This window comes from Falco biarmicus, chromosome 11 (genome assembly GCF_023638135.1).
Source record: "Falco biarmicus isolate bFalBia1 chromosome 11, bFalBia1.pri, whole genome shotgun sequence".
Lineage (NCBI taxonomy): Eukaryota > Metazoa > Chordata > Aves > Falconiformes > Falconidae > Falco > Falco biarmicus.
The window spans coordinates 29,088,214-29,376,571 of NC_079298.1; the positions used below are offsets into that span (position 1 = coordinate 29,088,214).

Here is a 288,358-nt window from a genome sequence, read left to right on the forward strand (position 1 = left end):
TGGCATACTCTCTGCCCTGGCTGCACAACCAGCACTGCAGCATGTGGCCAGGGCCAGTGGGGCCTCCTCTAAGCCCAAATGGGGCAGAGCATCTGCCACCCAAGCTCGCAGGGAGGCCTCTCGGGTGGTGGAAGATGCTACGGCCGGCAGGAGGGCTTGGGGGTCTGGGCAGCTCCAGCTGGGTCTGGCCAGTGAGGCCAAGGGCAGGAGCCATGCCTGAGGGCACCCAGGAGCATCCCTCCGAGGCACGGGCTGCCCATGGCAAGGGTCCCCCTGGGACCAGGATGTGGACCTGGATCCAGGAAATCTGACCTGCGCACAGGGAAGGGAGATGCTTGGGAGAGCTGGCACAGCACTGGACTCCCCCGTACCTGGGCACATCGCTGTGGGGGAGGCCAGGGCAGCCAGCCCTGCGCGCCCCAGCAGCCCCCAACAGCAGCTTCCAGGTGCTGGGCTGGTATCGTACCACCCTGGACTGGGGACTGAATCAAAAAAATCCTTAAATAGGTGACAGCAGGAAAGCAGACGCAGCCCATGTCATGGGGCCGTTTAAGGCAGGAGACAGTCTCTGGGCATGAAAAAATTCAGCAGCTGGAGCTGTGCCAACCTCCCCCCTGAAAAACATTCCTGCGGAGGGAGGGTTCAGCTCCAGGGTCAAAGGGGAAGGCTGGGGGGTGGCTCGGCAGAGAAACGAAGCCCAAGCACCCAGAGCTGTGCTCACAGGCAGCCCTGTCTGTGCCACAGCCCCAGCCCCAGGGAGGGACCCAGTTCCGCCACAGCAACCTGGGGGACACAGCACAACCCTAGCAGGCACCACTCGCCACAGAGAGATGGCAAGAAGGACGGAGCCCACACGGTGAGGCAGGCTGCAAAGCTGCCGGTGCCATTATGGCCTTGGTAGCTGGGGCAGGCCTGTCCCCCGTGGGGTGACGCAGGTGGATGCAGGGGAAGAGCCCCAGCTGAGGGACATGGAGAAGTGCAGGATCTGCCCTCACCCAAGCAGCCTCAGGCAAGCTCAAACCCTAAGCAGGGCGTGCTGTTTAGTTATTTTGAAGCCTCCTTCTGCAGCGCAAGTGATGGTCCCACCTTGAGGAGAGGCAGACAAACCTGGAGGCAGCCCTGAGCCAGCAGTGAGAGGTGCAGTGCCCTCGATACTTTGATAGTCAAATATCTCCAGTGGAGGTCTAGATCAGTCACAGCTACTTCAGACCCAGCCTGTCACCTTTCCCAGTCTTCCTTCCAAACAGCTTTAGCAATTCAAACATCAGAGCCCAGCAGACACTAAACAAATTCGCGGGGGGGGATGTCTCTTTGCAAAGGGCAGGGGACAGCCAAGCCAACAGGTCCTCAGCGTACACAGGTTGTAGTGTCACGGCATCCAGCTCCTCATTCCTGCATTTCAGCAGAGGGTCTCAAAGCACTTGCCATCTTATAGCCTCTCCAGAGGCCAGTGGCACTTGGGGACACCTAATCATGAGATGAGGGAGGTTTTACTGCATGGAATCCAGAGTGGGAATCAAGATGCTCACAAAGGGCTTTTGCATCCTTGACCTTAGCTACTGCTCACCCCTTCCAGGAGGGCCTTGCTGGCCACGTGGCCCCAGGAGGGCTGAGGGGTGACTCCACGGGCACACGTTCCCATCTGACTGGCAGGGATGGGTGGTGACGTGGTGGGTCCCGTGGCAGGTCCCGCTAGGACTGTGGTGCAGGCAGGTGAGTCATTCCCCTGCAGGCAAAGTCTGGGCCACCCAGGCAGGGCTGAGCTGCCCTTTGGACTGCAGGTGGTGTGTTCACACGGTGGCACAGCACACACTGTCCCCTCCCACGGGGACGCGGTGCCAGCACAGCAGTGGCAGTTGTTTTGTGCTGGAGCCTGGTGGGGTCTCCAGGGCACCAAGTGGGTGCCAGACCCTGTGGGCCTCAGCACTGGGTGGGCGCTGCCAAGGGTGCAGAGCCCTTGGGTGCAGAGCACCAGGGTGATCCCCTTGTCAGGTGGCTGTGGTGGCATCTCCCAGAGGTACTTTGCTATGCTGCTGCTATGGCTGGCATCGCCTGGCATGGCTCAGGGATGCTGCAAGTCACCAACCAGCAGCAGCAGCCCACCTCTCCCTGCTTCTGAGGGGGATTTTGGTGGCTCACGGCAGAGAACCAAAGGGTACCAGGGTTTCCAGATGGACCTGACCACATGGGAGCTGCATCATGCCCCAGCCCAGCCCACTGTTCCCAGTCCCCAGAGCACCAGAGCTGTGCACAAGAGCCCAAGGCCAAGTCAAACCAAACCTTCTGTAACCCACCTGCAGCGAGAGTGCAGCATTGCCCTGCCCGTGCCCATGGGAGGTGGTGTCCCTCCGCCGTGGTGGCTGTGGCACTTCTCAGGGGAGCAGGAGGGACACGCTGCCCTCCATGCTTTTCTCTTACACGCCCCAGCTTTACTCTGCGGCTCTGGGAGAACAACATTTCCTTCAAAATCTCCAGTTCCCAGGCCCTGGGCTTCAAGGCAATGCCAGCAATCACAGGAGCTGGCAGCACTCCCTGTCCCTGTGGGCACCAGCTTGTGTGCACGGAGACACAGGCACGGCTCTGTGCTAAGTGTGGGGATGGGGGCTTTTAGGTAGAGCAGCTAGAACCGAGCCCAGCTCCATCCTCGGCTTGGAGGCTGCCAGCTTCACCCCTTGGCATGGGTGAATGCACGGGGCGAGCAGCCGCTCCTGCCCTGTGGAGCAAGTGCAATGATACGGGGCTGGGAGGTGGCACTTTTTAGATGTCACCGCGGGGCAGCTCAGCCCGAGGTCCCCCCCTAAGGCACATTTGGCAATGCGGGGGTTACCTGCTGCTCTGCATGATCTGCACACGGTGGGGTCCTGCTTGCGAGCCCCCCCCCAGCAGCAGGCACTGGCCAGCTCCTGCCCTGTGAAGGGAAACGTGTGTGAGGCCTGTGGGGGGAAAACAACCGTCAGCTCCTTCGCCTGCTCCCGCCGTGGCAGGACGGCCACAGACGCCCCTTCCCGAAGCACAAACAGGGCAGTGTTCGGGGCTGCTCTGCCCTGGGCCGAGGCCCCTCGGGTGAGGCCAAAGTAAGCATCCCCGCCACAGCCGGCACCTCTGGGGCTGGGAAGGCTCCAACCTGAGCACAAACATGCACACACTTGGGGAAAACACCTCTTCCCTCTGCGACACCTCCCCTCGTCCCTTTTTGTTCCCTGGCCTGCTGGCTGCACACCAGCTCAGTGCCTTTGGTGAGGGGGTGGGCAGCACAGGAGGTGGGTGCCCCTGCACCTCTCGGCCCCTGCTCAGCCACAACTTCTCCTCTTCCTCCTCCTGCCTCTGCTTCTTGAGGGTGCTGGCAGGCGCAGGGAGCAGGGCAGGGCTGAGCTGCAGGGGAAAGGCACCTGTGCTCGGAGCATCACACCCACATTCCCGACACGGGCGCTGGAACCTGGTTTGGCCAGAACAGCAGGACGGCTGGGCCTGGGCAGGGCATGCTCACTGCGGTCCCTCGCCGAGCGAGGCTGGACACGCACGCGGACGTCCAAGCACAGACAGGACCAGACCAAATCCCATGGACCAGCTGCATCCTTCCTGATGGCTGCTGAAGGATGGCGCACTGGGGCTGCAGGAGGGTCCCCTGGGAGACCCCTTTGTCACCATGCGTGGGCACAGCTGCTGCCAGCACCGTGGCAGGACCTGCCAGCCCAGCGCGGGCGCAGCCCACCCTCCCACCGTGACAGCGGCACCGCTGTGGCAGCAGCGCCTCCGGAGAAGCCTGAGCATGGGATAAAGGCTGCAGCACCCGGGGCCTGGCACGGAACCATTGAGGTTGGAAAAGACCTTTAAGATCATCAGGTCCAACCATTAGCCCAGCACTGCCACAGCCACCACTAACCATGTCCCCAAGCACAAAATTTTTAAACGCCCCCAGGGACGGTGATTCCACCCCCTCCCTGGGCAGCCTGTCCCAGTGCCTGACCGCCCTTTCCATTAAGAGTTTTTTCCTACGCTCCCATCTAAACCTCCCCTGGTGCAAATCGAGGCTGTTTCCTCCTGCCCTGTCGCTTGTTACCTGGGAGCAGAGACCGACCCCCCCCTGCCTACAGCCCCTGTCAGGGAGTTTTAGGGAGCGATCAGGCCCCCCCGAGCCCCCTCCTCTCCAGGCTGAACCCCCCCAGCCGCCCCTCCCCAGCCTGGTGCCACAGCCCCTGCCCGCCCCAGCCCCTCCGTGCCCCCCTGCCGTGAGGGGCCGGGGCTGAGCGCAGGCACCGCGGCCGGAGCCGCAGGCAGCGAGGAGCTGCCCCCCGCCCCCCCACACCCCCCGAGCCGCCTGCGGGGAGCGGCGGGGCCAGGGGCGGGCAGCCGGGGGGAGCTAACGGCACAGCGGGACCCCCCGCCGCGCTCCCTCCGGCCGGCAGGTGGCGCCCCTGAGCGCCCGGCGTCCCTTGCGGCGCGGCGGGGCCCGGCGGCGGGGCCGGGGCTGCCCCTCGGCCGGCGCGATGGAGCCGGGCGGCGGGCGGCGGTGGCAGAAGGTGCTGTACGAGCGGCAGCCCTTCCCCGATAACTACGTGGATCAGCGGTTCCTGGAGGAGCTGCGGAAGAACGTGCACGCCCGCCGCTACCGGTACCGGGCCGTCGTCTTCCAGTCGGGAGCGGTGGTGCAGCAGCTGTGCAGCGTCTGCGTCTTCGTGCTGACCTGGTGGTACATGGCCGCCGGGGCGCTGAGCCCGCAGGGGCTGTTCGCGGCGGCCCTGGCCTCCTCCCTGCTGGGCTACATCCTGTTCGACGCGGTGGACGGCGGGGCCGGGCGCTGGGCCAGCGGGCGGACGCGGTGGGCTGACCTGAAGAGCACGCTGGTGTTCGCCGCCTTCACCTACGGCTTCTCGCCGGTGCTGAAGACGCTGACGGAGTCCATCAGCACGGACACCATCTACGCCATGTCGGCTCTCATGCTCCTCGGCCACCTCATCTTCTTTGACTACGGCGCCAACGCCGCCATCGTCTCCAGCACGCTGTCCCTCAACATGGCCATCTTCGCCTCGGTGTGCCTGGCCTCCCGCCTGCCTCGCTCCCTCCACGCCTTCGTGATGGTCACCTTCGCCATGCAGATCTTCGCCCTCTGGCCCATGCTGCAGAAGAAGCTGAAAGCCCAGACGCCCCGCTGCTACGTGGGGGTGACGGTGCTCTTTGCGCTGGCGGCGCTGGCAGGGCTGGCCACCGTCTCCAGCGTGGGGGCCGTGCTCTTCGCCTCGCTGCTGCTCGCCATCTCCTGCCTCTGCCCTTACTGCCTCATCCGCCTTCAGCTGCTCAAGGACAACATCCACGGGCCGTGGGATGAGGCTGAGATCAAGGAGGACCTCTCCAGGTTCCTCATGTAGGCCTGGCTGATGGGACCCTCACTGCTGTGAGCAGCGCAGAGGTCCTTGCTGAGGGACAGCCCGGGGGCGGGGGAGAACACCCGGCCCAATAAAGCCTCTGGCACAGCAACAAGGGCCACGTTTGCCTTACCCTCAGCATCTGTTTCCAGACGCGACCTGCTTGGTTTTGGTGAAGGAAGGACCTGAACCCCGTGGAGTGGCCAGCCTGTGCCACAGCTGGGGGAGCAAGCAAGTGGGTCAGGGTGTTCTCCAGGCATGCAGACCCCTACCCACACTTGGGGGAGGGGGCACAGGCTGTGTGCGCATCCCCTGAGCGGAAACACCACTCGGAAACGCACATCTGGCTCAGATGTGCCCCACAGCATGCCCATGGAGGTCCTCAGCGCTAAGGGACTTCAGTGTGTGCGATGGGGACTGACCGCTTCCCTGGGAGGCCTGGAGGGGAAGGGGACTGGGTGAGGGTCGCTGTGGGCAGGGTGGAGGGTGCTGCTGGACCTGCAGGGCCAAACATGAGGGCACCTGGGAAGGCGCAGTGCAGAGCCCTGCTCACCTGCACCCCTCCGGCTGCTGATACCAGAATAGCCTCATGACGCTGCCAGACTCTGCGTTACCCTTACCCTCAGTCCTTTAGGAGGGGGTGGTGAGGGAGCCAGACCCCCTCCTCCCCTCTCTGAACCCCTCCCAGAGGTGGGTCTGGCCTTGCCACGGGGTGAGGAGCTCAGCACAGGCACCCGTGGGTGCACCCACCGGCTGGGGAGATGCCAGGCTGCTGGGATAGTGGCAGGGCCTGGGTCCTGTCTGGCACCACACACAACAGAGGGTGCTGCCGGCAAAGAGGTCCTGGTCAAGACGAGCCAGCCCCGGTGCCGGTGCCAGGAGGGCTTCCCCAGCTCTTCCCCCTTCTCTGCTCCCATCTGGGACCATCCTGCAGCAGCCCAGCCCTGCTCCGGCCACCCCGGGGAGCAGAGCCTGCTGGAGCTGGCACCACAGAAGGGCAGGGATGCACAATCCTGTGCCAGCCCCACCTCACAGGGATGCATTCGGCATTACCTGGGGTTTTATGAAACTTCCCTCTTTTGGAAACCCGATGCTGCAGAAGTGCAGTTTTCTGCTTGATTTAGCTCATCCCTTTGAGCGGCGGCATCTCACCGCAGCGAGCGGGCGCTTGCCACGCACACCTTGGGCTTTCTCGGAAATGAGCAGCCCCCAGAGGAGTCCCCAACACCTCCAGTGCTTTGTTATGGCTCTTGCCAAGTGTTAAATGTTGCTGTTGTCGTCATGGTGATGACTACATCTCATTTTGGTTTTAATTAAAACCTGTGGAAGTGTAGAGCTCATGCTCTGGTCTCGCAGGGAGCACAGAGTAGCCAGATGCTCAGTCAAGATGACATTTTTTTAGTTCTTTGGAAAGAAGGCTTTTTTTCACAGGGAGGTTTCCCAGAAAGCTGCTCAGCAGCCAGGATGTCCCAACTCGTGCTGGGCTAATGACACTGAAACGCTGCCATCCAAAGCCGATTCACGGAGCCTGTCGGCAGGGCAAGGTTTGAATGTAAATCAAAAGTAAATAAAATCTAGCCTGCCTGGCGCCCGTTGCTAATGTCTGTCACAGTGGAGGCTACAATAAAACAGAGTTTCTGCTGCACCCTTTCCCCCAAGGAGAAATATTTCCCCAAAAAAAGTCTACCCAAATTCAGACTCTCAAAACCAGCTCTGGGTTAGGAAAAGTGCAAACGTCAACTACCCAGACATTCCAGGTGGAGACAGGCACCGGCTGCCACTGGCGCCTCAGCCCCCACTGGAATCCAGTGGATCACTTGTGCAGATCCCTGGGCTTGGATGGGTGCAGCAGGCCCCACCGACCCAGCTGCAGGCAGGATGCGGGATGTATCCCATCCGCCCGCCCGCAGCTCCAGGTCCCTCCGCTCCACCCAGCTCCTTCCCTTCGCCTGTTCCTCAGCCTCCATCCCTACCCAGAGATCCCCCGGGGAAAGGCTCAGTCCTCCGCTTAGCCTGCCTGCACCGATATCCTGCTCTCCCTAGCCTGGGACGTGAAAATATAAAGCCCAGTCCACGGCGTGGATGCATAAAGGAACTCTGAAGAAGGGGAAAACGCAAGAGAAAGACGGGGAGAGGAGAGGAGGAGACAAAGGCCAGGCAGAGCTGCCCTAGGACTTCTCTGCCCTTCTCCTGAGGGCACACGCTCCTGAAGTTAAGATGCTGAATAAATGGTCATTATGAGTATGTCTTCGTGCCTGAGGTCAGAGTACCCTCTACAGAACAAAACTTACCGTAACTGTGCCCAGCTGAGCAGAAGAGCTGGATGCCCAGGAGCATTTGCTACCCAAGTGTATCGTCCTGCGGCTTCCCTGGTGGAGCACACGCCGAGACCACAGACCCCGGTTGGTCCTTCTCAGCTCGTGCGCAATCAGATCCTCAGCAACCAGCTTGGAAGAGTTAAATGTTATTTTGCATTTTTTTCCAAGTCCACTGAGATCGAGTACTTTAATGGGACATTTTCTTTTGATTTGAAGCTGGCCAAATGCAAGTAATTGTATCCCAGCTAGGGATAAGCCTTGCTCCTGGGGGAGCGGCTGACACGTGCCGTCTGGAATCTCCATCTACAGCCTCTGCTGCAGGGAAAGGCAAGTGTCAGCCACCCACCCCATGCTGTTGGGGCCCACATCCCGCCCCACGTGGGAGAGTGGATCTGGGAATCCTGGGCAGAGTGAAGCTTCAGTCTTTGAGGGTAAGATCTTTATATCTCTTCAATTCCCACATTAATCACTTAAACTTTTCTCAGCTTTATGATGTGAGAGGCAACAGCAACAACACAAATGATCAGGAAATCAAAACAGGATTTGAAAAGCAGCCCAGGGATGCAGAATGCCACCAGCTGGTGCAGCACCCTTAGCCTTATCTGCTGAGCCACAGAACGTATGCCATTGCAGGGTAGAAATAGCACAGACAAGCTTAAACAGCCTCTTCAAAAAGTCATCCCGTGAGCTGATGCTAAAGAACGTGCCAAGGTTTCCCAGCACACCAATACCTTTGTCTTTCTACTTAGGAATTTTTAGGAATAGCTACAAGAAAACTGTGAAGTTCAGAATCCTATTTCCAGCAATATTTTTTATCAAATACTTCAGAAGAAGGTAAAGATCTCTGCAAAAGACTTAACACCCTGAAATGCTCCAAGAAAGAAGTTTGTGCCTTACAGCCTCATGGATGGAGGTCAGCTAGCAGCTAGAGCAGCAGCAGCTCCTGGTTGGGGTGCTGTAGGTAAGGCCATAGCAACTAAAACTTAATTTGTTGTGGGTTCATCTGTTGGTACCATGCTGTATCCCAGAGGGAAGCAGCGAGAGCTTCGCCCAGTGTGGAACAGTTTTTTGAACAATGTAGAAAAGTAGCAGCTTGTGAAATTCAGCCTGTTCCCATTCCCTCTTACCTGAGAGGTGAAGCATGGCCAGGATCTCCCCAAGAGCCTGCTGGGTGCAAACACCGTCCCTTCTGTAGTAGTCCTGAGACCACACAATTCCTGAACTCTGCTGAGGTTGGTTTTTTTTTTTTGCCTGGTACCTGACGGCGACGAGTTCCACAAATGAAAGACACAGCCAGTCTGAGCTCCTCTCCTCATCCCCCACCCTTGGGACAGTTGTGTTCATGGGACTGCTACGGACTGCATTTCTCCCTCTTCCCAGGGTGCTGGTAAGCACCTTCCCCATCACTGTACTCCTTCCAGCTCCAGCAATTCCTAGCATTTCAGCATCCCAGCACATGCATTTCAAAGGTCTAGCAGGAATGATTATTTACCTCCCTCTCCCAAGAATTGCTGTACTTGGGGTTCCCCCCCCCTTTTTGCTAATACCACTGCCATTTTTTCTGTTGTACTCTACCCAAAAACTAAGTGAGAAAAAAAAAAAGAAAAATCTGTGTAAGTCTATAGCTCTCTGGGCTTGTACCCCCTTCTAATTTGAGCGAGCTTAGTGCCTGGCATTTACCAGCAGCTCCCTGGTATATGACAGGTCAGCAGGGATCTAAATCAGTTGGAGGAATTGCCCAAATTCAGCACAGCTGTGTCAGACCTGGCTTGGACCAGAGCACAGCCTGTGTGTTGTCAGGCCCCTTCCTCATGCAGAACACTGATCTCCTCCGCTCTCCTGCCCCCATCCCCTGAGCAGCACTGCTGCAGCTCCCTCTCACCGTGAACCTCCTACTACAAAGAAACGTCTCGTTTGTGCTCCTGGAACACCAGGCTGGAGTCCTGCTGCTGTGTTGTGCCTCTGGTCTGTAACTGTGCAATGCCGTCTGATGCAGCCGTGTGGTTTGTGAGATACCCCTTCTTGGTTTTTGTATGAGGAAAAAAAAAAAAAGTCAATAAAAGTCATCAGTTTCCCATTTTTTTTAAACTTGCTCTTTGTATACTTCTCTGGCACCCAAAACAAGCACAGCTTCTAAATGTTAAACCCCAGATTTTGCCTCTCCTGTAAGGACAGACACATTCGGAATCCCAGAGGTAGCTACTTCCAGCTATTTCAGCTCAGATGCTCCAAAGAGGTCAGCTCGCAAGGAATTCAGAGGTTTAGCTTGAAAAAAAATGGTCAGAGCAGCTGTGATTTATTTATAATCGTGCAGATTCATCAGTCTAGAGACTGCTACAATCTTCTCTGACCTTCTGCTCAGCCAGGTGCTGCCTGCTGGGTGTTACAGACATATTTTAGGACTCTTGTTGTTAAAGGGGCTGGCTATTCTATCTGCTAACGCTAAGCCAGAGGCATTGATGTGGAGCAATCCTGGTGGTTAACGAATTCGGAAGCCATGGTAGAATCCTAGCAGAACGTCCCTCCCTCCACCACACCGGAGGATGGGAGTGTCCACAGAGCCCAGGCAATTTCTCACATGGGGTATGAATGGCTCCATTTGGGAACGAGTGGGTAGACCCTTCAATAGGAAACCAGCACAAGTTCCTTTTTGTAGTCAGAATTTTTATTTTTTTTATATCCAGGTTTATTATTAACATCTGAAAATAAAATCTTTCATTTACAAATAGGCTAGTGCAAATTAAAGATAATTTTGGACAAAAAAACCCCCAACAACAAAAAAAACAACCCAAAAAAAAGAGAGCTTGCATGTAACAAAAAAGAAATGCGTGTGTTAGGATGATCTTCCTGGAACAGCTGGCGGACGTCGCCTAGAAAAAAGACAAAAAATAACCCAAAATTCACAGGGAGAGGGGGAAAAGAGATTTAAAACAAAAGGTCAAGACACAGTAAAACAACTCATACACAAAATTATCTTAATAAAATAGGTTAAGAGAAAAAGGCACAGAACATGCACATTAAGGAAAAGGGCAAGAGCAAGATTAGAATCAGCTGGCTATCAGCACAGCCTCAGCTTTCATCCTCACCGCTTCCCATCTGACTTGCTGGCGCCAGAGAACTAGGACAATCACATCACAAGCGTGGAGGTCGCTGGTCATGGGCTTTCTAATTGTCTTGCAGCAAATAATATCCTCTGGAAGAGCTTTTCTGCATGGCCAACCTTAAAATTTGCACCACTATCTGCTTCAAACACTGTTGTTGGAGTAGATCTTTTTTAAGTGAGATTCTGATGAAATTGGGAAGGCTCAAAGAAGATGGGCCATGGGCTGGACTGGGGCGTTGGGAGGGACGTTTCTGGGAAGGGTTAAAAGCATGGGCGAGGGCAGTGCAATGAATCTACTGCCAGCCTGAATAGGAGAGACCCTTGGCAGCCGATGGCCCCGTGCAGTGGTTAGAGAAGAGCGGATACTCCTCCTGCCACCCAGCACAGAGCACTCGTGTCGCCCACCAACATGCCAGGAACCAAATTCATAGAGGGGTATGTGACATACTCCAGCCAGACGGGATGGGACACGTGTTCACCACAGGGGAGTGCACAGGCTGCCTCAGCCACAGCCATTGAAAAGCATAAAAAAAAAAATTAAAAATCTCAAAACACTACAGCAAGCAAGTGAATACAATGGGGGTGTTGCTGCCTTGCTCATCCCACCCTTTGCTCCCCCCTTTCCCAAAACCTAAGGACCAACGTAGTGACTGTCGGGCTCAGTGAGAAACGTCCTCTCCCATAGGAAGCGGCTGCACGGCTTGTGCCATACAGACCGTCCCCTCCCAGCACAGATTCCAGTTACTTGGCTCATACGGATCTGGAGGAGGAACTGAGCAATCACGACACCTACACATTCGTACACAAGCACTTGAAGGGAGAAATCCCTTCCACACATAACGCATACACGTGCACATTTTTGCTCCAGCTCCTGCTCTGGAGGACGCTGGCCTTTCTGCTCAGCTCTGAATCTCCCCAAAACATGCTTTCCCCAGCGATGAAATGAATACCAGGTACTGCTTGAAAATCATTCATCCATTTCCCAGCAAAACATCTCTGCGGCACTCCAAGCCCCGTGCAGGGCAGCAGGCTGAATGCCTCCCATGGGTTCCATCTCCCCCATCTCCCCCTTTAATGGCATCTCCAGTGATCTCAATGCAAGGCGCATCTCCAATAAATCCTCACTGCAGTCCCAACAGGGGCGGAGTGTGGCATGCTGAGCTGGTGCTGCGAGAGACAGAAGACCACTCATGCACATCCAGAAAGTAATAATAAAAAGCCCGTCAAGAGTTACAGTTTATTTCAGGTTCAGAAATGCAGCATAACATTTTTACAGCAGGTGTAATGTGATGCTCAGTAACAACCATGGTTTCAGGAATTGACTTGCTGTGCTCAAAGGTCAACACCAGGAACCATTTACAGATATGAAACCAAAGGCAGATGTTCTGGCTCACATGAAGTAGAGCATTAAACATACAGAGCAAAATTCAGAAAGAAATTAAGCATTTGCTTCTTACAAGAAGAAGTCATCATTTACGCCATCCTGGAAAAGTAAAGAGACAGGCAGTAAAGCAAACAGTCGGCAAGACGGGACAAATCATAGATCAAGCAAGAGTGGAGGACTGTCTGGACGGGAGGAGCCATCGGTATCAGCTCGCCTGCAGACAAAGCAAGAGGAGAGACAGGCAGAGTGACATTCATTTACACAGGGAGCTGCTCTGCTAGAGCCCGGGAAGGCGGCTCTGCCACGGCGAGGGGGACGGTGCCACCAGCGCACCAGGAGGCTGGGTGCCACCCCGGCACGCCAGGGCAAGAGCGCTGCTTCCAGTTCAGGAGGTTTGGACTATTTTAAGACAGAAAGACAGAACTAGCCAGTAATCTCAGTATGCAGTATACATGTTGTTTAGTGTAGCTGTCTGCGAGAGAGAGTATAGTATTTTCTATGTTATAACACGAGATGCCATAACTTATAATGTATCTCCTTTAACATAATAAATAATCTACTTTTATGAGGCTTATTCAGAAAGTGCAACAAGATCAGCAATAAAATAAACACACATTAACTATGTACACGAGCCTTTTCATTGAACATACAATCTTTTCAATCCTGACACCAGATCCCTTGAGATTAAAGGCCGAGAGCTATTTACGGCATGTGCAGGCTCCTCAGCTGTTCGCCAGCCACCACGAGGTGAGGTGGAACATGTTCTCCAGGCGGAGGCTCAGCCTTAGCCTAAATGCAATACTAGATGAGCACCCTCCTGAAACTTAGCTACGTACATCACCCAGCTCATTATGCACCTCACGTAAGATCAGAAACCCTGCTGTTGCTTAGTGGGAGTCTCCACTGCTTCCCAGCAATCTTCTGGGCTTTGCCAGAGGGAGTGGATGAAAGGAAAGGAGAACAAGCTGTGCTCTCCGATCCGGGAGGTCAGGCTGGGCTCAGCCTCCGTGAGGGTGTCTGCAGAGGGGGCAGCGGCCAGTCCCTCCAGCAGATGCGTGGGGTGCTCGTCCTGCTGTCCTTCAGGCATGGAGCGAGTTGTGGCCAAGGCAGCTCCTCCGAGAACAAGGGACGGGAGAGCCACGACTCGGCAGCACCAGGAGCGAGCGGGACGGACCAACCTGCTCCAGGCATTGCAGGGCAGGAGGAAAGGAGCCGAGCTTGGGAGAACACTGCTCGCTCAAGGGGGGGGGGGGCGGGCAGTTTCTTGGGAAGCACTTAGCATTTTTCCTAGAAACAACAATTTGATTTAGTTTGTTTTGAAAAGCATATATGCAAGAAGTCAGGGGTAAAATCATCAAACCCTGGATCTGTGCTTAAGGTTAATTATTAACCTGCACATCTAGAAGCGCTGTGTTTAGGGTACAGGGCCAGGTCCAGATGCGATGTGCAGGGGGATGCAGGGGAGGGAGGGTGGTGCAGCTGTGTCCCACCACCTCCCCATCGAGCGCAGATCCAGACAGTGCTGACAATGGGGCCGCAGGTGCCTTGCTGCCGCCTCCTCTTTTGGGTAAATCCACCCCTGAGATCTTCATTTACAATCCAGGATTACTGCTGACAAACACCATTTCTTGGGGGACAGAGTTAAGGACAGCGCTGAATCATGCTACCTACCTCCTTATGCTCGACAGAAACAATCATTAAAGGAAATTAAGGAGTCTCAAGTACAGAGGATTTAAAAACATGTTTTTATGCCAGGACCTATGTCATCTAATTGAGGCTCCTGACTTACTGGCATTACCGCCCTCGTCCCTCACGCAGCCACACAGCTCTGAATCACCTTCTGGAGGTGCTGCCTCTTTCTGCTGGACAAAGGGGTCCTCGGATGACAAAGGCGAGTGCTTGGGGTACGGTGGGATAAACGCAGACCACGGCCTTGCAACGTCACTGAATGAGCATCAAAATCTGGGGTTGAAGTGACCGTCTGTGGCTAAGGCACTAAGCCCGGCTTTCCGTCAGCAGGCAGCTGCCTGTCAGCAGCAGGGTTCTGATAAACTCTGTACAGCTTTGCCAGCTAGGCAACAGCAGGGACTACCATAGCCATTTACAAAAATGCATCTAATAGATGCATTGCATGTTACAGCAGAGTGCAACACAGCAGAAGACTGTGTAGAACACAAGAAAAACCATCAAAATATGTCTTTTTCTTTTGTTTTTTTGGTAGTAAAAATCAGTATGACTGTGGTTGGGTTTGCAACCTTTTTTTTTTACTTTTTTCTCCTTGCAAGCTGATTCTGTGCATTTGGTGTTGGAGATCTGGGCCTGTTCTCCCAACACTTAAGCAGTCTTCTGAGATCACCACGATGCCGGTGCTCTGACAAACTCCATCTCCACTGTGCCTCAGATGTTGACCTCTAGGCTCCCCAGGCGTGTATCACAAGTATAAGGTTGACAGGAAATTAAAGTTAAGCTAATGTACAAATCATGATGCTTTCCCAAGCTCGTCTCTCTTATGCAAGCTGAAACACGATTTGCTTCAGTGGTGAGCACAACTAATCAGCAGCCTGGGAATACTTAATAGGCTAAATCCCCATTTGTTGTGGCTCTTTGATTGGATTCTTCCTAACCATGGGGTTACAGCATACTAGAGCCTCACATGCAGTCTTAATCAATAAATTTATTAGACTGATTATGCTGAGGGTCTTTGAAACCACCCATTGCTTTGTCTAGGGATCTATAACCGTAATCATACTAACAGCAGTTCATATTTTCTGAAGAAACAGGGCCAAATTCATCTCTAGTTTAATTCTGTCAACTCAGTGAGTTTTAAGCTATAGGGGTGACACTGATCCTAAGCGTTTAAAGTGAAGCAATGCAGTTAAGACAGAAGGTTTTTATAACGCATTAATATATAATGTGCAAAACAAGAGGCAGAGAGGACCTCTGCAAGTGAGCATCTGCTAAAATAACCCACTGCCAGGATGCGCAGCTGAGCGCTTCTCAGTGCCAGCTGCATAAAGCGACTCTGATCTGAGGTATGCAGGACTCCCAAGTGATGGAAAGAGAGAATCTTTATATAAAAGGGGCCCAGCAGAACTTTATCAACTGGCGTGAGCACACACCTCGCATCCAAACCAGACCCTTCCCTTGGAGAGCTCAGATGCAAACCTCGGCCACAGCTCCATGAATTGGCTCACACAGTGGGCAGCAGAGCGGTAGCCCATTTACAACTCTGCATATACCTATATCTGTACCTATAGCTATACCTCCTGTTTCACAAAATGGCCAAAAGCAACACCCACTTCTCTGGATCCTGCCACACGGTACATTTATACGTCTTACAAGCACTCACAGAATCCCCAAGGCTTCCCACGAGTGGGAGCACGAACGGGAGCAAGCACTAGCAGAGGACAAGGCGAGCTGGCACACGCTGCTCTGCCGTGCAGCGGCTCTTCAAACCTCTGCCCTTCGACATCCTCGCGGCAGGGTGAGACGGCTCCACACTGAGCCCTGCAAGCAGGGGCACCGCAGCCTGGTCCTCACCCGCCACCCAGGCAAATTCGCGTGTCAGCTGCCGACGTGGAAATAAAGCAGAACATGCATTGTCCCATACACACCCTTTTTGTTTAACAGCATTCCTTCAAAACTAGACTTCGGATAAGAAGAAATTATGGGAGAAGCAGCCATCCAGCAAGCTTCTTGCAAGAGAGACATGGAAGCGTGGGGCTTTCAGAAGAGCTTGGTAAGAAACCACATTGCTTTTCTTTGCCCGGTTGAGCCATTAAAAGAGAAAATGGGCATAAGTGTGTAATTCCAAATAATAGAAAACCTGGAAGGTACAAATAAAAGCGAGATTCCTTTCAGATAAGAGGGGGAAAAGAGGCAGACCAAAGCAACACGTGCACAACTGCACAGCAAGGCAAGCGTTCCATCCACTGCACAGGGCTGTCAGCACAGCTGCCTGGGTGAAGACGTGTCAGTAAGTTAGCTAACATCAGCTACTGCAAAAGGAAAAGTCAAGGCAGCACACACCTTCCCCAAACATTTAAGACCTCATATACAATGCAGAATGGACAGAGAGTATATCAGTAAAATTGTTACTTGCCTATAGATGTCCATACATGCGACTATACATTGGTTATTGCAACAGTTATCAAGCAATTTTTTTCCACGTATTTGGTTAACAACGAACGACATGCCAGAAGCTTCTTTTAGTCTAACATGGATGAATCTAACGGACGAATTACAGTGGGCCGAGTAGGTGAAGGGGGTGGTCTTCGACTGGAGAGAAAGAGAGAAGAAACAATAAGCACAAACACTGAGAACAAACTTGGCACCTTTTGCTGTCACTACGTGAACATGCACATGCTCCTAAACACAACCACTTTATTTCCACGTACGCTGAAGCACGACAGTCCTAAGCATCCACTATAAGAAAGCAATGGCTTTGCCTCATGCCTACCATGCCTTAGCCCTCTCGTGCATCACACAGCTCTTCTCTCTGGCCAGCAGCCTGGGTATTCCCCAAACACAGTCACCTCCTTGTCTCAGAAACCATCAGGGGAGGATCATTCCTGCTTTCGCAGGGGTCAGCCCCAGCCCAGAGAGCCACCGAGCAGGCTGACAGGCAGGTTTCCCAGTGGCTAGTTGGATGCAGGAAGACAGCTTGCAGCAACTTCAGCTGCTCTTTGCAGAAGCAGAAAAACCTGATGCAGTTTGGCCAACCGCAGCCACACCAATGTGCCCCAACAGAGGCACAAACTTCAAACTTTATGTCAGTTACGAAAATGCTGTCTGCGGCTATGCCTTCTGGAGTCATTCATTTACCACTAATGCATTCTGCTATTAACTTCAGTAACTGCTAAGGCAGTCCCAGATTTTTTGGGAAGGCTTATGGGTCTTTATTCCCCTGTTTCAAACGGCTGATTCAGCACAGGCTCCTGCGTACTGCCAGCCCCCGCGTTTCATCTGATCAGAGGAGCAGTGCAACGGGTAGCAGCAACCCCATCCTCCTGCACGTCCAGGCTGAGCAGGGACAGTTCCGCCTGAGACCTTTCCCTCCCTCGCTTCGTCCCAGGACGGCACACCGACTCTGACAGAGCTGTAGACAGATTCTCTCCAGTAGCTACGTAATCGCCTTTCACATTTCTGTGTGCATTTAGGGTACGTGGGTTCTGTCAGTGCCGTGCAGAAGTAGCTCCCATCAGCTTACTTAAACAAACCATTCTTGTTTTGTTAACGCTCCATTCCGCCTGGGCTAAAGCACCCCACCGCTGAGCAAAGCCTGTGCAGAACTTGCGATGACAATACCTGTCTGGCCTCCAGCCCCCCGCTAGCTCAGACGGTGCTGCCTGGCGCTGTTTTGTGCTGTATAAATACACCGCAGAGCCTGTTTCTCACAGCCAGCCTGCCCCTTAGCTAGCGATGCAGCACCCTCCAGCAGGGTTTTGTTGCTGCAGTGATTCCTACCCATCTCTCGCACAGTGTTTTTGCTCCCCGTTTTCTTTAAAGCTCTCTCTTTACTCCTTAACCCAGCCCAGATCACCACAAGAGCGCAGGGATGCTCCGGGATCCGAGTGTGGTGGGGAGCTGGGGGCCCTTCAGCACCCACTTAGCTTCAGCTTCATTAACAGCCAGGACAAATTGCACAGCCCCCTCTAATGCCACCCTCCACCTGCAAAAGTAGGACAGATCCTGTCTGTGAAGAAGATTACAAAGGCAACTGTCTCATTCTGTTAAAGCTAAACACCAGATGAAAAGAATGTAACAATGTGTTAATCTTCTTTGAACTGGAAATAATATATGAGACAAATATACACTTGACAAAAAAAAAAAAAAAAAGGTCTTGCTTGGCTCAAACTGTATCTGGTAGGACAGTATTCTCTTTTGGTGAAGAAACGAGTATTTTAATCCCTAACATGCAACAAATACAAAATATGCCAACTGAAGCGATCAAGTAAATCAACAAGCTAAAAAAAAATAGGCAAAGTATAATTTCTTCATGGTGTATTTTTCTTACAGAAAAAATGTTACTGTGTTAACTATTGTTTCTTGTGTTGCTCCAGTGTAGGTCTTCTGGACCCATTTCCAAAATTTGTAGTTTCATGAAGAACCACTTCTAAGGCTCTGCATTTCTGCTGGGTTGCATTAAATTATTCCTTTGTTGAAATGCCTCACATTGCATTGTTTAGCGCTTACTGAAAACATTGTATCATGTGTATACAATTTACAAACAAGGGAAAATGCATACAGCTGTCTTCATATCAAATTTAAAAGATACAAGCCCAAGCATGCATTTTAATACCAGGTTGAACGCAGCACACTGGATTCAAATAATGTAATTTAGCCACATTGCTATTTAGCCCAGCAGAATCAGAAACTGCAGAGCTCAGCGGGAGGATTTCCTGGACATAATCAGTCAAACCAAACCTGAACCAAGATGAGGTCTGAGCCCCGTTCCCTCCTCGGAGCAGAGCTGGTGTCGCACTCTGACCATTATTTTGAATTTTCGCTCCAGCCCAGCCCAGAGCTGAGCAGCAGAAGCCCCCAGCAGACTGGTTCCCACTGCAGCACACGGCTCCAAGGGGACACCAGTGCTCCCAGGGGAGCCCTCTCCGAGAGGCAGCCGCTGCCACGGCGAGGACCCTGCTGCCTCTCCCCTGTCGCACACCCTCAGCGAGGGGACCCCCAGCCCATGCTCTCCATCCCCTTCACGCCAGAAATGCCTCCTGGTGGAGATGCACGTGTGTATCTGGGATGCTCTGCAGATACGCACTTGTGTGTGTCTTCCCAACGGGTGCAGGCAGGGATGTACACGAGGGGTGGGCAGACCTCTCCTTGGCTCCAGCCCTCTCCTCTGCCCCCCCGAGGGGTGCTGCCCGGCTCCCCTGCGGTCGCTCAGGGCTTCCTTCCTGCTCCTTAACCCAGCACACCAGGACTAGGGTGGGGGGACCCCCACCTGGAGATCAGAGGTGCCTTCCAGAGGAGCAGCAGATGCTCGGGAAAAGGCAGCGCTTGGGAAAAGACGTGCAAAAGCGCCGTTCGCCTCCAGCCCTGCCCTGACAGCCCCCCTGGGCCGCCTCCGTTCCCTGTGCCGGTAACGCGGGGAGGGGGGCCGTGCTCGAGCACAGCGCGGGGGTCCAGCTCGGGGGAGAGCCCTCACCCTCACAAGCCCCCCATCAACTGGTACAAGCCCAGGCTCAAGTTCAAGTGAAGGGAAGGACAAGCTCAGATGTCACCTGTCACATTTCCCTGTCAAGGTGATAAGTCATTCCGTGACCATTTTTACACTGGCAGTTGTATTCAGACCTTCCCCCCCCTTATAGGAATCTCAAGCCCAGAGCCAGCAGAAGCCAAGCTGCTCGCCTCCCACCCCTCCTTACGCCCGGAGCCGTGCTGGGAGCACAGGCGCAGCACCACGGAGGGGTGCGGGAGCCTGAGCACCCAACCCAGCACCCCGAGAGCACCCAGCCGGCAGCCCGCACTGCCCCGCTCCTTGCAGATCTGCTGCCGCTGTGTCCCCTCTGTCCCGGGCACCTCCAAAAGGCGCAGGTCTGCGGGAAGTCTAGCATGATTTCGGCACCCACCGCTTTCTGAGAAAAAGAGAAAGACGTAACGGAGCGGTGCCCCAGCCCCCGCCAGCGGGTGATTCGGGGGGCCGGGGCCGGCGGAGCGGCAGGGGGAGCTCCAGCCTGCCTCTGGACACCGGCGAGGGAAACTGGAGCAAAGCCCACCTCCCCCAGACCCCTCGTCCGCTCGAGCTGCCACGGCAGTGAGGAAATATGTGACTAAGGCCAACTAAATGTTTAGTCTGTGGCCAACAGATGATAGCGGTAAGAGACAGCGTGGACGGCGTTTTCTGCGCGTTATCGGTCCAACTCGGACAGCCCGGCGGTGCGCTGGGGGTGCTGAGCTGTTCCCAGGCCCCCAGAGGCGGCTCGCGGTTCACAGAAAGCTCCTTAGAAAAATGTCACTGTTGCAGGCATCCCAGTTTGGTTATCGTCTCCGACATATCAGCTGGGTTTTCCGAGTTTCGGGGCCAGGTTGCACTGCCTGGCCCCTTTAATGGGCTGCTCGGTCTGCTGTGTGTGTGTGGGTTTAGTGTGGTTTGGGGGTTTTTTTTGGGTTTGTTTGCTTTTTTTTTTTTAAAAAAAAAAAAAAAAAGGGGAAACAGTGTTTGTAAAAGTTAGTGCTAAAGGGGCAGGGGATCATAGGTCCCCAGGGTTGAGTAAACGAGTCTGCAGAAAGAATCAGTTCTTCTAACTAGCTCACATTAAGCAGACATAAAGAATTTACCAATGAAAACTGTGGACTAAGTATGTATTTAATAACTCCCTGATGTTGCTGCAGAGACTCCCCCTTTGAAGAGCTCAGTGGGGTTTTGAACGGAGGGTAACTCTTACCCCGGTGCAAAACCTTTTTGTAAAAACGGAAAAGTATTACATTTCTTTTTAACCTAAGCAGCACCTCCCGTTTTCCCAGTTTTAAAAGAACTCCTAAAAGCTTCAACTAGGCAAATGCAGAGTTTTTGCCTCTAAGAAAAGAAACTAAATAAAGCAAGTCTAGACTTAAAATTCGATCAGAAACATATGGGAGCTCTTCCAGCATTTGCCTTTTGAGAAGTGCTATCGCTCCCCACGCCGAGGCCACAAAGTGTGCTGTCAGGAAGGCATGGCTGCAATTACTGCGGGGGCCCCGCGCAGAGATGGCTTCTCTCCTCAGAGCACAGCTAACTTACTTCTAAAGAAAAGGCTTTCATTTCCACTTACATTTTACATTCTCGTTCGCTTGTGACCACCAGAGAACACTTGTGGAAGGCATACACGTAACTAGATTTTACGATACATCCTATAGATCTGAAACTGTAAACAAAAGTCCATTATTCTCTCCCTTTACCATGGTCTTGGTTTCCCTATAACACTGCCCCATCGGAGTTTCCTGATACGTGACATTGTCTTTGCAGAATTTAATGAGCAAATATTAAAAGAAAATCTCTAAGCGGCTTTTAAGTCTGACCACAGGCAAATTTTATTTTAGGGGTCAACACCAATCTGCCTGTCAGGCATACAATAAGAGGATAAAACAGTGACTGACTTCGGGTGAGGAATAAATGGAGTTTCTCATTCAGGTGACAATTTAGAGAGACTAAGTCGCTTGTTATTGGGATCGTTATAATGCCTTGACTAATTTTATTTTTATACAGTTTTCCCTGTTTCGGTAAGATCCTGAGACACACATACAACTTAGCCACTGCTTTTCCTGGTTCTTGTATCAACCTATCTAACTTCTGTATGGTACCCTCCCACCTCCATCAGCCTCTGGATTTGGAAAAAATCCAAACCAGAAGCGAAACTACACTAACCGTCGTCGTTGAAGAATAGAGGCAAGATGTGGCCTGATCAGTCTATGGTCCATGCACACACTGAAACCTCCTTCTGGCCCACAGCAGATGCAGCATGGCTACAGCAGTCTCCCGGACATCACCGCAGGGGAAAGCACCGTGAATGGAAGGGGGAAAACCAAGAGGAGAAAAGGCACATGGTACTAGTGACAGAGGTTGTAAGAAAGTAGGAAAAGCAGAAAAAGGATGATGACATTAAGAGGAGTAAAGCAGGAATCGTGGACAAGAATCAGGAGGAGACGATGGTTATGACAGAAATGAGGAACAGCACTCAGCAGTGATGGAAGGAAAGAGTAGTTGGGGAATATCTGCATGAGATGGTCCCTCATCCCCGTGTAACGGCCCAAGAGAGTAAAAAGTTCTCAATTTGTTTCTGCACTGGAAGATGCCACTTTTCCAGCCACGACATGTCACTGGTAAGCATGCCCACAGGGCTGCTGTTGGTGGGCAGGTCAGGAGGGGAAGCACTGAAGCAGCCAGCACGGCGTTCGAGGACGCCTGCCGCTTCTGAAGCGGCCCCTCAGCTGAACAGGTATGTGTGGGGCTCCCTGCTACACACCTCAGCTACGTGCACAGCTCAGCCTCACTCCTCCAGGGGACCCAGCAGCGCAACCTTCTGTTAGTGGAACAATTTTTGTGTGAAGTGGAAGCAAGTTAAAGTTGTTAGATTGTGCTGTTTTATTGGATACCTATTTCTTTTAGGTGAAAGAAAGAAAAAAAGAAAGAGTGCATGGGAAGAATGTATCCTTCCACTAGCCACCATTACACTGCAGCAAAATAAATGTCCATTAATTCAAATGCTAGCACTGTTCCATAGCATTAGGGTTACTGAGGTTCCACTGTGCACAATTTAACTTAACACAGATACCCCTTCCAGAGGCCAAGAGGTCCAAAATATGATGCTCCACTAGATTAATTTATCATTTGCAACTCAAGCTACATTTTATATGTGACCATCATAAATTAACATATATCACACATGCATACAAATATGTTTGTATGTTTATGTGGGTGCTGCATTTTCAAATTAGTCATTTCAGGGAATTAATGTGTCATATGGAAAACTCAGCTTGAATAAACAAAAAAATATAATTCAATGGAGCAACCAAGAAGGATTATTATTCTTAACAAACTGTGTGTTCTTGTTTGCCCTTTAGCAGGGAACATGTCCAGTAAACAAGCGTGCAACACACTAGTGGAGGACTGTCCCAGCCTTTCAGAAATTCCAGGTCAGGATGGTCCAGAGGATCACAACTGCCTGTGGAAGAAGACAGGAGCACTGTGATACATTCCATATGCTGGTCTACCTTCCTCTGGATGATAACTGAAGGGCCACAAAAGCAGCAGGAGGAACATCTCATCTTTGCCTAGAAGCTCAAGTCTGGTGTACTGGTCTGTGCTTAGCCATACTGTTCAGCATCCGCGTGCACGAGCCATGTACTCGCTCTTTGAACACCGCACCTGCTTCTGCCCACTCTGTTCTTCCGACTCGCCTTTGACCTTCCTCTGTCTTTTTGCCTCTCTCCTCTTTACTCACCTTGGTGCAAGAAAGGCAGCAAACATCCTGCTGTCACCTCCCGCTGCAGCTGCACCTCTTCTTGTCCCTGGGGACAACTAACGTGATTATCAGTGTCAATGTCATTAACGTAGCCATTGAGTGCCCTCATTCACTACCGGTCCGATACAGCCTGCCAGGCGCAGGAGTTTGAAGGGGAGCCTTTTAAGATGCCTGCAGGTTCAGGAAGTGCAAATCCTCACTGCTCTCTGTATTTACTGTCATATGTTTTAATTTCTAGCATAAGACAGGCTACAAATGCACTGCTATTCTGCCCACTCTTTCGGACAAGGCAAGAAATTTCCTGCTAAACACCTTTGCTCCAATCCTGCATAGCCTTCATGGCAGCTGTCATTAAATTACTCTGTTATGAGATGAAATAATTGCTGGGACAAAATACATCTTCAGGTTCCTGTATTTCTGGCAAACAACATTTGCTATTGTTTGACTCTACTTTCCTTTTTCAAGTTGAGAGACGCTAAAAATAAACCCCACTTCCTTCTACTAACAGTATCTTGAGACAGAAAAGGCTAAGGAAGCACAAAAAAAAAGAAAAAAAAAAAAAAGCTTCTGCTGAAAATACTGGAATACATTACTTACTCCTTCAGTCTACCAGCTGACACTCCCAAAGCAGGCTGCCACTGTGTTTGAGGACTGCACTCGCAACCCCATCTTTATCCCAGAATTACTTCTTTCAACTCTTTGCAGGTTCCTTCTTTTTCTGTCTTCCTCCCTCTTGCATCATTTTGACTCACCCTTCCTCATCACATGGGACTGGCCTCCAGTAAGAGTAACGAAGAGCCACTTCCCAGCTTGACCCTCTTTGTTGAACTTGGAAAGTAACTGGCAACAGTCCCGATTAAACGGATCTCTCCTAGTTCACCTCATTTTAAAAACATTTTTTTGTTGTTGAATAAGGCAGGAACAAGTAGCTCAGGAACCATACTAAAGATGATCAAAACTACCTGATACACAATAAATATGATCAAACCTAAACTCCACGTAGAACAAGTGACTCTTCAGAGATATTTGTTCAACTGTCATAGGGTATTTCCCACCAGAAAATTCTCAGACTGCTGAAGATATGGAGAACCTCCCTCTGGCTGATGGAGGTGCTGATGGGAGTCTGAGTCCGTGGCAGTGGATACAATACCTAGGCTGCAACATCTGACACCCCATGAGCTTTGTGTTACTTGATCTTCGTGTTACTTGATTTTCAAGACCTGGAGGAGAGGTACATGAGGGAGGGCAGCGAACAAAATCCTATTGCTAGCCTAGAAGGAAGCCACCCCTCCAGGGGCAGCAGGCAGGGAAGATCGGTATTGCAGAATTATAATGAAACCGCAAGAATTGCTGTGGTATTTTGCATGCTTTCGACACCTGCTCTGACTTCCCTTCTGGCCAATCCCTCCAACATTTATCTTTATTCAGAATGTTGCTTCTTTCATGGCTTTGGAAGCTGCAGGATGACCGATGGCCACAGGTAAGATGACCGGTATTCCTCAACTGCTTTTGCACATGGCACTATGGCTACTAAGTATGGCAGTATGGCTACTACACTGCTACCTAAGTGGTGTGGCTGGTGTTTCTAATGGTTGTCATAGCCACTGACACCAGGCTGCTGTTAAGAAAGATTGCCAAATACTGCATGTAATGGTTTGAAAACTGTCTTAAAGAAAACAGAAACGCAAGGAGCAGGAGACAGTTTCACAAAGGTGGCAGAGAAGGGGTAAGTTGGAAAGAAACCCAGATGAGATGGTGAGAAGGAAAGGAGGGAATACGAGGAGAAGGGAGACAAATGTACCAGGCAGGAAACCAAGCGAAGGGAGAAGGTGAAAGAGGAAGCAAACAGGCTGGTCAGGACAGCGACAGCGCGGAAAGGGCTGAAAAAAGGAAAACCAAAATAGTGATAAAAGAGCCAGTGGAGGAGTGGGAAAAGCAGAGCTCCTTTCTAAGAGATAAGGAAAAATAAATGGAGTCTCCTGCCTGAAGCAGCCAGCAGCGAGAGGAATGTATTACTGGGCGCGCATTTCAGCAAGAAATGTCAATCAGACTGGTAACAAATGACACAGGGGTGCCTTCCCCCAGGGCAGCAATCACAGGAAGAATAACCAAGGTTCTCATAGGTCTGGTGATTTTGGGGTCCTTGGACAGGCAGAATTGGAAACATACTGTCGAGGGAAGAGCTGTCTCTCCGCCTGAGATGGGCTCTGGCTTCGCATCACCCGTGTAGCCATGTATTCTTTTGATCACAGGCATGAAATGCAGAATCAAATTGTTATTCTTCGCTTTTCTTTTTCCCCTGAAATTCGGCAGGATTTTGAAACCCCTCCATATAGCACTCTTGTCTCTTGGCTTGCACGAAACACTCCTAATTGCTGATTATACTTGTTGAAAATAACCTTCACTGAAGATCCATTCCAAGAGGACAAACGGATGCTACTGCCAGCCGGAGCTGTGCTCTTCCACTTGCCTGTTCAGACTGAGATCACCCAACTCACCACATAAATGCTTTAAGATGGGCACTCATTCATCCTACCAGGAGAGTTTGATGCAATGGGTGTTTGATTATTATTCAGATTCCATTTAAAAATACACTAGTAAGCTTTTAAGGCTGCAAGGTCAAAGGTTCAGCAGAGAGGCTGAGGCAGGATAACCCTCCTGGCCTTACATGCCTGTGCACTACGACAGGTTTCAATCAGAGGTTCATGTGCAATTTTTGCAAGGGATCCCCTTGTCGTTCAAGGCGCAGGGTTAGCCACTACATTAAATCTTTCCAAATAACCTTAATCTAAGTAAGAAAACTTACTTAATGGTTGATATTTGGCAATCAAAGAGCTGAGTACAGAGCCTGCGGACCGGGAAACCGTCAGGCAGCGATGCTTTCTGCAGCACTTCTGACTTGGGCTGGAAATTTCTAACTGTAATTACTGTCAAGTATAAATACTTTTTTGTGTCGGGTTAGCAGAAATACGTAATGGTGGCTTACAACATAGATTAGTTACAAACACAACAGGTCATATAATTAGCCTCAGTGGCACAATAAAACGTAGCTGCATAGCAGCCATCATGCCTTCCATGCTGGCTGGCAGAGGGTTGAAGTAAATTGTCGGGGGAGGATGGGACTGTTCACAAACAGCACAGCTTGATTTCTCCTCCTGTGGCATGCTTCATGCGTAAAGGCCACCCTCAGCCCCCCAGGGACTGAGCACCAGCGTGCCTGAGGGTGACACACATGCTCAAGGGCATTTGTGTTCCTGCCTGCTTGAGTGGATGGTCCAGCCCTTCATGACCCCAGGGTTCCACATCGAGTGGGGCCACGTATGTGTTCATGGCAAAGCAAGTAAATCTCCAGCACTTCACTGCAAAAGCCTCTGTGAATCCACAGTAGCACTGCGGAGCAGGGACACGGAGGGAAAAGGGGAGCACCATCCCACCCCACTAACACCAGGGGCAATGCTGCCAGGAGAAAAACATTTCCAGCTCAACTGTTTGTGTGACAAAGCTGTGATTGCCATTCAGGACATTTAAAAGCCATAAATCAAAGCATCTCCAGTAGAACAAGAGCTGATCGAGATCAAGCGTTCCAAACACACACCATGGTAAGCTGAAGTGGCTCTAGTGCCTGCCTAAAGCCATCTTACCAAAGCCAGCACACAGCTGCATTTTCTTTCAAAATACTACTGCAGCCTTTTAAGAGAGAGGGGGAAAAAATCTAAATTCTGGCAGCGGGGAATATTTCACAAATCATATATGCTTTGGCATCCAGCCCTTCAAGCCAGGGGCCTTTCCTCACAGGCTTTGCTGGGAGAGATCCACCCACCTCAAGTGGGATTAATTAAAAGAGGCATGTATCATGCAAATAGTTTCTGTTTCCTTATAGAAATATTCAGAGCACATAACCCAAACCAGCTTTAGAATCAGAGCGAAGCAAGGAAGAAAATTATTTCCTGCTCCCCTCGCCCTTTTCCTTTCCCTGTACAGTAAAGCAAGGACCACTGAGAAAATGCTGAGAGCTCACTATGTCTGCACAACTCCTTTGATTAAACGCTAATGACGTGGAGGGAAAAGAAGGATTTTTTTCAAGGCAGGGGCTGTATCTCACTATAAGGTACCCAGTTCTCCAAACCAAACGTGTGGTCAGCCGCTCGTTGGAAAAGGACAGTCCAAGTCTCACCCCTGAAAATGATAATTTTCTCTTAAGGCAGGACAGGAGAAAACAGAAAGCTTGTGCTTCTTCACCGCGTCAGGGTTTTCAGCTCCATGTGACGCTGATGGGGCCACAAGTAAAAGCTCCTTCAGACAGCTAGATGAACTTTAAAAACACAACTTTCCTCTCAGGGAGCTACACTATTGCCCTAGATAGGAGAGATCCTGACACCTCAAGGAATCGTCGTGGAAAATGCTGGTGGGGCAGTCAGAGCGCAGAGCCCCAGCTCAAAAATAAGTCACAGAGAAAGCTCAAGTTTCCACAAGAACTCTTCCTCAAAACTATTTTGTTTTCCCTTTTAATATCTCAGACCTATTTTCTGAGTCAATTTCCTATGATCCTGCAAAGGCTGTTATTAAAACCAGACCGAGCGTAGCAGAAATTCCAGGGCTCAAAAGCAACGTTTAATAGGCGCAGGAGCTGGCCGCACCGTCCCCCTCAGGTGATTTTCCCTGCAGCCCCTTCCCTGGGATTTCCTCTCTCAGAGTTTAGTCAGCAGGAGAAACCTGAAGTTTCAGCAAAACGGCAAACCCTTCCTTCATTCTTAAGCAGCTGAGATTTTTTTTTTTTTTTAATGTCTGAGGCTTTCATAGCTCTAAAAAAAAGATAACTAGGATCCAGTCCAGAAGATGTGTATTGCAGATATTTTTTCCACAAAAATGTCAGGCACTCATACGTTCAATTATATACCCAGCTACAGCATTTTAAAACCACTGACCTCCTTTTATCAGCCACCGCTTTGCCTGCCACCAGTGGCAGTCCCAAACCGAGCTGCTCACCGGCTGCTTCCCCAAGTGTCTTTTTTGTGTTAGAAAACTCCTTTCTGGTCTCTATCCCACCTACCACTTACTTCAGCATCAAAAAGATTATCGTCAGCCACGCTCTGGGCAAGCCATCCCAGGACAGCAGCGCTCATGCACAGTCACAGCCAGACAGGACAGATGGAGGGGACATGCTCATGGCAAGCCGAGACGCCAGGGAGCTATGGTTCTCTCCAGCAGTACAACTGACAAAACGCTGGACCTCATTTCTGCATGTAGTATGTGATTTATCCCCTGATGGCACAGGGGACACACTGGGTCCAGTGCCCTTCAGCTCAGTGCTGGGCTCTCCCAGTGAGGGGATGCTGCTAGGACCCCCGCCCTTAGCACCAAGCCTGCTACCCAGAAAGGCAATGCTGGGTTTCCCCCCCACATGGCAAGCTACGGGACAGCCATGAAGGTGAACGAGAGCATTGTGTGGTTGGGCACTGATGTGATAATGCCCTTTTCACACCAAATATATAAAAATACTTCATTCCTTTGATAGGCCTCATTTATTTATTCTTCTTACTATAAAGGGTCAGTGCGTTAGAAACGCTGAGCCTCAAACTGAAGTTACTGACAACTACAACAGATCTCATCTATTTAAAAGACAGGTTTTCTCCAAAAATTCTCTTCTCGATTACTGTATGTAAAATTGAAAATGTGCACATTTGCTTTTCGTTTCTAATTAACTGTTTTTTTGTTGAGGTTTTTTTTTGCAAACTGTGACTAATTTGAATGTAACAGTTAATTTATTAAAAATGGAGAAACCTCTTTGCTCCAACATTGCCTAATCAGCCCATGCCTCTCAGAATTTAGGAAGTTATCGAAGACCTCAGAAAAAGAGGCTTTCATATATATGTATCTAAATATATCTATCAGTGGTTATGTGTATTATGTCATTGTGAAAGTACATATTTAGGACATCTCATTCATATAACTTACAAAAAAAGCAGTTAATGCCACACAGAATTATTAAATATGGAAAGCTACTTTAGAAAGTACTGATAAATGGAAAGCCCTGGGAAGGAAGGGAAACAACGTGGCAATGAAAATCCTGTTCCTTAACTAATTGTTTTGTACTATATGATCTACACTGTTAGCCAGCTATGGACTATTTTCAACTGGCTGTAAATTACTTGCCTTGTGGAATAAGAACCAGACTCCTATCAGTTTGCTCCACTGGTTCTACAAGGATCGCTCTTGTTCTCTCCCAGAAAAGCCATAACTTCTTCTGGTGAGGACTCAGAAGTGAGTCGGTGTGCCCCTGCCCATCTTCTGACAGGAGACAGGTGACTTCAGCACACAAGCAGAACAGGGGTTCTTAATGTAAAAAAATCTAGTGTCTTCAGACTGACCAGAATTATTATTTTTTTCCCCCCAGGAAAAAACTTATCTTTTCAAAAAGTCATATTTGTGCTAAAAAATGGTTCCTTAAAATGCCTCTGACCCTCTGCAGGGGATGCCCGGCTTTGCTTTGTTACAAGACATCCTCATCAACAGCGCCTGGCCTTCCAACACCATGCAGAATGTGTCCGTTATGCTCGAGGGAGAGAACCATGCCCGGCACCAGGAAGATGAGACACCTTACCTTGGGACACTGGGAGGAGCCCGGGTCGGCCGGGAGGGAACCTGGGGGGGTCCCCCAAGGGCTTCACCACCACTGGGAAAGGGCGGCAGTGGTCCTGGGCGGAACGGGACCGGGGGAGCCCCCGACTGAGGGCCTGGAGATGGGATTGCAGGAGCGGGTCCTCGGCCAGATAAAGGTCTGGTCGGGGGGTTGTTTAATGTAGGTCTCCTCTGCGCTGACGGACTCGGAGGGGGTGACCTAGTGAAGTATCAGAGATTTAAGAAGTTCAGTAAGGTGGGTTTTGTGGTTTTGGGGTTGGTTTTTTTTTTATTTAAAATAAATTATTTTTTAAACAAAATTAAAAACCTTTGTTATGCCTATGACAATTGTTTTTTCTCGGCATTTCCCTTTGCTGTCAGTGCCAGAGTGTCACACACATTTAAATGTCACCCGTTTCCCACAGACAGCATGCTTTGCAATAGTCAGAAATAAACATACAAGCAAAAAGGTAAACATGATGGATTTTAATATTAGAGTTCTAATAACGTTCTGTTAAGTGGATTTTCTAGGACACGGAGCCCGAGATACTGCATTACTATAACAGCTTGCCAGAAGAGGCTTTGTGGGTGCGTAATTGGGGCAACAGAAGCAGCTGCCATCTGAAGCATCAGGCAAGCGGTAAATCCACTGGATGGTCTTCTACAAGGCAAATACTCCGCATGGTGCTCACATACGTATCCACAGAACATGCATGTGTGGGAAAATGTTTTGATTTCCTTTACGAATGTCATTAAAGACCTGGAGGAGCATCTGCCCAAAAAGACAGGCGGGGGGAGCCAGTGATGCTGGCAATGTCTGTCTGTCCTAAATTTTGCTGCAATATGCTGGCAATGTCTGCCCATCCTAAATTTCGTTGCAATATGGATTTGAGGATCCTTACCTGCGGGCATGCTGAAGCCAAGAGTCATCTACAGGCGGGGGTGCGGGGGTTGAGACGGTGCTGGTGCTAATGTCGCCGATGATCGCTAGGGCTTCCTTTAGGGCTTGGTACATGCGGAGCATTTCATCTCGCCTCTGCGCCTGTTCAGCTGACTCCTCCATCAGAGTATTTTGGTCCTCGGAAGAGTACAAGTGAGCCAGGAGCTCTGCGTTGATAAATTCTTTTACCTGTTTCATCAGACAAAAAATCCAAACACACCACACACCAAACAAATAAACAAAAACCCCTACTGAAAATGCACTACTGAACAAATACAGCATAAGATCCATGGAACCAGGAGATAGCTCGATTTCATCAGTTTCTCCTGCCACCTTACATCAGTTCTGCCGGTCACGCAGTTTGTGTTCGGTCAGATCAGGGACTACAAAGTGCTGACCCCTGGGCTGACGGTGCAGCAGCCTGAGGTCTAGCTGTGCGGCCCAAGGAAAGGCTGGCACATGCGGCTGGGCAGAGCGGCTGGAAAAGGACAGGCTGGACCTTTTGGTAGCTGCCCGCACACAGATGGGCTTCACACGATTACGAAGCCATGTTCCAAGACAAGGATTCACATGCCAGGCTGAGATGGGTTTGTGTGGTCGCTCCACTGTGGCCTTTTTGTGGTCTGGCTTTGAAACACTGGGTAAGGTTGGATAACTCTGGGCTACGTCTCTGAGGTGACACCTACGTTTACAGCTGATTTCAAACAGGCTTCCCAACAGCTCCCAGGAGCCAGCTGGAATTTTGGTCCCATTCTAAACGGCTGATGGAGAGGTAAATGGCAGCCATGAGCCATACCATCAGACACTAAGTTCCCCTGGGAACTGGAATTTTCAGGTTTTATAACATCTCTGTCAATTATTTCCTTAGCAACCCTTTACCGTACTGTAGATGGTGTTTTTCATCTTCAACAATTTTCTCAGATTCTAAATACCCCATCCACATGCATTAGAAAGAAGTCTCCAAGCAATCTAATATACTGCATTGATTTCCAGCTACGCCAGCCCTGGTGATGGAAACCTGAGCCACATTAACAGAGAGAAAAAGCCACAGGTACTCTGATTAAACAAGACTGTGGTAAACAGACCAACTGCTGACCTACTAAATCCTTGCAGCTGAGACTTTCGTTGCTGTTCTGATGTCCCTCTCATCTGGCTTTTTGCTCTACAAAGCTTTTTTGAGCTGGAGATACTGACGGCGATACATTCCCGAGATTCTGATTACACAAACCTGAGCTCCCTTTGCCCAGGGGCTTGTGCTGGTTTAGTAACGTTGATTTAAATCCTGACAGGTAGGCTAAAGCGATGTTTGTGTTCAGACAAGGTCAGTAAGAGCAAGCAAACTGCACAGGCATGGGACCCTTTATGGTCACCTAGCAATGAGAAAAGGCACCCAGGACAGACCTTGCAGGGAAACAAAACCATATTGCCTGGGCTTGGCTGTCATTTCCCATTCACGTATGACAGGAGATGCACAAATTCTTAGCAAAGCCTGCAAAAATTTTCCATGAGTCTCATGCTGTTTTCCAGTAGATGGTACTGATCAAGAGCCAGAGTACACTACTTTCCCCATGACTGCCAAAAACTCCACATTAAAAACAGATATCACAGTTAAACAGCATCACATTCTACTCAATGAAATGAATGTTTTAATGGCATCACTTCAAAAAAAGAAGAAGTCGTCGTCCTAAAATTAGATTAAGGCCAGAGCTGATTGTAAAAGCATTGTTAAACCACAAATATCTGTTTGAAAAAAATCAGCCTGTGACAATTATCATGAGAGATCCCTGTTTGCCACTAGCAGGAGACTCGAGTAACTCCCTGAACCCTTCTGGAAGGGAAGGACGGTTTTTGGATCAACCTCCTGCCATCGGGCACACCATACTAGACAGAGGAAGACCTTCCATAACAGCCACTTTCTCCAGCTTGGAAAAGAAAGGGAAAGTGACACTCACACCTTTGTTCCTTTCTAGAAAACAGAAAGACTCCCAGGAATGTTTGAAAACATTTTCCTTCACAGACATCAGACCTGCAGTCAAAGCTGAGCCACGGCAAGCATCCAAAATGCCAACGCCACAACGCCTGCCCCGTCACTCCAAAGTGGGGTACGATGGGCTTGCGAGCCCACCCATCAGCGGGCAGCCCACGACAGCCAGCATGGCCTCCAATGCACACACAAACCATTCCTTAATGCTGTTTGCTACGAACAACTGCTTTGGAGTTTTTCTGCTCAGCTGAGCCTAGTATCAGCACTGCTTACAGAGGATACGCTGTCTACCGTAAGACCACCCCTCATGTATAATCTGCGACAGCCCGGCACGAGGAAATACAAATTCTGAAGTGCGTGTTTTGTTTGTGCATGTTTGAGTTGCTAATGGTAATTCAATGCAGTTCTGTGTGGTAAATGTATTTTCTTTTAAGGTAATCAGCATCCACCCTGAGGGAGGAATGAGGGACGCATCTGGAATGCAATGATCCAGGCTTAGGCCTCAGAATGTGCTCAGGGACAGCATCTAATTATTCCTTATACACTGAGTTTGAATCCAATACTTCCCTCGAATTGTAAGTGCTCACTTACAGGCCCACAAAGTGGAAAAGAAGTTCTAGGACTTGGGAGGTCACAATTGTCATGGAAACAAACTCCTTGAGATCCATTTGTTTCCAGAGTTTTGGAGGCCACATGATGGTGCAGCAGAAAGTACAGAATATACTCATTAAGGCGGAGAGGGGGTGCTTTCCCTGAACTCCTGGTGGATGGGTTGGACCTCTGAAGGCTCCAAGGAACACAGACACACAACTGAACAGAACCCATCGTCCCTCACGGCTCCACCACTTTCCAGGCCTCTGCACAACCTTTTGGCATGGCTCAGCAGTCTCCATTTAAGCATTTCTCTCTCTTTTCAATAGCGCCGTTTTAAAAATATATTGGTATTTTAGCTGTTGTTCTTACTGTGGCAACTTACTGCCTGTGCTGCATGGAAACAAGTGCATTAATGCTTCTAGGCTCAGTCTTCACGGTCCTTTAAGGTATTTTGATTCTTTACCACAAATTTACATTCTAGGATCGAGGTGTAGGTCTTGGCTCACTTGCAAGCCCAAGCACGGCTAAGGGCTAGGAGGTCACCTGAAAGGCAGATGATGTTTTCAGTGTGTCAGTTCTGTGTGCCACGGTCAGCCAGCACGGCAGACCTTACCAATGTAACTAACGGTCGATGGGATTGAAAGTACAAAATCATATAGTATTCTGCTTCTGAGTAAAGCACACACTTCAGAGACCCTTAAACTATTCCATATGAGGAGGTGAGTGGCAGAAGTTTAATGTAAACTTTCAAAAGGTACTGCTCACCAAGCTGCCATACATGAAATGAGAGCTAAACCCCAGCCCTTTCAAAAGTCAAGGCAGCAAGTTGCTAGCTGTGATGTGGGAAGAGCAGAGGACATGCCCACCCTGTAAAGTCTAGAGCGTGGCTTATTTCAGGAAAAAAAGGGCAGTTGCATTGATCCCATGCTCTTTTGTAAAATCTCACCCAAGGCTACAGCATCATTTGGAGCCTGACTCCCCTAAACCTAAAGTTAACGCGATATCTCTTGCCCTGATGCAGAAATTCTGCTGGTATTATAGGTACCAGGAATTGCATTGAGGTTTCCCGTCTGACCACCTAACTCGTAAGTGCAACACAACTCTCCAAGGCTAATGAAATCCACCAGACAAAGGCTAGAGGTGGCTCTGAGTCAAAAGTGAATGCTACCTTCTAACTGGATTTGCCTTATAGCAATCGTATTTGGAAAGACTAGTTAGTTTGATGCCCTCACAGAAAAGGTGCTGCTGCCCATAACCAACGGGAGCTGTGCTCTCCGTTATTAATTTACGTGGCAGCAGTGGCACTAATATTTAAGCTCAGTTTTCAACCAGGCACGTTCAGAACTCTGCCAGGAAGCAAAGCCTGAGGTCCTAGCGCAGTGGAAAAACAATGGTATCTCAAAGCCATTTCTTTAACCAAATAATCTTCAGATCAAAGACACACACACATGAAATCAACTAACCACATCTGCTTATCTAAACAACAGTATCCAAGGCTCCTAGATTTATTCCTTGAAAATGTTAACCTGCAAATAGAGAGAAACCCGAATAAAATAAGAACTGCTTTAAGAAACCATGACAGAGGGCTACAGATTGAAAAATGAATGAAGCACAACTTTGCTCTGCTGCCCTCACAAACTGGCTAGATGGAGCCCCCACCTCCCTTCTCCTGTTATACCAAAAGTAAGGGTGGGGGGCAGGAAATAAATAAAAAGGTTTACCATTAAATCACTCTGATTAAGATGTAAATTAATTCAATCTTTAGCATTTTGGAATAAGCACTTAAGTCAGTATGCCAGCCTTTGAGAAGGTTGCAGAACCTCCTACTACTATGGAAGATTGGAATATTTTGTCTAAGAGCGTGCCATGTATGGGAGCGTGTTCTTCTCTTCAGTACGTGCTGCTGTTCTTATATTCAAGAAGTGTGTTTGAGGGTAAGAGATTTGACAGACACATTAAAATAATTCAGAACCCTGGCTGCTACTTACATTATTGATCATCAGATGCATGATTGTTTTTGGTATCAAATCTCGGATACACTTGTTGATAATAGACATGTAGGAGTCCACAAGATTTCGAATTGTCTCCACCTGTCTTTCCAGCTGGGGGTCCATTGAAAAGTTGTCTGCTTGGCCATTCTCATCGTTTTCAGTCTACACAGAAGAAAAAACAAGAAAAGTCAGTCTTTCAGGCTGCAGTAAACTCGAATTACAGTGGGGAAAACCCTTGGACTTAAACTGTAGTAATCCAGCAATGTAACTCATACAAAGAATGTCTGGAGGTTAAAATATGAACTACTGGCCTGTTCAACATCGGTGCTTAGTGTCATGAAATTTGGACCTTTTAAGGTTAATGCAGTACGAGTTGCAAGACCTTTCTCACAAAGTCCGTTATATATTTCCACAGAAGTCTGTAATTTTAAATTAAAGAAACTTTTCAGACAGAGATGTGTGGTAGTAAACGAAACCCCAAGAAATTATCTCCGATCACTTACTGCAGTACTTATTATCAAATCTCTTACCCTTCTGATTCAGCCAGGTTGACCCAAGTGAGAAAGCAGCACCACGAGTCTGGATTTTGAATTTTACCCTCCTACATGTAAAAAATTTCCTTTTTATTTAAGGCTGACTCAGTTGCAACAAATCCTACAGTTCAGCCTCCAACTTCTTAGATGTGAATAGCACCTATATAAACAACGGATTTATGAAGGATAACAGCAGAAGCATCATTGGTTCCAGTGCTTAAGGCTCAACATAACATAGGCTGGATTATATATTAGAGGTCTCTTTTTCATTGCACAGAAAAAAACCTTCCTTGTATGTAAACAGCTGACCTAATTAAAAAAAAATACCAGGAACTTTAACTGGAAGCTAAAAGGTATGTACTTTGCTTCGGTTTGGCCTGTATAAATATAAGAAAACCTAAAAAAAGAATAGTAGACTTTTGGTGAAAATCAAAGTGCTTGCTGAGGCTCAAAGATGCCAGAAGAACGGAATTTCAACCTGGGAAGTACAAAGTCCTTTCCCCAGACTGCAGCATACAATATTTCTCCTTGAAAATGACCACCAAAGCCGTATTAGCATGAGCTACAAAATCTAAACCTGTTCTGTTGGTACCTAGAAGCATAACACACTCCATGCACAGCACAGTGTTTAGCTAAAATTTGCACATCACTAGTGCTTTACGATTCCCGGAGCAGTTGAAATTAGTAGCTAACCCATTAATGAAAGACCATGAGAGCTAGATATGCAAACGTGTCACCAAAGAGGCTTCTCCCTGCGTGGAATGCATCCTTGCTGGGCCAGAAAGAGATCTGAATTCCATCTCCCAAGGTGGGCTTCTGCCCATGCAGCATTGGCAGGTAGACTGCTTCGGATTTACGCCTCGTAAACTACGGCATGGTCAGCCCAGCCTAAATGAAATGGCGATGGTTGTGATTTGTTAAGAAATAAGTTCCCATATAGCATTTACAAAAAAAACCTAGGCGTTTGTAACAGAAGTTTCAAAAGTTCAGATGGTTTTTCATCACAGACAAATTACTGAAAAAACAGCTAATCTGTAAAAATAATTTGCAGTGCTTCCTAAAAACCTTGGGACTGTGGAGGATACTGAAAGAAGTCTTGATGAAAATAGTGTTTTCAATTCTGTAACACCAGTAGACACACTACCCTATAAACCTTAATCATTTTGCTCATAAACTGCGCATGCCAAAAAGTCACAGCACGCAGATTATTTTCCTTAGCCTCCATGTCTGAAAAGAAACTAACTGTAATTTTCCCTGTGAAACAGCAAATAAATGGAAAATCATACATCTAGCATATATCCACAGATTTTAGCCAAGTAACTGCAAACCAAAAAAATGCTCCCTTTGCAGCTCCCCTTGCTTTTGACTTCTATTCTCTTCCTTTCCTTCTTTGCTGTCTATATAAAGTGCAGTTTGTCAATGTTATTTATTTTTTTTTCTCTCTCTCTCCCCCCCCCCCCCATTTAAATTACAGATGGCAGTAAGATTCTTAGCTGGCTAAGCAGCAAAGTGACAGATGTTTATCATTATCCTCATCAGGAGAATGTAAAGTAAAAATAGTAATTTGTCTCTGATCTTTAAGGCAAAGGGTAATAGTCTCTTGTTTGAAATTGTAACAGAGCTGACTTCATACTGTTGATTTATTTTCTCTGAAATCAAAAAAGATCAATCTTTCATGAGTTTACAGTAATTTATTATGAAAGCTTCTGGCCATAGTATTCTTAATGATCTGATGTCTCAACTGAAGGCTTTTCATGCCAGAAACCATCTTGTTTGCATCGCATCATGCACATGGCAATCTGCTCCTAACAGATCTCCGTGCCCTCCAGCACCTACAAGCACCATCAGGCTTTCCTCTGTAAGCCCCCTTTGCCATGGGCATCTGAGAGCAGCACCTGAAAGTAGGGCTGCCTGGGAAAGCCGGGCATCGCAGCAAGGCAGAGGTTACTCAGACCCTATTCCAGCCCCGTGTCATGCCGGCAGAACGGCTGGTTTGCTCACCGAGCACCACGGTGGCTCCAGCTTGGACGCCAGCCAGCCCCCAGCCTGAGTCCCTGCCACCCAGCGCTCTAGAAAGGCTCTGGCGAGTCTGTTGCAATGAACAAACCCAAAGCAGAACACGTAAGAAACCCCTCTCTGACCGCTGTCGAACAGAACGTCCATGCTGAACAGAAAAGGAGAACGAAGAAAGTGGAAACAGGTTTCTGCACCTCCTTTCCCAACAGCCAAGGCAGCCACAGTCCCCTTCCAGGGCTCCTCATCCTCCAGCCAGAGCTTGCTACTTCCAATAGCAAGTGTTAAGTGACAGCACATGAACTGGGCTAAGTATTCGTTCAGTTGGCTCTTGCTTAATACTGCTATTAATTGTTGACAGGGACGGAATATTATTACTTCAAACACACACAACTGCAGCTACTTGAGGGACTTTCGTAAGCCCCCAACAAAGAAACCATGGAAGAACCTAGAGCACTAAAAACCAGGTAAAGAAAATCAGATTCCTCTTGGAAAACTCAAATTCAGAATATCTGATGAAAATACACTAAAGCTACAGAAAAGCAATAAGTGAAAAAACCAGGGATGATAGGAAGGTAACACGGAAGCGGGGATGTTCCTTCCGTTTATACACACATACACATGGCCACAGAGGTCAGGTCCTTCCCTTCTACTTTCTCTGTGCTTTAGAAGAATGCAAATAATACCCATTTCTTGCGCTCTGCAGGGGTCTCGCCTGTCCTTGGTAAGCTGCTTTGTGATCCCTGCGTGGGAAGGTGCTAGCGAAACACCGAGTATGCATCATCGCTCCCCTTCTGCCTTCCCTGCCTTTCGGTACCTTCCGCACACAAATGTATTAAGGATTAACTAAAGTGTCAGACAAGGGAAGACTAAAGAACTGCATGCCAAATCCAAACCACTTAAGTTTGTGGGAATTTTACTGCTGGCTGCAGTGGGAACACGATTTCACCCTACGCATGCATTTCTACCGGAAAAGTTATTGGTCTTCTGAAGACTGTAAACCCTCTGCTGCTACAGGATGGATTTAGTGTAGTACAAACGGAGGGAGGCACGAGGAATTGTGTGCAATCCAGGAAAAAAAAAAAAAAAAAAAAAAAAAGAAGAAAAAAAAAGGAATATTACCTCCAAATATCAGGGTAATAATTTTCCTGATTGTGGGAACTATAAGCATGTTGAAGAGTGTCCAATAAAAAAAATAAGGAAAAGTGGTTCCTTTTGAAATTCACAGCAACACTGGGTAACATACTGAAAACAGTTCTGAGCCGGCCACACAGAGAGCGCAATACTTCTAATTTCCATGATTTCATTACATTCAGGGCAGCTGCCAGCATATTTAAGAATGTCTTGTATAACATTCCTGATGTCAGTTCCAAGAAGGAGCATTTGTCTAGCATTTTCATTAAAGCAGTGTATCAACCAATTTTCGGTAATCAAAAAGGCATTCTGTTAAAAAATGACTGGGAGGAAGCAAGCTGGAAGGTGACTGACGAAAGGGTAAAAGTCAAAGCAGCAGTGAAGCGATACTCTATGTGCTAAGAAGTCAGTCCATGGCTGCAGAAAGAAACAAATCATTTAAAAGCTGCTTACGGATCTTTAATTTACAGATGTGAGCTCATAACAGCCACCACAACCTGAAAATTAATTATTCCCTCCAGATCATGTTTACATTTTAATTCACAGCTGCTGAAGATATAATCTATTTTATTCCTTCCTGTCCAAGTCAGGCTTTTCTCTGATGCACCAATGCTCAGCACATTGTGGTTGTCCTGAACCCCCCTGCTTTTCCCTAAATCTTGTTCTTGATATTCCCTCTTCCCTGCAGTTTGATGTGGGATATGTAATTTTGCTAAGACACTCTCAGCCATACACAGCGTGCCTGTTGCCAGAGGACTGCTGAAACCACGCGATGGCTTCACACAGCGAGGTTTTCTTACTGGAAAGGAACCACAAGTAAATGACAATACATTACTTTTGTGTATTTACAACAAAGCAAGCAGCAGAAAAAGAACATTTCCCGGGTAGCTTGGAAGCTGTCCTTTTCCCTCACAGAGGATGACTTTGCCACTCTCTTCCATGCTTTCAGCATCTCCTGACTTTGTACTGCTGTTGCCTTTCCCGAGCCACCCACAGGCTGCCCCTTGCAGCTACTACGCTTGCAGCAGCAGCCTCGAACCGCTCTAAGCAGAGGCTGTGACCTGGCTTTCCCCTACGCGATCCCTCTCGCTTCGTAACAACCTGGAAGAAAGACACAGCCTCGCTCAAATGAATGCAAAAGTATTTAACTCTGGATTAGCTTAAACAATTGCCTGCTCAGATTTTTCTCTGTGGTTACGGACACGGGACGGTACAAACCATTAGCTAAAACAGTCTACAGAATCCACACACTGCTCCCCAGATATTTACACAGCTTTAATGAGCCCAAACGTTCAAAATCCATGTCAGGCTCTTGCTGTCTTCTTCAATCAAGGAGCTGGTTTGGAACTATGCAACTGCAAGGCACGATGCATTACCAGAGCTCCAACACATTGGGAGTTACTTTTGTCTTACGGTTCTTAAAAGGTTGACAACTAATCAAGCCAAATCAATGCAACCTTCTTTCAGAGCAGGGATTCCGATCTTACGGGTAAGGTATTAACATTAGAAGCCACATATTCCAGACTTCAGTAAAGCTTTGTGACACAATCTCAAGTGACATTGTCATTAAGGGAAGTGTGCCCTCCCTGCCGTCACTGGTTGGATCCTCATTTCCATAGAAAAGCTGTCCATGGCTCACTGTCCAACTGGAAAACTCTTATCAAGGGGACTTTCATATGGGCTGTATTTTTTAACATGTTTATTAGCGCCTTAATGCTCAGGATGGTGGATTACAGCCTGCGATTATTACATTTACAGATGAGGAGAAACTGGAAGGGGATGTGACTACATTAGATGACAGGACCAGGATTCACAATAATCTGGAAAAACTGTTTAAAAATCTAGATGAAATTCATTATGAATATAAAATATTTGACTCAGGCAGGAATAAATCAGTTATAAAGGTACAGCATGAGCACGGCCACCGAAGGAGCGGTTTGGCAGAACAGGAACTTGCCTGCAGTGCCTACAAACACAATATGAGCCAACAATGCCTTGCCAGTAGGAAACCAGTACAAGAACCGTGCACCCAGTTCTGGTTATCACACTACCAGAGATTTGTGGCACATTTTGAGAGTGTTCAGAGGAAACAGTTGCAGATGATGTTCAGGGCTCTGTAAAATATTATCTGAAAGGAAAAGCTAAGATCAGTTGGGACTGATGAGTTCAAAAGAAACCACCTGTGACAGGGGAGAGATGAGTGTCTTTGCAGCTAAGAAAAGATGTCAAACGAATATCTGGGAAGTGCCATATGGCAAGAACAGTGAAGCACAGAAATAGATGAACTAGGAAAGGTGCAGAATCGCCTCCAGAGATTAGACCAACATCCCTCAGAAATGGCTATGTACAGAGAACCTGTCTTGAGGCAGGGGAAAGGACCAGACAACCCCTTGCAGCCCTCCCATCCAGTGGGTGATGCTAGGTGCAAAGCAGCCTGAAATTATGAAAAATTTGCAGAAAACTGCAACAAGAAAAGGCATTTCTGAAAATAATAATAATAAAAAGACAGTATCTTCTACTTTTCTTTTTGTTCTATGCAAAAATTAAGTAAAAAATAAAACACTGCTGTGAATAGCCATCTCCCCTCAAAGAATCTGTACTCCAATTTCACCATGTGCTGCCATGTACATCTCTCACACAAAGGACTTTTACATAACCCTCCCTGCGCTGCACGTTTTGATTCAGGGCCAACAGCTGCTCCATGCCTTTCAGAACAGACTGCTGGACAAGCAAAAGCAGAAAGAGGCTGGCATAAGGAAAACAGCACCTTTGTTTATAAAACAAATACTACTTTGGAATTTGCAAACTTTTCAGTCAAAGAATTTCCTTGTCATAACAACACGTGAAGTGCCCCATACTTATAAGAGCACATTAGAAAAAAAAATAATCTAGGATATGACATACTATTGGCGTGATATTTGCCATTATTGCAGCATAAGAGGAGGTCAATGGATATTGGGAAGCCTCAAATAGTGGTGAGTTACCCTGGAATCCAAGTCATGATGGTGAAGATTCAAAGTGTGAGGATTAGCCCTGATGATGTTCAGGTCAGAACTTCTTGTGCGTTTATTACGAAATGCATGAAACACGATCCGAGAGACAACAGCCTGAGCCAGCAGTCGGCATTAACGGCGAAGGGAACAGGCTCATTTGCTGTGAGAGGAGGTAATGGGTGGGTGGAGGCATCGACCCGACGGCCAAGGATTAAAGCTACTGCCTGCGGTATGCAGCTCCCCAAAGGAAAACAAGAAGAAGGTTTGGAGCTTCTACCAAAGACAATGAAACTGGAAAGCAGGAGAATTAGTCGTCCACGATGCTGATCAGAGAAGTATTAAAGAGTCATCGCACACTGAAGTAACACCTTGTCTTTCATCTCTGTTATTCACCTTCTTACCGAAACCATTTTTTGAAGAATTGTTGGCAGAACTGATCACTAGTGAAGACTTTTACTTAGCAGTAACCACGCAGGAGAGGGTCATTAAAAAAATTGTCCTTATTCCGGCAACAGTGCACAAGGCTTGGCTGAAGGATCCCTTTAGGGACACGGAATTGTCCTATTTTATGACATTAAAATGGGGCAAGGAAGTGCTGAGTGCACGGGCAGTGGCCTGGTGAAGGCAAATCTCAGAAAACACCTTATGTTTTTTTACATGTCTATGTGTGTGATAGGAGTTACACATTTTTCACAGAACCTGATCATTTTAGAGGTAGGCACCCAGGAGAAAGAATAAAAATTGCAATTCTGTTTTTTCTAGATCCTGTACTGAACTCCTCCTATGCCATGGTCCCCCTTCACCTCTTCCAGCTGAGATGGTAACTTCTGAGTACTTACCAGCCTGGTTCAAGGAGCTGTGAGTATGGGAGGAGCAGGGCAGTGTGTGCACGTGTGCCTGTGGGGAGGAACTGGCGCGGAGGCGGCTGCGCAGTGGGGGAGCTCTGTGCAGCGTCCAGTGCTGGGGCGCTGTAAATTACAGCCCTGTCTTTTATTTTTAGTTGATCTAATGCAATGTGTCACCTATAACTGCACTCTTTTCCATAATTAATGACGTCTAGGAAAATATTCTGAAATTCTCCTCTGATAAGCACCCAGACAAACTTGATGTTTCCTCTCCGAGACGCATAAGAGGACGTTAAACTGTTTTCACCCCCACATCCCTCGAGCCATGAGAAGTACCAGATCCGTCTCTGCTGGGCCAGACTAAGCCCTGGTTCACCACAAACTCAGTGCAGGACCGACAAATGATCGCCACAGTAAATGATGCAAATAAGAAATGTCAGCATGTTCCAAAATTCCTCACTTAATCTTATTGCCAGTTGTATAGTCTGGATAATCAGTAAATAAATCCCTCTAACTTTGCTCAAATCCTTAGGGGCCGAATACACAGAGAGCACTTTCTAATTCATTCTCATTAACCTTCCCAGCTCTAAACAAAGTAATTTCCTACTTTTCTTAGCATCTGATTTTTCCACTGGCCTCTGCAACACCTGATTTAGCAGCAGTGATTTCTCACTTGTGATTTCTGTTTCGAACTGGCATTGTTCTTTCTCCTCACACATATGCTCGCTGGAACAGCACGAATCAGCAAGATTTAAAACCTCCCATTCTCAAGTTTGAAGCCCCTAAAGGGAAATTGCAGTTGTGATGCCAAGGAACACAGTCGTACGTTATTTGACTTTTCCTCGGCCAGGCTGACAGCAGAGGGGGAGGGAGGAAGGAAGGAAAGGGGAAGGCAGAAGAAGATGGCATTTTAATAGCACCCACACTGATTTTACACAGTTGGAACCCTGTGCTCCGAAGCAGCATCGTTTCCTCTCCCTTTTGCCTCGCATTCAGTCAACGCTGCTGAGCCAGGCTCTATGGGAAGGATTCTCAATCTTTTTCTCCCAGTGTGGACTGCATCTCAGTACAGAAATCTGTCTTGTGGACACCTCCCCCCGCAGGCTAGCTGGCCAGCCCACCCTTTATCCCCACTTTTGACCGACCATTACCCACTCAAGTCTGGCCCAGACCACCCCACCCGCATCCCAGATGTGACTAAATGAGCCAACATTCCTGCCAGGACAAGATGGAATATCCCCCCACCTTTTGCCCCCGTTTCATAGTCTCCATAGCACCTACCCGCAGCCATTGCTGACCTGAAAAAAACATTAGTAACAGGAATGTATTTAATCCAATTTAGCAAGTGGACATACAAGAACCACCAGCATCTTATGGAGGACTAATTTGCCTTGCCCAGGTGTTAGTCATATGCCAAACATATCTTGGCTTGAGTTCTTGTCAAAACATTTCAGTTGATTATTCAGGTCCTAAGACTCAGAGCTCTTGTGCACTTTCATGGGCTTTCCCTAAGGCCTCCGGCAGGCAGTGACAGTGGTCTACAAATTCTGGCAGGAATCTGTACCCCAGTGAAGTGTCAATGATCACCACCATCCATGCTCCCCATTCAAGAACTCCTTCAACTCTGCAAGGAAAAATTTGAGCTGCAACATTCCTGTAGCAGAAAAGACTCCAAACAGATCAGAAGAGGAATTTGAAAACACAGAGCTTTACTGAAGTATAACAACTATTGATAAACAAAAGAAAATCACCCATCCAGGAGCATTTTGGATTCATGCCCCAAGAACAGAAATTGAAAATTATTGGGTAAAATTATTTTCAGGGAAAGAAATGAGTTGTGAGCAACTATGCTGCTCATAACTCCGAACCAAATGAAATGAAATGTGATGCTGCTTTATGACATGGCTTCCATTTTGTATAACTATGCCAAAACCCTTCTAAGTATTCTACAAAACCAGTAGAAAATGAAAGCTTTTTGGTTTTTCCCCTCCCTAAAAGAAAATTGTATTGAAGAGACAGGGAGATTCTGTTAAGTTAATACACGTGTCTGTAAGCAAACAACGTAAACACTTCATGTTATAAGACCACACGCTTGTTGGCACAAACCAAGACGGAACTATAAAGTTTAAACCTTAAGTCACGCTGAGCTCCTCCTCTGGGGGCAGTTAAAGGACATCGCCGACAGGCACCCTACCCGGGGTGCACGCAGACTCAGTACGGAGGTTACCCCAGCAGTTAAGGTCACCCAGCTTTATTGTTGCCACAAACATCCCCAACCCCACACTTCAGCCAGGAATTTTTGCAAGTTAACTTTTTTAATGACCTATGGTGTTTTCAGTGCAAAGGATTGATTCCCTGCCCCGTCACCGGTCAGCAGCAAAAGGTAAAGTCTCAAAACTCATTTGATATCTTTCATTCTTCAGCTCTTGCACAGCAACAAACGACCCAGGAACCCTGTCCCTGTGGCAGCACAATGAAAACGCAAACTCCTTCCAGGCAAGGAACAGGAGCTCACGCACACACTGCCAGGGATTAGAACTGGTTTTAGACAGAGAAAAAACCTGCCACACCATTCGAGCTAGCTCCTCTCTTCTTAGAGGCTTTGTGCCTGCTGAGCAAACCCGGGTCGTACGAGCGGTAGTTTAACGGTATCATCCCACCGACTGAACGTCTCTCAGTGGAGTTACAGATATAAAAGTTTCACTCTTCTTCCCCTACGGTTCTACTTTCAAATGTTTTCTGTAATAAAATTACTGTGAGACAGCTAAATCCAAGGGCGGGCATGGAACTTGAACCCATGGCCCTCTGGCTGAGAGGTGAGACTATTCCTAGCTGAGCCAAAGTGACACATACATAATATGCTTTCAAGGTTTTTAGAGAGCTCTGTCATGATTTAAAAACACTAAGTCTTTGTGGTACAAACCACAGCACAGGAAAGAGCTGGGGCTCCCTTTTTACTGCTAATTTTAGCTGATGAATTGTTTATAATCTCCTGCAAAATACATAAAGCCTTATTCTGCCTTAAGCTGAGAGAGAACAGCCTTTCAAAAACTGATTCTTAATTATAGCATTCCCCTGCTAGATGGGATGGAGGCAGGTTCCAAAATTGTGTCAGAGTATATGAAGTGATAAAATGAGGATGGGTGAGCTATTTTTAAACACACTCAAAGACTTTGAGGTCAAAATCCCTGAATTTATAGCCTTGTGGCCATATTAAGACTCATGGATTATTAAGACCCGCATGGCAAGATTCAAATACCATTTCATTTGAGACACACTCTGGCTTCAGACCACGTGTTCCCTCCCAGTCTGCCTGCCAAACTGGGCCCCCCAGGGAGCCACCTTTACGCACAGATTATAGCCCTACCGTGGACAGGCATGTGGGAGACAAAGGGGATGAGATGCTTCCATCGCAGCCTGTTCCCTCTTCCTCTCTCTTCCCAAGACATTTTGCAAGTGAGGGCCCTGCCTTTCCAGATGGGCAGGAAGCAAGAGGGTTAGAGACAGAGGTCGAGGAGTCTTAGGCAAAAGCACATAATTGCTTTTGACCCTGCCCAGTCTGGAAAGCTAACCCAGCCTCAGGCCCTGGCAATATCCCCTCCCCTCAGTTGTGTTTCCCCACTTGAAACGGGCAGCTGGGCACTTGCTGCGGGGCTGGGATAGAGAGCTGCTGCCCAGCAGTGTCCAGCCTGGTCTGGACCAAAGGGATGCTGCCCTCTCCTGCACGGCTCCTTCCCCACCGCAGGGAGAGAGGGTCTACAGCTCCTGAAACGCGGCTTTCCAAAATCCACATTTGTAACAAAACCGTTGTTCTGCTCATGGAAACAAACCACCTAGAGCCATCACCTGGGGGGAGAACTGGTGCTGCCTCTGCCCCGACGGGCTTCCCAGCGCTGCCGAGGAACGCTCTGCTCTCAGTTTCGGCAGCACTTGGCTGTGGAAAAGCTGTTGCCCTCTAGACACGTACTGGTTTCTTTCCAGTAATGATCAACATACACAATTTTTTTTTGAAAAAGGAAAAAAAAGCTACCGAGTGAGGAGAAACCAAGGGGATGGACTTTCCCTACCTTATATTGAACTGCAAATAGTTTTCAGACCTTTTTCCCTGTCCTTTTAGACAGTTTACAAAAGCTTTAGGTGTACCTTCCTCCGGAGGCCAAAACGGTGGCAGCAACAGCTTTAGGGCTCTGAGGACACTACAAAACTATCTGCACCATTGACGTCGTACATTCTGTGACTGAGGTATGGTTTTATGGGAAGCCACTGCACAGAGATGAGCTATTTCAGAAAAGACCAGGCAGTGTTTAGAAACATCAGAGGAAGACAAAAGGCTCTAAAGCTGTTTTCAGGTGAGTGGATTCATTTGTCCAACTTCTACAATTGCATTTACTGAAGCATCACCTAAACTTGTCACTTTTTCCATTTGGATTCCCAGGCAGTGATGTGTAACATGAAGTACTAATAAAGTGTGTATGGCCAAAGTAAAGGCAAAATATTAAGTCATTAACTTTAAGTAAAAAGTAAAAGTATGAGTCAAAATAAAACTCAAACCTTTTCTTGATCACTTATGGATTTATAAAGCAATAAAACCACCATAAAGCGGTAAAATGCACAAAACAAAAGCCTTGAAATAAAAAACGTTTTAGTACAAAAAAGGCCTAGCGAGCAGTTAAAAAAAAATAGTCCAGCATTCTTGGTTCTGTTAGTAATTAATGTTTGTACACTCACGGTTCGATCCAAAGGAGTTACTGGAATAGGTTCTGTATTACACCTACCAGGAGACTATGATGCGCTTACTGGCATTAGAGGGTCTCCCACTCAGAGCGATGCTGAATGGATCCTTGTTCCTTCCACAGGTATGTTGCAAGTACGCTATATTTTTACAAACCCATGGTATTGCATCACCCTATAAGCGTTAGACTAATTCTTTCAAAACTTCCCTGCCTCAATCTGAAAATCTTTACTGTTACAATAGCAACGTGGTGCATTCAGAGGCACTTCCCCTCCCTGAGGTCAAGAGATGTCATTCCTGTGTGGCTACAGACACCCACTACTTCCGAATTGTTCCTTTCAGGAATTAGGTCTTATCCATCTCCAGCTGCAGGCACCAGGAATCTTCCTCCCAACATCCACCGGCATTTCCTCAGACTACAACAGCCACTTCCTTACATTTCAGGAGTAGCAAACCCACTTTTAGAGCTTTTCCTACAGGTGCCCTTCACGAGTGTGATTTTTCAGGCACACAGAATTCCTGAACTCCACTCTGCACCACAAATCATCTTCCAGCTACATCCTGTACTCTGCATCCCGCTCCGCTCCCATTGAAGCCCCTGGCAAAATTCCCACCCAGTTTAATAGTCCTGTCCTACTCCCCTCAGTTCCTTTTAATTCCGAGGTTAATTTCTTTTCTCCAAGTATAAACAGAAACCAGCAGGTAAAAAAGTTTTGTCTAATGTGGCACTAAGGCTGTGGAATTTACTCCCATGTGAGAATGGCACAATAAAGTCATTTGTTTAAAAGTAAATTGAAAACATTCCAGTCCTCTCAGGCTTACGACTATTAGCTTTAGTTTCTGCACAGTGCTGTAGAATGTCTGGCATCAAAGACACTGTACATTGCACTGAACTTGCATTGGACACTGTTAGTGGCCCATTAATCACAGCGAACAAAGATCCCATGCAAACACAAGAAAGTACTGATTTTTCACGCGTTCAGCAAGGACTAGGAAAGGTTAACACCGCAGTTTTCTGGATACTACACATTTTGAGCCATGAAGTGTTGACAAGACATCAGAGAGGGTGCAGATTTTTCAATTGATAATTACATATTGCACATTAAACAATTCTTACCGGTGCCTAATACTCTCTAGAATCAGACAGAAGCATACCTCAGCCTACAGCAGCACAATTTAAATTCAGAAGCCTACGAATGCATGTACTTCTTTACACCCACGCACAGATACCGTGTGTGTGTGCAGGGGCAACGACTGTTGGCAAAAAAAAAATAATCTACGATGCAAACCATGGCTCGCATGAGCCAGGAATGACCACGGCTGGAGAAAGCGAAGGCTCATGCAAAACCCACAGGGACAGATCAGCTAGCCTGAGGGTTCAGTTCCCATTCCTCTTCCAACGCTTCCCAACATGCAGTCACATTGGGAAGCGTTGGAAGAGGAATGGGAACTGAACCAGTATAAAAATGAAAAGACCTGAAAAGGAAAACCCGTCAGCAGCCAGGCAAGCAGCAAAGGAGGCACAGAGGAAAGACCATGGTCTGGGACTGCAGGCTGTATTCCAGGGTGCAATTTACTGATAATGTCAAAGGAGACAAGGCGGTGTCACAGGAACGGGAATTACTGCTTCCTTCCAGCCCTTCATGGCTGTCCTGGGCGGTTTCTCGTCATCCAGACCAGAGCGGGGGAAAACCTGAGTCACCAGCCCTATTTGACAGGATGATTTCCATCGGGTTCCTCAGAGCAAAGTATTTTGGCTACCAAGCTTTCACAGACAACAGTTCTTGCACTGACTGTCTCAGGTGAAACAAAACTCACTGTATCACTACCATTCCTTCCTAACCAGCACAGGAGATGCAAAGGGAAGCAGCGAGGGAATAAATCACAACCCTCAAAAAAGTAAAGGACATTGCGTGGAATTTCCTAAAGGTATCATTGCTATAAACCCATATCCCATCATCAGCTCCCAGCACCCCAACAGCTGCTGCTGCTGCCCACGTGCGGGCACAGAGGCACGGCAGGGACCAGCGGGGTACCTGGATCTGGGGAACAGCCAGCGCAGCGCCCGCACTCCACAGCGTGGGAAGAAAAGCAATGCAAATACAGCATTGTGAGCTGAACCATGACTGTATGCAAGGCTTTTGAACATGTCTGTAAAGAAAGACTTTAATTTAAAAAAAAAAAAACAAACCAGAAAGAAAGATGACAGAGCATGCCAGACTCAGTAAGCTAACTGATTTTACAGTTAAGGGAAACTTGACAGATCTTTGGTTCAGCAAAGTGATACCCTTAGGAGACTGGCAATTAAGTTTATAAAGATGACTATTAATGAAACAATGGTACAGTAAAAAATACTGTCTAACACATAAATAAATGACAACATGGGAAAAAGAATCAGTAGCCTTGAAAGATTTCACCATCAAAGTGTCCGATGGATTTGTCTTACTGAAATAAAATAGTCTGAACTTGCCAGTTAAATTTGTTTCCGCCCATAATGCAAAATCCTGAGGTACTGTCAGCACAGCAGGGGACTGAGCAGTGTCCTGGAAGACACGGGTAACTTCAGGGATTGGAAAAACAGAAGCAGGATATAATAACAGTTATATGCTGATTGACAGAGTAATGACAGCTGCTGTTCTGGACTGGGAGCCCATCAGCTGGCGATAACAAAGGAAAAGAAAGCCCAAACACCTCTAACTAAGCATTGGATAATTCTGAGATGCTGGTATAACGTGGCCATCAAAAGACCAAAGGCATTGGTAGTCTCCATTATGAGCACTGCAGGTCCAGTGGAGGGAACACCATCTTGTACAGTACTGGTGGGATCTGGTTGGGATGACCGATGGCGCAGGCTGCGTGCCTGCCTTCACATACATTCCCCTTGTTTCCAGGGTTGCTGCGCTATTTCCTTAAGAGGCAAATGAACCTGCACAGCCAGAACAAAAGGATTTTATCACAATAGCACTGAAACTGCTTTCCAGCTTCCACAGGGTTTGAGAGCCCTAGACAGTTAAAACTGAAATAGCTCTGCAGCTTTTGTGGGCTATATGGCTCTCTTCGTGTTCCATATGTTCCATCTTATATTGACTATACGGCTCTCTTGATGTTCTCTCTCATGCATGTTCCAGAGGTCTGTGCAGAGCAATTTAGGGAGCCTGGTCAGACTAGAGTAGGGACACGGTGTAAAGAAACAATTCCTGCCCTTCCAAGCATGATTTTCCCATTCCTGACCTCCAGACTGGAGGATCAGTCACGTGAATCATCACCTCCTATGGGCTTGTACATAGGAAAGAAAACCTTTATTGGAGACCCTAAAATTAACATTTAAAATTATAAAAGCAAGTTGGACTGGACTGTCAGTACCAAGTACAATACCTGAGATAATCCTCGTGTCAGTGACAAGTCTCATCAAACAGAACGTTGCTTTAGAATTACTGGAGGATCAAATGACACATTTGAGGATCTGCTACTCCAGCTACATCTCCGTATCTGTTCAGTGAAAAATTTTGGGGTGTTTATCAGAAAGGAAATGGTAGAAGAGGGTGAGAGGGAGGTGAACTCTTTAAAATATAATTTATTTTCTGGCTATCTTCCTTTCACAAGACAAAAAACAACCAAAAAAAAAGAGTTGAGTTTAAATTACAGGCATGAAGACAAGCTCTCTCAGCCCCAGAAATTCATCCTACATATTGATTAATAGTCAAACTACTAGAGCTTTAGCATGAAAAATGAGCTAGGCTCCAACTGAAGATTGCCTGTAGCTAATGATGCAGTGGAATGAACATTTTCATTCCAGCTAAACCATTCCTCTTCCTGTAAAAATAAAGAAATCCAACCCTGGATTATGAAAATGACTCAAAGAGCTCTGCATACTTCTTGGCTTAAAATAATGCCATGCATTTTAACAAATCTGTATATACAGAAGATGTTACCTGTGAAGTTAAACATACATAGAATTACATATGTGTACATGCAGAGTATAAATAGCCAAAGTGAGGTCAGGGAGCGGAAGGGAAGGTGCTGACCATAACCTAGAATTTCACACATACAAGGACATTACAGAGTTACTAGATTTTAACCTAGTCTCTGTCTCAGGCTAAAAAAAAAATAAAATGCAATGAAAAAAAACCCCAAACTCAAACCACCACAAGGAAGCGCAGCAGGCTGTAGAGCATCTGCCTGCAAGGTTGGCTGACACAGGCAGGACTTGCCCAGAGATCTCCCTGAGGCTCAGCCCCTGGCGCCATCACTTGGGCTTGCAACCAAAAGCAGTGGAAGGAGGTAGTTAAAAGTGACTCTGCACCACTCCACCGGCAAAAGGCAACTCCACTGCAGCCACCGAAAGAGGGTAGGAAAGGATTCAGGGGTCCGTAAGAGAAGGCATGTGCCTTTCCAGCTTTAGTGATCTCCATTATGGAAACACAGCACTTAACAGCTTTTAACCTTTATGCCGCTGAAGTCAAATATCAACTTTTTATTTCAGCACATAAAATGCAAACTCCAGTTTGGCTCTCATCAACGACACGTTCTCCCTAAGCCGCCAGTAAGGTGCAGAGCTGAAAAAGCACCACAAGGTAGAAAGCCCAGAGTGGAATCCCACAGCGACACAGCGAGTGCCACCAGCGCTTCTGCCAGCTGGACCAGCCGTTGTCAGGACTATGGAATTCGGAGGGTGCAGGGGAAGGCCACCAGGTTCAAACCACCCTGTTGGCTGCAGGAACAACTATTAAAAGAAATTAAGAGAAAAGTCAGGCCCCAGAAGGAGCAGAAGACACCGTGTTCCAACTCTAACCAGCTGAAGGAAAGTTTATATAAAAACAATCACTTGGTTAGTGACTCATGAGGAAAGAATCCCTAAGCTTTCTTCAGGGAAACCCCAGTAAATAACATGTCTAAAAAAACATGAAGATGGTGTTGTCTGTTCCGTTACAATACTCAGTCCACATGATAAAACCTTTGGCAGCAGAACAACCTACTGAGCACAGTTCTTTTCGGGAAACCCAAAAACCGGTAAGAAGTGCTGTGGCTGCTCGCAAAGTCTGCCTCATAGTCTGACTCTTGCATGACATGTCCAGTGCAAACTGGGAAGACACGCGAACAGAATCCTTTTTTTTACGGCATTGCAGAGTGCTTCTCTGTTGACTACCTGCAGTCGTAGTCTCAAGGTAGATAAATGCCTGGATGTCAAGACATTTTGCATCTTTTATAACTAAATGCTACGGATGCAAATATCCTGCTGTACTACACCCAAAGAAATGGAACAAAAAACTCGCTGCACGCACAGCCTCTCTGGAATATGTTACCAGACACACAGCAGGCTGTGCAAGAAATAGTACTGTCCAAAGAAGGGGTGGATATAACTTGCAATGTATAACTTCTTTAGCTATGAGGGTCAGGGTTTGGGTTTTTTTTCTTTTCTTTTTTTTTTTTTATTTAATTAGCATAACATTTTGGAAGCATGTTGTGTGTTTCTAAGCTTATCTTCCAGCAAAGAGACTTTAAACGCAATAAAGTAAGTTCATAAAAAAATAAGAGAAATTGGTTTCCAAACAAACGACCAGATCTGAACACCGTGATGCCTGAGCTTGGACTGACTAAAATACTCTGCTGTGGGAGATTCCAGGTAAAAATATTAACAAAAGCATTCTGTGTCAAGCAGAGCTTACGTTCTGTAGCAAAACCACCTCGTTTTTTGCAGATGTCCAGGAGGGCAGAGTGGAAATGTGGTAGCAACTTCTTAGTGATGCTACCTCACGCTCTAATGAATTTTTTAGCTTGTTAAGTGTGAATGCAGACATTTTAATTTGCACAGGAAACCTCCCTTGCCCAACGTTACTCCTTTTCATACCGAACATAATGTGTTTTAGTTTATGCTGCTCCCCCTATTTTAAGCTGCTGTAGATCCATAGCAGACTCCAGAAATTCTCCAGGATATAGCCAGAAACTTGTCAAGGAAAAAAACTGAAGGTTGAAAGCATTGAAGAGTGATTCCCAAGGGACTGTGGAGTTACCATAGTAAAGTAGTGTTTTTACCAAAATGCTTGGCAACAAAAGCATCATTGATATTTGAACTGTGATTTTCCATTGTCAGTTGGGGATTGAATTTGGAAGGAATGGGGTATTTGTGACAATCTTTCAGGTATTTGTGACTGTCTGTAAACTCTGGTAAACAGCTTAATGCTCTTCTATATATGATGAAATATATTTTTTAGAAAAGCTATGAAAGAGTAGAATAAAGGCCACCAATACTGAAGAAGCAAGAGCTCCTCAGAAAAAAACGCAGCTGCAAGTAAGATGTAAGTAACTGCTTTAAAACAGGAGCATCTTTCAGGTCAGGCAAACCATTCCAACATCCGAAATGGAAGATTCAACTAGAAAGAGCACAGACAGGAATGACTTTGCCTGAAAACCCAGCAACGTATGAAAGAGGAACAGGTCACACTGAGAAGTGCTGCATCCTTTTATCTTTCATGGAGTGGCAACGTGCCTGAGCCTTACAGAGAAAAGATGTGTGTCTAAGTACTCTATTGCAAATTTGAGTTGCTTTGCTTTACTGTCAGGTTGCTCACCTGCTACCTACCAAACAGTTACCAAGGAATCTGGCACTGAGGACAGATGAGCTTCTGCTTCCATCGACCCACTGTCTACGAAGGGAGAGTGAAGCAGACCACAGTCAAGAGATCCAGACTTGGAAGGAATAATCACAGACCATTCTAGACACAGATCTCTAAAAATACATGCAATTCCCCAGCAGGATGCCATCAGAAAAGATCTGAGGTTTGATGGGAAAATGTTGATACTTGTATACACTAAGGGAAACCCATGCAGCGTACCCAGAGCAAAGACACCAGGGTTCTTTGAAACACATACACACACACTCACTGTCTTGGGTAAAATCCTCTGAAACAAAAGGATGAGAACTTCATAGGCCTGCTTACATCCAGGCGAGTTCACAAGAATTACTGATTTTAAATCACTTGAACAACCAACCCAACAAAACCACTTGAGCAAATTTCCAATCATACTCTAAGCTGAGATGCTTCCAAGCGGGTAAGCATGGACACTCAAATGAGCTAGTGTCAAATTTTAGAGATGAATTGAAGACAGTCTGGTAAAGAAACAGAACAGGAGGATTAATCACCATTTGTTCTTAAAAGACAGGCAGAAAGAAATCACCGTGTGCTCGAAAGATGTTGGAGCGAGGTATTTTTAAAGAAGGGAAGATGAAGATGTCTCTCCAAACCCGCTCCAAACCACTCGTAATGCTGCCTTCTCAGACTTGAGGGGGAGAACTCCTGTGAAAGAAATCATGCTCCTTCTTTACAGAAATCATTACTAACAAAATAACCCCAAATCCCACATCCTCTGCTAGTCAGAGCAGTGACAAACAGGTAGCTTGCCTTCAGACCCTCTGTTTCCAGAAGCACTCAGTGGCTAGTGACAAGCCTTTAACAAAAAACACAGACAGGACACTGTTCCATAATTATCCATCGGTTCTCTCATGTCGTTCTTTGATAGTAAGGAACCATCTTTTTACTCAAAATTTGTAAAATGGGATCCTGGTCCACAACTGCAGCTTCTAGACAAATAGTATCTATTCACAGTATTAAAACCAGCTGCTGGAAAGGCATCATGCTGTGGCTGACAAAAGAAACTGTACAAATAAGATGGAACTAAATAAAAGAAAGACGACATGGGGCAGAAATCACAGCCCCAGTCAGTCAATGCCAGGACTGGTTCTACGAAAGGAGAACTTCATTTTAGCAGAAGACTAATCAGACTACAGAAAGCATGGAAAAAAACAACAGTCCCCTAAAAACATACACCACTAAGGACAACACACCCACTCACAGCGGGTGAAATTCCAGCTCCCTGGAAGTTGATGCCATTGACTTCACCGTGCCCATCTTCCAGTCCTTCCACAACCTGGACTGGTTGCAGTCAAACCATTTCTGAGCCTACGCATTCACTTCCCAGGTTAAGAGGTATCTCCTGCTGAGCAGTACAGAACAAAGAGCACACATAGAGAGCTGATGTTTTCGAACTACTGAAGACAGGTGAAGGTCAAGATTCCTAAATGAGCCTTGATTTTCACCATTTCAAGGGCAACACGGACGGTGTTCAGAACTGCAGGCAATGCTGTATTTTGTTCTCACTGTCTCCCTTAGGTGTAACATTTCAATCAGCAGTGAGCCCTTAACCAGAAGCCATTGCTCTGTAAGTAAAGAAGTCCTACAAATGAGGGTAAGAATTTACCTTTGCATAGGGCATCGGTTACTTGTACGTACACACAGAGCTATATATTGGCCTGCTTATAAATACACCAAATCTGGTTCATGCACAATGCCACAGCTCCGGGCACCAACACATTTGAGGCTGCCTGCTGGCGGTGTCGGCCGTAGAGCCAACATTACCGACACCGAAGCCTTCAGCTGAGGAACGCCAAGGAGCTATGCCCACCGAGCTCCACCGAGCTCCTCGCTGCGCAGAGCTGGCACGAACGCGCCACATCTCCTGAGCGGTGGCAGCCCCAGCTTGGGTTGCCGGTGATATGGAAGAGATGGAGCTATCTGAGGATGCCTGACTGTATGCAGCTGCCAGAGTGAATAGAAAATAAAAGGCTGGGCTCTGCCATTCTGTTCACTGCCCTCGCAGCAGGGATAAGGACAGTCTTGCTCACAGTGCTTCTGGGAATTTGCTAATGGAATCAGCCAAATCCTATTTAATAACTATAACTTAGCATTATGGTACAGCGGTTGTTTCCAGACTGTGGTCCTAGGCAACTACAGACTTACTCCTACACAGCGCTTGCTGAACACAGCTAGGGACAACGGGCCTGCGACTGGAAAGGCTTCTAGTCGTTACACAGGGGTTCCCACTTCCACTGGAAAATACCTCAGTCTGCAAATCAAGCAGAGCTTTAAACCACGGAAGTACAACTGAATGCCAAATTACGTAGGCATAGGACTAATTTTTTCTCATCGACTTCATCTCCCACGCTCTGGGTTACTTTCTTTAGCCGACATCCCTGAACGCCCTTGGGTATCCCGCCACGGGTACAGAAACCCCGGCTGTCCAACAGGTCCAGACAATACTGTGCAACAAATGTAACCAGAAAGTTTGAGTATCTGCTGTTTAAGGGGTCTGATATGGGCCTGACGCTTGGTGTAACAGCTCACGGTAACTTCTTTTTCACCAGCCACACAGCTTACACCTGCCCGAATTATTTAACATATATCATTTGAACTTACTGGCACATTCAATGACACCTAATTCTCTCTTTAAGTTACAAATAACTTGATTATAAAAGCAGCAAAGCAGAGGCTGAGTTTAAAAGAGAAAGAATGTGAAGGAAACAGAGTAAGACCACTTGTTTCTCAGCTGCAGGAACAGGGTGTTCAGGAACAAGGGTATGAAAGTCACCAAAGAATTGCACTGATCAAACACCCTGAAATGTCCATAGCCAGCTCTTCCTAGTGGGAAATCCCAGTTCTCCAGAATCCATGCACTCAATATATCAAGTGTCGTACAACACAACAAAGAGAGGAGGACAGGGAAGGCATCAGTCCACCAAGGCCACAGTGGAGCTGGGAAACAGGCAGGACAGGAGCTGAGGGGTGACCATGGAACAGGAGCACGTGGTGTCACGACAGGAGAGTTACACGAGCAGAGAACGCAGCTCCAGAATGGAGGATTTTACACAGAACATGGGACTTGAGTCTGACCGGGCATATGGAAAGTAATTATAAACCTATCACACGCACACACCACCCCCCCCAAAAAAAGACAGGTAGGAAAGGCTAGAGAAATCCATGATGAAATACGTATCAGACTAGATATTGTATATCTTAGTTTTTGTCCAAAACAGAGTCAGGAAAAACAGCACTCGGCTGTAGAGAGCTTTATAGCAAGTGCTGGAGGCCACGATGCCTGTGAAAGACCTTGAAGGCTAAAGAAGAAAGTAAGTAAGATAAGGTTGGCTGAACGCCCAGAAGAAAAATGGGATATGAAGCAAAGCTGGAGCGGATGAGCAATGCCACGTCTCGGTGGCCGGCTGAGAACACGAAACTCACAGAGATAAGAAAGAAGAGAGAAAAAAAAATGCAAGAAGTTCGGTGTGTTTGTAGATTAGTAATTAACCAATTATATGTAGCCAAGAAGCATGTGAACAGTATTGATTAACCAATGATATTTTAGTATGTTGCGCGTGAACAGCAAACGAGAATATATAAGCATGGGTTTTGGACTAATAAAAGGTCTTCTGGTCAGATTCAGGAGTCCATGTCTTCATCTCCTCACTCAGCTTCTCCTGATCATCTTGTTTTCCCTTGTAAATGAGAGAAAAGAAGTATCTGGCCGCTCACCAGCTGCCCTCCACCCTCGTGTCCAATGACTACATTTCCTGTCACACTGTAAATGCTATGGAAGGGTGAGCCTGGTGACATTTTTGGCAGGAAAAAAAATCCTTCAAATTTTTATTTACTCCCAATTACTACTTGGGAGTAGGTTTTTGTGCATTTACTGACTTGGAAGACAAGAAGGATATTTTAGGATTGTCCCAAAGCCTTGGGATACTTATGAGCCAGCTTCCCCTTCTGTTTGGTCCCCACCATGGGTGACCCCACAGCGTCGCGCTCAAGGGGCAATCAGACCCTCCTGACGGCAGCTATTACAAGACCTGGGACACAGGGACTCCAGCTGCAGGTACCAGCCTTGGGTCCAAGGGACCTCTGTGGCAGCAGTTGGTGCAGCACCATCCAGAAGCACCTTCCTCCCCATCGGCCAGCCCTTGGCGCTAATGGACCACGGCTGGGAAAGCATCCTTAGAGGCTGGCTGCCTCCACCGCCTTCCCGCGGGCAAACCTCACTGGATGTCCAGAACAGGGCTGACACTCACACTCCATGATCTGAAACTTCACCACCAGAGAGATTTCACCTTTCTGTAGAGCTTCAAGGAAATCCTTCACCAGAGTGGAAGTGGTGCAAAAATTAGCTGCACCATAAAGAATGAAGAATTTAAAAATATTTTCAATATGCAGATGCCTTGCCAAAAGCAACGTAAAGAGCCCACCATGAATACATTACAGAAATAAAAAAAAATGTTTGCTCGTTTCTAAATTTCCTGGAGCTTGTTTAATGTCAGCAGTCCCATTTAACAGCAGAAATGTAAAACCCTGTGACAGCTATTGAACCCCCGACCCCTGATAGGCAGTTACCAGCTTCGCTGGGACTGGTTTTGAAATCATTCAGTCTGTTAGCCTGCATCTTGTTACAGTCAGTGCAACTGATGCAATACTATGAATCTCTTTCCCCCCCGCCTCTGCATTTTTAACTCTCTCATGCCAGCAATTCTTTTTACTTTTACAAGAATACAAGCCAGGGTTGCTCCGTTTCTCCAGGAACATTTGGGGAGCGAGGCTACACCTAGTCCTTGCTTGAACTCACAAATATTCAGGAGAACAAGACGATAGTTTTTATCTGATATGTGTTTTCACATGCTTGAAACAGTGAGGCAGCAAGAAAGGGACTGAAAAGCAGCCTGCCATTTCCTTTCCTCCCTGGATTTTGGATTGCTTCTGACCCAGCATGTGTGCGCATGCACGCTCACTCACTGGGTCTGCTCTTTTACACCGTGACTTCATTGTAAAATTCAATTCATCTGTTCCAAGCAATGACTGAAACACTGTCTATAAAATTATGGCATTTTTCCACATTTAAAAAAAAATTAAAAAAAAATATGTAACACTTCGTTTAAAAGTTATTTTTAAACCTAGTTGGCCCAAAGCCAATTTTTGTCATAACTGAAGTGGATTCTTCTTTTCCTAGAATTCAATGCCTTCCTTTTCTAAAATACATTAGTTAAAAAAAGGACAAAGAAAAAAAAAAAGAAAAATGAAAAAAAAAGTTAAAGCAGTGAATGCACAATGTACACTTCTGTCTATACCGTTTCACCCTCTGACATATCAGCACAGTTTGCTTCTCAAAATGCTACTATGCAACAAACCCAAGCAAGTCTTTACTTTCTAGTTTAGCAACTTAACTCAAAGATGGACTCTAGCAATCCCAGAGCAGAACCACTTTCAGTTTGAACCTGGCTGGGGCACTCACAGAGCATCAGCCCAGCGGGTAACTGGCTGAGTCAGAGTTTGTGTCTGGGAGGTAACTGAAGACCCTTCAGAAACATGGCCGAAATTGAAAAAGAAAGCATCTCGGAGCCTTATTACAATGCAAGGATCCATATGGCTTCTGGCACTATAGCTGCATTTACATGTCAGTAGGCAAGCGTGAAATAGATGAACTGAGAGAGCTGTTGTCATATGCATCAGTAGAATGAGTATCCTGACTTTACTAAGTTCCCGTTTTCCAGGGCTGTCTCAAGAGGCAGTAGGACATCTGGTCTTCTTAATGAAGTAGCTGATCTGGAATCTGCATTTTACTAAACCTCACTCAAAAAGAAAAGAAAAGAGAAGAAAAAAATACTTGAATCTAAGCAATTAATATGTCACCAAGAAGTATTTTAAGGAATAACAGGCAAACTGACCTGGCAGGGAGAGTATTTTCCTTCTCCTTTCAAAGGGAATTCTGTTTTTCCCAAGAGAAAATTAAAACTAAATTACACTAACTGACTTTATATTCAGTGAATGCTCACATGTGCAGTTATTATCTGCACTGTGACAACTCCACTGACTGAGATGCGAATATACGATTTATATACTTCTTTTGTAGAGGGTATCAGCAAGCACAGCAATGCAAAATAAGTAGAAGAACTTTGCAGTTACTTTAACCACAAAAAGTAATTGAATCAGATTTTTATTTCCCAAGTTGCATTTTCTCAAGTCTGAGCTCAGCATTAAAGTGTTTAGTCATTCCAATTAAGCAGAAATGATTGGCTAACTCGGGGATTAAGGATAACAAGGTAAAGGTGAATTTTTTATATTCAAAAAAGTGTCACTTTGGGGTTTGGGGGCTTTTTTGTTGTTGTTTTACTGCTTGAGTGCCTAGGGATTGGGAAGCAAAATTTCGTAAAGACACAGCACCTGTCTAATCTTCTAACAATGCCAGAAGCGTACTGAGGATGGATATCATGAGAATGTTACAGGTTTTGCTGCCGTTTTCAAACAGCTGGCTCTGGAGGGGTGTTTAGGGGGATTTTTTTGTTTATTTTTTACATGAGGGTGATGAAGATGCACAGGGGAGGAAACAAATTCACAATGGTGGATTAAACCAGCCAGAAGCATTCAGGTCCTCTGCCTCTGGTACCCAGAGTGAAACTACAACGCCCTGCACAATAACCCCGCTCCTCTGCACACGGCTGTGGTGGGGAGTGCACTTTTAGTATTAGCAAGACGTGGCTTGCCAACATGTGCTGGCTGAGGTGGGTCTCCATTACCTCATTCTAAACGACCCTTTCACAGGTTTGATCCAACAAAGCTTGAGAAGATGTATTTATCTTTAACCATGAGAGAAATCTCACTTACGTTAATGACTGTGCAACAATAAAAAGTAAAAATAAAAATGATTAGTAGTCTGATGATGATTATAAACCCTCTTTACTTCCCTTCCCCGCCCCCCCTCCTTTTTTTTTTTTAGGAACTCATTACTCCAATGTTTATTTTTACTTTTGTAAATCTAAGAGTGAAAAGCTAAAGGCCAAGGTATAAAAGCAGCCACGATCTGAACGGGCGGGTGGGTTTGGGTTCCTTACACATGTACAAATTACATGATCCACAGTATGAATACTGCACCAGGTAGCCCTGCTAGGAGGGTTACAGCTCTGCTTGCAAGCCAGCAAATCTCTACCAGAACAGTAAGGCAGCACTTAAGTCAGTAAGTAAGCAGCTTTGAGAAACCATCATCCTCCTCAATCCCCCATTCCTCTCTTCCCCCAACCCTTTCTCAAAAACTCCCTTATCATCTCTCAGGTTTACCCATTTCATTTTCCATGCCACTAGGTGCAGAATCTCAAGATGTTTGTCAGGTTTGAGCCCCTGCAGGCAGCTGCAGGTTGATTCTGTCTGTCTAATTGGGATGATGGAACCTCCAGACTCCAGCATGAATGACCTGTGTGAAAGAGAAGGGGGGACACACACAACACAGGGAAGGATACAAGAATCCCTGGAAGGAACTGGGCTCAAGAGAAAGATCAGGATGTTTTTCTGGAGGTTTCTTCTGGAGTTACCTTCTGGCCAACAGCCTAGGCCAGAGGGAGAACGTTTCTGAACCTATAGCAAGGACTGCCCCTTGCTCAGGGTGAAAGGAGAGCTAAGAGCTCCACCAGCTCTCACAGGTTCCTCCTGTGCTTGCCTATGGGTATCCCACCCCATGCTAGCAACTGACTCCGTGTCAGGTGCTGCTGGTCCCGATGTCCCTGGGGTGCCCTGTAGGTCAGGTCTCTGGAGAGCAAAGCTGGTCCATGCACCTCCTGACCTCCAGACCTGTTTCTGCCCGCCCCAAGAGCCTTCTTGGTGCCCCGTCCACCCCCATTTCCCTTGGCAGAGCATCTAAGTTTCTGGAGATCAGACCAGCATCCACTGCAGCAGCAAAGCCTTATGTCAGCGTATCGTAAAGAAACATCATAAACATTAACTTGACCATTTAGTGTACGCAGTTAACATTTACATTTCATACCACCTCCGGTGTAAAGTCCCTCTCCCCATGCCATCAGTACACCACTTCTCTCAACTCCTCTACACCCAACACCCACAACAAACCCTTTCCTCAGGCAGGCCAACAAAACAGAAGATTTTTGGCGCTTCTGAGCCCAGCTACTATGTAGACAGAAATGATCAAAACCCGGTTAAAAATACAAAAAATTAAAAGCAGACAAAATTCCCCAACCTTCAGATGATTTAAAACCCACCTGGGTCTTTCCCAAACACCCCAGAAATGCTTCGAGCTCACGAAGAGATGCTACAGGCGCTATTTCAGGGGCTACTTTCAACATTTGCTGTGAAGCATCTTTTGATGCTCTCGATACATCTTTCTAAGGGTTAATGTGCCAAAACAGGAAGGGGGGGGAGCGGGGGGGGAGGAGCACAAAAGCTGTATAAATTCTTTCCGTGGTATGACAGTCTCTCTCTGCATCATATTCCAAAGTGCGAGATGTGCAATTTCCATTCTTAAGCTCAGTAAAAACAGCATTAAAAAAGTCCCAACCCTGGGAACCGCTCGATTATTAGTTTATCAGATCAACATCAGCCAAACTGTCTTTTTATGTGCTGCTTACTTTCGAAAAAAACCCCAAACCCTACCATGCATATTTCAGTTCTCCCTCTCCACACCCCACACCCTTCTGCTGCTGTCCAGCTGGAACACATCAAGGGTCTAGAAGCCAAGTCAAATGTTGACCCCACCCTCCTCCATCCATTTTAAGGCACCTTCAAAGCCAGTACACTGATCTACTTCAGCTTAGCCAACAACGCCAGCAAATCTGTTATTTAAGACTTTAGTGCTGGGTTTTTATAACTGCCCATTAATACAAGCTTTGATGTATGGTCAAAAAATCCAGCTGTAATGAGTTTCATCAGACTGTAGTAACCTTTCCTCAGAAGGTCTTTATTACTATACCTTCATAATCTTTGGTCCCAATCCTGTTTTATAGTATCATTCTTGCCGAACCGCCTTAAAAAAACAACACTCAGCAACATGTAACACATCTCCTTCCCCAAAATTAAAACAAAGAACCACTAAGTGCTTTCTAGAAGACACTTTTGCACCCACATTTTTAATAGGAGTCTGCTGTTAAGAGTATGCAGGCAAGAGCTCCGTGAACCAAAAGAGAAAGCAATTTTCCTGACAAAACCCTTGAGACAGGACACAAAAGAATTTTGTAAAAGGACAAACAACTTACTCTGTTGTTCCCCTTTGCAGGATGCAGCAAGGAGGGAAGAGGGAAAAAGAAAGGAAATATTAGATACATTGATTTTTACATGCGTTCAGTCTAAGTCATGCAGTTCTGGAAACGGCTCAAACCAAATGAGGAACTGACTCAAAGAACATTCACTGAACCCTTGAGTTAGGCAGCTTCCAGAGGAGCACAGGACATTCACAAAGAATTTAAAAAGTTCAGCAAAGCTGTAAATTCATGCTGGTTTACAAATTTTTCCTCTCTACGCAAACATTCTGATTCCGCTTTTGTGTCTTTCAGTGGAAATCAGGAGCAGCTCCTGGGAAGTCAGTGGACACTAACAGAAGGGAGAAGAAAAGGAGGCCTGAAAGGATCTAGGGATGGGATGGGACAGGAGCCAGAGGGATTTTCATGTGTTGGTAATGCTGAACTTCCAGTACACAAAGCAACCCCCCGAACGTGTCTGCTTCCCCTTGCATGGCAGCCGCTCCCTGCGACGTGCCAACAAACGGAAAGTTTCACGACCCAATGCTTTTTTAAAAACAAATATTGAACTTCTAGATTAGCAAGACAAACAAGGAGGAGATGGCGTTAGAGGAGAGGGGGGACAGGAACGGACGGTGCTAGCAAGGTGAAGTGCGCAGAGCAAGTTACGACAAACATCTGTGCTATTATTTTATTATTTTTTTTTTTTAATCGCCAGTTTTGCCATAAGCTGGCATCAACGGTGTTTGTTATACAGTGGGAAGTCAGTCAAAATAAACACCAGCCTACAGTTGAGAAATACAGTCTGGAAAGGTGAGTCACAAAGTTGTAGTCATTTTTTAAAAAAGGAGGTTTTTGGATGCATCGGTCCAGCAACCCAGCAGTAAAGTCAGCTGGTAAATGGATATCGCATTTCAAAGTGAATTGGCCACAGTATGATTTATATCAAGCAAGCTGACTTGCATATGGGTTGGAAAAATAAAAACACTGATTCATTGCTATCCGGGTGGCTGTCAAAGCCCACGTCCTGACAAAAGCAAATCTCCTGGGGGAAGGAGGTGACTTGGCAAACTGCAAAAGCACTCGGGGGCTCATAGAGCAACACTGAGGGGTGATTAAAGGTAATTAACAAAGGAGCGACTATAGGAACGTGAGTGCACATCCCCATCTGCAGAGGGCCGGGGAAGGCAGGCAGAGTGAAGTGAGGAAATGGAGGAATGGGGTGACATCTGGCCTTTGATCTTTAATATATTAATTATACTTGTTTAGGCAAGAAGAAAATTTAAGAATCGACCACCTTGGACTTAGCTTAGGGGATTAAATTAGTCATAGAGACTTCATATTAGCGGGAGTAAGTACTGAGCCTCATTACCGCTGTAATCACACCATTTTAAGTAGCAACACTGAAAAAACACCAACCCCCAAATTAGTATTCTTAGCTGAGCCATTTACCCCTGCTGAGAATTCAGAACAAATCCGTCTCATTCGGGGACAAATTCCTGCTTTTCCTGCAGAAGGAACCCAGCTAGGGGCAACCGCGCTGGGTCTCAGAGCAGTGCCCGTGCAGGCGAGCAGCGGAGCGGGCGCGAAAGCAGAGGGCTCAGCTTCCAAACGCCGGGCTGTGCACGCTGCGCTGGCAGTTACAGAAAGCAGGCCAGCTCCCCCACTGCCGTGCTCCAGGTTTACAGCGCTATTAATCTATTTTTCATTTCTAAGCAGCAGTTTTTCTACTTCTGGTGCCAAAGCCTTGGATACTCAGAGTTACCAGCTGTGACTCGCGCATGAAGAAGAGGGAGGAGGTCAGTCTGGGAAGGGGCTAGGGCACCTCTCTGCCTTTTTAACTCCGGGATTGCAAAGCTGTGGGGAAGCACTGAAGTAAACACAAGTTGCTGCCATTTCCTGGCAGTCTCTCTTACATAAAAACACATAAAACCACCGTCTCCAAATCTTTGAAAGAGAATAAAAGACTGGAAGGTGTGTGTGTGTGCGTGTGTGTCTCAAACTGTTTTATACTGTCAGAGGAAGATGTGAAAGTGAGGAGTACACACAGGATTTTAATGAAATGTTGCTGATTTCTATTTTGGTCCCACTGGAGCTTCTAAGGTACCCTGGGTCTTGGAGCTTTTGCTCTGCAAAATTCAAAACTTTAATGGCAGACTTGCAGTCCACATTTGGACCTCTAGTCCTGCAGGAACAAAGTGCTTTGCAAGGCTCAAGTAGCATCAAGCATCTCTCTTGAACAGCTTGAGGGACTGCTGGGTGAATTTCAAGCTACAGGAGTTTGGAACAATAATATTCACTCTTTTTGTAACGTAAAGATAATTCCAGCTCAAAGGAGAACTGAATTTTGACTCCTTTCCACTTCTGCCTTCCAAGGAAGTCTCTCATCTTCTAAGACTCCTTTGACAGACCAAGTTTAAACAGGAACAAGAATTCTTTGTAAACATATTTTAAATACAAAATATTTTGAGGGGGAAGGGAGAGACAGGAAGAGAGAAGTTTAGAAATCCAACTAGTCTGTCTTGTTTAAAGATAGAGTAACAGATATATGAATACAATAAACAAGTCACAGAAAACAAGATTAAACCAGAGGCAGCAACAGGCTTTTTTGACATCATTTTTAAAACCTGAGCAAGAAAAAAACCCAAACAACAGTATTTTGTCCCTAGTACTGAATTAATTAGGTAGCCTCTTGTAACTAACCCTTGTAAAATGACTTCTGATGGTCCCAGATAAGAACTGATCTACTGAAAAGTCACCAATTTATTTTTTTTTTTAAAATTCTCAGATCCCTGGTGGGTCTCCTGCTAAAGTTGTATTTGAACTGTTCTTTAATCATTATCAGCATCCCTGTTTATTCCTATGATAATTGGAAAATCCAGCAGTTCAAGGATTCTCTGATTTATCCTTCGATGGTAGCTTTGAAACTTGGTTTGCAGAGAGAAAGCTGAGGATTGTTTGCATAAATAGCAGCCAGAGGAGATGCAGAATTATACTGGAAGCCATGGAGGTATCATAGGTATAGGGGAGATACAAGGAAGAGAAAGATGAAGAGATAGAAGACAGCACAAGACCCTGGCCTCAGGGGACCTGGCCTTGCCATGCAAAACAAGCAGGAAGAAGCACCAATTACATCAAAATCAAAGCATCATTTCTCAGAACGAATCTTCCACTGAAGGAATGTAGCGGACCAGCAGACTTAGTGAAGGAAGGTGAACCATGCATCACAGAAACATTCAAAAGCTCAAACAACAGGTATTTTTGCTAGTCAGCCTTCTCTCTGGATACATCGCCTCAAACCTTCGCTTGATATTAAATACCAAAATAACTAAGTGCAAAAATATGAAATGGTAGTTGGGCATACTCCATTTCCTGACTTTCTGTCACTTCTGTTAAATTAATAGAGGCTTTTTTTACTGTATCCTGTTCAATTTGCTCCACATGATGATTAGCTGAGTAAAACTGCCTTTGGAAAGGTTTAGCACGTGTTTCATACACAAAAAACCATGCAATGAATCAGTAAAATAAATATACATGATTGCCTGGAATGCTTCTGTCAGTTTTGTAATGCAGAGCTTGAGGGAATAAACACTTCAAAGCACATCTTTACCTTAGAAGACATTTACAGAAACAACGAAGCTCAGGAAACCCCAAATTCCTCAATGCTTTTTACTACATAGATGCAGTGAAAAACATTTTGGAAGGTTTGCTTTGTGGGTTGCTTTGTTTTGTTTTTAATATATTGAGGTTTGACACACAAACTGATGTTAAAATATTGCATTAGGAATATTTCAAAGTTGCCACAGAAGAGTACAGTGAAAAGGCTACCATCCCCTGAGATACCTGCAGGTATCATGTTTTCCCAGATGACAGGATTGGTTTTTTCTGACTTAAAAGAGAGCGGCTACTGGAGAACTAGTGAGCTGTTTAACTTACTGAGGATTTATCAGGATAGACACCAGCTCGTAGCAGAGATGCCTTCCAGCTATCCACCTCCTCTTGGGAATCACAGGCTAGCTCAAGGAAACGGTAATCCTTGTAAACATTCCTACAACAAAGAACACCACATTGTAAAACCAGCATTTTACTACTCTTGTATCATGCACACAGCATTTTAAATTAAAAATCCTTTGGGATCAGAAATTACTTGGTAATTGTTTTGGAAAACAGAGTTTATGGGACAGGTGCTTGTTTAATAATTACATGGAGTACTTAAAAATATCCTAGAATGCTACAGCACAGCTCTAGAAATAATAATCATCTGAAAGCACCGTGAAACTACTTAAAATCAATTTTCCAGCTTTTGCCAAAATGGAGCACTTTTATGGAAAACAAAAAGGCTGCTGTGATGCAGAGAACAAACACGTAAGACGTGCCAACAAAACCGCGTGTCTTGTCACCGATTGCTGCTGTAACCAGTAAATATCAAAATAATTAATGGTGCAACTTTTCCCCGTGTTGAGTCCTTTCAGTGTGTTATACACCATTTGTAGCTTTCAGACATCATCAGTAAAAGGGGAAAGAAAACAATCATATTCAGGTATTTTAAAGAAACAAACCAAACCTCTGATGTCTGCTGTCATAGTAAGAAAATCGAGGCACGTTTAATTAACACCTCTTGCAGGTAATTCACATAATTAGATAAATATAGGGAATCACTTAATGGAAGAAAAAAGAAAGGAGGAAAAATACGTATGTAGGAAGGTGGTACTTGTAAATTCTCCAATAAACAGAACAGATTTTCCCCTTATGGTTTAGCCATTAGTTTCCACATTCAAATCCTATATACAGACCAGATCGCTGTAAATTTGTCAGCCAACAGCCTTTTGAGGAAAGGCTACAAGCTTAGCTCACCAAGGTTCAGAAACCACATTTTGCTAGATCTTACCAGTTGCACAAGAATCCATCTTCCATCGCAACCAGACTGTTTGCTTTCCTTAGCAAGCTATGGAGAAGGGGAAATGGGGGTGGGGTGATGGAGATCAGTTCACTTTCAAGGACAGCAATGACAAGAGGTCCTTCGGGTTCATCGTGCAACTACAGAGGTCATTTCTGCCACATGTTTTGAGGGAAAAAAAAAAAAATCCCACACCACAACCACTGAATATGCTACAGAACCAGGAATTAAAGCTATTATTATCACTGCCTAGATCAACTTCTTTAGCATTCAAGGACTGGTGGGATTTCACCATCACACTGCCGGAATGCAATGGACTTGATGCAATTCCCACTCCCAGCAACGTCCCCAGACAGCTCCAAGCCTTGCTTTAGAGGGGTAGTCTCAGGAACCAGATAAAAAAACAGTTAGAAAAGTTGTAACTGAACAGGAAGGGTTCCCACCTGACCACCAAGCAGCCGTGACACCTAACCATCACGTTATCAGCTCAGCACCGGGCTTGCACTACAGTCCTTGCAAGTATCTGGATCGAAGATGCCCCCAGCGCGTGGTTTGGTGCGGCTGCAGGCAGCACACCTGCGTGCCCCCCCGAGAGCCCCCCCGCAAAGGGACAGAGACACTCCAGGCTCAGGTCCCATAGTTCAGGCAAAGCCACTGACAGTACGAATGATTGAAAGCTCTACAGATGTTTTTATTGATTAGGAATTTAACATGAAACCTTTTTCTTCCGACTCCAAATATACTAATCCCACTTTAAGGCATGTAATACCCTGGATGACCTCCTCAGATGCCGTTGTCTGAAACTGACGACGAAACACTTGAATTTTATTCAATTGGCAATATTGTGGATCTCTGAGTGAACATTTACTGAACCAAACAAAGAACTCAATAAAAATAAAGAGAGAAGCAAAATGAAGTGGCCGGGGGTGGTGGTGTGTGTCTGTGGAAACGAAGAAAAAAAAAAAGCTTTAATTTATTGTTAGGAGAAACTTTTACTGAGATAAGATTTTTGGCTAAGTTAACTAAGCAGCTATAACTTTGAAGAAATAGGAAGCTGAAACGGTAAAAGGGTCCTCTCAGAAAAGATGACTAAAAATAACAATAGAGCAAATAAAGGCTGTAAAACATAGTGATAAGGAAGTTCCAAAAATACTTATCTGCAAGAGCAAAACAACATGACACCAGCTTGTGAAAACATTTTTTCAGGACTGTCATGTTATGTATTAAACTTCTTGGCATTTTGTGACTTGCTACACAAAACATAGCTGGACAAGAAGGGATTTTAGCTGACCACTTCACACACATGGGAGCTGGCAGTCCCGCATTACTGTCTCTGTACCAAGACTTTCTCTAGGTCTAGGGACACCTTATGGCCAAGCAGCTGATGGCCCCAGCTCTCCAAGGCCCCTCTCCCTCCAGTATCGGAGAGCTCCACCATTTTAGTCTAGCTAATCTTACTCCACCACCACCAAAGACACAAGTTTCTGGATAAGTAAGGATCTGAAGGATGTACACACTGAGCCAGAACTCCCAGGAAGCTTACAGCAGGGTAGGGAAAGGGATGCTTGCCTCCCAAACCAGCCTTCTTGCTACTAGACTTCCTTTGCCTTCCTTTCTTCCAGAAAGGCTGACAGGCACGGGAACTAATCAAAGGAAAAAGAGCCAAAGTAACTTCTGAAAAGAGTGTGTCCTTTTCCTGTTACTAGTGGAATCTGACAAAAACACACTAGCATGTTTTACTCATTAGAAATCCACTGGCGTCTCATGGAAAGCCGTAAAGACATTCTTGAAAACAATTCAGATCTTTTGTTTTGTTCTCATCTTCCACTTTTTAAAATTGCTGAAGACACCAGCACAGAAACAGTTACTACTCAATCCTCACCTACTTACTCCATATGGAATACAGTGAGGTCATGTTCTCATTGTCATCTCTATAGCGGCTCAATGGGATGCCATACATCAAAGGGAATGATATAACACAGTGTACCAAGAAGGAAAAAAGATGAACTCTCAATGATACAAATCCTGTTGATATTCAGGCATCTTTAAGTCTAAGGGACTGTAGAAACAAAACAGATACAACAAATGAGAACATGCCTCAAAGTACAATTTATTTGCAACATTTCCCTTGAATATTCAATATTTTTAAAATGTTAACACATAAACGGGGAAGCTGTGGAAAGCTACATGCATATACCACATCTACCTAATGCTGCATCCTCCTGTAGGGTCTTATCATTGTGATTTAATATCCTGCGCAGTCCACGAAAATTTATCTATAGTGGCATTACCGGAAATTATCATGCTACTACTATCTTTCCAGAGTGGAAAATACCATTCGTTATCTGCAGGTTTTATTATACTCTAGATAAATAAACCTCAACAACTGCATTCCAGAAAAAAACAGAACATAATTACTTATGGAGAGGAAGAGACAACTGGACTAAAAGCATTGTTTCTGATCCCCGAGGCGTCCCACACACAGGACATACCTTCTTGAGGCCAACCCCACCACCTGAGAGCCCAGCAGACACCCAGCTCTAACTCTGCTCACCCTACAGCTTCTTCACTCCATTACTACCTTTGCTTCCAGCACACTGGATTCCTTTCCCCCACATATTTCAGGGCGAAAAGTCAACTCCCTAAGGCAGAAATTACCTTTACATTGTCCATAGGCATTTCTTTAACCCCTCCCATCACAGAAGAATTCTAACATGAAAATGGTGGAATTGAGTAAGTTTTTGAACACTGAATTTCAAAATTCAAAACTTTTGAATAAAAATATTTGAAAGTGTACAAAAGGAAATGAAGAAGTGTCAGCTAAGGTGGAAGACTAAGCCCAGCTGCGAGTTCCTGGCATTCCCGTCCTACTAGTCCTGAAGCCTGGGCTGCCAGCATTGCACAGAGAAGGCTCGATTGCCCATAAACCAGCAGAACTATACAAGCCCAGACCAACAGGTGAATAGCACACGATGGAAAATCACAAAGAAAGAACTTTCTAGTAGCCTCCTACAGCAAAGGCAATACCAGTGGGGTCCCCTCTACAGCAGCTGCACATCAAACTGTTTGCTGTCTGAGCAAACTCAGCTGCTAGACCTCGAGAAATATAGTACCTCTTGCAATAGCTTAATACTAAGATAAGGTTAAAATATTTATCTCCAACAAACCTGGAAAAATATTAAGGACAACCACTGCAGACACATTACAAACCCAGCTAATAAACATGTGTATATATTATCATATTAACCACACGCACAGACAGCTTTTAGATTGAGTTGGATCTGGAACATTTCAGTAGACAGAGATGTGTCGTATATGCATGTAATAATTTTTTTTATATATATAGAACGAAAATACAAACCAAGATTAAATGAAGATACGCTTATTCTTGCCAGCGTGGGAGGAGACAGAACAGCAATTACAGAGCAAGAATATTAAGTGAAATTTTAATTGTGCCTATGAGACACTTTAATCCTCCAAGGAACATAAAGCCACATTTAACTTGAGCAGTCGCGCTAAAACAATCAAAGCTACTCACAGACTGAAAGATAAAGGAATATCTTCATTCACAGGGATTTCAAACTGTGCTTATCATCTCAAGTGACTTTTTGGTAAATGTCTGGTCTTTTTATTAGGATGCAAGCAGAATTAAAATGAGCTTTAGAAATCTAGAACCAAATGCACATCGGCCCAATTTTATGCCTTGAAAACCACAAAAGATTCAATTCTTAGATGTTTCTCGTTTGATTGAAATTGAAATCATACAGAATATGGGTTTCATAAATAGTCACCTAAAACAAAAAAGGGAGAAAATAACCGAATCCAGATACTCCAAATATATATGCACAATCGGGAGAGAGAATCTTGGGCAAAACCCTGCTGTATTTTCTCTACTTATTCAACGAGTAACGCAACTGCACAGACTCTGCTTATTCAACCTTAGTCTTGGTCTACAGTTTATAGACACCTGTAATTCCACAACGGCTGGTTTGAACATATGCACTATTTTTCATAGAAGAGAGCTCTCATAGAAGCTCTGCAAATCATGTATTTTAAAGAAACAATAATGACCATCTGCTCCGAGTTAACAGCAATGACTAACATTTTCTATCAAGGCTTGCCATTTCAGATCAGTCCAATGTGAATGCTAATTAAAATTAATTACACGTGTCTCTGAAGATTTTTTTCTTAATATCCAGAAACGCCAAAGAGACAACCTCTGAGACAATGGCACAAAATAACAGCACTTCAGGGTTTTACCACCTAACTCAGCTAAGTGGTCTCCCAGAAATACAAGGATATTTTCCAGTTCACACACGCAACCCCCCCCCAATTTTAAGGTGAAGACGAGCAGGAGATATACTGATCGGTATATAGTTGAGCCTGGACCATGAAGTATCTACCCATATGTAATGCAGAACAGAAACGCAGCCAAAACTAACATGGCACAGGCCAAAATCTGCAGTAGTAACAGTAACTGGCACTAAAATATTCCATAACTCCCCAGAGAAGAAGGTTTGATGCTTTTGACGGTGAGGGATGGCAGCCCGTTCTGGAATCTGCCTTGGGGCCACCCAGAGGCAAAAGCTGCTCCCAGCTGTCAGTCCCAGGGAGCTGGGGGGAGCCCGGCTCCTGCTGCAGCCCGGTGAGCGGGGGGGGACGGCAGGACCCCCGCCGCGCTGGGACACGGCGAGCGCGCAGGGTGAAGCTGCCTGCGAGCTGCGGCGAGTCTGCCAGCCGTGACACAGCCCACGCTGCCAACAGCCGTGCCCTGGTCAGTGTCACTGGTGTTTCACAGCCCACACGATCCCCCCAGGGAATTTTCTTCAAGCCCAGTGTAACTATGACATTTAAAGCATGGATTTGGCACTGCTGGTTCCCTTCCCTGAGAACCCCCTTTTTGCCTGGCAATACCAGTTTTAACCCTCAATAGCTACACCACCTATCCACCATACTATGTTTTCTTTCTCATACAAAGAATTTTTGTCAATGATGACAATAAGGAAATATTCCAGAAAAACACCCCCACCTTTTAACCTTTTTTGTTTTTACCTTCCCCTCCCCTCTTTTTTTTTTAATGGAATGGACTCGGGGATAAAGGCTAGTTATTCCTTAGGCTTGTATATTTTTCCTATTTTTAAATATTGTACTCACCAGCATCTTAAAAGTTTATTTACAAATGTTAGCAGCTTTTTTTCTGGGTTAAATTTGTGGGTTTTTTTTTTTAATTAAATAGACTCTCGTTCTTCCATTTCTAACAGAGAGGGCTCTGAATAGCTTACAGTCCAGCTCTTCCTGGAGTTTAGCTTTCTGAGTAATTCAAAAACATACATCTCATCTTAGGCTTTCTCCTTTAGCCTGGCTTCCATCCAACACCTCCTCTGACCCGGTCTCCTTTCACTAGTTCCCTTTATTTTGGCTCTTGCCCAATTTCCCTTATATATGGATAGCAGTTAACCAGTTGCTGTCCATAAGAAGAAATTCAGTACTTAAAGCTCTAGTGCATTCGGAGTCCCAGAGAAGACTCGTGCTCCATCCTTTTCTAGAGCAACACTCAGCCAACAACATGGACCTAAAATAAACAGCCATACCTTTTGCTTAGGAGACACAGGGTACTTTCCTGGGTCCTACCAGACAACACGGTTTCTCATACAATACGATTCCTGACAGTCAGAGCGTACTCCAGAGTCAGTAGCTAAAATTCATCATCTGGCAGTTCTATTTCCAGCCCTATTGTATGCCCTCAAAACTTCCTTTTGATCACACTCTTCTTGACATTCATCTGTTTCTCAGATTAAGGAGCTGTTTCTACAATAAGCCTGCCCCAGACAGTCAACTCTGATGCAGCGGTAGTGGGTTCTGCTGCTCTGCATCATGATTATGGGGAGCATCTAGCTCTCAGGAACCTGTTCTTGTGAAGGCACAGAGGAACAGTCCCGTGCTTTCTCTCTGCTCCCCCAGGATGCTGCTCACATCCCGCTATCACGCAGAAACATAGAGGGGAGGAAAGCAGCACCATCATTCGGTTTCATCCAGATCCTGGTTGGGCAGGAAAGTAAAAGACGGGGAGATTTGGTGGGATGTTCCTCCACAAGGAAAGGGAAATTTCACACATCAGTTCTGCTTCTTTGGCTCCCAGGCGTAAGTGTGAAGAGGAACATAGCTTCTGTCCTGGGACTGTTGCATAGATCCTAAAGGAAGGCACGCTGAAGGCTACAGTTCTCGGCCCAGGCTACAGTACTTGGCTAGAAGAAAAAACACCCATCAGTGAATATTTTTACAGGAAATATGTGGGGAATAGGCAAATTGTTTGGGATGAAATCCTAGAAGGAAAGTCAGCTTTCTGGGATGGGCAACAAAGGACTGCCAGGTAACTCTTCCTCTTTGTACAGCTGTTACTCCCAGTGCTGGTAAGAAAAGCCTGGAAATTCACCAGTTCAACAAATGCTTCAGCCTACTACCATTTTATAACCCCCAAAATCTTTAGCTAGTAGAACCTTTTCTCCCACAAAACAGAAAGAAATCATCTCTCCAGAGTTGGAAAAGAGGTAGAAAGGAAGCTTTTTCTCTGCTTGTAGAAAAAAAAAAAAAAGTTTTTACTCATTATTTCTCCTTTACTTAAAGGAGAAGAAGTATTTAGATGGCATTGTAATACAGTAATACAATTTATTGATAAATAAATCAGGAAAAAAGTGCAACTACTCTACTGCAAAGGCAAAGGATTACTTTAGAACAGCACAGAATCTAGTAAAATAGTGACATGTGCACCCTGTAGTCAACTGGGCAAGATCATGAGAAACGATGACTGCTTGTGCTTCTTCATTAGCGAGAGATGGGACTGCTGCATCCTAGAGGAAGGCACAGTGAAGGCTACAGTACTTAGCTAAAAGAAAGAGCACCCATCAGTGAATATTTTTTACAGGAAATACATGGGGAATAGGGAAAGTGTTTGGGATGAAATCCTAGAAGGAAAGTCAACTTTCTGGGACAGGCAGAATTTGCTGTTTGTTCTTGAACTCCACACAAGAGTCTTACACGTTCATCGATGAGGACGTCACCGGTTAAGCTACTGCATGTAAGCAGAAGCGCTGACAAAATCCTCTCTCCTCCATTCTTAGCTCTGCCTAAGAAAGTCTGTCAGTGGCTACATCTACACAACTTCACATTATGTTCCACAGCAGTACTGCAAACGTTAGGTTTTCTCCCTACAGTATAATTACTTTCACACACTTTTAATATATTTGATCTCTTTTCCAATCGAATAGACTTGCCAGCAGTTTATTGTGGAGGAGAAAAGGATGGTTAACACAGAATAGCATCATTTTCTTGACAGCTTTAGGTTTAAACACATACTGCTTGACCCCACAGCACAACTTCAGCTGCTTAAAGGAAGACTCATGTAGATGGACAGGGCCAAAAATGATCTGGGAGTCAAAGGGCACTTGCTCTTGTATACTCTGTTTTAATATCTAGTACTGCTAAGGTAAGTAAACTAGAGGAGTCCATCTCCAAAGGTCTTTCATGGTGTCTATAAAGTAGATTGGCCCACTCAAAAACTTTAAATAAATTAGTTTGCTGAAAAACAAAACTCACCCTCCCCTTCTTTAAGCAGTACTGTATCTATTTCACACAAAGACTTTTTCTCTCCCCCCCCCCCCTTTTCTTTTTATTTATTTTAATTAGAAACTAACAGGAAAATAATTTAATTATTTCACAACGTAGCCTTTTCATAAACATGCAATTATGTTCATTTCATGAGAATTTATCTTCACTGTGAAATCAATCGTCACAGTCTCCATTTACTATACATTACCAAGTCACATTTGATTCCTGTCGGAGAACTGTTGACTTCTGCAGTAAATCAAAATGACAGATACTGCTTGTTCCCTTCCCCATCTATCCCCAAGCTTCAGCTAACTCAAAATGGTTTTTCCTTCTATGCAGTGAAATGAGCGTTTTCCTGGTAACTATATTTCAGAACTGGAAAGGTTTTCATAAATGGAAAAAATGCAGTGCATAATCCAGGAAACTATTGAAATGTACAGTATCAGAAACATATGGCTGCAGCAAATACCTATGCAGTGAGGGGCTGGGAATGAAAAGGAGAACAAGCTTATTAAGATTCGTGTCCTAAAGGGACTTTACTTGAAAATTAAAATACTTTAATTGAACATTAAGAAAGTTTGCAGAGTCAATAATAAAAAAAAAAGCTTCAGATTTTGGGGGGGGGAAGAGAAGAGACACAGAATAATCTCCATGCTATCATGGAAGCTGGAACAGATGATTTTGCCTTTGTTCTTTAATGATCTACATCTTACACAGCAAAATGGTTCCATAACCAGAACCCTCAGTGGGCAAACTCAGAGAAAGCCGATTTCTTTCTCAATTGCTAAGTTGTTTTTTTTTAATCAAAAAAAAACCAACCACCACCCCCCAAAAAACCCCACCCAAAACCACTATAGCCAGAAACTAAGTTAATTTTTACATGAATTTTGAAAAGCAAGCCACATTCACACCCCCCACTAGAAACCAGAAATCAAGGGATTAGCATCAAGTAAAACACCACAGAGACTCCTTATATCAACAAATCTTTACCGATCCCCGGGTTCAGTTTCCCCAACAATGTGGGACAGGGAACATGGTCCTCAGTTGAGGGCCAGATCACTTTACTCAAGCTGCACTAACCCTGCTTCTGCTGATGCAATCTATGAATTTAGGGGACAGTGAGAAGCGATACTAAACTTCTTTTTATCAAGTTTGCACCAGCAGGCAGATTTTTAGAAATATAAAACAATCAGCTGCTTTACAGTAACAGAGGAATCGCTGTCGTAATCAGAATTCAATAAATATTTCTTCAAAACCAACTTCTGCCTCCTTTCAAGCTGGAGGACTGTCTCCACAAACAGCCTCTCCCAAGGCAAAGTTATTTTGTCATCTTATCACTATGCTGTCGTGTCTTAACATGCCCATATAGATATAAGGATGTTTTTAGAGCAGCTTGCAGATGCTGGAGGGTCTACTCGCGGCCGAAATGGGCAGGGTTATTACAGACACGGCAAATATTTTAGACATCCGATTTTGAAATTGTGGCTGTCCAGTGTGTACGAAGATCCAGTGAAAACATGAATGTTGCAGCTATGTAACACCCAAAGAAACCCCAAACTTGCCAGTGGAAACGTATGCTTCTCTTGGATTTTCACAGCATTTTATCGATTAATATTAAAAGATGATGAAAATAATCAAAGCCATTAGCCAAAACAAAGGAAAAACAATGAGCTAAAATTAACAGATATCTCATGGAAGGAACTTAATATGTACAGCTGATACCAAGCCACCAGGACAAAGTTATCCTTCTTGACTGATGTTTGTGCAATGTTGGGACGATTCACACATATCCATAGCAGAATAATCAGAATTACATTAATTTCCAGCATCTGAAAAGCGTTTATGTTTTTAAAAACATGAACAGTTTTTCAAAGCTTTTTTCTGTGCTCCAGAAATGCAAGTGGTCAAGTGTTTGAAATCTTATTCCCAGCAAGTATGTGCGTGACATACTTTCAAAGGGCATCTCCTGGCAGACCACATCCACATGTAGGCTAGCTGAGATGTCAGCAGATGTAGGCAAAGCCTTCATGGGGTAGTTCAGAGCAAGAGTCACATTGCGTCCTCACGCTTCTGGGGCCAGCAGAAACCTGACAGTCCAGAAATCCTGTGGTTTGCTTTTGCTTTGTGGGAGGGAGGGGCATTCCTTGCTTCTGAAAGGCCTATTTCTGGCCAGTTCAGGAGCAATAACAGCTGGCTGTGCAGGGAACCACATCCAGCCCTCACCATCTCCAGCAACATCCGAATGTATTGCCAGGATTTGGCAAGGCAAAGGGGAGCAGGTGTGAAGGGAATTAACAGAAAAAAAAAAGCAGAAAACAAGGATATCTATCCATGCTACCACTACAATTAAATTTACTTGTTTTCCTGAAAAAGAACTTACAGAAATTGCACCTGACCCGCTGAAATGCAATTCCACTGAGACAGCTGCAAATGCAACTCTCCAGTAAGGAAAAAAATAAAATTTACAGGTCACTTGCATGTCTTTCGGTGTTGTCATGTTTCCTTGAGTTATTTGTGCACAGTCATCTGAACCGGCTGTGCATCAGGAGTAGGCTTCCATAAAGCACCCACACCACTTCAATCAGAGGATGGAGTCCGAAAGGAAAAGTATGAGGCAAACACTACAAAGCAAAGACCCTATTAACTAGGGAAGCAGAGGAATCCCATTTGCTCTCCATTCAGCAGTATTTAAACCCAAATAAACGATAGAATGACTCCCAAGATTATAAACAGACAAGATTTTCCACCAGAGAAAGTGAAAATCAACAACGCTTTTGTGATTTACACCAGCTGAATCTGGTCACAAGGTACAGAAGTCATGAATGTTTTGGTAAGCCTAGGTGATTGCCAAACAAAACAAAAATAGGATCATGAGATGATTATTCAGCCATACAGAAGAGCTAGATGACTAACCGTTGAGCTGTTTCACCCCGTGAGTGGCTAGGAGGACACTTAACCTTTCATCCCACAATTATGCAACAGTAAAGGAGCAGATAAATCAAGAGTATCAAGACCTTTGTTCACTCAACCTAGTGGAAAGACCAGGACTGCACTCCCAGTTATTAAAATGCTCAGCTAAATACAGTTTCATAGAAGTATCTGCAGAATAGCACATTTTCTTACCTCTGCTCCGTGTTAAACAATGCAAAGATATGTTTGCTAGACATGAAGCTCTTCTCAACATCTCGCACTTTCAAGTTGTCCAAAGGAAGCATATACTTCTTCTCTTTTTCCTGGGGGGGGAGGGGAAGAAAGAAAAAAAAAATTAAACCAATACTATGTGAGGTTTCCAAGAAGCCTGGTCTCGCAAGCTCTATTTAGTTGGTAATGCCTTTAATACATTTATTATCATAAAGGAAATATCCAAAATTGAAATGTCTGCTTATCTTTTATAGACATGCCTGCAAGAGAAATGAAATCTCACTTCTAGTTCTTTGTCACTGATCCTTTTAAAACAAACAAAAAAATGTTTTCCTAACAAAAAAATTCCATTTCAAATACATAAGCATCTACATTTACTATTCTTTATTCCTTTGAATTCTAAAAAGAAAAGGATCAGACTTAACTAAAATGAAAGTGCCTAATCAATATAGAACTCTTATACCATGTCCATAGCAACCAGAGTAACCTGGGACATAAAATTAATCTCTATCTAGAATTACTATTATTAATTATTTTGGGATGGCATTCAATGATCCCAGGGATAAATTTTCATTCCTTCAGGGGAATACAAAAATCACACAAATCAATCAAAATCATACCACCACTGAAGTTTTACATATACCATATACAAATAAAACTAATCTAATGAGCTGGCTTCTCCAAACAGCACGAATTATCTATTCACCCTTACTGTAGCCAACTCCTTTTGCGCTGTCATCACAACTCTCGCTTACAGCACAACCACTATGATTTCACCTTTTCTAGGTTTCATGCTTCCTGTGACTCCACATTAAGGACTAGTAATGCTCCCAAGCTACCTTATGAAGTCAGAACAAAAAAGCCCTGACATTATTAGCTCTTCCCTGCGTTTAACTTCCTTGAAGTCCTTGTACCGATGGATAAACCAGGGCAAACCTCTCCATTTTGCTTTGCAAATACACCCGGACGCTAAGCAGAAGCGATCCAAAGACAAGTGGGGCAACACTTGCACCCTCACACCCCCATTCTCTTTCTGCCCATCACAATAAAATTGCTGACAAGGGCACTAAACGGCACAGAGTTTAACAGCTTTCAAAGGCCGTTAAGGTACTGTGAAGTCCAGTGCCATCACCATGGCAGCAATGGAGTGGGGAGAGGATTTATGCCCTGGAATTTGCACAGCAGACACCAAATGGGGTTCTTGTGAACCTGGCTACCCAATGGCTCTGTGGGAGTTCAACAAATCACCAGTGTTGGAAAGCTTTGGAGTCCCTCATGGTCCCTTACCTGCCAACATGAAGCAAGACTGAGTAGGCTCTGCCTAGCCATCGCCAGAACTGGGTGTAAAGGTCTAGCACCCATTGCACTCACTGTCAGCTGGGACACCAAGTACAGTGGTCGTGCCAGTAAGAAATATGAATGAGATCACAGTTTAACGTATGCCATAAAACAGGGCAAAAGGAGAAACCAAACAAGGAGTCACTTTCCTCAATATGTATCTCCCAGAAGAAATAGGCAGAAGTACCTTCCACCGCCGAGAACTGGCAGCAGCCCCAGCGAGGCTGAGATGTGCATCCCGCGAGGGCAGATGCAGCGCGACTTGGCCAAGCCTCAGCTGATTGCAAAACTAAACTGGATGAGAACGTACCTAAGAGCGAAACTAGAAAAACAGAGTGACTTGTCCAACAATGGCTCACTTTCCTAGACAGCTTCACAACAGGACTCTGTTGAGGAAAAAACTTATTTCAAAGGCCATTCTGGAAAAGCATGGTTTCTACTGCCTTGTTTTGCTGAATACAAGAGTTATCAAACCCAGTGTGGGAGTATTACATAAAATGAATGCGATGCATTTTCAAACTGCCTCTGGCTTAGCCATCCTAGAAATTCTTACCCACAGAAGCTCGTACACATGTGTAATCTTCACTCTTTCACCTAACAATAATTCTGGTGAAGGAGTCTAGTTCTGCACCAGTCCATAGCTACATATCACAGTTCACATCTATATTCCGCTTTCAGGGAATATACACCCTCCAAACCTTTGCGGCTCCCCCTGAAGGGAGAGCATACTGTCACCTGTTCAGTAAGTAGCACCCCGGAGAGAAATAAAACTAAGCAAAGTAAATTCATAGTTTATCAATTAAAAAATAAATAAGTAGTAGTAAATGAAACTACACAAGGAACTTTTAGATCAGGTATTTGTGTATAAAAATTAGAAGTACCCTGTCCTCCAATACTGATTTTTATTGATCTGATCTGGTTTGATATTATAAACTTAAATGCCAAGTAGTTCTGGTAGCATTTAAAAGGTAACGATGTGTTAGCTTCGCTACTGAGACAAAGTGACACACACCTGAAAAATATCCTAGGCTATAAATTCAGGACAACCCATATTAGACTTTGAATTAAATGCAAATAGTTTTTTTCAGTTGAAAGCTGGACTGCATGGTAATGTAAAATGCTTTGTTTTCCACTTCAAGCATTTAGAGATGGTTTTTTTTAGTATATAACCTAAAACCTTTAGGACAGAAATGTCAATGTTTTTTATTCCATCATAACTCAGAAAAAAACCTAGATAAGCTTCATTTTTAGTTTTACCTTTCGCTATTACAGAATATGCTTATAATGATTTACTATACAATTACCAGAAACGTAAGAAGTTCCTGATGAAGTGTTTGTTCTGACAGACACTATTTACTGACAAACCAAGCAACCACAGAGGAGTAAAAATAAAATTGATGAAAAAAACCAAACTATACCAAGAATCTGATTGTCTAAACAAAAATTCCACAAGCGGGAAAGTTTGAGAAACATTTGATGGCAAACGGTGAGAAAGTGTTTCTTCTGTACCACCGGGAAGAAGGAAATGCCTACCGAAGGCAAGAAGTGGCTGGTATTTGTTTACATGGCCTCCTACCCACATGTGAGACAGAGCAGCTTCCAAGAAAGGGAAATCACGGGGTGCCTATGCTTGAAACTAACAGACAGCATGTCACATACGAGAGACCAGACCTAAATACTGCTTAATTCCAGGAGAAAGGTACTACTGCAACATTAAAGTGTGGCAGCAAAACCCATAGCAAGTGTCCCCCGCCCAAACAAAGAGAGGAGGAAAAAAATAAATGTACAAATGGAGCGTGAGTTAATTCAATAGCAGATGAGCCCAACATCATTTCAGCCTTAGCTCGATTAATATTATGTTATGGCAGAGCAAAAAAAGCCCCGGCCAGGACTATCTGTGACTCTGTGCCTGTTTCCCATCCTGAGAGGCTGGCCGCATGAGAAATAGGGAATGTATGAAGCCTGGGAGGAATGGGGCTAGGCACACTGCTACAAGCGATGACATGCACATAACTGTGGGTCCAGTTTGTCCCCCTCAGCATTTGTTCTTTTTTATTTATAGATTTTTATTTTTATAATGGGGCAGAGGACTTAAGCGTGACACGAGGGGAAAAACCAGCACACGCTGATCTCATGTAAAGGCTTTGCCTCTCTTTTTCCTATACAGAGTAGAGGAGAAGAAGGAAAAAGGGGGAGGTAGCACGGCTCATTCCTGCTTCTGTAACATGAAGAAAAAAAGAAAAAAAAAATATAAAAATCCCCATAATGCACCTTAGAAAAACAAACCAACCTGCTAGCCTAGGGGGGCCTGCCCACTCCTGAGACCGTGTTTCACCACTTGTGGGCATAAGTAGCACTCACATCCTTAATGGACTAGTTCTGCTCTCTGACAGGCGAGCAGGCTGCCAGGAACTGACAGCACAATGTAAATATGCCATATTACAACTGCCCCTTCCTTCTGCAGTGTTTAAATGTACTAAAAATAAATACCGCCAAAGTCCAAAATGGCACAAGGGATGCAAAATATACAACAGCACCTCCCCTTCCCCCAGTGAGGTCTCACTTCCAAGCTCATGAACTTCATTTTTCAGCCAGGGGCAGATAGCATTCCCTGCTTCTGGAACTTTGTAGGCTCCATACAAACAGCAGCAGAAGAAACTTTGGTCACGGTGGCAGCCAACTGGGTTATAAGGGGAATCAGAAGAATTAGAAGGGGAAAAGAAGAATTCTTTTGCTTCAAAGGAAAGAGATGTAATTAATAAACAAATAAATTATTTCAGCTTCTTCCAGTTCTCAAAGGTGATTCTGATTTTTATTTGTCTCTTCCAGATCCCTACGGGGCAACAGAAACACACAGGGCAAACTTTACTCCCTGTATTTTATCCTGAGGACCAGAAGCAGAATTCATGCAGGGCAACTCAAACATTCAAATACATGCTGTCAGATGCTGAAAGGCTGGCCCGAGCCCGGGTACTGGCCATTACATCCTGGGGCATCCAGCGGGTTTGCTCACCACTCTGTAATGCTTTTTAGAACACCAGTCTCTAACTGGGGGGTTGTGACACCAACCAAAACCCATCTATGCCAACTGTGGGGACCGCCAGTTCAAAGAAATCAAACTCCCAACTGGAAACACAAGCCATGCTGGAAAAGCTGGAACAAAGGTTGGTTCAGAGCAGGATTCATTCTGTGCTTCATTTGTACCCAATGTACAGCTCTCAAAGAGTAACTACTGCGCGCTGGGAGCCAAGTGAGGTGTCCATGAAATGCCTCTCACACCAGTGTTAGGTATTAACGACAGAAAACTGTAAACTCCTTTAAAATCTTAAACTGAGGAGGGACAGCTTTGAATGAAAGCTTGGGAACTAGACAAAAACATTGGCATTTCTGCCTCTCAACTAGATTTCCAGACTGACACCACACTATGGTTTTTTCCACATTAGTAACTAATACTTACCTGACGCCCAGGCACCGTGCTAGACCTCGTTTCTGCAAGCAGCTAGTGATGGCAGGGCATCATTAAGGTGTCCTGCAATCATCAAATCACAGGATGGTTTGGGTTGGAAAGGACCTTAAAGATCCCCTAGTTCCAGCCCCCTGCCATGGGCAGGGACACCTCCCACCAGACCAGGCTGCTCCAAGCCCCGTCCAGCTTGGCCTTGAACATTTCCAGGGATGGGACATCCACAGCTGCTCTGGGCAACCAGGGTGCTCAAATGTGTAGGTGGAACACCAAAGCTGAGCAACAATTTGGTAAAGCAGTTAAGCAGCAGAGCAGACAGTAACACCAAGCCGACGATGTTCTACAGCACTGTACTTTTTGTAGATGGCTGGATCATTACCCTCATTTTACAGACAGGAACAGACACAAGAAGCAGTGGCTTGTGAAGCTGCTAAGCCACAGCCATCTATATTAAAGAAAGAAGAAGAAGAAACAAAAAATAGGAAGTATAAGGTGGTGGGCTGAAACTATGCCTGTTTACTCCTGAAAAGGCATGGCTCAGACTCATTGACACCTAGGAGCTGCTCTCACTGCCAGTGCAGAATAACCTAGTCTGTGGCATTTGACGAAAATGCAAACTATTAAGATGGCTCATAGCAACTTTTACAGTATTAAATCAATATTCAAGAGTTAACCATATTCTAAATATACCCAAGAGAATTTTACTGTGTTTCTATTTCAGTTTATTTTTCTCTCTCAGTTTAGAAAGCCACACAGCATCTTCACAATGGTCTCTGCTTTACCACACTTGGCTTTAAAGCATATGCTGAAAAACGAAGCGTGAGATACTTATATATTATTCCAAACTTTTGAAAAAAAACAAAGCAAGTTATTTTATTACAGACAACTTAGCAATGTGGGATTTGAGCCTGAACATGCTCCTGGGTACAGCTGTAGAAAACATAATTCTAAACTATAAAATTAAGAAGGAGCTGCTTTCACAGAAAAACACCACATACAAAAACATTCTAAGATTTTTTACGAAAAGCGTAGCAAAAGAATCCTTAATAAAGTTGAAAATGAGAAGACCATGTTTCTTCTACCTATGCACCTCTCCCTCCAGTTTTATACCATCAACTCCTACACGGCTTTAGCTGTTGATAATAAAGCACCAAAGCCAAGCACTTTTCCAAGAATTTCTTTTCTTCGCCCACTGAACCAGATTCAAACCACCATACATCCTCATTCTTCAAGAAAGCCAGCCATACGGGCATCAAGAAGCGCGCTCATATGTACAAATGATTCCCTATGTGCTCAAGTGAAAATTTTCAGACAAAAACTTTAGGCAAAAAATGAACAGTTATTGTCCTGCTCCCCGAGACCCCTCGCAAGGCAGGTGGATCACACCTCCCCAACGCACTGCCGTTACCCCTCCTGCTCCACTCTCACTGTGCCAGAAGAACTCTGTAGCTGGGCTACACCACAACGGATGTACGTTACCCAGACAGCAATTTTACTACATGTATCTACCTTGCCAGGAATAATTCACCATGACATATTAGAGAGCTGTCACATACAGGCATATACATAATGAAGTATCAACAAAGACACAGAAGAACCATTATGCAACATGTAAGAGAAACAACTCTGGGCAAGTGCTAAAGAATCGAACAAGAGCTGCAAATTGAAAGTCTCAATACCACAATGTGACAATGGCTTAGGGCAATAAGGCAGACTTAGAAGAAAGGAGCACATGGCACAGAGCACAAATAACAGATCTTATATTCCCTCAGTGTTACTTTACCTTCTGCCATGGTGGAGACTGTGAGTTCGCTATACAAATTGAAGCTGAAAATCCCAAGTTTGAAACTGCAGCTGAATAAGATCTGATGATAGAAACAAGCTGCTTCAGGTTTGAGTTATCATCTTTTTATATTTTGCATTTGTAATAGATTTTCTAGGCAGTTACATGCACTCGTGGCACTTCTGATTTTTTCCCAATCTTTTGGTACCTTTTCCCACACCATACTACTAAAAAAAAATTCAAGAGGCCTGTTACATCTCTGATGCTTCTTTTGACTTCAACTATGAGATTAAACCTGATGCTAATGTTAAATCAGTCCTTAGTCTGGTCTTGTCATTCATTGTACAGCGTGTTATTCAGTTCCCACAGTGTTTTTCTTCAATAAGATCCAGTACTATATTTGTTTCTGCACTTTCCTTCTGCCCAAACTTCTTCAGGAATAGAATCACAAGACTCTGTAGCTGAAACACTTCATCCCTTCAAGAAATGGTCGCTAGTGTCTTTCTTGAAAGGAGTTTACTGCCCTGCTACATTTCAAGACTTCATAGAAGGACACAAATATGGGATGTCCCTACATCACTGTTTTGCAGCACAGCTGTCCAACTTTGAGGGTTTATAGGAAGCTGAAGCTGCAGCTTGTGTTCCCACAGCACACCCCAGAGCAGAACCTCACAACCCACCTGCTCAGGGCTGAGCAGCCCTGAACGCCTCCTTCTCCTTGCCCAAAGGAGAGGATGGGCACAGCACACAACAACGAACAACCAGAATCCTTGGGGGGTGCTGTGCTGAGCCGCTAAGCTGGCCCTTGAGTGGGAGCTACAAACCTGCTGCACCAAGCTCATTCCATGGGGCTGCTGCCTGCCCAGCAGCCCCCATGCCATGGTACCCCAATAAACAGCCTTCTCGTTGCCCATCTGTGATTTCCCTCAGTAACGAGGAGTGGCTGAGCAGGCATCCCGTGGTGTTAGTGCAGAGCCTGGATGGCTGGGTTAAAAAAAAAAAAAAATAATTAAAAATTCCAGTTATTTCACTGGTACTCCCTCTGCCTTTAGTTAATCAGGGCATCAAACAGAAGTGTAATCGCTTCTGGAATATATAACAAATTCAACATGATTGAAGGTTGCCCCTCTTCAAGGGAGGCGTTTATTATCACAACTGGAAGGGCTGGTCTTCCACCGATCAGTGCTGTGGGGATGTGCTGTCAGGAAAGGATCAATCCGAGAATGGGTCTGATGAAGAGGAAATCTCTGTTTAGCTCCTGTTAGTTAGGATCTTGAAAGGTCATTTTGAATTTGGGAAATCTTGTCTGGGAAAGAAGCCAGCAATTCCTCTGAACTGAAGTGGTGCTGGCATTTAAAATTGAGAGAAAGCCCCGACTGATGAACTGGTTGACAGTCTGGAAAAATTCTGCTGGATGTGTCTAGTGGCTGCTCTAAAGGTAGAGGGGGGCGAAAAAAGGATCCTTTGACCTTTTTATCCCTTGCGGTGAAGTCTGCTTGCGACAGCCTGTTTTTCTCTAGCGGTGCTCAAGTTTTTACTTTTCACTCTACTGCAGATCATCCAACAATCACAGTGGTGGGGGAGCGACAGCGCAGGATGAAGGTGCAGCATGGCTGTGCTGGCAGAGGGCACAGAGTGACAATGACATACCAGCTCCTGGGAGATCCGACTTTTCAGCTGGGTACAGCTTTCCATTCATGCAGTTTACAATGTTGCTTATTACATATATACGAACGTGTGTATAAAGATACTTTTATATATATGTACACCCACATATGTTTTGGTGGTGGGACTTTTTTTAATTGCATAATTCCTGCAACCTATTCTCTTTGAATAGAAGTGCAGAAGGTGATAGTCTGGGTGGACGAACTTCTCCAGTTCTACTGACCTCTTGCATTAGGAATACTAAGTTAAGATTGAAAAAAAACCATAGTAAGTTTAACTGAATTTTCAGCTTCCTGGTGTCCCTTAATCTGCACATAAAAAGATAGCCTCTTACTTACAAGCCTCCTGAAATTCCTTGGTAGGTATATGAAGAAGATACACCTTGGCTACAGTACCATTGTTTTCTGCTGGAAAGGCATTTCTGAAGACTCTTCTAGCTTTTGAATGCATTTCAGTTTCTATAAAATGAGCCCTAGAAAAGCTCAGACTCAGGAAGCCACCAGATACTTCTCTTTGGGTACCAGCTGAGGTATCTGGAGAGACACTTAGATCCTTTGTGCATGAGCATGCGTGGGTGGAAAAAACATAATCATTCTTGCTAAAATCAAAATTACAAATATGCAACTACATAATTACGTAAAAAACGTCAAGCAGGATTTTCCTGAGGCAACACATCTGTCTCTGCAAGACTCCCGAAGATGCAACAAAATACACGCAGAAATTAGTTCATGGCATTTATGCTGTCCTACTTGCTTGTTATCATTAGAAGCTTTCAGACAGTAATCAATTTCACTGTGGTGGAGATTACTGCAAAATGCATTAAGAGGTTCACGCCTGTGGCAATGGTCACTGAAAATATTTTGGAAAGCATCCCAGAAGTATAAGACTTTTTCCAGACATCCGAGAGAAACTCTGCTATGACAGAGCTTGTGGTGTCAAGACTTCTCCCCCAGCACCCCTCCTTTTTTTTTTTTTTTTTTTTTTCCCAACAGCAGAATTTTTTTGAAAGGTACATTTCAGCTTTTTTTCTTTCTGGGTTTTTTGGGTTTGGTTTTTTTTTTTAGTATTTTTTTTAAGCAAGCCAAGATACTTGGGTCATGGAAAACACTAACTTCTGAGACAACTGTCTGAAGATATCTCCTTCCTTGCTCTACATAATATGTATAAATATACATTGGCTTCTTAATTTCATCAAATAAAAACTGTTGAATTCTAACAAAAGAGTGGAAAACCACCTGCTTACTCTATCATAATAACATTTCTGGGGTTTTGTAACATAAGTAGCCCTGGGGATGCTCCTACATTCAATAAACAAAGAAAATTGAATACACCACAATCATCAAGCTCTATTTCTACTTTATATCAAGAATATTACCTTCAAATGCTAAGTGACATATGCCATCAAATCTTCAAGGGACTGGGTTTTGAAATGTGTTCAGAAATTGACAAAAGCTATCCTACAATAATTATGGTGTTTTGCAGGAAAACCTGCAACCCTGTGCCCTTGGAAATTCATAGTGATGAGATTGAAACCTCCTTAGAAACACTCATCAGGGTGACAGTTTCCATAAAACTTCCCCAGACTGAAAGGCTCCCAAAGCTCACAGCCAAAGCTGCTCTTCAAACTGACCTTTGGCTGCCTCTAGACCATAACCCTCTAAAGACAGAAGTCGCTTCTCAATGTACATCGTCCGCCCCAGTAGGTACTTGAACGCAACGAGGGATTCTAGACTCTGTCATAGCAAGCCCTGAACAATAACTGAACTGGGAAGAAGGAACCTGACCAACACAGGCGTGGGAACACGGAAAAAAAGGTTAGGAGAACATCCAAGACATCATGAAACTATTAGCCTTAAGACCAGTCAAGAGCTACAGGACAGCAGCATAAGATGCAGCATCAAAGCATTCTTTAAAGGTACTGTAATTAAAAAAAGCGACCGCAAGGTGCTAGGCAGTGTTAGTCTACTACTTACTCCTACCACTAGGAGTACGTGTGAAGGAAAGCGTGTGTAGGAGAGCTGCCATACACAGCATTTTTCAATCTGCAGATGCTGCACATTAAATGAAAACTTCCACACGTTGCTCACTCAAAACAGCTCTTTTCTGATAGCTGTGTGTTGGTTTTTCACATGTGAATGCATGTACCATGAAGGGCACGCAACACACGGCCAGCTACTTTGATTGTACCCTCAGCTCCACAGAAAACAGAGGTCCTGTTCCAGGATCACCCTAAGGGAAAAGTACATCAAGCTCAGGGCATACCTCAACAAACACACATCTGAAACAGGGGGACAAGTTCTGCCACCTTGGCCACCTGCTCCCTCTAAACACCACGGCAGATGGTGAAATTGGACAGGTGTTGCAGGAGGTACCACAGTCTGGGGAAGCTCAGAGCAACACCTCTGGAAGGGAAGAGGCATCCTCAAACAGAAATAACCACAACTGTTTGAGCGTCATCACTGCCCTTTTGGGCGATGGCAGAACTTCTTTCGTTTATCACCAGATCACCTTTCTCAGTTCCATACACGCTCACCTTTGTGTCCTTGCCAAATCAGGGTGACAGGGTAACACCCGTACACCAAAGCCTTACAGCTGTCAAGCGCCTGGCACCGAAGGCAGTTCTCCTGCAGACCCAGAGCAGACAAGCCCAGTGACAGATTATCCAAAGCTCTGGTTTTGCAGCCAGCTAGAACAGAGCACAGAGCTAAGACACAGGCTGGTGAAACACTCCACCAGCATCAAGCTAAAGCAAATTTTCAGTCATGTGGAATTAGTTTCACTACACTGGAGGTGACAGCTAGAGGCTTCTGCTAAGAGACAGATCGTGCGGTGCCGCAGCCCAGAGCTTTGAACAAAGCCGTCCCGGCACTGTGCGGGGCGAGGGGCATGGGGGAGCGGGCTGCTGGAGCTGGGACACAACATCTGTGATGCTTCTGGTTGCCAGATACATTTCTACCAAAGCAGCCACAAAGGCTCAGTCAACCAGAGACTCCATCATCATTGCTGTGAGCAGTGAGCATGAAAACTGGGCAATGAAGTTCTCGCTCAAGAGTATCAGCACCTGGGAGAAGGAGGCATTTCCCTTGCTTCTGTATGGTGGATGAGGTCTTCAGTAACCGGCAGATTAAGAATCTTCTGGTAATAGCCTTTTGCTATTGCAAAATATCATCCTTACTAATAATTAAATAATATTTTAATTTTTCTATTTTTCTCTGTATCTCTTCCAGCCTCGACTCACGCCAAACCTTGTCTTTTCTTGCTAAGACATTTTAAAATGCCATTTCTCCTCTGTATAAAATAACATCATCTTTAAAGAATTCCAGTTCTCCCATGCCTGGATTCCTGCAATCAAGTATTATTCTCATTCATACCCAACACCCTTTTTTATTCCATGCTGCTTGCTTAGGGAGGAAAACACAAATTGAATATACCATTGTGTAGACTAGAAGTTGTGTTAAGATAACAAACACCTGCATCCACTTAATCATATCCATTAAGATACTGTCAGTTGGACACCCCAAGAACACAATTAGGGAAGGAGCTCTTTCCCAAGAAAAAACCCCAATTATCCATATGATATAGCAATGATCAAAATAGCTGTGAGAACTAGCATCATTATGCTCTAAAAAACTGCAACATGCAGCTTGGATAGCTATTGTTGGTGAAGTGATTTATGAAAATAAGACTTCAAAGAGTCAATAAACAAGATGTAAATTTTTGCTCCAGCAGAGCTGTCTACACAAGCTTAACCTCAGCCGTTTCAAAGAACCTACGAAACGTACAATGGCGCAGAAAGTCTCCAGGAGTTTCAGAACTATAAACACACCATGACAACGCAAGAGGCAATGACATTATTGCAAACACAAAAAAGACAACGAAAAAGGCATATTGAAATCTCAAAGCTGAAACACATCTGCAAAAATGCTGAACTTTTATAGTATACATTTATATTACAGACAAGAAAGACAACACCTCTGCTTCTCTGGACAAAAGTGAAATATTTATTAGGAAATGGAGCACTTCCTCAAAAATACAGGTCTTCACCAACACTGACTCAAAATACTGTAGAATACCAATACGCTGGCCCTGAACTTGCAGGACACTATTATCTTTGTAAAGAATCACTCCAAAGTTTGCACACTGATCCTACAGAACATTGACATACAGCATGAATTCCCAGACAGTCAGTCAAAGTTCTGGGCAGGAAACCAAATACCATGATTTTTTTTTTTTTTCCTTTCCCTTTAAACACTGTGTCGAAACACTCCTATTACTCATTACTTGTGCTTTGAAAGATATACTCCATTACTCCTTAATGTCATTAACTTTTACAGATACTGCAACCAACAAGGAACTGCTGCTGGAAAAAAATGTATTACAACCATTTTCTAACACCAACATATTGAGATTGTTTTAATGGGAAAGAGGCATGGTGGCAACAAAAATCCAAGTAAAATGATGATAACTAACTTACAAAGATAGGTTACAAACTTGAATTTCAGTAAGGAATCTATAATAGTGAAACAAACTATTAAGTACTAAAACTCCCAAGTTTATAATTTTCCATATATGTATTCATTCTAGGAACAATTCTGAAAACGGAATTCATAGAACTAAGCCTTCCTGTTGTAAACACCATCATTAGTAGCCCATGAGCTAAGTTCACCCATAGTTAATTCTAGTATCAACAGAGATAATCTTTTAACATACTCTAAAGTAATGAAGAACGTTTTAGACAAACATTTTTTCCACTCATTTTGTTTCCAAAAAACAAAAAGACACAAAGCAGGGAGGACAGCTTATTGCAAAGCTGTCCATGCAACAGAATTTTAAAAATAAATACAAAACAAAGAAAATGTTTCAGCTAGTTTCCCCTCCACAAGCCTCAAAAATACTGAAATAAAATGTTCATTAAAAATATTCCAAATCTACCTAAGAGTTATTTAAACATCATATTCAGCAGTTTGATTTTCTGTAATCCATTTTTTACATTTACATCACCCAAACTGAATGTATATTTTAATTACTTCCTCAATTCATTACTTTTGCTGAAATAACATTCTATTCCCCTCTGAGAATATTCCCAAGGTTACAAAAACTAGATAGTCCTTCAGTTGAGATTTGTTTTCAATGTCTAATCATATATTACACTGAAATAGTTTGAAATAATGAGGGGTTTATACTAATACATTACCAAACTATATAATTACTAGTAATTGTCAGGAAAAAGTACATGGCAATAGACAAGGCTAAATGCATGTATATTTGAATAAAATACATTACAGAACTATTGCCATTTCTCAAAAAAAAAAAAAAAAAAAAAAAAATCCTACCAAACCGAAGTGTTAAAAGCCTGGAAAATTCACAGTTAAAAGAAATTCACATTCCCTGATGGAAACGCAATACCTCAAATACATTTCAATCTGCCCTGATATTGCACTTTAGGAATGGGGAGGTAGAGAACCCAATTCAGACAGGGGAAAAATACACTTCAGCCTGAGAACATAAGACTAAGATTTTAAACTCAAATGCGTTTGGCAGCTGCCCAGGGCCTCCACAGGTGAGCCCCAAGTCCCCTTTTTCTTCTTGCATTCACTTCCATCTCCACATCCAACTCTCACAACTCCTGCTGAGGACATTTGGTGCCAGGAATGTTTTTAAAGACAAGAACTACTGAAACGCAGAGGCCGCAGGTTGTACGCGGTCAAAACCCACTACTTCTGGGGACTTCTGTGGAGAAGGTCACCATTTTTAAAGAGACTGAAACCGTATCTCTCAGTCATACAAATCAGACACTACCGCCATCTCCAAGGGAAGGGAAGATGTGACCGCAGCTGCCTCCAATATTTTCAGCAGGCGCAAACAAAACCCCAGACCCTTTCAGAACACTAGGACACAAGCCTACCTCCAAAAGAAACACAGCATCGAATTTTTCTTATACTCACTGAAAAGGAGGAAAATTTTGTATATAATAACAGGCATATGCCCCTTAATCTAAAATAATTAGACTATTTATATATAAAGAAAATATAAATTATTTATATTTAGATTATTAATCTAATAGCCATTGGATTGTAGATTCTCACAGTATAAACAATACTCGGATCGCTTAGCAAAAAGATTGACTTATGTCAGGTGCTGAGCTTCATAAGAACAGAATTAATTTGAATTAGGCTGTAAGTTCTCCACTTACCCTACAGTCTAAGGAAACCCTCCCCATCCTCACACACACCCATCCACACAGAAACAGCACTGCTTAAAAAGAAAAAAAGCTGTTAATTACAGAATCACAACACATGTTCCCTGTTTATCCAGATCCTAAAGGGGAGGTGGGGGTGTGAGGGCAAAGAATCCAGAGGAGAGGACTTTAAAGCAGTTTAGAGTATCTCAAACATGAAAATGAGAATGTAGAAAGACCTACTGATAAATATAACACATGGTGACCTAGACAAGGGGCTGCAGAGGTGGGAATAATGTTAGGAAAGGGTTATGGAAGCAACTGCTGCACAGGTATGTTGGCAGACAGACTTACTAATGGCATATAAAATAAACATGCGAAGATAGAAATTTTCAATACTGGATCAAAACTATTAATTGATCTAACAAAAGCCTAGTGGAATAATTCAAGGAATTGGGGAAAAGTGACATACAGTCTTATTTAGGAAGTCAGACAGAAAACAGCTGGGAAAGCATCATCTTTCATATCAAAGGCACAGCTATCGGTGTGGGGTTGATACCAAACAGGGAGGGAGATGTTCCGAGCGTTTCCTGGAGGCAACTGAGGAACAAAGAACACATGCATCACTATCACCAGGCCTTTCAGTGATCCTGTAATGATTCACGGTACAGCACCTGATGATAATGAGGTATTTTAACTAAAAGAGAGATGCCGTGGAAAAAGCTGAGCCACTGCTTGGTTGCGGGGGAAAGCTATTAGTAGGCAATGTTGAGAAAGCTCCAGCATTCAACCCTTCTTTCACGTTATTCTTTGCTAAGAAGCAGTAATAGATATTAGGGGGAAAAAATGAAGTTAAAGAAAATGAAGCGCTAGTATAAACTGTTAAGTTCAATAACGTTTCCCCCCCCGCCCCGTTCTTTCAGTTCTCTCAAGTGCCTCAGTAATCAACAGCTTAAAGTCGTAAGAGTAAAAACTCTGCAACGGATGCATGTAAACCTCTTACCTAAATTACCTGAGTGAACAGAAAAGCAAGCCCAACATAAAAAGCGTAAGAGTTCCTTGGAACTCAGCCCTACTCCCACTCCGCTACTGACACTGCAGCTAGCATCTTTGCTGTATGAGATGACACACAACTTTCACCAAAAACACAGCCTCACTCAGAGATTCTCAAATGTTTTCCTGTTTTAAGCGCATTCTCTTTTTCTCCCTGCTCTACTCCAGTGCAGCCAATTTTGCATCCTCTAGCCCTGCACCCGCTAGCTCCTTCTCCCCAAAACTGCTTTTTGGAAGTCCTGGCTCCCATGCCACGTGCCTCAGGAAGGTGCTCGGACTGGTGTGTCAGACGCAGCTTGAGACAGAGGTGTGAGACGAGGGCTCTAACGACAGAACTAAAGTTACTGGGAATGGTGCAACCACTTATCAGCGTGGGGCTGAAAGGCAACAGCACCCCACACTTACCCAGCGTGAGAACTGTGAGTTTACAGAATAAACTGTGAGGACAAACCCAGCCCAGAGAAGAGGGGCAGCTGCTTTCCACAGTGCAATGGCAAGTCCAGCTGAGCAGGAGACTCAATCCATAGAGAGATGCCTTCATCTTCCAGAGAAGAGGTCAACATCTGGTTCTGCTCCAGCAACAAAGGGGTCAAGACTCTGGGAAAGAACACACCACACCTTCCTTTATCCCCTCCTGGCTGGGCACCAGCCTAACCCAGGAGTAGCTACTCCTCTTTTCCATTTGGTAGGGTAGGGTGTTGGTCCATCATCTCAGTGGCTAGTAATTTGCAGAAAAGCATCATTTCACGTGTCTTACATGAAGGCTATAGGAACATGTTCATGTGCACAGCAAAGAAGGTCATTATGGAAATGACAGAGAACTTAGAATTCTAGGTTTCATGTAACTTGTGCCCATGAAGTGTTGGTTAGCCCCAAACTAAGCTTGCTATATAAACTCTCCTTAAACTGTTGAGATGATTTTTTGCATAAGCAGGGCGAAACACAACTGTAAATGTCTGAAGTCCTTGTTCACATTTTGACCTCAGATGCCTAAAGGCACTGGTCCTGCTCCCACAGTGTGGAATGCCCTCCCACAAAGCACCCATGTGGAATCTTCAGAGGCTATTTTTGAAAAGCATAATAAAATGGCATTTCTTCCTAGAGTTTCTGTTGGTAGCAGCACAGCTTATTGACCACCTCTGTGGACGCCTACACTTCCCACAGTTTTTCATACAGATGGGATTTCTTATGTGTAGTTACCCATTACAAAAAACTAACTGAAAATTTATAGTTGTCAACAATAAGACAAAGAAGGAAGCAGGCTTCTCTTTATGTAAGGATGTACCCGTCTTCACAGTGAAAAAAGAAAATATTATTTCCACAAGGTTTACTGCAAATTTATTACAGTAATTAAACTGTCCAGTGAACCTCTGTCTGTATCAACTTATTTCCAGATCCAAAACCAGATGTAAAAAAAATGTTTCGTTTAATTTCATTATTCTAACATGGGTAGAGTACGTAGAAAGAGATATTTTGGCAACTGTTTGCTAATGTGCTTTCCTAACTCTTTAAAGCTGTTCTTGCAAATGCTTTTCCTACAGTATTTACAAGAAAAAGCTAGTGATTAGAAAATGGTTAAAGACCTTGCTCCTCCTGCAGCAGAAAACACTAAATCTCTTTTGCTCAGAAAAGGTTTTTAAACAGGCTTCATTAAACACAGCTTCCTGAGAATCCACTTTCTTGCTGGCCATTACTTCAGCCTTTTTGTATTTCAGCTGTGCAGCAAAGGGTTAGTAAACCCATCCATACTACAACGCCCATTGCCGTACTCCACCCATCAGGGCTTCTAGCGTTACCAAAAATGTGCAGTATTTTTAACCCATTGTCAAGCACTGGCATTTAAATGCTTAGGCAACAATTATTTTATTACTTTACATGTTTCATAAGAGATCTAAACACTCTCTATGAACATTAATTATGAAATTGAAAACTTAAAGGGAAGATGCATGATATTTTATGGGTGAGAGTTTGCAGAGACATTAATTTGACGTTTTCATTCCAAACAAACAAAACCAATACTGCATTCAGCAGCATAAGTTTCTACCTGTTCCTCTAAGCAACCAACTACCATTCTGTAGCTTTAAAATTAATGCTGTATGTTTGTGAATATTGTTTTCTCCAACATACACAGACAAAATCAAACAACTGACTTTTGCATTTCCTCTGTGAAAGCTGACAAACTTTTTTTAAAAATTAAAAAGGTTTATTTAAACAAAAGTTTATTTAAACAAAGCACATACTTAGGCTACGATCTCCACTGATGTCAAGCATCCTTGAGGGTAAGAATTCTGTGATTCCAGGAATCCTTTCCTATGGATGCCCCCAGCTGCGTTAGAAAAGAAAAAAAGGAACCCACGCAAGGAAAATAAAGTTTCATGAAGCCAGGGAGTGAGCCAAATGCTGCCCAGCTGTCTGCTGTGGGGACTGCAGTAGGCCATTAGATTTAGCCCCTCTTCAGCGCCTGGCACTCGCTGCTTTCCCAAACACACTGATCTGGTTTGGGACAGGAATTGTTACTTTTCAAAATGCTGTCAAATACACAATGTCAAAAGTGGAGATTCTTTTTCCTTAGCTTTTTCATTATCGTAAATTTTGTTTAAATCTAACAGATAACAAAATTGCAGACTGAAGTCTGATTTTCCATGGACAGTATCTCCTTAAAGTGACTTTAACAAGATAAATAGTAGAAACAGAAATCAAATCACAGCTTTTAACTTTTCATCTACATTTTAGTAACAAGATTATTCTTTTCTAGCAAAATGTTTAAACCACTACCTTGAGTTTACTTCTCACTTGTTAGCCAGGTAATAAAATCAGAAGGGCACTGCAAAAGTGGGAAACCAGAAGTGGAAATTTTAGATAAACAGATAGCACATTGGATATGTTTAGAAACATGGATTAGCATGTGGGATGCCTCTCGTAAAAGATGATGTATCATGTAAAAGCTACTCGCACCAAAAGTTATAGTCTGCTTTCATTACCTTTATCAATAGCCAAGGACTGACTAGAAGTTATATAAAAACAAATAGCAGAACAGATGCCGGACCCAGTCCTGTAACCTATCTCATCTGCAGAGATTAATCTCACACTATTAAATCTAACAAGAACAATCCTATTTGTACAACCCTTTTTTTCAGACTGGAGTCACCACTGTCTCTTACACTGGTGCTTTTTACCATTCCCATGCCATCTCCAGTCTCTCTGGCTTATTAACTGACTCCACAGATGGGAAAATGGCAAATTTCACTTTAACAGAACACAAGCGTACACCAGTTGATACTTAAATGATTGCTTTCTATTCCTGCTTCAGCGTGTTAGTTTTGCTGAGGCCCCACATTCTAGCGATCAGTAAAATAGATGTGTTCCAGCTAAGGTACCATATGACAACACTTCCCTGGAAATGCTCGTTTACCCCATGGAAACTGTTCCGAATTGGAAAAGAAGGGTCATAGTCCCTTACGCAGGATTCCCAGAAGCCAGGTAGCCAAGTCAAAGCTCTTGCAGACAGACTGTGCGCACACCTGTACCAGCCTCCATCCATGGGGCACACACAGTGCTTCACCCCACACGTGTTCTGCGGTGGGTATCAGAGCGGTGTTCTCAGAGTTACGGGGGGCGAACTGACTGCCCACCCAGCTTTTGACACTTGGACCTAGGGGAGCATCAGTGGGGGCAGTCAGAGCGTCATTGCTATTCCTGCTGAAAATGGCACTGAGCTTCAGAGACATGAGGCTCCAGGAATATGCTCATTCTACTCCAATTTTATATGCCAAGGTGGCCATCATGACAAAAGCGATCAAACTATGGATCGTAACTGATATATATTCGCTTCCTCGAGAAGAGAGGATGTCACCTCCGATGGTGATGACAACCATGAAGACAAGCAGACTGCCAGGAAGACTTGAAACACAACCGAGCTAGGGGATGATTTAATGACTCTATCTGCTGCACGTGCAGATGTTGGTCTGCGCCCTCCCCACTGGCAGAGACAGGACATTAACGCAAAAGAAAGCATTATGGTAATTCTTTCCAAAAAGGTGTGTTCAACCACCAGCCACCCTCATTTGCCATTATAAAGACAGACAGAATGAATTCAAATACCATTTCTTTAAGGATCCAACCTATGAGTAAGATAATATCCAGATAAATGGAGAAGAGGAACAAAGGAGTGCACCTACTATACAATTCCCCAGTGGCAGGTCAACAACAAATCAAAAATAGTGATGACTTTTCTCTACAGACCAAGATAAAACTGCCTTCAAAGCTGCACAGGGAAAAAAAATAAAGCTTCTCCTGGGCAGAACACAGAATCGTTTGTGACAACTAACAGCCTGATGTACTAATCAGTTTTCTGATCTCCTTCCTAATAATTTTTGCTCTGGTACATATGTTGTGCTCTGACTGCCAAAACAATAATTTGGTTGCCTCAGCTAATATAATATAGATTCCAAAAATCAAGTTATTATTTAAAACTACTGGAAGATTTAATAGGCTAGCTCACTCCCCCAGGCAACTAAAATAAGCAATTAAAAAAATGTTTCAGCCAAAAAATGCTATAGTAATTAGGTCTGTTACTTGTGGTTAATAAAGAGAGACAGCTCAGTAGAATGCATCATATTCTGATTACTGGTAAAAATACACTTTCAAACGTGTTGGTCTACAATGCAACGGGCGCAGCAGGTAGGCAGGTCTGAGAAATGCAGATATTGTCAATCTACTGCTACTTAGGACTAGACACAGGAGCGTTATCACCACTTGCATTGCAGGAGCACCTAAAGAATATTTCAAAATGGCACTGTAAAAATACTTACAACATTTCTTGCCCCAAGGGCTAACAATCCTTGTCACCTTGACTAAAAGCTCAGAGGTCACCTGGCAGTCTTCCAGTAACATGCTCTTTCCTCTGATGTTGCAGCTAGACCCTATTTCAAAGGCTGCAAAACCATATCATGGTAAGAAAATGAGGATTATTTACAAACTGATAACTGCTTGCCTCCATGCAGCCTCACTTAAATTAAGTACGAAGTGTCAAGCTGTGCAACTACACAACAAAACTGCATCTGCTCGGAACAAAGTACTCCTTGGGCTAGATAGTTTAATAGGCTTTAAAGTCTGCTGTAAGGAAAGATTCCTCCCTCATCACTATTACTTCAGTTTCTTCTTCCCAGTCTTCAAAACCCACAGACTTCCGATATCCTTTGCTAGACTGGCCGATACTGGGAAAGCGAATACAGCATCACCTGTTTTAAGGCCACAAGAGACAAACCGCGGGAAGCCCTGCCAGGCTGCTTTTTGTCAGCATGGCACCCTTCTGCGCAAGCAACTCGGACGCCGAGCACAAACGCGGGCGCGGGACAGCCCTGTTCCCAGGGGTTTAATCAGGTTATCAGCACAGGTTCCTGTGCAGCTGTGGCAGCAGTGCTTTCGGGTCCACAGCAGCTGTAAGCTGGCTCAGTGGGCAGCACGGTACGATACGGCATGACCCGGCTGCCCTCGCTCCAAGTACAGCAGTCGAACAAACTGTACCCAGGGACAACCTTGAAGTCTCTCCTGGCCACCCAGGAGTATGCCAGCTCTCAGAAACACAGTGGAGCAGGAGAGATGCCTTTTGCACATCCCCTTGTTCTGAAGAACAGCAGCAGCGACTCCAACAACGCTTAAGTACGCTATGAATAACCTTTACAAAATATTCTATAGCCAGGTCAGCTCCCAGGCACAAGAATTCATTTCATTCAGGTCCGTATGGCACACTTAAACCAACTGAGCTTACAGAGACCACGAGATCACTACAGAGCAGGTACGCTGTTGACACAGCTTTGTTAAATAGTTCCACAGCTCAACACTAGAGGCACCAAATCCCACGAGTAAGAACATACAATGGACCTTGGAAAAGCATTCAATAATCGCTGTGGTATGCGCAAACCCATGAGAGGATCCAACAGCACTGCAGAATCTGGGCCGCCTCCAAGCTGTATGCAATAATTATTAACTAGTGCTTTGGGCAGGATCTTGTTTTTTGGACATTGCGACTGAAGTCAGTTCTTTAAGTTACGTGGGACTCGCTACTCTAACCAGGTGGTTGTGATTTGCAGGGTTTTCACAACACTTGCTCCTCTCGTGGCTTTCTCCCCCCACTGCTGAAGGCTGATACCATGTTTTTGTTCTTTTCGGGTTTTTGTTCGTTTTCAGATTGAAGTTTAAAAGTATGCAATAACTTAGCCACTGGTTTTTTTGCCAGATTTCTAATAAAAGCCATCTAAGTATCACAGCCCCAAAAAGACTCAAGGTGATCTGAACCTTGGTCAAAATGAACCAAAAAGAAGTGAAATAATGGTGATGGTAGGTGAAAAATTTACATGACCAACCCCTCCCCCAAGACACATGCTTCTTAGTAAAGAAACACTGAAAAGAGCCTTAAAGAGCTTTTGGGGTCCACTGGACTGGTAAAACACTAGATTTGAAGTTCTCTAGCGGAATGTATGATATACAGGGTGGGGCACACAAACAGATATCCCTTGTGAATAATGTGGTTGGAAGTGATTATATATTCTATTAAATTGAACAGCTGTGGCAAGCACAAAGGATTGGAAAGCAAGCAAACTGGAAAGCAAGCACAGTACCTAGGTGTCATCACAAAAGACAGAAACCTCACCATTTGAATGCTTTAGGGATTTCGCCCAAACTTGTAATGCAACCATCAAACAAGGCCAATTTCATGTTTGGGGGCTTTCTCTGCCAGGTTTTAAGAGATTTTTTCTAAATATCTCCTGCTTTCATAACCTGAAACAGTGAAAAAAAGTCACTCTGGCTTGTAACAGAAGGTATAAAAAGTAGAGGAAAATGCATTTATGTACAGCACTAACTCTGCATTGTGAGCATGAGCACAATTAACAAGAGCTGTTATACAGAGATACCTTAACTTCAGCATTTACAAAAAACCCCACAAATTAGGGATTCCCCCACCCCCAGCCTTTCTTCACCAAACAGTATTCAGCAGCTGAGCTTTCTGGGCTCCGGGAAGGCAAAGCTGGGTAAACTTAGCCAACCACAAGGTTGCAAATGAAGCAGACGTACCATAAAAATTTAGTAATGCTTTTAAACTATTTCTCACCTCAGTGGTTTGATGGTGGTGTGGTACTGTTATACAATATGTGCTGTTGCCAAGGCAACTCGATCTCACCTCGACAGCTGCTGCAACTTCAGTGAATCAACATGACGAGCTGTGGCAAATCTGAATTATTTTTTTTAAAGAGTCTTTCCAACTATAAAGCATTTTCAGATGAACCTGGGGCTTTTTATCCAAGGTCTATCGCTATTTCTCAAAAATATCTTTCACTGTATTCTAGTGGAAACATTGTGACACTAAGTTCAAAACCATATTCTGTTAAATCAGATTTGTGTCTGGCAATTTTATACCTGGTGTAAAAACAGTATCATGCCTCTGTGTTCATTCAGTTTTAAGTGCAAGAATTTTACATCTCTGGCAACAATATCAGCCTGCCTGGACAGTTTAACATGTCCTTTTCCATTGTGGGGGGCGGGGGGGGCGGGGGGGGGGGAACCACCAAAGTCCAACTCCTTGAAGCACAGAAAGCCCAAGTTCTAGCCCATCCCTTCAACAGAAACCAAACAGTAATACTGCTTCAACTCCATTTTAAGCATAGCTAAAACAAAGTTTGAAATCCAAAACAAGATTTTTGTGAAAATTAATCGGCACAGAGTGTTTCTGTGATAAAGGCTGTTGTGGAGGGAGGTGGCTAGAGTCTCGTGGTCCAAACCCCAAAGAATTTTCTTTTTTTATTTTCATGTCCTTGGCTTCAGGGACACTGCTGTGTGAGCAAGGACTAGAAAAAAGAACAGTACGAGTCTTCCTCGCAGTAAGTATCAACTGCAGCTCTTAAGAAGATTCAGTGCTATTTCTTTCTTTTTTCTCAACTTATTTGGGTATAGAACCAAAGTAAACATAAGACAGTAGAGAAAGCCTGTGAGGGTGTTTTGTGAAACTCAGCCAAGATTTCTGCTATTTTAATTTGGGGAGAAAAATAAGTGTTACAAAATGTCTAGGAAAAGTTTGTGCTGAGAAAGCACACAAGTATTTAAAGGTGGGCAATTCAATTGATTAAAAAGGAAGAACAGAAAAAGTGCATGAAAATAATTAGGGGAAAAATAGATTTATCTATTTATTTATTTTTTTAAACCAACAAAGCAGCAAAGCAAAAGTTGACTTTTTTCCAGTCTAGACTTTTCTCCTTCCCTTCCCCTTTTCTTCTTTTCCCATCCCCATTGTAACTGTAGATCTGTCAAAAAGTACACAGCGGTGGCTGAGAGGAGAGGCACTGGCCCTAAGTGCACACACTGCGACAGTCCTCTTTCACTGCGGCCAGCCACTGAACAAAATCTGTGTAAGAGCGTGTTTGTTACCTTCAGTTCTACTCCAATCTGCAAATACAACATGAGGAAGGGACGTTGCTTTTTTTTTCAGCTTATGAAAGTCTCTCTCTATAAAACCTTTCAAGTGTCCCTCTGCCTTTCAACTAGTGTTCACGACAAAAATATCATGATACACAACATACAAGCGCCTGCTGCTACTCATAAAATTTTCAACGCACAACACACACTCATACAATCCTTGTGATTCTCCTCTTCTATCCTGCAGCTCAAATAGGTGTAGCAAAAGCTCCAGCTGTAACACTGAAAGTACAATGAATCTGCTAAATTCAACAATACTAAACGAGTTGAAAAAACCCAAAACAAAATAAATAAAAAAAAAAAAGGAGCAAAGAATGTACTTAATTACCACTAATCTTGCCTATTAGATTTCATTCAGACACCACAACTTCTTTCAAATAACCCTAGTTTATTTTTTAAAAAATTCCTTTCTTCAGACAGGATATGGGGGAGGAGTCAATTGGTGATGTTTTACACATGCACATCTGGATACAGTCCAATTATTCCCCTTATACATTCCTCCAGTTGTTTTCATTTTGCTCCATGCTCTGGCATTCATAAATTTGTGAGATTAATTGTGTGTGAGCGTCTGCAGTCTTGGATCTGGGCACGGGTTTAGCTGCAACACAGCTAGAAGTCAACATTAAAGAGAGCTCCAGTTCAGAAAACACAATTTACATTTATACATCTTTGGTACAGTAAAGATTGAAGCAACCGTCATCCTTACCACATGCATCAAATTGGTAAGATTAATCCAATATCAACTACATTCTATTACTGCAGTTAGTTTGAGCCTCATGGAAAGTTATTCAGTGTGAATTGCAAAGGAAAGATTTTTTTATATATTTTTTTTTATTATTATTATTTTTAGTTTTTAGTTTTTCTGGTTATGATTTCATTTGTCTTTGCGAACGATATACCATTGCAAAGACCAGGAGCATTGTAAAGCCTCAAAGGGGTCCAGATAATCTAGCAGATTATGCCATTCTGGCCACTAACAGGGTCCACAGAGTTGGCAAATCCAGCAGCTTGGGAAATCCCCGTATCAGAGGTATTCCCATGTGAAGCTCAGATTCCTCGCTGCTGTAACTTGCTATTTACAATCCTCAGCAAATGCAGACAGGAAGGTTGTGACTGGGCTTCTGCAGTGCTCTGGCTATTCTGGGCTGCTGGAACAGCCCCCTTTGGGGCCAAAGGCAAGCGAGCTTAAACCAATCACCACAACAGGGAAAGCAAAGGGGCTAAACACCGCTGCTCCTCTCCTAGGGCCAAGACTTCCATTTACTGATGTTTTGTATTTTATGTGCAATTTACTAACCAAAACCACCTGTTTCCTCAAGCTCTCTGCAATTTATTGTTTTGCAAAATCAGTTTCACATTACACTTCTGATCAGTGCAGTTCCACATGAGAGCTACAGAACTGAGGTGATGTATTAAAAAGCGAGGGGTCGAAGGCCAAGAATCTACTCACTGGAGTGCAAGCTTTCTGACCCAAATACAGCACGGGATGCACAAATCCCACTCACACTCCAACAGTGCAGGCAATTCTACCTTGTGATGTAGCTGTCAAGGCAGGGTGACAAGGGAGCTAAACTGTGCCCAGTTCATGAAGCTTTTCCAAAAGCAGTTAGCTGCTGGCAGGAATGGTTGGACACCTATAGGTTGTTTTGGGTTGGCTTGTTTTGTGCAAGATGACTGTTTTATTTTTGAGCAATTACCCATCAGGTTTGATGGGCTATTTAGAGAAGATAAATTGAATGGAAGCCTTCTTGCAATCACCTACTCTTTTCTAAAAATCTTGATGCACTGCAAGATAGTCACTCTGGGCACACCATTTCCAATTTAGCAGATGATAGTAATCTAAAATATTTTAACTCCTTCATATTTCCCACTATTAATTCATCTTGTGCATTAATCTTTCAAGATTGCTTAAATCTGTGCAGTTTGTAGTAGGCTCTTGGTAATATACAGCAGGTAAAAAACTCCAAAAATTCCTCAAACCAGGAGGCCTTTTTTTTTTTTTTCTCCCAACCCATGAAATTCTGCTCCACCTTTCTTCACCCAGCAGGAAAACAGATTGAATTTGGCATTCCTTACGCCCACAATACCTGAATCTGGCAACTAATTGCCACTGCACAGAGACAATTTTTTCGCCCTGCCAGCCACCACCGCCGATCCCTACAACTCCTCTGACAACGATTTCTATTGCAATGCTGACAGTAGAAGGTCCAAACGCACGGAGAGTGGTTACGGTTGCAGCAGGTTAATTACTGGGGCACACATAGCTGATGTCCGCAGCACCGCACTGCTCCCATCTAAAGCAGCTTGTGCTGTGTTACTTGAGAACTGGACCAGCTGCAAAGTTCAGCCCCTCACCCTGAACTTCCACCCTTAGAGTGCATCCAACCTTAACAGTTGCATGAAGTCTTTTAGACTTTTCCTTTTTAAAGTTAGGAAATGGTACCTAAAACCAGCAAATGTTGCAACTTAAATGAAATTCTTTCAACATCAAGTACCTGAGAGTCAGGGAATGTCAGATTTATGGTTGCACATGCAACCTTAATTCCGCTCCACATGTGTATGCATTGTGATTAAGTATCTGATTACGTGATTGTGCACTACTTTTCTCTGGGACTCCTGCCTTGTTCAGTGTGCAGAAAGCACACACGGGAGGAGAGAATTACATTTGCACAAACAACCATAAATCCACTATTTCCTAGCTTCTGAGTACTTGACTTTGCAAACAATGTTCCTTTCATGTAGATTTTTGGTTGCAACATTTGTGCAGCATACACCTAAAGAACATTGCAACTATTTAAATGTCATCTAAGAGCCCATAATCAATTTCTGAAACCTTCTCATTTTATGGATGAAACATTTTCAAAAAAATCTCATTTCATGGTTGCACTATCATGCTTATAAAAGTCATATTTTCCACACAATAGAGGCAGTGTAAAAATTAAAACAAGCTGCACACTGATTGACCAAGTTGTCTGAATTATTCTCTTTCTTCCTAACAATGAACTGTGTTCTCTGAGCTCCAAGTAAACAATTAAGAAGGGTGGGGGTTGGAGGGCAACCTATAGTAAATAGCATTATAATTGCACTCTTACAAAAAATATAAGGGAAACAGTAATACATCAGATAAGCCCCGTTCTCCCTTTAAAGCTACTGGAGATCGTGGTGCTGTCTTAGTAAAGCAGAAGTTCTGAGCTGCAGGAGAGGGCACAAATCTTACCAAACACAACTGGAAAGAAAACCAGAAAGTACCTCTTACAAACTTCCAGAAACATGTCTTCAAAGGCAGTAGCTTTTATACCTATGTTAGACTATCAGAGCATCAGCGGGTTCTACGCAACTCTACGATCAGAAAAGACACAGTGCACAATGCAGTTGCTGGCTCAGCAGGTGGCACTGGATTAATACAGATATGATACTTCTACTCCATAGCCCCCACACAGAGTTCTCAGGCAGCTAAAAGCACAGGTTAGTAAACTGGGGTTCCACTTTGAAAAACCACCATAACAATAGTACTGAAAGGTCCCATATTACCAGGTCTCATTGATTCTACTTTGAGAGCTCATGGAGGAAAACCCTTCCGACTCAGCCGGGGATATCTGCGGCATCTCCAAAAGCCACACACATCCTGCAGTTTCAGGTACTCACCTCAATTCGGCTCGTTCAACTCCTTTAACTGTTAGAACATTTGCACCAGTGCAGAAGCAAACAGAACTTTGCAAACTGCTGTGTCTGTTTTACTCTGTCTTTGCTGTGCAAGCTAGTAGGGCAGTGAGCAGAACAAAGCAGTAAAATTAAAATCCAAACCCCACATAAAGTCAGCACTGAGAAGTATACAAGTAGAGGTGTGATATGTCCCTGAATAACTATCTCCTCTTCTAGTTGCTTTCCATGCCATCCAGCGCTTGCCAGAATTCTTAAACTTTCCCTTTGACATTGGGAAGATGCTGGGACAGAGGCTCTGAAGAAGATACTGCTACAGCAAATTCAAGTTTTTCACTAGATAAATGAAACATTTCAGATAAATTGGGGTTGTCATTTCTATTGAAAACAGGTAAGCAGGTCTCCAATATCGCAATTCATTCAGAAATTTTCATAACGTGGCTTACTGTGGGTCTTAATGGAGATGGAAACCAGAATGCAGCATTTTCAGGTTAAATGTGACTTTATTACAAAAGTGGTATGGAAGCAAGTAGAGATTTCTGTTAATATACATAACCATGCTTTAGCAATGGCCTTGGTATGTAACCTCTATGCTTAAAAGTACAAACAGGGTCATTAATTTTCAGAAATTATAAGAGATTATTATAGAACAGGAAAGCATAATTTTTCCTCACACACACACTAGAGCAACATCTCTGATTCAAACCAAATATTGTGCAGAACAATATTAGCAAACCAGTTTGAATAGCAAGTAATGAATATACAGAAAGAGCTCCTTGAGGCTAACCTTTCATTGCCTAGGAAGAGTGTTCAGGCCATGTCCTTCACACGCTCAAACCAGTTCAAGGTATACATCTTCAGCTACAACAGACACAAAGTGCTGGTTTTGATCATCTGTGTTTCCACACAACATTAAGGCAGAACTAGCGTTCATTACTAAGCAGCCACCTAGCTAAGACTGAAGGATTAACTAAATACCGACACCTGCATTTCTTATTTCAGCTAACAAGGTCTTCAAGCACACCTACTCCAAACTTCGGGTGCCCTTTCAGAGTCTAACACCTGCATGTGTGCCACAAGCCCTAGGAGAACCTAGCTGTTACCAACACGTTTAAATTTTATCATTAAACTTAAAACTGTCACATGAAGATTTCTGGGAGGCTGCCAATACTATTTAGGCTCCTTATGGTCTTCTAACAACATATACTAAGACTTGTAGTGCGACCTGTTCCACATGAGCCAGCTTCCACGATGGAGTATGCTCCCTCTCCAGCTCCTCCTTCCCAAGCTTGCTGTCCCCACTTCTCCAACCTCCTTCCAGCTGACAGTTATTTGCTCAGCACCTTTTCTGCTGTTGTCCTGTACTGTACTTAACATAGGCTTCACTTTCCCTTTCTTCACAAATGTATCCCAAGGCCCACAGGAATAAGAACCCGGAGACTGTCCACAAGATGAGGCTAATTCAATAGTATTTACTCTCATACGACACATTGAACAATTTTAGTTGCCTCCTCTTAGGATCCTCATTTCTTTTGACCTCAAATCAGGTATATCACTATCATTGCAAATCCAGTCACAAATTACCTTGGGGAAGATAGGCCAAATGGGGTAAACGACAGCTATGATTTCCCTAAACAAAGGAGTTAAGATTAATCTCACCAAAGGCCATGAAATATGTTTTTTAGTTTGAATATAGACTCAGTCAAATAAGCATGTTCAGATATGCAAGAAAAAAGAACAAAACTCACAGACAGCAGCAGAGGAACATTAAAAGAATGGACCACCAACATCTTCATAAGCGTAAGGACCAGAGCATGGTGTAAAATACCAGATTCTGCACAGAATATTATGAATTGGGCATGAGTTTAACAGCTTTCCATGTTACCTTCTGATACCATAGAGTAAGGCCTCATTTCTGACGTCCAGGCTCTAGAGAATGTTTTTCCTTAATTACATGCACATACCCTTTGTAAAAGGAATTGACTGTTCATTTTTTTGCCTTTAGCATACATCTTCATTATTTTTTAAAACTGAAATTATGATGGGTGGTGAAGAAAAATGTAACCTCTATGTAAAAAAAAATTCTGTAGGCGATTAGATTGCAGCTGCAATTAGGTGACTAAGCCCGTCATGACATCCACAGGTTCCTCTCCTAGAGGATGTTCTTTCCAAATTCAGCTGTGCACGGTATAGCAAGGTCTCAGATCGTGACAGATTGGCCACAAACTAACACTTTTCCTTCCATATGATCAGTTGAGTGCAAAGCAACAAAACAACAGAAAAATAAAAGGAAAAAATAAAAAGCAGCTCTCCAGCAGAATACTCAAGACCATCCCAAGCAGACACACTACGCAAACCGAACCCCTGAGAGAAACATTCTCTGTTTAGAACAGTCATTCCTTATTGAAAACAATCTCTTGGTAACCCAATCTCCTTTGAGAAAAAAAAAACCCCACACCTTTTTGGCATATTAGTAGTTGTTTGCCCTCAAAATACATAGTTATAGGGATGCATTACTATTTCTGGTTGTGTTTTTATTTCTGTGCACAGTGAATGAACTACTAACCCCACCACATATAGTGCGGAGATAGCTGTGGAGAGAGTAGAAAGAAGCTTGCAAAGAGTAACAGATTTGGGAAGGTTGTCCTTGGGAGCTGGAGTAATACCCCAGGCAAGGCAGCTTTGGTGAAATACAGGTGAAGGATAACTAAAGCAGCAGGAGCTATATGCCACTGCCATTTTGATGTGACTGAAATATACTGGATGTGAAAGAAATGTGCAGAAATGGTAAAGTGGGATGAGACCGGTTCTGGGGAGTAAAGCAACTGGGTGCAGAAAGAATTGCAATATCGTATCTTCTAAGCGGCAGTTATTAGGAGACTGTGGCTTGCAGATAGGACAGTGGAAGAAAGAAACTCATTGTGGGGAGGAACTGAAGGCCCCTGAAGTAAGAGATTGATAAATGGTGATGGTGGTTTGCTGGAGATACCTGTAAGGGAAAGAACTACTTAGACCTGCAGGAAACCACTCCGCAGCTCTTGGGCCAGGAACACCTCTCTGGTTCAGAGCAATGGAGCAGAGTTAGCTTGGCAGAATCAGTTCAAGGGACTGTCTGAGAGTTACCAGAAGTGCCATATTTTCAAAAACACAGACTCAAAAATATGGCCTTCAGGCCACATGACAAAAGAGGCTTCACTGAAGTTCTAAACTGAATCCAATTCATTGAAGTCCAAAGTAGTCTCAGACAAATTTTACAGGTGTAAGGATCCAGAAGCACTGACAGATTACATTCCAAAGCCAAGCTGTATCCCAACATGACTTTCCCGCAAACCTCTTCTCCTAAGACTGAGGCAATCCATTGTCTAAAGAGGTTTTGTCCCCTCCAGCTGTTCAAATGCAGGACTTCTGAGAGTTGTAATGGGGACACTGGAGATTTTGTGGGACAGAATTCAATCTTGGAGCCTATAAAACATAACTGTATACACAATCCATCTCCACTGCATACACAGCTAGCCTACCTTGCATAACTTCAAACATCCCCTACTACCTGGTTTTGTTACAATTTTACTGCAGCTCCAGACAAGTGCTTGGCATGGCATCATAACATGGTCATCTTTTGAAGGCTTTACAGGAAAGAGAAAGAACCCAAAGCAGAAAGAATTTGCTCCAGGTCATACAAGTAGGTGACAGAAACAAAGGCAAAAAAAAAAAAAATCTTGATTCAATTTTCACTCCAATCATACTGCTTATTCCAAACATGTTATCATCAGTAAACTCATTTAATTCCTCTAAACATTTCCAACACTGGTGAATTATGAAGATTCCTTCCCTTCTATCGTTCCTGAGCTAATGCTTTTTCAGCATCTCCTCCTGGGGAAGGAATCACTATCAAAGTGCCTTTAAATCCCCAAGCCTATAATGAAAATTAACAACTTGTGGGGAAAACCCCCCAGCAAAACAGATCCTGCTGATTTCTTCGTTATATGAAGCATTCCACATATATATAACATGTATAGTCTCAGCCTCAGGAGAAGAGGTTCATGCAGCCCTCACATAGGGCTACAGCCTCTCTTGGGAGTACCACCTGCAATCAAAGCTGATTTCTTCATTGATTTTCCAGCTTCCTTTTACGAACAATTTGATTTACAGGGGAGATACAGATGCTGGGAGGCAACTGCAGTTACTGAGTGGGCTGCATAATCCGACTGAGCAGGCTGTATAATCTGTCACATCTGACAGTCTGGTATGGTCATCCCTTTTCAAATAATTAAACACTGTCTTCATACATTGCACTCTCTCTCTCCTATCAATGATCAACTCAAATATTTGTTTCAACTCCTATGTCATGATTCTATCACAATTGCAAGAGATGTGCAGTTTTTCAAAAAGGAAAGCTAATGGTGTAATAAGCAGACAATAAACTGTAGCCATGAAAAGAAATATTCACATTACATGGAGATTTATACAAGCCTGCCGTCTTGAACAGGAAATTTTCTATCAGCCCTCCTAGGAATGAATAAAACTCTAACAGCCCTGGAATTGAATGCACGGTATCTTTAAACATAACTGAGACTTCCAAAATAGCAGCATATTGACTTTACATAATTAAATGCCTGGTGAATCTTCAAAGTGAAGAAGGGAAGGACACCACCAAGAATGTTTTTTTTAAATGCCCATGATTGTTTTTCCTAGTCAAGGCAACAGTCTGTCAATACCTCAGAGTATGCCAAATATGAAGTTTCAAAACAGGGGCTTGAATTATGAACGAAAGCTAAAACAACACCACAAATATTTCTCAACAGGTGGAAAGTATATAAATAAAATTTCAGATAATTCAAATACATTCAAACAGCTAAATTTTCCACAGAAAAACATGTTTCTCTAGCTAAGTAGAAAACTTCAGACCAAAGACAGCATTGTGTTTTATCCAACCTGAAAAACAAAATATTTCCCATCCCTCTGAAATGAAGGAACCCGAAAGCAAACTGCTAAAAACAAAAGAGATTTTGTGAAACGCACAAGCCACATGTTAATATTATTAGTAGAAAATATTTCTGTTACAGTAGGATCTGAATGCCATAACTTAGATTCACATCTTTTACGTGGAGATTTCGATGCACACAGAGATAATCAACATTTTGAAGTGCTTATAGTTTAAAGACACAAGCAGGGAGCATTGAATAGGAATGAGATACTCCAGGCAACCATATTTTATAAGGATTAACATAATTTTTTTAGAGTTCTTTGTTTAATTTGGGGGGGTTGAGGAGTGAAATGTGTTTCTAAATTATTCTGTAGTAATCAAAAGATAATTTTATATGCTTTGTCAATAAGACACAAGGGTATGATAATTACCTCTCCTGTCCACTCAGCACTTAAACATAAATAGAAGTATCCTCCCCCCAGCAATTGCGTGGTTTTCTATAAAGCTTTGGCTACACCAACCCCAAATTACACTGTAGCTACTCTCACAGGGCAGGAATCTGAATGCAATTTAAAAAAAAAATAGGTGAATACAGGAATTAGGTATATCTCATTAACATCTTTTCAAAACGAATGAAGTAGAAACAATTCTCTCCTGTATTTAATGATAAAAAAGCAGAAATTCAAAATTGCATTCCATTGAATCACATTTCAATTTCTTTTCCTGCTTGGAATTCAAATACTCTGAGAGAGCATTTTAGTTGTGCAACACTGACAAAACAGCAGAAACATTCAATAGCTTCCCTGGCTTGCTTTTCAGTTATGCCCTTATGTGCCTTCAGGTCTTCGCTGTTAATTAAGTCAAGCCAGATTTCAACCAACTGCATGACAGCAGCGTCATCAGCACGCAATCTGCTGAGGCTTTCTGAAAGTCCCTCTAATTACTTTTGTGAGTTTAGTGCCCCTTTGTGCAATTCTTCACTGTATAAACTGTACTATCACTTGATCAATGCATTTCTAGCGCTCAGAAACTATTCTAACATTCTCAGCTACAATAGTTACGTTACAATACTGAAAGTTTCTTTAAAGAGATAACAGCAAATGAAACTGCTCCTTCACCTTCCTTAATCTGTGCAGCTGACAAGAGATGCAGAAACACTTTTGAATGTTCCTTGAATGTTCCTTTACGATGGCGGTGTTATTTTTCAAGCAGATTTAGACAACGTTATCCTTGGAAATCTAAGAAAACTGGATCTAGGGATCCATCTCTTTTGCTTAATTTTCACTACTACCCTGACCAAATGAAAGAGATTCCTTACCACGCTGTTTACATGGCTGGGTAGCACGGCTTGAAATCACAGGACAAATGTAGGTGTTTACCATGTGCACACACATACCGCTGAGCACCTGGTCATTATCACCGAAGATCTCCATTTTGTACAGCTTCCAAAACGTCCAAGAGGCAGAAGATCTTCATGACTTCCCTTTCAAGCCAGTTAAGTCCTTCATTCACAGACTGAACTTAAAGTATAACACATCCAATACATTAAAAAGCTCAGCTTTTCTTACAGCACTGTATTCTATTTTATTTGTCCTGCGGCGCTTCTTTTCCCAGGCTCTATGCAAAAAACAAGGGACTACCTCAGCGCTAAAGAGTCTCAGTGAACTTTTAAAAACTGAACTTCTGTTCAAAAGTAGGAAAAAAAAAATCCAAACCCTGAGACTCTGAGTAAATCTACTGGACTGTTTTCAGAGATGGTGAAACTTTCCACAACTCCACACCAGATCAAGGATTTTTTGAACAGTATTAGAAACCACTACATATTTTACTTCTGCATGCAGAGTTCATCAAAACTTTTACACTGGTGCCACTACTAGAATGGTACAGCTGTATTAACTCAGCAACCTTACAGTTCTGTTGATATCGTATCAATTCAATCCACTAAGACTTAAAACAACAGATGTTCCCGCATATTATATACAAATTGTTCTCTTTTCCATAGAATCCTACATGAAATTATACTACCGATCAAATACCTTTTTTCCCCAGTTTAAAATAAAAACAACACAAAAAAACCCTAACCCCACATTGCCTTTTATTTTAAGCTCCATACTATTCATCTAGCAGTTTGTTTCTCTCTCTTCTACTAGCAGAAAATATAATACAGGAAAAGATTTAAATGAAAAACAGATCTGTGTAGTGAATTGCATATGGTTTCCATTTTACTTCATGCAATGTTTCATAGACAGTCAACGAAGATATCCCTCCCACAAATCCGGATCTGAAGTCCACTTTCAGAATCTTGTCAGCACAGGAGTTAGGAGACATCTCTGTGCACGAAAATGCTGCAGTATGTCTGTGTTCTATCTCGTTAGGGTAAATCATTCCTAAAAAGTACCACTGGATCTAGCTAATAAATCAGTATATATAGAATATGCACACTCAAATGATGCTGGCTGTGTCTGTGTGAACCTGCCACAGAGCTGTCTGTTTTCAACCATACCAAGTTTGGTCCACGCCACACAGCTTGCTGCATTTTATGCCTGTTCACAACACACCGAGTTTTCCAGCGCTAACAACTTTATACCTAGTTGACATGCTCCGTGCTATACTAAACCCAGCCAATAAATACCGCTTCTGCCAAGAAGCCTCTATAACTACTACATTCCATCAGCTTTCCTAGCTGATTTAAACAATCGCTTCCAAGGTCTTTCTGACTTTGTTTACATAAAACACATCTTGTGCTCTTGTTCCTCATAGCCTATACTATTTTTTTTTCCTCCTGCATCCTCAGCAGTTCCCAGTGACAGACAAACACCAAAGCAAGCGTGCCATGTTTCTTATCAGACACCACAGGAGGTTTACAAAGCAGCAAGGTCCTTTTTTTACCTAGACACGCTCAGGGGATGCACATGTCAATGGAAGAGAATGATGAGCTGCTGTTTGTCAGATGCATTTGCTGTTTCCATGACTTAACAATTTCTTGGATTTCCTCCCCTTCAGAGATTGGCTTTAAAGGGGAGAATGAGTGGGATACAAAAATGAAACAGAAGAAAATCTGGAGCACCTCCCCTTTTTCCTCTCCAAGGTGAAAGTCCAAGTAGGAGGGGGTGTGCATGGAGAAGAATGCTCTCAAGAAGCATTACTTGGTGAGCACATCAAAATGACACAGCACTGATCCCCATAAATACAAGACACTTAAGTTTTGTTTAGTTGGAAGGTGGAAGCAAAGACTTAATTTAGCAAAACTTAGGAAATCATATATGGTGGTCTTGTCTTTAACAGAATGTGTTGCAAGCATGGAATGAACACATCTTGCCTGACAGACACAGCCTCTGCTTTAAAAGTTGCTCAGTGCCTGTGTACTTACGTGGGCTTGGAAAAATCAAGAGCACAAAGGTTACCTGTTATGCAGGTGTATTTCTGAGGGAGACTTGTGAACTGAGAATTCTTTGCAATGCTAAAAGAAAAAAAGGAAGTTTTGCTGATTCTATGTCTCCTTATATTTGTGCATAAGAAAATGAAAAATGTTACCTAGGGAAAGAAGCAGTCAGTAGAAAACTAAAAATATGAAATATATAAATATATGACATATGTAATTACTTTTTTCTCTGTACATTAATCAACATGGCAAACTATCTGTACAGTATCACGTGTTCTAAAATCTAGTAACGTACCTGGCATCCCCACTAAAGTCTACAGCTCAGTTCAACCTGGCAACGCAAATCTTAGCATCCTTGAGTGCTGATCCTGAGACCTGGCCAGGTCAGGTTGCTGACAAAGCAGCAGACATTCAAGGCTTGGGACACCACCTTCTCATCCCAGAGTCTTCACATTTAATTCACTTCCAAAAAAAAGCCAAACTTGCATGAACAAACTGTTCCATCGGTTATTCCTATCTACTGTCCTATTACCTTTTTTTCAATCTTATTAAGTTTTCAGCTTCCCAAACTCTGAATTTGCTTTCAGAGGATTCTCAGATACCTGACAACTCTCTTCAGTTGGCTAATTTTTAGTGTTGAGTCTACCATCATATATTTTCTTTGTCCAGTGATCTCCACCTTCCAAAACCCATACAGGTCCAGCTGCGGAGGGAAGCTGTGTGATGACCCAGTACATCTCCCTAGTGTTTTTCAGCCAGTCCTGGTCTATGAGGCACACAGTCTGAAAACCTTCTTCATCTGTGCACAAGACACGGGTGTTTGATACTCTGGTTTTGCTAAGGTCATTGAAAATTGGGGTTTGGAACAGAATACAAAAAGCTACACTTGCACACCGTGCTTTGGTTGCAACCTGGATGGTGAGTGCTGTAAGACTCAGTGGTGTTTGGTGATTTTCTCAATGTAACCATCTGACATATGGATAAAACACATTATAGGTCACAAAAAGCTGAAATGATTGAACCCGTGGGATATACAAGTTATACAGAAGACTAACACATCAAGTAACAGTTAAAAGTCTTGGTGAAATATTCCAGAACAGAGCAGAGAAGAAAACTACTGAAAAATAATGTTGTAGTATGAAGTCTTTTTTTGTTTTTTGTTTTTTTTAATACAGACACCAGTTATGTGAGCTTTTTCAGCAGTAATGATGCTCAGCTTCAGTCAGGCTTGTGAAACCTGCTTGGTTGCAGAGATTTTCAGAACCATACTTAGGCATCCATTACGTCTTGTCTTCTACACTCATTTTCCTGGATCTCTCTTGAACTTACCCACTGAACTGCTTTTTCAGGTCTCATCCTACGTGCGTAACATTTGTGAATGATGTTGTAAGCAACATTAATACCCATAAAATATTGGTGCTGCTTCTCCATTTTCTGCATTCCCCATACAACTGCCAACACAAGGCAATATTTTGGTTCAGTGTTCAACCAAAAAATGCTTTTGCAAGACTTTAGGAAAAGACACATTTAATAAACACACCTTGTAGCTGGAATAAAAGATGACAGAAGGTCCATTATGGAATCAAGAGTATAGCTGTCCTAAACTTCAGTCAATCTTCAGAATATACTTAAGATTCACATATTCGATGTACATCTGGGAAGCAACAAAGGACACCCCTGCAGATAGGTGAAACGTGAGCAATGATATGGGCAAGTCGGTCTTGGGTGTTGCGATGTATTATAGTAGCACCCAGAGAGGGCCGGAGGTGAGTGGGTGGGCTGCGGCTGGGTTTGAGTTTGGTTTTGTTTTTAAATCAAGATCAGATCCTCAGGAGGTTAAGTGCCATACATAAAAAACTTCAATAAAGAATTTGCTGTCTTAGGTTGAAGGACTCAGTTGGACAGCAGAGGGGGTAATTCTATACATCCAAGGAAAGGTCTTGCCATCAGCAAAAGGAAGACCTGGAATGAAGCTACGGAGACTGCTGTGAAAGGAACAGATCAACGTGCAGTGAGATGACAGAGCACAGATCAGCACAGCAAGAACATGAAAGGAGAGGGAAGGGTCATGAACGATCCTGTAGAAAAAGATGCTGAAGCAGAAGGAGGGACTTCCGAGAAGGAACACTATTCCTTTTGGGGTCCTACACTGCAGAGGTGAAGTTATTGCTCTGATTTCAGACAATAATGAGGAGAGGGAAGAACCTTTTGACCTCTGAAGAGTGTGAGCCAAGAGGCATCAATTGAGGTGTTTGTCATGACAAACAGTTTTAAAGCGTCCCTGTGATCCACAAGGATAGGGACCTGAAACAACTAACCATTAAAAATCTCTTCATAGTGTCTCCCAAATGGCTTCATCTCTCAAACTATCACAGTAACTTGTTTAGTTTCGCTGGAACTTACATAAACATTTGAAAATGCTTAGTAACTTGAGGAAAGAAAATTCTACCGTGAACATAGCAGGCCTGAACAGAGTATGTTTTACTGAACTACTGGTTAGTAGCTGCACTGAATTTAGACTGTTGGGTGTTGTCAAACACTTAGAAACATCTACCTGACCAACACAATGGCTCACAAGTTTCTAACATGCAACTTGTCTCAACTGTTAAGAGGGCATCAGTGAAGCCACAATAAACGTGTGTTTCTCATATTACGTGCAAAGCAACAGCTAAGGCAAAGCACTAAAACTTTATTTGTAAAGTAATCAGGTGAAGTAAATAACAGACAGAAAATCTGTTAGCACCTCAGCTTTATCAGAATTTTAAACTGATCCATCATACCCTGGTTGTCTGACTAACAACCACCAACACATACTGCCATGGCAGCAGGACACAACCTCTTTTTGGGCCATGGAAGCTCAAGGGACAAGTAAAAAATTCTTATTCTTTTTAATTGGAAGATACAGGGGAGTGATAATGAGCCATTTTGAAACCTCTCTTCCTGGGAGACACTGTTAAAAAGAGCGTCTATAAATATCAGGGATACGGTAATAAAAAATTATTAAATTCTGTTGATTTATTAACTCTTCTGTTTCATACATTTTCAAGAATCAACCTCTCTAAAAAATTAAAATATTTAAGTTATACCGGGGAACATCAGCGTTCACCAGTTCACATGAAAATTTTGCAGAATTCAGATCTCAGGGGACACCTCAAAATCTTTGGGCAATCAAAATGCTTTTAAGTTGGCCCTTAATTCTAATTTAAATGTTTATGACTACATAGCCAAGTCAGATAGTACCAGTAGATGATTAAATCTCCAGAACCTACAGAAAAGGCCGGACAAAATATTACTCACATGACTACTCCTTGGATATCATTTATTGATCTTTGGAAACGTCATTTAGAACTCAGCCATAAAAGAGAACGAATGGTTCTGTTAGGTGGGTACACTCCAAGCATTTCATGGAGCTGGAGCAATGCCGCCCACGGAGGCTCTTTGGCAGTCACCTCTTCTTAGAGCTCACATCTCTGCACAGAGATTACTACACATTTCTATTGTCAGCCTCAGGAAAGTAACTCTCGATTTCACATCCAAGAACCTGGCTCATTATTGTTAAGTCTTTATCAAAAGCAAGTCAACCTCTGAAAAAACTATGTTATGAACAGGACTTTTGGCAAGACAAAGACGACACTTCATGCAGCAGCTAATATAAAGAGAGGATAATAGTTCTGCCAAAGACAATAAATACTAGAAGAAATGGCTTTCAGTTTTAGAGGCCCTGAGCAATATTGCTGGTGTTCATTTTAAGATCTGCTTCTACAACACAATTCCTTTGAGATTATTCTTAAATGTGAAAAGGATGGATGTTTTTGTTTTGGGATCGTTCACAATGTTGGCATTGCAAACCACAGGCTTGAACTGAGGTGAGAGTTAACATCACTTTGCCACTAATTTCTTTCAACTGCATCTTTCTTTTTCTTGATGTCCCTTACCCCCGCTAAAAAAAAATCTCCAGGCATTACTATCGAAAAAATACTCAAGTAATAAATCATGTATTTGCTCTCACGTGACTGGTATTCATTAGAGTCAAAGATCTCCAAGATCTGCCCCCAGGGTGTATTATGTTACTGAAACATAGAAATAGCTGCAACACAAAATTTTGCCAGAAAAAAACCCACAAAAGTAACAACAAACTGTCTCTCAGTTGGGCAGAAGAAAGAATGTTCATAAAAATATGTTTGAGGGGTGAATCAAACCCCAATTCTAATTAGACAAAACCAGCAGCTTAAACCCAACAAGACACAGGATTTTTAACTAGAAACTTCTATGAAGTATATACATTTTTGGTCACCCATGCAGTTCTCTTTTCAAAGAGATTTTTTTTTTCTATAAAGGAATGAAAAAAAAGATCCTAAAAAGCACTGCAAATTTATCCATTGTATATATTTGCTTTGGTTGAGCAATAAACAACATGCCCCTACGCTCACTGAAATGCTTCATCCCCTTTTATCATTCAGTTATTTTGTGTTACTGACTGCTACAATCACTTGGTAGCACAAGTGGTATCTTCTATGAGAGAAGCAGTGAACTTCCAGTGATGCAGTAACCTGACTGAATCATCTGAGTCTGAGTGGGGAAAAAGAACACTTGGTTCAGCTGCACATCTGGGTTTTATAAAGGGTCCAAAAGCTTAACACTAACGTGCTTCAGGGCTAAAAAAAGTCCAAGGAGATCACAGCAGTCGAGAAAGAAGACAGTGTTAATCCAGGGCATATCGTGCTCTTCACCACCACTCTGGAAATTAACTTAGCTCAGCTAATTTTGCATCTCCAGTAATTGTGTGTTGTGTATGAGTAAGCAATGACTAAGGAAATGTCAAAGCTATTCCATATCCTGTTCTTTTCCTGAAGAAAAACATGACAGGCTGAGGATACCTCCCATTAGGCCACAACAATTCAACAAGGCAGCTATGTGTTTTAGCAGGAACGAAATAACCTATATGCAACCTAAACACTGCCAGTCATTATAATCACTTGTTACCGCTGTGCTGAGTTGACATGGCTCCCCCAAAACAATTTACTATCCCAAAATCAGTTCAGATGTTCAAATATGTGCAGCAGCACATACACAAAATTTAAGCTGGAAAATACACAGGGGGCACAAAGTCACCCACATATGAAAATTCCTGCTCTGCAGAACTCTAGTTATTTTCCAGTGTTCCCAATTATGAATTGGTAAACTTTGACCGCTGGCTAGAAAGGCCATAAACATACCGAACAATACAGAACACGAGGTGATGCACACATTACAACCAAGATGAAAATAACCAGGCTGCTAACGAGGCAAGAAGAGTGTCATCGGTACTGAACCTCCTGTTCAGCTCCTCACATCTGCCAGGCCAGAAATCAATACTGGTTACCCATAGATGTCCACCTCAAAGGTGCCAAGTTGTGCCCTGCTCACTGAAGATCAAGGAAACACAAGCTCCAACACTTAGCTGTTAATAATTTCAACTCTGTTAGATGCCCAGGATAGCTGGGCTGCTCCCTTCCAGCTCCACTTTCTCCCTGTTCATGTCTCTCCCACAAACTCAAAGTACGAGGCAAAGCATGTATGCCGAGCAGAAAAGTGGGTTTGGGGAAAGAAAGGCCACAGGGGAGGTGCAGGAGTAAATATACTAAAGCATCCAAGGTTCTATGTCTGATGAGGAGGGAAAGAAGGATGGAGGGGGCAATTACGTCGAAGTGATCAGCACCGGCTGACGACACTCTCGTGTATACTTTGAATCACTGATATTTCTTCTAACATGCTAAATGATAAATTGCTTTGTCCTGAATCCCACTAATACAAACGGAATTTGTAAACGAATGCAGAAGTTTGCTTTGGTGAATTTCCAGCTGTCCTGGTAGGTGAAGGGAAAAGGGCTGGGAACAGGGAACACCGTGGTTAGAGGCTATGGTTCTCACCCATCCGTTGTGTTTTGCTCCCAGGAGCTACACAACCGAGGGGCATTAGGCTGGAACATTATCCAGCACATACAGGGCTGCACTAAAGTAATTTGTAAAAGAACAAATCACTACTGGCAAGGCCAAGCCCAGATTGCTCTGAAAACTGTGCCGCACACAGATGCAGCTCTTAGCAGCCATACAGCCTTCACACAAGGGTCCCTACCAGAAGGGGGTCTCCAGTTAGCACTGATAAACTGCTGCCTGCCTCATCATTTTTTTCAGAGATCATGAATAACATTACAATCAATAGGTAAGGACCATGGTACAAGCTCAAAATGAGTACCACACTTCATAATGTGTTCTCCTAACAGTGGGCACAGCTACTTAGAAGTACAGATCACTCCTAACTGCATTGGCCAGAAGTAACAAAATTGCTAGGAGGCAAACTTTTTTTATTTTTTTAATCAAAATAAAAAATTAATGAGTCATATTGCAGCCGAGTACCAAGAAACAACAGGATTGCAAGACTGCATTAGACCTTGCCCAACCATCAGTGGTATTTGTTGGTTAACAGGAAGGTGACAAACTCTACAGAAGCAAGTATCAGGTACTCTTGCCTCATACATTGATGCTTCCCCCACCCTCACCTCTTCTCTCCCCACGTTATCCTCATCTTCTTCCCTGCATCTGCACCACAAGCATTCTGGGTAAAAGTGAACATAATATCACAGTGTAACTCAGGGGACTTTCTGCAAATGGAGACTATGCCTTTGCATTTGTTCACCCTCGTTGGCATTTAATTTTCCGCTTTGTTTGCTATGCTACAAAATCAGACCCTGGCAGTAACTTTATGTGGGATATTTTGCTATAATGGCAACGCAGCCTACCCATACTGCTCCCCGTGTCCTATGCCTATCTGTTTCTAATCCTTCTAAAAATCATGATTTAGCTTACTGAGTGCTGAAAACAATTAACCTTTACTGCTGGATGTGCAAGGAAACCTAGAACAAATCATGGCAGACAACTTCCTGTTGCAGAATTTAAAAAATAACTATGTTCAGTTGTCTGCTATTATTTCAACTCATTTATAAGCTGCAGGCATCCCGCTTACTGTTCTCTAGTTCCCTGGATCATGACTAGAGCTTTGGAAAACAGAGATACAAAATTTACAATCTCCCAGATACATTCTACAATAACCTTTTTTAACGTAAAAATGCACATTAGCAGCAATTCAGCAGCTTTGCTAGTGTAAATGCAGCCTAGAATGTTCTACAAGCCACCAGAAGCTCCCGTACTAGCCACACGCTTCATGATCCTTTCAAAGATGCCCATCCCGTTCAGTATGAAGAATGGCCTGGCTCTGTGCTGCCGTTTGCCAGGAAAAGAAAACAATCAAGCATAAAGATAGCTATCTTCTGTTCTGGAGGTAGCCCTCCTAAACCAGTGTTAATGAAGAAGCTGGACTTCTCAAAATCTTTAGTTTCCTCTGAGTTAAAAAGCAAAGTATGTTTTAGGCTTGTGGAAAATCATCGAATCGTTGGGCTGAGTTTGTAGGTGTGACAGAGATGTCAGCGTGATGATACACTCATGAAAGTTGATCAGCGCCTTTGGAAGGCACTCAGGATGAGTGCTGGGTAACAACTTGTTACTGATATCGACTCTCGAGTCGAGATCCCCGCACCCGTGAAAGCGGCTCACCATTTCATAAGCTACAGCTAAACCAGTGCCTCGGAAGTTGCCCTGCAGCAGTGTGAAATCCCACAGTATATCTGCGGAGCTATTTAGTGAAAGCCTTTAAGTATTTCAAGTACAGTCCGAACTTTGTACCAGAAGGCATGGAAATGTCGACTGCTTTCAGGGCCTATTCCTTTCCAAATAGAGATCAAGCGGAAAAGAGGGATTGGGTCTAAACGTCTAACACAGATGCATGTAACTAGCTGAGTAGCCCTTTGGAAGGAAAGAAAATGCGCGTAAGAGGTCTGAATAGCTTTGCACTTTATTAGAGGTTCTCCCCGACAAGGTTTTAGCATCTTTCTGGGCACCCAGAAGGACCCAAACCCCCTGCTCTTGTACTCCATTCCTGTGAAGCTCTGCTTGCGCCAGGAAAGAAAACGTACAGGGAACGAATTTCCAGGCCGCAATGTGGTGAGCTATTCTGGTTCTATTTAACCATCTCGGGAAAAATTCACAGGCTACTGCTGCTGCACTCGGCAGCAAGATTCAAACCTCCGCTTCCCTCGGCCCCTCAGCCTGTTTGGCTCATTAACGCATCGCCTCCTGCTCTCCTCAGCCTACCTCCCTTTCTGCTGTATGGGATGAAGATCCCTGGAACCCTGTCTTTTCCTGACAACATAATTTCTTGCTCTTGGTGGCACATGCAGCAATTCATTGCCAATGGTTCCTCACTGGGGAAAATCTGACCCACGATACTGAGGGTCCCACTCACAAAAATTTCTCACTACTCAATCTTTCCAAAAATCATATTCTTCTTCCACAAGACAAGCGCCAAGTAGGAATATAATAAAACCACCAGCTCCTACACATGCGGTAATATGCAGACGAGGAGCCCTCCTGGTTTATCCATGATGTGCTCTACTTTGAGAGCTTCATCTCCAAAAGCTCTTGCCCACCAACTCACCTTCTCTTACATACTGATGCGGTGCTGCTGTTTCTAAGAAAGCCAAGCACCCTGCACATTAAACCTCTTTCTGTAGCTTCTTTAAACCTCTGCCTTCACTAATTAAAAAGGGGCCCCACCATAGCTTGGACACACATTAATCCACTGTGATCCCAATGGTAGAATCAGATGCACAATCTGAAACAGACCCACAGTGCTTGGCCTGCCGCTGCTACAAAGCAGCCTGAAGGTTACTTTTCCTTTTCGTTGACCTGAGACTCCAATTTCAACTTCCCCAGCATCCAAATTTACTGCATTCATTCTTCCTGAAGGGAAGAGTCCTGCAACCTACCCCAAGCATGCCCTCAGGAGATAGGGCTCTCTCAGAATCTGCCATCACCCAGGAAGAACTGAATCACGCAGGAATTATTTAGGACACCAGAGCTCACAGTGCACTTTTACATTTACATACACATTTACGTACATTCCCGTCCAGGAAGTTGGTGGAGATCCACCTTTCAAAATATAATCCTAATACTGACATTTGCCTCAGCTTTCCAGGCAACAATTCCATACAGTGTGTATACAGACCTATATCCGGTCACCTCCTGGTTTGACTTCAGAAGAGCTAACCTGATATGGTAGCTGTTGTTTTAGACCACAGGCTAAGGCAGATTAAAAAAGAAACAAACCACCACCAACCACCAAAACCCAACACTTTGATTCAACAGCACAAGTAACAAAGACAATAAGTTTACAGGAGAATGAGGATAGCTGCCCATGGGGAGAATATCTTAAAATCTACGGTAAAGTCATACTTGGCAAAATTCAATAGATCTGGTAAACATCAAAGATAAAATTCAGCAGAATAATTCCACCAAGGACCATTAAAAGAAAAATGGGACCAGCAGGGTTACCAGTGAAAAACAATGCCAGGCCTAATGGCACTGATCTACCAGAAGCAATTTATTATGACACCAGAAATAGCTATTTTCACAGTGGATGCTTGAAATGAAAACTTTAAAGCTTCTTTAAGTCTCGAGCTATAGCAAAGTATTCAAGCAGCCAGCCAAAATAGCTGAAGGGAAATAGGAAGGCCACATGTGGAACTAATTACTCATGTAGAGGCTATGACAAAGAACATTTCTCCAGACTTTTCATGGGGGCTTCACTTTCAGGAAGTAACTCTAATTACTGTTCAAGTCTCGGCAGCCTGCATGCCGCTGACAGTTCCAAGAAAAAAATGAACCTATTTGCCCTTTTCTTGCTCTGAAATGCCAAAACAGAAAAGCGCAACCAGAGTCATTAAAAAGAAAGAAAATCAGTGCTGGCTTGTTGCGTTAGCTTCCCGGGCAGGCTCCTTTTTTTTCTTTTTCTAAATTTGTTTTTTTCAGTCTTCTCAAAACAGCACATTCTGCGTCGACGTTCACTCGCTCTCCGTTGGCTGCAGCGAAACTGTACATCTTGACTTTTTACAGCTTTTCCATACTGGGGCCCACTTCCTGCCCAGTTGAAGAAAAAAATCTGGCCTGAAGATGAAATGACTGCTTAACATTACACTAAAACATCTGGTACCATTTTATACACAGACCCATGTCTGAGAGCAGGCAATTCTAGCGGTCTCACCAGCGGCACAGTGCATACCCAAACCTCCCCAGGGTGACATCATCCCATATATGGCCTCTCAGGCCCAGCCCTCCCCCTTTTCCTGGTCCTAAATTCATTGCCAGATCCCCCGTCTGCTGCAAATGTGCCACGTCAAGCCTGGAAATCACAGCACTTCAGTGTGTTGCAGTGAGTGCTGCAGAGTGTGAGGGAGAGCCGAGCACAACCCGTCATGCAGGAAGGCAGTTTTTCCCCAAGACTAAAAGAGGATTTAAAATAAATAAATAAGACGCGTCCGGAGATCCTGCTCCGTCGCCCCAGTGTTCAGACTACCTGTTCAGGACAATGCTGTTGTACAGTAGTCTGCACATTGGTTAGACTGGGCAAGGGAAAGCAGCGGCATGGACTATTGGGGACGCAAGTCGCTATTGCCAAGGAGAAGACAAGTCATTGCTCCTTTCAGATCTCATATACAGTATTTTTCTTCGCAGGTTTTGCACACTAGGGAATAAGAAACGCTCAGGGACACTGTGAAAAAGGCGGACTGCAGAATAAAGCGGGGAAGACATTCTGGTAAGGCCTACTTTGGAAGAACACCTGGCCTATGACCTGGCGAACCTAGGTGACTCCCCTCCCCCCTTCCTCCAGTCATCACCGCAAGAAAGATGGAGCTCTGGTGGTTTACTAAAACCTATGCAAGAAATGAGAGAGGTATATTGCCTAGAGGTATACTGCCTAGAGAAGTGTACAAGGGTAGAGTTAAAGCCGGTCCTTCCTTTTTTCCTTCTTTTTTTTTAATTTAAAATAAAGCTCTTTTTTTCCCCCCACAAACTAAAAAGGTAAATTTAAATATTTTTTTTCATTGTAGCAATCAGTATAAATATTTAAGGAATATATGATTTCTTTCTAATGCAGAAAAGGCTTGCTAGAAGTATGTATTCTGAATGTTGTGAATTAGAATCTGAAGATCAATTTTCAGAAATTATTTTCTCTTAAAGTAATAAAATAATAGAAAAGAATGCATGAATATTATTTTAAATTATTGTAAATATATATTATATCACCTTTGGGAGACCTGTACTTAGATTTTTATATGCAGCTGAAGCTTCTTTGCAAGTAACCTATGCTGTGTGTGCTAATGAAAACTGGGAGGGAAACCGTAGGGAAACTGGGACTACTCCATGCTAGCCTTGTGCCGCATAGAATACGGAATCTTTGATTGTCAGGAAAAAATACCTCCAAAAGTTCAGGGTGTGATGGAAAAAAACCCAATAAATAAACAAAACTGAACAGTCAGCTTTCCATCCCAATACCTGGCTGGTCATTGCATAGAAGTGATCAGCAGCAATTGATGACGCTCTCATGTATACTTTGAATTGCTGATATTTCTTCTAACATGCAAAATGATAAGTTACTTTGTCCTGAATCCCACTGATATAAATGGAATTTGTAAACGAATGCAGAAGTTTGCTTTGGTGAATTTCCAGCTGTCCTGGTAGGGAAAAAAAACCCTCAGGCTGAATGAAATCCCCACGGACAAAATAATACAAAAAGTCTGGGCTGCAATTTGATACCAGCCAAACTCAAGAGTCAGCTCCCCTAAAGTTAACACTAGTAACAAACTACTGCAACCAGGAAAAAAAATCCCATCTATATGGTGCTCATTATTGCCAGGAAGGCTTTGAATAGCTATACTATAAAAAGAATTAGCATAAACATGTAGCCATTACTATTAAAACCAGTCAGTTTTGCAGAATGAGTGTTATGTGTTAGACAGCCTTGATGCTGTACAATTTTTTTAAAAAATATGTATATTATTATTATTATTATTACCTTTTTCATTGCTCCTTCATTAATCAATAGAAATCCTACTGGGGAGAGACGGTCGCGTAGCATTAGTGTGGCTGTGCCTACGCTGGCTGTCTTAAAGCCTACAAAGCAAGAACTAGGACTGTCATTTCCCATAGCCTCCCATCAAACGTTATGTATTTGGACTAAAAGAATTCTTTTTTAATGTATATATACACTTACAGGTTACCCACCTTCTTTTTCTTTATTTCACAGAAGACTACCTTTAGGAGTAAATTAGTGGCTTTTAATCCATTATAGTAGGAGTAGGCAGAACTTTTATTCTCGTTCTACTTTAAAGTGGAGTTCAACACACAGTTAAATGTAGTTATTAATAGAATGAAGAGACAGAAAGAAATTAAAGGAATGGAACCAGATTCAAACTTGCATTAATATTTCTCCATCTCTTTTTAAGTATGACTGCTGTTTTAGGCATAGCAAATCTGAAAAGTTTTATGACTTAGATTTTGTTTAAGCGGTAGAAAAATGTTATCAGATCTTGTTAAGAAACTTGTTCAGTTATGCTTTCAAGGGGAATATGAACATTTGCAAACATTTTTCCTATCTAGTGCTGACTTGCAGAGCTACTTTTTTATAATTCTGATCTAGAAATGAAGAAAGGAAGTATTGTTATCCAGCCAATAATAGGCTCTCGGTGAAAATACTGTGGAAGATAGCCTGCACTAACTTTTGCTAAATAAGCAGGGACAATGAAAACATATGGAACTAGTGTTTATCTTATCTTGAGTCCACTATTTGCATTAATCTTTATTTTAAATGACCTTTCTGGATTTAGGAAGTGATTCCCCTCCCATACACCCATGACTCTTCAAAGTTACATTTTTAGACTATAAGACTGAGATCTAGGAGGCCCCCTTGGCATGGGGCTTGGAAAGGAGGCGGGGGGGTTGGGGGGGAGGAGGGAATGCAGTGTGCAAAGCAACAGATATGGAAAGAAAGCCTGTATTGTTAGGAATGAATAAGGAAGTATATCTACTTTGGCTCAGTAATCAAAACATTTTCAAAGTGAATTAAGTGATTCTGTGGTTCTTAAAACAGTGCTGTTTTAGTTGAAACAAGTTCTAGTTGATCATAATCATGCAGAAAAGATTTCTGCAGTTATAAAATGAGGTTTTAAATATGCATGTCAACAAACACAAAATAGCTGTATACTAATATTTCAAGAGGAAAAAAACCAACAAAACACCAGAAAACCCAAACAGTGCTTTTTTTCAATGACTAAAAAAATTAGCAGGATCCAATGCATATACTAAATCAAGGTGAGAGTCCTGTAAAAACAGGACGATACCAATGCTTAAGCTTGTTGTATGAACTAAATGACACAGTTCATACTACCATAAAATACACAAAACCAGGAAAGGCAAATGAAAGCTGGTATGAACATTTAAATAGGCGAGTGTTTCAATATAAGGGATTTTCTTCCATCTTTAAGGAGCACAAGGTTTTTTTTTAGTACACTCAACAAAATTAAATAGTGAAGAGGAAGAAAACATTTCAAACCTTTCCTATATGCTCCTTTAATGTTAAAAAAAAAGGAAAAGAGCAAAGAGCGGTGGGGGAAAGTCACTTAACTTTAGAGGACTAAATATAGAACAAATAAGCATCCAAATGTGAAAAAAAATAGTTACTTTAAAAAAAAACCATGTCATTTGACATTTTCCTGCCTTGTCATTAAGTTGCATGTCGTCTTCTGTATTACCATTACCAGTGCTATTTAACGCATCTGTATTTTCAGAAGACTAAAAAGACACTGCTATACTCTCCACACTTCTTGCCCCCCTTCCTGTGCTATCACCGTGTGTCCACAGACAATTCTGCAGACCACCCAAGTATCACTGCTATATGGAAAATATTTTTATGCAAATACTTGCATAAAAATTCCAAACTTCTAAATAGAATGTTAAATTATTATAATCTTTTAATCAAAATCTGTTAAGCAGACTAGAAATAGAAAACCCCCTAAATCTTACTCTTTTGGGGTTTTTTAAATAGTACATTTTAATTTAAAGCATAACTTTACTTTTACTTGCAAAAGGCTTTTCTTCCTGAACTGTACTTTATTGTAAAATAAAAGAAAAACAAATCACAACCAAAACTCCTAACTGAAATAATATTAAGGGTCAGGTTTAAACCTGCAAAAAGACAGGAAATGCCACAGTTAAAAATGAAACTTTCCTGAATAATACTACTGTACTTCTGTACTGCATTTTACGCTGCATTGCAAAACAGTATCTAAAAATAACAACCTGCCCTTAAACAAAAAGTCCTGATCACAGTTGGAGAGAATACAATTCTCAACTCAATTTCAAAGCTAGCAATATTTGAAGTCAAATCCTCAATATAGGTTTCTGTAAATACAATATTGACAATCCTGAGATTTTTTTTTTCTGTTACGAGTATTCTAAAATATTCTCAAGCCCTTTACCAACTCAATGAATCAACCAGATACAGCACACAAAAATGTTAAGCCCTTTTAGCAAATCAACTACAATTTCAAGGAGTATCAGTTTTTAAATAAGAATCAAGTGGCGATAACTAACTAGTCATTAGCCTCAGTCCAAGATGTAAAGCCCTTTGCTGATTCTTTGATTAATTCTCCTTGTGTACAGTTATTAGAAAGACCGCACAATCCTTCCACTTACAACTTTTACTCCCAGCACAACCTTCCTGATAGCTGTTGATAGAAAACCTACTAATTAAAATGCATACTTTTGTTCTTGCAACCCTTTTATATGATAAGTTGCCAATTAATTTTACTGTACGATTCTTTGCTATTTCAAGAAGGATCCATAATACAGAAATTGAGACCTAATTTTCTCCCAGACTGAAGACCTTTGATTTCTTTAACAACTAAATGCAGCAATTAAATTTGATGAAAGCAATAAAACAATCGGTGTTTTATATCTGTTTTAAAAGTACTTCTAATTTGCCACTTTTGTTTTTTCTTTAAAATTGTCGAACGGGTAGGAAGACATGCCAGCTCAAAGCTTACATTTAAAATTTTACTTAGAGGTACAAAAATTTATGTAATAACATAAAGCCAAAGTAAGACTATTTAACATCTTGGAATTAATTTTCATGTCTGAATTAGCTAGTCATGTTTTGTGCTTGATTCATTTTTTTTCACCTTGCTAGGTTCAAGGAAAATTTTTATTCATATAATTGATAAACTTATTTGGTACACTTCAACTCGCATACTAGCCACCATGTATCTTTATGGCAAAATAATGATTAGATCTAGAACACCTGAATAATTACACGCTAATTTATTATTAGTCTAACTTAAAACCTCAGCACTATCCCCAACTTTTTAGCCTCTTGGTAAATGTGTCCCTTTTCGTTTCCAGGCTGGAACTGAAAAGTGGTTTGCTGCTATTCTGTGTGGGATATGGGTTTGAGAAGGGTTTGAAAGCACAAGTTTGTTGCTTACCTATGGTGGCACTAGCGAGCAACAGTGATTTAAGAACACCGTTAAAAAACAGAATCATTTAATCTGTATATAGAAGTAATACAATTATTCTTTTCCCTTTCAAGCTTCCAGTGTGTTTTATACCTTTTGAAACAACAACCCAGTGATGTTGCAAATGTCATTGTGAAGTTGAATGACAGTCACTGTCTGTATTTTATAAACAGGAAAGTTTAGCAAAGTAGCACATCTTGTGATGTGAAATGATGCTATTTGCACGCTTTTGATCTATAGCATGGTCTATATTTAACTGAAAAAACGAAGTTCTATAATGTTAATTTGTTTTCTTACAAAGGATAGATTTTGAGAGAAAGCTAAATCAAAATAATATGCAAAGTAAAATACTGAAAGAAATACCATACTTGCATAGCTGTCACATATTAGCAAAACTGATCTAAAATGCAACCAGTTTTCTTTCCAGCACGTTTCCTTTAACGGGGTTAATGTGCAAGTGGTTGCCTCCATTTATACAGAAAGATTTTTATTTTTAACATACCAGATTATTGTACTTATCTGCTCCTAGAAAATATGTACTGTATAAACACATCCTTTATCTTGAACTTCAGTATTTCTGTGCTTCCAAGAAGAGTAAAAACATCTGGCTAAATTACTATGTGTGAGTACAATATGCAGGCAAAACCCTGTATGAATTGCATATAAAATAAACCATGGCTTCGTTCCTTTTTGGTTTTCCAAATGTTCAGTGCGACCAGTCTGTTGAAATGGCACCTCTGATACATGTCAGCACAATGATAACTGATGTACCGAAACGCTTCTTTTCTGAATAAAATCAAGTTCTGTTCTTGTTCTATAGCTCCCAATGTTTTAAAGTTTAATTCTATTCTGTGTGTTCCCCCCCAACAAAGTCCCCCAAACCGGAACGGTACAAACTGTTGCACACCAGCGGTGATGGCTCCAAGGGACTGGCTGGACGGAGTTGTCATGTGTCTGCCTGTCTACACTTGCTGTGCAGAACATCCTCTCACCTGTACAGCAGGCACAGACAGGCAGTCGCATGACAACCCAGCCTGAGGGACAGCCGCCAGTGGGAAACCGCTCTGACACACCAGAGCATCTTCACCAACAGCTCCAGCCAAGAGTCACTCTGGATCTCAGACGGCCGGTCAGTAACCAAGCCGCGTACTGCAACCCACCTAGAGTCAACCCAACACTGCCTATAAAATACAATAAAACCCACTGCTGAAATTTTTACTGTGCTTCCTATAGTACTCTTTTCCTAGTTGTTCTCATTAACTCACTAACAATAAGGTTTATTTATACGCAGCTTTGCGGCACCATTGTTTGTTTCGTCCTCCCATTTACTTCTCAGGCATAACTCGAGCAACTTGCATTAGCAGATTATTGTCGGTATAAAAATCACTAACATTCCTGCTAGCCACAGAAGCTGAGAGCAGTTAATTGTGTGGCGAGTTAATTCTGTGAACATACACAATGTCAGACCTTAAAGTAACTTCTCCCCTTTCCAAAACTCTCTCACCTCCTCACTTATTTTCCTATCTCCCTCCCAAATCACACACAATTTTACAATTGGGAATAAACTGTGAAATCATAATACAAGCTGCATCTATTGTTGGATGTTGACAATACTATCTTTTCCTACTGAAACTGAATGGAAATATTTTATTTGGAAATAAGACTAAAGGGAATTTTTCCAATAAATGTAAATTTCGCATTTTCAGAAGTTCTCATCCTAGAGCCCAGTCTGGCATCCTTTGCCCACCAAGCGAAATCTCTGGATGCTTTGGACAGAATAATAAAATCACATTCTCTGACCATGCCCTGTAAATATGCTACACCACTTTACAAATGGCATCCTTTTGTGTACAATAAAGAGCTTTTCGATTCACAAGCTAGGGTGGCGTTCCACATTCCCAAAGTCCATTTTATCCTAGTGAAAGTGTCTAATTCACAAACCTCATATTTGCAGGTTGACTCTCAAATGAATCTCAGCACAAAAGCTTACAACTTTTTGTGCTACTTAACAAATCAGTAACAACTGAGAGTGAAGATGCTCAGCTTGAATCCTTTGTGTGTGCATAGGTATGCCTTGTAATACTTTAGCTAGTATCACACGGAATGCTCTACGAAAGACATCTGTATTTGTGAGATCAATGAACGTGCTAACCTTGCACTTACTCACAACAGCCTCAAGGCGGTAGACAATATTTTCCTTGCTTCATTTTAAGCAACTGGAAAAGCACAAAGTCATGGTACTGGTCATGCAGCAAAGTTATGAACACAAGCAACTGTACACAGGATCAGGAACTAATCCAGTTTAGTATTCACATAACTGACACTGTAACTGCTTTAACCACACTGTTCAAACATCAACTTCATATTTCCATAATTACAAGCCTCAAAAGCATCCTTAGGCACTGATTCCCACCTCATCAGGAATAAAATCCTGTTGCACGTTTGAGCAGCAACAGAATCATGTCAAGAAACCATTTCTTTTGTAGTACTGATCCCATACAACACATTTTGAAAACTTTTGCCAAAGTAACTCGCTTCGAAATGCATTCCACAGTGAATTTTTCACTTCTAAAAGCTGCAGCTCTCAAATAAAGGAAATAATTTACATCCTTCTGATGGCACTAGCAAGCAACCACTTGCATTCAGAGAGTGACTGTCATCTCAGAGTAAATTCCAGAGTACAGAAAATGGGCTCAGCTTACACTAGAGGGGGTGCACAGCCCCAGAGGTCCTAGCAAGCGCTGTAGCTTTGCACAGTATGTTGTGAGAGCCCTCTGGCACACATGCTGCTACAACCTTCCTTTTACTTGGGGACAGAGGCGCAGGGGGCACAAACTCATTGCTGTGGCAAGACAGCAAAGGTGAGACCTGACTTTCTGCATCTTCCCCAGCTGTGATGGAGAGGGTCATGCTACTGTGCAAGGACTGCAGAAGTGACAGGCCCGAGTGGGAGGTGTGGGGGATCTGAACTCCCTGCGACCTCTCAGCCTGCACAGCCGTGCCGAGCCCGGGCACAGTCCGGACACATAAACATGGGTATCACTTCACACATCACTGCAGACTATGTATCTTACCAGGGTGGAAATGCACCAGCGTGCAGCCATTTCAATAATCATCTGAGAACGGGATGTGACAACTACTCAAACAAGCTGAAAGTGAAGAGAACATTTTAAGGAGACGAAATGTAGTTACAAAAATTGGAATTCAGCCAAGAGACCAAATATTTCCTTCTTAATTTTCAAAGCCAGTAGTTCCATTTCTGAAACAAGTCACTTGCCTTCTGACTAACCTAATGGTCAAGCTCTGGCTTTGACCTTGTTCAGAGAGCATCTGAAACAGACCTCACTAATTTTAAGTCGTATTGAGAAAAGCCCAGTAAAGAGAGAGAGAGAGGGAGAGAGTGCAATCCTGCAATCCAACATAACTTTGTGAACTCTTTCCCAGGACAGAATAATCAAACTGTACAGCTAATCTGTACTCAAGGAGGAACTTCTTGAACCAGCAAAGCATGGAATAGTACTACACTATTATCTTCTCTTACCACTCTAAGAAGTTCCTGAGTGATCTCCCATGGTGGCCTGAATGTACTACTTGTATTTTCATGACTCCCAAAACACAACTCTTTGGCAATTAAAAGACACTATTTTAAAGCATGCATACAGCAAACAGACAGTGGCCATTTCCCTCCACATACTATTCTGAGATTCCCAGGTGGCTCCCTTGCAGGCTATCAAAACAAACAATTCATTTTTAAAGTTGCATAGCAGAAGACATTCCATGAGTATTTTCACAAGTTTTTCTATTTCACAAGAAACAAAGATCACACACAAAAAAGCAACACCAAAACTAATGTAAAAATTGCCACAGCACATCTTAGATGCACCTCTAGTTGCCTGAGACAGAACGTAGCAAGGGGTGTTAATCTCACCACATCACTTTTTTAGTTACAGTTACCTATGTCTAACCTAAGACAACAACTTCTAGTAGCTTCAAGGTAGATCATAAAACCCAACAGCTTCAAACTGTCAAATTCATAAAGGCACTTTCGCATTTCTTTTAAATTCATTTTTATGTCACTACAATGAAATACTTCAAATTATACTTCAGTAATCTGAGAATAAAACTTCTGTCTTGACACCTAGTGCTTGGCTCCTCCCCTCTGTCTGACATGCTCTCAATTTTCCTGTTACAGGAAACACATTTGAATCCCTTTAATACTTAAATAAAAGGGCAAGGGGAAAAATCTTCAAGATTCACCTAATTTGTCCCTCGATCTTAAAGTCTATCCCCAAATGGCTCAGGAAAAACCCACGACTGGCCAGCGCAGTTCCCCCCATCAGCAGTATTGCTGAAGTAACTACCTACGATAAGCACCACATTCTGGATTCGCAGGACTCAGCAGAGCTCTGGCTTATTTATGTACATGGAGCTCTCCCCAGTAATTCTAGAAAATCCACTGCAGTAAAACACTAAGTTAAAAAGAGTATGAATTGTCTGCACAGTCCCCACCAACCAACTCCCTGTTTTGTTGGTGGTAAGCCAGTGTTGTGATTATTACTTAGAATAAGAGGGAAAGATTGAGTGATGTTTTAAAGCTCATTTATAACTCTCTTTACTTGTGCCTCTTCCATTCAATAAATTGGTTCACAGACCAAAAAAAAAAAAAAAAAAATTCACTAGATTTTGCTGAAAAGATTTAACTTTTTTAAAAAATCAGAAAATAATAATTGTGGGGTTTTTTAAATGTAGCCCAATTTTTCTACAAAAAACCCCATAAACCTTAAAAAAAAAAAAAAACTACAATGGCTTTACTGTAAAGCTGATAGTTCACATAAAAATCCCACTTTAACCTTCAAAAATTAACAGTGAGACCGCTGGAGTTTTGGATAGAGCGTATCATTACCAGCTCTGCTGAAAAAATAAGTAAACAGAACCAACAAGCAGCCTAACAACATATTGAATAAGATGAGCCACCTGGTCAGCCCATTTACTATAGATATGCTTTTTACAGTTCTCGTATCACTCACCTCAGATTTACTGATCAGCAGCAACATTTCTTACCAAGGTGCATTTTTTGTCAAATTTGAAAATCCACACCAACCAGCTACAGACCTCTGCAGACAGGCTTTTCATCCTCTCAGAATATGAGGCCAGAGCCCAATTGTTATCATTAAAGCAACTGCTGTCGTTACTTTCAGAAGTAAATTTACCTAGACAATTTATGATCAATTTACAGTAGATGTGCAAGAGCAGTCCAAGCAGGTGTAGGACAATAACAACTTTTTTTAGACCAATGTGTGGAAACCACAGGAAGAGAGGAAAAAAATAAAACAAAAAAGAAGCATAAAAACCCCCACACAACACCCTGTATTTATGTTATCAACATTTTAATGGAAGTCTTAAAGGGTCAGCATTCTCCACGAATCAAAACCAGAAAATGTAAAGAACACAGGTAAAACCTTAAAACGTTCTTGCAGTTCAAGTCTCTACAAGCTGATTTAATATTTTAAACTGGTATCAGGAAACTGAATAAATACTGGGGCTTTTCCCCCAGTAGAAAAAAGTTCTTCATTCCTTACCTCATCATCTTTATACCAGGACAAGCTTTCTGCAGTTAGAACGAACCAGTATTCCTTTGATCCTCCTTTCATGATGCCAATATTGTTGATGGTCAGCCAGCCTTTCCGGATGACCTGTGCAGAGGTGCAGTCAGGCACAAGTTTAGTTCATTACTCACTTGATGTAATTCTGTTGCAGCATTCATTCTTTTAAATAAAGACTTGCTAAATAAAACAAGAACAGGTGCATTTTTTCAGTCTCTGGCAAATTCAAGAGGTTTTGCGGGTTCCTATCATTCAAGAAAAAAACAAAAATGTAACAAAGTGAATATAGTGCTTACAGTCAAAAGGTTGGAGAGAGAGAGAGAAGCCTAAGTATTACTGTGTTGTACTTACAGCAAGTATGAGTGCATTAAGGATTGTGTGAACTTGAAGATACTTATTTGTTATATAATAACACATTGTAAAAGTCCATACAACTTACATATGACTATTCTGTTCTAGTCCAATTGTTAAAGTAATTTTAAAGTTGGATATTAGGAAAAGCACCTAGCTTCTGGCAAAGCTAAGTGGCTTCTGGCATGTATGGGGAATTTTCAGAAGAGGTTGAACCAAGCAGCAAAGTGGAGAGCTCCTCTACAGTTAATTTGAAGTTAAGATCGGAAGTAGTAAGGAGAGGTATAGGAGAGCTATTTTCGTCTCGTAAGGTAGAAGAAGAAAAGAAAAGGAAAGAGGGGGAAAAACCCAAACAACTAAGGCAGCAATAAAAATCAGGAGAAAAATGGGAAAAGCAGAACTTTATAAAATAGATACAAGCCGAAGATGAAAGAACAGATGGGACAGCACACCTATAAATACTAAGGCCAGGAGGTTACATTATGCAAAGAGAAAAATGAACAAAGGAAGCTTAAGAGGAATGAGACAACCCAGAGATGAAGGAGAAAAAATGGTCATGAGAACTGGTTTATGGACCATATAGAAACTTTCAATTTTATTGAAACATTTACTGTTTTCCAATACATATCAGAAAGCAAACGTTCCTTCCTATGATGCTCTGAACAAGACAACAGAACTCTCCCAGTCACACAGATGCAGGGAACCTCACCCATTCTGCTTCTCCCCGCAGCAACACCCTTTACATGCCTATGAAGTACCGAGATGGAAAGAAGTGCTCAGAGAAACCCTTCCCTCAACAAGTCCCACAAGCAGGGACTTTGTGAGCAAACACGAGTTTCCTCTTGCTTTTAGAGAAAAATATGAGACTATGACATTCCTCTCATAGGGCTTTACAAGACAAGTAACTCCAATATCAACAAATAACCAGAGAAAAACATTGCTCAATATATATTCTTTGCCATGTAGAAAAGTTTCAGAATCAGAATTCACTCCCATTCAGCAAGCACATTCATGTAAGCTCCTTGAAAAAAAGCTACCAGCTTTGGTATTGCACAGAGCAAGGGACTAAGTGATATTTGATGACCAAACTAATGAAAGAGATCAGAAGTTGCACCTGGAAAACTGCTAAAAGTATTGGTAATGCCCATAATCCAAGCGTATCAATTTCATTTCAAATAAGACAGTGATGTTTTCCCACTCACTACCAACCAGGCCAGCACTGTAAGTAAGAAAACCACTGAAGATGCAAAAAAAAACCTCTACAGGTTTTCAGCATGTAAGGAAATCACTAACAAAGCACTGATTTGGTTTGGAAGACTCAGTAAGCTGAGAGAGAATGAGAAAAAAAAACCTTCGGGACATGATTCCCAGAGAGAGCCTCAAGGGTATAGCATGAGCAGACTGGATGGAATAGCCTGTACCACAAAGGTTTCTGCAGAAGTTGTCATGATTTTTAATATTCACATTCTTGGGGGTGAGATGGGGCATTACTGAGTACAAACTGGAGATGGAATGCTTGTCCAAGTACAAGTTAAGGGAAACATACTGATACCAACTTGATTACGCATCAAATCCTCATTTTATTTTACGATGTTTATTGAAGTAGCTTTTTAACAGGAAACAAGCGCCACGCACATACAGCCAGCATACTGGCCTGCAGGCAGCTGCTACAGAGCAAGCTGTGGAACCAAGCTAATTTCTTCTTTTTTTTTTTTTTTTCTGTGCCGAACACCACAAATGTAAATGAAAGAAATTTTAGGAAGAATCCAGGAAATTAAGGCTCCCCAACCACTTGAACCTAGCTCCACAACAAGGTGAACTATAACTGTACTGCAGACTAAATACCTGGCAGCAAACATGCAAAGATGGTTATTCCCATGTTAGAAAGAAACTGAAATAAGAGGCTATAAGAGAGGCTGCTGTCGGACTATGCTGCCTGCAACTGAAAATGTTGTGGTGCTCCCCATAAAGCACATACCCACAGAGGGGAAGCCCGGGCAGCTGGGCCAGCACTCTGCGGGAAACTGGTTTGGACACACATCTTAGAGAGGGTAAAAGATTTGAAGGCAGATGTCACAGTGGGGATAAAGAGGTTTCTAGAAGCAAACCTGAGTAGTATGTTCAAGAACCTTACAATGAGCATTTAAAGGCACGTAGCACTCCCTCCTTATTCCATTCAGTGCTTTCCTTCATCGCTGCCATAGGCTTTGTGGCATGTTAACAAGACAAATTCTCTCAGTTCAACAAGAATGCATTTGTGGTAGAGGTCTCAGACAGACCAAGTCAAGATTTTAGTATCTAAACTATACAAGCCATTTAAGAACTAATGAAGCTTTTAATAATTCTAAATGTAAGAACTACATTAACTGCATAGCTCCAAAAGACTGCCTTGCTCCGGTCCAACATATGTCCCCATAGATACATAAGCATCGCTGGTGTGGGCAGAAGCAAGCTGACTTGCTAATACAAACATTGGTCACTGTCTTGTAAAGGAAGGAATTTGCCAGTTGTTTCCTCAAAAATCCTATGTGCTGAAGATTAGATCCAGCTGTCATTCCCACACAACACTGCATGAAGAGCAGGGCACCAAGCTATAGCAGTATCTCGGGCACGTACTTTTCATACGCGGATTTCAAGACCTGTTCATCTATATCCCTCTGGGAAAAGAGGGTACTGCATTCTCGAAAACATCCTGGACACTACAACAGATCATAATTATCCAAAATACTTGGAAGCAATTCCACAGGACATCAAGAGAGAGAAGATGAGCTTTGTGTGCTAAGCCTCATATTCTTTTCATTGAACTGTTCCCATTTCCCAGACACATTTTGTCAACTACAAAAAGCTACACTTCCAAAGCACTCAGTGCCAGCGCTGGGGTCAGAGGGGAGTGAGATGTCACCGGAGGATGCTGAGGGAGCTGGCGGAGGAGCTCGCCCAGCCGCTCTCCATCCTTTCCCAGCAGCCCTGGCAAACTGGGAGGTCCCGGCAGGCTGGGGGTCAGGCGGTGTGACACCCGCCTGCAGGAAGGGTGGGAAGGAGGATGAGGGGAGCCGCAGGCGGCCAGCCTGGCCTGGGTGCCGGGGCAGGTTACGGAGCAGATCCCCCGAGTGCCATCACACGGCCGTGCGGGACAGCCGGGGATCGGGCCCAGCCAGGGGGGTGACAAGAGGCAGGTCCTGCCTGGCTGACCTGGTCCCTCCTGTGACAAGGTGCCCTGCCCCGTGGGTGAGGGGGAGGCTGCGGATGGCACCGTCCCCCCCACAGCCCCTCCGGAGGCACCGGCTGCCCCGGGCCGGGTCACTCTGCGGGGCCAAAGCCCGGCCGGGCAGCCGAGCCCGGCGCGGTGCGGGATGGAGCCACGTCCCCTGGCGCGGGCACAGGCCGTGTCCCCGGGGCTCCGTGTGGGGCCGGCCCCGGGTAACGCCGTTACCGACGGTCTGGGCGAGGGGACCGAGCGCTCCCTCCGGGGGTGTGCAGGGGGCACCCAGCTGGGGCAGCGCTGGCCTGCGGGGGCGGGGGGCTCTGCGGGGGGCTGGGCAGGCCGAGGGGCCGAGGCCGGTGGTGTGAGGGTCCCCAGGGCTGAGCGCCGGGCCCTGCCCGCGGGTCACACCAGCCCCTGGCAGCTGCGGGCTGGGGCAGGGGGCTGGGAAGGGCCGGGGGGGCTGGCAGCCGGCTGGGCATGGGCCAGCGGTGTGCCCGGGTGGCCAAGGAGGCCGACAGCACCCTGGCTTGTGTCAGAAACAGCGTGGCCAGCAGGGCTGGGGCAGTGACTGTCCCCTGTGCTGGGCACTGCTGGGGCCGCCCCTGGAGCCCTGGGTTCAGCTTTGGGTCCCTCGGGACACGGAGGGGCTGGAGCGGGTCCAGGGACGGGCAGGGGGAGGGGATGTGTGGGGGATGGGGCACCAGGCTGGGGGGTGGCTGGGGGAGCTGGGGGGGGGTCAGCCTGGAGACGAGGGGGCTCGGGGAGGCCTGATCGCTCCCTACAGCTGCCTGACAGGAGGGTGTAGCCAGGTAAGATCAGTCTCTTCTCCCAGGTAACAAGCAACAGGACAAGAAGAAAACAGGGAAGGTTTAGACTGGATATTAGGAACAAATTCTTTGCTGAAAAGGTGGTCAAGTACCGGAACAGGCAGCCCAGGGAGGGGGTAGAATCACCCTGGGGATGTTTTAAAAAATGCATAGATGCAGTTCTCAGGGACACGGGTTAGTGATGGACTTGGCAGTCCAGGATTAACAGGTCTTTCCAACCTACAAGATTCTATGACTATTGTTTTCACTAGTTCATTTTCTGGTTGGGTTGGATTTAAGAGATCCATTTCAATATTTTCTATCATATTCCTAAATGTCAGTCTCTGCAAACCGGATATTAGTGACATGAGTTATGAACTTCAGGAAGGCGAAAAATATGGGCATTGCCAGAAGCTAGTGAAGATAATATTCTGACCGGTAGCCGGACTCCATGTACAGGATGAACAAGAGATGACACAGTTCCTTCCTTCAGGGTCCTGATACCTAATCTGGGTGTCTGAAAAATGAAACTTAGAGGGTATGAATGAACGTGAACAAGCCAGAAGGAAGTCATTTTCTGATAGTTCAGCTGCACAAACCCCAAATCATAGCTGATGTTCTTATTCTTCGCCACTTCACAGATAAACAGGAAAGCAGAATTTGACACAGTAAGTACATTTTATGTATTGCTGCATGACTTACTCCATTACATCAAATAAGGTATTTGTAAAAGAAATACATTAGACAATCAGAAGGTGTTCTATTTCTTCAAAAGAAGTGTTTGAAAGACGATTTCAGGATCAGTGAGAGATCAGTGAAATGTATTTCTGGGCAGACAGAAATACAGTGTGAAAATCATGAGACTGGCTGCCTTCACGACAATATTTGTGAAGTTATATAATATTTATCAAGTTACCTCAGCAGTATTAAGTTAACATAACTCTCTGTTAAAGTTGAGTTACATAACTCCATTGAAATAATTTTGAACACACAACACCCAGCACTACTCTATCTTCTAATTGCTGTCATAACGACATGTGTTAACAAATAGTAAGCATACTGACAGAATAAAAATTGCAAAATCTAATCTGTGAGGCAACCTTACAAGCTATTGGGTCTTTGGGTTCAGTTATGAAGATTCTTGCACTACGGAGGCTAAAAAGGAACGACAGGTTAGAAGGGAAACCTAATACACTGTTTCACTGCAATTTGCCAAATGTCAGAGCATAAAGTGATCAGATCTGTTCTGATATTGGACACAACCAAGATCTTGTGACATTGCTTCCCCAAAAAATCACTGCACAATATATCACATAACTAAGACACAATAACAGTGGCCTAAGTCCTAAACACATCTAATATAAAGAAAAATTTAGTCTTTACTGAAATAAAGCACTCCGAGTGAAAAATTGAAACATGTTTCCACATGTAGTTAAACAAAGGTTGAGGTGATCAAGTCAATCATGAAGGAATCTTAACCTAAAAAATAAGTATAGTTAATGGCCATTTAGAACAGCAATGCTTCTCTAGTCTTGATAAGGTTCAGCTTGCTAAGTTCTTGATAAGGTTGAATCTTGATAAGATTCAACAGCAGCATGTCTCATTCAAGGATATTTCAAAATTTAGCATTATGTGGTTGTCCACAGGTGCCACCTCTTCTACAGAAACACTGCCATTTCTAACAGCACAGCCTTGTCATGATTTTTCACCACCACCTCACTGACTAGGGCACATGTTTATAGAATTATTTTTTAAGCAAGTAGCTAGAAATGGAAACGTTTTTTTCTGGCTCATGCAAGGTAACAGGATTTAAGTATATCTGAAGAAGCAGCAAAGTATGCTACAAAGGAAGATTAAAAAGAAAAAAGAAATAATGGGTTACTAGGGAAAAAGTTACTTATTAGCACTATAGTTCAGGCCAGCTGATGGGGTCTGAATGCTACTTGTGTCCATAACAAGTGAATCAGATGGCTGGCGTAAGATTGTAGAAGAGGCAGGTCAAACAAAGCCTTCAGACCCAAACCTCCAAATTATTTGGACAGTGACTTGAAACTCATAGTTCAGACTAAGCCCCACCTCTAATTACAGGGGCTACTTCAAGCACCACAGCAGATTTTGCCACAGGAGCAAAACACAAAAGAGAATTTCACGTACATTACATATAATCCTCTATAATTTGAGTACCTTGCATTCTCACACACAGAGTATCAGTTGGGCACATGGAGCAATGACACCTTCATCTTCAAACTTTATCATCAAGGAGAGCTTTCAACACTAAATTTTAGTCACCAAAACAAATCTCAACGCACAAAATACACAACAGTTAAGAGTGGGTCAGCTTTCAGGAACCAGATCTTGCTAGTGTGCTGTGTAAAACCAAGCATTACACTGATTATTTCAAGCAAATTAGAAGACAGACTAACCTGTGGCTTAAAAAGAAACTTTGTGGAGTCAGGTCAAAACCTCAGGCGGTAGCAAAGAAAAGACAAACAAAAAAGGCCAAAGATTAAGCGTGAGAGGATAAATTAGTAGTAGAGGAAAAAGAAGCAAAAACATGTTAAGAGGAATTGGTATTACACTTCTTTCAAAAATGCAATATCATTGCATTCATCTTGCTTCTGAGATACACAGACATAGTTAATAGTTATCTGCATCATTCCAGTTCAAAGCACGCTACAAAAAAGAAAAGCAACAGACTGCAAATGAGCATCCCACTATTTTGGGAAAACTTAATGATCTTCACCTCCCGAGGGATTCAATTCAACTGCTGTTAGAATCAGTGCTGCCTAGACCTTTTTCCTTTATTCAAGGTAAGTTTAGTATAAGTTTGCTTGAAATGATTACTGAAGAATTCGATGGTATGGCAACAAACTGGAAAAATGTATATGTTTTCATCATAGATATTATCAAAGAATGTACATGATACAGAGATTTACTACTTACACCTAACCATCACTGAACCAGGAGTAACTTGTTATAAAATTAACCGCTGTTTAGACAATTAATTCTAATTAGTAATATTAAAGGCATTCACGTATTTATTTACTCATGAGGTGGAAGGGTTAGAAAAAGACTGTCCATGATACATTGATCTTCCTGGTGCTATGAAAAGAATGCTAAAAAGGCTTTAAATTTTCTACCAGAAGTAATTCTTTACATAAACAAAATACCAAGAACAGTACCTGTACCCATAAACAGCATGTTCATTTACGCAAGAGCTAATGCTTCCTTTCGGTTACCAGAAACTTATTTGCCCACCTTTCAAAAAGAGGTTACTATGAATAGAGGCACTCACATCAGATAAAAACTGCTTTCCAGTTATATAATAAAATAAACCAACAGAATAAACCAATTAGTCATTTTAGTTTGAGAAACTCAGTAAATTATAAAAATATTAATTTTACTCAAAGTTTTCTACAACATTTTAAGTTATACTAGTTCATACTTGTAACAGCAGGTTAGTAGCAGTTAAGTGATGAACTGCAATTATACTTTGTTGAGGAAGTGTTACAGACAAGACAGTTTAACATTAAATAGTTTAGTAGCAAGTATTTCACAAACCAATGAGTTAGAGACAAACTTTGCCCTCTGAGAAGCTAAATGAAAAAGCAACAATAAAGCTTACAGAACTTAGCTCGTACAATTTGCCTTGAAGGCGGTAGATTGGTTCCCTGAAATAGCAAATTGCAAAAATGAAGTTTTATTTCAGAAACACTTTCTCATTCTTTTCAACTCCAAACAATTAACTTATAAACATCTCTTTATTATCTTTAAAATAAAAGGTTCAGCAAAGTCCTTTATACCAAAAGTAATTAAGTTTTAACATCTAATTTAAAACGCCAAGCTTTTTCTCCAGTTCTTTAGAGAGAACATTCACTTAATTAAAAAAATCATTCATGTTATCTGTGTATTTTTGAAGAGTCAAATAGTTGGTTGATTTTCCTTTTATGGGACACTCCAAAGTGATGACGGTTGTTGTGTTTGACACATGTTCCAGCACAGCTAGACAAGAAGGAAATCTCTCCTCAGAGGGGAGACACTAGTCTTTGAAGCCATTTCAGTGTTTAGACCTTTCGACTTTTTTCATTTTAGTCCAGACCATATATTACATCAAAAATGCCACTCATGCTGGTCAGGCTGTGGGGGACCATCACATTCAAGAAGTTAATGGATTATTTTAACTAACGCCTCAGAAATAACTAGAAGTTTCTTGGTAGGAGGAAGAGGTTGGATTTCTATCCCCAAAAAGATGACTAAGTTTTCAAAAAATGCTAGAACTCTCACTAACAACAACAGAATTGGAGACTTTCTGAAATGTCAGGTTTATCACCTGAGGGATCTGAACTCAGTGGTCACATTTGAAAACCCTGATCTTTCACCTTCTGAGCTTTATTTGACCAAATTGCACATAAAAACATCGGGAAGACATTCAATACCAGTAATTATTTATGCAAAATTTCATTCTCTTATTTTTACTAGAATTTTTCATTTCCTTGTAAGGTATGCTCTGATTCCATATTTCCTTTCTGTTTAAGACTTTGCAAAACCCTCTAAGTGAGCAGAAGCCCTCAAAGTTGTAGCATTTTCATTGTTTTCATCTCTCATAAAAAAGACGACTGATCCTGTGAAGTACTGAGCACCCCTGGCCCACACAAAAGCAAAGAAAGAAGCAAAGCTCAGGAGCACTTAGCATCTTGCAAAATCAATCCCATATTCTTATGTGTTAAAAATAAACAAGTAGTTTCATTAACGAATCTCAGTGAAAATGCTGATTAGTCTGAGACCATCAACCAGTTATTCTTTGTTTACTTTGAGAGAAGCCTATGGTACATAATCAACATCTTTGTGTCATCAACTGAAAGTTTTCACAAGAGGTAAAGGCAAATCCACTTTTGCTTGCTGAATTGTCCCTTCACTGCTATTAAGCTTTGAACACATAAGAACCAGTAAAACAACTATGACAAAGCACACACAAGCAAGTACTCACCAGCATTTTGGATTCTGAAATTCACAGGTTTGCAGTTAATGACAAAATATACTGATGCATAACATGAAAGATTCAATACATGGGAGGGGGGACACTAACCAGCGGTGCAAGCAGCAGCAGAAATATTAAACAATAAATGATGGTAACAATGAAAGTCAGTTGGCTCTGAAAAATTCAGTAAAACAAGGCAATGATGACACATTTTATGTATGTGTGAAGCAGAAAAGGTAAATGACACTTGAAACAAATAAACGCAGCCAAGAAAACCAAACAGCTTGGATTAACTTGCACATGCCATTATCCATTCTCTGTTAGGTGCCTACCTGATTTCCCACTGCACTTTTGTTAACCTGACTGCTTCTTTGTTGGGCACTAAGGGAAGCAGAGGAAAAGAGTTATACTGAAGAAACTTGAACTAGAGCCAGTTCCGGAGGAATAGATTTTTAGCAGTAATAGTTACTTCTGATTCCAGCACAGAAAGCTAGAGTAACAAAGAAACACAGCAAAATCATTGCATATATGTGCATATTTCAACTACTTTTTCTTCCAGTATAGGAACGCCTGCTTAGGACAGAAGGGACAGCCGATAGCTCCCACTAATCATCTCCTTTGTAACAAAATCCTACTTGGATTGGTAAAGGTTACTAAAAGCACAGAGAAAATACGGCTCATGTGGGTAACGTTGGAAACATTAGCCTCTATAAATATTCAACTGAGACAAAAAGCATGCTTTTTCTGTTATTTAGTGCAGTACAACAAAATCCTCCCCTGCTGGAGGCTCCTTAATAGCTTTGCCTTGACAGTTTGTTTTGGATATTATTCTAATACTTATATGCACTTTGAGGGTGTAAATATAACCAATGGATGAAGCTGTCACAAAGCTGGTTCAAAAAGCTGGAATCACATAAGAATAGAGCTTATTTAAAATCAAACAATATTTAAAATACTTTGCTCAATTCTTGAACTCTAGTAATCCCAGTTCCTGAAAGAAAACACACTCCTTTCTCAAAACCATGCAAGTTTCCATTAATTCTAAAAGCATTTGCATTATGCGGTGGTTTGTAAATGTTAGGCCACAAAATTAAAATATTGCTGGAAAGAGGAAGAAAAGTGTTCAGAGAGCAGGCTTTGGCTACTCAACCACCAGAGTGGCCACTGGTGACAGGAAGGGGTTTTTTGGATCAGACTATACCATTCCACCAGGCATTGATATTAGGTCAGCTACAAACACTACTCTGAAAGAGTAAGAAAGAAAGAAATATGGGCTTGGATCACAGCCTATGGACCAATCCTGCAACTGTTTTGTGCGCAGCTGCTGTTCCAAAGAATTGCTGAATCACCAGACTCAATCCTGTCCCAATCCTGATCCTGCCCTTTGAACCACACTCTGTCAAACCAGCAGTCCACAGGCTGCCTGTGAGAAGATCCACAAGGATGTTTATTCCGTGTGCCTATTCACTGGGCTGAGCTCTCAATCATCCAGATCCTTTTGACCAAATAACACTGTGTCTTTCTGGTGCATTGTCTGACTTGCATAAGCTTTGGTGCATAAATTATGATTACATAACATGCACACAGAAAACACAGCACCAACCCCTTACCAATTCAGATTTGTTGTTCGAGAAACACACATGAGATGGTTTTAGGAAACCTAATTGACATTCTTTTTTGTTTCGTTTGGGGTTTTGGGGGTTTAATTTTATTTTATGACCTTAGGACAGCTAATCAGACCACTAACATCATACTGAGAAACCTATGCCTTTTAGAAATAACCCAACAATTGGTCCTCTATTTATTGTTCTAAATGCAAATTACTCTCTACATAGATTGAAGCATGTAGTTGTGTCTGAGTTACACCAACTAGAAACAAAACCAATCCCAACATTTAACAACTCATTCCACTAAATGCGAAAACATTAACATTCTAAGATTTCACAACTTCATAACTACACAAAGTTGTTCTAAACACTGGCATTCTTAAATCCTTCTCAAGTCAAATCACATCAGCTGTGCCTGCCTTAGGCCCTGCAATGCTGCAAGGTAGTTTGGAGTATCTTGTGCTTTCATTATTATGAACAAGGTTCACAGGACTTGGACTGATAAAACACTGCAGACACGAGACAACTGGCTAGAAGACTCAGCAAAAGAAAGGAAACACTATGGAATCTGGGGAATCTATAGTCCAGGATATTTATATACTACAGAAGCCCATATGCTACCCAAGAATTATTTCATTTTCTGGTTCTAACATAATTGCTATAACAATATGATTATAGTTTAAAATATGTATTTTCTACTTTTAAGCTCATAATATATTTTACAGTTTAAATTGTTCTTAGTTATGCAAGTTTTCTCTTCCAGTTGAGCAGAAGTCAACAAAGATACTCCCCATCAGTTTCAACCTACACAAACACTTGCTTAAACTTATCAGTGAACTTAAGCGAAGAGCTACTTGTTATCTGCTTATACCCTGTGCACAGCAGCTGGGGATTTCTAGATCTCAAGTGGCAAAAGAGGAAGGAGCTTCCCCAAGAAACTGAACTTGGTCATTGCAATTCCTTAGAAAAAGCAGAGCAGCGAGGACCACAGACTTAACTATGGGCCCCAGCAGCAGCATCTATGAGGGGGATTTTTCCAAGGCAAAGACATACTGAAATAGCTCCAGATATACCTGGCACTCCAGAATCAGAGTCTATGAAACATGGAAGGTTCCAACTTGACACAAAGAAAAATATTTTCACAGTGAGGAAAGGCAAGCTGCATAGAGAGGCTGCAGAATCTCCAGTTTTGGAAGTTTTCCAGATCTGATTGCACAAAGCCCTGAGCAACCTGGTCTGACCTCAGCATTGACCCTCCTCTGAGCAGGAGGCTGGACTATGTGACTTCCCAAGGCCACAACACATGCCACGAATATATATGGAGTGTTTTTAGCAGGCTTTTTCCTGTCAGAAAAGGATGAAAAGTAGCAAATAGCAGGCAGGTTGTTATCTTGACCTCTGGAAGGCCAGCTACCATTCCTACAACATCCTGCCATTTGTCAAGAGAACTGATAAAGTTATCTAGGACCTGCAAACAATTCTAGAGAAAGTTGCTCAAACCAAACACATCAACAGTACCCAGCTTTGCCTTCTCCCCTCTCAGCTTACTGAACTCCATGTTTTAAACCTTCAAGGCACGCTGCCAAAGATGTAGACCTTCCTTCACAGCGTGAATAGGCCATAGCATAATACATACTGCGATGCCAAACTCTGTTGCCAGCATCCCACATGGATGAAACCTGTTGGATTCCAAACACTATTATGGCAAATATGGCATGAATATGACTGAAGGAACATTTATTCTTCAAAGAGTGAAGACATGTTTAATGTTTTTACTAGTGTCAAAGTGTTGGTATGAAGTCCCTGAGGCACAAATTGCTGGAAGCCGAGGGAGAACATTCTGGAGAATATTCTCACAGCCTCTTCAATTGAGTGAGGAGAACGTCATACCAGGCCCTGCAGGGCACTCTGCTACTATTATTCTCTACAGCCAAACAGCAGGCACACTCACAATTCAGTGACATCCATTACTCTGAGCAACACTATTTCACATGGAATCACAGCTCCCAAAATATGCGTTAGCAACAATGTGGAAAGACCACCAATACTATACATTTCTGTGGTCCTAAAATGGATACAGTGAAGGCTTCGGCTTGCCAAAGCTGCTTCCTGAGACTATGTGATTCCAGACCAAGGCATAAGCTTCAGCTTCAGTGAAACCAGGCTTGTGAACTGGGATAAAGAATCCCCTAAAAGCAGGACATAGTTCAACACTGTATAATGAGAAAGAACATGCTCCTCTGTGTTTGGGACTTTGCAGCTTGCATCTTCACTGTCACACTTCAGGACTTGTGTTTTGAACTCAGTTGAAAAAAAAAAACCCAAACAACAAATAAAACCCAAACTACCAAGATTGACAGTGTCATTGTATCACAGTTTCTATATACATACTTTGCAAAGCCAATGAAGTCTTCATGGTTGGTGTTGATGTAAGAAACCTGGATATCAATCAGCAGCAGCACCTATTAGGGGAGACAGGAGAGAAAAAAAAGGATGGGTAAGGTCGAGGGAGAGATTGAGGAAAAGGAAGGGAGAAAAGAACAGAACTTTTGAGTCTTCTGCATTATTGAATATTGCTTTCAATCGTTCAAGCCAAAAGCAACAATATTTTCTAAATCCCACCACTTCTGTTTGTGTGCTTGAGACTACAGAACAGCTACTCCCTCTTCCTATTTTTTTCCTGACAGACCTCATTTTTCACTATCTTGGCCCTTGTTCACTTCATCAAGATCAATCACACATGGCCAGAGAGAATTTAATAACATATAACATTGACTCTAGCTCTACATTTTGCAAGTTAAGCAAAATTCTGTCTACTTGTAGCATTCCAGCCAAGCCAGCAAGGAACCTGAACCTTAAATCTAAAATCAGAAGTCATAGGTAAGTTAGCCCTGGCCCAGAAACCATATAGCACAGGTACGAGACAGCCATTCTGGTGTACACATCTGGCCCGAAAGGTGGGTTAGTCAATGAAATAACAGAATGAATGGTTTGTGTACTTACCACTTGCCAGTCCTTCAATAGCCCGGAGACGGAATATGACTTAAACTTGATAATCTAACTTGGCAAAGAACTTGCTAAGGTATTAAAGAAAGCTCATCCCACCCTTAAACAGCTTCTTGAACATGTGTGAGACTGCCCTTTGCCCCCGTCTATTCAGACTTCCAGTTATCAGCAAGAGGCAAGGAAAAAAACTATTGCTCCCAAATGGTAGCATTTAATCTCTTCAAAGTATTTCTGCACAGCTCCTCAAACACAGCATCACTCCCAAAATCTTCACAATTTCCAGAAGATACTAGGTGTCTCACTCAGAGCAAATGATAGTAAGGATTTGGGTCTAGCTCTTACCACTGAATATATCCTCACTAATGTTTTGATTTAGTAACGATAACTGCTAACAGCATAAATAATGATGTGAATATGTGACAATAACCTATTTGACCAATTCTTGGCATTTACAGAAAGCTGGTATTTTATACTTTGTTCTGGGAAGTTGCCAGGTATGTGTACACAATGAAGAATGGGATAATATTTAAAAAAATACTCAATAATTCTAAGTAAATTGTATCTTTTTCCAAATTTTGAAATAACCAAGTGTGCTAACTAGAACTCCCTGCAAGAACAAGCCTAGCAAAATACAGTTTTAAAAAATAACTTTAAAGACTACATTCACAGCACAGATTAAAGGAAAAGAAGCAGAACATGCTGTACAGCTCCCTAGCTCATACAGGGACAGGAATAGAGAGCCAGGAGTCCAAAACAACTTAGGAGCTCTGCCTTCTTCCCCAAATATTCCTACTGTCACACTCTGCACTCTCTAGACAGTAATTCCTGTTTCCACTTCCAGTGGATTTTCTCACATGTAATCTAAGCTTTGAGGTTTCCTAGATTGGGAGTGCTTAGCTGGGTGATAAATGTTCTGAACAAGTTTCTCTGAAATTAATTTAAAAAAAAACAAACAACTTGAAGGAAAGCTCGTCACTCCCACAACAGTCCCATACAATTGCTTGTGGGCCTCACTGCAATTACAACATTGGATGGGTATGCTAAAAAAAAAAAAAAAAAAGGGAAAAAGTAGAAAAAAGGCTGGATATTTCTGTGTGCATTTGTTTAATCATTAATTGATTTCCCACAAACAGCTGTTGTGGTACAGCTAAGAAGATGGCACACTGTGGCACAGGAACAAGCCAACGCTACTTTAAGCCATCAATCCTAATCTTGAAAGACCAGATTAGCATTTTCTGTAACTATTGCAGTCCCTTCTGTCAAAGCTCAGTGGTGGAGGAACAATTTCTTTTCCCCTCTGAAACACGCAGCCTACCAGGGCAAAAAAATAAAAAAAAAAAAAAAAAAAGAAAAAAAGGAAAAAAAGAAGAAAAATCTTTCATTGTCTTACTGTACTTTGTACACAAGAACTTTCCTCCTTCACACACTTCCTCAAACTGTTAGATCTCCTATTCATTCTCACCTGATCCTTGGTCTTCTCTTCTCTTTCACGAATGTAGCCAGCAACAATTCTTTCTGTTTCCTCACACAACCTTGGATATGTTGCTAACTGAAAAGCAAAATTAACAGAAATTTACACCTGCAGGGAGGCTTCAGCAGAATATAAACAGGGGAGCCTCCAGCTTTCTTCTTTGGAAGTAGGTAATTATTATAAATGCTTGGGCTAAACGTTAACTACACTGCAAAGCACATCTTACTTGCTATTAATGGTCATTTTCCAGAGAAACTGGAGAGACTTAAACCCTTGGATGGTTCCTGTGTTTTTGCTCCAAGGAACATTGAGGAAAAGACACTCTGGACATATGAACCACAGTTTATCAGCCTTGGGGTGAGGTTTCTCCATGCCTTTCATAATTCCAGAGTGGTGCTTTAAATAATCTCCAAGTTTCTTGTTCTTTGAAGGCTCCACCTTGTGGCAGTATCTTTACATCTCAGTAACAATACTTAAAACCAGCAAAATACAAAAGTAAATTTGGCCAATAGCGCTTGGAAAAGAATCTGCATAATTCATTCAATTGACATATTTTCCGAACTTTGAAAGAAGTGAAAAACACTGGAAACTCCACTCAAAATATTGCAGTGAGTCCACTTCTCTATGATCTTTGTCAAAAAGACTGTCACCCTTTCCTATTTTAAGAAATAACTCCTTTATCTGCTCATCGGTACAAAAAAATTTGCATTATTTGGAAAAACGCAAAGGATGTGACAGGATATTTTCAACAATGCCAGCATACCTGTGCTTACATCCCAGAACTGCTCCTGTACTTGCTATTATTTGGGTACCCTGCACTCTGAGATGGTGGGAAAGACAGATGAGCAGAAGGTGACTCCATAAAAGTAGCCAGTTAGTTAAGGAGTCTACAAGAGTCAATGGGATCTTCTAGAATACCACAGAGTAATGGGAGAAAAGAGAACTGAAAATCAGCAATTGTTAGTTGTCAATGCTCCAGACAAGCCAGTCACAGTATTTACAGATGACAACTTCCCTACAAAGGAAGGTGAAAAGCATGAGGAAAAAAAAGCTTCATATTAATGTATCTGACATGTTTCCTTAGCCACAGCTGGGGGATGTGAAGTTTGAGGTTTATTCTAAGAGTATATGCCAACCCAAGCACACACTTCAGGAAAACCACTCCCAAATACTCATAGTAATGCTATGTTTAGTTTTGATGAACTTATCTCTTAATTCATTACACTTGCAGGATCTTGATTTTCACATCAGGAAGATCAATGCTCAGCAGTTCTTCCCACTTGAATGTTCAACATTTCTGTGTAGCAAGCTCATCCATCAACACTGACACAAGGATGTACAAATATGAGGGAGATTAAGTCTTCCTACCTTTCCACTTCTAACTTCTCGACAGCTGGAGATCAGACATTTTGGGGTTGTGTATGCAATAAGCAGAAGAAAAGTTGTGGACCTACTACACTGCAAAGAACTGCGGTGCTACCCGGTAAAGTTTCAACATAGAAAAAGCAATTTTCTCTCCTTGATAGGTGCCTCTGAACACATTTAAGGCCTTTACTCTAGAAAAGCTTCACTGTTCCTTCCACTTATTAGCATTAGAAAAGAAAACTTAAAAGTATATTTTTTTTGTTGATTTACACATCCATGGAATTGCTGCCTACATTCCATTTTCAGTACCAATGTCAACATGTTTATGAAAAGAAAACTGGGGGCAACTCTTGACTCCAAAAAACTCCATTCATAAGGTGTATATATATATATATATACACACACACACACACAAAACAAAGGAATAAAATACTCGAACATTTCCAGCATTAAATTGTTTTGCAGAAGTCATAATTACTTTAGAGAGTCTTACTCTGTACATGAAGTGACTAGATCAAAAAACTCTTATAATACTGTAAAATGCAAGACAGGCTTTGTATTATCTATGATACCATTACATTATATTTACATTACCAGATCTATCTGCAAGTTACCTTTTTAGTGCACTTCTTGACAGTATTGATTAATTCTTGCATCACCAGGTCCACACTTTTTAAGCAAGGTCCTTTCAGCTTGACTATTTGTTTTTTAACAATGGCTTCAAATGCCATATCTGGAGTAAACAAACCTGTTCTGTGGACACAGAAGAATATGTAAGACAGTAACAAAAACATTATGCAAGGAAGTTTTTTTGTTTTTTTTACTTGAATTGCTCATATTTTCATTTTCAGAGGCTTAGAGTTGAGTAGTAACAAACCCTACACGGACTTCCACAGAAGTAAATTTGCTCCTTTCTCTAAAAAAAATATGTAATTCTAAGAATATTAAAGTAGAAATATGTCCTACTCCTTGAAGATGACTGCAAGAACTCTAAAGAGTACTGATATAATGCAGTAAAGCCTCTTCAGCAGTGCATCAAACCTTAGCAAAGGAATGAATGGCAGCTGCAGCACTCCATGCACAATCACTTGCATGGCAAACCCGTAAGAATCCTATAGCTGCATTTTTCACTCGCAACAGGAGATGTGCTTCTGTTACATAGGTTCATATACCCTGCAGTGACCAACGGTGAAATTCTCCATATGGGACTGTGAGTAACAGACTCCTCACAAGAACCACTTCTAAACAAATAGACCTTACTTCTCTTTCAAACACTCCTTGCAAAGGTCTATCTTGGTAGATAAATTATATTAAAAAAAAGCAAACTATAAAAACATGCCCAAATCTATCAGTTCACTACTTAAAATTGCTCATCAAGACACTTCAATAAGGCCAGAAAAGTTCACATACTGCACCACAGCTACTACAGTCAACCATTTGAGAATTTACTGTATAAGTAACACAAAGAACATATTCCAAAACACTAAGGACAACAAAGCCAGTAAGCAATGCTTTCAAAAGATATTACATACTCACAAGTGGGTAGGAGGATATGGATGGGGGATCCCTACAAAACAAAACAAAAAAACACCCAAACACAGAAGAACCACCCAAGATTTTTGGAATCTGTTCCACTGTCAAAAGAACAAAAAACGGGTATGCATGCGATAAGGTGTCCCTCCAAAATAAACTGATCATTCCAAAGTGAAATAATTAGGTCATTCCAAACCCCAAATACATCCTCTTCCCAAACCGAATAATATACTGCAGAGATATCCACAAGGTGAAACCTCAGCCAGCTTGCTTGTATATCTGTCATGTCACAAAACGGTTGAGAATAAAGGAGAGTAAGATAGTACAAAAAGTCTGCTACAATACAAGCTGAAAGTCTTTTTCCCATATCAAGACACAAGTTTTCCTTCTAAAACTTATGACTTTTTAGGAATACAAGTTTAACACAACTGCAGACACTACCAGAAAAAAAGTCATTGATTTTCTCTGAAAAATAATTTTCCAGCATTTCCAGGTAAATTAAACCTCTTTGGGCAAACCAACTGTTTGGCCCAAAATAGCGACCTGAAAAACTCTTTCCACGGAAGTGTAAAGGAATGGAAGAAAAAAAAAACAAACCACAATAGTCAGCGGCTGAGAGCAGTGCATTAGTAACATGGTCTAGCAGTCAACAGCCAGCGTCTCCACAGCATAAAAAAAGCACACCAGTCTGTCATGTGACTGGGCTTGAAAACACAGGAACACTTGCCTGATACCATGTATGTTCTTGATGGCATAACTTATTTCTCTCCGCAGTTCCTTCTCATTGAATTCCATCTAAAGGAACAAAAGTATATGAGATCATCTTAGGTGAAGGTTTTAATAAAACACCAAATATTACCTCTCCCAATATAACTGGAAGACAGGCAAATTCAACTGGCAAAATATTCATTTCTAATTACACTAAACAAAGCATAAGTATTTTAGAACACTTCAACACTAAGGATACAGGCAGCAGTAAGGACTGTTTAAAACTGTGTACCCTTCCATTCCACATATACCAACAGCTGGAATGATTTTGTAGAGTCAATAGAGTAAGCCAGAAACAGTATTTGGAAAGTTGCAACTTTTTTGGTTTTTTTAAGCCTGGTTTCCTAAAGTGGTGCAACTTCTGTGATTATGGTCTATTTATCCTCCCCTTCCCATCCTACTGTTTTTCAACCAAATTTAAGAAAGGAGTGACCTCAGTTTTTAATTTATAAAGCTTTTCTTTCATTTTCTTGAAAGCCAGCTGGCTGAACAATAAGTTACGTGTTGTCTCAAATGAAACGGGTCATCACCTAAGCCCAACTGTCATCTGTTTTGTTGGACTGCTGCCACTTGACCCACCTCACTGAACCCTCGGAACCAGCCACAACCCTGAATGGCTCTTACCCAACTGAAAGTTAGGGGATGTCAAGGAAGTTGAACAGGTAGAAACCAAGCTATGGAAAAGTGTAAAAAAAATGGAGACTCGAGATACAGTAAAGTTGATGGTGAGGGAAAGCTGACATCACTGCAGCGACAGAAAAAAAATATCAAAGAACATGTAACATTCATGCACATCTCATGTACTTATTCAGTGGTGTTCCCCAGGGTCAGCACTGGGTCCTGTCTTGTTCAACTTATTTATCAATGACCTGGATGAAGGGGCAGAGGCACCTCAGCCGGGTGTCTGGGGATACGGCACCCGGAGGAGTGGCTGGAGCCCCAGGCGGCTGCGCTGCCGTTCAGCGAGACCAGGGCAGGGTGGAGAGCTGGGCGCAGAGGGACCCAGAGAAGTTCAGCCAAGGCGAGTGTGAGGCCCCGCGCCTGGCGGGGAGCAGCCCCATGCACCGGTACGTTCTGGGGGCTGGCCTGCTGGAAGGCAGCTCTGCGGGGAAGGGCCTGGGAGTGCTGGTGGGCAGCAAGTTGCCCATGGGCCAGCAGTGTGCCTGTGTGGGCCAGCAGGCCTGTGGGATCCTGGGGTGCGTGAGGAGGAGCGTGGCCAGTAGGTCGAGGGAGGTGAGCCTCCCACGCTGCTCTGCCCTGCTGAGGCCGCGCCTGGAGCGCTGTGTGCAGTGCTGGGCTCCCCAGTTCCAGACAGGGAACTGCTGGAGAGGGGCCAGCAAAGGCTACAAAGCTGATGAGGGGAGTGGAGCGTCTTCTGTATGAGGAAAGGCTGGGGGAGCCAGGCCTGTTTAGCCTCAAGAAGAGGAGGCTGAGGGGGGATCTTATCGATATCTACAAAGATCTTAAGAGCGAGTGCCAAGAGGACGAGGCAAGGCTCTGTTCACTGGTGCCCAGCGACAGGACAAGGGGCAATGAGCACAAACTGAGTAAGAGGAATAAGAGGAAGAGCTTCACCTTGAGGGTGACGGAACCCTGGCACTGGCTGCCCAGAGAAGCCATGGGGTCTCCTCTGGAGACGCTCAAACCTGCCTGGACGTGACTCTGTACAACCTGCTGGAGAAGACCCTGCTTTAGTGGGGGGTTGACTAGATGGTCTCCAGAGGTGCCTTCCAACCCTGACCATGCTGTCATTCTGTGAACACAGTGTAGGAAACCAGATTTCATTACCTAACACCCCATTGGGACTGTTACCCAAAGAATGGGTAAGCAAGAAGAGATGCATCAAAAGGAGAAATGTTATCTCAAAACACCAAATTTGCTTCTGCTCCACCTCCCACTATGAAAGCGTAGGGCTGAAAGCTGGCTTTGATTTAATGCACTGAATACACGAAGCAGAAAACGCAGAAAACAGCTATTTTCCATAACTCATTTTAATAGATACTAGCTACTTGAACACAACAACTTAATTCACCAACTGTGGTTTTGCCTGCCCCACCTAACCAGAAGGAAGACGCCATTTGTGACAAAACAATTAAAAAGCATGGAAAATAGTAAGACCTGGAAGTATAATTATATTTTAATTCCTACATTTCAGAATATAGGAATGTGTCAGTATTCAAAATGAAATGAAGCCAGATGTCTCAATTATAACTTCATGTAATTTTTTCCACAGTTAAGAGTATGTTCTTCCAGTCAGACCTTATCTTGGCTTTACTACTATCAGTATGAACATAAGAATACATAAATAAAACACAAAGCACACCAAGAAGATGGATAAATACCTTCACTAGTTCAAAAGGAAAACGTTCATGGAAAATACGATTGATTTTGGCACCTCCTGAAAGTTCTAGTGTATCAACCTGATCTCCTGATCCTTCGATTCTTTTTTCAAAGTCCACTGAAAACTGTTGTACCATCCTAAATTTCAAAAGGGGGGCGGGGGGAGGAAAAAAAACACAAAAAAACACACAAACAACCATTTAAGCATGTCAACTACCAAATCTTATTTCAGTACTATGTGACTACCAGTGCCTATTAAAACATATTTAGAAATTGGTAAGTGACTGTAACAATTCATTCAGTCAAGCTGCCAATCCATAAACCCCATATCTACATACACCCCCCTGCACCCCTACTCTCTCACATGACACAGCTTAGTATGTTATTTTCTCTCTTCATAAATGTATTCTAGAAAAAATACTTTTTTATTAAACTGTATATTAAAGTCAGCTACAAATACAGCAGGGTACCAGGCCACATTCATGTTTATTAATGATCACAAAATTGTAAATGCTACCATTATTCATTACATAAATCTTTAATTTTTTATTTATAGGACAAGAAAAAGTGATAAGTCTTTTTAGCAGGATTGAGCAAATAAAAGTTTAAGTTACGATACTTACTGTACTTTAATAGAAAAGCACATCCATATTTAGATTCTATTCCAGAAGCTGCAGAGATCAATAGGACAGACCACCACAAGGAAAAATCTTCAATCTTATGGCAAAAGGTACCATTTGCAGAGAGTTGACTTCTCCACAATGACCCTTTGATCGTTCTAATATCTTTCCAAAAGATACAGTCCAATAGTATGATGTGAATCAAGGCACTAAGCTGATCCAGTGTTGAAAAATTTGGAAGAGGTTGCTAAGGAACTTACTTTCCTGTGCCAAAAAGCTAGCCCAAGATGCAGTGCACGTCAATGTGGCAGCTGTCAGTACCACAAGCTCCAGCTTGGTTGTGCTTAGACTTCTGCAGCTGGAGCATTTACAAGAACACACAGGAGAATTCCTCCAGTTATGCAAGATTCATGGGTAGCTCCTTTTTTTTTTTTTTTTTTGGGGGGGGGGGGGAGGGGAGGGGAGGAGTTTAAGTATTTGAAATGACAGATTCTGCCAAAAAGTAACATTGCATATATCAACTGTACATAAACCTTAGATGATGGCTAGGTTAACAGAATTATAGAAAGAATCTAAGAGTAGGGCCCCAGACTTAATTTTTGAAGAGGACTGCAGAAACTTAAGATCATCTATGGGGTGAGGTGAGGCAGATTTTTTATTTTTTTCTTACATGCATTATGGAACTTGTTGTCAAGAATCGGAGAAAAGGGTTCTAGTTACATTACTTTCCACACTCCAAAAGACAAAGGGAAAGCAAGAGAATTTTTACTGACAAAAAAAGTCAATTTCTCCTATAGCACTCACTTAGAACAAAGGAATTACAAAAAACTACGCAGAGAAGTAGCAAGTAGGATGACCTAGGCTGAAATGGAATTAAATTCTTTTTCCTTTAGAACATGTTATAATAGTAGAACAAGCACAAGATACCAGCAACACCTAACAATTCATAACACTTCACATGTGTTTCTAGCAGTTAAGTCACGAAATACAGAGTGAAAAAACCCTCCTGTGTTGTACTGTCATGGAAGAGTCAAAGAGGATGTCCCTCTGTTTTTATTTTAACCAAAATATCTTTAGTCAAGTCATGAGGGACAGACTTATGTGTACTCTTTCAGACACAGGTGTTACAAAACCAAGAAATAAATCAGTCTTCAGCTGCCTCAAGAAAGAGTCATTAATTCAGGTGACCATTTTCTCTTCTGAATTCCAGACTTCTAATGAGAGAATGAATCCTGCCCAAAATGTACGTATTTTCACAGTCCAGTGTTATTACCATCTATCCCAGAGAACGAAAAAAGGCTGAAAACCTTTGAAATCAGAGCAGGAATGTGAAAATAGTCATATATGAGAGAAAGTACATTCTACATCTCTCTTTTTCTTCCTTTAGATGCTTCCCCTTCTTTGAAACAAATTTTAATTGCATATTAATAGAAAAAGTGGCTGCAGAGGGCTATAATTAAAAAAAAGGGGGGGGAGGGGGGAAAAGAGAAAGAGAGAGAGAAAATGGTAGACCTTTCAGGTGAAAAGGTACACAATACTGAGTATCACGCATCCCTGGAAACAGACCAAGTGAGGAAGTTGCATGAAGCAAAGCAGCAGATGCTAACTGGGCTTCAACTTGAAATGTCGGCACTGCTCTTTTTCCTTAAAACTAAAATCACTATAAAGAAAGGGCTCTGATTCCACTTTCACTTGATCCAAAGTCCAATAAACAGTCATCTCTGTTCTATCACTTCAAAATAGTGTTATCAAAGTCTCAGACAGACTTATTTTGTGGATGAGACAAACTGGACAGTGACTTCAGCAGTGAAAAAAGCTTTCTACTTTAGGACTTATGACAATAATGTAGCTCCAGAAATCATTGCAATTCCTCTGACAACAACAGTATTCAATCCATGACTCCTTGAGCCCAAAAGGGTCAACATCTGCCATGTCAGTACAGTGGAATAAAAGCCATATCACGACAGTCACCAACAGTAAGTGCCTAGGAGAAAAGAGCAAGTACACAGTAATATTTCTCCAGAATACTCTCTTGGCCTCAACACATTGCTGTTCATGGATTCCATACAGCAGGAATTTGTCTTTGTACATACCAACCTTAAATGTCTTCCCCATCCCAAGAATTTGCCTAGCTACTTTCTGAAAGCACACAAATTTTTAGTATCAGCTCCTGCAGCAAACAGCTTGGTGGCTTCGGTGCACATCACATGAAGGACTACCATCTATGATTAATTTTGATCTTGTGATCCTCACTTCTTTTGGAGAGGCAAGTTTTTGTATTGGAAAAAAAAGCATCCCCTATTCTCCTTTCAGACTCCTCATCTTACACTTCTAACACAATCTCCGTCACTTGCTTGACATCATCTTTTTGGCAAGCTGAAGAATGCATCTATACAGTCAGAAGCAGGTTCCTACCTTGATCATCTATGTTGCCCATCTTTTCCTGCTCTGCTTTCTCTCTTTTCTAGGATTACTAAAATTAATTTAGGGAAAACTCTGCTGAAATTGTGAAGTAAATAAAGTGTTTTGGAACATCAAGCACAGAATTCTTTGGAGTTTGCATATAGAATCCTTAACTGTATCCTAATCTTTAAATTTAAACCAATCAGAAAAAAAAACATCCCAAACCCAACAAACCCAAACAAAGTTGAAAAGCAGACAAAAGACTAGGCACTCACTGCAACAGGGCTTTTGTTTTTCTGGTTGGATCTTCTGGTCTGAAGTTTTTGTATACCTCTACTTCATGTTCTATAGAAAGCAGCTGGCTCTGGAGTTTGCTTCTGAAGGCTGGCAGGGTATCCCGAATATGATTGGTAAGTTGCTAAAAAGCAAATAAAAGTCCTTTTATACTGTTAATAAAGATGAAAGCAGGAGCAAAACCATTTCCTTCTGACTGCCAAGCATATGAAGCCATGACCTGTACTAGATTACCAGTGTAGTTCCTTTTGATCTTTGAAGCAATGGAGACTGTTAAAGAACAATACAATATCCCTTTTGCATACACATCATAAGGAAGCTTGAAAAAATCCTAAGGCATCCTCTCACTCACTGAGCTCTGTTACTACATACTTGTTTGGTTACACAAAAATATTATGCATATTACATATGTAATTTGAAATGACCTCTCATCACCCAGCACTGACACTACCACTCCCTGGTTTTCCTCAGGCTGTTTTCCCCAGTTCTCCATATACTTGTTCAGCATGACAACTCCTCTACCTTACAGCCACAAGGCAATGTGGGACAAGGAAGAGATTCTGAGCATCCACAGCCCCTTGAGAACAGAGATGGAGAGAAGTGTAGACATACAGAGTACCTACTTTGCGCTCTCCGACCATTGGGAAAAAATCTCCTACACATGATTCCTGTTCCCTTGTACAAAGCACACTAAAGGGAAGAGATTTTGCCCTCATATTCACGATTACAGAACTTTGTTTTCTAAACACTCAACTTTTGGCTGAAAAACGTTTTACCACTCAAGACTATCAATTTTTATTTCAAAAAACATACCTAGAAGTACTGGAAAATAAATTGAAGGAGAGTAGAAAAAAGGCTTACCTCACTTTTACATATATATGTTGCAATGTGTTTGGACAGCACTATCAATGTCTTACCTCTGCCATAAATTTCTCATGCCTTGTACCCATTCCTTGATTAAAACCAAAGTGGACTTCTTGCACTATAATGCAAACCCTCTTCCCAACCCCAATCAGACAAGCTATGAATTAAGAACGTTATATACCAAAATATGTAAAATCAAAATAAAAAGTTATTCAGCAGACTGACAGGCACAAATTCAAAAGCTGGCATTTCCCTGGAGCACCACCTTGTGGATGCAGAGAAATTAAAATATTACCTGAAACCACAAACACTTATAGGTCCCTATTTTTAGGGACGAAACTTAAATAGATCTTCCCATATATAACACCCTACACATTGTAATAGCAACAGAAGACCAACAGTTTATACTGAAATAGGTAAATTTACAAAAAAGCTCACCAAAAAAGTTAATAGCACAAAGTGATGCAAGTCAGGACAGAAAGGACTGTCTAAAGGTATATGTCACTAATGCTTCAGTCTCAAAACTAAGACATGTGGATTGAACTTTCAAGATACAAAAAGAGGCAAAACGTCCTGAACAGACAAAATTGCAGGATACAAGTGAGTTCTTGCATCCTGCTGAAGGCTTTGGTTCTGAGGCACAAATAAATGGCATCAGCATTCTTTTTGAGCAAGTCCAGAGCATGCCATAACCCTGCTGTCAAGTTACAGCTGCTAAGTCACTGTGGCAAAAAATCAAACAGGCCAGCCACTCAGTTTCCTACTTTAATCCATAATTTTTCTGCTGTTTCCAGCTGCTGTTCAAAATGGACAAGGCCAGGCTGACCTGGTCTTCGTCTGCTCCAGACCAAAGGCTGCAATTTGACAGTGAACTGGAAAGAACGCTATCGAGTTTGACTTGTAGGAATGCCAAGAACACTGGTCAGCTGACAAAGTTTGTAACAAAAAAAAAAAAAATTATGGCATCACTAGCAATTTTAGAGAGGTAGGCATGACTTGATCTTGTCGTCTTCAAACTTGCTGATGCATCATCATTAGGGTCACATGCTGTTCAAGCTAAGGGATGGCACTATGAAAAGAGTAATACCCAAAGATACAAAATGGTGAAGGGAATTATATACTCCTCCAAGTCTGCTGTAGGCAGTGGCTTCATTAGGACAGTTGGATATGGGTTTCTCCTCCAGGTAACTGGGAAATAGACCTCTACTTCCTGCTGAAGGAAGCTGTGATCTGACATGGTTTGGCATGGACTCACAGAAATAAGCCAAGGGTCTGGTCAAAAATAAAGGTAGTGTGAATGAAGTGTTCCGATTACTGTATTTGTCATTTATATCATTAGAATACAGTACACTTTCTATCAAAAACTACAATAAAGTGTAGATTTTGAGGTTAAAGTACAGACACACAGAGAACACTCTGGATACATGACTTTTTAAAATGTCTTCCCCCCCAGTTTTCAAATTTGAATTCTAAATATCCTGTTAAACTAGAAGAAATGTGATAATTAAGGAACAGGATGGTATACTTCCAGGACTGGAGACAAATCTTATTTTTTACGTTCATATCCAATAGTCAAGAGAACAGGGGAGCGCAGAATTTTCAGTAAAAGTCCGAAACTATATCTCACAGTAAGTTTTCATATGCTACATGTAATATACAGTTTTGTTTATTACGTTGTGAAAATTAAAAAGGTTAAAAGCAGGAAAGAATAAGTGAGGTTCACTGACCAACATTCATGTTAATAAATATTTTATATTGGTCCTATTCCTACCATTATAAAAGCTGCCTTTCACCACAAAGGCTTCATGTTTTACCTGGTTTAGAACTTTCTGGAGATATGGTGTTCCCATCCGATCTGCCATGTGCCTATAAGCTGGGTGGGAAAGAAAGAATTTCCTTTCTGCTAGAAGAGCTGCCTTTATATCCTTCTTTCCATCAATGTCTTTCTGGCTTCTGTTTACAACACCAATATAACCTAAAAACAACACAAAACCAACGGGTAAGTCAATACAGCTATTGCCTGAACTACTGAACTCAGTTCAAACAAAACTTTCCAATTTAGGCATTTCAGATATTGTTTACAAGTAGTCTAATGACATTAGCAGTGTCTAACTGTTCATCCTGTTTATGTATATCAAATATGCTTCCTTTTAAATGACCAGTTCAAATGCATCCAAAACTTTGGTGTACCCCAAAGAAACCACTTTAAAAATAAACAAAGAAAATCAAACCACACACACAAAGATAAATGGTATGATATTAGCAAAATATAGGAAAAATTCTTCTCATTTGCTGGACCAACATACTCCATGGGAAGAGATGGTGGTCTCATCAATGTTATAACTAGAATCAAAATTCTTGATATTGTTAACAGTATGAGCAACCGTGGTAGTAGCTGCCAGATCAACTACATGGAAAATTTCTAGAAGGGGTCAAAACTTGGTTTACAGTGAGACCACCAAAGCTCTGGTACTTGCTTTGGTCATATGCAAAGAAAAAAAAGATTCTTTTATTACAAGAGAAAGAAACCTGGTACAAAAGAGAAAACTGGCTGACATTTCTTGCTTCCTCTGGAATATGTGGTGTATTTTCCAAGTCCAAAGAAAAAATAATTTTACTTGCGGAATATTTTTAGCACAGCCACCTTTTATGTTTGCTGAATAGATAACGATGAAAGCTAGGAATTTATCAAGTCCAGCATAACCTTTGATTCACCTTCAGGACTCCCAAACACCACCCTTATCTCAAAACACCTTCTGGATTGCAAATTATGTAGGCAATTGAACATTCTCACCTCTACGAAGAGGGAGTAGTTTGTTTTCTAGAATTTCTCTTGCATCTGTTCCTTCATCCATCAGATCCAATTTTGTGATCACACCAATGGTCCTAAGGCCTGACCAGGGTGGAAACAGGAGGAAAAAGACAGTGAAAAATCATGTATGTTCAGGAAGAACAACTGCATATTACAATTATACAACAGATATGTGACATTCTCAAAGCTTCCATCACACAATACCAGCTACAACTACAAGTTTTGGTATGTCTGCAAAAGAAGGGGTAATCATTGCCTGTGCGGAAATGTGTTCCTCGAATCTCTTTAACAAGGCTCAGCATTCCTAGGATCTGACCATGTCAAATTTATGATGCATTTTTCCAGAAATCCGACGAGCAGCACAGTCCATTTTGCTAGGTACTTGTCCTGGTTTCAGCTGGGATAGAGCGAGCAGCTGTGCGGTACTTAGTTGCCAGCTGGAGTTAAATCACAACAGTCCTACAAAAATTTCTAGATAGGCATTGCCCCACTTGCTTCTAAGAGACAGTAACAAAATTTTAAAAATACATTTACAGCTTCATTACCTGAATGATACTGAGCTAACAAACAGTTACTCTGATGTCGAAGCCTATACAAGAAAGTGTATACACAGACCTATATTATGAATTATATTTCACACAAGAGTTGGTCTATTACTTCCAATTCTGTTATTACACTTGAGAACAAAATGTGGTTACGTTCAATCATGCTTACCTTGAGGGTCCACTTCCTTAGCTAACTTCAGGGCATCAGAATTGGCCAGATCAGTGTTAGCTGGAGTCACGGCCAGTATCAGACAGTTTTCTCGAGAGATGAACTGCATTATCATGTCTCTGATCTGTTGTTCAATATCTGGAGGCTGATCCCCTACTGGCACTTTAGTGATTCCCGGCAAATCAATAAGGGTTAGGCTTAACACTATATAGAAAACACAGGATCACGAAACTGGTTAGCATGCAAGACACCTAAAGAGATCTACACATCTATGGCTATAGACCAATTTTAGTCACATAAACCCCCACATAATTACCTTCATAGGTACATAAATATTATCAATGGTTCAAACAAAATGCCTGACAATCTGAAAAGTATGCTTTCCCTGTTGGTCTTTCATCTCTGGATTTATTAGCGCTATTTAATGTTTTGAACGTTATAACTGGCATAGAAGAATGATACTTATACTGAATATCCTTGAAGGCTCTTAGAAAAATGAACATGGCTTTCCAAGCTTTTTCTATTAACAGGAGTACAGACAACAGACCATTTCCATTGCATCTTTCAAATCAACCCAAAACAGGCACTTTAATTATCATTTTATTTTTTAAAATAAAGTCCTCTGACCATGCTTTCAACAGTGTCTCTAATTAAGAAATTTAAAAAAAAAATCAATAGCTAGCCTAACTTAATTAGGAAAATTGTTGTTAAGGGGTTTTGCAGTACGTTGCTGTTTTGGTTTTTTGGGTTTGGTTTTTTTTCACTCTGTGACTTTTCTTAAGAAAAGTAAGAAGCGTGAAAAAGTTTATCCATTAAGAAAACCTATTTTGCTCTAGCATGATTTCCCCAGTACAGGCCACAACACCAACTAGAAGCATCCTAGCTCGTTAAACCAGCACTGGGGTAACAGGGTATCCTTTAGACACATGAGAAAAATGAGATTCCTAGAAAGGAAGCACCACAAATATATCTGGGATCTGGCTAATACAGACAAAAATTGCTGAACTAAAAGACTGATCCTACTCAAACAAAGTAAAAGTATTAAATAGGAAATTTTCACTGTCTCCTGGAGTCAGCAAGTTCAACAAAAAAGCTTTGAGGCAGGGCATTTAGTTCAGCTCCTCTCCAGTTGGCTATGTCACATCTGCATAGCAGAGAAGGGCTCAGGGGCATATGTTTAGAGCCAAGGCTGCTCATGGTATATCAAAGGGAGGTTCAGCATCTCTTTAATTACCTCTCCTCTTATTTTAATCTTTCTGTCCTTTGATTCACAATGAAGACATCAGATGAAGTGGTTAGAAAAATAAAGTGCTTCAGCCAAACATACCACTTCTCTCCCCTATCCAAGACAGATTCAATACCAAATATTTTCTCTAGCCTGCCTTCATTAAATTGGGCAGATGGCAACCAGAGGAACTCGCTTTGATCTATACTGGGGGTCTACAACAGAAAGCAGCTTCAAACACCATTATTGTCTAAATATACTTTTAGCAACAGCGAACAATAAATATCCAATAGGGCAGGGAGACATAATGACTTTTTAGATCACTTAATCGGGGAATTCATCTGGAGGGTGGCAAAAGGAAATTTTGCCACTAAGTCTCCCATCTATTATTTGTCTTTACTACTGAGCTACTATCTAATGGTATACATACTGGGGGAGAGATTGGTTTCATCGTGATGCAGAATGAGTATTTTTAAATCAAGAGAATATTAAATGGGACAGAGGCTGCACTCTTCTCAGCTCTACTGGTAACAGCCCTCCACCACAGAGCTTCCTAACACAGGAGAAGTTGAGGACTCTTCCAGATACTTATCTACTTTTGGTTCAACTCAGTCTCAGAAGTTTTTTCATCCCAGAAGACTTCTGATCCAGCAATGACAGCACAGACAAAAGGAGATAGCTAGACAGACAGCTACAGAATACATTACGTGACAGAAATATAAAGTAGAATGATTTTACCTACCATGTGGAGAATATATTCTTAAATTAATAGGAACTGAAGAAATGCCTTTGTTCACTCCTGTTACTCTATCTGTTTCTACTTCAATTTCCTGACGAACTTCATCAAAATCAGTAAATTTCCTCCCTTTGCAGTGTAGAAATTCAGCATACTCTGTGAAAAATATCAATAGCAACTCTGTATTTCACAGGCTTATAGGCGTGGACACCCACTTTCAAGCCCCCAGTATTCTTCAGATGTGTGTGCACAAAAGCATGTCATCATGGATATCAGGAAAGCATTATATATGAGCATATGCTATAGATATGACTGCACAGATGAAAACCAGCCTACGATACGAAAGGGTTAGTTAAGAAGTCAAGTTGACTGGATGTCAACAGTTGGCTTTTATCTTTAGCATGTCATCTTCTGGAACAACCTGAAAGATTCAAATAGATACCGTTCACATTAGTAGAATAAGGAACAGATTGTGAATCAGACTCTCAGTTCTCATCTGATTACATTTGCCTGTAATACATCACTGAATTGAAGAAAATTAATTCAAGTATCACGAAAAATTATTAGCAATTGTTTTCAAAAACAAAGTTATGTGCATTTTTACAAGTTCGTAATGAAAAGAAGATCACTTAAAAACACTGTCATGTTTTTAACACAACTCATTTCCTAAAATCTTCTTGGAGTCTAAATCTGAACCATGCTTAAGAAGTTTGTAAAACCTTCCATAGATATAGTTGTGATTTTGCTGAAGATGGAGAACACAATTAATTCCTAAGTCTTCAATATCGTACAACTTGCCCTCTTACCTTAAAGGGGCATCAACCAGGAATCAGGGATAGATACAGTCTAATTTGTTAGACCTGAACTTGACACTAGGCCGCTGTTTCAACTCTTGAATCCAAATACTGATACTAATTGTAACCTTCTGGATTTCCTGCCCTAGAGGTGCATAACCAAAAGCACACCTCCGGATAGTTTCTTCCTTCAAAACAGAACAGAAACGTTTCTCTCGCATAGCAAGGCTGTAATCCAAAATGACATTAATGGCAATGACAGCTCACCCCCTGTCTGCACAGAGTCTCAGCAGTAAGACCAGAGAAAGGCTGAACAGAGTTGTGTACATTCCAGTTTATTTCATCCTGTGATCAAGGCCTAATCTCAAAATTCCATTTAGATGTTTCTTCCCTAGAAAACATTTATTGGTAAAAAGCTTTCAAACACCAGGGCAACGAGCTTGCTTGGTACTCAAAGAAAGAAAAGCAGCTCAGGAGACCTGATCCAAGAATACAGCTGGGCCTCATGTATCAGTACTAAAGTATGTTTCCCAAAAGTCACTCTATGACTATTGTTGACAGAGCTGTTTAAATAAATAAATAGTCAAAACTACACATGAAACTATGACAATAGTTAAAGCAAACTGAGAGCCAAAAAAGGAGAGCGAGGAGGGGAAAACAACAAATACCAGCCTTTCTATGCTACAACACCAGAATCCCTCCAGATTCAAAGTGCAAGGGACAGGGAAACCCACCTTTGCTAAGACAAAAATAATACATCTCTTATTTCAAACATAAGAGAGCAGCTAACAAAAACCCACCATCTCACTTTTGACAACTTAAAAATGCCAGAGTATCTCATATGCCTTCTAAGCTCTAGCAGCAAAATGACAACAAATGGGGGTTTTGTATGTTCCATTGTCAACTGTTCATTGAAAAAAAACCAAAAACAAGACACCAAGGAATATTCAAATATTTCAAAGTAAAAGTTAAAATGGTGCACAAAAATGGAATATCTCAGTTGCTCTAGCACAATTGAGAATTCACATCTGTAAAATTTGTCATCTTAGATTTGGAAAATAGCTACCTACTGAAAAAAAAAGAGCCAATAAGTAGTTCTTATTTTGTCCCAGTTCTTCATGCACTGCTCCTGGCATAAAATAAAATGTGTTCTTCTTTGTTACTTTTTTTTTTTTTCAGTGGTTCATCAAATTTTCTCAGAAAAATATTTCAAAATTCAATAGTTAATACTTGGTGCCTAGTTGTAACCAGTTGACTGACTCAGCTGATAGTCAAGGAAGCTTTTCTCTTTGTTTCACTTAACACTCAGTAACAGAAAGAGTCCAAATCTGAAATGGCTTCAAGGTAATTTAAATGAAGATGTTCACTCCTTTTTAGCTGTGTTAACATTTATCAGTAGCTCATTCCTCTCCGTGACATCTGTGGTCCCACTAGTTCTGAAGGAATAGACTTTACAACGGGTCATAACCTGTGGTGCCACACACAGCCTACAGAATAAAAATTCAAATGAACAAGCAGCACTTTGTTTGGCTCCTTTCAGCCCAGAGCCTGTTCTTGGCAATGATGCCTTTAGCCAGACTGCATAAGCACAAGTTTTAACGCAATCTTCAGTTTTCAGCTTTCATACACAAAAGAATACTAGGAAAACACTTTTTTTATGCTTTTGTAGGAATGGACATGAAGCCAGACAAGAAAAAGTGATCCTGCCTAATGTCGTGTTTTCAGATATATATTTGCTGTATAAAATTGAAGTTATGTTAAGAGAAAGAACAATTAGATGAAAAACTAAAATATTACCTTTGCATATAGAACACCTTATTTTTTTTGCCCAGACTCATTCAAAGCACCTTGGATAACACAGAATGAAAAAGATCTCTCTTTTTTTTTTTTCCTAATAGCATAATTCTCTTCAGTGCATCCAACCACAAATGTCCTAAGTGATTCTTTATCTCTTCAATTGTGATTATATTAGACAAATCACACAAACAAGTGTTATGGGATACCATTTTGGAAAATGTTCCTCATTTTTCCTGTGAGTTATTTGTCCCTATGGTTTTGTGATTTAGTCTAAGACAATGTTACATGGTTATTAGCAATAAACAGACATTGTTGCTTTCAAACCCTTAAAATTACATACACACTTGAGATTTTTCATAAATTTGTCTCCAAGCTAGAGAGCTGAGTTAGGTACGCCATGTGACGAGACACGGAACATCCCTTAGAAATACAGGAGATAGTTTTTTTTTAAAACATCCTTGATCCACATCAGGCTGAACCCAAGACCTTTCAAAGTCTGACAAAGCCCAGAGGTTTTACCCTATAAAGAATAACCTCTTACTAGAGGTTGAGAATTTACCAAGATGAGAGACCTGAAGTCAGATCTTTGCCCCACCTGATTTCAAGTCGGTCCAAGTCTGTGGTGACATCCAGTCTAGCATACTCAGAAGACTTAAGTCTCCAGCTTGGAGTTTTCCAAAAGGGTAGTTCATTAAATTGCAGGCCTATAGCAAACATTTTATTAAACATATATAGCAAAGGAGGGAAGAATACCTTCTATTACTGCATTTTCTATCTGCCAGTCCCTTGGGGAGATGTCACTCAAGCAACAACAGTGTTATGAGCTTCAATGAATCATGCCACAAAGCCTCAGAATGCTTTCCAAAAGAGTGATTTAAAATCGTGCAAATAAACATCATGAGCTAAAGCACATCACCTTTTCTTTGATGATGGAAGTGAAGGCAGTTAAATAAATCTATTTAGACCTTAGCAAATCATCCAATCATTCTTCACTGAAAAGAGGTTTTTCAATGCTCTAGCTTTGCTAACATGCTGAAGACAAAATATTCAAAAGTCAGGCATTCCACTGTTAACACGTTAAGCCTTGATGGGTTTGAGAGGTGGGTCCATGCGAACCTCATGAAGTTCAACAAGGCCAAGAACAAGGTTCTGCACGTGGGTCAGGGAATCCCAAGCACAAATACAGGCTGGGCAGAGAATGGGTTGAGAGCAGCCCTGAGGAGAAAGTCTTGAAGGTGTTGGTTGATGAGAAGCTCAACATGACCCGGCAACATGCACTCACAGCCCAGAAAATCAACTGTGTCCTGGCCTGCATCACCAGCAGGCGATGGTGCATGGCCAGCAGGTCAAGGCAGGTGATTCTCTCCCTCTACTCTGCTCTCCTGAGCCCCCACCTGGAGCACTGTGCCCAGCTCTGGGGCCTCCAACATAAGGAGGACATGGAGGGCCATGAAGATGTTGAGGGGGCTGGAGCACCTCTCCTATGAAGACAGAGAGTTGGGGTGGTTCAGCCTGGGGAAGAGAACGCTCTGGGGAGATCGTATAGAAGCCTTCCACTACCTAAAGAGGCTGACAGGAAAGCTGGAGAGGGACATTTTACAGGGGCATGTAGCAACAGGACAAGGGGGAGAGGCTTTAAACTGAAAGAGGGTGGATCTACATTAGATATTGGGAAGAAATTCTTTACTGTGAGGGTGGTGAGACACTGTCACAGGTCGCCCTGAGCAGCTGTGGATGCCCCATGCCTGGAAGTGCTCAAGGCCAGGTTGAATGAGGCTTTGAGCAACCTGGTCTAGTGGAAGGTGTCCCTGCCTGTGGCAGGGGGCTGGAACTAGGGGATCTCCGAGGTCCTTTCCAACCCAAACGATTCTGTGATTCTAACCTTCAAGCAGCAAGGCTACAAGAACAGAAATACCCTGGTATTTTTTGAGGGGAAAACACAGAATACCCTGTCAATGCAGAGGATGACAAGAATATCGTAGCAGAAGATTAGAAAAATTGAAAATATGATAGATCTGATGAAAGTAAGTAGCATAAAATACCAGGTCATGCTCTTCAGGACCAATGAAATGGTTAATTACAAGGGTAGACACTCAAACCAAGGGAGGAAAAGTATTCTTTTTGATGCAATAGTCTTTCACATCTTTGAAAATTTTTGTTTGTAGAAGAAATCTATCTTCATTCTTTCAACCACCTTCTATAGATGATGCTTTCTAAACTTCCAATCACTCGCACAGCTATCCTCCAGGCATTTGTCTTAAAAGCTACAGAGGCAGACCTCTCATCAAGATCTTCCTAAGACTGAAAAGAGTGGAAGAACTAATTTTAGGACTGCACATCTGTTGCTGCATCTTGTACAATATTTACCTCTGTATTTTACAACAGCATGACATCAGTGAGTTGTGTTCTATTAAGAGATCCACTGTGAGCACCAGGTCCTCTTCTGAAAACTAGCTATCTAATCAAATACTAGCCTTTCAGTACAGGAACAGCTCTCATCCCAGCTGAACTTCTTCCTGCTTTTGCAGCATTTCTCTTCCTTTGCAAGCAATTTGGATTCCAGTTCTGCCCACCAGTATATTTCATAGTCTCATTTGTATTTGCCAAATATAAACTTAATAAACACACTGTTCTGTCATCCTGTCAGTAATACAAAAAACTGAACATGACCTGGAGGGATGTCACTTCCACACTGTAAACAACTATAACAGCATATTATAAGAGTCCTTTCCAGACCATGTTTCCTGAGATTGTTTACTATACATAAAAAAACCCCAAACATGCAAGACAGTTGAAAAACCCTTACTGTATCCAAGCTAAGACACCTACCCTTTATTTACAAACCTGCTACCCTGTAATAAAAAAGTAAGCTTGATGGGTTTTTTTCACTTGATTGTGTTGGCTGCTATTCATCTCAAGTACCTTTCAGATTATTAGTTAATAACTAATTACAATTTTTTTTTTTTCCTAGAAGTGAACTTTGACTGATTCTTCTGTTGCTTTTCTTTATTATCTTTTTGAAGATGGGCAAATATAGAGCCTTCCAGTCTTTCAGTGAGGGAACTCCATCTTCCCTGATGTCAGTGAGCATCAGCCTCAGAACAACGAAACAAAACCTTCCAGGCAAACCATTTGTAAAAACAAATATTCGTGGCTACAATTCACTTGTCCTAACATGACCTGAAGCCCATACCTGGTTTGAGGGTGCTGATGGGAGAACTGCCTGAGCCCTCAGACCCACGCTGCCAGACCTCAGCAGTCTGTTACTAGTACGCACAGGCAGACAGCAGCAGCAAGGAGGATTTGCAGCCTCTGCAGCCCTACACTAACAGCTTAAATTCAGGTTTGAGACCAGCAGCGTATCAGTCCCGTTAGGGCGATGAGTCTTCCACTGTCTCAGGAAGGAGTCACCAGTCACTACCACCTTCTCCCTGTGGTAATGTCACTTTTTAGCTTTTACGGTATGCACATCCACATTTTTACTGGTCTCTACAGCATCCCTGCTCGTCATCTGAATAAGCAGCTGCCACAGAATGGGATGCAGAAAATGGCAGCCACTGTCCTCCCTTCCTCCCTGCAAAGTGCCCAGTCTGTCCCCTACTACTGGCACTGTGGCACCTTTCTACCTTTCGTCCCTGAAGGCCGCCAAACGCCTTCCTGCTGATGAAGTCTCTAAGATCATTCATGTTAGCTGAAATAATTCTTTTATAAATTTTTCAGTTTTCTGTTAGAGGACTGTTTTTGCCACCAGATGGCAATAAAAGATGGGTATGCCTAAGGAGCAGTCTCACAACAAAAGACACTTGCATTAAAGCTCAGCAACTTCAATAGAAGAAAGCATCTGTAAGACTTCAGGGAAAAAAAATAGTATCAGAATTGTCTTTTAAACCTTATGATGATTTACTCTCCGCTTAATGTTCTAATTAACAGAACTGAAACAAATGTGGGTATTGTACATACGACTCAATCTAAAAATGTCCACCTCAATAATGACTTTCAAAATGTTAATCTGCCATTTCTTTAGTAAAGAAACAACCAAGACCATGAAAAAAATCTCAAGTTCCCCTCCAAAAAGAGTTCTCAAAATGAGGAAGATAACCCTCCTAGAGCCAGGATACTTTAACACGTAAATAATACAATGGGATGTATACAGCAGGCAATGCATTTTTAACACTCAGAAGACCTACAGCAAAGGCTTCACCCAAAACCTAAGTACATTTTTTGTCATCACTGCTGTTCAAAAAACATACTATCCAGTCTCAAGAAATCCAGGTAATTATTTCACTTCCATAGCCAGAAGAAAGCACAGTAAGAGGAATAAGAGATTGCTTAAGGTTATACAGAATGTGTGGCAACAGGGGGAAAAGAAGAAAAAGAAAAAAAAAAAAGAAAGAAAAAAACCCCACTCAGCTCTCAAGACTTTCTCAGGTGTTTCAAGTCATCACCGTCTGTGGGAAAATCACTTGAGGGAGAGGGAAATTAGAGAAAACTGGGGTACTACAGAAGTTGTAGTATTACAGAAACCTTTTTAGGGTTAACTGCAGTTGCCACTTTCAGGATGGTTGGCACCCACCGGATCTACTCCACCAGGGTTCCCTAGGCAACTCAACCTGCCATCCTAGAGGAGCAGTGGAGGCTGCAGCAGAGTGGAAACACCTCAGCCAGGCTCTGCTTGGCTCCCTGCAGGACAGGGAACTTGATGGTACCGTACAGCCAATAAGCTGCATAGCAGCTATCAAACGGGACATACAAGAGATGTCTGTTGCTGAGCCAACAACTATGGCAAAATCATTTTCCTTAGATAAAATGATTATCATGAGCAAGGGTCACCTAAGGAAACTGATCCCACCAAAGTCACCTACCTCCAAGGTATGACCATCCCCTCATTGAGCATGTGCTTTATATTTTTTATTGGCTATATCTTTCAATGAGAAGCAAGAGAATTTTACACCAACGAATATTAAAAGAATCTTGGGCCAGAGCCGCTCGAGCTCCACCTGAGAGTAAAGAAAAGTATAAAAAGTGAATGAATGAGGGGAGAAGTTAGGGAAGATTCCATCGTAACTTCTGGGATCAGTTGACAGGCTGAACCTTCTCCTCCATAGGTACACCTATTGGGTAAGAACTTTGTCTTATGAGTGCTAAATAGCCAACACTAGCTGTTATTAGTGATTGATGTGTTGGTTGTCTATCCCTTCAAGTTTGTTTTTGCAGGCAGTTCCTATCACCAGCAAGCACGAACCTTAATTTGTCACAATTTTATAATAAATAGTGTTATTCCATAAACTGTTAGTGTTAGTCCTTCATGAGCACTAGCAGCCACTGGCAGCAGGTAACACACTCGAATAAAGTGGGCCGACCTGCCGAGGGGTCCCACTGATGCTGTTGGTGTGTTTCTCTGAACACGTCAGTTGAATTGCCCTCTGATCCAGCAGGATCGTTCAGTGAAGGGTCCCTGTAACAGGATGCTGACAGACTGGTCGGGCACAAGGGTCTTAGCTTTCCTGGGGCACTGAGACACAGATCAAACACCTGGGGTTAAGAAAATCTACCCCCACTTTACAAGACACCTTGCCAAAACTTACTCAGCAGAACCATTTAAAAGTATCTATTATCTCCTGCAAAAAGTATTTAATCTTGCTGATGTATCAGATCAAAGAATCCCCACACTAGGAAGTATACTGAAAGTTGTGAAACAAAAACTTAGAATGCTTAAGAAATAGTTTTTAACACAAATTAAGACATACCAACTCAAAGGAAGAAAAACCCACCAGCCCACTAGCCCTCTTTCAAGAAATTATGGTAACACATGACAAATCACTACAGATCAGCATGCTTACTGGCAAAACTTGCAGAGAGAAGTTTAAAAGTTGAAATGGAACTAATGTACCTTACACAGAACTCCATGTTGCTCCAAGACTACTGAACACTAACACAGCCTTAAAAACCTCATCCCAGGTAGCTGTTTGCCAACAATTACATCTTAAAGACACACAGGGAAAAATCCTTATAAAAGCACAACTACAGGCATATGTAATGCATTCCTCCTCCTGAAAAGGAATCCTAAGTAAGAAAGTGAGAGACCAGCTCTCTGCACTCATGGGTAACTACTGAAATACCACAACAGTTTAGCATTTAAAATAAATGCTGTCTGGTGAGAAAGAATGAGCTCCCTGTACCTTATGCTGCAGAAAATACCAAAAGAACTGGCATGCCTTTTGCCCGAATTCAGACATCAGACCCTCACATCAAACATCCAGGAAAAGAGCAGGTGGAATTCTCCCACATACATCCTCTGAATGGCTCAGCTAATTTATCACAGCTGTCTTGCCTGCCTGGTAAAACCTGAAGTTCCCCATCAGATAACCTCCCAGTTAACAGTCCCCTGTTCACACCTGTGCCTTCCAAAAACTCACTGAATTGCATCTTCCCATGCAGGACTATTTTCTCCAAAACCATTCTCTATTCTGAGCTCCTTCAGAGACTAGATATAACAAAGGCACAAAAGTCTTGTTTAGACCTGACACTAGACATTCCTAATGCTGTGGAATTGGCCAGGGCCAAATGCAGTGACCAGAGAGAGTATCAAGCTGCACTTGGATTGCTTAGCATGGTTGATGTCAGACAAAAACTTCTTTTTTTTTCAGTTGTGACTTCTGGATATGAAACAAAGATGCTTTTCCAGAATTTAGGTCTGTTTATTACAGAACAAAGACTGCATGCTTATTTGGTTATATTCAGCAAGACAGTGAATATACCATTTTTCTTCAGTGAAGAGCAGCAACTGAACTGAAAACACACAATGAAGAATAACAATAAAAATTGTGACCCTACCTACAACACTGCCAATGAACCACTTTGGGACAAGTAATGAGTATCAGCCTTTCACTGCAAGAAGAAAGGCACCTTGGAGCCTCAAAATATTTACAAGGTACAGACTTGCACCCCTCCCCCTCCTCTAGCCACTATGTAATTTATTGGATACAGGCCACGTTTACCATTTCATTTGAAACGCAGCTGGGCAGTCTCAAAAGAGATTCAAAGCAGGATAGCCAAGAACAAGTCAGAGTCCTTCAGAGGATGTTATTTTTAACATCCATATTTTGACTCATTCTATGCTACTAGTTTTTTTGCACATTATCAAACTCAGGGAAATAGTCACAGCTACTAAAGACTGATTTGTCAGTTGGCATATTTAATTAAAATCTTTGTCTTTGCCTCCAAGATTTCAGTAAAGTACAGTATTTGCATGGATGTGGAAGTGCAAATGGCGTAAAGCCATTTAGGAATTGTACTGTTCCCATCAAAATATGCTAGTGATTAAAGCAGGTCAACAGGTCACTACAAAATAGCTTTGTACTAATTACACAGGATTTTTTTAAAAAAGGGGAAGTAAACAAAATTCTAAAAAAACCACTCCACACCTCATGAGATACATTTCTTAGTATTGAATATTCACAGGGGTAACAGCTCTTTAGCCAGATGTGTCAGGTCTTTCAGATGTTGGAGGGCCCCTGATAACTCCTCACAATCAAATCCTGCTGCTCCCTTCCATGACATGACATGTCTAAGCCAAATAATGAGTGGTCAAATTTTCCTCTTACTTGGGTGTGCACAAATGCCTCAGCTGCCAATCTTTATCCCTTAGTGCAGAGACTCAAAGGGAAATGAAGCTTTAACCTCCTCTGCCAATCACACTCACATTCCAAAAAGATTTTCAGCCAGTTCCAAAACATTACTAAAATATCTTGCCGTCATCTCTGCACACCTATATAGGAAGTGCCCCCTCCCTCCCAAGGAGTAATATAAGATTAAGAATAGTTACTTTTAAAAGAGTCAAGAAAGATTTTAGGATTAGAGATCAGTTAAGTTTGCTACAGCAGCAAGAACCTGATACAGTCCTCTAATTACTTTCTATAACATTTTAGATAATTATGGACTTGATAAAAATCAGTCCAGTATCTGCTTCCTGTAAAAGAACACTGTGCTTCTCTAAGTAGTTTTCTTTACTTTCTTTTTTTAAAATTAGTTCAGAAAGATAAAGGTGGCTTAAAAGATAAAGTTATTTGGAATTTCACCACCAAAAACAACAACAGTGGAACAAAGTTTAAAGAAAGTAACAAAACAATTAAAGCTTGCATTTTAAAGGTCTTGGCATCTAATCCCAAACAAGAAATACACAGCTTTTCCCAAAGGGAGAAGTATGTCTTGGCATCTAGGAAACATGAAATTAGGCTGAAGCTCAGTTCTCCAGAATTTTTGATGTTGTTGTTGTGCTACTTAAGTTACAAGGAAGAACTGCTCTTGAGCAGACAAGGTACCTATATGAAAACCTAGAAGTCTATCTAAAGCTAGTAATACTATGTGAACATATTAATGGGGAAAATACCAGAAAGACAGAAGCCCTTTCACTGCCCCCTTAACCAAGCGACAATGATGATTTTACAAAATAGGGCAACACAGACCGGTCAGGGTAAGTTTAGGATGCATGTACAGGAATAATTATTAACTACTTGAGGTTAGAGTGTTAAGAGTTTACTTACTAATTCACATGTCCCTGCAGTTTAGTCATTATGTTAGTAATGCCAGCACAGAGCTCAGTTCTTTTCTTTCTTCTGCTCTTACAGGGTGCTGGGAAAATTAGATGAAGATTCTCCATAGCTAGGCCTTATTCACGCATTTCTGCATGCTCTGTCAGAGACTAAAAGCCACATAAGCCGAAATGGCAAAAGCATTCATATCTCCAACTAAAACAAATTTCATCTTTTAATATATGTAAAGCACTACAAGCATATTACACACTTGAAAATCCTAGTTTCTAAGCTGAGCATACCGAAATACTGGATTCCACAGTTTTCCCTTTACCTTCCACAGTATAAACACTACAGAAAAATTCATAGAGGCACTGAAAATATGGATGTGCTTTAAAAGCAGTAACTCAGAAAAAAACCTGAAGCCTAGGCAGACTGGAGTCTACCTGCCTGCTAAACAATGAAAAGACCTTTTAGGGAAAAAAAAATGCACAAAAACTTAATTACTTAATTAAATGCTGTTCTGGATGTTGTTTCATTTCTTTTTACTATTTTAAGTAGAAGTCAATAGTAAAGCAATTTTGTTGCTTACACTGGTTTAAAAGCAACAACAACAACAACACCTGAATGATGGGAAACTGTAGCTGCTTTTATGTATGCTAGGGAACTGAGCTGCACAACAGCAGATTAAGTGCCTCTTGGAAGAGTACGAGTGGTGAATTCTGATGAAAGATCTCAATACGTCAACACAGCTCAGTGGTATACCATACTGTATTCTTATTTTCAACCAGACAAATACACAGAAACCTTGTTATCTCCCAGTCTACCTTCTGTTATCCCCCAGTCTACCTTCTGCTCTACTTAGTGCAGTAAGCCCAACCAAAAAAGACAAGTCATGAAAACAAGCTGCGTGGAATCAAATCTGTGTACACTAGAGCACGAGTTAAAGGTAGAAGTACAGCAATTTCGGTGTATTAACTAATACAACTGTAAAGCTCATCAAGAAATGAATAAATCAAAAGCTAATTTCTAAAACACTTTGTATGTAATAATGTTTCTCCACTTCTTCAAGTTTGATCTTGGGTTAAATTTACTATAGGATTTAGATTTTATGTTTTCCCAGATGGGACAATGAGATTAGTTGGTCCTGAGCATACAGTTTTGAAGCAGTGGGCCTTTGTTCCAGTCAAGCAGTGTGAAAAAAGGTGCAACTAAAGTTTTTCTGGAATTTCTTTTAACTCCTGCTGAAGTACATCAGCACTTTTTCCAGGCATTGAACCAAAAAGAGGAGGAGTTTACCTGTTTTGGCAGTGATGAGTTGCAGGACCAATGGTCGTCTTGTTACAATTCCAGAACCTCGTGGAAGAAAATCCCTAGAAACATTAAAAAAAAAATAATAATTACTGCCCTGAAAGCATTGTCCAGTTATATAAGATAGTGGACTAATTTAGAACCTCTTCTATCCCTTCAGCTGCAATAAAAATGGAAATTTGGTGGGGACAGATTTACATCAAACACTACTATAAAGTAGGGCTGTTAATTTTGGTTCAAGATAGCAGCAAGTCATTAATTAGATAAACACCTTTTAAAACTAAATTACTGTCTCAGGGTATTACCAATTCTTTTTCTTCATGACAATCACACATAACATCTCAAAAGTCACCTTGCATAGTAAGAGTACCTGAAGCCATGCCCACATTTATCAGGCTCTCCAAAATAAACATGTCTGCACCATATACCTTATTTGTAGAGGATATGGACATATGAACACACAGCCTCTCTCATACCACACCAAAGCTCTGGCCAAACCAAATTACCAGGACTCTGCACCTACTCCTTCACACACTTCTGCCAGTTCAAATCCTCAAATAACGTTTCCAGCAACACACGCACCCAGTTTTCGAGTGAAAGCTGAACACTAGAAGTACTCTGGGACAGCAGGAAGGAGTGTCCTTGGACCAGAAAGCAAGCAATGAAGCCAAGACAGCAACTCTGTCATGTCATTATGCATCCCCATGATCCTTTCCATGCCTCCAAAGACAGGGAGACTCCCTACGCAACTGAAACCCTAGAAAAACTTTCAACCAATTGTTAGTTGCAAAACCAGTGATCAGAAACCCAAAGCAAAATAACAGACTTTTTTTTCCAGGGTCTTCCCCAGTTCCCATACCTATTATACTCTTACAAACCTTCACAAGAGGTTCAGTGAGGGGCTGTGAAGGGTGCCTCAGAGGAATAAAATTCAAAAGGTAAATAGTTCCACTATCAGCTTAAGTTCATTGAAATCTCCTCCTTTTTTCCTACCATAGCAGGGATGCTGTATCACTTTCTTGCTTGCCTTAGCAGCATTGCTAACTCACCTCTCCAGCTCAGGTGAAAAGCAATGCAGCAAATGGTTAGAGCATGGATTGTCAGTCAAATCACAGAGCTGATGAGGGTGACCGTATTATCACATGTGCTAGTGCCAGTACAAAGGGTGAGGCAGGAATGTGCAGCATGTTTGTTTGGCAAGGGTAGGGAGAATGACAACACTAAAAGGAAGCAAGATACAGCCCTGTTAGCCCTTTAGTCAGAACTGCTCAGATGGGTCTGCTCAAGCCACTTGAGAAGCCACATCTTACAATGATTATAATCATTGCATATCGTCATACTGACCTTCTGCTACTTAACAGATGCCTGATTTTAGCAGTTCCTTTAAGGCAGCACACAAACCTACAAGGTTTAAAACAAGCCTAGAAGGTACACCTATGAAAACAAAACACACAAATGCTGCATCAAACTTCAGGATATTATTTGTGCAAATCAGAAGATATTAGGTCTTGAGGAGTCACAGGTAAAGAGGCTCAGGAATGCAACAGTGAACGTCTTTCCACAGGCACCAAAAGGTAACAAAGCTTTGGCAGCCTGCAGAAGAGAAGTATGGCAACTCTAGCCATGATGCAAGCTCTGAAGAACTCCTTTTCAAACTAACATGTAAACATAAATAAAAAAAATAAATAAATTTTAAAAAATCACATAAACAAGCAGTTCTAAGGCTTTGAGGAACAAGACTAGCTGTCAGCTGTGCACCACACCACTTTAGAACTTTCCAGCATTTTGACTGAAACAATTTCTAACAAAGTCTTACATTCTCAGTACCTGTTAACATGCGCTTACAGTGTGATTATTCTGCAAAATAAAGATAAAAAGCACACCACAAATGGAGAGGCTGTTTGAACACAAACTAGCTTGTTAAACTTCTATACTGGAACACAGATCTGCAGGCAAAAGCACAAATAATTAGATATTCAAATAATCTCTAAAACAAAGATAATGCAAAAACATCAGGCTACTGATTTAAATTTGCTGTGATGTTTTACAACACTTGAGACAGCAACAGGATACAAGAACTAGCTCAAGGAGATGCCAAAGGCCTTCAAAAAGGTCTATTGTAATTTCAGTACCTATCAATGGAGAGAAACCCGTGTCTCTGTGAAGTACCATCTACTGATATTTTCTCAGGGCGAAGAGGAGAAAATTGTAACAGGAACATACTCATTCCTCTGTATGCACTGAAATGACAGTAACACAGGATGTAGAAAACCCTATTGAGATTATAGTTTCAAGCATTTCATGTCTGATTTAAAAAAAAAAAAAAAAAAAAAAGGCATTTTCCCATCAAGAAGCTAAAAGGAATTGCTATTCAGGACAAACTGATCACACAAAACAAACTAGGGTCCTCTGCCACACCACATGAGGCAGTAAAATCCTTCAGGGAGTCAAAGGCTGGAAAGACTTAATGATTTTCTGTTTCAGACTAAGCACATTGAGCGACAAAGAACACTGCACCAATGCAACTCCTAGTTATACAACACCAGCCTTTCCTCAACAGCAAAATAACAAAGAAATTTAAGACAACCATTTTCCTTCAGAACGACCTCTTAACATTCCCAAAATAGATGGCATTCAATAACACTCTCTAATAATTTGAACTATTGTCAAAAAGCCCATCATCTGTTCAAGCAAGCATCAGCAGAGAGACATTCCTGCTTGGTGAGAGGGTGAGCTGTGTTGATCACATAACCAACTAAACAGTGTGAGCTGAAAAGCGTAATGTTTCTGCTTCAAATGTGAAGTCTGAAGAGGAAAAAAACACTGAGAATGAGGGTAACAAGGGGATCATGGGGACAGTTCAGGAAAAAACTCCCCCCTCCTGCCATTAACTACTGAATGGTTATTTTACCTCTATGAAAGAGACATCGACCTGCCCCCCCCCAGGGATGGAGAAATTTTTTTATTTATTTTTAAACATTTGAAATTTCAGGTTCAGACACAAGGCAATGGCATCTGTGCACCTCAAATTAGATGTTACAAATAAATACATAAACTCTGCTTCTAGAAAAAAGCACTTCTTTGAGCACACACAGAAAAGTCAGTCAAATCTGGGACATAACTTGCACTTTTTTAGGAAAAGCAAAATAGTACCACACTACAATTCTAGCAGCAAAGGAATCAGATTAAATATTGTACAACTGCTTCTGCAGAAATGCCTACTTTGATATCCACAAGACAGGATGCAGGTCTTCTCGCCCCCCCCCCCCCCCCCCCCCCCCCCCCCCCCGCCTTGCTATGGAAAGCATTCTACACAGGGTTTGTCAGTGGCACTGAAAAAAAAAAAACCCAGTGTATTAGGAATGGCCCCACACCCTCATTTTTCCATAAAATGCCTACTTAAATAAAATGTTTCTTAAAGAAGGAAGAAAAAAAGTAATTTCAGCACCAAGAAATATAATAGGACTGAACACAGCCAAGTCACGAGGGCTCCTTCTGACCAAAAGGCTGATGCCCCTCTATGTCAGAGCAGCACGATTCTTTTAAGGACAGGTTTGAGACAGTTGCTTTTCAGCAGCTTTTGGTCAATGTGTACAGATGCATACAGAGACAGCTGGGAGAAAAATTACATCAGAGTTGAAGCAGCTACAAAGAAATCCATCTAGAACAAAACACATGCCTGAGAATTTGTGCACAAGACACTGACACGGGAGATAAAAGACTGTCTTCTGTGGTGAGGGGAGCGAGCCTGTGAGCACCTGCGTGCACGACTGCAAGATCACTTAACAGTAACAAGGAAATCAGAATGAAACACATTGTGCAAGAATAAAGCTAAGAATGAAAGATAACGCTCCTTTAAAAGATATGCATCCTACATTAAGAATCAAACTACTTTTACATGTTTATTCTCAGAGCCTTTTCAGCAAAAGGCACTCTGCTGACAACAGCTATACTAGCTCAGTGCTGTGACATGACAGTTCAGAGACCAGTTGCAAAGCCCGTCCAGTGTTGCCTAGCCAGTACTGAATGTATCACATACAAATAAGATGCACACAGCCAGGTCTGCCAGAACATCACTTCAGTAACTCTTAAATCTTAGAATGCACTCGTCTGTTAGAATACCATTAAATATTTCCAAAAGCAAAATATTTTCAAGGCCAAATAATTTTTAACCCCAAAAGCTATAAAGCTCATGTCTAACTGCATAACAAACTGTACTGTCTTCACTCTCCAATACTGCCTCGTTTCCAATATCAGCAATCTGGACAAGTGTATCTACTGAAACATTTGTTTAATGTGTATAGGTAACAGATATTAGTTTGAATTGGACTTGCTAAACCCCAAGTCTCAAAAACTGGTATCACAGGATGGTGATGCAGGTTCTCAATGGCCATACCATTAGCAGTTCATAACAAGACTACAGGGTTCTGGTCTTTGCTACAGTACATAACTTTATTGTAAGAAAAAAAAAAAGAAATAAAAAGAAAAGAAAGTTCACGTCTCTGTATGTTGTCTTTCCTTTATCATACCCTCTTTGACTGATTTTCAGAAAGCAAACAAGCTGAAAAAGTAATTGGACAATCCATTAATGAGAAGAGTCCCCTGGAAGAGAGATGAACACCCTTCCACATTTCAGAAAGGGCAGAAACCATAGTGAAATGCTGAAAAGCAAACTAGATGTGGGCTCCTTCAGTGAGGTTGTCTCATTATAATGCAGGGCTATACTTACAAAGAAAAGAACACATATCAAACAAAATACAAACATAATATTTCCAAAGGGATTTCCAGGTAGGGCAACAGTTTTCATTGAAGAGCTCTCTAGCACACTAGCACTATTTATTATGTTAAAAAAAAAAAAATAAAAGACAAAACAGAAGAATCCTGAGTTTGTATGAAGGGCGATGATGCCTCATCACTTCAAATTTAATCATGGTTTCAAAACAGTAACTTAAATCTGCTATACTTTGCCAGTATAGTACTGAGAAATATTCTGCACTTTCCTCAGTTATGCAGTCAGTATTACACAGGAGAAATGGTGATTAATTTACATTTATACCAATGTAATTAATTCATATAAAACATAAGAGGAATCCAAGAAATCAAATAATGGAGGAAAATGTCAATGATTACACAGTAACTGCATTAAAGAGCTAAGAACAAGTAAAACAGAGTGATGAATTGTCAGAAAAATCAGAAGTCCCTGGAAAGAAAGACTCCCCATTTTTCACAAAGGATGGAAACCAGACAGGCTCAGTACAAGAGCCGTAATTCTCTCACAGAAGATCACAAACGGCTCACCTACATCTATTTCATTTTGCCAAACAACATTAGTAATGTTACTCATAAAAGTTTTTCCACTAACTCAAAGTTCATCCCAAAACCCTAACCTTTCCTCCAATGCAGAAAGACCACATTCCATGAGCAGCTGAAATGAACACCACTGCTGTCGTAGCATTCCACACAGCTCTCTATTCCCAAGGACTGCAACACAGCTCCAGTTGCAATAGGAAGCAATTATGCCCAAAGCCAACAGTTTTCCCAGGCCTTTTTCCAACACAGTGTTTATTGTTTTATACAACTCCAGTCTGGCACACTAGGAGCACTTGTGGCTCACGGTGGCTGCTGAATGGCCATATCTTGTGTGAAAGAACACACTGATTCACAGTGAACACTTACACATACCTATATAGCCAAGCATCTCCTGGCTCTGTGGCAAATAGTACTACAAAAGGCTTTCATTTTTCTGGCATTTATCATGTTTAGCCTCAAAGTGCTACAAAAAAAACCAAAACACAGAAAAGCATGGTCCAGTGCAAGCCTACGGAGGAGACACATTAATAATTTCTAACTTCTTTCCTCAGGTTCACTTTTTAAAACCCATAAGCCAAAACCAGTGAATTTATAACTAAAGAACACTTAATGCTGAAAGTATGCACACTCATTCTATCTCGCCTGCTCTTGCTTTGGTGCTCACCAACATCACAGAGGACTCAGCAGGAGATCCTTCACACATTTCTGTTTATTACAGAGCAAGGTAAGTCCAAGTGATGGGAAATGTACTTTGCATTTAAGCAGTGGCTTTCTTAGGAATTAAATTTGGAACATTGGGTGAAGTACTTTCTGAGAACAGGCTTGTCATCACTGACACTAGACATGACTATTTATCTTTCCTTAGTGGTTTCAGAAGCATAACTCCTCTACCCTCCAAATGACAGTACAAAGATAACCCCGGGACACATTTTCAAGAAATCTCAAAAGCTTTAAGGCACTACCTCTGTTGTGCTTTGATGTTCTCAACCATGTACCTTTTTTTTTTTTTCTCCAGTAATATAGTAGTATACATCACACTGATATTTGTCTCTATATATTGTTCCTCATTAGCTCAAAGCACAGAGACCAATTCTTATTATCAGTCACCACTTGATCCCTCACCTCCTTGCATTAGTTACAGAAGAGTGTTTTTTGTTTTGCCACAATGTCTGCCAATCAAGAGCGTCTCCCACAGCTTTGTTCAACGGCTGCAAAATCTCAGCCTAAGATAAGGGGGCTTACATGAAGGTGAACAAAATAATTAATCCTCTTTACTGAAGGCCAATGGTACCTATCTTGATTAGGCCTACTAGGCAAGATAAATGCATTAAGAGGCTGTGGACTTTTTAGTGGTCTGAGATGTATTGGCTACTGAAGTTCAACACCAGTTTTGCCAAGGTTTTTTTTGTAAACCACACAGCATAGATGCTGGCATCCTTATCACAACACTTTAGGGTCTAGTTTGAGTTCTCTAATGAAGTTTGGTCTCAGTTTGCAGTAACTATTCTTTCAAGGTAAATCTTCCCTCAACTGAGAGATCATTTTAATTAACCGGCTGAATCAAGATGTAGTCCAATATCCAGGAGCAGGAACTACACATTACAGCCCATGCAGTTTGGCCATGTCTTTAGGAGTGAGAAACTGAGTATCCGGACATCCTAGGGTTGTTAACTATCTCCTCCTTTCAAGCAGGGTGGATAAACTTCACATCTTCGAGAAGCCATTTTCCAACCCAGAGATGTCCTTGATCACCACGGCTTAACTACTGGAACCGAATAGCCAAAGCAGGAACATCCCAATTATCTTATCCATCACTTTCAAGTAAGCACACAAGTTGAATCAATAATAATAATAAAAAAAATAATATTCTTGAAACTCTTGCACAGCACTACAACCTAGCTGCCTAAAAGGTCTCTTTGTGTCTCTCATCCCTCACCCTTTTATGGAGTTGAGACCAACTATACATAAAAACAGAGGAGAACGGTACAAAACAATCCACCCAAGCAGATCTAACCATGGAAATACGATGAGCATTGACTCTAAAGGTGAGAAACAAGGTATTTTTGAAAAGCCCTTGAAGAACTTCAAATAAGATGGCAAGGGATTTCAGTCACGCTAGCTGGGCACTTCCCTACCAGCTAAGTTCAGTGACAGCTTTGGCACCATTAAGGCAAGAAAGCAAAGTTTGAGATTTCCCCTTCATGTAGAAGGTTGGAGACAGAGCAGGCTTAGAAGTCATTGTCTTTATACTTCTCTCAATATATGGAAGATGCTTTCTTTAAGTAGCAGCAGCATTTCTACTCAATAAGCAACCAGAAATCATTACATCTCCCCCATTAAAGTAAACTTTATAGGGCTATGAGAAAATCAGTGCCAAAAATTACTCTAGTCCCAGTGGTGAAGTCTGTTAAAGTCTGTTAAAGACAACTGGAGTCAACAGAATCTCCGAAGTAAGGGACACCCATGTAAGAAGGCACAGACCATTATTAGTACCCCACATCTAACATCATATTTTGATAGCAGTGACAGTATCTCCCATTGCATTCCTGCACAGAAAAAAGGAAGCCTGTTCACGGAAGCAAGGAAAGAAAACGCACTTCCTAGTATTAAAAAAAAATAAAAATCTCTTAGGTGATAAAAACTTTTAAAGTCTCAATAATGTTTATAGGACTGAAAACTTGCCATACACAGCTATGAAAACTTGCCAGGCAAAAACATAAAAGTGGTAAGATGAACGCTGCTCTGTTTGCAGTGATTATGCTCAGGCTGTAGGCTTGCGGTATTAACAGATCGGGAAGTTGCCAATGTGCAGTCTCGTCGGCAAGCCACTGTATGCATGATGCATCTGTCCTCCCTGGCAGGCATCCAAAACTTTGCTGCATCATCCTAATTCCATTTGTGAAAATGCCCTTTTTCCTCTTTCTCTTTTAAGATTGTACAAAAGCTTCTGCTATTTCCTGCCCAATGGTGCTCTCCATCAGTTCCAAGCAGGGGTTGGGAGGGGGGAGCACCACAAAACACAAAAAACCCCCCAACAATTCTCAGAATTTTTGTGTCGAAAAGAATAAAACAGACTTTGCAGGACAACTGTATTCTCCTTAATCAGATACATTTGCCTTTAGGAAAGGACTAATTTGCATAGGATGTTGGTGCATAAAAGCCCATCCATTCTCAGGATGAATACTAATGCATCAAGATTTTGTATCTCAATACAAGAAATAAACAACAAAATTTCTTCACTCACTTTAAATTATTGTCAGTACTCTAAATAGAAGTTGGGGCTTTTTAGTCACATCTGCCAAATACTATTAACAATGTTTCTTTAGAAAAGATTTGAGTAAAACATTTTCCTCCATAATATAATCAGATATAAACAGAAAAAAAAGATAATCTGATTGCAAGGATCAGAAAGAAAACAACATGTCCCCAACACTGCAGGCATAACAGCTAACTACTATACAATTAGTTGCATATAGCAAATAATTCACCTCTGAAGATTCTGTCATGACAAAAATTTTAGATATTGCAAATTTCAGTGCTGCCATCAAACACACAGACAAAATAAGCTCCTGCCCTTCCTCCCAAATCACACTGTCTTGAACTCATATCCATCTACACAGACTACTTAGTGGTACAGCATACAACCACCTACGTCACATCCAAGTCCAAAAAACTTCGCCTCTTCAAAAGCATTGTGAAAATACATTTACCTCTTTTGTGGCGAACAAGGTGTCAAACTGTAAGATCACCTTTCTTGGTACAATATAAGCCATTTCACATTATTTTGCAGAGCTAGAATGTAACTGGATACAATTCTTCTACTCCCTCCAGAATGCATACACAATGGGAACTGCAGTATAAACACAGCCTGAATTTATAGAGAGACAATTACAGAAGGAAGGGAGAAGGGGGATGTTTCCAAAACAAGTGATTCAAGTCTCTCAAACAACTTCTCGTCTCTAGCCATTTCATCCTTTTTTTACCTGGCCATTTATCCTGCTTTGAGCCTGCAGCATGTGCAAACAAATATATTGTCTATGCCAATGTAAAGTCTGTGTAGCCAAATACTGAAATTCGGTATCAGCCACAATCTCCCATCTCTTTGCTCACCAGAAACTGAATTATTACCACAAGAAAAAATGATACTAAAAGTCTGACCAAAACAGTGTTTGATGATGATGCTTCCCCGAACGCTAACAAAGTCATAATGCTGGAGGTCTCAAGCCCAGACTCCTAAGGCTTTCCAGCCTGTTTCCCAGATCTGACATTGGGGATCTTCTGTCAACATTTGTCTAGCACCTGAACAAACTAACAGGTGAGCATGCAAGGGCATAACACTGCCTCTGATGGATTATGCTAAAATTTCTTCAGCAGCTTCCAGCTTGGCTGCCAAACAGATCTGGAACATAGCCCATTTCATCCACTGTCGTGCAGCAGAGGCTAGAGCAGTCTTACAGTTGTTCTCACGCTTGCCACACAGAGCCCTGCCCATTCTCTGCAAGCAAGTTATACACAGACCATATATATATAGCACCCTCTATAGCTAAGCACCACTGAATAAATACGTGTGCATTCTTAGGCATCTGCACTGTACATAGTAAACAAAGTACCAAGTGCTTAAGGTTAATCTAGCTTCAATTGTATCATCTACAAGAGTGGAAACCTAGCTGTCTTACAGCAAATAGTAAATCTCCTGCATATGTGAAGGAAGAAATCATGGTGATTTTGCACAGGAACCAGGATGCAGATATACCATGCCAGGTAATGAATTAAAAGCATAACTTCCACACACAAATTATAAAAGCTGACATTATCACTAGACATTTCAGCTGAAAACCTCTCTTATCTACAGCTAGAGTCTCCTTTGCATCCCAGAGGCTATCACAGACAACAGTACTTGGCAGTACATCAAAGCCCAGCATGCAGTTAAATGGGATTTTGCTCCTCTCTAGTTCAATAATGCTGCCTTGTTCATCTCAATGCAACTTGCCGAAGAAAAAGATGCAAGGTCACAGTTAAATAATGCTCATTTCCTGTTCTCAGCATATTTACACTACAGGCTTTACACTGCAGACACCCAGCATTAAAAGGATTCCCAGTAACTCACTACACATCAGCATGGCAAACAAGGTGAGTGCACAGGCTTCTGTTTACTAGGCCACCTTATTTTGAAATGCACTGTTTTAAAAAACAGAAAAATAGAAAAAAAAGAAAAAAGCAAAAATGGCTTCTGTTCCTTTATGCTTGCAATCTAGGCAGACGTTGTTTAATAAACCCATGAATACATAAAGGAGTATAATCAATTTGCTCACTGATTAACTGATGGATACCACAAACACTCTCTCTCTCAACAACTAAGAAGTTAGAGGCACAAGCTAAACACCAGCAAGGGTCCCTTTTTGGGAAGAAGAAGCATTGTTACGTCTCAGCTGTTGAAAGCAGAATACAATACTCAGTTTTGGTGCCATATATATATCTAAAGCAGCCATTACACAAAGCAGAGAAATGCATAACAAGTTTTACACTACAATCACAGTTATCACACATTGATTTTAAGATTATATGCTAACCTCTTCCTTTAGAAATAGAAGCAACTTAAAAATAAAGGAATAAAAATATAAATTCTACATACAGTTAAGGCAGAGGAAAGAATCGAGGCATATACATGTGGATACAGATGCAGGTAAGGTTTAAAAACCAGTTTGAGGTCATACAGTAAATCGGTGGCAGAAAAGACAACAGCGTCCATACTTCTACTTCACAGCTGTAATCCATAGCAGCATCACTCCCTATGTTTACAGGTGAATGTCCAAACAATCATATTATTAACATCTGTTTATCTGAACTGGAAAGCCTTGTTTGCCATTTCATCTACAGAGAAAATAACATAAGCTTGAAACATTAGCAGGAGCAATGTCCATCAAGAAACAGCAAGACAACAAAGGTGCTTGTTATTTGTTGATTTCAACACTACAAAACCCTGGGTACAGGCTCATCCCTGAGGGCGGCAAGTATGGGGATTTATAACGTTATATAACAGCTTGCAGAGTCAGACAATCTGTTGAATCTTCAGAACTGTCTCTGTATTAAGAATCAGGAAAACTTAGTTAAGAAGTGAATACCTATGGTCTGAAAGAAAAAGAAAAAAACCCACACAAACCTCTCACTAGATGATGATTCACCTTTAAAAACGGTCAGAGATGTGCAGTCACCTTCAGTACCTTGATGGACTGAACTTCCAGTAGCAACTGCCACTGAATTTGTAGCACTGATTCCTCCTAAGGAGCTCAAGACCAGACTGGGATTTTTGAGGGTCACTTTTTGCAGGGCTTTGAGGTTTTTCTTAAGTCTAGGTCTCAGACTTCAAATACTAAACTTGTGTTCACTTAACCACTACAATGCCCTAACTGTACATGGTATGCCAAAGTTATACTAAGACCCAATGCATATGTATTCTCACTGGTACTCTTTACAAAAGTGTTAAAGTGTTACTTATTGATTTAGCATATCTGTAAACTGCTTGATACATTGAACTTAAATGCCAGAATATAGGTCAGGGCTCACAATACTATGCCTCATTACAGAGCAAAGCTTTTCTTAAAACAGAAGAAATCTTTCAGTTGGTAAAATTTAAATACCAGAAATAAGAGACACGGATCCTCAAAGCAGTTTTAGAGGAAAACTTTTACTTTACTTTGGGTGGGGGTAGGGAATAACCAGCATATTTCTTTACGTTTCTGGTTTTAATTACACATTTGCTTTAGTTTGCATATATCAATTCTCAGGAAAATAAACTTAAAATCCACAATAGAGTTACAGTTAAGGGCAGAACTAGGCCATCTATATCCCACCTAAATGGCCACGTTTGTTCTGCACCCTCTAAATGTAAGAATATATTTGGGGAAGAAATGTAAATGAGCTACCGTCTCATCTGCTTCTGCTGCTATTTAATGGAATACATAGAAACAATTCTTGCTTTCAGTGTACCAGAATATTTTGATAACTAGACTAATACACTCAATGCAGCTGTACAATGGCTTAATTAGTCAGGAAAAGGAGTGGCTGATTCTCATTTCCAGAAGATCCTTAAGATTAAAAAAGGAATACAAAGCGCCACATTTCAGTTTGGATCTCCAGCTGCTTAGCTTTTTCATGCCTGTTTCACAAAAGGAGAGAATCTGTAAAAAAGTTTTTCTGCTGATGACTAGTAACTAAAAGAATAAAATTTCTGCACCAATTTTAACTGTATCTCCCTCAGGAAGCACATAACCTAGGTACATGTCTACTTTCTTTGGAGAAATTCTCTGTTTCAACAGCCAGATTTAAAGTCCTTTCTCTTCCCCTAATGACTCAATGCAGTCTTTTCACAACCGCCATCTCAAGCAAAAAAGAATGAGCTGAGTGCACAAGGAATTGTAATTTTGGGGGGTGGGGGGGTGGAGAGAAAAGAAAAAATAGTACATGTGTCATAATAAATAGCTATACAACATGCATCAGCCGTAAGATTATCAAAAGCGTCTCAGATGAAAAAGCTGTATTACAAAACCAGACCTCAGGCTCTTAAAACGAAAGTGCTTGTTTGATGATGACTGACAGGCTTATGAACAAGAGTACACGTCTCTTATAAAACAATTATTTGGCCACATGCAGATTATAGTATATTAAGCTGGGAAGAAAGAGTTTTCAGCTTTGAAATCTAATTATTAATTTCTAGCTATTTGTAAGAATAAGGTTCTGATTCAAATCTGCAGAAAGAGGCCCTGACAAGGTAGGTTGCCATCTGTGCCTTTAGTTATCTTAAAGGCCCATTTGGATATATGAAATAAGAGAAAATGCTTTCTCTCCAAATACAGTTTGCAAGGATTGCTTCCTGCCATTAGTTTTAACTAACCCTATTATTATCAAATGCAAGATGTTTAAAAAGCACAAACAACGTATAAGGTCATGGTCCTATACTCAACTGTAGCGAAGGACTAAGACCAGGCGAAGTGCCTGTCCCCCACTGGCAATCTGTTGGTATTAGATGTTTGACTCCCCTTGGCACTTTTCAGTCTCTCTCCCACCAAACTCTACCAGAAGACTGCACTAGATTCTTTGCTTCAAACACCAGGTCAGTACTTTAAGGGCACATTTACTCTTGTGGCAAAGAGAATCAGGCAGGAAGAGCATTTGCTTTTCAGTCAATACCATTTCCTCAAACAAGTGCCATGAATTCCCGTTAGGAACACATGAAGGTCTAACCCATAAATGGAAATTACTGTTGTCCCCAGGTGCTCTCTGGAATCTCTGTTCCCATCTAAATATAACCAGAATCCTGAGAGGAAACCCTTCAAACACAGACCTTGATGACCAAAAGCAGCAGTCTTCTTACACACAGAGGAGCAGTAAGCGAAGAGCAAACTCTCCAAATACCTTAGCAGGTGCTAACCCAAATAGTAACAGTAACAGCTACATTGGGAGATTTGACACTGCCCAAACTCCAGCCTTGGGAGCCAACCTACAAGGACGTAAGTATTTCTGGACGTCACAAATTCCTGGAGCAAGCAAACACGCAGAATCAATCCTCATGCAACACCAGCTCTAATGCAGATGAAACATGCAATCTAATCCCAATGTACTCACTGACTGATGTGAGTAACTAAGGATGCTGTGTGCACCTAAACAAGCTATCCTGGGGACAGCAATGGATGCGTGTCACTCAGCAGTTTCAGAAATCAGAGGACTTGGATCCCACTTCCAGAACCATCTGCCAGCCCACAGAACTATGCCAGAGCCAGATTCCTCACAACCCTTCTGAAAAACTATGGCAAAGCATAAACTAAATGGTGGGTAACGCAGTATAGCCCAGCATGTTTCCTGGTTGGTTAGGCTCTGTAAGGAAGCTCCTACTCTGATACCACCCACAAGCTAGAAAATAGATTTCCTCTGTCCAAGTGGGAAAAAAAAAGTCATCCTTGCACAACCAAAGACCCCATGGAGGACTGAAACAGGCACAAAGTTTCAAAGGTCTAGTGGCTACAGGCAGCAGAGAACAGCAGTTTGATCCTAGAGTTAACCTTACTAACCTCATTAGAACTCCACTTAACAAATACTCAGGTTGTCAACCAACAGCTGGCTTGTAGCAAGTCCCTGCCCTCCACGTGGAGGATAGCATGCTTCCTCTTACCAATTACAGCTACTCCTGAGGAGATCTTGAATGCCTCTCTGAAGGTCAAGAGTTCAAAATCTACTGATGATAATGACTCATGTGGTAAAAAACAACAGAAACAAAAACACAACAACAAAAAACAAACCACAAGAAAAACCAAACCAAAAAATGTGAGAATTAATGCTCAAACTTCCGAGCAATGCTAGGACTGTTTTATTTTGATGTGAGTTTCAAAGCTGTGTTACTATTAGTTAACGTTCACCCTGTTAATCACACATTATGCAATGTGCCTCTAACAAAAAGAAATGAGTGCAACACATGTCTACAATGAGACATGCTACCTGTATATGCCATATTAAGACAGATATGGATGCAATAAACTTCTTTTTGCACACAGCAGCTTCATCATCCCATAAAACTAGGAATGTCCTATGGCTCACTAAAAAGAGCCACACCATTGTGTCTGCTGATCTGACAAGCAAAATGCTCTTCCAGTCCCATGGATGTTCATTAATCTGGTTCTGAGGGTTCACAATCAAGTTCTCACAGCTTAGCAAGTACACATCTGCTGGCCACACATACTCACTCGGTCTAGAGGAAAGGCATGAGTACAACATAGTTGCTTAAGTCTCATGGAATAGCTTCGAAGTAATGCATTTTAATGTCACATTTGCAATAGGCTCCGAGTTTGCAAGTCAGGAGGTACTACAACTCTGCCAGTGGTGTATCTCAAGAAGTTACTGCATAAAACAACGATGTGGAGCTCCGAGACCAGGTTGAAAGAATTCAAATTACAGATCCGATGCGCCAAAGACACCCTGCTGCCTCGTAGCCATTTGTAAGCTCTTCTCCAAAGAGACTCTCTTGCAGCACCCGCAGGCTGCATGGTGAAGAACTACGTGGATGAAGAAAGTCATCGCCCCTAGCTTTTCTTCATAAGTCTTCCTAGAAAAGTCCACATCTCACTTGTGCAGCAGGTTCCAGCCTCTTGTCCAAATGGGCCAGATTAGCACAAATGGCTCATCTTCACATTTTGCTCTAGCCAGGCACATCGAGGCGGCAGGGGAGGGATCGTGCTGCGCTGAACGGAACAGCTCCGCCTGCAGATCAGATAGGGCCAGCCCGTCTAGCAGAGGAGCGATAAGCATCGGGGAGCAGTAACCTCTTCCACCAGCACAGGTGGATCCAGAGAACACCACCAGCTCACAGCCCACCGCAGTCAGTCCCGAGCCCAGGTGGATGCCACTCCAGACAAGGCTTTGCCACAGGGACCAAAACAGCTTTACTGACAAGAAAAGATGAAGATGTCTTTCCTCCTCAGCACTCATGCTTTGCACAGCTTCATAGACACACCGATTAAAAGGTTACAATAATGCTTTAAAAAGACTCATTTAAAGAAAACTGTAGTAATTTGATGGCCAATAGTGATTTCTGAGGATCTCACTTGCACTTTCTAAACCTGAGAGATCGGCAGTACTGTCAACATCGGCAGTTAGCTACAGTCTTCAAGCAGAAAAGAGGAAGAACTGACATTTCACACAATAAGAGTAAAGTCTGAAGTGGCGATAAGGAACAACAGTATTTTAACACTGCGTATCAAGAGCTATCGCAGACTGACACGCAGCCAGGCTGTGGCAAGACACAGCACTTAATATTACCTTTAACGAAGACCTCCATGTGCGAAAGTTTCCCTGACGGCTGACACACAACAGCACTTTTGTTCCTATGCACGGGCTAAGGACTGCAGCTCCGCTCTGAAACCACCGCCTCCCGCCAGCAGCCCTCACGCTCTCTGCGGCAAAGGCAACAGGAACTTCATGAAACAGCACGTGAAGTTCACATTTACCTCAGGAGATCCCCAAGGACCCAGCCTGCCCGCTCAAAGGACCACAGGAAGGCGTCCCCTTCCTTCTGGCAGGAATTTTTAGAGATGCTAGCACCCACCCGCGCATTAGGACGGCTCGAAGCCCCAGCGGCGATGTGAAACCCCCTGAACCGACGAGCCCCCGGCGCAGTCAGGATTTGGGCCTTTCAGCCCCTTTTTCCCCTCAGACAAGGGGTGACCCCCCAGCCCGGGCACGACGGGGGGGCGGCGGGCTCCCCGCAGCGCGCACAGCAAGGGCGCTGCCGCCGTGCCAGGGCCCGCCTCGCCCCCTCCGGGGGCCGCACAGCCGGGTGTCCCCCCCCGGCCATCCCCGCTGGCAACCGGCCTCCCCCCGCCGCCACGGGGGCGCGCGCGGCGGCCGTTGGAGCTGGGGAGGGGAGGGAGAGCCCGCCGGCGGGAGCGGCGCGCGGGGCGCTGACGGGGCGCCGTGCCCGCCGCCCCTCACCTGGAGACGCAGTTCTCCAGCACGGAGCTCTTGCCGGCGCTCTGCCCGCCCACCACCGCGATCTGCGGCAGGTCGAGCAGGCAGCTCTGCCCCAGCGCTGCGAAGGCGTCCTGCAGCCGGTTGACGAGCGGGATGAGCCCCTCCATCCCGCCACCGCTCCGCCGCTCGCCGCCGCCGCTGACAGGTAACGGCAGCGCACTGCGCATGCGGCCACCCCCCGGCTGGGGGCGGGGCTCCGCGCAGAGGCCACGCCCCCCCGTGCGGCCACTCCCCCACCCCCGGTGCGGGACCGCAGGGCAAAGCCCGCGGCGGGGCTGGGGGTCCTCGCTGCACATGGTGGCGGCGGCCCCATCCGCGGTCCGGCACCGAGCAACAGCTTGCAGGGAGCAGCCGGCTGGGCCCAGGTCCACACATCAGCTCACAAGGCCACCACACTGCCCCTCTCCTCCAGGAGCCCCGACCCCAGCCGGCTGCCCCATCCTGCTAGAGGAAGGGTCCACAGCACCCCCTGTGAGCCCCGGGTGCAGGGCCGTGCCTGGCTGTGCCACCCTCCGGCACCCAGCCGAGGTTTGCCTGTGCTCTTCCACTACGCTCTGGCACCAAACCGGGAACACGGCCAAACCGGGAGCACATGCAGGAGCTGGGTCCCGCTTGCCGGCATGGGACCTGGCAGGCAGCTGGCTTCAGCGCTTCCCAATCTGCCGAGCAGGGTATTTTGGAGCAATCCCAGCGGCTTAATTCCTCCCGCCTCCCACCCGCGATGGGAACAGGAGCAGTGGGAACCACGATCCATCCCTGCAGCACATGAGGGGCCCTGGCAAACGGCACCGACGCTCCGTCGCGGGTGGGAGCGCTGCCAGGCGCAGACACGCGTTCGCCGGAACCGTGTCGGGGCAAGCCGGAGAAGCCGGGTCTGGCAGGGCTGGTGGCAGGTGGGTGGTTCAGGAACAGGCTGGGAAGCGACAACAAGGTCCGAGCTACATCACTGCGGTGAGCTCAATTAAAAATGCATACCGAGGCTGAGCTAAAAGCACAGGCGAACAACAGAGATGAGATTTATCTGTGATTACTGGCAGCAGTCACAACACAATATCTAAAACAGAGGCTTTGGAGTCCTGCAGTGATAAAAGTTATCCTCTGTGTTACAGCAGGCACTGGCCTCGCTCAGCATGAAAAGCAAAACAAAAGGGAACTGCAAACATCCCACGGGCTGACAGATACTAACAATCTGGAGGATTATCAAAACTTCTTGGCCAGAGCTCTCAATAAGTGCAAAAAATCACTCTCTACAACAGCCTGACTGCTAACCCTGGAAACAAACGAACAGTTTGCTCTCACTCTGGCTAAAAAGTTTTTAATTGGCACAACACAGAGACGGCTTCTCCAGCAGTGGTTTTGCCACAGCGGTTAGATCACCTCCCCAGCATCACAGCCTCTGGGAAAAGCCTTCCGATCATTTCTGTCTAGATGGGGCCCAGGGGTTATTGACATAATTATGCCAATTAGCAGCATGATTAGTTTTTTTCTCCACTGCTGAGCGAGCAGGCTATGCCAGGAGGCACTGGAGTAGCTGCCTGGCCTTCCTCCAGTTCATGGGTTCTGCAGAGGCTGGAAGTTGGGAAGAACAGTATCGTGTTCTGGCCAAATCGGGCCTGTCTGAGTGTCAGAGCACTTTGTGGTGCCTCAGTAAAATAATTAATATCAGTAGAAGAGCAGCCTGGCAATAGGATCGCATCTCCACAAGAGACAAATGAAGATTAAAAAAGACACAATGCCTAGGAAGCAAGGCTATGCGCATCCTCAGGGAGATGATAACACAGGGAACTGGCTTTTCCATTAGGTCTTTAAATTACATGTTTGCTTCCACAATTAAAAAAAAATTAAATAAGAAAATGTCTATGATTAGGAAAAGTTTGAGATATTCCCCCACGTCTGGGAAGATTCCAAACCAAACTTTTTTTATCTGCTGAAGCAGAGTTAAAGCTGCAAAGTGACCACACTCACCCTGTGACTCCATCACTTGCAAAAATCACTTTCCCTGCTCCCCTCCCTGAAAAAAGCCACAAGCTGCCAAGTATAGATTTCCCACCTCCTAGAAAAATCACGAAAATTTTCATTATGCATGCCTGTGTTATCACAAGGGTGCTCATTTTTCCAACTTCAAGAGAGCAGTGAAGAAGAGAGGAAGGGCACCGAGCTTCAGGTCTCTGCTTTTTCTGACTTCTCCAGGCAGCTTGTTCCAACCCCCAGCGCGGACCCCAGCCTGCCTTTCTGAATTTGTTGAGATTCAGAGCAGCTAAATTAAAGGAAACATGGGTAGTACTAGTAGACACCATTGAGAAGATTCTTGTAATGAATCAACCTGAAAAAAAAGACCCAAACCAAAGCATCAGAGGGCTGTGCAAGAAACTGTCTTCCTGGGGACCACCAGGTATGATCCCCAGGAGCACAGAGCTGTGTTGCTGTATTTTTACTTTGCCCTCAGTTATGCCCCATGGTATTTATAATTTTCTTTTCGCCATGTGCCAGGCAAGGAGAGAAGACCTCCGCTGACCACCTCTCCCTGGCATGGTGGGAAGGGTGCCCTGCTCCCCAGGGTGGTACGCCAGCCCCACTCACTCCATCAGCATGGTCTGCTCGCTTCCAGATGTCACCAGGTCCAGCACAGCCTGCCTGGGGCCCCCAGCCCTGTCGGAGTCTCCAGTCAATTTCAGATCAGGCGTACAGACAGCAAGTTTGTCCTGCCCTAACTTCCAGAAAAATATATGGCAAAAATAATCTGGCTTCAGCATGCAGCTGTAGCATTTGAGCTCACAAACTTACCCATAGACTCTTCTCCCTAACCAGGCAACGTGACATTAAAACTGAGGACATTTGGATCAGGTCCCCAGGCTGCTTTATAAACACACACCAGTGCGATTCCCTTCATGAAAAATGGGTTATATATAAACTACCAGAAAGGAGATTTGCAAATGCCTGCAGCAAAGAGCAAGGCACGCTCCCCTGCCAGGAGAGCAGGCGGGACCCCGGGGGGGGGAGCAGAGCACAGATGAGAATGCATTCCCCCCCCCAGGAAGCATTTATAAAAAGCAGGCTCCTTCACGCATGATCTTCTCCCCAGGGACCTTCCTCACCTCCTTCTTGCTTCAGTTACAAACCCAGAGCCTTGCAGAGCTTCTCAGGCAGCTGATCAGCACAAAGCAGGAGGTGGGCCAGGAGCCCCGTGCAAGGGAGGGTCCCAGGTTCTCAGCAGCACCTGGCTCTGCAGTGCTGGCAGGAAGATGCTGGTCAGCATCATGGCTGTGTATCTGCCAGGAGGAGAGCTCAGACCTTGAAGCTGCAAAAAAAATAGAATTATAGCCAGTGAAAGAAAGTCAGAGAGGCTGCAGAGCTGTGATTAGAAGTAGTGGTTGCAGCATTTCACCCTGCAAAGAGGAGACGCTTTCTGCCTCTCCCCTGCAGGCCCTGCTGACTCATGGGTCACAGGACAGTGGTACCCCAATCCCTATCCCGTCTGGCATGGTGGCCTGTCTCCCACCCTGTGACCTTCAGCTGCATCCTTTAGTCAGGTGCATGCAGATGCAGCGTCAAAAAAGGCCACCGTGCTGCATTGCAGCCCTCAGAGACGTTTCCCTGCAGCCCTGAGCACCCCAGGAAAGAGCTATATGCCCTTGCTGCAGCCTGGCAGCACGCCTGTTTCCTTGGTCACAAAGCCAGCCAAGTGCTTCCTCAAGGGAAGATTTCATGGATAAAACATTTCCCAGGTGCTTCCACCCTCCAGGACATGGCTGATGCAGCCCTTGCTGTGCTGTGACCCTCCCATGCCCAGGCAGCAGCAGCAGCAGCCCCAGCCAGCAGGGCCAGGCTCACCCCAGCAGGGCTCTTCCCAGCTGGAAGGAATCAGCCTCCCCACTCAGTCCCTGCAGCTTTTATTACCGCAAAAGTCTCTCCCAGATGCTTGGTGTACTTTCAGATGGTGACAGTATGTCCCACATCCACCTCCACCCTCTTCCTAAGACCCTGGCCACTTCCAGTCCTTCTGCAGAGCAAATCTGGGCTGTGGCCCCTCAGGAGGTCATACCGTGCAGGGTATACATGTGGCAGCCCACTGCTGCCTGCCCCCCAGCATCTCCATCCTGCCACCTGCCTGGCTACAGAGTGACCCTGGGCCAGAGAGCCCCCATGGCTGGGCATGACCAGCTGCATCCCTCCCCCCGAGCTCACAAAGCTCAGGGCTGACCCATCAGCTCCCCAGTGCCTCGCTCCCTAGGGCAGCAGCGGGACACAGATGTGATGCTCAGAGAGGGATTCAGGCTGGACCAGACCAAAGGACCCCCAGCTGGCTACAGCCTCAGGCCTGAGCCATGCGATGATCTAGGCAGCTGTCTCTTGTTGTGCTGGGAAATCCAGAAAGGAAAAAAGTCAACATCTGAGAGCCAGCAAAGGTTGCTAAGTGACAGCAGCGCTTGTGTCTATCCCGCCGCTTACAACGTGCCTACGCTGCAAAGGAAGGAAGTGAGGAGTAAGGAATGTAAATATGAGTAGATTGCCAAAACACGCAACAAACACAGTCACTAAACATATACATTAGCTGCAAGTTTTGGCTGCCAGGAGAGAAATATTTACCACAAATCAATTATTCCAGCCTCGGAGCATTTTACCTGCAGAGGAGGATTTCGGGTATTTGCAGCACTCATGAATTTACCAATTTTCCAGCTGAAATATATTTCCAGACTAAACTTGTAGGGCTGTCAGTAGCTACAAGGACAGCTGCAATGTACTGAGATTTCATCCTTATATTCTTTCTAATAGATGGCTTTTGTTTTTCCACCAGGATGTGGCGTTACACAGTGATTAGGAAGCACAACAGAAAGGCAGGACTGGACAAGGGAGGGATGAACGCAGCCTTTGTATGAGCTCCTGGAGAAGAAAGGAGATGGTTTCGGTAAAATAAAGGGCACACACACAAACCTATGTCATTGGAATTATGTTGAGAATTGAAAACTAAGTTAAAAATAGACTAAATGCAGCACTGTTGATCCAGTTGAGAAATTTGCCATCGCTAAGCTGGATGGATAATAGATATCTTTCAAAAAAAAGTGCTCAGCACAGAGAATCTTTAGAGACCAACTGCATGGGGGCAGGCAGACTTCCACCCAGCTTGAGCTCCAGCCTCATCTCTCCCATTGACCAGTGATCACGTGCTGCCCTGAACACACTGCAGCAGATGAGCAGCCGGGCAGCGAGCAGCGCACAGGGTGCATGCACTCACGCTGCCATTCTTTATCTGAGGCAGCGAGCAGGCCAGCCCTGCTCTCCAGCGCCTGGAAACCATCAAAAGCACTTATTTAAAAAAAGCATCTACTCCCTCTGCGTAGAAGCAGGCCAGCCCAGGGAAAAAGTAGGGCACCACTTTGTCCCTCGCCGTGAAGGGGAATAAGGCAGGGAACATCAGAGAAGGGATCTGAACAGAGCAGCTTCTAAAGCAGAACCTGCTGGCAAATTAAAAGTAAAATATAGCCAGGGTTGGTGATCAGAGGGACGTGCTTGCTGCTGGCATGGCTGCCATAGCACCTCCTGGGCACAAACAGCCCCATCTCCCACATCAGCACAGTGGCTGTGGTCCTCACTGGTTCAGGGGGTGAGAGCCCTTGGGGCACCCCTTTTTGCAGCCCCCACAGGGCTGGCAAACTGCAGACCCTCAGGCTCATGCACCCTCTCACTCAGCTTTCCAAACAAAGGAGGATTTCCCGGAGGTGGCGGAGAGCTGGCCCCTGCTGTTGGAGGAAAGGCTGACGACACCAACACCCTGCTGGGACAGGGTGACACAGCTGCAAAGCTGGTGAGGTGGCCCCAGCAGCCATGCCAAGATGTGGCTGCTGTTGCCTCCATGCCAACAGCTAGGTCAGATCCCCCTGGTGCTGCTTCTGGTGTTGTTACCACGCTGGGCTGCAGAAAGGTGGCAGGGGGTTTGCTTTAGGAAGCAGCTGCCAGAAAGATGTCCTTGCTCAGGGTGCCAGTGGCAGAAGGAAGCAGGGAGTGGGGGTGCAGCATCACTGGCAAAGCATCACAGTGCCCAATCATGTTGTCACCTTGATGTCTGCAAGCCAGTCACGTTGGTACCATGTCTCAGACTCATTTTGGTACCAGCTGTTGCAGGGGAGAAAGACAATCCCCCCCCCTCAAACGACTTCTGATGAATACGGGACACCAGCAGGGCAACTGCTCTGTAACCAGGCGGAATACACAGGTCAGCTCTTCAGCAAACCCTCAGAGGGAGGGACCAGGCTGCGACACCCTCAGGAGAGACAGAATGAGACGCTTGGGCAGGAATGGGGTGCTGTGGGAACACCCCGATGGGTATTTTCCCGCTGCCTTTTCATCCTGCAGGAAGGCTCACCTGCACCAGCTGGCTGAGCACATTGGGGTGCCCAGGGGGCCAAGCACAGGGCTTGGCCCCTGCTGGCCCAGGGGGGCAAGGGGGAGAAGGGTTGAGGGCCCAGGGGCTTACAGGTCCCAGGTCTCAGGACCCAGTGGCAATGACTGGAAAGATCCGGAAGAGGGGCAGGCACATGGTGGTGTCAGCTTCAGGAAAGCAAGTGTGGAGCAGGCAGCAAAGTACAAGGGGCAGCTGCTTGTCCCCAGGACGTGCCCTTGAGGAGCAGAGGTGATCATACCTTTCCTAGGGGTGCTGGGCACTCCAGAAATAAGCCTAGCAAAGCACTGCAGGCCTCAGAACAGCCCTGAGCACTTTATTTTCACAGCTCTCAGCCCACACCACACACCCACAGCCAGGCTTGGGGCAGGGCTGGGACTCTGCACAGACACCAGTGATCAGGGATGCTGGAGCTGTGGGGAGAGGCGGCATCAGAAGCAGCTGTGCAGGAGGGGAAGGCGATGGTCAGAGGGATATTTTTCCTACAATGGGAAAGCAATGGCAACAGACCCTAACCCACAGCCCTGCCAGTCCCAAAGCACCTTCCTCCCCTCACTATCCCAGCGCTGCCCCTTGGGCTGCACAGCTCTCCACGGGCCTGGACCCCTTCCCAGGGAGCCACGCCACAGGCCGCGTCCTCCCATGCCAGTTCCATCCTTCAGGCAGACCCAGGCCAGCACCAGCCCCCCCAGGGGTGGCAGTCCCAGCCATGGGCACCCCTCCGCTGCGGGGCCACAGCACCCACATGAGGACCTCTCTCTCATTCAAGTGGCATTGGAGTCCCTCTCAGAGGATCTCGATGGCCTGCAGCATGTCTGCCAGCACATACGAGCTGTCCCAGGGGTGCCCAGTCTGCTGCAGGGCCCCCTCCAGCACCCCAGCACGTGTCCCCAGCTCTTTGGGGTCCCGCCGGCCCTCGGGGCTGGGCTGGCAGAACAGGATCTCGTTGACCTCTCCTTCAATGCGGCGCATGTAGAGCAGTGGGAAGACCTCCTTGAGGGTGGCCAGGACAGACTCCTTCAGCTGGGCGTCACGGCACACCAAGTTGAGCACAAAGACTCCTGCAGCAGGGCAAGAAGGATGGGAATTCAGACCAGACCATGCAGAGCTCCCTGCTCCCCACCTCCCTGTGGGAACACGGCTGAATCTGTGCCACCCTGGTGCAAACATCTCCCCCATGACAGCACAAGGAGTACCGGCATCACCCCGCTGCCCTTGGCCCAGCTCCACGTACCTGCCACCACATGGGTCGTGGGTGGCCACACAATCTGTTCCCGGGTACCACCTACACCCTCTGCCTTCCTGCAGCCTTTCTTGGCCCTCCAGGATGTCTCAAGCCTGCCTGACCCAGCAGTGCCATGGGCCACCCACTCCACCCTGCTCCCTGCTGTCACAACACCCACTGAAACACCAGGATCTGGGACCTGCCAGGAGCGGTGGATGTCACACAGTAATCCTGGCCGTGGCTGCTATGCTCACACAGCATTCCTAGCCGCGGCCGCTGTGCTCCAGGATGAAAAATGGTGGCACAGCCTCCTTACTCAAACCCTGTGCAGGACCAGCCAGGCTGGCTGCAGGGACACGGCCAGATCTCCCCTCCTACCTTCTGGCTTGAGGATGGTTTTAACGTTCTGCAGGAAGGGCTTTTCCACAAAGGCTGGGGGTGGGCAGCTCATCCCCACCGTGAGGTCTTTGCTGTCCACATCGAACATGATGGCATCGCACTGGGCTGGGGCTGCAGGAGGAAGCACAGAGACTTGTTATCCCATGGAACAAGAGACAAGCCACACACATTGGGGAGGCAACAGATGAGGTGGTCAACAGGCTCCCCCTGCCATGTTACGGCTGCTTCTCTCTCCTGGGGTTTCTCTTTCCAAATGAAATCCACAGCAGCAGCCCTTGGCCCTGGGGGAGGCAGCAAACCAGAGGTCCCACACACACACTGGCAAGGACAGGCCTGTGAGCTGCAGAGACCTGGCAAGGCTGGAGCTCGTGACACATAGCAGATGGGTGGGGAGGGGAAGAAGAGCGTGAAAGCAGCCCAGACTGCGGTCCCCAGCGTGTCACCCGCAAGGTTCAGCGGGGTGCTCTGTGAGATGGTACCTTCAGCCGCCAGCTTGGCCACATAGTCCAGGCCATCGGAGATGTGCACCTTCATCCGGTCACCCTCAGAGAAGCCGAACCAGCGCGTGGCCACCTCCAGCATGGAGGGGTCGATCTCCACCACAGCCACACTGGCCTGTGAGAAGTAGTCATGGACAAAGAGGGGCAGGCTGCCCCCACCAAGCCCCACCACCAACACTGCCAGCACGGCTCCTGCAAACAGAGAGCACACAGTGAGCCACCAGAGGCCATGCTTCCACCGCTCGTCCACCCGCTGGCCCCAAACCACTTCAGGAAGGGTACACGGGGCACCTCGGCCAGGAAAGCCTTTCCCCAAGGAGCTGGGACACATGGACCTGCATGTGCCTGCCCCCAGCACAGCCTCCCACTGCTGGCCTTGTCACCTGGGAGTGGGTTGGGGTCCCCCAGCAGGCAGAGCCCCGCAACCATGGCCTTGTGATGCTCGCAGCACAGGTAGCTCTTGTCAATGGCTGCAGGTGGCTCAGGGGGGCTGGGTTTCTTCTTGTCCTTCCTCCGCTTCTTCTGGCCTGAAAAACAGGAGGCATTGGCTGTGGAAGCAAGGTGGGAGACAGGGGTGCTTTCGGGGGACTAGCCACCCCCACCCACAAGGCAAGCAGCAGAGCGTAAAAACACTCCCAGAGCTGCTCCAGGACAAGGCAGGCAGGTCCCAGCAGTCTGCTTATTGTATCTGCTTATTGTATACAATCTGCTTATTGTATCAGTCTCACTCCCTGCCACCCCAAAGGCTCCCTCGGACCCTGCCCCTTCCCGGTTGCCCCACATACCTGGGAGAGGCATGGGGGCCAGGAGCCGAGCCTCCGACTGCACCACGTTCCTGTTGCAGAGGAAGATGAGGCGGCGGAAGTAGCAGGTGCCGTCCCCCTTCACATCCTCCACGACGTACTCCCCACTCAGGGAGCTGGTGTCACGGTGCTGCACCACCCGCACCCCGATGTCCCCTCCCACGGACAGGAAGGGCACCTGCAGCAAGGACAGGGACTGGCATGAGGAAGCAAAGGCTACAGGAACAGACCCTGGCACTCCTGCTGTCCTGCCCATGGCTAAAGAGCCAGGACGAAGTAGACACAGTGCAGGAGCAATGGGATGTGCTGTAGGCAGCCACAGGGGAGCTGGGAACCAGTGTGTGGGACACCAGCTTCCCTCCCATATGCGTGTTGGGGTACAGGAAGCAAACACCCCAAAGACTTCTTGCAAGAGCTTGGGTTTGGAGAGTTGGGGCAAGAAGAAGACAAAGGATGGAAGTTAAAGCCAGTATTAAGGAGAGACTGGATGCTCTCAGGGTTTCAGGATGCCTGGTTTTCCTGGGATGCTGGGTTTTGGAGGGCAAGGATTTCACACCAACTCCTGCCATGCAGGCACCTCAAATCCCGCCTCCAAGCAAAGGCAGCCAGCTGGAGGGAAAACTGAGAGGAGCTACACCTGAGGCCAATCTCCTCCCCACCAAGGCTGTCAGCTCATGCACTGCAGCTTGGTCTCCCTTGGCAAACAGGGATTTGCTGCTGGCAGAGAGCCAGCAAGGCCCTGGTTTTGGGGAAGCCAAGCGAGGGTGCCAGGCGGTGGGGCTCACCTGCTGCCGGGCAGGGAGGCCCGGCGGGGCCAGCTCCATCACCTTCCCTGACAGCTCCTCCTGGATGCCAGCCATACCCTCGTAGTGCTGCTCCCTGTGCAGGGCCACAGTGACCAGGCGCCTGAAGCCCGCGCTGGCCGCCAGCTGCCTCCGCCCTTCCTCTGTCCCAAAGAGCCACTCGGTTTCTCTGCCCTGTGGGACTGCAGAAGAGGCTGCCATCAGCCTGGGCCAGTTCTAGTCCCCAGGCGACTGCCCTCGCCTCCAAGAGAGGGAATGGTAAGACATCACAAGGCAGTACCACTGCATGCCTAGAGCTGTGCTCTGCAACCGTCAGCAGAGCCAGGACCATCCCTGTTTTGGGCAGGCTCATGCAGGAGGCTGGAAAAGCCACGTCTCACAAGAAGGGGGTGTCCAACAGCCTCATGACCCATCTCCAGGCTGTGCTACGCCCCAACTTTGCAGGTCCGCAGGCAGGGAACAATGTTGCTGGCAAAGCCTGACATGACTCTGCAAGGTGCAAGAGCAAAGCACAGCCCCGAGCGGCCTGGCCCTGGAAAGTCAGGATACCCACACAGACCAGCAAAACCTCTCTGGCTGTGACCGCTGCGCTTGGGCTTTACACAGTGATGTGCTATGGCAGCTGTCACCAGCATCAAGGCAGGAATCACTAACTAGGAGACAAGGCAGGCAGTGTCCTTCTGCTGCCAGACGGGCATCCACTCAGCCAGCAAGCTGAGTGCCAGATCTCTGCTTGCACCACCAGGCCAACACACATCCCACCACAAAGCCAGGATTAAAACATCAACTGCACCCTGCACAGGCAGGTTATTCCCCTCTCCAGCCCCAGTTTCAGCAGGGCCAGGACTGCTGGTCATTTTGCAGCTCCTGGCCAGTGCACCATCTCATTGCAGGCATGAGAGGCTGTACTCACTGATGAAGATGGCAAAGTGATTGTCCCGGGATGATTTCACCAAGGGGCTGTCAACCACATGCAGCGTGTAGCGAGGCTTCCCGCTCTCTTTGTCACATAGGTCCAGAGAAACCTGCTCCCCACAGGGAGTTTTGCTCAGCTGGCTGCAGAGCAGGGCGTAATGCTGCCTGTCCTTCACCGCCGCCACCAGCTGCTCCGCGCTCTCCACCCGCATCGGCTTGTCCTGCTCCTCAGGGCAGATCTCCAGGATCTGCAATGCTGAGCCAGGGATCTTCCTGAACTTTGTCATGACGTAGACAAAGACTGGTAGGACAAACTGCTGCTTGTCCCCGGTGCCAGCCACCTGATGGACACGCACAACCCAGTCTTCCTGGGAGAAGTATTCCACTGCTTTCTTCAGCACATGGGCTTGAGCCAAAGAGACGCAGAGGTAGCGCCCTCCTACCTGCAGGACTCGACTGATCTCAGCAAACATCTTGTCCACCTTGGCTAGAGTGGCCTCCTCTTCGTTGATGAGGATGGCATCCAACGTGCCTTTGTCCAGCACCACCTGGAAGTGGGCATCAGGGAAGTCCATCTGAAGCATGTCCATCAGCAGGTAGCGCATCTTCGGCCTCTTGCTCCCGCTCCGCTCTTGCATTTGTCGGATCACTGCATCACTGATGTCGATGTTTACGATGTCCTCGCACATCCCCATGTCATACATCTGCTCGCTCAGCTCCGAGTTCCCACAGCCCACCACCAGAACCTGGGGAGCAGCACAAGAGCAGCGTGATAGGGAGAACACCCTGGAAACATGCCATAAAGTGTTTTACAACTAAATATCAGCCACGGCCACCAGCCCTCTGTGACAACCACACCCACAGCACCCGCAATCCCCCTTCTCCATGGCCCTGAGACAACATTTCCATATGGAAGAGTCACACGGGTGCAGAAGCGACGCATCTGCTGCGCCTCGGAGATGATCTGGGTGCTGGGACCCCCACAGCTCCCCATGCCAGTGCAGCTTCTGGGTCTCTCCTGTTCTCTCACTGTGGCACCCCGGGACGCGGCGGCACCGGGCTCGGCCGATCGACGGGGGCACCAGCGGGGGCTCACCTTGTCACGGGGCCGGACGTACTTCTGCAGGACGGGGCAGAGTTCCGGGAAGGCCCCGTACCACTCGAAGGGGCGCTTCCCCCGCTGCCGGAAGAACCGCTCCCAGTAGCGGGCTGATCCGAACTCCCCGGGGCTCCGGGGCAGCAGCTCCATGGCCGCGCTCGGCGCCGCCGCCGCCACACGTGTCCCGCCTCGCCGCGCTCTGACCGCTTCCGGCTGCGCTGCGCACCCATTGGGCACAGCGGGCCCGCAGCCCATTGGCTGCCTCTCCCCTGGCCGCTTCCCATTGGCTGCCTCTCCCCTGGCCGCTTCCCATTGGCTGCCTCTCCCCTGGCCGCTTCCCATTGGCTAGCCGCTCCAGGCCGCGCCCCCAAGAGCGGGTGGAGCTGGGCCCGCGGGAGGTGGGGGAGGCCCCGGGAGCCGGGGGTGCTGCCACCGCAGGCGTACGTGCAGCCCCAGCACTCGGCGTCGTCGTGGCCTCCCTGCTTTCCCCAGGCACAAAGGGCGGCAGGGAACACCCCGGCCGGAGCCGGGGCACAAGCCACCCCTGCGGCACAAGCGTTGCAGCTTAAATAATCCAGACCTGCTGGGCTCTGTAGCACTTCTGAAGCAACAAAACAGGGCGGGAGGAAAAAGGTACCAGTGGCTTCAAAAAGAACAGCTTTAATGGCAGCCCACAGCGGAGCAGAGCTCTCCCAGGGCTGTGACACGGACAGCGCAGGGTGCCGGCAGCCCGGGGAGGCTAGCTGGGACCAGGGTGGGGGTCTGTCGAGTTGCTCTGGAGAAAGAAGGCAGAGAGCTCACTCAGCGCTCTGTAACGGTGCGAGATGGAGTTCTTCACTGCCTTGGGCAGTTCGGCGTAGCTGGAAGGGAGAGAAACCACAAGCCTCAGCAGTAGAGATGCTACAGCATGCATCCCCCACAGTCACCAAGAGCACCCCTTCTGCTCACCATCACTCAGCTCAACTCCAGCGGGTCATCTGCAGTGACACTGTGGCAAAGCCAACAACCCCCGTCCTGATCCAGGCATTCTCCGTAACCCACCACATTCAGATCCAGGAGGGAGTTTTCTCCCTGCCACCCTCCCTTGTAAGCAGGTTCTCCTCGCCGCACAAACTCTACCCTGGGTTTTCTGATGTAAAGAGCTGTAAATAAGACACTACTTACGTCTGGTTGTAGCCATCTGGCTGAAAGCAGGGATCCCAGCCAAAATCTCGAGGGCCTCTGGGTTCCACTATCAGCCCCTGTCACAAGAAAGCAAAAAAGCCCCGTCAGCCATGTTTTCACAGCACTTCCCTTGCAGTCACATTTCAAACACAGACTGAAGAGCTACATGCAGCCATCCCTCATGCCGCAGTGGCCACCACAGGCTCACTGCACGGTGCTGCCCTCCTGCCCAGCACCTCCCTGGGATGCGACTAAAATTAGCAGCCCCAAACTCAGTGCTCCATCATGCTGCTCTATGTTGACAGCACCTTTACCCCCACACACAATTAACAAAGCTAACAGCTGCACTCAAATATAACCCTGCCAGAGGGAGACATGGGGGCTGAAGAGACCGAGGTAGCACACAGTGTTCAGTGCATGCAGCTGGGCAAAAAGGCTGCAGTGTTCAGCACCAACTGCATCCTCCCTCAGCCTGTTCTCAACACAGAGAAGCTCCAAGGGCATTCAGTGACCCAGGGGCCACTAAAGTTGTGCAAACGCTGTTACAAAAATCACATTACAGCCCTCCTCCCTCAGTGTGTTTCCCAGGCACACCACCTACATGAGTCTGGCCTTTGAACAGCTTCACTGGCTCCTCTGGGTTTCCAGTACTGAATGCAAAGGTACAGAGAGCGTAGGCAGATTTGTCCTCAAACCCAGCCAGCAGCTTGTACAGGCCTGAGCGACACAGAAAGGATCCCAGCATTACTGCCTTTCCCTCGGAGAACAACACACCCACCTAGAGACGGATCGAGGAGTGTTCCACGTTCACATCCACGAGGAAGAGGAAGAACTCCTGAAGGTGGCAAAGCTCAGACACAAGGATGCTCTTGGCTGGGTCCCTCATACGATTGAAGCCAGGGCCTCAGATCCAGCACAGCATGAGCTGCCGGGCCCCGCTATTAACTTGGTAGCAGAAGCAAACAAGTGTGCAGCACCGGAGAGGACTACAGCCCACTCTGAATTAGCATGAATAACGCTCATGCTCATGACACCAGTGTGAGGTTTGCAGTCACACTGTTAATATGCACTCACTGCATGCCAGGGGAGGTGGGCATTGGTGGAGGGGGCGCTTGCACAGAAACCAAAGGGAGCAGCAGGAACAAGAAGTTCCCACAAGCCCTGCCACCAGCCTGCAGAAGCAGGAGTCTGGAAATCTAGGGATGATGCTGAGGCTATCAGGGTAAACAACATCCCATGAAGGGCACAGAACAGGCTCAAGGAGAGAACGCGAAGGGACAGAGCTGGACAGATGGGAAAGGAGCCAGCTATGAAATGGGCAGCACAGTGGGCAAGCACATTCAGCAGAACCCAGCAAAGCAAGGGATCCATTTCATTTGGAAAGGACTGAGTTACATGCAGAGCAGGAACAGGGAGGCAGTACCTTCTGGTTTGAGTTTTTCCAGGAACCATTTTCTGGAGGGGAAGAACAGAGGAAAAATGACATTGTTGCTTACACTTTCACAGTCCTTTGAACCCCTCTTAAATTTGCTGTCAAATCACCTTGTTCTGGACTATTTACCAATAATAACAGACTTAGCTCTTAAACTAAATGGGACACAATGAAAACAGCAGCAGGGTATTTAATTTATCGCAGTACTGATGACTATGTAAATAACCCAGTTCTCACTCATGAGTGCTGACATGCCAAAATACCTTTCTCAACTCAACCTGTGCACATCTTACAGCCAGTTCTAGCACCACCTTCCCCATATAAAGTTTTTATGTCTCTGCTTAGCTCAGCAGAGAGTTTGGAAGAATTAATCACACCAAGTTCATTCCAGGAGCTAAGGCAGTATTTTATTAGAGGAGTTACACTGTAATGTAATAACCTTGTTATCTGCTGGATTAAAGCAGTCCCTATGAGAACCTATAGGACACTGATCCCAGAGTCTTGCTGAAATGCACAGAGCCTGCTGTGCGGCCAGATTCCCGAGCTGGCTACAAGAGCCGGCACTGTAGATCAGGAGACAGCGCCAACAGCTCAGGTCTGTATCTCTCATCCTGCATCGTGATTTACAGCAGGGCTCACAGAGTTAAGTCCAGCCCTTGGGGTACAGGATGAAGCTGAGGACACAGACCGGTAATCACCTCCCTGACCCTATTGCTCCTGGCACGCAGAGAACCCCCGTGAAGCACACCCTGCCAGACTGTGCTCCTAACTCCAGAATACAAAAGGTGAAGCAAGCTCTCTCCTACTTACATGTAGGGTCCTGGAAGCCCCCCAAGGGCATTGAAGCACAAGCAGGTATCCTCTACTATAACAGGTCCCTGAACCTACAGTGAAAGCCCAAGAGATAGAAGCATTAGATCTAGAGGAAGGCCCTGCCTCTAAACCCATTTTCTTGTTCAATCCTATTCTCACATTTCCACAATAACAAGGACGTCACAAAAAATCACCAGCCCTTAGAGCTCTTCACCTCAAAGGCAATCCACACCAGACAGACACAATCAAAACCATGCTTTCCCCAGACAGGCCAGAGTGGCTGAAGAACAGTAGGGGGAAATGTCACATGGAAAAAAACTAGCAGAGCTGAACAACCCCCTGCCCTCCTGAGGGACAGGAATGGCGGGACAAGGAAAAGGAAAGCCTGTGTCCTGAAGGCATGCCTGCATTTCCCTTCAGTCCCAACCCTCACTTGGTTCTTTTAAGACACCCATCCCAGAGATCACTCCAGAAGTTGATCCATCAGAAGCTCCAGCTGACAGAAAACTCTGTGCCTCACAGCTTCCGGGGCTGAACTGAAGGCACTGCCATGTTGTCCTGCTGCTCAAAACCACAGGAGGCCGGAGGAGCAGCAGCAGGACTGCCAAAACACTGTCACCAGCGAGAACTCACCATCACCCAGCGTAGGCCAGAAACGTTACCATGTAATATAGTTTTAGTTTTGCAACTATATTGTTTGTTTCAGTGTATCACTGCAGAGAGACTGCTAACCAATCCTAGTTGTGTAATTTCATGCTAAGAGAGAAAGAGTCATTTAAAACTTATAATCCCCGAGGAGACTGTACAGTAGCTGAGGAGACCATTGTATAGGTAACTAATGAAACAAACTTGGACTCTCCGTATAAGGGAAGTAAATTAAGGTTCAGTGATTGTTCAGCTGTAACAATAGGGTCGACTATTGTTTGAGACCCCTTAGGAGACTGAGAGATACATGTAAGGAGCATGCAGGATGCTTAATTAACATAGTACTGCCTATTGAATAAAGATATACGATTTCCCCAAGAAATGTAATACATAAACATAAGGGTGGACTGTACCATTTTGTTTGAATGAAACATACGGCATGCATGTTTAGGTGGCACATGCACAGGTGCCCATGCATCCAGCACTGCAATAAAGAATGCCTGCTTCTTAATGCTACATTGCTGTTAAGGAGTTTTCTCATTCCCCATTTTGGTGACAGAAACAGCCAGGCAACGGGAGTGCAGCCAGGCCAGGCCAGGCCAGGCCCAGATGTGCCCTTGATTCCCCTCATGGCCCCAGGGACCCCAGCCGCCCCCCACCCCAGGCCAGATGTGCCCCTGACTCCCCTCAAGGCCCCAGGGACCCCAGCTGCCCCCCACCCCAGGCCAGATGTGCCCCTGACTCCCCTCAAGGCCCCAGGGACCCCAGCTGCCCCCCACCCCAGGCCAGATGTACCCCGACACCCCCAGGGTCCCCAGCCGCCCCCCAGGCCAGGCCAACTGTACCCCTGACCGTCCCCCGGGACCCCGTCCCCCCCCGCAGCAAGGGGGAAGGAGAAAGCGAGCGACCTGCCGGGCAGCTTCGCGACACTTCTGCACGGAGATCTCATCCGGCTCCCCCTGGTACTCCGGCACTGGGGACAGAGAGGCCGGCACTGAGGAGGCGACCGGCCCCGCCGCGCCGCCGCGTCCCCCCGGGCCCCGCCGCCAACTCACGGTCCAGCTTCTTCGCCACAAGCGTGTACGGAGAGGAGTCCCCGAGGATCTGCGTGACCTGCGGGGGGAGAAGGGAGGGAAACCCGCCCGTCAGGGCCAGACCCCAGACCCCGGCTTCGGCAGCCGCCGCCAGGCAGCCGCCCCGCTCCCACCTCCTCCAGCTTCTTGGCGTTGCCGGTGACAAACACCACGCTCCGCCGGGCCGGCGCCGCCATCTTGACCCCGCGCCTACGCGCTCAGCCGCCAACCAACGGCGCCCATTCCCTCGGCGCCCGAGGGGGAGGAGCTTCCGGGCCGCCGGGGGCGGGCACTGGGCCCCGCTCGTGCGCGTGCGCGGCTCCGCCCCGCGCAGCCTCGCGAGAGGCGGGCGGAGGGGGGCGCGGGCCGCCATGTTGGCGGGGCGGCTGGCAGGGCTGCCTGTCCCCGTCGGCCGCGTCCCCGCCACGGGCCGACCCCGCACCGCCTCAGGCGGCCCCTGGCACCGCCGGCGGGCCGGGCCCGGCCGCCTCCCTGTTCAGTTCCCCGACGGCTGGCAGCCGCGGGCGGGGGAACCCCCTCCCTGGTTTCCTTGAAGAGAGATCACACGTAGATGGCGGGAAGTGGGCGGCGGGTGGTGCTCCGGGTTCCGCTGCTGCATTCCCTGACCTCTAGCAAGTCTTTGCGCTTTCTGACAGCAGGTTTCCTCTGGAGGAGCGGCCGAGCTCCGTCGAACTGAAGGTAGATGCGGGACCAGCTGGCGGCTGTAGCAAAAACTGGACTGGGGAGCCAAGAGGTGGGCCCTGCTGCCAGTATGGAGCCCGAGGGGAACGGGTCAGGGACGCCCAGTGCTTCACTGCAAAGGAGCAGGGTCCTGGGAGCTCTCCCACCATCGTACCCAGGCCCCCTCCAACCCCCCTAGAAGCTCGTTTTGCAGCGGGCCCCCCCGGGGGGAAGCTTCCCCTCTGGTCTGGCCAGGTCCCAGAGCTGGGAGAGGAGAGTCCTCTCCACCTGGGGCAGAGCCGCAGCCCTCCATCCGGCCCTGCAGCCCCCATGCCCTCAGGCGTGGGGACCCAGGGGTCTCACCACGTGGGTCACACCAGCAAACCTCAGAGGAGGAACCAGCCCTGCAGGAGGAACACACAACTCCAGCCAAAACATGCCGTTCCCTGTAAAAAAGCGATCATGTGGAAAACAGCAGCTAACGAAGTGGTCTGTCTTGCGCACAAAGAGGGAATGAATAAAACAGACCCTATGCTTGGGTGAAGGAATTGTTTTTGCTGTAAAATGTCCTTCATAACATCTTCTAAGTGAAAACTGACCCCAAAGCATGTGGATGCTGGAAAAAACAACCCTTTCCACTCATTACAGTTCTCCCAGCCAGCAGTCCAGGGTGGGACAGTACAGGCTGCAATATAAAGACCATGGTATCTCAAAGGAACATTAGGAGGACTGCTCTGTAACATACCTGAGACCAGACATTTAATGGCCTTTTCAGCCTTGAAAGCTATAAAACTTGCTCAATAAATTGTTACTGTGAAGTTACTGACCAGGACTGTTGATTTGCTGCTGGTGGTGCCTCTCGGAACAACCCCTGGCATTGAGGGATTTGAACCTAAAACTGATTAACACCTAATTCTGGCAACTCAGGGAAGCATACTGAAGGCTTTGGCAGCTTTCCCTGCCCTGCATCTCGAGTACAACTGCCTGCATCCCAGCATCCTGGAACATGCTGCAAAAGGACTCCAGCAAAGCTGTCAGGGAAAGCCAGCTTTCCCAGGGAAGGAGGCTGCTGCCTGTGGTTGGCTGCCAGGGGTGGGCCTGGTCCAGTCCCACTGGTCCCAAAGGATGAGCCTGTGGTAGCAGGCAGGCACAGGACACAAAACAATTCAGGGTCAGGGGTGCTAACCTTGTCACCTTGTTTTATATGCTGCTGGGATGGTGTTAGCAACAGCACTTGGGGTGGTACACCAGTGCCCACACAGAGAGGAGTTCATTGCTACCTGGAAACCCTTCCTAAGGACATGCTGCTGACAGATCTGCTGAACCCAGCAAGGACAGGACTCAGGAGGGTGTAACAGCAGCTTCCAGATTTGGCAGCTATAAGCAGTTCTTTAATACAGTAGGGTTGCTGTGGAGCCTTCATCCTACCAGCACTCATTTCTGAGGCCTTCAGCCCGGCATTAAAGCCAGGCTTTGCCTCTACCAGGCAACTGCGTACCAATTTCTCAGGCTCAGATCCAGTGCCAGCAGGGATTTGAAGTCCTCGTGCACTCCTGCGGCACCCAAGGTTTTGTGGGTGGTGGCAGCAGCAGCAAAGGCAAGACGGGGCTGGGAGAGAAAGCCAGAGGTAGCGGCAGCCCTCTCCAGCAGCAGAGGTAAAGCCTGCCCTAGGCAGGCAGACCAGAGCAGGCACAGCACAGCTGTTACACAGGCTCACAGTGCTGTTAACTCACTTTCCAGCTGGCAGAACAAGTACCCAATAGCTCAGCCAGACCTGCAGTCCCCCTGAAGACAGTGCCTCTGCATCCACCTGCTTGATCCCTGGCAGGTGAAAAAAGGACCAGAGGCACAGGCAAGATGATTTTTGTCCTTTCTGCTGGGTGCATGCTCTTAAAAAACAGGGTATACTTCAGGACAAAACCCCCAGCTTGGCTTTCTGGTTCCCACCTGGAGAGGCCAGGGCCCACAGAGGGGAAAAGCCCTGTTTATATTCCAGCTGGGCAAGCAGGGTTTGTAATCACATCCAACGCTCTAGCCTGCTGTGCTCACTTTTAATCCCCTTCTCTGCATGAGGCAGGACCACCGCTCAGGTGGAAACTGTACAAGGTCCCAGGGGCAGGTTCAGAAGAGGAAGCTGGAATGTGGCACTGGGAATTCTCTGGGGCACTGTTTCCCCCTCTCCAACATTAATTCAGACACAAGCTAAGCAGGACAATGCTGTTCTCATCAGAAGAGACAGCAGAAAGAGAAGCAGGAGAGCCTGATCTCAGCTCAGCTGAAGTCCCAGGCTCAGGGTTGGAAGGAAAAAGGGTCCCAAAAATAAAGGGCAGACAGAAGTGCCACCAACACCTGAGACCAAGGTTGGAGACAGCCAAAACACAGCAATCCCACCCATGGATGGAGGAACTCAGCTCACATTTAATCCAGCATAGGGGCCCCTACACCTCCCCAAGCACCCCAGTGCCTGTGTCTGGGAACAAACCCCACCCCACCAGATCACAGGGAAGCAAAACAGGCTGGCATTCGGGACGGCAACCACCACATCAAGGGGAAAGGCTGTGAATACGAACTGGGCTTGCTCACCATGGCCTGGTTTCAGGAGAGTTGCCGTCTTCCTGCTGTGTCTTATATAGCATCAGGCTAATAGCTGGGCTTTATACACACTTCTTGCTTTTCATTATGAAAACACTGGAATGGCCATTTCCTAGGGACTCCCAGCAGTGGAGAGCCATGAATGTCCTCCAAAACTTTATGAAGACGTGCAGGAACTCCACATGTACAGTCAAAAATAGGTTTACTGGAATGTCTTTAGTCACAGCTGTAAGCAGCAATACTGAAAACACTGAGCTTGTGCATTCCCATGGCAGAACCAGGAAGTCTTCTGGATTGTAAAACCTAATTATTTCTTCCCTCCCCCCCCCTTTTTTTTTTTTTGAACAAGAGAGAAACAACACCCTTGCAGTTCTCCACAGAAGGATCAGTTCCCTGTAACATAATGGCATGTTTCTCTTCAGACATTTTTCCTCTCCTTCACTCTGACAGGAGGACAGAGTCCCCTCTGCCTTCCACAGCAGGGAACTGCTGAAACAGTATTATTATTAATATTGCAACTCAACCATATATACAGATAGACCATAGCAGCAAGTAGACAGCTCCAAACCAGAGACTGAGAATTCCACAAAACAGGCGGTTTGGGAACTGAATCTTCTGTTATAAAAAAGTCTGACAGCAGGAGCAGGTACTCGACCAAAAACAAGGGTCATTTGGCAGTTCTTAAAATGCTCTGTTAGAACTGGCTACTTGCCGCCGCCTCCTCGCTCCTTGGAGAAAAACAACTTCAAAGTTATATACAGATATCTCACTTAAATTACACAGCAGTTTGGTTATCCCAGAGCCAGCTCCACCGAAGCCTCCAGCTGCCTTGTCAGGTGTGGTATTTCAGGACTATGGGTACTGGAAAACACAAAGAAACAAGCTGTCAGCCACACACCTTTGTGTGCAACTCCCATCCCTGCCGGAGTGATCCCCCCACCACCATCTCTGTAGTGACAAACACCAAGCAGCTGCGAGGGAAAGCGTGTTTCTAAGCTCAGGCTAATGCAATCTGCTCCCTGCACACAAGCTAGACAACATTTCCTGCCACCTTCATCTCCTTCCAGCTTCCCAAAATTAAACCAGATGGGATTTTCCATCAGTCTGTCTCTCAAACGCTCCCACCCCGCTGCCAGCTCTGCCTCTCCCACTGCAGGCTGTGTATCAACAGGACAACAGGCCACAAGGGTTTTGCTGGAGTAACAATAACAAGAACAGTTACAGAGCTGCCCCTGGCTACGGTCAGCGGGATGAAAACCCTCCAGACCCGGCCATACAGTAAAGCTGCTTGGATCCCCGGAGCACGCCATTCTGCAGGCAGAGGGCCAAATTACTTCTGCCTGGAAGAAACATGCTCTGGCCATTATTACCTGTTGGTAGGAAAAGCAGTGACATCTCTGCTCTGGGGAGCTCCAGAGACTACGAAGGGCAGAAGGCAGGGGAAGAGACCGACAGCAAAGCCACAACAGCTACTTGCTGAAAATTAAGCAGCCCTGCAGCTTTGGGGAGGAGCATTTGCAGGGAGCAGGCCATTGCAAGACGGTTGCTACATGTGGAGAAGCCTTTGGAAGATGCTGCTCTGGTCTGAAACTCATCCATTTACTCCCACCAGCCTCAACATCAGTCAGTGCCAACCCTGGATCAATACAATGTTGGTAGGGCAATGTTGGCTTTCTTTGACCACAGCCAGCAGGACCTGATTTGAGCCTGCTCCCCTGCGTGCAGGTTTAAGCCTTGCAGAAGAGGAGCGCAGAGTGGTCTACAGGCACCACTTATGGTGGCTTAAGGCAGAACAGGGCCTGATGGGAGTGGCTTGGGTGCTCTCCTCCAGGGACAACAGCACCACAACGTAACTCACAGCGTGGAGTACCACTACTATTTCGGTGCCAGATGTGGCTGGGGTGACCTGGAGCTACTCACCAATGATCACAAGCAGGAGAATGACTGCCACCAGCGCTATGATCGCCTTCATCTGCAAGAGGAGCAAAGACGCACATTACCCAGGGTGATATGTGCAGCTGCTTTGACCTGGAAGGAGGTCATTGCCTTCCAGCATCTTTTCAGCCAGAAAGCAGAGCTTCTCCATCCCCTCCCAGGCGCAGGCAGGTAACCACCCTTCCACAAACCCACCCCTGCCTATTCCTGTTCTGGCTCACCTTGCAGCCTCGCCACCACATCTGTCTCCGAAGCTGCTTGGCTCTGTTGCTAAAAGCTGTTGCATTGTCTGATAAACTTTCTGTTAAAGGAAAGAAAAGAGGCGATTCAGCAGCACACGCAGTCAGAGCATCCACTCATTCTACTAACTCCACTCAGTTTAAAGCAATAAATTCAGCCTTAGGGGAAAAGACCCAACCACAACGTGATTCACCAAAGCCACAGCAGACGCCAACATGACGCCCTTAGCTAGAGCACACACAGACCTGCAGAGTCCCACTGAGCCCCCTTTGTACTGGCTGCCCTCTGAGGACAGGAATTTGCTCTGCAAGCCAGCAGACAGCCGAGGTGCTTGGGGCTGTTGGGAGACAGACCAATCTACCTTCAAGGACCAAGATCTCAGCACCCAAATGTCTCCAAACTAATGCCTCTGCACAGAGCGACAGAAGGCAAAGGTGGAAAGAGGAAAATGTTGGCAGAAAGTCAGATTTGCAGCCCAAGGCTGGGAAACAGCACTCCCAGGAAGGACAGAAATACAAGCCCAGGTCTGTCATTAGGCACTTTCTGAACTGAAACCAGGTAACCCAGCCCAGCAACAGGAAAGAGACATGGGGAACAGGCCAGCAGAGCTGCATTTAGCATCGCACCTGATTTATCCTGCAGGTCATCCAGCCGCTCGCCTCTTTCAATCACCTTCGTGATGTTCTCCTGCATAACATCGATGACTTCGTCCACCTGGTTCTGGACACTAGAGTAGAACAAAGGCAGCATGAGGAGCAGAAGCGAGCACCACCAGCTGTGCATCGCAGCGCTGGCCCTTGCTCATAGCTGGCCGGGCTGGTGGGAGCTGAGAGCTCACCGACAAAAATCATAAGGGGACAACAGCGGAAGAAAGTTGATATGATGCAGAGAAAGCTAGAGGCACGGCATTGCCTGTGGTGGCTCTCTGGTGATCCCAGGAAGGGCGAGGGAACACAAGGAGCTCAAAGAGAGCACTGGGAAGTCAGCAGAAGCGGGGCACTCACCATAATGCTTTTAACACAAAAATGCATGGAGAAAAGGCACTAATTGCCGTTGGTGGGCACCTCTGCTGTAGAAGAGCTCACAAAGGGGGAAAAAATTATATAAAATCTGCACCTTTATCTTTCCAGATTTCACAGAACCTTGCACTGCACCTTTGCTAAATAACTTGGGGTGAAATCAAAGCAAGGTGCGCTCCCCCCCCCCGGGAACAGAGTTGTTAAATGAAACCCACTCTGCCAGGGACATCAAGAGGACAGTAAAGAAATGGCTGATATGAACTAAACCAAGTTATTATAATCCATCTTCTCATAGGTTACGCAACTCTGTGGGTAGGTGCTTCAGTTAACAGTAGCCTAAATCACACCCGCAGGGTTATTATAAATGCATTTATTCACTCCATAAAAAAGCCACATTGGTAAGAGAGAAAAATTCTCCTGGTGGAAAAATACTGCTACGTTCTGGTTTGTATTTTGGAGCTAATACATTTTTCTTTTCCAGGAGATAGAAACAAGAAATTTCTTGGGGCCCGAGGGAGACAATACATTGCTTGAGACATACCGTTCCCAGAAAGTAAATGGCAACAGCAACGTCTTGAAGGCAACGCTACACACAGGGCAACAAAACAGAAATAGCTCCAAGCAGCTCTCTCTGCATAAGTCTTAGGTTTGACAGCTTAAGTTGCCTTGAATAAAAATGTCCAAGCACTGTAAACATACCAAAATGCATCCAGCATTTGCTAAATGTGCAGCTCAAACAGGCCACTTCAGAAGCTCTCCATGTTACCAGAAATGCACACCTCCTATTAACACTGCAGCACTGGTGTCCCCAAGGGGAAGGAGTGCCAACACCTCATCTTTAGCGCCTGCTTAGCACCCACACTGTCCTGCTCCCCAAATTACCCAGTCACATCATCTTCCTCTTTAGCCCCACACAAAACCTTCTCCTCCCCACTCACAGATGCAAAAGCTCAAAGATGTTGTTTGCCAAATTGGGGTTTTCACCAAGGTGGCTCATCAGAGAGCTCTGAAGCAGCACCAGACCCAACTCCACCTCTTCAAGAGCCATCATCCAGCACCTGAGCTCAGAGCGCTTGGTTTGATGAGGACACCACATCCTCCACCATGGCCCAGGAAACCAGGGCCAAGAGAGAGCAACTTGCCCAAGGCCAGTCAATGGGGTGCTGCAGAACCAGGAACAGGGCTTTGCCCTAGACACCATGCCTCTAATTAGAGACATAGGTCCACATTGACCAATTTCTCCTGTCTCCCTACCAGCTACGTGCCTCTCACCAAGTAGACACTTGTGCCGAGACGCACGCATGAGAAGCAGCAGCAACAAGCAGTAGTCGTTGCAATGGAAAAGCACATGCCTTGCTCACATTTACGTGTTACTCCAAAAACGGGCAAGTCATTAAAAGAAAAGGCTTTTTCCCCCAAAAAAAGCTATAGAAAGAGCTCCAGATGTTCGAATATGAAGGTGCTTCCCAGCTTAGCATTTCGGGTCAGGCTCTGTAGCTTCCAGAGCTAAACCAGCCAGGCAATCCCTCTGAAGCCAATTTCTGACTCAATGGCCCTCACATGGCACATGCTGGACTCCAGCAGTGCACGTAAAAACTTGCTTTATTTAGGACGCCACAAGAAAGAAACCTGCCTTCCCTGTGCTGCATGGCAGAGTCTGTAGGAAAAGCATCTCTCTGAACCCACCTACACCATGCAGTGGCAGCTCCTACCTTCCACATCGATGGCAGCCACCTGCCAGGAGTTAATCTGGAGGCAAAAGGTATAGATCCCCAAACACACCTCAGCAGGAACCTGCCCTGTGCCCGCGAGCCTGTTCTGACCTCCCATTCGTTTTACAAGGTACGAGGCAAGTGGCAGAGGTGCCACCCTTGGGAAAGCGCAGCAGGTGGCACTGAGGACGCAGGCAGGCGCTGCCTGGGAAACACCTGCAGCAAAGCATCCACCCCGTGCCGGACACGCGCAGCCCCTTCCTTGGGGCAGTGGGTGAGGCTGTGAGGAGGCAGCATGCCCTGCAAGGGGTTTTCCCTACCTCGGTGCCACAGACAAGTCCCAGCTCAGGGCTGCCAGCAATGCTGCTATCGCTTCGGGCGAGAAAGGAAAAGCAGAAACATCTGCTATCCCAGATGAGCCAACTTGGCAAAAACTCCACGGCCTTAAACATGAGTTTTACAGGCAGAAGACTACATTTACAGTATGTAAATGTTTCTAAAATCATTTACTGGCTTCAAAATAAAGAGATTTCCTCCCACAACAGATTTGTAACCATGCTATCTTGGTACAACCGGCAAGCGGGAGCACACAAGGTTACAACACATCTAGGAATGTGCAGCGCAACGCAGCGCCACCCATACCTGCCAGTACAGGTCAGAGCCTGGGGAGATGCTGCTGCAGTCCCAGGGCATCCCAAAGCGTTTGAGACAAAGTGGGCAGATAAGTAACTTCAGGCTGCTTTGCTGCATACCAGCATTTGGAAGAGACCTATGGAGCACAGACCCCTACTGCCCAAGCTGCATCTCAGCATCCCACCTCTTTTCACTTGAGTGGCCGACAAAACACTGCGTACCTTTGCTACTTGCCCATAGCCTGGGTGCGCTGTTAGCTGCCCCCAAGAGAACAGAACGTTTCACAGACGGAGAATGGAGGCACAGAGAAATCAAGGCTTGAACTCTCACGAATGTTGAGATGTTTAACTCCCATGAAACACAGACACATTTGAGCAACCCGATACCTTTTGGTATCTGATGTAAAAAGAGAACCCTGGGGGAAAAAAAAACAAAACCCAGGAAGAGACCAAGACAGGGAATGAAACTTTGATCTCCACACAGTGCCTTAACCAGACCTTAAGCCAGTCCTTGCTTTCTGCTCTTTCCCCTCCATCACTTCTGCAAGAGATGCCTCTCCAGGAGGGGGCTGAAAGATGCCCAGCCTATGCATCAGCCCTGCAGTTTCAGAACAAATTGAAAAATTCCCACTCATTTGGCACGCTCGAGGTTGGAAACTCAAGTTGTATCAAGAAGAAAATATTTTCTTGTTTTATTTGGCAAGAGAGAATGAATCCTCTAATACGAAGCGTATTTCCTGTTAGGGAGCTATTGGCTTTTGACCCATACATTTCATGTGCTTCACTCCTGCCAGATTTCCAAGAGAAATAAAGTTTAATAAATACCTGCCAGGAAAGGCAACAAGACAAAAACATAAAATATGTCTCCCATGAACCTCCTTCTTACTAATTACTGCAAACATGATGCTTATAACAAGGACAAGCATACACTGTCAAAGCAACAACAAGACACCCAACGGTGCTCAGCTTGGTTTAGAGTCCTCTTTTCTTGTGCTTTGCCAGGTCCAGAGGAATAAGCCTTTCCATTTTGGCCACGCTGGGTTAGCTACCGAAAACTCCCTGGGCTGGTCACGGTGTTGGGCCAACAACACTACTGCATTCTTCAGACGCCGTAAACAGGCCGTGCACGCACCATGGGATGTGCTGCTCAAGGCTGCTGCTTGTCTCCAAGCTGGCTGTTTACAGCCAGCATGACACACTTCTATTTTCCACCCCAATGATATTAATAGTGCTGTGTATTTCTGTGAAAATTACAGCCAAACACCCCTCGTTGTGGCAGTAACCCAGGGAAGAGGGAGCAGGACAGAGCACCAAGCCAGATGGACAGTGCAAAGGCAGGAGGCCAGCACAGCACAGTGCTCCCCGAGGCACGGCTCTCTGCAGAGGGGCTGCCTGGCAGAAAGCCCTGCCATACTCAGCAACGGGGTATCAGCACTGAGCCATGCCACAGATCCCTGGGTTTAAGTTGCTGCTTCATCTCACCTGTGAAGAAGACTGCCTCCCTGAAGAATTTCAATCCTTGAAAGGACTATACCCAACAGTGACACCCGACGACGCAGCCTTGGTGTCACGTTCAAATGAAAGCCTGGACCACAGCTGAGGTCCACTGCACAACCATCCACCGGCTATGAGCAGCCAGGTCCTGGGAAGCTGCTGTCAACTCTTGCTTTCGAACCATTCCCCAAACCCTCCCCTCCTCGGGATGCAGCTGGGGGCCTGCAGCCAGACAGGGCCACCGGGGCCGAGCCCCAGGGCTGCGGATGCTGGCCACCCTCAGCAGCACAATGGGGGAATCACAGGAACCCAGACACTGGCCCCTAGAGAACCACAGCAGCGTGCTCAGCCCCACAGCCAGCACAAGCAGGAACCCGAGTCCAGCAGCACAGCCACCCGAAAGCAGAAACATCAGCATAAAGGAGATCAAGCAGCAGAGAAAAACGGGGTGATTTTGGTAGTTTTTGAAAAGATGACATGTGATGAAAGGCTCCTGTTCTAACTAAAGGAAACCCAGGTGGAAGACCAACAGCCCACCTTCCACCAAAAAGGCGCTAAGAGCTCTCTGATACACATTCAGGACTTCTCACAGAGTCTGGAAGCAAAGGCAGAGAAGAGAGATCGGCTCTCCCTTACCTGTTCTTAGTAATTTGGGGAAAAAGGATAAAAGCCTGTTAAAAGCTACCTTTCAGCCCCAGCCCACCCCAGGGACTGGGAGGTCTCAGAGGGAGCCTAAGGGACCCCATGTGGCCGCTTAATTACCAGAGGAGCATCCACCCCAACCAAGCAGCTCTTGGGACAAAGGAGCCTGAACTTCCAGATCCACCAAAAGGAAACACAGCACGGAGGGGACCGTGACGCTTCCTCCCACCACTGTTGCTGGCTCCAACTCATTTCTTTCCCCTGTGAGGTTTACAGTGCTCCCCACCATCTCCTTCTGCAGCTGAGCCAGCCTCAAGGGTTTCTGCTGCCAAACTCTCCCACCCTGACCCAAGCCCCTTTCACTGCCAAGGACAACTAGGGAAAGTTTCCAGTCTTGCCCCTCACATTCAACATGTTCCACACCTTTGCGCCCATAAACCCATCACTTTTTCCTCTATCCAATCCTCCATCCAGTTTCCCTTTATGCCTATCTTCACACCTCGTTCCTCCAGCCCCATACAGCTACAGCCCCTCTAGCTTTGCCCAGCTATGCCTCAGCTCTCCAAATGCTCAAATTCCTCCTTAAAATGTCTTTTCCTTACAGTGCTTCAGCAGCAACTAAATCCTCCTTTCCTCCTCTGCTGAAACCAGAGCAAACTGCATCATTACCAGACTGCACCAATCCGTCCAGCACAAGAGCTGGGCTGATCAGAAACGTAATAAGCTCCATGATGACTACATAATGTAAGTGCTTATTAAATAAAGCAATCAACATTGATGAGAGCAGAACACACACACCGTTTTATAACAGATGCTCCAGATACTAGATAGATAATAGCCACTTGCTACCCCAAGGGACATACTGCATTCCAGGTCCACTAGACAGGCAATCTCTGGCAACGGGCAAGCCTCACGTGTGCTGGCTGTTACTCACATCAAACCTATGAACCCAGCAGCTCCTGGGGCAATTCTTTCATTTTTCTTCCCTTTCACAGATGCAGTGGTACCCTCTACTGAAGCCTTGGCTTCCTTCTGCCTGGCCAAGACAGTAGGAAGAGAAGGGCTCCCATTTCCCCCTACCATGCAGGGAAGGCAGAAGACACTCTGTAATTCCTTTCCACCAGAGGATGACAAAGGGGTCGACATCACCCCCCTCCACCTTTTTATGGAGGCAGGACCCCACTTATAAAACCAACTCTTGTACTTCTCATTTACTCCAGATCAGTGTGCCACTGCCCTACAAGGGAGGCTTTACCTACACTGGCTTACTCTAAGGACCAGCGCGCCTCTTCCAACAGCATCCTCACACAGAGACCCCCTGAAAACTCAGGGTGCAGTGACTGACCCACTGCCTCTTGTGTAACCCAAGCCCACTTCGCCCCTCAAGGTAATGTGGCAGGCGGGCACACAAGCAAGCACTGCCTAACGCTGATGTTGGCCATGAGTCATCTCCAAGCTGCTCTGGCCTCTTCCTGGCATGAAAAAAATCCCTAATGAAGAGCAACACTCAGGCTGCACACAAGACAATCCAGTCTGAGTAATGCGCGGTCATCAGTCCCCACACAGATCTCGGTTCTGGCTCTGCAGAGGTCAGCAAAGGAAGCAGCACAACACAAACCAGGGTCTGTGAATATCCCCCTCCTTTCCATTAAGTACCCCCATCGCATCCCTCATAGGAAAGGACAGGACAAACTGGAGCCTAGAACAAGCATCATCCAGGAAATGACTCGATGGGAGAAGGATCCAGAGTGTTCACTCCTCCCTTCTTGCCTTAATACTAATCTTCCTCCAGCTGTAATGGTTTCCTGTTTTCCAGCTGCTTTGACCCCACTGAGTCACTGCTCATCTCCAGGTCACCCACATCAGGTTTTTATCTGGAAGAAGAGGAGGCCAGCGGACCAGCTGCTGCCCAAAAAACATGGTCCTGGTGTGTTCCTGACCACTTGCTTTCTTGAAACACAGAGGAGCAAGTTACAGGATGAAGAAGAAAAAAAGCAACAAAACAATAAAAAATGGTGCTGGCAAAGGTTAAAATTCAGGGTTAATGCTCTAGAAAAAGAGCCTCCTAAAAGCATGGAACAGGTCCTCACCAGACTGCAGCAAGGGCTTTACAAACTTCACAAAGCTCCTGTGATACAGTCCTATCCCTTCGCCTCTGTCAATGCACAATTTCTTGATTACTTGAATCAAGTCTGAGATTTCCCTTACCCGTGGGCATGTAGGGTAGGAAACGTCGATTGGAAGAAAGCAAGCAGAAGCAGTTTTCATGTTTAGAACTACACAAAAATACTCTGGTAAGCAAGCAGCAGGAGCTCACCATGCCAGAATAAATTATCTGTATGATACCGAAGAACAACAACTTACTGCCTGATCTTGTCATTCCTGGGTCCAAATCTTGGTCCAGAAGGCCCTCTCCTGCAGGCAGAAGAGAGAGCAATCAGGGCGGAAGATACAACAATAACATGTTTTTAAACCAGACTCAAAAGATATGCAAGAGATGAACCAACGCCTTGCAGACAGAGGTTTGTTCTCATACCTCCCATCAGTCCCTCCCACGTCCTAGGATATGCGGGACACCCCACTCCTATGAAGGTCACACCTATTAAGTCTCAATTCACATTCAATACCAAGGCTCTGGGAGATCACCTCAAAGGAATTAAAGATTTTGATTCCCAAGCCCCCACCTATGTGGCAGGGAGCAGCTTTTGGTATTTGACACCTCCAGTCTCAGAGCTGCAGGCAGTTAAGACATCGCATTCCCTACAGCAGCCATTCAGAAACTCACAAGAAAAAGTCTTCCTCTTCATCCGAATCTTCTTCTAACAGGTTCCTCTGCAAATACAGAAAGAAAACCAAACCACCTCGTCAATAAGCCACCATCACTGCGCACACACGTTTCTAGCCCTTAGGATGCAATTGGCATCTTCTGACTGCAGGTTTCAGGCAAGCCCTCCTTTGGAAGGGATCAACGGTACTTTTTAAGTGTCTGGAGTTGTGCTGTTCCTCTCTGCTTGTGACCAAGGACCAAGCTGGACATCTCTGTGCCACTATTATCACCTCGGTGGCGTTGGCTAACTGTGTAAAGCACAGACTGATGCACAGCTCTGACTTGGGACAACCTGCACCTCTGCTGCTGAGCCGGACTGGTTTTGCATCAACGGCCAGTTGCCAGCGCAGGTTCAGATCCCATTTCTAGGGGTCAGTGCAACTCCCTACGACGCAGAAACAGCTGGTGCCTCAGCATGGTGAGCTCTTCCCAGGAAAGTGGCAGGCAGGGCCCCTACACAGGCCAGCTGTGGAAGGAAGGCCCTTTCTGCTCAGGGGACAATCCCCAGGGCTGCACACTGTCAACAGCAGCTCCTCAAAACCCATCAGCTTTGCCCCTACAGCCACCCTGGGGTATCCCATCCAGTGGCAAGTCAGGTCTGCTCCCCATTTGGAGGATGGGGTTTCTCCAGCCACCTGATGGCAGCAAGAAAAGCCAAGGAAAGACGCTGGGCTCCCTGCACGGCATGTCCGAGGGGGTCGGCCACTCCAAACCCCTGACTCGGGCAAAGGCTACAGCCAGGCTGGAAAGCAGAGTGGTCTGTAGCTCCTCTGCTTCGCGCCAAAGGGCTCCCCTTGGGCGCAGATTTGCTGCTCCACCCCACCATCCAAAGGTGATTTTTAAGAGCAACTTCACAATCCCACTTGATCCTGAACGTTTCAGACAAAGACGTTACTAGAGTTCATTTCTCTTATCAGAGCAGCACAGATTTTTCCAGTTGAGCTGAGGGCTCCCAGTAACATCTACTTACAGTCAAAAATAATCAAGAGGGGGAAACGGCACACTGCAAGTGTGGGCCTAGGAACACATGGGATGGTCCTTACTGTGGTACCAACAGCTGCTGCTTCCCTTATGCATAAATCTGGGCTCCCACTTGCAAGCACAGTGCTCTTATTTTGAAGCTCACCTATGTTGCCATCCTTGTCACATTGGCTCAATCAACTTAAGCAACCAGTGAGACCACACCATAGTTCCAGCCATCACCTCCCTCAAGGGACACCTCAAGGTGAACCGCTTTTGGCAGCATGGGACCCTCGCCTCCCTGACAGCTATTGTGAGCTGCAGCGATCTTTTAGACTATTGACTACACTCGGGTTTAGCACAGCGCGACCTCAGGATAAACACAGCAGGTTAAATCCACTTTGTCCGAAACAGGGAACTGCACCGCTTTGACCCGTATCCAAAGGCTGAAACATCCAGGGACGTTGGTGACAGGAGAAAAATCCACCTGGAAAGAGCAGGGTAACCCCCCGCCGCCCCCACGCCCTTCGGCAAAGCGCCTAACGGGCCTGGCCGAGCCCTGCAGAGGGGCAGGAGGCTGGAGCCCACCGGGACCCTGCGCCCACAGCCTAAAGGGACTGGAAGGGGCTCCCAAAGCGGGCGCAGCTCCCAACGAGGTTTGTTTCCAAACACACGCAGGGGAGAGCCGCACGGGCACCCCGCGCTGCCCCAGTGCCGCTGCCCCACAGCAATGGGGCGGCTGCAGGCCGCGCTGGCCCCTCCGGCGAAGGGGGCTATAGCTTGGCCCGGGCCAGCCCGGTGGCTACCAGCACCGGGGTCCCCACAGCACCTTAAACAGCCACCTGCCGTGGGCACCCACCCGGGGCACCCCCACAGCAGCAGCCCCCCGCTACGGGGCCGCGGGGGGACCTGCACTCACCCGCTCGCTCTTCACCGAGCCCGTGACCTCGTCGTCGTTCAGGTGCCGCTTGAATTTCGGAGGCATGGCGTCTGAGGCGGGAGGAGAGGCCTGCAGGGACGGGCGGGGAACCGGGGGGTCACCGGGCTGCCCGGGGCCGGGGCAGCGCCCGGGGGGTGCCAGGGAGCCCCGCACCGGTGGGCCCGGAGAGTGGGGGGAAAGGAGAAAGCGGCCCTGGGGTGTGGGGATGCGCGGGACCCCGGGGGAGGGGGATGCGAGAGCCCCCCGCGGGGGTGGTGCAACGGGCCCCGGTGCCCGGCACCCGCGCTTTCACCCGGCCCCACCGCCCCGGTGCAGCCCTCCGGTGCCCCAGGGTCGCCGGCAAGCAGAGCCGGTGCCCAAACAGAGACACCCGACCACCACGACAGCACAGGACCCCCTCACCGCCACCCCCGCTGCCGCCGCATCCTCACCGGGCTCCGCTCCGGGCCGGGCCGGCGGGAAATGGCCGGTACGGCGGCAGCGGCAGGTCAGCTGTCCCATCGACCGCCTCGGCACTCCGCCCGCCGCGCCGAGCGCCGAGCGATCGATGGCGGGGAAAGGGGCGGGGCTTGCCCGGGGGCGGGGCTTGCCCGGGGGCGGGGCCCGGAGCGGCGGGACCCGTGGGGGCTGGCCCGGCACCCGGGGCCGGCGGGGGGGCAGCTCCAGCAGCCCGCGAGCACGCTGGCCCGGGACCCGGCGGCTGGCAGCGCTCCCGGCTGGGCCCCGTGCGACACCTCCCTGCCCGCCCGCGGGGGGGTCCTGCCGCCACAGCCCCCGGCATCGCCCCTGGCAGCCGGCCCCGCCACTAAAGCCCCGGCGGCGGCCGCAGGCAGCCGGAGCCCGGCCAGCGGCCCCGGGGGGGCGGGGGGGGGGAGGTTGTGCCGCTGGGCACAAGCCACCGTCGCCACAAGCATCTGGAAGATTCCGGCTCGTCCCCCCCCGTCCCCCCCCGACCCTCTCTCCCCACCGCCCTCCCGCTCTATAAATGCGGGCGGCCGCGGGCGGCGGCAGAGCGGGGGCGCGGCGGGGCCATGCTGGGGGCCTGGCTGCTGCTCGGGGGGGCGCTGGCCCTGGGCTGCCGGGCGCAGGCGGCCGCCCAACGCCGCGCCGATGACGGCTCCGGCCGCTGCACCTACACCTTCACGGTCGCCAGCCCCGTCGAGGCCACCTGCTCCGATGGCGGCGGCGTGTCCGAGCTGCGGGCCGAGCTGGCCGCCCTGGCCGCCCGCCTGAGCCGGCTGGAGAGCCGGGAGCGGGGCACGGGGGGCTCGGGGCCGCGGGGCGCCGAGGCGGGGGGCGGGCGGGACCCCCAGCGGGCCGCCCCGGCCGCCCGCCTGGAGGCCGCCTACAGCGAGCTGCTGCGGGCCAAATCCCGGCTGGAGGAGGAGAAGGGGCGGCTGGAGCGGGAGAAGGAGGAGCTGGGGAGGCGGCTGGAGAGCAGCGCCCAGGAGATCACCCGGCTGCGGGCCGCCCGCTGCCCCCCCGGCGCCGAGGGGCCCGGCCGCGACACCCTGCGCGGCCCCGGCAAGGGTAAGTGCCCCCCGGCGCCCCCGGGCGGGAACCCTCGCGGTGGGCTCAGCCCTACCGGGGAGGGGGGCACAGGCTGCTGCAGCGAGCCCCCTCCCCATCCCTCAGTGGGGGCCGGCAGCCGGAGCCCTCCTCACCCCGCCATGGGAGCGGGGATGCGGGGGGCCACGCTCGTCTGGGGGGGGTAGGAGTGCCCTGAAGGAGCATTAAGCCCCGCGCCAGGGGGGCAACAGCGGCGTGGTGGGGTCCCTGTCGGCAGGTCACAGCGTGCCCCGCCGCAGCGGGAGGGGGCACCGGGCTCCTGCCCGAGGCATTGGCATTTTGGGGGGCAGCAGTGGGGCGTGCAGCCCCCCGAGGGCAGGCGTGGCGGTGAGGGGGGGGCTGGCTCAGCCCCTGCTCACGCCGTGCCTGGCCACGCCGCAGCCCCTCGCTGGGACCCGCAGCCCCTCGCCTACCAGGAGCTGCAGTCGGAGAGGACGGAGGTTCCCGCGTCCCGGCTGCTGGAGGAGACGGCGCTCGGCCGGCCGGGGAGCCAGGACTCGGGTACTGCCACCGGCCCCGTGCCCTGCTGCTCCCCGGTACCGCTTGGCCCTCGCGAGGGGCTCACCGGGCGCCACCGCCGAGCACTAACCCCCCTCTGTCCCCTCCTGTCCCCGAGCAGGCTGTGGCGAGCTGGTGTGGGTGGGGGAGCCCATCATCTTCGGCCGGGCAGATTCCATCGCGGGCAAGTATGGCGTGTGGATGAAGGACCCCGAGCCCGTGCCCCCCTTCACGCGGGAGACCACCTGGCGCGTGGACGCGGTGGGCACGGAGGTGCGCCAGCTCTTCCAGTATGAGGCGGCGGAGCAGCTGGCCCGGGGCTACCCCGCCAAGGTGCACATCCTGCCGCAGCCCCTGGAGAGCACGGGGGCTGTCATCTACCGTGGTGGGCTCTTCTTCCAGCCCCGCCGCTCCCACACCGTGGCCCGCTACGACCTGCGGGGAGAGGCTGTCACGGCCCAGAGGGAGATCCCCGGTGCCGGCTACCACGGGCAGTACCCCTACTCCTGGGGGGGCTACACCGACATCGATCTGGCGGTGGATGAGACGGGGCTCTGGGTGATCTACAGCACCGAGAAGGCCCGGGGGGCCATCGTCCTCTCCAAGCTGGACCCTGAGACGCTGGAGATCCAACAGACCTGGGAGACCAACATCCGCAAGCGAGGGGTGGCCAACTCCTTCGTCATCTGCGGCACCCTCTACACTGTCAGCAGCTACTCGGCACCTAACGCCACCATCAACTTCGCCTACAACACAGCCACCAGCACCAGCCGGGCCCTCAGCATCCCCTTCGAGAACCGCTTCCGTTACCTCAGCATGGTGGATTACAACCCCACTGAGCGACAGCTCTTCGCCTGGGACAGCTTCAACATGGTCACCTACCCTATCCGCCTCTCCCAGGCATGAGCCAGGGCTGGGGATGCGCCGGCTCAGCCCCCCCCACCCCCATGCGTGCCTTGGCACCCCGCTTCGCTCCCCAGCTCCCCCTGGCACAGCCGGGAGTGCCACCTTAGATAGCCCCACGCAATGGTGGGGGCCACATGCTGCCCAGCTGTGCTGCCGTGGGGCCACCAACATCTCCGCTGGCACCTCTGGCAATATCCTGTCGTGCTCAGCGTAGCGGTGAGAAAGGAAGCGCTCCTGCCGAGCGCGGCTGAGCCACTGAGGCACCTCTCCCCAGCCTCAGCAGGGTCGTGGTGGGCTGCAGTGGTAGCCAGCCCTGAGCTGCTCAGCATCCTCGGAGCGCCCAGCCTGGCCACCCTGAGTTCAGAGCAGGGAGGGCTCCAGCACGGTGAAGGCAGGGCAGGGCAGGTGGTGGGGGTGGGGAGAGGCTGTCGGGGAGGGTCCCACCTAAATCCACCCCCAGGACCCCATCAGCAGCAGAAGTTTTGCGGAGACCTCCCCAGTTCGGGCAGGCCTCGTGGCACAGAGCAGCACTTGCCCACCAGCGGCGGCCCCACTGCCGAGCTCCCCTGCTGAGAGCCCACTGGCCCCGCTGCATCCCACTCCGCTGGTGCCCAGGGGCAGCCGGGAGCTCAACTGCCTCCAGAAATCATCCGGCAGGACCAAAAGCAGCAGGGAATATGGACAGTTGTTGCACAAGCCTTGTTTTATTGGGAAAAGAAAAAGAAGCCAAGAAAGCAGTGGTGAGGAGCGCTGGCAGAGCACCCCTCGGCATGCCCAGCCCCTCAGCCACATGCTTCAGCTTCTCGGCCATGCCCGGCCACCGATGCAGCTACGGCCCCGCCTGGCTGGCAGCTCCCTGTGCCAGGCCAAAACCCACCGGTTTTAACTATTTATTGTAGAAAGTTTGTAGGAAGCTTTTTCTTCCCCCTACCTCCCCGGCGTTCGGGGCAGATGAAGCAGCGGCAGCTGCAATCCCCAAAGGATACCCCAATAAACGCTGCTCACCACCGCTGCGGCCGTGCACCTCGTCTTTCCAAGCCCAGGTTTTCCTGGGGATTTGGTGGGCTGGAGCGTGGAGGGGGTGTGAAGCGCTGCTAGTGCTGGTTCCCCCACCTCGATGCACTGACAGGCTGGAGGTGCTGGAGGGCAGCTGTAAAGCTTTGGCTGGGAAAATGCCACGTTTGGGAGGCAGCTGCTGACGGGGCTGACCCCAGGAGCACTTTTATTTAGCGTGAAGGGGGGCTGGGACATACCTGCAACACTGAACTAGAATAAAAGTTAAAGCTTCAGCGCGCTAAACCCTGGAGATTTACTGAATGGGACAGATCGGCATGCTCCAGGTGGCAGGGCTGCAAGGGGGGGGGGGATGGAGGCAGCCCCCTGTTGTTGCCGCAGCACCAGGACGTATGGCCACTTCGGGACGTATGGCCACTCGCTGAGGGGACAGCACCGCTGGGAGCCCGTGCTGGAAGGGCAGGAGGCAAGGGGGTGTCAGGAGGGCGGTGGGTGCTGGCTGCAGGTAGGATGTGCTCCTCCGCAGCCAGTCCAGCGGGGGGGGGGAACCGGGGATGGGCCCTGCCAGACCACCGGGACGGGCTGGGGAGGGTGTGTGATGGGACATGCCCCAGGGGGGACCAACCTGGGGCCACAGGGTGGGGAAGCAGGTGGGACCCCAGCACACCGAGGCAGGAGGCTGAAAGACCCCTTCTCACCCCCCTGCGGGGCTGGGACGATCCCAGAGAGCCAGCACGGACCCTACAGCGCTGTTCCCGTGCAGCGCCCCATGACCCACCCCAAGCCCCCGCTGCACCACCCCCATTTGCACAGAATTAGGGCTCATCCCCCCTTGTCTGCGGGCCTCAGCCCAGGCAGAGCAGTGACGCAACCCCCTGCCACCCGCAGTCAGGGAGCCCCCAGGGCCCCCCGCCACCCCAATGCTGCATCATTGACACTGCAGCAGGTTACGGGCTTCACCTGGATCCCCACGTGGTGCGGGGTGCTGCTCGCGGTGCCCTGGGATGGCACCTTCGCACCTCCCCTGCCCTCCTGCCCGGGGGGTGGCAGCCCCCTGCCCGCTGTGCCAGCCAGCGGGAGCTGGGTGCCCCGCTCCCAGCGTGGGGAGGGGGCACCTGCTGTGACTGACCCCAGCCGCTGCAATTAACTGATGGTGCATCACGGGCGTTCCTGGCCTCGGGGAAGAGGGGTGCACAGCGCTGCTCCCTGGGAAGCAGCATCCCCCCGTCCCGCTGCCAAACCCGCCCGGGCCAGGCAGTTGCCTGCGCCCTGGAGCAGGGGAACGAGGCAAAGGCCAGGGCAAGACAGGCAGCAGATGTGGGGGCGAGGGCAGCGATGGGGTCACCCAAGAGACATCATGTGCCCACTGGGGCCGGGAGGAGCGAGGCAGGCAGCCCCACACGCAGAAAACCTGCTGCCAAGGAGGGGAGAAAGGCATTTCTGTGCCAAAGTGGGGTGGGAGGCGAGGCCGGAGCCTCCCTGGGCCCTGCAGCGCCCCAGAGGCACCAGTTGAGCTCCGGTGTAGAACTGGGCTGGTTTCAAGGGTCCCCAGGGAGCAGCAGCCTCAGCAGCTGCACTGTGAGCAGACACCAAGGGCAGAGCGCCCCCGCCCTTCCCGCTGCCAGCACTGGGGTCTTTTCGGGCTGGGAAGGGCATCACTTAATCAACTAAGAAAATAAATGAAGACGAGCCAACGTACACAGGGTTTCCAGAAAGCTGGGCTGGAGCCGAGCAGCGCTGAACACGCAGCTTTACTTAACAGACTTTGCAAAAACAAGCCCAGTCCTTCCCCTCCCGCAGCCCAGCAAGGGCAGCCCCAGCCCAGGGGGGCTGGATCTGGCCCCAGGCGCGTTTAACCCCCTTCTGGGAAAAGTTACTGTCTTTTTGCAGACTGAACGTTAATAAGAAAGGAATAGGAAAAAAAAAAAAGTTAATTTCCCCAACATAAACAGCTGCCTAATTCATGGGGAGTTCAGCATAATTATTTGTGATGACCGGAGTCCTAGAAAAGAGATTACACACCAAATCCCACTCAAATTAGAAAAGCAAGATCTACTCCAGTGCAAACGGCCAGCAGCAAGTTATCCGGTTAAACGTCAGGAATGATTCAATGAATCGGGGTCAGTGACTGAAAGCTCAGCCTGGCCTCAAAGGCGGCCGGGGTGGTTGGGGCAGCTCGGGAGAGGCACGCACCAACATCAGCTCGTTCGGATGCACAAAACGCCCAAGCATTTGCTTTTCATGAAGTTCCTGCAGAAATATCCTTGTTCTGCTCAGCACAAGAAACAGCCAAAAGCTCGGTACGTTCCCACAGCCGACCGTGGGAAATGCGCCAGAGTTTACTAGTAGCTTTCCTGGAGAATTTGAGATTAATCCTTTCAGCAACATTTCCTTAAAAACAGACCAGTCAGGTGAACGATTGCCCATTTTTAGGGTGTGCCTCCAAGACGAACCAGGCAGAAGACAGCCTCAGAACAAGGGGACATCAGCGTCACTCAGTTACTCTTTCACAGCACATTTATAGATCAATGCCCACGCTCACTCCCTCCCCCCACCTCCATCCTCCTTTCCCTGAGCCTTTCCCCCAGCCATGCTCGTATGGTTCCTGTAAAAAAAAAAAAAAAAAAAAAAAAAAGGTGATTTACCTGTGGCGTTACCTACGCTGAGGTTGCTTCCTCCCATCACTCCATCCATGGATGACGGCACCTTTATTTACTCCTTATTGCTGCAGCTCAACCCCCTACAAGGACCAGCCTGGGCAGGAGAGGGCTCCAGCTCCTCCGGTGCCCCCAGGCCACCCCCACCACACGCGGGGCTGGCAGCACCACCAGTGACCACAGGTACATCTGCACAACTCCCGGTGGCGCTCGCAGAGCCACCCGCCGCGGGCTCTCCTTCCTTGGCACTCCCTGGAGGCACAACACGAGCTGGCACCTTCTCCAGAGGCAGGGATCGCTCCTCAGAGACCAACCACGAGAAGGTTTCTGGTGTTTGTTATGAACCAAGTTCCCTCTGGTGGGCAGCTGACACATCCTGCCTCCTCCTAACCCTGCAGCAGGGATGCCTTCACCCCCACAGCAGAAGGCCTGGAGGCCGCCTCACCCTTCCTTCTGCCCCTGCTTAAGGGCCCGAGTCAGTAATCGGCAATCGCGTAATGTGAACGCGCGGCAGCCAGCGTGCTGCGGGAAGGGAGCGGTTCAGGAGCGGTGCAAGGAGGCAGCCACCCGCGTCCTCGGGGCGGCTCACGCCAGAGCTCAGCTCCTGCAGGAAACATCTTGCTTGTGACAGCCCCTTGCTGTGAGGGTGCTGGCACCTGGAGAGTGGCCGGCTACAACCGTTAGTTTAGCGGCTGCTTAAACTGAGAGGAACGGGCTGGGCTCATCCTGGTCTCCTCTGACGAGCAGCTCTTCGCTAGGCAGCTCACCAGCATCTTGCCAATGCAACCGGCAGGCTCCTTCCAGAGCTCGGTGGAAGCACATCCTGCGAGGCCTTTGCTGCAGAATGACATCGAAAGTGCTGGCGGAAACAAAAAGTTGTTGTTTTCAAACAGTTTTTTTCTTCTGAAGTCTGTTCTCCCCAAGCTGCAATGCACACTCTTCGCTTGGCGCACGACGTTCAGGTGCTCTCCTTGCATCCTGCAGCGCTGTGCTAATCATGAGATTACCCGGATACTTTATTTAGAGAATACTTTATTAGTTTCTGTAATCAAACCCATGTAAATAAGACCGTACATATTTAATACAGTGCGTTACCCCTGTACAAATGGAAAAAAATTAAGTTTAACATTTCTAGACCAATATGGCTGTTAATTTCTGTACAATGCCAACTCACACTACAAGTGGGATACTTTTTTCCAAAGTTGACATCACAGCTAAAGTTTCCAAAAGTTCAAATTATATATATATATTTATATAAAAAGATAACCAATAGCGATTCACTAGGCATCGATAGCAGCAACAGCCTTTCCAGCTTCTGCAGTCATTTGAACAAAATTATACACATTAGACTTTCAACTCTTCCTTCCAAAAAAATGTAAAAAAAAAAAAAAAAATCCCAGAAAAAACCAGCAAATTCTGCTACTGATGTGGTACCTGGTGCTTTTTATTAGCTTTTTCAATCATTGTCTGGAAAAAAACCTCTAGAATAACATTATTAAAAACAGCTCCGGTATAGCACAGTCACTACTACATTTCATAAGCAGGTACAGGATATCTTACATTCACAGAAGTATCATACAGTACTGTCCTACAGCTATAATACTAGAGGATACAATTAAAAAGGCATTTATTTGACTTGATTCTACTTTCCAGCACACTGTGGGCAAGGAGGTGGTGCGACGCAGCTCTGATATAAAGAATGCACCTTTTAGATAAAACTCTCTTTAATCCGGTAAGGTTTCTTTTATTCTCGTGGCACAGTTCTAAGTGCTCGTTGCTGTATACAGACAAACTGGAAACCGTTTCAAGATCACTCGCATCATATCAAGATAGCTGGACAGAGGTGAACAGAACAAATCTGACTATTGATGCAATGAACCTTTCAACTCCAGAGGTGAACGACTGAGGGGGGAGCAGGTGTAGAGAACACAGGTGGCCAAGTAGCATTTTTCATGTGGTGATCTAAATACAGTATATTGTCATCCAAGAAGCAGCAGCCCGCAAAGCACTGCCTTCAGAGGGAAACCCAACATCAGCAGCGTTAACTCTGTGTTACGTTAGGTTAGATGTCACACGGCAATGTCGCCAGCTATACGAATCCCTCAGTTTATTACAAGATAGAAGCTTCTTAAAGTCACTAAAAACTTAACACACATTACTTGGCCCAGCACCATCTTCAGATCTGCATGTTCTCACACTCATGGGTTTATAAAAAGAAAAATAGCAGCTGAAGATCAGAGCCTGAAGAAAATAAAGAGTATTCAATCCTGTCAGCTAGGAACATGCTTCCCCGACCACCTTCTTCCCTGTCTGTTTTGCACTTCGGGAAGCATACAGGTGTGCAAGCCAAAACACGCGCACACGTGTAGAACGTGCACACACCAAAAGCAGCCATCATGCTGTTAAAGAGAAGATACAAGCTCAACAGAGCCTAGAAGCTCAGCTGGATACGCAGCAGTTCGCACCCGTAACCGCTGATCGCTTCTATGTCCCTTTACGCTGTTCAGAGCCCTGCAGGGAAAGACTCGCGTCTCGTCCTTGGGGCTACAAATCCACGCTGCTGTCATCTCACCCACCCTCCCCTCTTCCCCCACCTCCATGGAAACACAGCCTCTTAAGATTTTGTTTCTTCGGTTTTGATTGCCTGAGGTTTGATTGGTCCAGTTCTAACAGGTTTTGCTGCCGCAGCAGGCGCAGGGGTAGGCTTTTCCTCGGCTTTGTCCTGGCAGACTCCTGAAGAGTCAGCAATTGCCTCGGCGGGTTTGCTCCCGTTCTCGTCCACTTTCTGCGCTTTGCCTCCTACGGGTTTGCTCTGCTGCTGCTGTTCAGAAAAGAATCTCTGGGTGGACTGAAGTACCTCTGCTCTCTGCTTTGCCTTAAGAAAGGGAGAAAACATGTTTACTGAAGAGAGGGCATTGAAATAAGAGCAACTTCACAGAAGTATTTCCTAAATGGAAGGGGAAGGACTGACCACAGTGGCCAGAATTTCTTAGAAAGGCAGCGTCCATCCAGTTGCTTCCCAGATGTCACCACATCTGGGCACTTGTCTCCTCAGTAGCAGCTTAACGTCATGCCTAGGCTTTCCTTGCTCTTCCTACTCCTCACCCCAGAAAAGACCACCAGGGACAACAGCTTGAAGCATTATCTAATATTTTTTCATGCCACTATTATTACAGGGCTTAAAAAAAGTATAAACACTGCCTACAGTAGGCTCACACTGAAGCTTTACTCCTCGGCCAAAGTCAGACACGACCAGAAGGCGCAAGTCTGCATGCTGCCCGTGCCCCAACACCACTGTGGGCACCGAGGGCCACGCCAGCGGTCACTTCTCCTGCCACGTGGTCTGGGCTTCTTGAGTGCAGGGGCTGCATCACAGCAGCAGAATCTAGTCTGAGCACCCGAATTTTTTCTCCCTGTTGCTCTGGACACAGACTTCAGAGTCCGCAATGTGGATGCAAGTGAACTGGTTTCGAGGCTGTGTATACGGAAGCTGAAGCTTTGCCTGCTTCCCACTCAAAGCTGGTGCTCATTCCAGGCAGCACAAACTAGTGTCTGGCTTCCCTCAAATCCCTCCTCTGAATTCTATCAGTAACCTTGACTTTGCACCTCTGAAATTCAGCCTTTGTGACTAGATGTTTCAGTTAGTTTTACACCAGACCTTTCATCTGTCAGCAAAACACTGTGCAGACCAGATGCTTCAGACCAAGCACTTGGCTTTCCGGCCCAGACTCAGGCAAAGCAGGAGTTGCATGAAGAGTTCAACCTTTTGGAAGCTGCACGATTAAGCCCGATGCAGTCAAATGCTTTTTTTTTTTTTATAATTAAAAAGGTTTATCTTAATAAAGGAACCCAACTACACTACAGACACCGAGCCTCCATGTATCTCTCAAAGTATTTTATGCTTTTCTATAGAGAACGGGGACACAGACACATACACACCGGGGGGAAAAAAAACAGCAAAAGCCTGGAACAAGAGGTCTTGGCCTTAATACTGCATAGCTGCTTCACATAACTCAGCCAGCAACAGAACAGAAAACAAACCTGTGAGCTCAGGTGTGCAGGACCACAGCAACAGTCTGATTTTACCGGAGCCAGACACCTGAAATCTTCTGCAGATTTCAGCCATCCCCTGAGATTAAGGCTAGATGATTCGATGACAAGTAACCAAGCGTGACAGAATAACTGACATTCTTCCGAACAGCTTTCGCAGGGAGATTCAGAACACCGGGACTGCATGTTAAGTATCTGCTATGACTGGCTAGATTCAAACCATAATACAGGCTCGAGACAATACATAAGCATTACCTATGTAGACATAAGTCTACAGCTAGCTTATGTCGATGGTAGAAAACTAAACGGACCAAGTACCTAGAATTTAAGGGGTAATCAATTCTCCTACAACCAGACATAGCCAGGAAAACACACACTTTCGCTTTTACACCTTAATGCACGGGTTACAGCAAACAGCAGTAGATAAAGGAGCTCCTTAGTACTGTTATTCTTAAAGCAACTTACTCTGCAGAAAACAGGCTGAGCATACACGGGTGTCCCTACACAGATGCCCCATACTGCAGTCCTGCCTTGGTAAGAATAGTTTGCCTCACTCTGAAGGGTCCCAAAGTGCTTCAAAAAATTAGATGAGTCCCATCACCTGCTACTGAAATGCAGCCGCCTCTTCTGTGGAGTGTGCCGTGTTACTGCATTCCACCACAGAGAACAAATGACAGGCATTTCAAACCACTGGGAAATGAATCTCCAGAGTCGGTAAGGAGCGAGGCTGGCTGGAACAGGAGGGTTCATACTGCCACTCAGAGCTGGGAAGGCAGATGTGAAACGACAGCCAACGACCAGGTTTGTAGGCTTCCTCATTCATTCAAAAAATCCAGGCTCTTGAAACCTAGTTATCAGATTGCCTTTGACAGCAGTGGTAGCTTCAGAACTGCTGACCACAAGACCTCTTGAGAAAGGAAGCTCCCTACACATTTTTTTTTTTTAGTTTAAAGTTCCTACTAAAAAAACCCCCAGAGCTTAGAGAAGGTCTACATTCAGCTGTTAAAGGCCTGGCTACCTGCTTTGGGTCCAGAGGCATTTTAATTAAGACATGATTTGTAGACACATTCCTGCCCTACAAGCTGTCAAGACTGAACTGGTGTTAACAGCACTGCTGTTCAAATACTAACCTTCACGTCTCGTTCAGCCTTCATCGCAGCCTGGGCCTGATTGCCTCTGGCTCCAGATACTGATCCACAAAGACCTCTGGCCACAGGCGGTAAATGAGGGTGGCTCATAAGGCCTGTGGTCATCTGAGACGGCATCTGACTATGCAGTACTACTGGCAGCCTCTGAACAGGCGCTGGGAAGGTGTTAGTATATGGGGCTCTTACCAATGGAGGGAGCAGTTTAGGCTGAGAGAGGATCTAAGTGGGGGAAAAAACAACAAAAAGAGACATTTTGCAATTAGAAAAACTGCCAACTAGACTGCACGTTGGCATTCCCTTAAAGGGGAAAAAGTTGCCGCTCTGCTGTCACACTGACGTCAAGAAAATAGGCTTTTATGTTAAGAGAGGCCACGCTTGAACTCTGGAAAAAAACAGCCCTGCAGTGCGTAAGGGAGAAGACCCACGCAAAGCACTGGAGGCATCGCTAGCCAAAGGCAGCCCTGGAAAGGCTAGGTAGCTTCTGCTAGTGGCAATCCAAATGTCAAACCTCAAGTCCTGCAGTCAAACACTCCAAACGCTAGAAGACAGGCAGAAATACCTACATTTTTAGAGAGGCTACATTTCCCTAAGCAGCCTGGCTACATACAGTTGCCCATTACAGGGATGCACCACCCCTGTAAACTGCGCTCCCTGGAATGCCAGAAGCAAATCAAACCCTTTGCCAACAGCCCTGCTTGGTACGGACTGCACGACACTCAGAGGTCCTTTCCAACCTCAACTGCTTCATCAGTCCTTCAGAGCTGCATCTCAGACAAACAACCGCAAATCTGCTGTGTCGTTATAGACGTTTAAAATATGCACTGGGACCCTTGGAGACACAAAGCTTCTCCCTTTCCCCAACCAAATGATCTGTTTTTGCAGGATGACATGCATTACAACTGCATGGGGAAGACAGCAGAACAACTGTCAAGTTCTACATCATTCACAACTTGTGCATGACGTAGTGTGCTCAGAACTCTCAAAATTAAACACGCCACAAAATCTGCATTACTAGTTTAGCAAGATCAGAGAGGATTTTTTTGGCTTTGATCTTGAAATCAGTTTTCTCATGCCATTTCATTTTAAGGATTCTATTTTGTACATCCCCATGACAAAGCCTGAGGAAACAGAGCTGAGTTACAGCCACCAAGTCATACAGAGAAACAGATTTGTTTGCAGGAAGGCACCAGTCACCTACCTGTGGTGCGAACTGTGCAGGAAATGGCTGTGTCATTCTCACAGCAGCAGCCGCTGACTGAAACTGCTTCTGGTAGACGATGCTGTTCATTTTATTGGACTGATTGTTAGGACTTGTAGAACTGGCCCTAAAGAAAAAAACACCAGTTAGAATCACACTGCTTCTCAGTCAAAGGACATTTCTGTCTTTAGTTTGAGCTAGAAATTCAGTGCTCGAGGGGAAAAAATAATCTCTTAGAGGAGCTGGTATCTGATATTCTTCTGTATCTACTACTAGTTTCAAATGTAGACAAACTCAGAACTTAAGAATACAAAGAGAAACCACAATCAGAAATACTTGGGATATGTAAAAATTCCAGTGCAAAGTCTGTATGAAAGAGACATTTCCCAAAAGTATCTGTAACACACTGATGTTAAAAGTGTGTTTTCTTCCCATCCCTGCTTGCTTAGGTTCAGTCCTACCCCTTGACACTGTTTGCTGTCATGTCAAGTTCAGAGCTTGTCACAACAGGCATTAGGCACGTGCAGCAGAAGCTGTCATGTGCAGCTGCTTCCACTCTGACCTGCTGTCAAATGTTTCAAAATGCACTTGAACAGCTTTCAAGAATTCACAGAAAATGCTGTCCCTCTGCTTTATATAGCTAAGAATACGATCTTCCATTAAAACTTTTAAGAGGTGTTGAATCACCATGAATTAAATGAAGCCTGAAAGACTACCTGGGGGAAGCACACCAAACAGCCCTGAGAGAAAGAGAAAAGGGCAAACAGCTTTCTTTAGGAAATGGAGCTTGATTTGCAGACTTCTCATGAAGAGTGTGTGGGTGATACACAACATAAAATGAGCAGCGGGGCACCAGCTGCAAGGAAGCCAGCTAAACTCAATACACACCAACATTTTGTAAGCTTAAAGAAGTCTGTTTAGTTTTCACCCTGAACTCTTGTGATCTAGTATGCTTTTGTCAATCTCCCCAGCACCTCTACACTTAAGAGCAAAAGCTTATGATAAACCCTGCCCTGGCTGCTAGAAAGGACTTCTTGTGTAGAAGAATCTTTAAGATAAGTACCATCAAAGTCAATTGTCCTAAATGCTCACTAGCTTGCAAATTCAAGTTTCTTCCTCCTCACCCCTTCACTTTGTTTCTTAGGTGAAGTACTGGAGGTATGACTCCAGCACTGAGTTCAAGCTGTCATTTCTACTTCCCTAGGAAAGCCTGAACACTGTCAGTCTGCTGCAGTGAAAGCCAGAAAATACGGTCACTATGCACAGAAGCGCAGCTTTCAAGAACAAAACTATCTTGAACCAAAGTTCCATATTCAGGTTCCTTCTGCCCACTAATGACTTCATCCACAAGCAGCCCAACAGATCTACCATGAAGTGCATGTGCATATGAGCCAGATGCTGGTAATTCTGTCAATTAACCAAGCAAACCTGCAAACATCTTACTAATTTCACTTGAGAAGATTATAGGTCTTGCAACAATTTAAAGTTCTCCAATAGAACTGTTGCCACAACTGTGGTGTAAGCCTTTAAGTGTTTTTATTTTGAGCACTGCAATTAAAATAAACTGTCTTGGAGTTTTATCCCAAAGTACTGTGCTTTCCTGGTACAATCCCAGGTCATTTTACATTACTTGCTTAGTTTAATTTAATCAAAAAAATATTTTTAATATTTTAATTTCAAAGCTACGTACTTCTGACCAGCTATAGCAGACCTGATGATGTACTGGAATGCTGCTTTTCATTTAAGATCAAGCATTGTATTTTTATATTAGTAGCCCCCCACCTCACACCTTTCAGAATTGGCTGCTTATGCATGACTAGGTACATTTTCTAGCTCTGATTTCAAGGAATTTTGAGCTTAAGAGAGATTTACCGGAAGGGACTGGAGGTTGGAGTAGTACTTCTACCACTAACTGGTGGTGTTCCCGGTTTAACATCAATGCCGCCTCCAAACGCCTTCAGATCCATTTCCGATATCTGAAAAACACAGCAATTGACATGCTAATTTCAATTCAAAGAGACATTACATTTACTAAGTAACTGTTAGCTTACCTCACATTTTTCTCAATTAAAATAGGTCATTTAAGTGGAGGCGAAAGCCAAATTGCACAACAGCTTCCTATAATTTGTACAACCCCAGCACCACAAGCACCTCTGTGTACAACTTTCCTGCGCTATCTGGCACTTCCAGCAATGCTACTGGCTTTCTAACTTGATAATCCTGCATAATGAAAGGGGATTTGTAACTCATTTCATATATTTGGCCCTAAAAAAAAAAAAAAATATGTTTCAGGGTTGAAATTTCCTTCCTCATCTCAGGTACCACATGAAAATATTTAGATAAAATCCTGAAAAATGCTGAAGAAAAGAATGCCATAAAATAATCCAGTTCTATAAAAAAACCAAAAGCACAGCGAAACCAGCTGTCATTCATGCAAAAAAATCTTCACACTTGGAGCAATGAGTCTTGCATGTTATTTTGCAGATATGCTCAACAGAATAGATTAGTCTCTGGAGCAGTATCTTTCCACACAAGACCATGAAGCATAACAGCCCCAATAAATCAGTTAAAAGCGAGTGGCTGTTTTAAGTTGACTTTCTTCAGCAGGAACATGATGGAACCCTTAACAAAGGGCAGAAAAGCCACTTAAGGCCACCATCCACCCCACCGCAGTTCCTCCTCATTCCTTGCTGAAATGCACAATCGTTCTCCAATGACAACTGTAGCAAGAAATACGCTGCTGCTTGGAAGATGGGCTCATAAAAATTATAAAGGTGAAAAGCTTTGGCCAGATCCTATATAGCTAGAAAACTGCATGGTGCAAGTCACCACATATTCTGGTGGGTGACAGTATGAAAACTTCATCTAGGCGATGTGGAATTGTGGTTGTCACTACTGTCCAAGACATGGAATTAATGCCCAAGAGAAATTTTTCTTATCACAGCTGTAAACCATGGGGACAGCAGGGTCATTTTACAGTCAAAAGCATCCTAAAAGTCTAGGCCACAAGCTGTAAAGATTTCAGGTGCAGCTCCAGAGCTAAATTGTTCCCTGCACTGGGAAAAGACCTTGCTGTATCTGACAGGAAGCTTAGCTGTGTTCACATCCAGTGTTATCACCCACTGCTCACCTGAAAGTATGCTGCAACTGCGTTGTGCTGCACACTATCCGAAAATCCCAGGTGCCTGTAAATCTGTGATTCCATCTAAGACAAGAGACCTTGTGATTGGAAACCAGCTCCACACATCCCCTCATTACCAATTACCACAGCAGCTCCAAATAAAGGAGAGAATTCCCTCCTAGGTATTCAAGTTTTATCTCCTTACTGGAGCTGTCACTCAAGGAGTCTTCTTCAGCTGCAAGACCAGCTTTTTTTTTTAATATACATATATTATTTATATTTTGTTTTTTACACATCAAAGGTCCTGCCTTGCATACAAGGCTATGTTCTCAATATGCACCTTGCTGTGCTATTCAGAAAAGCAGATCCCTGGCAACATTACTGAAGTTTAATTCTGGTTTAAGGTTACAGCAGATATGGTGTCCATTGAAGCTCCTAAAATTCCAGTTAGATCCCATACAACTTGCTCCAGTATGAGATCAGAAACAAAGAAAAAAAAAACCACCAAAAAAAGAATAAACATGCATGACCAGAATTAGAAGCCAGCCCTGACAGAGTAATGTTGTCGGCCTGCTGCTCTAACAATGGCTCTGTACTATTTTTGACATGGATTCTACATGAAACATTCTACTAATCTGCAAAGTCATTATCAATCTAGGTATTCCTACGGTGTAAATGGACTACTATCAAGTTAGCTACAAAAACCTCAGCTAAACCTTCGCAAAATGCACAGACCCAGTCACCGAGGAACTAACCTTGACTGGATTTTACCTTCCCCTCCCTACCTTTTAAAGTGAAGGCAGATTTTTAGATGCAAGAATGCCATGCTGCTTCTACAAAACAGCATACAGCTGCTCTTTGTATTGTTTTGTACCGTACATCTACCAATACTGTTACCTTTCCAGTTGCAGCAATCATGCTGTGTTGAGTTCCTGCTGGGATTAATCCTCTGAAAGGCTGGGTTACTTGTGCAGGTCTGCTTAGGTTTTGAGCCTGCGCTTGTGGTGGTGTGTGCTGTAGTGGTGGTTGTAAAGACTGGGGTAGGGCAATAAGTGGTTGTGCTGTGGATCCAAAGTTGGGCAAAGAAATCTGCGATCCTGGCAAAGGTACTGTCACCTGGAAAAAAGTACAAAATCACCAGTAACATATACACAAGGGCCATTATTTAACTTTCTTTACTAGCTCTGTGATTTCAGCTATGTTGAAGTTAAATGGCTTAATGAGTTCATCCATCTACCCAGAGAGCTGCAAGCAAATAAGTGAATTTGTTGTTTAGTTTGTATTTATCAGTTCTAATGGCACTTGGGTCTTTCCTTTTCAGAAACAAAACTGCATGGTAGCTCCTAACTCTTAACATCCTTCACCATGATTTCATTGTATGAAGTACTAAGTTTAATTAAACTCAGAAAATAGAAGTAGAATGAAATAGCCAGTTGAAAAGGATGGATGGGATTATTTACTTCAAGTATTTTTAGTCATCGTGAGGACACTGGGATAGAAACTAGATTTTAAGTTTCCAGGAGTCTCAAAAGCCAGCAGTCAGAGCTTAAAAAAACACCCAAACCTTGGCCTGTCCCCCGCTTGCATTAACAGGGAGTGCTGTAGGCTGAAAACACCACAGAATGGCAGTGATAAATGTGAAAATACCATAGCAGTGACTTGACTGGCACGTGTTACTGCATTTCCTAGTCTGACCATCAATCCACAATGTGCAAAATTATATTCCGAGTGTGACTTGAAGAATGATATATTCTCCAGATTTGAACTACTTACTAGCGTTCTGCTCTGAAGGGTAACAGATTAAAAGTAGAGACAGCCAAGCTTGAACACAGTAAAAGCACTAACCCTTCTAAAAGGGCCTTAAAACTTTATGCTAGATTTACAACAGATGACATCCAATTTCTTAAGACTCTTCTAAACTTCTGCCTTTTCATGCGTATGAAGTAGGCTATAATAAACCAGTCCATCATAAGCTTCTTTTTGTTTTAAAGCCACTTAAAAGAATTGAACTAGAAGGTGGGAACTATTAGATAGCATCCTGTAAATATGACAGAATGCTTGCACACAGCAAACTAATGGCTATTTCACAAAAGAATTTGAAAAACTTGAAGTCACTGGAGTTACTTTATAAACCTCCTGATGTAGGTTACCGGTTACTAACTTGGTTGTCCTGTTTGCCTGTGTGATCATTCATCTGATGACTTCTCATTTGTTTTCTACATATCTGATATCGTTGACATACGTAGCAGCTCTGAGGTTTCACCTCAATGAGATCTGCTGTTAACAACTAGGCTGCACTAAGCACCTGGAGTTTGTTTGTGTGTCCCTCCACCATCACTAACTGATACCTGCCCCCCATAAAGGCAGGTATGTCTCAATCAATTAGCAACATCACTATGCCAATCAGATCTTTGCCTGGCACTAAAAAATGAACTATTTAAAAGAAGGATGCCAGACAAATAATCAACATGAACTTGTAGGCCCTCTAACTTCTCAGCAATTCACTTTTTCAGTGCTGCTGCAGTAGCTCTCCTTTGCTATCAATTTTTAATTCTTGCATTTTGAAAGTATTAAAGATTGTCTCAGCCCCTCACCTCCACCCCAACCCCACAAAACCCATCAACAACAACATGCTTTTAAGAAGAATACAATTTAGGAAATTTACCATGCCATAGTTTACCTGCTGGAGAGCACTGGGAGACTGTGCAGTGTTGTAGAAACTGCTCTGGCCAGGCTGTTGAACTTGCCCAGAGTACAGATTTGAAGCCTGAGTGAGTGTAGCTCTGGCCTAGGAAGAGTAAGACACACCATTACATTAAGAATAATTAGGAGTGCAGTTCTGAGACAGCATGGCATGTCACTCTCTCTTTCAACTAGTACAGTAGAAACCACAGCATAGGAAGCTGACAACTGAAGGTTTCAGCTTGTGATAAAGCTCTCACTTTCAAGTGGTAGAATAGCCATTTATCACCTACCATAACAGAAATCAAACCTGAAGCTCCAGTTAGTGATAGGAAGCGCAAGGAGCCCTGTGGTCTGGGGAACAAGCTTCAATTCAGAGATTATGCTAATGTACCTTTATGAAATTAAAACTACATTTTTATTCAAGTGTAAGTTTCCTGCCACCTTGACTATCATGTAATTATCACAGAGGGTGGGCTTATCCCGAGCTGAGCAATACTGGATTTATTACTGCATTATCCGTATCAAACAATTGCAGAACTTTTGCATTTGGGAGCATTTTCTACCTGGATAATGTGTGTATCAATAAGCTGAGAGCCTCCCAGTCCTGAAGCTTGACTCAGTTGATGTTCATATAAGATAGGAATAGGTTGTGTGTTAGAAGTCTGTTGAAATGCCAGGCTCGACTGTGCCTTAGCAAGCTCCTGGTGTTGTACTGCTGGGAAGTTGTGTAAGGCTGTACCAGACAGAACTACTGGCGACGGCTGAGACAAACCACTTTGCATAAAAGCTTGCTGGGATCTGCAAGAGATTGAAGCATTGTACATAAAAATGCAGACAGAGCTCAACAATGAGACACCAAAAATTAAGAACTCAGGTTATATCCTTCAAATGGAATTAGAATTCTTAGCAATAATGAACAGATTTTCACCTGAGAAAGGCAGATTTTTCTATTTACTCTGCACACAACAAAATAATAGACGCTAAAGACCACAAGAAAAAAATGGCTAGGCTTTCTATTTAAAGCACACTTAGCTATTTAGATGTGTGCTAAAATAGTTTTTGCATAACTTAACTGTAACTTACAGAAGCTACCAGTTCTTAAATTTCTGTGCCGTAAGATAGGACCACTGGGAAGTACCACATGACTAGTTCCACTCAGTCATCAAGTAAACTGCTTTGTTCTCTTGACTTCACAGATCCCCACAATCCCAACTTCTAATACTTACAGGTTAAATCACTGCATGCTGAATATTGTAGGTTCCAAATGAACGTTTTAGTTTCAAAATAGTAACACAGAGACACCACAGCCTTTAATTTTAACTAGATATTCAATTCCCTTGTCACCAGCATGGGGAAGCTGCAGTTTGTTTAGAAAACAAAGACCAAAAAACTATAGCAAAGCACCACAGACAGGTTGTTTTAGTCCATCAGAAGCATTTATCCAAGTTATCTCCATTAAGGGCTAAATAGCCACATTCAGACTGAAGAATCAAGAGTTTTTAAATTAATGCCCCTCTCAAAGCTTATCAGCTCAAGAGTGTTTTTTGATGTAAAAACACTTCTCATTTTATCACCTGGTCAATATGTACCAACATAGCACCGGTCCTGTTAATCTGTTATGACAGTGACTGTGTGCTTGCCTGACGGAACACCTGGCTTAGCTTTGTCCTGTACCTTTCCTTAACTGCAAAACATTCTTACAATTGCACCCTGAGCATTGGAGAAACTTTTCTAGAACTAGAACGTATGCAGAGGGCTGTCTTCAACGCAAACAAAAACACTGACAAGCTTTTTTTTTTTCCCCCTCTTATTTTTTAAACCAGTAACCTATACATCTCAAAGCTTATCCTCCTCTGCACCTTTAATGATGTGGGAAAAGCATTCATACTCTTATAAATAGCACAACCCAAAACTCCATTAATACTGGGTTTGTGCGTGACCAGATCACCCAGAAGCATTTCTTTAATCTGGACCACATGCCAGACTGATTGTGTTTCTGCAGCTAGCCAACTGTTTGCAACAACTTTCGTCAGCTGGGGCAGGCAGGCCAAGCAGTATTTGATCCAAAGTCAGCCAAGCACAAAGTCAGGGTACACATGCAGTGAATTAAACCTTCCATGGCTTCAGCCCTCTCTGTTGCAACAAGCAGGTATTTTCTACAGCACACTCAAAACATTGTAAATAAATTTCCAAAGAAACTTTCTCAAAGTGAAACTAAAAAAATTTGTCAGAATTATACCACTGTGAATGAGTTTTGATAGGAACAGCAAGGAAGCTCTGGAAAGGCTTACAATGAAAATCTGTTCGACTATCACTGCGACCTGAGAGATCTGGGTCTTCCTATTATCTTTTGTAGCAAATACAGAAAACATTTATTCTAAAACATAACCTGCTATCCCCTACAGATCTGAAATCAAGTTTCTACCACGTAGGGGGTTCAAACTAGGATTTCAAAGTGTTTCAAGACTCCAATATTGGTTTGATTGCAAAATAACAAACGCAAATTACTGAATTAAATGGACAGACTCCTCTTTTTCTGTTCTCTTAGTATGAAAGTGATGTTTTCAGCTTTTTAGCCTCGCTTACTAAAAATACAAATAATCACGCATTTTTGAACCCATAATTTTGTAACTACATCTGTGCATGCAGACTAGCCAGACAATCCGCATACAGAGCTCTCTCTCAGCCAGACAGATGAAAGATGTTGGGGAAGACAGGAAGATGAGGCAGCTATTAAGCACAGAACACAAGTATGCAGGGAAGCAAGTTCTATAAATTCTGTCACTCAAAAACCAAAGAAATTTGCATATGCTACCTACCTGTAAGGTTGTAAGGAGGAGTTGAACAACTCTTGGGCTTGTGAAACAGCTGGTGCTGCTCCTAAACTCAGCTGAGCTTGATGCTGCCCTTGCAGAGGTGCATAGATGGGGATGGGGATTTGCTGAACTGAAGCAGGCTGCATAAAAAAAAGAAACCACTAAATATCCAAGGACAAAAGTCATGTGGAAAAGCTACAGTCATGTGTGAGCCAGGATTTGTGTAACACTATAAAAAGTAAACAAAGAATATCAAATCCCAAGGCTGCACGCAGAGCTGGTATTGCTTGCATTCAGAAAATTACTTTCTAGTTGAATTTTACACTTTTCCTTGCAAATAACCAGCATAAACAGAATGGAATCATTTAGATTTGCCTACGAAACAGACTTGCACTAAGATGGCCACACAGACACTTCCTGTGAATACGTACTTTTACATAAAGTATATCCGTGAGTGAAAGCTTATTCTCTCAGCTTTCATGACAAATGCTTTCATTCTCAGGAACAGCAGAAATCAAACAAATATAAGCCTGCATGCACTAGAATGAAGTATCAAGGGTAGGCATGACATCATTTTTGCAGAGTCTTTAGTCTCACAAACCCCTGCCCCCCATTAGCTCCTCAGTAGAACTTTTAACAGCAGTATGGACAGGGAGGGGGGAGGGGAAAAAAAACAAACAAACAAACAACCCCAAATACCTGAGAAAGCCCTGGTTGAAAGCCTTGCTGTTGGGCCAGAGAAGGTGGTGCCAAACGTGCATGTTGGGTATTGAATAGATGACTTGTATCCATATAAAATGCTGGGATTTGAGCTGCAGCACCTCAGGAAGAGCAATACAATTAGTACCCAATTCCAACTATCTCCCCGCTAGAAAGGTTTTCATCAAGAATTAGAGATGCAGCCACTGTCAGTGCCTCCCAGTGTGACAGCTACCAGAGAGATAGGAGAACAGAACTGGAGAGCTGCGTCCCTAACCAGCTATGGGATCTTCTCCAATTTGCCTCCAGAATCTACTGCTCTTGCATATGCATCTTCAGCCCCATACAGGTTTTGGGAGATGAGCAACAGATTCTGGCCAAAGCCAGTGTTTTGGTGAAAGAAGGGGAAGAACATGCTACACTGTCACGTAATGTGTTAATAGGGTAACTATACGTGGGGCTTTGTTAAAGGAAAATGCCATGATTCTGAACAACTGTAGCACTTTAAGAAAGAAGTCAAGACTAAGCCATTCTTGGTATTAAGTGGTGATTAACAATTCTGCAACAGAAAAATGGCGTATCAAGAGATTCAAACTTGGGTTCCTCAAACTAACACCACAGCATTATCTTTGTCCTCACTGACAGAAGCTTGCATATTTAGAGCAGACAATTAGTGAATATTTGATTACAGAGTGCTCTCCATCATTCTGCCTTTACTGCAGATAAAACCAGAACTGAATTAAACTCTTCAGCTTCAGAGCTCCCAAAAAAGCAGACACATGGCTTCTCAGCAATAAACACTATTACCTGCTGCAGACTGAGACACATAGACCTGGGGACTTTGCTGTTGCTGGGCAATGAGGGATGGCATGCAGCTGAGCTGGGAAAAGTGACTGGCAGAAGCTAGGCTGCTCGTCTGCAACTGCTGTGGTTTCACTTTACATATATTAGGTGGGTCTGAGGTGCTTGCAGTCTTCGTACTCAGTGAAGAGGTTGTGTATGTTCCAGCCCCTATGAGGAGGGAAGCAAGCAACACATTATAAGACAGCTGAAGGTATTTCAAAGCCTCATCTTTCAACGGTCAAAGTTTTGGGTCAGTTCTGCAAGCGCAGTCACAAATGGTAAAGAACACTGAAACCTAATGCAGCTGTTCCCATCAATGTAAAACTGACAGGCAGGACAATTCTGTTAAGTTCACTATAGGCAGTGCTGCAACCATAATACATCTCCCTTCTGAAGTACAGAAAGGAGCATATTCAAATACTGAAGTAGAAATCTTGGTTAGTTACACAACATTGTGCCTCTCATGGTTGATGGCTGGCTCCAAAGAAAGGTCTTTTTCAAGTACTTCAGCTGAGATTTGGGCATACATTCTAACATTCCAAGGTGTGAACGTTTAACCAGATAGAGCACCTTTTGTTTGCTGCAAGAACCAAGGTGGCAACCAGTAGTGTGTGTGAAGAGCAGCTGGACATTTGCTCCACCTAGTGCAAAGGGGTTTTTGGTATGAGCTGTTGAAGCTCATATGACACAATGACAGTAACATCACAGTTAGCTGAATATCGGAACTACCATCTGCTCTAAAATCTGCTTGCTTGCCTTCATTCAGCTGAACAAAATGAAACCAATAAGGCAGCCGACAGGAGAAGTTTGCCTTCTCTTTCAAGTCCATGTAAGTAGCATAGGCAGAGAGATGTCATTTTAATATTCCTTTCAGCTGACTGAAGTGAAGTAGGTCAAGTATCTCCTTGTTAGTTAGTATCTCCTTGTTGGTCAGATCTGACATTTCATACTAGCATAAAACTTCTGTTAGCTTTGCATTAAATAATGCCAAAGGGCATCTAATCTCTTGAAAAACTTAACCAAGGAACAATACAACAGGATGCTACAATCGTGACATCTGGTACCTGTTAGCGAAGTTGTTGGTGTAACTGAGGCCACAGGAATAGGAGGCATTGATGCACTAGAGAAAGAGCTGTAAGTACCGCTGCTTGGCCCAGTGTTGTTGCTGCTGCTGCTACTGCCACTGCCACCAGCAATGGGAGATGCTGCTGAAGTCACCGGTGAACTCTTCTCCCCCATGTTTGGGGAATTCTCCCATGCTTTGCGTGCAGACTCCATCTATGTAAAAGAAAACAAATTTCTTTATCTATTAGGAAGTTCCAACAAGTCAAACAGTTTCCTCTTAACAGTACTTTTGAGTTCAAAAGGCAATTCAGGCTTCATGCGAGCCTCTCTTAAAAAAAGTCACCATAATCGTGCAACTCTGTTCATGCAAAAGCATACAGCCTTAAGTTGGAGCTTCTTATCTGTTCCAACTGCACACGTGCACAGTTCATTGTTTTAACATTCAATACTCAAAAGAGAATTCACTCACACTAATTTGGCTTGGGTTTGTTTGACATAAAGAGCAAAAGAAAGGTAAAAATCTCTCTAAGTATGTCTATGAGGTTCTTTACTTACAAGTTATTTGGGCCACTGAAATGAAATGGCCCCTTGCTTTCTTGGTAAATCATCCATTTTGAGCAATCACCAAAAATATCTAATGCACACTTCAGTAAACATGACTGTAGTCAAGTTTAGATTTCCAAAGCAACTGCTGTTCAAGAAGCAATCATGAGCTGACAGCTTGTGCGCACTGCTTTACATTAATGCTAAAAATGCTTCATGCTCCTCTATTTCTATAATAATGTTGAATTTAAGTCTTGCACAGCAAGGAAGATGAAACTTCAATTGAAATATTTTATACACAACTATCTTTCACCAAAAGTGGAAAGAACTATTGTTTCACTGCAGCCAGTAACTATCAAATTATTGCTACATTAGACACGCAATGCCAAAACTGAACTGAGGGACACTTGTGAGGGACTACTGAAAAGGAAATACAAATGCTCAGACCACACTATTTAAAGGCTTGAACACACAGTCCATGGATTTCTCTACAACCTTCAGCTGTCCCCAGTTGAAACAAAGATTTTGCTAGTACAGCTGGATGCCATAGACTGAAACTGCTCATCTGGCAGACTGTAAGGTTCTCAAGACCAGGTGCTGTCTTTAATGGTATATGTAAAGGGACAAATATATACTCACCAACAAATTGACCTCACTACCTGCATCAATAGAGCTCCCTAACTGAGACTTGCAGTCTCCATAAGTCATCCTTTCAACCTACCCTGTTGTACATGAGGTAGGCAGAGTCTGGACAGACTGAACATGACTCAAGTTATTTGTCTAGATGTTTCAGAAGTGATAAAAACCCCAAAACATTACTGAAAGAACTGGGTAACAGGTGATCAATACACACCCATATTGGGGGGGGGGGGGGGGGGGGGGGGGGGAGAAAAAAAAATAAAAGAGTTCTGCATTCCTCAAAAGAGTAAAGATAAACTTTGTTACGTATTAACTCGTTTGGAGCCAAGTCACCTATTTTCATTTTTGAGGCCACCTTCCCCAGCAAGCAGTCTGTTCCCCCTCCACAACATTTCAGACAGGGCAAACTTCAAAATTTATTATTCATCTGCTGGAAAGGGTTTTGCTTAAGGTGGGGTACAGGTAACACTACAAGCTCCTTTCTGATCGCCACAGGCTCTGGTAAGACAGGGTAATGCACTGGTACTAAAAGAAAGTGAAATACCACCTGTGAACATCTGAATAAAGAAGGTATAGAAGCTCCTACCATGTTCACCAAGTCTCATGATCTCCTGGAGAAACTACCGATACCAAAAACTGGAGTCTACATACTGTATTTTGTCTTCAATTTTCCAATTTGCAATAAAAGACATGTAACAGAAATCTGAGTTTTCTAACAGCTTTGCTCTTAGAAAGCTCCTTAACAATCTTTAACTTCTTAAGCCAGAAAAAAGATGTAAAAGACACTGGTACCCTAGGAGTGCCTACACAGCACCACCTACAGACCAGATATGAAGGAGTAACAGGCTCTAAATTAACTGAGGCTGGGGAAAGCGCTGTAATTTCACTGATCACTCAGCTGTGGGAAAAGGAGAGCACACGTTGGAGATCATGGTTGCTTGAGGCATCTTTTCACCGCTGACCTGCTAGGGCCTTCACATGGCAATAAAGGCCCAGTAAGTATACCCAAAAACTTAACTGGAGACAAGTACCAATGTGCCTTAAGTACACCAAAGCTTAAGTGAAGAGAAAAACAAAGTTGAAATGTTTCAGATTCTGGACCAGATGCCTACACAAGAATTTTAGATGGAACCTTGGAACATGGGAGAGGGCCAGGCAGCTCAGCTGAATATTGCTTTGGACTTTCTTTTGCTCAGCTCCTTACCTACCAACAGTCCTATCAGCTAAGTCCTTAAGACAACGTCTGCCTTAGTAAAGATGTCTTCAGCAAAGTTACTCCAAAGAAACAAGAGATCTCAACAAGCCTTCCCATGCGAGCACCTTATACCTGCACCTTGGCAGAATGATGCCACGTAGTGGGAGCAATTGTGGCTGAGTTCCCCTGCTGTGACTCCTCACAGACAGTCTGTGATAGGGGATGGAGGAAAGAGGAGGTGTAAGGATTATTCCTTTATGGAGGCAGAGCCTGGAGATTTTGCTCCTTTAGGAGAAGGATCTAAACGCTTTCCTCTCTGCTGCTCCAGAAGTATCTTTAAAAAGAAGCAAGTATTATGTTGCAAAGGATGACATAAAGAGCAGCTCTGCTCTGTAATGAATCAGAAGGCCTGTTGTGAAAGTGATAGTATCTCAGTCCATGCTGCAAAACAAGCCTGTTGCCTTCAGCATTTGCAAAAGGGAGTCAGAGCTCCAGTGGCTGGAATAGAGAAGTTAGAGACAAAGCTGCTTTCAAATGCCTTTCCATTCAGATTTTGGTCAGAATCTTCTTCAAGGTAGCCTCAAACCACAGATGTTTGACATATTTTGTTAGCACACATCCAAGGTCTATCATCCACTGAGAAAGCAATCAAACCACCAACACCAGAACAGCAGAAAGAAACTGCAGTATGAATGACAAATACCACAGTTTGCTTTGTAACTGAGCAGTGTCACATTCTCTGCAGCATCATGCTATAGTAACATTCCTACCTGCATTACATGTGAATCAGATATCCAGCTGCTAAAGTAGTTAAGAGACTGCTATTTTAGAAAAGTGCTTTCAGGCGCCAGAAAGTCAGATTATGGTAACTTATTACATAAGAATGCAATAGAAAACCAGATTTTTGTTAAATTAGCTGTCCCTCTTCAGCCCTCTTCCAATTTTTGCTGGTCTATTGTTTTAAAAGTAATGTTATTCCCACCCCCCCACCCAGAAATAAGGTGTTAAAAAAAGAAAAGCAAAGATTCAACGAGAGATCATTAATAACTATCATCTGTAGAGAACGCAAGCAAGCAGCTGTCAAACCATGCCAGTGAGACAAGTCTCACTGGGATTGACAAGCAATTTTCTCCAAAGTGTTAGTTCCACAACCAATCCCTAGTTTTTTTTAATCTTTTAAAGTTTTAGAGAAACTAAGTTCAAACATCACTCTTCCTTAATACTAGAAGCAGCAACAATATTTCTACTTGTTCAGACACCTGCAGTCACAAACACAAAGCAGATCTAGGACACAAAAAAATAAAAATAATTAAAAAAAAAAAAGAGACCAACACCTTCTAAATATACAGTAGCAAAGCTACAGCCCAACTCTATGTTAGTGAGTTATACAATATGCACAGTCCAAAATCCAACAAAATGGGAAAACACCATTCCAAATATTCTACACACTTGCTCTACACTGGAGAGCAGAAAACAGAACATTTATTAACACGACAAAACACGTTCTGGCTACCTGATCAAACTGCCCTTCGTAAACACAAAACCACCACCTACATTTCATTATATAGAACTTCAGCCATCCAACTCAAAACCACATTATCACTGCACCAAAATCTTACAGCTAAGAAGAAATCAAGCTTGGCTTACAAGGCACCTCCTTACAGCCTTTAATACCAAACCAGGCAACTTACTTTAAGCTAAACTCTCAGAACACACCTCACCTGCATTCTGATGATTTGTCATGAACACTATTGTACAATGCTAAAATGCTAGGATCTTTTTTTTCAGGGCAGTGGGAGCCAAGATTGGTTGAGATGCCAAGTGTTAATGCAAAATGGGGTTAGAGAATTGTAATTTAAATGCATCCTTTGATAGTCTTGTGTTTCAGCCATCCGTTTATATGCAAAAGCAGTTCAGCAGAGGAAACAAAGGAAGGCTCTAAAAAAAAGGTTCACCAGCAAGTTCTCCATTAACTTTTTCCCCTGCATGCAAGAAAACAACCCTTAGAGGGATGTGGTACATACCTTGAGGGTGAGGTCGACGGTAGCGGGAGAAACTGGAGTTAGGCTGGAGCTCTGTTGTAGAGTCTCCCTCCTAGGGAGGGGAAGGGTGTGGGGCAGGGGCACCTGAAAGGCAGGCAACACACATCACATTCTAACTATGTCTACTACAAAAGCCCCAGAAAAGCAAAGCTCAAGCTTTATTAAGTGAGCTACAATTTCTTCAAGGCTTGAGCATTTGGCAGGGAGATTTTGGTAAAATAAGGTGAAAATCTGGTAGGCGGGGAAAGGCCATTCAGCAGGTGCTGAGGTGCTTCTCATCTCTCTTTAAGAGACTGAAGACTAAGGTTCTAAAGTTTCTATGTCTTCTGCATAAACAAATGCCAATTTTCTGCTTTGGGATTTACCTCAAAGTACCATTTCAGTTTACTGATATGCAAAAATTCTTCCCAAGCCAAGTTTGTCCCCTTTTGTACAAGTACAGTACATGGGGTTTCATGACCTTGAGTTCCAAGATGTAGTTTCTGAAAAAAGGAAGCTATAAACCTCCAAAGTCACAGGACCATGAAACAAACCAAAACAGATTTGCCATCCAGTAACTCAATTCAGTTATCTTCTCTTTGAAAAGATGAAAGACGTGAAACTTAAAGAAATAAACTTGATACAATGCTACTGCTATCTTTACCCAAGAAAACACTGATGGATTTACTAGAAGTTTTAAATGAAATGTATCGAAAATACTGCAACGGCCAGTCTATTACTGCTAATCATTTCTTCTTCCATTCAGACCACAGCTAATGGACTCTGACTGGATGAGACAAGGCTAATCCAAGAGACAGATACTGAAGCTTTGAAGCAGGTGATAGCACAAATCCTTTTGTGGCCAAGACCCCCTACCTCCTGTGTTGGAAAGCCAACTCCAACACACCACAGGGGAACATACACTAACATCATCAACACAAAAGAATTCACTCTTCTACACTAACCACCAAAGACACAAACACCACCACCACCAGAAAATCCAGCAGAAGAGGAAGTTCAACCAGTATTGCTTGAAATCTGCTTTAAAGGATGCTGCAGTAAGTTCTTTGATGGAATTCACAAGCCATCTTCATAAAAACCAGAGATCCTACTGTATGATTCTTTCTTCCTCCAATCAACAAGTGACTCATCTCTGAGCTAATTCTATTCCTGCTACTCAAACAACAAAAACCACAAGCTCAAAGTTCCCCAACATCCTCCCAGCACACTCTCAAGACAAACTTCATCTCAATACAGGTCACAACCCAGCTCTCAGTCGCTACACCATGCTCACACAATCAGGATCATTGGCTTTACGAGGACTGCAAACATCTCATCTCCATAGCATATGAACAACTGAATGCCTGCTGTCTGCTTTCAGAAACCATTAAGCTGCTCCCTTTACACACAGTTGCCGTGATTTCAGGCTACAGTTCAAAATTCCTTTGTCTGTAAAAGCCTTTCTTCAAACTCACCTACAGAGCTTTGCTACTGGTACCACGTTCAAGTCCCAACTGCTGCTGAGAGCACACTCCCTCATTATGCCTATTTTCGCTTTTATAGACTTGTCCCTAGAAATATCTTCTCCACTTTCTGTGCTCTTTAGCTCATCGTGGTTGTTCGAAAGACAAGAAAATACCTGAAGAATTCCAGAACAGATACTAATCAAACCGTATGTCCTTCAGAGTAAGATTACTGGATAATGCACAGCTAGTTAACATGAAAGAAACCCTAGTGGCTTGTTTACTGAAGGAACTATCTTGTGCTTTAAAGAAGCGTGAAAATATTTTCTTGTCTTCAAAGTCAAGACGATCACTGCAATAGACTTACGTTCGTCACCAAAGTCTCCTCCATTTTTGTACTGCTAGTAGCCACTGTGTTAGGATGAGAAGAAGGTGTAGTGTAGTCTGTTACAGACTCCTGTGAAGAAAAATAATTCCATTAAAATATCTCCCTTACCTAAATTAGATTTCCATTTCTTGGACAGGTATCAGCCTTTCTACAGGAGGAGTTCACCAAGCAACAGAAGACTAGAATTTCACACCAGATTTTTCTTAGAAGGCATGTCCAGCAACCCTTACTACTGAATTGCTACTGAGGTCAGAAGAATTCTTGGGCAATTACAGTTTGTCTCATGACCTCAAAATGTGCATCTGGAGACAGGTCCAAATACAGTCTGTAAAGTAAGAATATACAGAGCGATGTACTGCCTGGGCAGTAGACGTACTGACTGTGATGGTGTAACCAATTATCATTTGTCACCCAAGATGCTTTAGCCACCTGTTGGAGGCTTTAGCCTATTTAAAAAATAAAACACATTAGCTGAAAGCTTTCTGTAGCTTTAAATAGATACAGAAATTTCTTGGGTAAACCTATAACAAGTAAGGCCCTCCAGATTAGAAAGAACACATAGGGATGGCTGCAATTTGCAAAACAATTTTCCTTCAAGTCTTGCCTCTGAAAGTCACAAGACTCGGTTCCTCTGGATGGTGGAGTCTACCTTCTGATTTCTGCATTGGGCAGTGATTTCAAGGAAGAAAAGGACTGGAGTGTTCAGTCTACCCAGAGGCTTTCCTTGAAGTTTGTCACAGTTAAGTGGACCTTAACATGCTCAATGAACAAGGTCCACTTTCAGGGACCTAGCTGTAGCCAGTGACTTACTGCAGTTGTAGGTATGAACTGCCCGATGAAAGAGTCTCATCGATAACACTGCCACCTCTCTAAGGAATGACCTCCTGGGAACAAAAGAGGCACTGGTACTTCTGTGAAGCCATGTTCAGCACTGATTTTTAGTTCTTGTCGCTGGGTATCTACTGAGCGTATTCTGGCCAGGCAAACAGGCATTATCAGAACCTGAGCCATAGATTTTGTTAGAGAATGGTGTGATCCTAAATTAGCCAAGATCCACTCTTCAGCAAGCACCACAAACGGCCAAGTTTTACCTGTCTGAAGCCCAGAAAAGGCTCTTATCGTTTCTATGGAACCAAATACCAAGAAGGAACTGAAGGACAAATTAGCAGCAGAACTGTTGATGAGTGCCTGGCCTTGCCAACACATAAGGATTTTGAAGGCACAAACCACATAATGCTTGTTTAGTTGCATCCAACTGGTATAATGATAAGCTATTTAAAAAGTGCATACTCAATTTACTCCTTAAGCCTATGGCAATGTCTCCTAAAAGAGCAATTAAAGCATTAAGATACTAACCGGGCAAATAAAGAATCTTCCTTAAAAGGATGAGCTCATTTTGGTAGAAGACTAGGACAACATAATGGGGCAAGAGAGGACACAATGTGCACATGTGACTTATTATTGTATTTATGAAGGAAACAGAGAACTATTTTCTCCATTTCGTTTTCTTTTACTTGTTAAGCTAGTGAAATATGAGCTATATGATGTTTCTCACAATCTGAACTACTAAACTGCAAGTTGCATGTTTATATTGAATTCCAATAGGCAACCTTAATTTGGGTAGAACAAGGCAAGCACATGAAGCTGCTTTAATCACAAGATCCTTCTAACGAAGTAATTAATTGGCTTCGTGTTTTTTTAAGATGCTTTACTGCATAAGCAAGAGGAAGTTTTTAATATAAACTTTATTAACATTCCTTCAAGGTTTGGATGCAAGTTTTACAGCGTCTCAGCACTAAAATTCCTTACAAAAGAAATCCGATCAAGACTATGGCTAGCTTTCTCATTTTGGAAACTTACAGCTCTTTAAAAACGCTTTTTCACTAGAATTAAAAACAAACCATCATATCAACGCTGATGCCATTAGAAGTACATGTGCAATGCTGAACCATCTGACAATGATTAGTTACGTGCTGAACATGCAGACAAGACAGTGCTTTAGCCATAAGACAACCACTCCATGAACTGTAGGTTAACCACCATCTATCATTTACTGGTACATTAGGTCTAGGAATCTCTTAGATATGGCTTATCACCATAAGCTTCTGTAATTCAGATACAGTGATTCTCCTGTACAACTGTTTTACTGAAGAAACCGACTATTTTATTATAAACCAGTAACAGTAATAATAGCCAGAGCAAAAAACTCTGGCTTTTTTTGAGCTACCTACCAATTATTCGTACCTGAAGAAAAAGAGGTGAATTTTTTCTAACTATGTACTTTGCCCAAAAAGAGGTCACAAAACCTGAAGTGACTTTATGAACAAAAGGACAAGGCAGACAGAGCTGACTTTGCTATAAAGGATAAGGGTGCTATACGGGCTTAATTACTTATTTGATTTATTCTTGATTTATGTAAATCACCCAAACCAGAAAGCCTGAAAGATACTCAAAATTTATTGTCAAGTACAGCCTATGTCCTTCTAGACATCATCTCTGTAAGACACGGCCATTATCAGCTACCTCTGCAAACATTTCATTGCCATGTCCGCAACCAGGTATTGATCATTCCTGTGATTTGAAAGCTTCAAAACTTTAGACAGCATAGGGTGGGGAAAGTCAAGGGGTAAGGTTCCTGATAAGGGTACCCGATTCACAGACTGACACATCAAATTGCCTTTACTCCAAATATACTGCAAACCACAAGAGAAACAGCTACAATTGCTTTAGAGCATCATGCTTATGTTCTAAACTTACACTTCTTGCCAGTATGAGTTGGTTTATATTTCTACAGTTTCTAAGGTAAAACAGTCCTGTATAACTAAATGCACATGCTCTTATTAAGATGTTTGTTTTGGGATGGATGGGGTACTCTTACAAAGCTGCTGCTTCTGAAGGAGGACAACTGGCTTGACTTTTACAGACATTAAAATCACCAGATACACTAAAGAAAACACGTCTTCCTGGAAGCTGAGTGGTAGTCTGCAAGAAGGATGTTAAAGGGTGTCAAAAGAGAAATCACTTGTTTGCTAAAACTTCAACACTGGACATTGAAACAACAGATTAAAGATGTCATCACTTCCTCATTAAAGAGCAATGGAAAGAGTACAAAGACAAGAGAAAGCAGTTGCAATACAAATCAGTACAGAACTCCAAGGCTGGAGCAGTATTTGAACCCATTTTAAAAGCCACTTTAAGTAGCAGCAAGACTGGTTTATTCCTGCAAAATCTAGATGAAGCTCATCTTATCCAATAAATCTGCAGGTTGTTGGTTCAACTTCCATAGAATTAAGTATAAAATATGACCACCTCTTTCCTAGAAAAAAACCCCAAAACAAACGCAAGACTTGCTGATGCCCTGGAAACTGCTCATGACAAAGGAATTCAAAAGCAAACCTGGAACTGCTGAGACAGGAATATTTAGACCTATTATTAAATGCTTCTATTAACAACCACTTAATGAGTAAATTATTGGGGATTTTCATATCCAGCACAAACTGGAAAGTTTCCTTTCACTCTGGTCTTCCCTACAGACAACAGAAGCCTGGCACTTCAATACTGTGGTAGTTAAAAAAAAAGTCAGAAAGGTACAAAATCCAGACTTCTTTTTTGAAGATCTCATACTTTAAAAACACAATTGTAGAGAGGCAATTATGCTGATTTTGGTAGAGCTACTTTATATCAAGCTAGCGTGGAGTAATCAATGAAGATATCTTTCCTATTCTGTATGTGGCTTTGAAGAAACATCTCCTCCTCTTATCTTGAGCTCTGGTCACAGGAGTGTGAAATACAGCGAGAAAAACATAACACACAAACAAACAGCTTTCTTACCAAATATTTGAGCAGCCTGGTGGTTATGGCTCTACACTTCTGCTTCTGTACACAAGAAGGGCACTTTATGTGTTTCTGGTACCAACGTAAACTATTCACATCTACTTAGAAGATAGAAACTGCCAGGAAGGATGTGAAATCCCAGCACCGTATTTTCTTACTTATTTGCCATTCCACTCAAAAAAATCAAGCCTGCAGCTACCATGTCAGACACAAATATCCTCCTTAACAGTTGCTCTGTAACAACACTTCATTTACATAGTGTCTTCTGCTTGCAATGACACCTTGGCAAAAAACTGCCAAAATTGTTGTGTTTTGGGGGGGTTTTTTGGGTTTGTTTGTTTTTTTTTTTTTTTTTTTTTGCTTTAACCGTGGGTCACAAAGATACATTGTGAGTGATCTGCATTTCAGATTCTTCAACCGCTAATCTAACTTTGACAGAAGATCAGTTTTCCTGAAAGGCATCACAAAATTTCTGCTTAAGACCAGGAAAGGGAAGACTAAGACAGCATGCAAATGAATCTAAACTCACAAAACTGCTTCACAAACATACAAGAAGCATTTTTCCTTTACCAAAGCAGGTGGAACTATTAATTAGCAGCTACTCAAACTGCATGGTTTCTTTACATTTGACAGACGACAACCATAGCTCTTGCTCAAGACACAACACTGCTGTAGTGAGGTCAGTCCCCAACACAGGTCCTTAGGTCAAAAGGAGAGCGCCTTTGTGGATGTTTTTCAGCCAGTGCTACCAATGCACCACAGCTAAGAACTGAGCTGCAGAACAACAAATCCTGACAGCAAGTCACCATCTCATTGTTACAGAGAAGTCAGGGGAGTTCCACACAGACAACTACAATGAGTCCTCAACCTCCTGAGGGAGCTCTGCAAGGGAAACCTTGACAATATCCAAGCCAACAAGAGCTGACATACAGACCCTTTAGGTACACTGAATATTCCTGCTTTAGAGAGTTCTTTTTTCACAGAACAGCACTCAATTCACAGCTTCAGGTCATCCAGGTACTCAACCAACGACTGCACACACCACTTTACTCCAGTTCTCTGCTGAAAGTCAAGCACTCGTCTTGCATATATCACATATATCTGAGTTTACAGAATCTGCCTGTACAAGGCTCCAGTGCCACACTTTCTACAGCAAGGCTCAGGACAGAGTTTTCACATTTGCAAGGCAGCAAAAAAAGTCTAAAAACTTTCAAACTGATCTTTGTACAGGGGTATGGCAAACAGCATGTCTTTGTACCGCTTCTGGAGAACTGTTTAATTCAAGCAGTACCAATATGTTTCATATCTGCTATCCAGTGGACTCTGCTGTCAGGGTAATTACCCACCAGCAGGCAACCAAGTGTCAATGACATCCATGTAATCATATTTTACACATAGTGCTCAGCGATTTGTTACTATTTTTCTTACCTTTGTGTTTGTTCCAAACTCTGGAGCAGACACAGATATCATCGTTCCTATTTCCGTGCTCAGTTCACTTGCTGCTTTGGTTTCCTTTGCAGTGACAGGTTCTGGACTTCTGACAGAGGTGGGAGATGGCTTCTCCTGTCCCTCAGGTTCTCCCTGTTGGGCATCCTTCACCTTCCTGTTCTTTAAAGAACGCTCTTTCCCAATAGGACCAGGTTTATACTCTTTGTTTTCTACCGGACTCAAGTCTGGAAGCTAAGTTAGTGTTAATTTGTCAGTTATGTCTTCCCTCCCATGTCCTATCCCACAAGAATATTCTAACAGGCTTAAACCTAAATCTAACAAAGCTTTCCTGAAGGGTAAGCATTTTCTAACAGATAAAATCATTTGAGACTAAGTCATTGGTATGTACATGAAATGCATTCATTTTGAACAGGAGGAATCTACACTGTTTTCAAGCAATACGTGTTTTATGGGTAGTGGTAGAGTTCAGCTAGAATAGGATCTAGTTAAAACCTAGAGAAGAAAGCCAGTTTGACTCTCCTCATGTTTAAGAAGTCTTGTGGCTTCTATACTTTTTTGTGCTTTTCTTATACATACAGGTTTATTTTAATTTTCAGAGAATCAGGATTTTACAGGGCCCAGGAAACTACAACAGAAGACTCTACCTTCATTTGAAGATATCTCAATGTATGGATGTTGGCAGCATTTTTCCCTAGGAATTGTGAACTAAGGGGATATCCAAAAAAAACCCCCAAACCTACACACAAGTGTTGCCTTATATTGCAGACACCACGGCTGGAATAACTGCTGCAATTCAGTAGTTCCTTTCTGTGCAGCTGAATTAAAGCAGAACGAAGGGCCCCAGGGAACCTGAATGCTCTGCTGTTTGAATAGCCACATCCTTTCTGGCTGAGACTACTCAGCCCATTTCACTACAGAGCAACACAATGATTCTTTAAAGGCAGTCCTGAAAATCCTATTCCTTAAGCTTTGATAGCAGAAAGACAGAAGCTGCTGGTATTGTCTCTATAAATACAAACCAGCTGTTTCAGGAGCAGATGACTCTTCACAACACAATGCCTTTGGGCTTCGGGGAGGGTGGAGTTTCCCAAAGGTATTGGGTACCCTCAGGAGGCCAGCAGAGACTAGCTTTCAGAGGAAAGGAAGAAAACAACAGTAGCACCAGATGTCTGAGCATTCCAATGCAGCAATCAGGAACACGAGACTCATCTCACCCCATGCATTTTTTTCCTCTAACAGTTTACAGAGGCAGAAAATCCTCCAGACACTTTAAGGTCACACTTGGAAAGGTAAACTGCTTTGTTTGAGGTATGGTCCTCTCACATCACCCGTATCAGTCCAACAATACTAACCTCCAATCCTGAACATAAGTCTGTATTTAGGCTTCATAGCAAACAATATTGCTATGGGGGTGGTGGGTGTGTAGGAATTGTTTATTGGGATTTTTTTTTTGTCATCAAGACAGTTAAAGGATTACAGCCCTCTCATTCAGAAGAGCCACAAAAATGTTAATCTCCAGTTAATTTACCGTTTAGTCACATGTTTTGTCTTTCAACAAAATCTACAACAGTCTTTATAACTATAGCCAAGCAGAAAAAAAGGAACTTTGTATACAGTATGAAGCAGACTGACTATATATTTATTTAACTTTAGAGTTCAGTATCTTTACGTGATTTCCTGAGAGCATTTTAGGCATGCTGCTAGTGTATCTGAGATACAGGTTTTGAACGTGCTGGGTTACTACAATTCACTAGTAGTATTAACTACTGTGTATTTCTCTGCTGTATGCTTTTTGTATTTTGCAATAAAACCCATGAACTGCAGCACTCCCATGGAGGACCTCACGTAGCAGAGGTTAAATTCATCCTACATTGACTGCACTTTTAGATTTCAGCTTTTTTTGGAGACACACCCCCCTGCCCCGCCCCCCAAACACAACCAACACAAAGAAACACCCGGTCTTCTAGAAAGACAAGAGGGCTTTAATTACAGCGGGACCACTGCCAAATCTCAGACATCAAGAGGAACTGAAATAGCTGGTTCTGTAAGTCACCAGCCAAGTTTATTTGCTATAACCATCTCTTTCTGGGAGTAAAATGCTGATGCTGAGTGCTAGTGATGCACAGATAAGTATGCATTGGAGGTGGAAATAACAGGAAAGTATGTTTCATTAACATGAAAGACCACCAAGTGTAATAATCTAAATGACAGGAGGAGAAAGTATGGCTCCATATGAGTGGTAACAATGGAAACACAACATGATGACAAATGAATGGAGCCCCTAAATCTCTGGAGTGCAAGCGATACACTTTTTTTAAAAATTGAGATAAATTTGATTACTTATTTGATCTTCCTAGATCAGCTGCAAAAAAATCAGTTATCTACACATCTGTACATTTGAATTTGAAACTTCAAATTAGTGGCTCTAACACTCCCCTCTTACCACAAAACACTTCTTTTCCTGCAACGTGATGTATTACTCATCTTCGTAATCTGGCTACAAAACTAAGCAGGGCACCATGCATCATTTAGAGGGGGCAAGGCAGGCATGGCGGCAAGATCTACTGAAACTGGAGATCTATTCAAGGCAGAAAAAGAATGACTGCTTCAAAACAGCTCTCAAAGCCCGAGTGAAGCAAGCTCAAGAGAAAACCAAAAACCCCAAACTACAAAACACCACCAAAATACTCCATCCTATCCACAGCCTCCCAACAAAACTATCGCAAATCCATACGCCTATCTCTGCTGCAGCCACATCCCTTGCTCCAAGCAGAGAGCCAATGGACAAACTCTGCTGGGCTACGATGGTGCTTACACTTGCTTCTTGAACTGAATTCCCCACCTTCTCCCCAAGAAGTAACATGTTGATTGTTTTAGGAAACAAAAGGGGAATGCAATTTTTGGAGGTCCAGTCCTAACTGAATGAGTATACTATTTCATCATTTATAACCTCTTTCTGGCTGAACTTCAAGTTAAAAAGTTTATACTGAAGATATGACCTTTTACCTTTTGTGCTTTGATGGGTCCAGCTCGAGGCTGTTTCTGTCTTTGCTCTTTTGGTTCTGGTAGCTTGTCAGTGGACTTCTCAGAAAGTACAGGGCCAACTTCATTGTCACTGCCACTGGAAGCTGGGGCTCCAAACTGAATAGTTTCTATGCCAAGATCTACTCCACCTTCTTGCCCAGGCTTTGTCCCCTAGTTAAAAAGGGAAACATTCAACACATTTAAAATGATTTCTAGATCAGTACAATGCCAGTGGTTCAGAAATGAGCACAAAATATGCTCAGCTAAAAAACACTAAAAGAGTACTTTTATCTTCTGCCAGCAAAACTATTATTTGTGACTGCAACAGATTTGCAAGAGTAAACAATGCAGGAATGTACACTTCCTCCTCCTCAAGTTCCTACTATTTATACAAGCTCAAGAGTAAGAAAAAAAAGCAGTGAAGGAATATGTAAACAAGACCAAGACGATAAACTGGTAGAAAAGGGGGAAGGGACAAGTGCAGTATCAAAACGTCCAGATTCAGGTTCACAACATTCTCCTGAAGTTTCAAAAATTAATGTTCAATTCAAGAGGAACAATACAAAATTAAAAAAGATTTCCAGATCTCCTTTTATGCAGTCAAAATGGTCTCCTAAGAAGTTACGTCACATTCTTACAGTTTAAAATAATAAAGTCAAAACCAAAAAAGCCCAAGAAAACAAAGCCACAGGACTTTAAATGTAAAATTTAGGGCTATGCAAATTCCACACAATAAGCAGAGCTAATGTAGTTAGAGATACTAAAAGCAGCAGATGCTTCTGATTTTTAATAAGAGACACAAAAGAAATTTAGTTCCTTGGAGACATCCTGCTTCTGTCTACATTGCTGAACTGTACACAAATGTTCACATGCAAACTAGGCAATACTTTTACTTCAAAAATGCACCGAATAACAGCTATCAATAGACAAAAACTCAACCATTCACAGATTCAAGAGAGCAGTTTTTCCATGCTGCAATCATAAAAGCACCAGCCTGCATCTTGTGTTTCTGTACTATCTCCTGCCTTCATAGAATTCTACACATAATAGTTTCAGTATGTGCACACCTGAATAAACGGATAGTTGGTACCCAATCTCAATGAGATATAATTTGGGTAAGCTTCACTCTTCTTCCCTTCGTTCTTACCTCTGGAGATGTAGCTGAACCAAAAGACGTCAAAGGCTTGTTCCAAGCACTGACCGAAGGTGGCTGAGGTGGGCTAATGGGTCCCACTGACAATTAAGAAAAGAGTTAAAAAAAATTTACAGATTTCTTGATTAAATAAGCTTTGGTTAAGAAGTTGTTAACCTATTCAGTAGTTAACAAAATGCCACCTATTCAGCTGCTTTCAAGTGGGGCAACCATCACGTTTGGAAGCATGACCAAGCCCAACAAAACAGAGATTCCTGAAGAGAGCGGCAGCTGCTCATTCATAGTGAATGAAGAATGTAACAACAACATTAAAATACTGAATAATATCATACTGCAAAAATCTTTTCAGCAGCATTTATAGGTTACAACACTGCACTTGGGAATGCTGCCCTCTATTCCCTGTGCAAAATACATTTGCAGTTAGAAATGAGCCATCAACAGAGAGAGCTGGCAATCAGCATTCGCTAACTGTAACACTTGCCCCCACCCCAAATCCAAAAGCCACCACTTACATTTTTTGGAGATGTCATTTAGAACTGCTGTAGACGGCACCTTGTTTTCCCATAATTCAGTTCCGAGACCATTATGAGCCTGGGTGTTTTGCAGAACTTTGCCTGACACTGTGTATTCTGTGCTGGCTGTCCCTCCTGCAGCCTGGTTCTGTGGCTGAACTGGAGTCTGTGGCTGACCTGGAGTCTGCGTTGTACATGGAGGTTGTGCTTGAGCTTGTGCCTGAGCTTGTGCCTGCTGTGCAGCTGCAGCAGCTGCCTGTTGCTGCTGCTTTTTGGCAAATCTGGGTGGGAGCTTGGAATTCTGACCTCTGCCTTTTTCGCTTGATCCTTTTTTGGTCCAAACCTGTAAGCAGAAGCCAATTTTATTCTTAGAGCTGACAGTCTGTATTGACACCAACTGTACATTTTGTATAGCAGCAAAAAGCAAACTGATTAACCCCATCTTAAGTTAGTTTATTTTTTTTAGGGGTATTTAACCACAGGAACAATTTCTCATCCCTTTTTCTCTTGGAATCAACTGATAGATGAAGCAGTAGTATAAATCATTTATCACAGTATGAAAAATGTGTTTTCAGTTTGCCAGTTCCACCCGCCTGACAGTGCCCAATCAGGAAGTACAGAATCCTAAGACTACTAAGTAAAATTAATTTACTAATTGCGAACAACTTAATATAAATACAACTATCTAGTTATAAGGTGAAAATACAGCTTCTTCAAAAGGAAGCTTCTGCACACTTCACAACATTCCCCATACTGCAAGGAGCTCTTTCCCACTATAAATGCTGGTCTTGTACCTGCACTGTTTGTTCTTCCTTCTTTCTGCGCTCTTCATCTTGCAAGCGTTTCTGTTGCTTCTTAGACACCACTTCTGTGAAACCATCATCATTCAAGTTAGATTGGGAGTCTTCAACTACTGTCACTTCAGGGTGATCATCAATGATCACAACACCTACAGAAAAAGGAAAGGTATAGATGCTGCTGTTTTAACAGCTTCAGATGCACTGCACCAAGCCAAAAATCTGCTTTAGAGTGGAAGCTATTTCTCCACAGACACAGATGGTGGCCCTGATTAAAGGTAAGCTTCTGCTTGCCAAGTGCTTTGCTGTTCAGCTTGAAGACAAGGACAGTCTTCTTTAAGAATTGAAAAATGGGAGGTTCCTGTACCAGACTCTCCAGGAAATAAGAACTAAAACATAGTAACAAATAATGAACAGCCTTCCTGGATACTAGCTGTAAGCTTAGCAGTGATATCCACTGCTTTTGCTTATGAAGGTTATAAAGGCAAATTAGAGTGTGGTGGACAATGGTATGAACACCACAGTTAAGATTACATGATGGAAAACTGTTCTAATCTATGCAAAAAACCACACAATGAGATGTGCCACCTTTTAGAGACACACATTATTAGTTCGGTATGACAAATGTAGCAATACTCAAGTACACAATTATACTAGTGTTTAAAAAAAAAAATCACTCTTAAGTTTTCAAATATCTAGCTCTATATGCAGCAAAGTTATCAGGATTACAAATTCTTGTTAGCATATTATCAACACTTACTTGCGTAATTATTAAGATCAAATTGAGACAAGGCATCCACTTTTTCCTTAGGCTTCTTTGGACCAGCCTTAGGTTCTTCTCGCTTTTTGCCACTTGGATCCTTAGCACTCTTTTGTCCTGCAGCAGTAACACCTCCATCCTCCTGATGTAAAGCACTGTTGTTGGTGGGATCAACACCAGGCACAGCTGCTGTCTGCTCTTCAAATGGCCTGTATTAGAAAAAGAAAATGGCGAAAATTAATGACCAGCCACAGAGGACACTCAGGAAGGAGCTAACAATCTAATGCAGATCCCTTTGCAGGACTGCAAGTGTCTACTGTGCAGCTCTTAGTAGGCTACAGACTTTTACTTCCAGCTCCTCAATGAGAAGCAGCTTAACAGTAAAAGCTGTTTTGTGGACATATCAAATGTCCTACTGCGAAAAAGAATCATAGGAAAAGAGTGTAATTTTAAGGTCACCTCTGGCTTGGCCTATGTAGAGGTACCAAAACTCAACAAGTACGCAGTTTCAGTATACTTTAACTGCTGTAGGGCCTTCCATGGAAAAAAAACCCCAAACCAAACCCAAAACCCAAACCCAACAGAAGCTTACAGTATGCCACGTGAACAAATACAAACAAGGTACAACATACTTGCTCCACAGGCTCACTTGCTAAAAGCTATCTGAAGCCATAAGAGTCAGATTCACAGCATTCAGACTTTGCTGTGGAACCTTGAATACCCAATTTTTGCTTCAACATCACTTTTAAGTGACTAGTCACAGGAATTCTTAGCAGTTTTAACTCTGAAATTAAAGCACTGGTCACAAGTTTTTAAAGCCCAGTCAAAACCTGAACTTACAGTACAGCAACCTACAAGCACAAGAGTCCTACAGTACACAGTAAGCATTCAACAAATAAATGTCTTGTCCTGCCTCCCACTTACCAGACTACTGTGCACTGTGGCTACAAAACAGTGAGCAAATAGTAACATTAAATAATTATCAACTCACAGTCAAATTTAGCATAGAGAAACAAAGTATAGTCTCAACCGCAAGTATTCATCAACATGCTTGTCCCTTTAGTTGATCGATGCAAAATGCAATGCAGCAATTTACGTATTAACTGCAAACCCGCTCACATTACATTGCACCTTACACCCAAATCTTGAGAAATACAGCTCTACTCAAACAGCACTACAATTTATTTTTTTTTAATTAGGCATTTTTAACACTGTGCATACAAGAACACTTTACTCTTAGCTCCATGTTCCCAGTGTCTATAAAACCAGAAAAAACAGAAAGTACATAGTCACAGGTTCCTGTGTTTGTTTTGCCCTCTTTTCTACCATTCTACAGATCTAAAGTAACTGCTAATGATTGTGGATAACTGGCTAGCTGAAAAGGGTCACATAGACATAGTCCAGCTGGCTGGACAAAAATGCACATCGCTCTCAGCTTATCTGAAGTAAAGCAAAAATACACTGTCTTTGGCTGTTCTTGTTACACATTAACAGGAAAATTTCGGTGGGAAAAGAATGTTGCAGGTGGGAACAGAAAACTACAGAAGAGAAACTAGGGGCGGGCTTGATATTTAGGCAACTAACCAATAATGAGCTTAACTTTTGTAATATGTATGAGCTAATTACAACAAGGTATAAAAGATGACTGTAAGGCACAATAAATGAAGTCTACTGATCACTCATATTGAGTGACTGTGTCTTCCCTCCGTCGCAACAAATGATTTTGAACCACAGAGGACAACAGAAGATCATGACCACATGTGCTTCCTAACAGAATATGGCACTCACCCTCTTTTTCCACTTCTGGGTGGAGGACCACTCCGTCTCTCACTCCTAGGCCCCGAGAAGTTCCTCCCTGGTTTAGCTGGACCATTGTTGCCACGTCGGTTTTGACGGTCTATTCCAGGCCGCTGACTAGAAAAACTTCTTTTGGCTATTTCCCTTTTTGGAGCTCCAGTGTTTTCTCCTGCCTTTGCAGCCACCTGTGCTGCTGCATCTGCTGTTTTCTTTTCATCCCTCTCACGCCTCTCATTGAAGTCACTGCTTTCTGATGCTGTTTCCCACTCTTCATTTGCCTGGTCTGAAGAATTCTGGTTGGACAAGTCTGGTGTCTTACTTCCCGACACATCCAGAGCAGTGTTGGAGGGCTCATTAACTGCATTACTAACTGCGGCACTTGCTGATGAATTGGTTACAGCCTCACTTATCTTTGAGGCGGCCTCTCTTTCTTTTAGGCGCCTGAATCGTGGTGGCTTATCTTGCCTTGGAGGCCGAGCTGGCCTTTGTCTTCGAGGTCTGTCTCTATTCGGGTCAAACTTTCTCTCAAATTTTGGAGGCCTTTTATCAACTGGTATAGGACCATAATGTTCATTTCTTCTTGGAGGTTCCCCGTCTTCTGGTTTAATGATCTCCGTTTGCCTAGGGTTCCATTGATTGTCTCTGTAGGCTGGTCTCCTTATTGTGGATGGACGTGGAGGACGCCCCCCAGGATCCCTGCCACCACGTCTATACATTCCCCCTCTGCCTCGTCTAGAAGGCTCTCCTTTAGGAAGAAATCCTGGTTTGGGTTTGTTCTCATCATCTCTTATGTATGTTTTTTCTAAGGATCTGCTGTCTACTCTGATACTGTGTTCAGGTTTGAAAGACAGGGGCTTTGGAGGCTTCTTGCCATCAGCTCTCTCTTCTCTTTTTGGGTGCTTGCCTTTGATTAGACTGTCTTTGTCTGAAAGCAGTGTGTCACTTGCACTTTCGTGAACTTCACTGTCAGAATCTGTCTCTGAACCATGCTGTCGCCGCCGTTTTGGGATTACTTCAAAGTCAGAGCTCTCACTACGAGTTTCACTCTCTTCTCTTTGCCTAACAGGCCCCGAAGGCACATGCTCTGTTCTAGGCTTAGGATCTCTGTAGTGTGGGTACTCTCTATTATGGCCTCTACTGCCCCGACCGCGTCCTCCGTAAGAACCCCTGTAGCTACGACCTCTAGAGTAATACTCCCCACGACCTCTGCCTCTGTATCCCTGATCTGGGAACCAGTCTCTATCCCTAGCTTCTTTCCAGTATGTCCTAGGGGGTAAGCCAGGCTCTCTTTTTACTGGCCTAGTTTCTAAGCGTGGCTTCTCTACAACCTCCTTGCTAACGACCTTCTCAGTCTGCTTTTCTTCCTTCACTGCAGTAGCTGGCTGCTGAACATGGGGCTGCTGCTGTGCTGCCGGCTGAGCAGGCAGGGGCTGCTGCTGCACTGCAGGGGGGAGCTGCGGAGCGGCAGGCTGGGCAGCCGGTAGCGGCTGCTGGACTGGAGGCGCGGGTGGCTGAATTGGAGCTTTAGCTGCGGTCTCGGTTTGACCGCTCTCCTGGCTTGCTGGTGTCGGAGCAGCATCCTGGGTTATCTTCTTAGCTAGAGGAGTGCTGCTGGAGGCAGATGTGTCTGGCTCAGCCTGAGGCAGTGGCACTGGAGGTGCTTCTTTTTTGTCACTTTTTTCAGACTTGCTAGGTTTTTCATTAGCTGTCTTTTCTCCTTCTTTCTCCTTCCTCTGTTCACGCTCTTCTCTCTGTTCACGCTCTTCCTTCATATCTCTAAGCACAGGTTTTTTAATAGGACCCGATCTTCTTACTGGTCTATCACCACCTTCGTCTCTCCTGCCGTAACCTGGCCTAGGACCCCATCTTGTTTCAGACTTAGGTTTGAAAGTTTTTTCAGGTTTTGGTCCTTCTGACATTCTATTATTGATCAAAATTTCTTTTTTTGGCTTAATCTCGAGTCTCTCAATTGTCTCCTTTGTCTCAACAGGCCTGTTATTTAATTTAGAGATATTTGTTGCTGTCTCATTCCTCTGGTCTTCTGATTTTAGAGAGTGACTCGAACCATGGGAAATGCTTCTCTTTAGAGAAGAGTGACTTTCCCCCACAGGCACCAATTCTTCCGGAGAGCTGTGTGTACCTTTCTCATTCACTCCTTCAAAATTAACTGCAGTGTTAGGTGTGTCAGTCTGGAGAGGCTGTACATCTTCCAAAGGCCTGCTTGGGAACTTCTGTACTTCTACTTCTGATTCTCTGAAAAAGTCTGTCTTTGGATGAGAGTCCAATTGGTTGTGTTCTACAGGATAAGCAGTGGCAGGGACAGCAACTCGTTCTTGCTCCAAGTGTGCCTCAGACCTAAGCAGCAAGCATTCAAGAATGTTAGGGCTGAGGGGAAAAAAATTACTCAAATATTTACTTAAATAAAATAATTTCCTAGGAAGGATTAATGTAAGCTCTAGGAAATAATAGGTATTAATTCTCATAGCAGCTGTAACTTGTAGAGGTTGCTTTTTTTTTTAATCCTTTTTTTATTCTATCCTGGTTAAGAGTACAGTGTCAAATGTGCAATTAGCTATACGAATCTATTATTGTTAATGGCTATACATGCGATTTCAAATGGAGCCCCCAAGTTAGCAGGCTAGTATCACAAGTGTTACCTAGGCAGCAGTACCGCAAAAATTTCGGGGTACTTTTAAGATGTAGATGATGCCTTCCTGACCACTCATCATGCAGCAAAGGTCAAAAACTGACTGTGTGCTTTTATACTATTTGTACTTAAAACACCACTTTTGAAACTAATACACATGAGCAAAAGTTCTCTGATACAAGGATGACTGAGGGCAGACGGAAAACAGGACAACACTGTAGGAGTGTTCCATGAAACTGAAAATTCAAATATTACGGTATTCACCATTCATCAGATTAGGTTAAGGATTCTAAACAACATGTAAATTGTCTTTCTACACCCTACTACAGAGCAGGCGTCTTGTTTTATGCAACAGTGTGAAGTACACTGCAACCCCCAGTCACAACTCCTTTTAAAGCTCTGTGTGAAGAGCAGCTATAACTCAGTCAGTTTAAACTGTTTTGCAACAGAAGTTACACAGCCAAGTCTGTAAGTACATATGGTTTGGGAAAGTGATGTGCAGGAGTAAGTAATCCAGGCTTACCTCAAATCATCAGGCTCTTCTAACACCTTAGGAGGAGAACTAGATTGCTGAGGTTCTGCATGGGGGTATGGGTCTGACCCCCACATCATGCGGGGCTCTGACAAAGGAACAGTGTGCTCTCTTGCTGAGCGAGCTATATGTTCAAATGAATCTGAACTAGTCGCTGATCCCTCTATCTGGTCTCTTCTCATCAGTGGTTTGGGAGGCATAATTCCTGTGACAGATTTAAGTTCAACAATTTTATCATTAGCAAAGAAACCTACCGCAAGACAAAGCATATTGGGAGGTACAGAACAATGCTATTCTGTCTCCTCTGATCTCCCTTCCTCTGTACCTCCTGCTTTTGAAACCAAATGTCCGCTCACTACCAGCTGACCTTAGAATGACTAAATCATATTCATCACTAGTACCCTACATACCAACAAAAGGAAAAGCTGTCTGCTTCCACTAGAATGGGAAGAACCAGGTCTGCAGACCTGTGAACTTGTGAAGTTTCTGCTCTGAGATCTGTATGGCAAATGGCAAGACGAGTGTACAGACAGGTGGGGGTTTTTTGTACTCAATATATTAAGGACTCTGGCTCCTTTTTTCTGGTAATGTTTTCAAGGAATTCTGCAGTTTTCACTGTCTTTGCTTAGGTTGCCATTTCCTCCATTCATTCCTTGCACTCATTCAGGATATCCAGCTAATGAGGAGTAAGGGAATGGGCAAGTAACTCCGTTACATTACATGCCAGACATTATTTATGCACAAGAGCTTTCCAAACTGTGAGTCAGATAGTCATTCCACAAATTAAGAAGGACTTTTTAGTGCCAAGAATCTGAAAACACAAATTCAGTAAGGCTCTAGAGGTGCTAATACATAATATAAATGTATTTTATACATTTTATACATAATCAACAATATTTCATGGGGTTTTTTTAATAAGCAATGTACTGTCAAGTGCTAACATGTAATGAAACACTAATGGTAAATACACTATTTTTCTCAGTTCAACCTAACTCATGGCAGCTTTAACAAAAGATTACGCTGACATTTTGAATACATCCTTAACTGCAACTAACATGTCTGCAGTGTGAAAGCTGTGATTTATAGTCAAAGATATACATTGACACATGACTATCATTTTGCCAGTATTACTAAAATCTATTTTGTCTCAAACAATGAAATAACGTAGTTGTCTTTTTAGAAAGCCCGCCCACATTCACTGTTACAATACATACTGTGGTTAGGGAAAGATTTCCATTTCAAAAAGTTCAGTAGCCAAAAAAAGTTGCCAGATTTTTACCTGGATGAATAGGAGGCATATCCATTGCAGGTCTTCCCGACATCATTCGTGGGTCCATGTAAGACTGCATCATAAGCCAGCGTGGATCAAAGCCCATTGAAGCTAAATGCTGAGGATGTGGCTGCATGGGCTGGTACAGGGGTCTATGCTGGGGAGGTGGGACAGGGCCACTAGAAGGCTGTGAGGGAGCAGACTGTGGAAGGACACCTTGCTGCTGTTGCTGCCACTGCTGCTGTTTCATTTGCTCCTGCATAACAGAAAACAGTATTACAAGACTTTATGTTATGATGAGGATTTGAGCAGAATTCAAATAACCCTTGGAAAAAAGTAGTACAATGATCTCCAGGACACTAAGCATTCTGAAAGTTAATTGCAAACATGCATCATGTTGAGCTAGGAAAAAAACAGACTGGACAATTTAGAATAGCTCCAGTTCTGCTGGTTTTCCGCCAAGACACAGAACCACCTTCACGTGATGACTTCATGCACGTCATTTAATGCAAAGTGCTCTTCAGACCATGAGACCCAAGTCCAAACCACATTTGTGTCACACCCTTTAAGGAAAAGCTGCAGACACAATGATCATCAGAGCCCAGGTTCCACAGGAGACACCCTACTTGCAACAACTGATGCAAAATCAGTTTTAAAAGCCTCTCCTGCCTTCTGCTCACTTACATACTTTGCAAGCAACAGTAAATGTTTCATGCAGAGCAATTCCAGCTGACATCACAGATATCGGAAACCAACACTTAAGCTTTCATTGTTATTTAGAGTAAGGCAGAAGACATCATTCTTTTAGTAAGTTTCCTTCTTTTAATGAATTGGTTAGTTACCTGCTGCCTCTGAAATCTTGGTGGTAATGATTTCTGGAACTGTTTAGAATAGCCTGAGGAAACAGCAGGACGAGGCTGAGATCCTGAATCTGGCTCACTTTCATGAGTCACCTGTGAAATCTCTTTCTCATTCCGACCACTATCTTGTCGGGTAAAGACTGCTTGATCTTCTGAAAAAAAAACCACACACATGTGGGAGACAAGGGTGAATCTTAAAACTATGACAATTTGACCACCATGTCAGATAAAGGATGTTGTTCTAAAATGAAAAGTCTGCCTTCTCTAACCTCACAGTCTTAGTTTCCAAAACTTTTAAAATAAAGGCAGAAAAGTTAAGAACAACCCTTCAGAACAACTGTTGTTAATACATCTCAAGTCTCCCTTTCAAACTCTGGCACTGGCATTCAGGTTGCAACTATTATGTGACTTAAGTGCTGCATTAATGCTACCACATTACATCTAAACCAACTTTTTTTATGAACCAAGGTTTGGTTTTACAATCACTTTTACACATTTAAAGTATAACACAACCTTATTAAGCACAGCCTAAGAGTTCTCCTATGGCATTCAAGTTCCACTACAAATAACGCACCAAGTTTAAACAGGTGCTCTTTGTGTCTATTTCTCTAGGCTTGCTGGAAGAACAGAAGATCTGAAATAATTTACTTTGAGTTGTAGCAACATGAGCTGCTAATCCTCATTTAGCAAGTAAACAAAGCCTGCTTTTCTTTCTGTATTCTTCAAAGTCGAGTCTAAATCACAGAACTCAATTTTTCCTTTAACATTTTGATGAGTTGGGCAAACAGGTCTAGCTCAAAGGACAGTTAGCAGCTGTAATGTGCCAGGAAAAACCATGGTCTATGATGCATGGGTTAAGTATGCAAATTAAGACTCCTAGATTATAATTATGCTCTGTGGCTCAGCTTTCAGACAGACAACTCCTACTTGCATGCAAGCGTACCTTTTTCTTCCTTGTTATTTCTGGTTTCACTTTCTTGTTTTTCTACCACATGTGTGGCCACAGGTTCTACAGGCTCAGGAATGTCATGTGCTGGCTTCTCCTCTTCTTTTTCTTTTTCCTTCTCTTCTTTTTCGACCTCCTTTTCTTTCTCTTTCTCCCCTTCTTGCTCTTTTGCCTTCTCCAGTTTTTCTTTTTCTTCTTTTTCCTTCTCCCTTTCCCTCTCTTTTTCCTTTTCCTTCTCCCTCTCTTTTTCTCTTTCTCGCTCTCTCTCCCACTCCCTCTCCTTTTCCCTCTCCCGCTCCCTCTCTCTCTCCCTTTCCCTCTCCCTCTCCCGCTCCCTCTCTCTCTCCCTTTCCCTCTCCCTCTCTCTCTCTTTCAGAGGGTCTTCCCGGGAGGGTTTTGTCACACAGCCAAATTTCTCATTTAACCGTTTTAGCTTTTCAGCACAAGCTGCTTTTCGCTGTTCTTCCATTCTTCTTTCTTCCTCTTCCCGCCGCTTACGGGCTCGCTCAACTGCAGCGGATATCTCTGACTGCTGTCTTCTCCTCTGTTTCCAAATTTCATCTTCATCTGGTACTGGTTTAGGGGGAAAGGGTCCCTGCCTTCCAGGTCCTAACTGGCGATCAGGGGGAGGAGGGTGCTGTAATATTAAAATCAATTAAGTCAAGCTGAACACGTATTATATAAACAGCCAGCTGAAATACTGCATTTTAACTATTTGTCTACACATGTTTTTGCATGACACCTCTGAAAAGCAAGATTTGGAAGAAAAAGCAAGCCCTCACCACCTTCCTGCTTCAGTTCAGACTCATGCAACCCAAGCTCAGGAAGGAGAGGTAAAGATTCAGTCTTTACCATCACCAAGGCAAAGTGATAGCAAAAATGATCAACCTCTCTTAGATTTGGTCACAGCCTGCTCTCAATCATGGAGACCCAGGGCAGATCTCACACAAAAGTCCCCCAAGGAGCCAAGGAAATTCAAGGTAGCTCAGGATAACAGAGATTTTAATAAGGACTGTTGAAAACTCGTATGTATGTACGTACACATTTCAGTTGGGACTTCATCTCCCCGTCTGCCTTGGCAGCCAGCCCTCCAGCATTGCTCCCATGCCCCTCTCCTTTCTAGTTCCCAAATGAGGCAGGATAACTGAAAGCTCCTGAAGTTCTCATGCATTTCATGTGCAACTTACTAGATGAGGCTTTCTTACACACTTAGCAGCACAACTGCTGCTGGGATCCCATTCTTACTGGTCCCAGACACTATGACCATTTTCTTCTTGAAGAGAAGACTTATCCCTAACGTGAGGCATATTTTTACTTTTCTTAGTCTAAATCCCTCCACCACAGCATTAAAGAATTTAACTCTAGGAAATAAGACAATTCTAATCTTTCTTACCGGTGGTAGAATAGATTTTGGATGAAGAGCAGGACCACCTCTTTCATGTATAGAAGACTGTGCTGGAGCCCGATCCTATTGGATCCAAGACAGTACCAGGGTTAAGCTAACTCATGACAACATTCCAACTGACAAGTTTTAGATTTACTGTTTTCTACTGCATTAAGATACTACACCTAGTGAACTATCTGCACATGATACAAACTTGCATGCAAAACAAAGGCAAGAACACTTCCACTTTATGTACTGAGAGCTAAACAATTACTGTAAAAATTCACACATCCAAACTTCAGAGCTTATGTGACTGCACTTTTTTCCTCAGATTCAATGTAGCATCAAACCCTGAAAAACAATGTGATCTTTATATAGAGAGAAAGCACATGAAAAAACAATTCAAGATCCCTCATCTTCATTATTACTGGTGTCAAGAGACAACATTTCTGGGAAGTGTTCAGACAAAGCCAAAAGTAGCTTTTTAGGGGGGATGGGGGAAGTAAAAATAGGGTAAAGCAGGCATAAGCTGAGGTGGTTGCCAATCTTACTCTGCTAGAGGATAAACCAAAAACCAAAACAGCTGAGCTGACGAATTCTACATGGTCTGTATAAAATCTATCTGCCTGACATGTCAGAAGGAAGCTGACACATTACATCTAAGTTGCACTGAATTAAGTGGGTCATAATACCAAAAAAAACCCCAAACTCCACCCAGGAAAAATGTGTGGAACAACTGGGCGGTATTTACTCTGTGCTACTATAAAACATGATGGACACCAGAAAAGCTTCATTCACTGTTACAGGGATGGACAGACAAAAGTATCAAGTTAAAGCTTGTCAGTTGAGTCACAGTAACTGACACAAGAGTTCTCACCCCCTCACAACTGTGCATTGGAACATAATAGATAAAGACGTACTATTTTTATTTTGCGATCAGAAGCAGCCAAGTTGACTAAGCAGCACCTGATCAGTTACCACAGCTCAGCTAATGCTTTCAGTAGCTAACACTTTCACTCATGTTCATAACCTTAACTGACCTGTCAGTTTGGAAAGACATCCAAGCAGGATCTCTCCTGACAAGGCTGTTGCCAGAAGAGCTGAAGAGAAGAGCACACAAACCTGATCGAGTGGAGAGCTTTTGCTGTAAGACCCTTTGGTTGCTGCTGTGGAAACCTGGGTGCCAGACTTAGCACTTGTCTGTTCTTCTGCTTCCTTCTGGCCATCAGAAGCCTGGGAATCTTTTGATGGTGTTTGTTCATCACTATGTGCAAAGAAAAAAGAGAAACATAAGATGTACCCCACACAGGTGATTTATCTTCTATCCTCAATGTTTCTTAGCAAGAGCAGAAGTTTCTCACAGCAAGAATAATTTCTACTACACGCCCAGCTGACCAGAGTCCGCAAGCAGTTTTGCAATTTAAGAAAGTATTAAATTACTGGAATAAATGTTATCGGAACTAGTACCTGCACTCATTTCATTCAATCTTCCCAAAAGCTAAGCTAGTTAAGTGGCATTCACACCCAACTGGCAATACCAACTCACCCGCTTTCCTTCTCTTTTTGACTACTTCCTTGCTCATCATCATCACTGAAGTTCAACTGCTCAGTGTAATCCACTTCACTCTGAGCACCTGATGCATAAGCAAACATTCAATTAATCTTTCAGAAAGATTCAATGCACAAATAACAGAAACCATTGATCTAATGTTCTTACCTGCCCAGCCTTCATCGGCCTCAGCATCTAGATTATCAAATTTATCAAGTTCTTTAAGTTCACTAGCACTAAGAATGGATGGGCGCTCAATAGGTTCTGAACACCATGAAGGTGGTCCTCTTCCCCTTGGCCCTCTAAAAAAATAAGAGAAACAAAGGCTACTATCACTATTTATCCACAAAATTACTAGATTAAATGTCAACTTGTATGGCAATTATTTGAAGTATACAGTAGTCTTTCAAATAGAGTAGAAATGTGAGCTATCATGCACACATGCAACTACAGTAGTTCAAGTAATTACTGCTACACCACCAGTTGGTTCTTTATGAAAGAGAAACGTTAGATGCTATAGCCTTGATGCACCCTTCACAAATAAGCCAAACATCAATCAACAGTAGAGAAATCACACACCTTTTAGATTTCAACCAACACACTGCATAGATCTGGCATGCTTCTTAACACCAATTTATTCCACCTTGCAGATATTTCTTCATACTCTTCATGCTTTCCCACTATCAAAGATTCTGTACCTTCTCCCTACTCCTATACTCAAGTTCTTCCAGCCATCCCTCTCAACTTTTCTGTCCTCTTCCTGATCCCAACCACAGATCACCTGTCAAAGTTTGTACCCTACTGCCTATAGCATCCCCCATTTCCTCACCTATGGAGAAATACACAGAAAGAAGAAAGATAATTTTATAATGCATTACAGCTCTATTTTAACCAGTGGGCATTAGAGTCGAGAACCAGGAATTAATTACTTTCATTATAACAATGGAAGAGTCCTTTTACAAGCAAAATACTGGTTGAAGTGTCAGTGGTATCCCCAGGTGACTCCTGCCCTTCTCAATCAAAAATGCTGTAATGTACAGAATTCCCTCAAGTTTTGCAGTTGAGTTGTCAAAATACAAATCATTCCACAGCACTGCTTCACTCACAAGCCAAACTTGTGAGACTAAGCAGTAGCATTACTTATGCAGTGTATAATCATAATCAAGATACTCAGTGCAATTTTTTTGCTTTCTTTGTTTTTTCCCCACTGAGTCACAAACATACTTCATACCCTCACAACACCACCACTTGTAAGGTTTCTTACCTGCTAGGTTCAGAATTGGGAAACCTTGTTGGACCTTGCATGGAAGGAGGATATGCCATTCTAGGATACTGATTAAACATCTAAAAATGTTTTAAAAACAGGAACCATGCGTTAAAAAAATATAATTGCATACTGAGATCATCAAAGGAATCACAATGGAAGTAAAGCAAAACTCTTCTCTCAAGACAGTTTGCTTAATATTGCAACTGTGTGACAATGTCATCAAGGTGATTACAAGTGTCAATCAACTCCTGACAAGTTTAAACTCGGTGTAGCAGGAGGAGCCACAGGCAACCACATCCTTTGAAGAGTTGGTTTGCAATCCCATCCTTCTAGCGGAACAGCTAAGCATTCCGTGGAAGGAGGAGAAAGGGGCATAAGGAAATAAGATGAGCTAATAATCAATCCCTGCTGCTTAGGAACTTTTCATGTAACCATCACTTACGTAAGGTGGCATCATTGCTCTGTACTGAGATGAGATAGGTGGCTGCTGCTGGCCATTCAGCTTGGGCTGAGGGATCTGGGGTAGCCGCACATCCCTCTTCTCTGCTGCCTTCTGGCCATCGTTCTGCTCTGCTGGTGTAGCATTACCATCTTCTTGCCCAAGACCCTTAGCTTCTTGATCAGTTGGAGAACTGGGCGAGTTGCTCTTATTACCACCTTCTCTCCAACTAGTAGCATCTGCATGGACAGAATCAGTATGAGGAAAACACAAGAACAGACTTTATATTACAGATTTACAGACAGGCATAACTACCCAGTTTTCAGTGACACAGTGATCTGTGCAGACATGATCGTATTTGGTACTGAAACCAAGCAATGACTACTTGAGAAAACAGAGGCTGTTTTCTAATCCTCTTCAGCCTTACAGACTGGTGTGTTCCTTAAGGGTAAGAGTTAAATTTATAGGCTGCTCTAGGTGTCCTACTCTACCTTCCAAAACACAATGCAATTTAGGAAGGACAGTGATAATAGCACAGGAGAGAAATAGCTGTGATAAGTGGGCCACTGTTGACTCAGTGTGAAGATGCTGTCAAAGGAAAGATCAAGCTTCTTCAGCAGCAAAGGCCTACCACGAAACTCTCAAGCAGCTCTAAATGACATACACCTGTGTATTATTTTTCTAAGTGATGACAGAGATACCCAGAGTCTGGCTTGTATCTCTGTCTAATAAGGATGGAATAGAAGGGATGAAGGCTGTACTTCTGGGTGTGAATGTCTAACAAGAAGTCCAGGAAACGTAAGGGATTTTAATAACCTTATCACTTGTGCCAAGCAGTCCAGTCTTACGAGTTTGTCTATAGAGCATGGGTTAGGGGGGAAAAACAAAAGTGTGTGTGTAAACTTCAGAGCAGTGCTCAAAGTCAAGGGGACCAACGAAAATTCAGACACACACTGTAAATATCGTGCCTTTAGGAGCACAAACCCTTTAAGTGGTGTTAAACTATGCTGTGAAGTATCTATTACAGTTCTTCCACTTATCTTTGCTGGGGAGCACAGCTGCTAAAGGGGCAGTACTCGCCAAGTTTGCTCAGCCTTCTGCTGTCAGACCCAAAAGGGCTTAATATAGCATGTACAGTGCTGACCAAAACTGTAACTGCCTGCAGGAGGCTGGAATAGATATATGTAACTACTTTCCTAATTTGGAGCTGGACATCTCTTGAATTTCTTGACAACATATTCTTTAAATCAAAATGAAGCAAGGACTTGAACAAGCACACAGCCTCAGCCTGCAGGACCTGACAAACAAGTCAAGGAAAACTGAGACTTGTAACACAGAAAGGACTTAAGGATTCCTCAAGAGCACAAGCCCTCTAAAAGCAGTGCACATCTTGCCTATTAATGGCACAAGACAGTGCCACCTGCAATGCAGGGAAGGATCCCTACTCCATCAAACCTCACAGAAAACAAACTTTTGAGGAAAAAGGGAATCCTGGTTTTCCACTGGAAACAAGCACGATCTCAAATGCCTCCCCCATTAAAAGGATCTGGGGAAGCAATACTTCCTTCATTTCTTCACTGAGACATGTGAAAACAGCACCGTTATGTTTGTTTTCACTACATCTAATCTCCCACAGCTGAAAGATCCAGCTAGTCAGAGCACCTCAGCCATGAGCTAAAGATGTCAATGCCTTTCAAATCACAGTCCACTCTTTTGGCATCCTGTGGATTAAACTTCCCATTCAGGATTCAGGTTACTCATAAGAGTACTAACCATTTAAGTACAACCCTCACAATGTTTTATATAATTAGTTAATACTGGGAGAGTTCTTCAAATACTTATTTTAGCTGTTGTGACATCCAGCAGCTAGAAGAAAACATCAGCATTGTGCAACTAACAAATGTTCCTGGGAGCACAAGTGGAGTACTGACTAAGTTGGGAAAACAGAAAGTGAACTGCAGGGTATGATTAAATGCCCCATTTTCCACACACCAGCACCACAGTAAAGCAAAGACCCCAACATCTGTTTCTTCAGTGTAGGAGTGTGCTGATTAAAGCAATCAATTCATTTTGTATGGGGCAACAACTTCCATATAAATCTGTGCGATTTCACAAAAAAAATTTCAGTATATACTTACTTTGTGGTCGTAAACTGGGTCCTGATCCATGCAGCTCTTCAGGTGCATCTTTCTCTTTGCCTGACTTCTCCTGATCCCCAGCTGCCGGCAGACTGGGAAACTCTTGCTGGAAATAACTATTTACTTGAATAGCTGGACCTACACAGTAAAACAGTCACAAAGTGTTTCTGTAGTCAAAACAGTTCAGAAAGTGGTAAAAGCCTGATCATCCTTAAAAAGCGAATCTTAAAGCCGCATTAATTTACTGGTAACACAACTCATAGGCAAAGAGCAATCCTTGTAAAGCATTCATGTTTGCTACCGAAGTTGTTACATTTACTAGGCCAACTACCACACCTGTCAGGGCTGAGAATAATCCACAAGCACCCGAGAGCAATTATGGACAACAGAACCAGACTTAACACAGGGAGTAGCTTAAGTTCCTCAGCTCTGTTAACACATACCCCTTTCTAGACAGAGATTTCCTTCATTTTATTCTACTACAGCCAACCCACGAATGGGCAACTATGCTATTGCAAAAGCCCTTAAGATTAATTGCTGTTCTAATTACAAACAATTCTTCAGGATTTTAAAAGGCTTTTTACATTATGAGAAAAGTAACAGAACTGTAGCATTGATTTCTACACCCCTTGACGTTGTAAATCAGGATTGGAATTTAAGGCCTCTGTTGCACATGGTAGGGAAGCCAAATACATACGTCTTCCTCTTTACAAGGTTTTGTTATCATCTACTTTCAATCAATGCCACCATACCTCGCCCCCAATGGGTACTGACCTATAGGTCAACAGCATTCTAGTACTGAATCACCGATAATTTTAGAGAGGGAAGATTTCTATTCCAACAGCCTGAATAATGCCCTGTTCCTATACCGGTCTCTACTACTGGCTATTATATGAGACATCATGTTAGGTTACATGGACTATAGGGCAAAGTCACAAAAAGGGCTCTGAACATATGCCATCCAAACCCCCTCAATCCTGCTTTCTAAAACTCAAAAAGGGGTATTATAGAGTTTTTCTCCAATGTTTCAGTCACACCACGATATGCTTTTTTTTAAGCTGACATCTAGAAAAGCTTCTGTTCTCTCTGATCTGTGAAAGAATCCTTCATAACAATAAAACACAGGGATCCTGACATGGTGGTGTATGGTGGGGGTTTTTTTTGTTGTTGTTTTTTTAAGATTAAGAGTCAAGTACAGGATAAACTCCTTACACTTTATACTTTCTTTGTAAAGACATGACAACAAATACCACCACTTATGGCTGTGCCTACAAAATGCCTTGAAATCTTTCAATCTTCATTCCGACTTTACATACTACAGATCACATTAACTGTTCTTGTTAACGGAAATTGGGCTCTTGATGCTCTCAAGCAGCTACAACCAACAACTTGCTTAATGGGACTGAAAACCAGTCACACTAACCAGATGGCCTGCCAGGCAGGGAACCCTCATTGGAGGTCCTGTGGCATGCAACATTCATGAGTGTTATGAATCTTGAAAGGTGTTCTTTGCTCAGGTCTACACAGCAGCAGCAACAATGTTTTAATTACAAAGTAACAGCATCCTCAGTGATCTTGACTGCGCTTAAGCTGTCAATCTGAAATAGCCAGATTGTCAGGCAAGAATTCAAAGATGTTATGCTAGCAATTAACCCAACTGTTAGCCAGTGCATGAGCTGGAAAATACATGCTGCCATTACATTTTAGAAGCCTTTTCTTTCTACACGGCCATGCACAGCACCACAGAAGGATATAATCTTGCCTCACTCAACTGACATCTTAAAAGAGCATGAGGTGGCTGGCTGAATGACTGCTGGAACACGTACAAGGCATCTGGAAAAACTACAAGTTCCACCAGCCAACTGCTGATCAGGAAAGCATGAGCACAACAGGTGTATCCTGAGTTTCAAACTGAGGAGGACAGCAAGCAGCTGATGCCAATTCACATTCTGCATTTCTTCTTGAAACAGCAAACCCACTACTGCATTAATTGAATGAAATGAGGGTGCCATCTGGGCTTGGCACACAAGCTGCCATGGTAACAACAAAATAATTAGCTAAATGCAGTTTGAAGCCACTGAGCCGAATCACTATTTCCTGTGTCACAGAGATGATCTTATCAGTTTATGTAGAAAGGCTGGTATGCAAATCACTTTGCATCAGCATTACATCCTTTTTTTATTATTCTACAAAAATGCTGCAAAAGCTTAAAGGAGGAGAGCTCCTATATTTGACAATGAAGGAAAC

General features: G+C 44.4%; 7 protein-coding genes across 27 annotated transcripts in view; 2 read left to right on the plus strand and 5 right to left on the minus strand.

The window, feature by feature from the left end:
* Window positions 1-4,425: 4,425 nt before the first annotated feature.
* On the plus strand, window positions 4,426-6,963 carry PIGC (phosphatidylinositol glycan anchor biosynthesis class C). The gene has a single exon (XM_056355523.1). It carries the CDS (start codon window positions 4,488-4,490, stop codon window positions 5,364-5,366), a length of 879 nt encoding a protein of 292 aa, XP_056211498.1. The 5' UTR covers window positions 4,426-4,487; the 3' UTR covers window positions 5,367-6,963.
* Window positions 6,964-9,394: 2,431 nt separating this feature from the next.
* DNM3 (dynamin 3) lies at window positions 9,395-196,457 on the minus strand. Of its 3 annotated transcripts, none has more exons than XM_056355522.1 (20): window positions 196,255-196,457; window positions 179,455-179,528; window positions 167,040-167,189; window positions 165,073-165,276; window positions 164,341-164,439; window positions 163,361-163,521; window positions 160,664-160,806; window positions 157,368-157,503; window positions 154,985-155,052; window positions 153,339-153,477; window positions 151,351-151,437; window positions 149,274-149,344; window positions 145,608-145,656; window positions 135,912-136,025; window positions 78,958-79,067; window positions 67,269-67,380; window positions 35,248-35,412; window positions 30,644-30,870; window positions 29,725-29,961; window positions 9,395-10,551 (listed from the first exon to the last, which is right to left on the minus strand). In XM_056355522.1, the coding sequence occupies exons 1-20, from the start codon at window positions 196,398-196,400 to the stop codon at window positions 10,515-10,517; spliced, it is 2,529 nt and encodes an 842-aa protein (XP_056211497.1). In that variant the 5' UTR covers window positions 196,401-196,457; the 3' UTR covers window positions 9,395-10,514. The 3 variants fall into 3 exon arrangements, with proteins under 3 accessions (XP_056211497.1, XP_056211495.1, XP_056211494.1); XM_056355520.1 differs by lacking the exon at window positions 9,395-10,551 and adding an exon at window positions 11,991-12,382; XM_056355519.1 differs by lacking the exon at window positions 9,395-10,551 and adding an exon at window positions 11,991-16,446.
* A 6,528-nt stretch (window positions 196,458-202,985) lies between these two features.
* METTL13 (methyltransferase 13, eEF1A N-terminus and K55) lies at window positions 202,986-208,675 on the minus strand. The gene is made up of 8 exons (XM_056356402.1): window positions 208,432-208,675; window positions 207,334-208,081; window positions 206,403-206,602; window positions 205,600-205,795; window positions 205,198-205,341; window positions 204,794-205,006; window positions 204,294-204,425; window positions 202,986-203,751 (listed from the first exon to the last, which is right to left on the minus strand). Exons 1-8 carry the CDS (start codon window positions 208,582-208,584, stop codon window positions 203,477-203,479), a joined length of 2,061 nt encoding a protein of 686 aa, XP_056212377.1. The 5' UTR covers window positions 208,585-208,675; the 3' UTR covers window positions 202,986-203,476.
* A 403-nt stretch (window positions 208,676-209,078) lies between these two features.
* ITPA (inosine triphosphatase) lies at window positions 209,079-213,853 on the minus strand. Its single transcript, XM_056356127.1, has 8 exons — window positions 213,696-213,853; window positions 213,544-213,601; window positions 213,397-213,461; window positions 211,841-211,914; window positions 211,022-211,053; window positions 210,200-210,315; window positions 209,599-209,675; window positions 209,079-209,294 (listed from the first exon to the last, which is right to left on the minus strand). The coding sequence occupies exons 1-8, from the start codon at window positions 213,756-213,758 to the stop codon at window positions 209,174-209,176; spliced, it is 606 nt and encodes a 201-aa protein (XP_056212102.1). The 5' UTR covers window positions 213,759-213,853; the 3' UTR covers window positions 209,079-209,173.
* Window positions 213,854-217,019: 3,166 nt separating this feature from the next.
* On the minus strand, window positions 217,020-229,776 carry VAMP4 (vesicle associated membrane protein 4). The gene is made up of 8 exons (XM_056356128.1): window positions 229,667-229,776; window positions 229,215-229,304; window positions 227,294-227,340; window positions 226,873-226,923; window positions 219,636-219,736; window positions 218,991-219,070; window positions 218,755-218,806; window positions 217,020-217,695 (listed from the first exon to the last, which is right to left on the minus strand). The coding sequence occupies exons 2-8, from the start codon at window positions 229,278-229,280 to the stop codon at window positions 217,667-217,669; spliced, it is 426 nt and encodes a 141-aa protein (XP_056212103.1). The 5' UTR covers window positions 229,281-229,304; window positions 229,667-229,776; the 3' UTR covers window positions 217,020-217,666.
* A 91-nt stretch (window positions 229,777-229,867) lies between these two features.
* Window positions 229,868-233,217, plus strand: MYOC (myocilin). Of its 2 annotated transcripts, XM_056356526.1 has the most exons (3): window positions 229,870-230,765; window positions 231,186-231,305; window positions 231,424-233,217. In XM_056356526.1, exons 1-3 carry the CDS (start codon window positions 230,267-230,269, stop codon window positions 232,206-232,208), a joined length of 1,404 nt encoding a protein of 467 aa, XP_056212501.1. In that variant the 5' UTR covers window positions 229,870-230,266; the 3' UTR covers window positions 232,209-233,217. The 2 variants fall into 2 exon arrangements, with proteins under 2 accessions (XP_056212502.1, XP_056212501.1); XM_056356527.1 differs by lacking the exon at window positions 231,186-231,305 and having other exon boundaries at window positions 229,868-230,765.
* A 4,085-nt stretch (window positions 233,218-237,302) lies between these two features.
* Window positions 237,303-288,358, minus strand: part of PRRC2C (proline rich coiled-coil 2C) — a 75,659-nt gene continuing 24,603 nt past the window's right edge. Inside the window, exons 5-36 of one of the 18 annotated variants that reach the window (XM_056356362.1) lie at window positions 286,112-286,249; window positions 283,977-284,212; window positions 283,532-283,611; window positions 282,436-282,569; window positions 282,265-282,352; window positions 281,841-281,982; window positions 280,728-280,802; window positions 279,332-279,971; window positions 278,371-278,537; window positions 277,538-277,784; window positions 276,250-276,463; window positions 273,071-275,434; window positions 271,283-271,491; window positions 270,520-270,674; window positions 269,726-270,068; window positions 269,208-269,293; window positions 268,043-268,231; window positions 265,016-265,267; window positions 259,733-259,822; window positions 257,906-258,007; window positions 253,504-253,717; window positions 252,404-252,607; window positions 251,597-251,718; window positions 250,901-251,037; window positions 248,645-248,879; window positions 248,062-248,184; window positions 246,294-246,512; window positions 245,406-245,480; window positions 244,148-244,251; window positions 242,276-242,402; window positions 241,060-241,296; window positions 237,303-238,754 (exon numbers count right to left, since the gene is read on the minus strand). In XM_056356362.1, the coding sequence (XP_056212337.1) occupies window positions 238,494-238,754; window positions 241,060-241,296; window positions 242,276-242,402; window positions 244,148-244,251; window positions 245,406-245,480; window positions 246,294-246,512; window positions 248,062-248,184; window positions 248,645-248,879; window positions 250,901-251,037; window positions 251,597-251,718; window positions 252,404-252,607; window positions 253,504-253,717; window positions 257,906-258,007; window positions 259,733-259,822; window positions 265,016-265,267; window positions 268,043-268,231; window positions 269,208-269,293; window positions 269,726-270,068; window positions 270,520-270,674; window positions 271,283-271,491; window positions 273,071-275,434; window positions 276,250-276,463; window positions 277,538-277,784; window positions 278,371-278,537; window positions 279,332-279,971; window positions 280,728-280,802; window positions 281,841-281,982; window positions 282,265-282,352; window positions 282,436-282,569; window positions 283,532-283,611; window positions 283,977-284,212; window positions 286,112-286,249 (8,009 nt within the window). In that variant the 3' untranslated portion in view covers window positions 237,303-238,493. Of the gene's footprint in view, window positions 238,755-241,059; window positions 241,297-242,275; window positions 242,403-244,147; window positions 244,252-245,405; window positions 245,481-246,293; window positions 246,513-248,061; window positions 248,185-248,644; window positions 248,880-250,900; window positions 251,038-251,596; window positions 251,719-252,403; window positions 252,608-253,503; window positions 253,718-257,905; window positions 258,008-259,732; window positions 259,823-265,015; window positions 265,268-268,042; window positions 268,232-269,207; window positions 269,294-269,725; window positions 270,069-270,519; window positions 270,675-271,282; window positions 271,492-273,070; window positions 275,435-276,249; window positions 276,464-277,537; window positions 277,785-278,370; window positions 278,541-279,331; window positions 279,972-280,727; window positions 280,803-281,840; window positions 281,983-282,264; window positions 282,353-282,435; window positions 282,570-283,531; window positions 283,612-283,976; window positions 284,213-286,111; window positions 286,250-288,358 lie in introns of all 18 variants that reach the window. The other 17 variants (XM_056356367.1, XM_056356361.1, XM_056356363.1 and 14 more) reach the window with 17 other exon arrangements.

What these genes read in the sequence shown, in the direction of transcription:
- PIGC (XM_056355523.1), top strand. Translation starts at nt 4,488, where the DNA reads ATGGAGCCGGGCGGCGGGCGGCGGTGGCAGAAGGTGCTGTACGAGCGG.
- DNM3 (XM_056355519.1), bottom strand. Translation starts at nt 196,400, where the DNA reads ATGGAGGGGCTCATCCCGCTCGTCAACCGGCTGCAGGACGCCTTCGCA. An exon ending in AAGAATATATTCTCCACATG is followed by an intron (nt 165,277 to 167,039) that starts GTAGGTAAAATC and finishes TTTTCTATATAG; the next exon opens with TGTTAAGCCTAACCCTTATT. An exon ending in AAAACAAAAGCCCTGTTGCA is followed by an intron (nt 157,504 to 160,663) that starts GTGAGTGCCTAG and finishes TTTGAAATTTAG; the next exon opens with GATGGTACAACAGTTTTCAG.
- METTL13 (XM_056356402.1), bottom strand. Translation starts at nt 208,584, where the DNA reads ATGGAGCTGCTGCCCCGGAGCCCCGGGGAGTTCGGATCAGCCCGCTAC. An exon ending in GCCTCCCTGCCCGGCAGCAG is followed by an intron (nt 205,796 to 206,402) that starts GTGAGCCCCACC and finishes TCCTTGCTGCAG; the next exon opens with GTGCCCTTCCTGTCCGTGGG. An exon ending in GGCCAAGCTGGCGGCTGAAG is followed by an intron (nt 204,426 to 204,793) that starts GTACCATCTCAC and finishes TTCCTCCTGCAG; the next exon opens with CCCCAGCCCAGTGCGATGCC.
- ITPA (XM_056356127.1), bottom strand. Translation starts at nt 213,758, where the DNA reads ATGGCGGCGCCGGCCCGGCGGAGCGTGGTGTTTGTCACCGGCAACGCC. An exon ending in GTCGCGAAGCTGCCCGGCAG is followed by an intron (nt 211,915 to 213,396) that starts GTCGCTCGCTTT and finishes CTTTCACTGTAG; the next exon opens with GTTCAGGGACCTGTTATAGT. An exon ending in TGTTCAAAGGCCAGACTCAT is followed by an intron (nt 209,676 to 210,199) that starts GTAGGTGGTGTG and finishes TTCTTGTGACAG; the next exon opens with GGGCTGATAGTGGAACCCAG.
- VAMP4 (XM_056356128.1), bottom strand. Translation starts at nt 229,280, where the DNA reads ATGCCTCCGAAATTCAAGCGGCACCTGAACGACGACGAGGTCACGGGC. An exon ending in AGGAATGACAAGATCAGGCA is followed by an intron (nt 219,737 to 226,872) that starts GTAAGTTGTTGT and finishes GTTCTACTCTAG; the next exon opens with TGTCCAGAACCAGGTGGACG. An exon ending in TGACCTGCAGGATAAATCAG is followed by an intron (nt 219,071 to 219,635) that starts GTGCGATGCTAA and finishes TTCCTTTAACAG; the next exon opens with AAAGTTTATCAGACAATGCA.
- MYOC (XM_056356526.1), top strand. Translation starts at nt 230,267, where the DNA reads ATGCTGGGGGCCTGGCTGCTGCTCGGGGGGGCGCTGGCCCTGGGCTGC. An exon ending in CCTGCGCGGCCCCGGCAAGG is followed by an intron (nt 230,766 to 231,185) that starts GTAAGTGCCCCC and finishes GCCACGCCGCAG; the next exon opens with CCCCTCGCTGGGACCCGCAG. An exon ending in GCCGGGGAGCCAGGACTCGG is followed by an intron (nt 231,306 to 231,423) that starts GTACTGCCACCG and finishes GTCCCCGAGCAG; the next exon opens with GCTGTGGCGAGCTGGTGTGG.